Genomic DNA, 288,358 nt, shown 5'->3' on the forward strand with positions numbered 1-288,358 from the left:
GGACGAATAGGAAGCACGGTGTCGAGAGTGCAAGATGGTTCTCGCCCCTAGAGTAGGTAGAAGGGGAAGAAGCCCGTTGTAGTCTGTATGGCCGTATTGTATGGGCAAGTCACATAGGGGAGCACAAGGTCCCAGTCGTGGTCGGAGGAGACGTACATGGACAGAATGTCTCCAAGAGTTCAGTGAAAACGCTCAGTGAGGCCATTAGTGTGCGGTTGGTATGCAGTTGTTGTGTGGTGGGTAATACGGCACTGAGTGAGGAGCTTGGCGACATCAGATACGAAGACGCGTCCTTGGTCACTGAGGAGATCTCGAGGCGCTCCGTGGCGGAATATGAAGCGACGTCTCGTCATGTGGCGGTTTCAGCGTAGCGCGTGAGATGGTCGACTGCAACAATGACCCATCGATTCCCGGCGGCTGTGTAGGGCAAAGGTCTAACAGGTCAATGCCTACACGGTCAAATGGTTTCGCTGGGCAAGGAAGGGGCTGCAGCGGACCAAAAGAACTGGACGGCGGTGACTTGCGGCGTTGGCAGGTCTAACATGATCGGATGTACGTTCGCACAAATTTATACCTACAAAGCTGCCCGGTACGGCCCGCGTACCCGCGATGTTTGCGCCGATGCCGAGATGGAGCAATGCCGGGGACAGGACGGGAAGAAGCCCGCACACTCCACCAAATTGTAAATGGGTTTATTGGTGCTCAGGAGAGCTAAACACCGAGGAAGCAGTTAGAAAGCCAAGGGGGGATGCCGAGCAAGCTGAACCTCTTCTTCAGAAGCTCCTGCTGATGGTGGTAAACGAGGTGTGCCAGAAGCTTGGCAGTGATGATGATCCGAGATGGTGCATGGCAATGGCGTTGTTAGGGAATGCCCTGTAGTCTGCACCTGCACCTGCACTACAATATATTATACATATATATATTATATAATATATGTTATTATATATTATATATATATATATATATATATATATATATATATATATATATATATATATATATATATAACACAGAAATAAGGGTTGGCAACCCTTATTTCTGTGTTATTTTCAACGAGCCCCTCATTTCCTATTCTGATTCGCTATATATATATATATATATATATATATATATATATATATATATTAATATATATATATATATATATATATATATATATATATATATATATATATATATATATATATATATATATATACATTGTTTGAGATAGTACGTAATGGTGGTCACTACACCTTACCCTTCCGAGCACTTCTACATCCTTCAAGACGCCAGGGTTATCGAATGATATGAAGTGTATTTCATTTTTATGCTCCCCGTTCGGGCTCCTCCACGTCCACTTCCGGCTCTCCCGTTTGCAGAGGGTATTCATGATGTGTAGATTACTCCGTTCTGCGAATTGGACTAATTGGTCCCCCCTGTTATTTCTACAGCCCCGACCATAGTTCCCAACTGCCTTGTCTTCAGCCTGCTTCGTGCCTACTTAAGCATTGAATTGTCCCATAACTACAGTACACTGTGCTTTCACTTTAGCCATTGCCGATTACAAATCGTCATAGAAGCGTTCAACCAGCTGGTTGTCGTGACGGATGTAGGCGCGTTGCCGTGTAACACCTTGAATTCAATTGTAAGTATAATTACAACACCGGCTACGCTTTCGTGAACACTATATTATTCGTTTATGTTGCCAGCTGTGCTTTCATTACTGGAAATCCTAATCCCAGTGCTCTTCTTGCACTAGACCATGGTAACGTGTCAATTTTTAAGCACCGTAATGGCTTCACCTGTCCTCCTAAACTCGCTAAGCCCCATGACATCCCATTTAACGTACTCTAATTCCTCGAACAACACCTCCAGACTCGCCTCGCTGGATAAAGTTCTCGAGTTAAACGTTTCCAGGTTCAGATTTCAATGGCGGCCTGTCCGGCTCCAAGGATTCTTAGCACACCCTACTGAGTCACGGCCTAGACCGCCGCTGTGGTCAGTTGCTTCGCAGCCACTGGAGACTGAGGGCCGTGGGTTAATTCGCGTTTTAGATGCGACTGCATCTCATTCACTCGCCTTGTCCCTCCATATGGCGTTGTCCGCACCCCTCCCCCGACACTATAAAAAAAAATAATAGCGGCGCCCGGTTTCGATCCCAGGACCCTGTGAACGTGAGATACATGGTGCTCTTCCCACTGCTCCACAAAACCGAGAAAGAATCAAATGCTACGAACGCGCCTTACATCCTTGACTCATTCAAACTACGTCAAGAAGCTACTGATACAACGGATGATGGGGCAATGATTAACACTTGAAATAAAAGAAAAGAAGCTCCCACTTACAGCAACAATGATGGAGTAAAGGTCGTTGGACAGCGAAGCCCCAAGCATACCACTTAGAGAGATTGACCAAGATTGGCCAATAAAACATAATAATAATCATAAAATATAATAATCATACGCGTTCCCGACACGTTTCACGCGATTTCAGAATCAATCCAACGGAAACACCATGTTAACCCCACGATGCGTCGCATCTGCACAGGGTTCCCCTCGCGGGGAGGTGGGCGCAATTTTATTGGGAGGTTGTGGCCATTACTACACCAGAGGGGTCAATATGTGTTGATATATACGTCAACACAAATTTTTAAATTTTGGAAGAGGTAAGGTCCAGTCTCCTTGTGGAAACGCGAATTGTTGGCAGAAAACTCTATTTTTTTCAGTTTTTTCTTGCTTGCCCACCGTCTTGTAAGTTTTATTGCGCACACTCATTCTCTCTTTTTCTCTTTCTCTTTGTCTCTCTCTCTATTTAAATGTAAATAAACATCAAAAGCTCGCAAATTATCACCGCCAAAAACCGGTGGTCGCATATCTAAAGGCAAGAACAGCTCGCAAACACAACGCAAGAGTCGTTTCAACCACAGCTTGAAACCAAAAATGCGCCATGGAATCCGCGGAATCCAGTGTTGAGACAAAAAGCAATCACCTAGAGCGAAAGAGTCAAGAGAGAAAGCTCCGACGATTCCGTGTCAGCGGGGGCGTCGAATGAGGGTCAGGACAGTTTTTGTGGAGGCGGACACCCCGACGTTTGTTCACGCGAAAGTTCGTTCGCGTAACTAAATGAGTGCCGGAGGTGACTGACTCTCCAAACCAAACGACTCAGACCGCCGAACACATTCCCGAATGACACATGTCGAGAGCTGCAGACGAGAATGCGCGCTACCGCGAACTGGATCGGCTATACGATGCTTACTGCGTTTATTTGTTCTTCGCTCGGACAGACCTGTGTTGCAACCGTGCAGACGACAACCACGGATGTTCGCGTGTATCATGTATCCCGAACAAGTGTACAGCACGCTCGTAATGCTTCGTTTTGTTGCACAGGCGGGAATATTTGGACTTCGGCCGATTGCGCTTGTTCTAGGAATTCAGCTTCGCCGATCGCGAAACATGATCATAAGCTACTAACCGCGAATTCTCGTGGTTTCGCTTGGGGACCCGAAAAAACTGATGCCGACCTGGGAGTAAATGCGTAAAACACACACTGCTTGTTCTGCTGTTGCGCCGGTTGTTATAGGAAGGCAGGCATTTCTCGGCAAAAGAAAGCGCCCCAAAGCGTCAACACTCGAAATATTCCGGAGGTAAGCTTTTAGCTAGGGATTGGGAACAAATAGCGGCAGCGGATCTTCTTACTTCGGTGCAGATGCCGTCGAAAAGCGATATCAGTCTACGTATCCTATCACGTAACTGCCTCTCCTTTTTTTTTTCACGCCTCAAGCTTTTCCTTTTTTTCTTGCTAGTCTCATGAGGAAAAAATGGAAGTTAGTTGGAATAAATTCAATTTTCCCGCGTTGAAATGCCGGCATGCCATCTGTTAGCCTGCGCCTTTTAAAAGGAAGCTTTAGTGTCCTGATTGATGCCGTTGCACGCCACTATGGCCTGCAGGAAAGACAATTAGTGAAGATTATGATGCATGATGTGAGAGAAGTAAAAGAAAAAGAATGATTCTCGTGGTCGTAATCAAACCGGGGTGCCTCGTATTACGAAGCCGGCGTCTATCCGGTTGCTCCTTTTAGACTTTGTTTTCTTTATTGCAATATTTCAGTACAAAACAAGCACGGACAAACAAAACACTGCAACGATAAAACTGCTAGTCATCACCTTGCCAGTAGGAAAACGATTAAAGTTGTTTGAGGTTGGTCAGTGTTTCCATCACAGACAACCCACTCTGGAGGCTCAGGCTGAGCCCTCCACACTTCAGTAACAATACGCATTGAATCACCGAAATATTGTCTTGACCATTTAGCGTTAACGTCCCAAATGGCGTATGGCCACGCTGGATTTCCAAATTGCATGTATGGCCAGGACCATCACGAGGTCTGCTCCATTTAGACATGGTCGAAGCGAACACCTAGCATCAGGTAGTTGACAGGTACCGATTAGCGCCGTACACCCCAACCCCAGACGTTAGGCAGTGCACACTGGATAGTTGCTCTGGGTGGTTTAGAAAAGTGGGGCGTACCTCCAGATTACCACCAAAGAATCCACCACGACGAAGCAACCATCGTCGTCGTTAGACGGAGGGGTGCATGATTTTTCTCTGCCTTCTTTTTGTACTTCTTGGAACAGCAAAAGCAAGAAGGCTTTAGTGTTTGTTTTAACGCAGTGTGTAGAGAACTGCCCGATGGCGCAGGAGCCCAGCGCTGATTGATTGATTGATTGATTGATTGATTGATTGATTGATTGATTGATTGATTGATTGATTGATTGATTGATTGATTGATTGATTGATTGATTGATTATAGGGTTTAACGCGCCGACGCAATGCAGGCGATGAAGCGCGCCGTAGTGGAGGGCTTCGGGTTAATTTTGACCACCTGGGGATCTTTAACGCGCGCCGAAATCTCGTACACACGGGCGTTTTTACTTTTCGCCTGCACCAGAAAAGCGGCTGCCGCGGCCGAGAATCCAAGCCGCGACCTCGTGCTCACCAGCGCAACGCCTTAGCCACTGAGCCACCGCGGTGGCTAAAGGGCCCAGCGCTGCAGCCATTGCTAGGATGCCATCCGATGGCATTCGTATTACTATAAGGCTTGCCTAGCGCGGGGTGAAATGTAAAATGTTACGAAGCGCCTCATCGCTTGCGTTGCGTCGGCGCGTTAAAGCCTACAATCAACAGAAATGTAAAATATGTCAGTGAACGCACTGTCATTGTATGTAGGGTGTCATTTTAAGCTTTCAGTGCTGGTCCTACATGCCATCAAGACAAAAATGGCACAGTGATGTTGCTGCTACGTTGCAGTTCCATGGAAATGGGGTCAGAGGTTCGACTCCGGCGCTGTTTAATTTTTTTTTTTAGTTTGTATACCTATAAACGGGGGCGACCAAATAAATTCGTTCAGTGAAATTGTTTTACTTGTCCAGCGGGAAAGCCCGCGTTTTCTAATATCAATGTACCCTCCTTCACGGGAACTTCCACGCAATTCAGCGAATGTAAGTTGACCATGACTGTAGGTGGGCTTCATTACAACGTTAAACAGCGGAAGATCTTTCGACCTTGCTTTCCACTCAGGTGCACGTCAAATTGGCAAGCGGCACCAAATGCAAAAGCCGACGACGTTTTGCATTTGCTGCTTCAAGCTGAGCTCAATTCAAGCTGAGCTCGAAACCAGCTTTGACAGCAATAAAGACCCTCTGCGTGCTCCAGGGATGCATGCATTCCCATCCAAGTGGCCTGTTTTTACCTTCACGAGAAAGGGGCTGATAGAACACCTCACCGTGGGAGGTCAGCTGATCCACTGCGAAAGTTACCCCCAGTTCCCTGGTATAACCATTCACATATCGCTCACACGGGGTAGATATACTCACTGTTTTTTTAAGGAAAAGCTTTTCTAGTGGGAGTGAAGGTGTCCGGTAAAAAAAAACACGTTTCCGCATAGACAGGTTGGTTGGCCGAAGAGTTCTGATAAGATGTCTGGACATACGCCACATGCGTGAAACCAAGCTTCCATTATGTCCAAACGGTTAATTGAAAATCGTGAAAAAGTTGCCGTTATAGATAAGAAAACCCACGCGTGAATTATAAAGAAGGAGTACAATAGTATAGCTTTGTCTCATAAACCACGTATAGGCATACACATTTACATCGTTCGTAGATGCGTTTACTTAGATAGGTAGATGCGTAGATACGTAGATGCGTTCGTAGATGCGTAGATGAGTTCGTTCTTTTTTTTTTGGTGATTTGGGTCTTGAAGGATTGGCGATCGATCGGACGCACTTTATGAAAAGGTTGGATGGACTTTTAGCGAAGAATTTGACGCAGTTTTGACGCTGTTTTGATCTGAGAAAGCTTTCGCACCTATCTTCACTTGCTCTAGGAAGGAATGGTAATTTTTTTGTAAAACAGGGCATCACGTGTAGTTCACGTTATGTGCTACCTCGCAGGTACCCGCTGGGGTCGTTAACCTTATTCGATGCTTGGATTGCGTGGTGCACTTTTCCACCAGTTTGCAGCGTATTCAACCGTAGTTATTTACGGTTTCTCAAGTCCTCAGGAACAGCGGCTGAAAACACTGCAAGCGGTTGAAAGCACAACCGGTTGAAAGAAGCGGTGTCGTTGCCTCGGCGGGCCCCGGCTGGCTTCCGGAAATATAGTCCTTGCGGAAGCGAGGTAGCCACTAGTAAACTCCCCGAGAGTGCAGGAGGTGCGCCGCCCTTACCTGCGTCTGGCCACGCAGCATCAGTCGCACCACATGGTTTCAAGCCTTCAACAGCGCTCAGTATCTGTAAAGGAAAATTTGACATCCACCCCTGATAGCGCTCAGTATTAGAGGTTTATCAGACCATTTGTGTAAATATCGGGGCAAGGCCCGTGGTACATGCCGGGCGCACAACCCTGTATTGCCCCGTAGATTGTTTCTTTCATTGACATCTACGTCGAAGTTCCTGAGTCTCCTAAAAAAATATTTGTATCTAAACTGGCTGCAGTGGCGATAACACTTATATGCACAAGAATTATGAAAATTGTGCGCGTATTGTGGCGTAGCCGAGGACGACGCCGGCGTCCTTTAAGGAACAAACGCTTATTGGAGCTAACTTGTGCTCCGCAAAACTCAAAGAAAATGTCAGCGGCGTAGAAGCAGTCAACGAAGTGACGTGCGCAGGCTGGCATCGGCAAATCGAATCTCGTGATTTTTGCGTTGTGAGCATTTTTCTTCCGTCGACAACACTCGTGTAAGACCGATTACATTGGTGACCAAATAAGAAATTTTTTTCCAATGGAGACAGGGTGATAAACGTTTCCTATAAAAACAGATAGCCTGCGTGGCATGCAAAGAAAGAGGCCGAGAGAGAGAAAAAAATGTTTATTAGGAAAAAAAGGAGGTGTCGCGATTGTCCTAGTGGTGGTGCCCTCCTTCCAGGGCCCCAGACTCTTCTGCTCCTCTCCAGGCTCAAAAAAGTAAGTCCTACTTAAACCCAATGTCAAAGCTGGCCAGAGCTGCCTCCCATAGCGTGACCGTGTATGTGGTAGTGTTTCCTGAAGGCCAGATGATAGGGCAGGCCCATGCTGCATGAAATAAGTTGGGAGGAGTTCCGCATTTGTTGCATGCGTCTGTGTGTGTTTGAAAGAACATTTTGGATAGCCGGAATTTATTAGGGTAAGTGCTTGTCTGGATTTGCCTCAGCGTTTATGCTTCCACGCCAGAAAGGTTCTTGTCCGGGTTGGTGAAAAGGACTCGTTCACCTCTTTGGATGGTGAGGCATACGCCAAAGCCATTTGGGAGGGGCTGCAGAAGGCTAGGACTGTTAGCCGCGCGGTTTGTAAGGCCTCGCGCAGCATGGTCGGCCCTCTCGCTTCCCTCCAGCTCCAGAGACCGAAATGCGCTTCCGTTGTAACATATACAAATCAGCTGTTCGCGGGCAGACGCTGGCAACGAAACACAAGACAATGTATTATTCACTGCCATATATATATACTAAACCGTTGTCGACAGCATTTTCTCGACAGCGTTCACAACACCCACTATTTTCACTAATCGAGTGGTGGGAGTTCTCACCCCACACTATTGCTAAACTTTATGCTGGACACCTTTCGTGACATTTAGTGCCACCACTACGTTCCCCCAAAAATGGGCCATCTTTTGCGATTCAAAAGCGGCTGTTCAAGCTCTAAATCCAATTGGGGCTTACGCTCATGACAGTATTTCAGTCAGGCGCATCTGCTTACAACTGAAATTGGGAGCACTCAGGCAATAGTATATCACTGGATTCCCGGGTGCAATGAAAGACGTGGAAATTCGTGAACCTATCAATTTGTTGTTACAGCTAACTCAATCTAGGCATGCAGCATCTTTCCATTTACGCAAGGTGTTGCCAAGACTTATTCGAGACGACTTAAGACACACATTTTTCTGAAAACTCAGCTGACATATAAATGACCCCACGCCGGTGTACACGTTCCTTGTGTATCCTTCTATATACCATTTCGGTCGTTCGGCCGACACGTCAGTAGATCGGTTACTACATCTGCGCGGCTGCGCCAAAGAATTGGCTCGGCTTACTCAATTCGCTGATGGCGCCTGCTGCCCTTGTGGACATCAAACTGGACATGTGCGTTATGTACTACTTAAAATTTTCTTTTTGAAACCACGTGACATAGGATAAATGGCAAGCTTAACCTGTTACATAATGTTACATGGGCGAAGGCGTCCCAGTGCCGACCTCCGTCATGTCGTGGTAGCATGGTGAACGAGCGGCTTCCAGGGGCGTTGTTTCCGTTCCGAACGACGATGCAGAGCCAAGAGCAAAACATAACTGGTTTAATACATGGTTAGTAGATAACAGCGAAGATACAGGAAACACCACTTTGGCGTGCTTACAGCTCGAACGGACAGAGCAAGGTCCTCATTGGTATCTCATGACGCACTCTTGGCCGCTCGTGGAAAGCGCTTCTTTATAACCAGAAGTATCAACTATCAAAAAGCTTTCCTTGCATTGCTCAAGGCAATAAAACATACGAACATACAAGAACACCTTCCGCAGGCCCCGTGATAGAAACCGGCGCAAGCTGTGCCGGAGAAAGGGACGGAAAGGAGGAGTTCAACGCACACCATCGATTACAACACCCCCCACAGGACCCGTGATACGTTAGGCAGTTGAGTACCGGATTAAACCGGTTCTCGCAACCGTCGCGGTAGGGAATCATCGCCTAGAGGCTTGCCGTGCTAGACCAGTTGCGACGTGTTGAAACTTCTGGGATGAGCTGGCTTCACCGCCACACCCTTTGCGCTGAATGGCAACAATGGCTGTCCCCTAGCTTTTCTGAAAATATTTGGTTTGTGGGAGAATCCATGAACCAAAACAAAGCCTTCTCTAAAATGAGGGAGTTCGAGTTCTTAGCAGAAACATAGATCGGCGACATTTACTGCGTGCAGTAAGCACCCGCTATAACGAAATCCTGGGAACAAAAGGCTGGATTGTTACATGCGACACTTTATTAAAACGGGACTGTTGGTTTTTTACACACTGCAGTATGAACAATAAAACGGTGTAATCAAAGAGATACTTCTAATAAAGCGATTTCGCTACTAGTGTTTATTGCGCCTGATATCTATGTAAGTTTTTCTGAACGCGCCTGACACACACCAACGGTATACATTTCGCAGTATATAATGGGGGAATATAAGCTAACTATATCATGTCCATTTTGTATAGGTATCTTATAAATATATCCACGTTTACTTTACGATATTATCATGTTATAAGAAATTTTACTGTGTATTGTCGCAGTGTATTTATACATACTGTGTATTTTCGCAAACTGTGTAAATTATACTGTGTATTGTCGCATTTATGCTACGTGCGTTTTGTCACTTAATGTTCCGGTATTTGCTGTAGATTGCGGATGGTACACTGGGCGCACGCATGTTATTTCAGTGTTTGTTGTTTTTAAGGTTATTGTACCTAATGGTATCTACGCTCTCCTACGTTATCATATAATTACCCCAAAGTTTGTACTAGCCAGCTCCGTCTTTTGTTTGAGCTAACCCTTAAAATAAACCAATATTTCTAGCTATAGATATACTACTTAAGTTCGGAATCGATGTCGTAAAAAAAATATAACCTCTTAAAATAGGCGCCTACTATCCCTTCGAAGGCAGCAAACCGGTCCAAATGCTTTTCCTTGACGCCTACACTGAAACCACCACTCCCATGAAAATTCTCCCGACTACCAACAAGCATTGCCAACAAGGGCACCATATCTAAAGTCGCGCTGGAAATCATAAAGTGACTCCCTTTTGGGCGTCCGGTTGCCAAATTGTTTTCTCACAACAGCAAACTCTCCTACGCTTGAGCAAGCACACAAAAAGATACCTCTCTATAGCATCAGATAGGTTCCGTGAAAACCTTGGAGATTCAAATTGGACCTAGCACCGTATATTCAGTGCTCGTCGTGTGAAGTATACGATACGCAACGCCACAATACCAAGCGCTTGCTGCAAAGTAGACGGCCCTTTTGTTTTGTTTATTGTTTTCCTTTTTTTGCTGTGAAACGATGTCCAGCGCCCACGTTGTATTCCCGCCGGGCTACCGGACACGGTGGTGTATGTTCACGTCCCCTTATTGATTCTCCGGCCAGACACATACCCCGCGGGCAGTTAGTTAGGGGGCCTTACATTTCGCACCAATCCGTTCACTGTGGCTGTGTGTTTGCCGGCGTATTTTGCAGGCGTAGAACCACATGACACAACAGCAATACAACAAAAGTAATTATCAGCTACCGTGAATTTTGGTCTTCCCTAGGCCCCCTCCAAGCAACCGGTGATTTGTAATATTTCGATAGCCAGTATTGCAAACTTTATATATCTTATAGCCTTATGTGGCAAAATTAAACGTCGGCCCGTTTACGGCAGGGCAAAATTATGCACTTTGCGAATGACCGTCTGGGTTAATCCGCGCCGGACGATAAGTCATTTTTTTTACTTTCAAAATAACAAAAAATAACTGTAGTTGATTTATCTGTCATAGTAATCGCTAAAACATGAAAGTGAAATGTGCAGCGAAAACTGCAGCTGAGCTTGATTTGCGGGTCGGCGGCTGTCTTGTAGGCGTGCTTGGCGAGTGACGTCCTGCGGGCGGGTCGTGCCTGCATAGGTGAACTGGCGTCATTTCCGTGACGGATATGACGTCAGTGAAATATTTGCGTATCCGGGAATAAAACACTTTCGTGTTAAAATTGACTGAGAAATGCCAATTTACCACGGATGGTAAATTGGAAGTTCTAGTTTACTAAACTTCGCCATTCTGCGTAACTTCGATGTTTTTCCTCTAATAGACGTCCACAAGTTACCAAGGAGTTTTTAGTTGTAAAGAACGCAAGTGATTTATTATCACAAGACCATTTCTCGGAACCCTGTCGCACTGGGCTTCTAGTACTATTTCTATACTTTCACAAAGTCTGAAATGTTGCAAAATGTCAAGCTTTCAAGCCACGAGACATCCGCTACGGTGACGCCGCCAAATATGCCGCTAAACCAGCCTTTGCCATTACAACAGTACGCCACCGAGGTATTGAACTGACTTTTGCAACAGTAATTGACAATGGCTCCACAACTGCAGAAGGGTCCGCAATAGCTCTCGAAGCCACTACATCTCAAGACATTATCGCCATAGTCAGAAGTTCGCAAGCTGCCTGTCGCAATTACGCCGCCGGCCACATTACTGCTTGAGCCCTCCGCATCCTAGAGTCCATCCCTAGCCCCCGTTACCTCTACATTCTCTGGAACCCGGGACATGACTTTCTGGAGGGGAATCAGGCGGCTCATGCTGCCGCCCTCACGCATATCTACCGGGCGTTCCCCTCCATCACTCCAGCGTCACCGTCGGAAGCGTACCATCCTGTACCGCAAAAATTCAAAGATATCCTCGAACACTACCGCCTCGAACGCCGCATCTTACCCCCGCCCCACGACAAGTTGGGTAAGTAAGAAGCCACCACTTACCGTCGTTTTGAAACCAACACCTACCCGCACGGCACCCTTCTCCACGCCATCCATCCTAACTCCCTACTCCGCTACCTGCAAGTACTGTCACCAACCCTGCACACTCTACCACATGATTTGGGCGTGCTCCCACACACCATCCCTCACCCCTATTCCCTCCCCCAGCCATGAGCAGTGGGAAGGCATGCTAGCCAGCCTGGATCCCGGCGATAGGCTTCGGCTGGTTGAAAGGGCCCGCCTGGCAGGGGCCGCCCAGGGACTTCTGGACTGAGAATACCCCCCATTGCCACTACACCAGAACTAATATAGAAATAAAGTTTATTCTTCTTCCTTTCAAAGCCTAGACAGTGCGTTCCTGTTGTCCCTATAAACCGGCACTGAACGTTTCTCCGCGGGTGAGAAACTCCGTGGAAGGTTTCAGAGGGGTATTTTCTTAAACACAAGAAATACATCCCTTTAATTAGCGTACAACGGGCCTAGGAGCACCAGGGCAAGGGCTTATACACGCCGAGGGGCGTAATTACCGCGGGTTACGAAAGCCTGAAAGTGTCACAGCGGTGACAGGCGTTGTTTTGGAAAGAGAGGTCAACCCCCTTTTTGAATGTATTAGAGGTGCAGAAGTACACTACCCTTCGTGTTTCTTTAGTCGTAGCGGCTCTCTTAGATGTTGGCAAATGCCGTGCGCGCATCTACACTCGTCTCTTCAGAGCCAAACATTTTCAATTTGAGAGAGGTTTTCGTATGCCGTAATGAAGAACGTAAATGGTGCCAATATCGGGTAACCATATCGAGTTTGTAATCTTGCCTTCGTCAGCAGCCCATTCACTATAGAGCATCGCCTCAGGAGCGCCTGTCTCGTCTACTCTGTTTCATCGTCAGTGTTTTTTGTTGCGCTGCAAATCATGGAAATTGTCTCTATCACAGACAATCTTTCAACTTGATGTACCAATCTTCCAGGCGGTCATAAAAAACGCTCTAGCGTGTTATAGCAGAAGTTCAAAAAAAGTTTCACAAAATCCCCTAGGCATACTATATGAAAAGGCGCAAACGTTTATCAGGCCTAGGCTCTCCTACGAGTCTTCTGACGATGTCAAATGCAAGCCCACAACATCAACATCTGACTCACTGTGCCCAGCTACATGTTGCAGATTCACCATCCAGGCTACTTATGGCACGGCCTCCCAAGAAACCGAAGGTCAATCAAGACTGCGGGTGAGATATTCAAAGCACATGCTTTCCTTGGTGTTTTATTTTTTGTCATTTATGCACTATGGCACGTGATTGGCGGTTTATTGTCTACGTGTACACACTTGCCTTGAATCTGATTTATTAGGCAGCTTTAGCAGTCCGTGTGTTCCGTCGTGTACGTAGTTACCATGTTGACCGGGACCCTTCTGGGCACTCGTGCATTCGTCGCAGTAGGGGGATTAGTTCCGCGGGCCGGCCTTCGCCATGCCCGTGCATTCGCCACATTGGGGTGCGTCTCCTCGCCCTTCCGCAGCGCATGCGCAGTCAGGTCCCGGTAATCATGGTAACAACGTACACGACGGAACAGACGGACTGCTAAAACTCTCTATTATCAGGTTTCACGCGCCGACGCTACACAGGTGATGAGGCGCGCAGCAGTGGAGGGCTGCGGATCATGTTTGACAACTTGGCTATTTTTAACATGCGCCGAAACGTCGAACACGCGGGGGTTTTGGCTTTTCGCCTCCATTAGAAAATCGGCCGCCGTGGCCGGGAATCGAACCAGCTACCTTTGGGCTCAGCAGCACAACGCGGCCTTGAATCTGTTGGGCACGGCAATTCACCTGGCCTTTTCCAGGGAGGAGAGGACAGACATGCGATGTTGTAGTTTTGCAGGTTATTTGTTGCTACGGCGCGACTCAGGAGCCCCTCCCTGCATACGGGGGCTCTGAAAACTCAGACATGGACCGGGCAATCACGGTTTCGGACGTGCGCGCGCCGCATTAATCAAAATTCGCCCGGCTCGGCACCTGGGGAAGACGGCGTTACCAACAAGCTTCTTCGCAACCTGGATGATCAATTCATCGAGATCTTAAGGCGCTATTACAATCATTACTGCAAAGCCGGTACCACCCCCTCCTCCCACCCCCGAATGGAAGCACGCAAAGGTCTCGCTCCTTCCTAACCCCGGCAAGCCTCTCGACCTCGCGCATTTCCGGCCCATCTCCCTCACCTGTTGTGTAGGAAAGGTCCTTGAACAAGACATTCACGCACGCTTGGTACAGCATCTCACCCACACAGGACAATTCCCCCACACCATGTTCGGCTTTTGGGCCGGACTCTCCACTCAGGACGTTCACCTCCAAGTAAAGCACGACATTAAAACTCCCCAGTCTCGTGTAGACTCTGCAGCGATACTCGCCCTCGATTTGCGAAAGGCTTTCGACCAAGTCTCACACAAAGCCATTCTGCAAAACCTGACAGCCCTAGCCCCGGCGGCTCGTGCTTACAATTACATTCGCAATTTACTTACCGATCGCACTGCACTCCTTCAGATCAACGACCTACGCTCTGACATAATACACCTACCCTCAATAGGCACCCCTCAGGGCGCTGTCCTGTCACCGCTGTTATTCAATATAGCGATGATTAATCTCCCCCAGCAGTTGAATAACATACCATCCCTTCATCACAGTCTTTATGCCGACGACATCACCTTGTGGGCTACCGGGGGCAGTGATGGGCACATTGAGGACACCCTTCAACAGGGAGCAGATGTTGTCGCTGCCTACGCTCGTGGCATTAGACTTGAATGCTCAGCGGAAAAAACGAAACTATTAAGCCTTCCTGGTAAAAATACTAGCAGAGACACTTCTTCGAACATTACAATCCGAGTTCACGAACAACCCGTTCCCCAGGTGCAATGCCTGAAGATCTTAGGCCTATAAATACTGAGCAACCGTGCTAACACCACGTTCATAGCACGCCTCACTTCCCAGGTCAATCAAACCATCAATCTCATACGTCGTATAACTACCCGACATCAAGGGCTCAAAGAGGCAGAGCGGCTTCGGCTGATACAGGCTTTCATTATTAGTCGGATCTTTTACTCTCTTCCCTACTTGCTCCCTGCGCCCACGGAATTAGCTAAAATTAATTGTCTAATTAGGAAAATTTATAATACAGCGCTGTGGGTACCTCAGAGCACATCCATTGCCCGCCTTGAATCACTTGGGGTCTTTAACACCGCCGAAGAGTTGATTGAGGCGCATCTCTTGAGTCAGCTCACTCGTCTTACAGCCATGCTCTCAGGCAGAATGCTTCTCCGACGGCTGCGCCTTGATAGCCCATTCCTTATCGACGCGCCCATTCCCCTTACCAGCCACATTCATGAGCTACTAACGGTGAGACCCATACCGCGCAGTATGCACCCGACGTTTCATCGAGCGCGCACGGAGCACAGGACGAGGATGTTAACCAAGCGGTACCCAATCACCCCCTCCACTCTCGACGTTGAGGCTGCGAGATACAGGAGACGCGAAGCTTATGCGGTAGCGGTCATTAATAGCCCTGACGCCACTCCGCTTGCTTCACTTACTCTGCACACTCGCTCCCCGGCGACCGCGAAAGAGGTGGCAGTAGCCCTAGCCTTCACCCTCAGGCCGCCCCCTCCATCGTAGTCTCCGATTCCAAAACGGCCGTCCAAAACTTCGCCAAAGCAATGATCTCGCCTTTAGCCCTCAAAATCCTTCTTCAAACTTTTCCCATCACCCCAGTCGAGCTGGTATGGACTCCGGCCCATGCGGGTGTGGGGGAAAACGAGGCAGCACACACGGCTGCTCGAGAGCTCACCGTCCGAGCTGGTCCTTGCCTTGAGCCCTTCCACGGAGCCCTATCAGCCCGCGACAGACTTGTTACCTTTAACGACATAACCTCGCACTACCACCTCTCCCGCCGCCGAATACCCCCAGCCGCTCCGACCTTCTCCAATGAAGAGGAACGCCTATGGTGACTCACCCAGACTTACGCACTCCCCTGCCGATATCGACTTCACGTTATCTGCGCTTCCTGGTACCCCACCCCTTTGTGCCCCGACTGCGGGTCCCTCGATACCCAAGACCACTGCATCTGGCAGTGCCCCCCCCCCCCCACCCATTCTTCCCTTTCAGAGAAGGAGAGCACTGGGCGAAGGTGTTGTGCAGCTCGGACCGTGAGGTCCAGGCTAAGGTCATCCAGCGAGTTGCAATGGTCACCGGCCGGTTACCACCGCCAGTCACCCGCCACCCATACTAGCCCCATGGGGCTCAAATAAAGTATCTCTCTCTCTCTCTCTCTCTCTCTCTCTCGTTTTACTTTGATCGGTACACACAGTGTCTCCTTTTGTCCTTTTGCTTCTGCCGCTCCACCGCGCTCTTCGAAACCCATCGTTCGTCCTCTGGCCCTCGTTTCACTCGGAGCTTTGCGGCTTCAGACATACTCTCGCCGCTTTTCCAGACGGAGCACTCACATTTGCGCGTAAGAAATAAGAAATAAGATTTATATTGTACTCCCACTCGCGTGTCTGTGCAGTCGTAGCTTGAGCCCTAACTAGAAGTGACCACTCACTTATGGACCTCCCTTTTTACGCTCGATGCATGCAAGGCGGCGGCACGTGTTCGTCCTCAAGAATGAAAGTGTAAAAGTTTTGGTCTCTAGGTTCTTTGAGGACACCTAGACGAAAATAGGTCGCTCCATGTCTGCCTATTTGAACGGGGGCAGTGTGCACATAAAAAGAGACAACAAACACGCTTGCGATAAGAAAGGGAAACGAGAATGAAGAAAACGACCGCAGCCTGCTTGCGGTAGAGGCGATTGTGTCGAGATTCATGCTCACCGGAATTGTTTTTCTCGGGACTCTCATTCAGCCCGGAAGACATTCGCATATGTAAATATACGCAGAACTTGGGATTGCGGGTAGTGATTCGGGCTTCGTGAGAGATGATAAGTAACAGGACCCCTACTCAAACAATGCGGCGTGCCTCGAAAGATGTATTCCAAGATATTGGGCACGTCCGGCACGTGTAGCGCGTAGCAGGGGAGTTTGCAAACCGAATTTAGCCTCAAATCCAACGGACGGCCCGCTACGACCCGCCCACGTTGCTAAAAAAATCCGCGGCCACGAGAAAGTGTCACCTGGACTGAACCGATTTGCTGTTGGCCTTAACTAGAACCAAAGAAGCTCAATCATTCCTTAGCTAATAGATTTATTGCGAAGCAGCAAATGTCTGTATTGTATTCTAGACACCGAAAGGTATGAAAAATGGTAAGTACAAAAACTACTGGGTTCCGTAAGCCCCTGAATGATCGTTATTATCCTATATCTGTGACCCCCCTACCGCATTGTATAATTGCTCATGTGTTTACCGTATAGTGTTGTCTCTGTAGCTTCCCCAATAACGGAATTACTCTGTCAACATAAATGCTCTAATCCTGATTTATAGCTAAACCCACCACCCTCTTGCACCCCAAGCTAGAACTAATTCAATTGTGGTGGCTTCAGATTTCGAAAACCGGATGGATATATTCGGTAAAGGTATTTGTTTACTTATATTGCAACCTAAATGTAGCCCACAGGCTGAACACGGTTTCCGTTTAGCTTCAACTGGATTCGATTGACTTCATGAAGTCAACTCCTCGGCTTGAGCGACATTACTCGATATGTTTTGTGAGGACTCCTGAAGTCGGTAACATTCTTTGCGCAATCTTAATTCCCGGGTTAATGAAACTGGTGGGAACCATCGGTACCGCGATATTGACACTAAAGAAGAGAAACCTCAAATCGTTAAAGTAGGCTGCCTTTGCGGGTAGGAATGAAGTTCTTCAAAACAGAACCCAAGAAGCAGAAAAAATGAACGCCATCCCACCCTGTGAAAGAGGATGTCTAGAGCAGCTGCTATAAAACCACTACAGATGCAGATGGGAGAGCGTGTGAAATGTTCCTCGTTGTCTCGGCGGGACTGTCGCCTGCACTCGGTTTCTCTGGCGGCAAAGGCTTGGTCGTGACGCATGGTCTCGGCGTCTTGGGCGGGAAGTGCCGGATTATGCTTAGTCTGACGCATGCGGAAGCCCTCGAATGAAGTCAACCCCCTACCCTTTCCATGTGCAGCTTTCCCGCTCATGGCAGTCCTTTCAACAGTGATTACTCTGCAATTTTTTAGCGAAATGAAAAGTTCTTTTGCACAGCTAATATTTGGGGTGAATACTTGCTTTGTGCACAGTTTCAAGTCGCGCACATTGCGCGACTGGGTTCCTGAGCCATGGGAACTATCCCATAGAAATGCATGGGGAGTTAGATTTGACAGCGAATTACACAAACAAATAGTCAGAAACCTTAAACGTTCTTTTAGCGTTTTAATCTTCACGTTGGCTTCTAGCTTTATGCCAAATATCAGTTTCCTACAGTGGTTTTGCTAGGTTCCCAAGAGGTTGTAATTTTGAGCGAGTAAGCTGGGTATGCGAGATCAGCTGGAAACCTAATCTTTACGAGAACACATAAATGAGGGGGCTCCCAACTGTCACCGGCGCCTTATTCCCCATCGTGCGGTTTCTATGGTAGTTTTGTGGTTTTTCGTTACATGAATACTAAGCTCCATGCTATACGCCTGATAAGCCTGACGCATGCGCTCAGCGTCTTGGGCAAGAACTGCTGGGTCCTGCCTGAGTTTTTTGTTTACGACAGAAAATTTTTCAATTTTGCCGAAAATATTTTTCGGAATGCCCCCCTTCCCCCTCAATATTTAGCAAGAGCTCTGCAAGGAAAAAATTTGTAAGGCTGCAATACCACATTTTTTCGACCAGCGTCACACCTATACGCATGCACTCAATCAGCCTTCAATCTTACGCGTGTGCTACAAGGTTTCTGGCCTTCAGCGCACCATACCGTGGCCGCATGCAACATTTTCGCCTGCTTTTCCGTCCGTTACCGGGACCTTCTCCTGCCAATACGTCTACTACCAAACCGTCTGCTACCGCTAAACCTATTGTTCTGTCTGCTACAGTTTCTTCCGTTAAAGAGATTGTGTGCTATTTACTGTACCGCCTGCTACTGCTCCATCTAACGTTCCTGCGCCCTTCCTGTGTCTTCTTTTCCTTGTCCCTTCCGAATGCGCAGTTTTAAGTATGAACGTTCCGGCTGCTACCCCTCCGCCTAACGTTCCGCCCGCTACCTGGTCCGTCTGCGTCTGCTACCGATCCGCCTGCTACAGTTCCGTCTGATCCAACGTGGACACGCACGTCCCGCGACGGCGCGTACAAGAAGGCAGCCCAAAAGCAGTTCTGCGAAGGCGCGCACAGATAAGGTACACACTAGGTGTGACACCCCTACCAGCTTTATCCGTTGTAATTCTCTAATGTTGGCAACTCATAGCTATGAGATTTTTTTGCGCTGGGGTAGTCTCCAAAAAATTTTAAACGGGAAAAAATTATCCCAACAAAACAAAAATGCGCGCCAATCCACCGTGTGAAGGTGGTTGGAAAGCGAAGCTGTAAACGACACTCACAACGATAACCACTGCTACTTCCCATGAATTCAGATACGTGGCTATACAAAAAGTGAAACCATAAACAATGAAATACACTTAACAACACCCTTTGTTACTGCAAAGAGATATTCTTTGCTAGGATTAAATCGGCGCAAGATTTATGAACGGTAATTGGTTGAGTAGTATTGATGAAGCTAATGAATTGAAACTATTTTTTATATAATTAAAAGACACTCAAACACGGTGTTAGACGATCTCACTTTTGCTCCGTCTCTGCCGCCGCCGACGGAGGCGAGGAGATCGGCGACAGAAACGGTGGAGAGGTGAGATGCCACGCGTTGGTGTGAGCTTCCTTTAATTTTGACATACTCCTAGCGCTTGTGGAAGGCGCGAACACGGCCACTACACATGCCATGGGCGGGGTGCACAGCGGCGCGAGAGGTCGTGTGACGCTATCACGTGGCATCCATGGAGAACGCAGGGGGGAAACCCGCAGCTGTGCTCGGAGAGTGCCTCATCTGTCTTCCCCGTCTGCTCGTTGGCTCGTAACTCAAGCGATAGGACAACACGCTCTTGCTCCGTATCTCCATTCGTTCTTCGTTCGATTCCTGGTGGTACCAGTGACTTCTTTTCTTTGTCCGTTCGAGTTTTCCGTTGACACCAACGCTTGTGACAGAACCATTGGGGTGCGGAGGTAAAAAGATTCTCTTTAAAATAGCAAAAAAGAGAAAAGGATGGAAATTGCGAACCGGCCCACCGAATGCGGGAACACGCATGCTCCGAGCTGTTTACCAACCATACTCATTTATCTCACGACTGCATGAAACACCGGCACGTGTTTATTTTTAATCTTGTAGGCTATTGTTGAGCTTTTTGAGTTCATGAACACAGAAGTTTACGACTTCGAACGCGGAGATGAATGAATTTTGGTCTACGCCTCGCACGTTGAAATGCGCTCCCAAAGACGTCCTGCGCATTACAGTTGCCAAGTGCAAATTCCTGCCGTAAAAAAGACTTGGAAAGGACAATATAGATAATAATATGAATGGCGTCCAGTTATTACAGGGCAAAGGACGGTCTTTTCAGTCAGCATAATAAAGTCAAGCACAGCCATGCTTAGGAATTTATGCAGCGCTTACGCCACCCAGTAGTGCCGACGTGAGCGCGCAAAGTCGTCCTTCTCCTCTATGACCCAGGAGTGATAAGTTTCAAGCAGTTGCCTTTTGTTTAAAACGTCTCACTTCGAATCAGTTTTGTTCAGTCTTTGAGACGACATTTTGAAGGCAAAAAAGCGCCTTCAGTGAACGTACTTCGCGGATCCAGATTTATTCCGTTAACGACTTTGATAGCATGCTAAAAATGGCCGCAGTAGTAGCGTCTGAAATATTCTAGTTTCAAATGCGTTGGCATTCTTGCATGAGGTAAAGTGCCCACAAATGTAAATTTTCGGTTCAGACACATTTTTATTGGCTCGTGGAACAGCGCAGTATTAGGCCTGCATTTTTGACGCGTTCAAAACTATATTCGCATGTCTAATGAATCTGTTAATACAACAGTTTGGTGTCATCTCAATAAGGGGATCACTTGTTCTGTATTTTTGCATGTGTCATATCACTGAAGTCACAGAAAACTGAGAAACGGTATCAATCAATCAATCAATCAATCAATCAATCAATCAATCAATCAATCAATCAATCAATCAATCAATCAATCAATCAATCAATCAATCAATCAATCTGCGGAGACAACGACAGGGTGTCTACCCCTTAGAGTTGTCTCTGAGTTAGGCGTCTTCCCCAGTGAAGAAAGTGGAATCCGATTTATAAAAGGTGATTTCCTCTTTTCACTTTTCCCCCCGTGTCCCATATTATTGTTTTGTTTTCCTTGGGCCCCACATATTATTTCACCATACCCCTAGATGTGCACGTTTACTACTTTGTTGCTATTTTCCCAATCTACAGTTGAAATATTCGCGCGAAAAAATCATGATTTTGTCGCGTCTTGAGAACCATGGCCAATGCCCTAAGGGGCATGCCTAGCGAACTCTTGGTACCCACCAATTTTTTTTCCCTTTTGTGTAGATCTATTCAGTCCCGCTCGGAGAATGATAATAACGATGCTGAGTACAACGATTATGATTACAACTACGGTGAAAAGTTTACTGCTACTGCGGCTACTACCACGATTATTAGGACTTCTATTAAAGGCTTTATTTTAATTAGAGGGGATGGCAAATTTTACGCGCATAATATGGGAAGCTATATCGCCACAACACATCCTCTTTCGAACTGAAGCTGTCGATATCGATATATTTTAATATGCCACATGGTATTTGTGTATAGGCGTGAGGACCACACTAGTGTAAGCCCGCAGTGATTTCCACCGTCGAAACAAAAAGCGGTTATAAATAAGATCAATGTAAACGGCACAAATGTATTTATATTGGAACAATCAAAGCCAAGAGGGATAAACATTTGAACAAAACGAATACAGACGATAGCAAAATAAACACAAGACAACCTCAATTCCTTGAAAACTCAGGCTAAACCCGACACCGAAATACCTTGCTAAATCAGGCACAGTTAAATCAAGGAAAAAATTATTCTCACAGACTAACGCATACAGTGCATTAAATCTTTATTCCTCCTTTCTAACCTTGGTCAGCGCTGGGTCGTGGTCGCAGTACCAGGTTTAGTGCTGAGGGAGGGCAGAAACAGCGAGACCCGGAAAGGAGATGTGACTAAGGCGTCCCGTGGCAACGGAGATTCACAGACAACAAGCATGTTCCTGCTATGGCTGTTTGGACCTGCGCCCAGGCTCCTGTCCAAGCACCTTGGAAGGAAGCATGTAGCATATTTGCGGGAAAGTAATTGAAAAGCAAACCGTACTTGTCAGTACCTTATGCCTAATGTTAAATTCCAGCCATGGATATGATACAATGTGAAGCCGGAAGACAGGTATGCCTTAGAACCAGTGCTGTTAAACATCACGAAACGTCAAAATTTTGAAGGCTCACGAAGCTTTTTTTGTTGGCAGAAGCCCGTGACATTGTTGAGAGCCTTTCAGGAAATGCTTCCTTCCAAGATTTCGAAGTCAAGAAAAAGTGGCGTAGACGGGAATAGTGCTGCAGGTGTCCACTACAGGGCTTCATTCCGTACTGAGTATGCAATACGTTATGAGGATGATAATTATGTCGACGTAATTCTGGAGAGAAGTTAGGGTTTGTAGATTCTTTTTGTATTTGCGATAGAATGCCGTTGGCATAAAACATATTTACAGGTAGAGATGGGAACCCGTCTCTAGGAGGAAGGCAAGAAGGGAGCGGTGGTGGGGTCCCCAGAGCCACCGCTGGAGGTTGGGAGGCTTCCAGGATGGAGGCCTGTGCCTCTCAGGTGTCGCTTACTGGCTGAGTTTAGTGAAGGACACGCCCATATTAAGTGGTCAGCATCAGCTTGTGCGGCAGGAGCTGTGCAGAAGGGGCAGGTGTCATCGAACGGGGCATGGTAGCGTGGTGGCCACGCCTGGGTCACAGCAGGTGAAAGCGCCACTCCAACGAGAAGCCTGCGCACCAAAACCTCTTCCCAGCGAGCAAGTCTGATGATGATGTTGGCGTTTAATGGCGCAAGGCCAATGAGGGCAAAGAGCGCCAAAACAGTAGCGAGCAAGTCTACTGGGGAGATCCGTTCCACACGGTGGGATGAGGGCACGTGTGGCGCGACGCAATTCGTCCTTCCGTTGGAGAAAGTTTTGTATTGGACCGGTTGTTAACATTGGCAGCGGCCGAGGAATAGACTTACGGTGACAAGCCCTATTCGCTGCAATGTGACCGGGGAGCGTATTTCGTCGAACCCACAACAGCCGAAAAGGGCAGGGGTACGTGTCTAGTAGTGCGTGGATGTCCCTTAAAATAGTGCAATTGTTGGATACTCGGCATAAATCCCGTATCACCGCCGTGGAGTTCGTATAAAGATGCAGGATGGAACCCACTGGGGCGCGTTATAAGGCCGGCGTTAGTGCCTGGAGGCTATCCCAGAGGGCTGTGAGCTCTGCGAGTAGAGATTGCAGGGTGCGGACGGTTTGGTAGAAGCAAGTTTGGGAGGTGTCAGGGTAGACGGGACACTGCATCACCAACCTGGGCCCCAGCGTTCATGAAAGCCTCCACCGTCTCGTGCTGGGACTCAGCCGTCAGTAGTGATCCTCTCGCACATGCGTTTCCGGTAGATCGAGTGTGAAGTCGAGTCAGTGGTCGATTATCGGTAACCTAGTGATACAGCCATGGCGGCCTGGTTACAGCGCGATCTGGTAAATCAGGTAGGGAACAGCACATATATAATTAGCTAAGGCCGCTGCTTCCGCAACAAAAGTACGTTTGTGCATGCGGACTGACCGACGTTGTTCGACCAGTTCGTCAAGCGTGTTCAGCTGAGCCTCAGCTTGGAGGGATGGTACCGGGGTCATTTAAGGAGGCAGGTGATGGTGCGCATTGCGGCTCGTGTACTGAAATTGGGCCTGACAAACCAGTCGAGGCTGCAGTACTGATCTCACCAGAAGCCGAGCCATCTTGCAGCAGGAGCCACCAGACTTCTGCGAGATGCGTCGAATCAGGTGAAGCATCTGGCCGGCTTTTTGTCGGGCAGATCGAAGCGACATGGTAGCCAACGCAGACGCAGAAATTTCCAACCCTAGCACGCGAAGTGATATGGAAGTGCGTACGGGTTGCCCGGAAGGTTGGAGTGTGAGGGGAGACATCGCCAGTTTGCAGCGGCCCCAAGTAGTGGCCACAGGCATAGCGGCTGGTTTATCCGCTGAAAGTGTCAGTCCAGCGTATTGGCACCATGTCTGCGTGTCTGTCAGGGTTTAATGAAGGCACACGCTTTGGCGATGAAGGTCTGGGTGGACGGTCCATACCGTTATGTCGTCCGCGTAGACGAGGAAATGCAGATCCGGTATGGAGCCCAGACGACAGGCAAGCGGCAACATCAGATTGCATTTTTCATCTGTAGATTCCACTCGATAGCCTTTGAAGAAAACGATATTTACCTAGTTCAGTTAAAATTTCTCTTCCTTTACTGTCCAAATAACGCTGAGCTGCAAAAAAAATATCGGCAAGCTTTCTTCGCAATACTAAATATACCGGGTGTCCCACTGAAGAAACTCAAAAGATGCATTTAGTCACAGCAAAAATGAGAGCTTCAATCCGACTCTGTGGCGGGTACGCTATAGGAGCCGAATGTTCCTAATGCAAACGATACAGAGAGTCCTGCCCTGCGCCTGTCTGCTCAGGCGATAGAAATCTCCAACACGCACGTCATAAGGCATTCACATTGATCACTTACGCGCCAAAAGCAAAGAAAATTATTTGGACGTGGTAAATCGACCTTACTAAACAATCATCTCGCTTTACCACAATTAAACCAAGATAGACGTTTTCGATCAGTATCGGGGCTCATGTAGGCAACCAATGGGTCTAAACTTTCCAAGCAACCGCGCTTTGAAACGCCGTAAAAAGAAAACCGTACGCGCAAAAAACATTGTAGCATGCGCAAGGCACAAAAAAACAAGACAACAAACTGGAAAACTAGAAACAGTTGGGGTTCGATTGGGACATGGGGCAGATTAGACGGTTACTGTAGACTGGCTGCAACGCGGCTGGTTGCATACGAAACTCACAGAAACCTAGAAACCAAACCCTCCGCACAGCCAGCCGTTTGCAACTAGGCTAATGCAAAATGCGCGCCCCAGCGTCATTAGGCTCCGAGCGTCGCTTTCCGTTGCAGAAGCTTGCACATCGAAATTGAGCGAATGTACGCTAGTCGGCCGAGTCTAGTTGCGAAGCGCGTTAGCCGAAGCGCAATCGAATGGCTGATGACGCGGTGGCTTTAGTACGTACGGCCCGCCAATTTTCAAAATAGGAGCTTTTTCGCTGTCCCTGTATTGTATTTTCCTCTGCTGAGACATACTGCAGCTGTCATTAATAATTACAGCTTTGCGTGCTTGTAGCGAAGAAGCTAATTAGCCCGCCGATGGCAGGACGAATTTCTCTAATTCGCCCGTCTACTTGTTACTCGGCCGTCTGAGCTGACCTTGAGAGAGAAGTGCTGTCGAACCACAAAAAAGGGAATGAACATCTCTCCAACCGGAGGGATGTCACTTTGAAAATATTCGGTCCTATTTTTTTACTGCGCTATTGTGGTATTGTAACAAGACAAGACGAGTACCCCATGTGGGCCCAGGCTCCGATCCAGACAAAGATGTGTGTGGCAGGTAGCCGGGCTTGAGATCTCTCATGGCCAACATTGTGTGAATATGATCACTGAAACCGGATTTATGGTTTGTGTCATTCATCCGGTCGCCACACAACGGTATCGTTCATAACATTCTCATTTAAATAGCCATGAGCGTGCGTTCTTTTCTTGCGAACGGACGGAGTTCACCGGGTAAGGGTGATTTTAACCAGCTGAAAGCAATTGTTGTCCGCGGTCAAGTCAGTTTATGCTTTGTTTTTGTTGTTTTTAACGCCATTCACTTTTTCCTTCGTTCTGCTTTTATCTCCCTTCTCTCGGCACATTTTAACCGCGCCAAGCAGAGTGGGCTGCGAGATGGAGTCAGTATACTGCTCTCTGCGAACAAACTTGAAGAGCTGGATAAGCTAGGCTCAGAACCACCGGGTTTAGACCGTTACCATCTATTCAAAGAGCGGAAAACAGATGGCAGAACTCGGTGGCACACCAGTCGTAAGTTTTGTGCACCACCTCACCAAGGCGGTTCCAAGAAAACCGGTGGATACAGTGCCAAAAGGCGTGAGCGACGTCTGAAAATGGCTTCCCCACGCGTTGGCGAGTGACGGAGCAAGCGCCCGCTACCGGATGTTAGGCCTAACATTCCGCGCTATTTGCTTTTCGCATGTCGCATCCTGCTTTCACACGGGAACTACGAGAATTGTGAGTGAGTGGTGTGAGCAGAAACCCTTTAATGAGCTAATTTGGTAAATTTGCAGCGAGCTTTACTTGCTACTCCGGAGTATTGTGGTGCCTTTTCGCAGAGTTGTAGGAGAAAATTGGAGTGCAAAGGCTTAATATTTCACGCTCTTCTAGGCGCAGTAACTGCTCGAACCAAGTCTAGGTACCCAGCTGTTCACAAAATAAGATAGCTGAGCAAAATCATGGGGATAACTTCAGTGACACAACGTGTGCCTGCAGAGCAGCATCAGCTGAGTATACCGCGAGTGACCATTCGTTGAACAGGGTAGAAGGATTAGTCCTGATTCCAGAAAATTTAAAAAACACGACTGCTCTTTTCCACGTGCAACAGCGTGAGTAAGTGCTCCAAAATGTGGGAATGGTACGAAATCATCACCTCTCAGAATTAAGCCAAATGTTGAGAGCACGAAGCAAAAGGGAAAAAATTGCAGGGACTTCCAAGTTGCAATTATTGAAAAATGGCATAAATAACGCGGGTATTCGATCACTTTTCAGACTTGCCATGGTGGGTCAGTGGCTGAGGCGTTGTGCTGCTGAGTCCAAAGACTTGTGCTCGATCATGGCCACGGTGGCTGCTTTTTAGGTGGAGGCGAAGAGCGAAAACCCAGATGTCGATGTTTCGGCGCACACAAAAGATACCCAGGTGGTCAAAATTACACCAAAGCCCTCAAGTGCGGAGCAACTCATAGCCCAGATATAACTTTGGTGCGTTAAGCCCTATAATCAAATAAATTCAGTTTCAGTTGAATACATTCAACATTTAAATGATGTTTGGTGAATGCATTTCGGCTGTACTCCAAACATCGTTGAGATGTCAAACAAAGCCTATAAGGGCTTGACAAGGTCTTTTTCCCATAGCATGGAACACAGTGCGTACAAAAGAGCAATCTCAGGCGGCGCTGCAAGATCAGGGATGACAAGATGGTTCCTTTCAACGGTATATACAATACTAGTGCACATGTATACGATGCATATATACATGACCTGACCACCCTAAAGTCGGCTTCATTACTATACGCAAATGCATTGCTAGTAAGGCCATATTGAGGGGCAATAAAAGCAGCCTTATATTAAAATGTCAAGGCCTAGGGCCTATTAAAAAAAATCTCTAGATGACCCACCCATCCATAAGAAGCTTTTCGCACCCTGCCGCTTTAAGGTAAGCTTACCAGTCTTGCCCGATCTTATTGCTAAGAAGGTGTTTTTTTCGTGTGTAACATAAGCCGTCTGATATTAAAATATTAAGTCCCGAGGGCCTTTCACAGCATTTTCTTGTCGGGCGAAAAGGTAGCACATTAAGTGTTAAAGGCGGACAGACGGTTTTCGTCGTCGAGTCCACGTTGAAATGCTGAAGCATTCATGCAAGTGAACTTTATACTCGGCTGTGGAGCCGAGGGAATCAAGCGGTCTTTCACTGCGAAACCATACGCTAAGAAAAAAATCAACTAAAGAAACAAATTTATAAAATAAGCTAAAAAATTACTTTGCGGAGTAGATGTCCACAAAGCGTCTGCGCTTTATTTAGTGCAGACGTTTTTTGTGGGCATTTACTTTGTAACGTAATTTTTTTCATCCGTTGATTCGCTTGCAAAATTCTGCTTGGCTCATTTGTTTTTCCCTTTTTTGTTTTATGCTGGCTTTCCCCTGATCCATAACTCTCTCCTTTCCCCAACATCGCCAAAACGCGTCATCACAAAGATCGTTTTGTGCACCTGTTTCCTTTGTCAGGCAATGTATTCTCTCTCTACCTTATTATACGTACATCCCCCTTTTCTCCCCATTCAACCGCACTCCCGTTCCTTTCAAAACAGTCCCATTTTCATCCTGCCTTATTGCGGGAAACAACAAAGCCTTGGAGGAACCTAAATGTTAACCAAGACGTCGTGCTGCAAAAGGGCAAACACGAATCGGCATGCACCGTCCCTTGAGTATTTTTCCCGTTTAAAATAAGCATCCCCACAGTCACCGTGGAAGCGGGTCTTCCCGGATCGAAATAGCATCTCCGCAGCGCGGAAACTGGCACACTGCATAGCTGATACAAGTCGCAGAGACAAACGCAGGAAGATAAAGAGCTTGAAAGTACAAGTATCTAAAGAAGCGGGGAACAATACTGTCAACCTTTGGGTGCAAAAAAATCGAAAAAGGACGATGAGCTGGGCCCGAGCCCGAGTCCCGGGCCGAGCAGTCAGGACCCGGGGCGCTATTTTTAGAAACACTGTGCTGTGGCGGCAGCGGCACTAGCGGCTTTCGACAAAAGAGGGAGGAGGGTGGCGCTGAGAAAATGCCCCTACAGACACGAAGACCATGGACGGCGTCGACCTAGTATGACTGATAAATTGTTATTCGTTCCAGTTGATGCCTGAGATTGCAGAAGGCGCAGCTGACGTGGTACCTAGCTAGGGAAGAGATTTGGGGAGAATAAGGGGAGAGGGACTATCCGTCGGCATTTGGGGAGCGTGGGTGTTGTCGCATCCCTGTTCGGGAGCGTGTGACGGGGACTGGAGGGGTGGACACAGCTAAGCGAGAACACATCGATCCCGGTTTAGGAGAGAGGGAGCGGGCAAAGGGGGAGGGATGGAGGAAGGACAACCGCAGTCCACCAGGTCGCTGCTGTCAGCATCCCCGCGGCGCAGCCCGCTCGATCACTGCCACCGGCGACGACTGCAGCCGAGCGCGGAAGTAGGGGAACTCTGATTGCAGAACGGCCTCCCTCATTATGAATGTTTGAATAATCATCATGATTATCATCCGCTTCAGCACCGTCGTCGTTGTCCCCGACAACATTTTCCTGCGGAGTGCCACGCAGCGTCACTGCGTGTTTGCAAGCGCTATACCTAAGAGGAAGGAAGGACGGAAGGAAGGAAGGAAGGAAGTAGGGAAGCAAGGAAGGAAGAAATGAAGGAAGGAAGGAAGGAGAAGGAAAAAAATATAAAAAATGATTTTACTTTTATGAATGCCAACAAGGGTTCTTGTGCATTTGATGTTGAAAGATGAAGCCGCCGCCCAATAATAGCCGTCGCTTTTGATTAGCTTCATTACCATCGCACTTGCGGTTCTAATTTTGGTCACTCGTATTTCCTGAGGCCAGCACACACAAATGAAATGCCCTTTCATGATTCTACAGCGAGGTAAACATGCGCTGCGGAAAGGCTGCCTTGTAGAGTTCGTCCGCTTTTCCAAAGACCTATTTCTTGCAGTTTAGAGCAATGCATGGTTTGTACAAAATTGGTACATGGTTTGTACATGGTTTGTACATCAATTACTTATTACCTGTCCATTTGTTTCGCTAAAAATAGGCTCAGCAGGCAATGACATATATTGTGCAAGCAACCCTGCTTCTAGCCTAAAGCAGCTCTTACGTGATCCTGTGAAAATGTGGTCGATGCAAGCTTCTTCAGGCTAGTCTACCGATTTACATACGCTGGTTTTCCTTCGGGTGTTATTAGACAATTTTAGTTATATGGACGCAGATGTTGCCCGCACGTAGAACTTTCACGGGTCACCAGTGTGCACGCTCGATCAGAACGCAGATGGCCTACGTGAGCGTTACCGACGTACGTCAGATTGTAATTTTTATGTCGCGGTGTTCACGTTGCTTGCGTACGTATATAGAGTTGACCAATATGGCGTCGCCATGCCCTTCCTCTTCACAGCGAAACAGCTTGGTCACTAATTTCTCGGTGCGATATCGTGTTCCAAGCTGTTGATCACACGTTCAATTGGCCCATTCTTACCCTCACCTAAAGTTTAAATCGACAAACAGCTTTTGTTTCTCAGATAGAATAGCAATTTTTCAGCTGTTAAGCCTGACGATGTTGCGTTTGTCGCCGTCATAGCAACAGGCTAGTGAGATCGCGAGTGGCTACAGCAGTATGCCTGTTAGTAGGTGGCGCTAGGCTAGATGCGCGGCTGTGGGTGAAGAGCGCATGCATCCAAACGCTCTACGCCCCCGGAGTGAGTCGCGTACGTATAACTAGAAGGGTTTCAAACTACATGCGCGTGAGTGGGCTACGTATACTTTTTACGTTTTAGTACGTGAACTCTGTACGCACGTGAAACTAAAACTGTCTATCGATAGTGTTTAACAAAGTTTGGTCTCTGAACTAAAATAATGCCCGCCAATACACCCTGTAAAAGTGGTTGGGAAGCGAACCTATAAACGACACTTACAACGATTACGCATGCGACGTCACTTGAATTCACACACGTGGCTCTGAAACGATCGAAACCAGAGACAATTATAAGCACCTAATCACACCCTTTATTACATCAAGTAAATATTCTTGGCTAAGGTTAAAAAAATGAATGATTCATTCACAGCAATTGGTTGAGTTGTACTGGTGAAACACATGAGTGGACTCTCCTTTCCTTTTATAAAATTAAAGGAGGCTCATCTTATTTCTCATCCGTCTTTGCCGTTGCAGACGCAGGCGACGAGATCGGCGGGAGAGGCGGAGAAGTGAGATGCCTTGTGTTTGTTTGAACTTCCTATATTTTTATAACTCCTGGCGCATGCGCAAGGTGCGCACACGGCCGCTACACGTGCTGTGGGCGGAGCGCACAGCGGCGTGAGAGGTCACGTCGCGTTCAGCGAGAACGCCGGGGTTAAACACGCAGATCTGTTCGGTGAGTGCACCATCTGTCTCCCCCGTCTCAACGGGGGCTCGTAGCTCAATCAGTAAGACAACGGGCTCTCGCTCCGTTTCTCTAGTCCTTCCAGGTTCGATTACTGGACGTGCCCATAATTTCTTTTATTTGTCTTCGGGAGTTTTCTTATGACACCAACGGTCGCGACGGAACCCTTGGGTGGTATAGGTAAAAAGCTTCGCTTTAAAAGGCCTCAGGAACCAAGTGTCTTTACGACGTTTGAAGGGGAGAGTCTATGGTTATCAAAGACTTATTCACTGCTACATCGTGTTCTGTGGCTCTTTCTTCGCTTTCGTTTCTTCGTCTTTTGACGCAAATTATTTAGACATGCGGACTGAACACACTTCACGCGGCCGCTTGTCCAGAATCTGAGCTCTCCGTAGCTCGTGTGCCCCTGTTTTACTCACGTGCCTGCCACGCGGCACGCACCAGGCTAGTCTCGTTTCCCGTGCGCCCGGGTGCTAGGTTAGATCAGCGGTAATGCACCCGGCTCCTTCTCTGGAGGCACGGGTTCGAATCGCGCACGGAAGCAGGTGTGCTTTTATTAAAGCGAAGCTTTCCGCGTCTCTGTGATGGCGTCGTTCGTCGCGCAGAACTTCCCGCAGGAAAGCCAACTTTTTACAGCATAGGTTTCACAAAGCGATGGTGATGATAAGCGAAGGCACGTCAATCGCCTCAAGAAGAGATTGCTTCTCTTGGTCGGAATCGATTCTGGGTCCCTTGCTTTACGAATCCTACGTCTATCCCAATGCGCAATTCCGACATGGTAGAAGCAGTTTAGATTGTGGAGTTTGACTCAGGTTGCATGGGGGAAAGATTCTCGTTTTAATCATCTTTCTCGTAATAAAGTGGCTCTGATTTTTTATTCATGTTCTCTCTACTGCGGCAGCCATTTTGGTGCCGTTTGTGTTGGCGGCGGCGACACAATGACAGCCACTTTTCGTCTTTAATGGCACATATAAGGCTTTCACGATCATAGGGTGAAAGAAAAACGGAACGAGCCCACCGAAAAAACAACATTCGTTGTTACATGGTATATCATAGTTATATGTTATATGTTATATCGTTTTCATATCATATAATAAACTTTGATTTTATTTTATTTCCCTTGGTGCACCGCTCCACACAGAGCGTAAGAATGATGACTCAGAAAGACGGTGTGAAGGAGGTCTTTTGCAGAAACGAACAATATTTGTATTGGTTGTAAACGGGTAATGAAAAGTCTACAAAGGCTTCTTTTGCCCAGAAACGAGCTCGCAAATCTGTCGAAGGTTGCGTGGAACCTGTATATAAAATCGCTTTTTCGTGTAAGTGATGCTATATGGGTCAAGAAGGCAGGCAGGCACATTAATTATCGCCTGCGGAAACAAGCAAGGCCGCTTAAAGGGGCGCTAACACTCATATCGCTGCTCGTCGTAAAAGAAACCTGGGTGTGCAGGCTGCTTTGGGCAGTGCAAAACAATCAAGAAAAACGATTGAACTAACCATATTTGAGAAGGGTACAAAGTTCAAGGACACAATGGTACTTGCGTTAGCACTCCATCGTTGGTACTGGTTTAGAAAGAAAGTAGGCATCTGTCACATTTGATAGAACTGTTTCAGGGCGCAGTCCTTTGGCGCCACGTGGCGGCGGCGCGGGCACCGATACCCGCGTAAGCGTGTGAGCGAAGGCAGAAAGAAAACGTTGTGGAGCGTCTGGTGAAAGTGTGAGGGGGAGGGCGGCACGCGCGGTTTTGGCGTCATCTCTCTTACGGCCTACGCCTCACACTTTCGCTGTTCGTCGCCACCAAGGAGCCCGCTCCCCCTCATACTTTCGCCAGCGCCCCTGCTTTGTTTGCCGCTCATCCAAACCACGTGATGTTTGCGCGGAAGGTCCAAACACAATTTTCAACAACATTCTCGGCTACGGCGACGCCCTGTGCACAGTAGCAGGAACGGCAGAGTAGCGCTCACCCCGCCGTGCTTTCGCTAACCACACGATCATTTCCTGAGACGTACCAGGTATGCGCCGCGACCGAGAAGACTGCAGCTCGCGCTACCCAAAAATTTCGTATTAGGGAGTATAGTAATCTTCACAAATGTTTGCTTATGTGTTTATTTGCCTTAATCAGTCATTTATAAGCTTTTCACGGAAATAAAGAGTCTGGTTGTTAGTGCCTGGTCTTGTTGTTACCCCTTTGTGACGTCCGTACACTGCTTCCAGGAGATATGAAAATGCCGCCGATAAAGTAAAGTTTGATGCAGTACGTGGAACTGTGCTACTCATCCACCCTCTTTTTTAACGGAGGAGCTGTTGTATGTCGAGCCTGTTTGTCCGTCTGCTGTAGGTCGTGCGTCACGCAGGGGTAGAAGCAGATTCCCAGACCGACCGATAGATTGTGCAGTGTTCTTGCAGGCGGAAGGTTTCTCTTCCTTCCGCTAGGGGAGGAAGAGAGGAGAGAGCCTTCCGCAGCTGGCGCGTAGCGGTCGATTTCTTTGCATGAACCACGGAATTTTCACAATTAAGGCGCTGTCGTTCTTGTGCGAGCGCCCGTAGGCATTCGGACCGACAGAAGAGAACTACAGCTCACCGTGTCAGCCCATTTCATATAGGGTGGAGCTGGGTTTAACTTCTTTTTTCAAGACCTGAATGCCGAAATTTTCAAATATGAAAATGTTAAAATTAAAAAAAATTACAGCGGTTATCTAGTTAACCGGGAATATTTATGACAACTCAAATTTTGATTCACTGAACACCTAAGCAGACGTAACCGGTTGTTGGTTGTGATACTTTCCCACTGTATGTATAGGCAGAACGTACCTCAGCCCATAAATAGGCATACTACTAGTTCGTACTAGTTTTGTCTGATTCCCCTACATATTCATAATTACGCTGAGGCAGCTTGGAAGGCCACTTTGTGTTTCACATGTCACCGCGTGGCATGCATCTCCTAAAAGGTTTTTTTAGTTTTGTGGTTTCTTGCAATGGGTTTGACAAACCTGAGGTACTCACTGAAAAGAGCACGCCAAATATTTGTTAGATTTTTAGTTTCTCAAGACCCGGCCAACTTCATTCGAATTGACTCAGTGTTTCCTGCGTGCATCTGTCTTGTGATTACAACGGGATACCGATATCAGAGAGGAGGAATGCGGACCAACCCACAACCGAAAACGTCCCCTTAAGCGGCGAAAATTAAACTGAAAGTTTTGCGTAAACACATCGACGTAGCGAAAGCTCTTCAGCTCTGCAGGCAGGCACCTTAAGGAAATAAAAATACACTCCACCGGGAATTCATTTAAGCAGACAGTTATAGGCAGCAGTAAATAGCATTGAATGTAGCTCCTGATGAATGAAATATATTTGGTAGTCCGTTAACATTGTTTACAGCAAAGCTGTTAGCCTGTCGTTGGTCGGAAAATTTCGTGTAGCTAACAAAAACACAGACAGGATCCAGCAGTTCTCGTCCAAGATGCCGAGCGCATACGGCAGGCTAGGCAGGACCCAGAAGTTGCTGTCAGGAAGCCCACCGCAATCTTTTTTTGCAATCAGGCATACCGCGTAGAGTTCAGTATTCGTTAGAAAAATCACAAAACAGGCATCGAAACCGCACGATAGATGATAAAGCGTCTGTGAACAATTGGACCCCCTTGGTGTTTCTTCTAAAGACTGTGTTTCTCGCTGCTCGCGAAAAGGGGGCTTGACGTCATTCGAGGGCGAACGCATGCGTCCGGATCTGCCGCCAGAGAAGCCGAGCGCAAGTGACAAGCCCGCCGAGACGACGAGGAACATTTCATACGCCCCCCACATCAGTTTGAGAGCGGTTTACCAATGCTTCGCTGGAATCCACTTTCGCAGGACGAGATGCGAGTCATTTTTATTTGAAATCGATACGTTTGAATTGTGGCTATATGGGCGGAAGCTGCAGCTGGGCTATCAGCCACCATAAAGAAGAAGGGGAGGTTGGTGCTAGGGAATAGTCAGGCCATCTGCGCCTTACTAATTCCAGGGATTAGTATGGCCACGTGCGCCGAAATCACGACAAATGTGCAAAGGTTCTCCAGTAACCCTTGGCAAAACAGCTTTCTTAATAAAAACCGAAGGTGTATATTCGAAAGCTACCACCAAGTGTTTGCAATAAGAAGCATGTCCCGAGTTGATACGTAATCGAACCGAGCTGTGCACAACGTCACATATGTTACAGGGCAGTGGTTGGGTTTTCAGTGCCTCTAGAATTCGCCATGCCTTGCTCATGATCATCTATTTTTGCTCCCTAGACAAATTGTCCAACCCCATAAGAAGAAGCTCTCCCGATTTTCAATTCAGAAAGCCTCCGTTAAGTATTGGTCGGCATGTATTAACACCACTTAGTGACATCAACTGCGGTCACTTATGTACAAGGAAACGTGCGGTGCTGCGCGTGTGTCCGAATTCCAAATTATTAGGGCGCATGCTCCTCGAGACGTACTCCCATAGACGCAAGCAAAGTATAGAGGGAGTCCAAGTTTTCTCTCTGGCTCGGTGTGGGGTCAAGTTTTATTACACTTTCAATCGGGTGCATGTAGCACCTACTTTCGGGACTACAGAAAATACACTGGCTGGAATCAGCAGTATTTTCTTACCAAACCACCCGCGTTGGGAGGTAAAAAAAAAACGCGTTCGCTCGAGGAGAGCTTAAACTTTCCGAGCACGTCTTCGTGTTCATGTGAAGAATATATTACCGGCATTTTGCCAGCTCCCTAGCCGCTGTCAGTGAAATTGAGCTTCGCGATAGCAGTAGCTCGGCTACTTCAGACAACCCAAAGTAATTGGGTTTTCCTTCAAGCAAGTAATCCCCAATACGCTTCTTACAAACGGTCGACATGCGAACCATTCCCGAATTCTACAGTTCGAAAATAATAAATTTACTCAGCACGTACGCTAAGCCGGCGGAAGAAATTGGTTTCTCCGTGTACGTTGAATGAATCGTCTTCGGACGTCTAACCTAATAAGTAGCCAATACGTTTAGCCTCGAACACATGTTTAACACCACCAATTTCAGTAGAGCCATTTTTTCCTTCTGTTATGCATACGGTGGACGACTGGTAGAAGCTTTACGGTGCACAATGTCAGGAACAACTTAGTTTAACTAAACCAGTTTGGGTGTTTTTAAGCAAACGATTCGCATATATTTCAAGCGCAGAAGCCGCTAAATTGAGCCAGACTCATTAAGTAGCTGTGTGGGCGCTCCCAAAGCGCTCCCCAGAGTAACTGCCAATGCCACTAACAGGAGTTGCCCAACGCAGCGCGGCGCTGCATTTTCTACGAGTTCACCCACATTACAAAGTTTGGCCGACAAAGTTTCGTTCCGCGACTTGTTTGATAACTTTGTATGACCTACCTTAGATGTCGTTAGTCGAGTTCGGGGGCCGACGTTTCCTGCGACCATAGCTCATGTTCCGGAATGGACGACATGCGTGGGAGTAGTTTGATTGCTTTTGTGAATTTGCGTTTCGTGTCGCACGCATGAGACGCTCGCAACGTGCCGGAAGGCGAGGTGAAAGATTGGGATCGGAGGCAGCGGAGCGAAGGTAAAGGTGGCGTCCTCGACAGCGCAGCTTTGCCCAGGCTTTGCGTGGCCGAGAGGATTACTTACTCTCGGGAGTAGAGATTCAGAAGTTTCGCAGTAAGTAGGAGCTCTACTTGATACAGTCTACTGCGTTGGGAAATGGTGTGAGGGAGTGAACTGCGTAATAGAGCTGATATATGCTTTTTGAGTGCTTCGGGCTCCTATCTTGATCGTTCGTCCATCTTGATCGTTTCCTTGGAGGGTGTACCGATAATTCAAAGCGAAATCAACGAAAATAATTGATGCATTTGATATTATTCCCTCGTCGTAATAGTAGAGTAGAAGTAGAGATTGCTGGCGTTTAATTTGCACGAACTCAACCTAACCTAATGTAAAACTTTCTGTGATCCCTACACGAGGCGCAAGCACGGCAGTCTCCATGCAGTTGAATTCTGGCCGAACGGCGGAAGCGTTACATCAATAGGCATTGATTGTTGCCCCACGAATTGCATTTCCTGATGTACTGGCCACATTCCTACTTGAAGCTAAACAGTAACTTCGATAGGCCACATAATTTTTTTCTCAATTAGAAAGTCAGTGGGTCAGGCTTGACCAGGGGAAAGTTACCGTATCCCCTATTAGCACCGTGCGCAAGTTTCGCACTTAGAAATTTAAAAAGAAATGTACCCATCCACTCCACACAGATGGTTGACCAGTCAAGCTTTAACGTACTGCCGGTACTTACCCGTCTGTTACTTCGTATGGTTCATTAAATAGTACAGTTGAACCTCGTTATAACAAACACTGTTAAAGCAAATGATCGGCTATAGCGAACAAAATACGAACTTTGGATGGGTACGCTTCATTTCAGTGACATTTATTCTTTTCATACCGGAGCTGAAACCGCGAGATCCGTACTCCATATTGGCTGTAACGATAAAATTTGTGTTCGCGCTAGGCTCAAAACTCGAAATCTAGCACAGAAAGGCAAAGTAAGGAAGTTTAAAACAAAGCAGCCTTTTTCACATCACATTCTTGTTCAAATAAATAAGAACGCAAGTCTGTTTTGTCAAACAAACGTTCTTCTGCCATTACTTCGTGTCAAGATGTCCCGGTGCATTTAGATTAAAATTCCGAGAGGAGACAGCTGAGGTTTACCTTGTTAATAGTGGGTTGGACGCCCACAATAATCTGTTTTTATCTGGAATTTTTACGTGTGCCGATTTGTTAGAGCCGATTTATACCTCAACTGTTACACAAAATATCGGATATAACGGCCTGATTTACTGCAGCAATACCCCTTCGTTACTACAAGCTTCGATTGTAGTAGAATAAAGCCTGCTCTTGCGCCAGGGCTCCTGCAGCGGCAAGGTGCAGGCGAGCTTGTTCCCGTACGTCCCTACTCGTGGCTTGCCGATCGTAAGCTGCCTTGCTCCTTGGGAGTTGGCGCGGCGAGTGGCCTACCCGGTTCGAAATAGCGTACAGCCTCTGTTTGCCATAGTCATTTTGACGCTGCCCCACCGCACTCTCCTGCCCGTCATTGCCGTTTTAGCTGCGACTAACGCCGCAGCTCGGTATGCGGGCGCTCTGCCTCATTATGGACTCTTTTTAAAGCGAAGCTTCTAGCCTTTCATTCATGTTGTCTATAGTCCACCCCAACGCGAACTGCAGGAAAGCCAGTTTTCTCTGTCGATGATGGTGATCGTGGGAGAAGGGAAGAAAAAAACGTTTCTCTAGAACGGAATCGAGCCTGGGTTCCTATCGTTATGAAGCCGACGTCTACCGCCTGCACCATTCCGGCACAATCAAAGTAGTTCGGATTTAGAAGGAGTGCCTGGACGTTCAAAATAAGACAGCCATTGAATGCCAGTATCGGTATTGGCATAGCACTAGCGAGCACAATCGCACTGAAGTGCACCGTCCTGATAAGACATGGTGAAACTTGATTTTAAAAAGCCTCCCCGTTTCCCCGTCACTGTCGTTGCGACAGAGAGGTAGTTGATTTTTGCTCCCTACGATACGCCACTCTCCCTTACCAATGTATCTAGACAGAGTGTAGCTATATCATCAATAAACCAAGACTATCTCTCTTCCCATGCTTGTAACTTCCCTCCAACCTGTGTTTCTTTTCGCGCATGCGCATGCGTCTGCGTGGGAAGAGGTTTGTGAGTGCATGAAACCGCCACATTTCCTTTTCGGCTGGCCATTCGAACGTTCGCCTGAAAATTCACTACCACAGCCCGGGTCTGCTTAATAAAGCGGTGCTTTATCTGGTTCTCCTCCCGGCTTTTCCATGCGCTGCTGGGGGTGCTGCTTTTCCTGGCCGAATGCACCATTCGGTCCCCGGCGCCTACTTTTCATCACCGCGGAGGGGAGAGGAGGAGCATCCGGGCCCCCCACTGGGTTTCTTACAAAATTACGAGATGCCGCTCGTCCCCGCTGCTAGAAGCAAGTCGATAGAAATTTGTTTGGGGTAGAGCAAACAATTCGGGTAACACAGGCAAGTCAGCTGCGGACAATTTATGCTCCGATACAAAGGTAGAGCCTCTAACCATCGTTACTAAAATTCTAGTAACGTTGCTGCAAACCATCCCCACCACCGCCTCCTCCACCGACAAAGCAGCCATGTGCGTTGTTGTGCGCTTGTAGCTGGCGGCCGAAGAGAATTCTAGCCACATATTCAGGAGGATCACGTAAAGAGAGGCCAGCAAAATGGCTCCAAGCGTCCCTTCAGCGTCAGCAACCTCCAGGACCAAAAGAAGCGTCATGCAGAGCAGGAATGTCTTCGCTACTCACTAAACCTTTTACACCGTTTTTGGTCGAAACGGGCGTAAAAATGGTGTCCCATGGCGCACATCTTTAAAAGGTACTTTGGCTATAAAACCGTGTAAGGGGGGAAGAAATGTGTGCTTGGGAACACCCTAAAAAGGGTGTAAGGTTGCTTAATTAACACCCTAAAAAGTGCGTGGGCAGCGCAGCTACGCGTGACAATGTGGATCAGCTGAGCACGCTGCATGGCATACAGACACATTCAACACGCACAAGTCAAACTTGATACAAGAAAACCAACGCGATGCATGGGGAGAGCGAGCACATACCTACCTGGAAATACAACTGCTCTTCTTACATTTATAGTAAGCAGAGCAAAGCCCTCTGATAAAGTCGGTGGGCTTTTCGCAAAAATCAGATGTTGTAGCACTAATTTTGGAATTGTGCATTTTAATGTTAGCATATACGAGACAGCATGCGGATTTGCCAGAACATTTTAATCGTTAGGGCGTGATTATGCTCAATCAGGCATATAATTTTATTAAATACCAAACAAATATTGCACACCATTTCAACGTCCACCAAGAAGGGTTTTCCCTATCTCAACACCCCTTTTTCCCACTAGGGTGTAAAGTTACAAGTTAGGGTAGTGGAAACTAAGATAAATGGTGTTAAAGACCCCCAACTAAGAAAACGGTTATAAAAGACCTCTAACTTTGAGGTACATTTACTCCAAGTCGTAAAATAAGCTGAAAATTTCGAGGTAAGCAGAGTTTTGAGTCAAGCCAAATGTCAAAACTTTGCTGCCAGGTCACTGAAATATGAGCCAATGCTGGTAACAAAAGCTCCGCTGCACAGGTCCGCTTTCATAATAAAGGAAAAAAAAAAGCTCGCAGGAAAAACGAATCTTTATTATCGTGGAAGAAAGAAACGCGTGATTCTCGCCTGTTTCGGCGTTCACACCTGGTCCCAGAAAAGTGTTCTTGAGCTGCTTGGCGTTTTCGCATCAATTGTTGATCGCCACGGCTACATTATACCGTGTTGCGAAGAAGGCGTCACATCGTGGTTGTGTCAGTCGTTGTAGACACTTTATCTTTATCTGGAAATACTGCAGGCAGCATCGCTCCCCGACAGGATAGGGTTACTAAAGGTGATTATACAAAGCATGTTCAAAGGCACCAACTCTTGTATATACCATAATCGATACGGGCAAACAGTTCAAGTGTTCTATGGTGTTAGGAAAAAAAGACCCCTGAAATATTTTAGTGCGGGCGAAGTACGGTCTTATGGTATTGCTGTGATTGATTCTCGACGGGCTCGTCTTCGTCATCATGACCAGCTGCATCGTCCACAGCTCTCTTCAACGACGTAGGAGTCGGACAGAATTCCGGTAACGGGAACAGCGGCCTCGTACACCGTAGGGGGAGCTAAGCGTTGGAATGGAGACCTTGTCGCTGTCTGTAGCAAACTTGGCCTTGTGTCCCCTCTTTCAACATTTCGAAATATCCGCAGTCCCACGAAAAAACGTTTCGCGATAGGGGGGCAGGGGCACATACATGGCGCCTGTGGGAAATCAATGCCCGGCGAAAAAAACTTTTGACTTAATTACCGTAATTACCCGATTCTAACGCGCCCCCGATTCTAACGCGCACCCGATTTTCCTGGCAAAAAAAACGAAAAAACTTGCACTTCCGATTGTAACGCGCACGGAACTTTGTGAGCAAGAAAAACGAATGCGAAAGAAACGGGCGATTTATTTCTCGAAGCAATCTCACTCATCTCACTCCTCGTCGCTCTCCGCTGACCACATATAGTCCTTGGTGCCGTCAAGCGCATTCGCGATGCCACACTTCATAACGAACGTTCAACCATGATCGATGGGATCATGGCCCACGCCTCGCACGCCCATCCTGCGAACTTCTCCAGAGGCGCACGCTTCAGCAGACCACTCATTTTGAACGCGTGAGAGCCGCTGCTGCCATTTCTGTTATCAAAAGCGCAAGTGGAACGATTGGACGACTTGTGTGAACGCCTACAGAAAAGCCTGGGCGCCTAGGCTTCCTGCGTCCGAAAAATCGTTGCTGAAAGCTTTGGCGCCATCTTGAGATGGCGATGGCGATGGGCGGGACGAAATTTCTGTTGTTTCGGCAGTTCCGATCCGATTCTAACGCGCATGCGATTTTTCGACCTATTTTTCTGGAAAAAGGGTGCGCGTTAGAATCGGGTAATTACGGTAATATGTCGAGATATCTTAATTCGAGTTAATCAGGAATCACTGTATCTTATACGCGTTTACACGGGTGGAATGAACATTTTCTACAAGCGGGGAGGACGTCTTGTACATTACGATATTCCACAACATGAATTGGCATAATTTATTATGAGGAGCCGTTTAAGCTTGGGCTAGGTTCGGGGGCGCTAGCAAAAAAGATACCTAAAAAGAACTGTGCCGCCTGTAAAGGGTGCGCCACCACAGATAGCGTATTATAACAGTGAAGCCAACTTTTGAGCTTGATCGAGTGTGAGCACAAGGGCAGCATGCGTACGCACACGCCTTACGATCCCATTTAAATGGTACTAGTCTTTTTGGGACAATAAACAGGAACAAAATTTGCGCATAAGGGCTTGCGTTCGGGCTAGTTGGCATTCATCAACCTATATCTTAAGCACAGAAAAATACACGGACACAGAAGACAAGGACACGCGCTACTTCCAACTGAATTTTATTGAATCAGGGTGAAATATATAGCAGCTGAAATACAAGAGATACAGAAATGGTTACGATTGTACACAAATTAAAATAACAGAATCCCTTGCCACTGTCCCACACGTGTCAGTCATTACCACGACCAGTTCTTGTTTAAGAATCGTTGCTACTGAGCGTTTCACCAGTTTGGTGTGTGCAGAGCTAAATGGTAAGAGGGGCTTCTGGCTGCGGGGTGCGTAACCTCAGCAAACCTCGTTGTCCGAAAACATGAGGCTCATGTCCAAGAACTTCAGCGCATTACCTTCTGGTACTTCGTGAGTTATCTGAAGGGGTTTCAGGCAATCTTCGAACACTGACAATGTTGATCGCACATCATTGTCAAAGCTACACGCACCCTGACGAAGGACAACCAAAAAATCATCCACGAACCCGTACATTTTGACGACATTTGTTGACGCCTGCCCGTCCTGCGGACAGACCTCTACTCTAGCTCACATGCTCTAGGAGTGCGGGTCCGCTTACCCCAAGTTCAGCATGGAGGAGTGGACCTCTTTCTGCGTAGCCCCGCTCTAGACAGGAAAATACTGTCATTCCGGCGTGCCCGCTACCGGACCGGTGGGCTAGACCTCCCGGTCCCGACGTAGAACCTACCGGTGCGGTCGCGGGCACGCCGGACTGCCAGGATTTGCCTTTCTAGAGCGGGGCTACCCAGAAGAGACCCGCCAGCACCCGGTCGATCTGGCCCAGAAAAATATCGCTTAGCACTGGAGCAACACAAGACCCTATGAAGACCCTTTTCTTGTATGAAGGTTTTGCCGTTTCATGAAACATAGGTGGACTGCAGATACATCGACAACAGGTCGAGAAACCGTTGCATTGTTACTCCACTTTCATTTTCAAAGGCTATTACACCAAACTCAAAAATGCATTCTTCGACACACTCCAGGACTCGGTCATGTGGCAGGCAGTAATAAAGGTCTTTGATGTCTACAGAAAAACCATTAAATGTACAGTGGTGGTGCTGTGTCAAGAAGTCACACACCTCTTCAGAGATTCTGGTACGAAAGGGATCCCCAACGTCCACCAGCTGAAGGTGTTTCTGTAGAAACAGACCTACGCCTTTCTGCCATGTGTGCCGTTCTGACACTATCACTCGAAAAGGCATCTCCTGCTTACGTGTTTTCACTGCAAAAAAACTTGTCTAGCCCAGTTTGGTGCATTTTTCAATTTGATTGGACAACCCTGATCAGTTCATTTGTTCACATAGCTTGCGAGGCTTCGCCTTACAGCTTCTAGTGATACATCAGATCGCGTGAACATTACACCATCAATCGCTGTCATTGCCTTCTGAAAGACAGGAACGTCTGTACAGGGAGTGCCTCTACAACAATGTGCACCGCGAGCATGTTCCCACGTTTGTGAAAAAGAAACGGTGGCGTGACTATTGTGCACAGATCGACGGGACTGCGGAAAGCCTCAGGATGTCGTCTCTCGCCTTACTTCGCATGAATCACCCTCAGAAGAAGCAGGCCTCAAGCAGTGCCATCCACACTTCAGAGGACATTTCGCTACCTTACAATGTTCGACGCACGCTCAGCCTTGGACCAGAGTGTGTGGTGGAATCTGTGTTGTACGGACCTAAGCTGCTATGCCTAATGCGGAGAGTGACTAGTGCGGCATCAGAAAGTGAGAGGGACCAGTTTATCTCGGAAGGCGTCGACGTTCTGTTACATTGAGGACCTGTCCGTCATTGGTTACCTGTTAAAGGCGTCGTGTCATATCTGAAACACCACAACTTGTGCATCGTCCCGTCTGACAAAGAAGGTGGGTTTGGGGTTTTCTCGCATGGCTTGTTCTTTTAGAAGGCAATGACACCGATTGATGGTGTAATGTCCACGCGATCTGATGTATCGCTTGAAGCTGTAAAGGCGAAGCCTCGGAAGCTTTGTGAACAAATGAACTTATCAGGGTTGTCCAAACATATAGAAAAATGCACCAAACTGGGGCTAGACATGTTTTTTGCAGTGAAAACACATAAGGAAGGGATGCCTTCTCGAGTGATAGTGTCAGAACGGCACACATGGCAGAAAGCCGTAGGTCTGTTTCTACAGGAACACCTTCAGCTGCTGGACGTTTGATATCCCATTCGTACCTGAAACTCCGAAGTGGTGTGTGACTTCTTGACAAAGCACTCCCACTGTACATTGAAGGGTTTTTCTGTAGACATCAAAGACCTTGATTACTCCCTGCCACATGACCGAGCCCTGGAGTGTGTCGAAGAATGCATTTTTGAGTTTGGTGTAATAGCCTTTCAAAATAAAAGTGGAGTGACAATGCAAGGGTTTCTCGACCTGTTGTCGATGTATCTGCAGTCCACCTATGTTTCCTGGAACGGCAAAACCTTCATACAAAAAGGGTTTTTGTATAGGGTCTTGAATTGCTCCAGTGTTGAGCGATCTTTTTGTGGACCTGATCGAACTACAACGAGCGATCCAAGCTAGGAAGCACCGCTGCGGACAGCGCTAATCACTCTCCTACGCTCTTGCAGACGCACGGCCGCGGGAATCGTGGCCTCGGAAACGAAGGACGTCACCGAAATCGGACACGTGCCGACATCGAAAGGTGGACACCGGTCGGATCCTGCAAGTCGGCGTGGCTTCAACTGCCCACGTGTGAGGCATCTGCGGCTGCGCACAAGAGGACGAGCGGCGACAGGCGACTACAAAAGGGCATGCCGAACCGGGGAGCCGGCACTACAACGAGCGATCCAAGCTAGGAAGCACCGCGGCGGACAGCGCTAATCACTCTCCTACGCTCTTGCAGGTTTGTGAAGCACGATGTTTTTAAATTTATTTATTTAGACAAGCTTGGATCGCTCGTTGTTGTAATGGCGGAGAAGGCACCCTCGTCGATAAAAGAGCTGTTGAAATTTGTTATCGACGCAAATGCGGCTTTAAGAAAAGAAATGCAAGACGAGAACGCTTCCGTCAAAAAAGAACTTGATGACGTAGTGAGGGGTATGGACAACATGAACAAGACTTTTGAAGAACTGCGTAAAACGAAACAGGAGCTTGATTCACTGAAAAAAGAGCACGCCACACTCAAAATAGAAAAGGAAGAACTTGAGCGATACGTGAGCGACATGCAAACAGAAATGACGCAACTAAAGCAGTTCACTAGGAAGCAAAACATTGAAATAAAGGGCATCCCACAGGAACCTAAGGAATCGCTAGTAGAAATCATCCAGAGAATAGGAGACAAAGTGGAAGCGAAGCTGGAGCCGTCAGACATTGACGTAGTTCACCGCGTGCCCACGAAAGAGCCGACCAAGACTAACATAATTGTTAGGTTTGGGTCACGGTCAGCCAGAGATAAGCTACTGCAGGCCGCAAGGAAGAAAAGGCTAACGACTAGCGATATTGGTTTCGCCGAAACATGTCCAATATATGTGAACGAGCACCTGTGTCCCGAATACAAAGTTCTGCTCGGCATGGCCATCACCAAAAAGAAAGAAAAGAAATGGAAGTTCGTATGGGTGGCTGAATCTAAGATACTTACCAGGAAGACAGAAAACTCCAGTGTAGTTCACATTGCTACTCGGGCCGACTTAGCCAAAATAGTGTGAACACCCATTTAGCGTTAACGGCAAACCGACAACTACTATGGCGAACGTTAGCTGCAGCACTTTAAACCTTCTTCAATGCAATGTTAGAAGCCTTAACAAAAATTTTGATTATTTAGTAACCTTAGTGTCTCGGCTCACGTTTCCATGCAACATAATAGCCATAACGGAAACATGGTTGAAAGAAAAAGAATTTATCAACATGCCTAATTATAATTTCCTTTCACTACCTAGAACAGCCGATTCGAGAGGAGGTGGTGTTGCACTTTACTTGTCTAATGCAATAAAATTTAAGGAACTAAATGACATAACGGAAACAAAAAGTGAATACGAAATGATGTTTGTCGAGCTCGATGCAGAGATTACAATCGGTGTGATCTACAGGCCACCTGGCTCACGAATACAGGTTTTTCTAAAAAGGTTTGAAGAAATATTGCAACACTTTGCTACCATGAACACAAAGGTGATAATTTGGGGTGATTTCAACATTAACACAGCAGATAGTTCAAGTACTGATTATCAAAACTTGCTCTACTCATACGGCTTTAAAAACCACATAACACGCCCTACTAGAGTGACTGACGTCTCTTCCTCGATCATCGATCACATTCTGTCTAATTTTTGTCCGGACTCAACTGAAGCGGGCGTTATTGCGGAAAATGTCGCGGACCATTATCCTACCTACATCATTGCCCCAAACAGTCGAATTTCGAGAGTTAAATCTACAATACATAAATCACAACGATGGGACTATGTAAAAACAAGAACAATAATGCAACAAAGAAGTTTTAACGACGATATCGATACTGATATTAACTTATTGTATGAACGTTTTTCTAAAACATTACAACAAAGCTGCATCAAAACAGCGAACAGCTCGCGTAGAGCATTGCACTTCTCAACTCCCATTTGTCCCTGGATGACAACTGACTTACTTAAAGTGATTAAAAAGAGAGATCACTGGTTGAGTAAAATGAAACAACACAAAGATAATAATTATTATAAAGAACAATATAGAATTCTGCGTAACCTGTCTCTTTCACTGATACGCAAGCAGAAAAAAGATTATTATAGTAAATTAATACTAAAAAATAGTGGCAACTCAAAAGAAATCTGGCGCATCATAAACTCTGTTATAAAGCCTTCACACAAGCTTAGCACACTTCCTGATTTGAGCGTTTTAAACTGCGACCATGCTACCCTTGCTACGCAGTTCAATGATTTCTTTGTTAATATAAGCAACCAGATAACTAATACCTTCAGCGATAAACAAACCGCCATGCTACCTCCGCCGATTATTAACAGCTTCGCTTTCAGAGAGATAACCGCCTCAGAAATAATCGATGTGAGTAGAAATATGCAATCAAACAAGGCAGTGGGTCATGACGAAATATCGATTAACATATTAAAACAAAACATTGACATTTTGTGCTGCCCACTGGAAAAAATATTTAATAAATCTTTTTTTGACTGGAGAGTACCCCGAGCAGCTAAAAATTGGGAGAGTAGTGCCCCTATATAAAGGAGGCGATCCAAACTTAATTGAAAACTACCGTCCTATAACAATTTTATCGTGTATTAATATGTTGTTTGAGAAGCTAATAGCAAAGCGGGTAATGGAATTCATTGAAAAATACGATATCTTAACAACGAAACAACACGGCTTCCGAAAAAATTACTCATCCACAACGGCAGTTAGTGAAGTTACAGAAGTAATTAACCAAGCCCTAAATAATAATCGTGTTACAATAGGCATATTTCTTGATATTCGAAAGGCTTTTGATTCCGTTGACCACAACCTTCTTTTGCAAAAACTCGACCGTTATGGGTTTCGAGGGCCAGCATTAGACTTCTTTCGCAGCTACATGACGAACCGGAAACAGTTCGTGCAGATAGCTGACAGCAAATCTGACTTAAAAGCTGTCAAAGCTGGTGTACCCCAGGGGTCTGTACTCGGTCCCATATTATTTTCTCTATTTATCAATGACTTTCCAAATTCGCTAAGACACGCCGAAACCACTATCTACGCCGATGATACTGCTTTACTCATCTCTGATCGCAATTTAAAAGAAGCCGAAACTTTAGCCAACCTAGAATTACGTAATGTATTGAAGTGGTTTACCAGTAATAAGTTAGCTCTCAACATTACAAAAACAAATTTTATAGTCTTCTGCTCTAATCGAAAAAACGTAACAGTAGATTGCAAATTATTCTTGGGAAATACCGCACTTAGTAAGGTTGAGCAACATAAATATTTAGGAGTAATAATTGACAAGTCGCTAAACTGGGCACCCCATATAGAAGCACTTAGCAAAAAGTTGTCGTTTGGTTGCTACACATTAATTCAAGCACGGAAACACTTTGACAGTAAAACACTACGATTATTGTACCATAGTATTTTCCACTCTCACCTTACGTACTGTATAGAATCTTGGGGATTCACATATGCGTCATATAGTGACATTATTGCGAAACTCCAAAAGAGAGCGATTAGAATATTAACGTACGCCCCTACCACTGCACCATCATCCCCGATCTTTTCAAAACTTAAAATCATGCCATTTATTGTAGCAAGAGACTTCAAGACAACATTACTGGCCCAAAAAATGCTAAACACACCTAACCTGTCATTCAATTTCATACAACCCAAATTAGATACCAGACACGCCCACCAATGCAACTTAAATTTACCAAAAATACACAATGTATATGGTCGCCGTACCATTTCCTTCTTGGGAGCCAAACTATTAAATAATATACCAGTCGAATTAAAACGAAACAGACATAGTACTCATTCGTTAAAAAAATACTTCATGTCTGAGCTTTATGCTTCACCATGTTAAAGTTGCACAATATATTGCTGTCGTGCACATCGTATTTTATCTTTGTAATATTGTGTTGGATTGTGTTATTTGTGTATATTATGTTATGGATCCATTACTAGCCATGTCGGCTATGGATCCAGATGACTTCTCACCTATTTTTTGTATCTGATTTTCTTCATGAAATAAAGATTTTCTGATTTCTGATTCTGACCAGGTGCTGGTGGGTAGATTGATGTAAACAAATGTCGTCAAAGTGTACAGGTTCGTGGATGATTTTTTGGCTGTCCTTCGTAAGGGTGCGTCTAGCTTTGACAATGATGTGCGATCAACATTGTCAGTGTGCGAAGATTGCCTGAAACCACTTCAGATAACTCACGTGGTACCAGAAGGTAACGCGCTGAAGTTCTTGGACATAAGCCTCACGTTTTCGGACAACCACGTTTGCTGGAGTTACGCACCTCGTAGCCAGAAGCCCCTCTTTCCATTTAGCTCTGCACACACCAAACTGGTGAAACGTTTAGTAGCAACGATGTGCTTCAGCAATGCTCTAAAGAAATCCTGTGTCCATCACGTGCCGAGCGCTGTGGAGGCGCAGGTCTCTGGGCTGAGACGGTCAGGGTATCCTGAACACGTCATTGTGGCAGTCGTTGAGGCTGTCCGCAGCTGTGAGAAACAGGCAGTAAAAGCGGCCGAAACAACTGAGAATGACTGCAACGAGCGCCGTAAGACGGCGGTTATACCGTATTTGCACGGTATCGTAGATAGGCTAAAGGAAATAGGGCAGAGGGCTCGCGTTCGCATTGTAATATCCGCACTAATCAAGCTCGAAAGGCTCTGCAGAGATACATGTCCTGTACAAAAAGAACATACTGGTTGTAACATTGGACACCAAAAACAAGTACGTGAAATGCGATAGAGGGGTTGTGTGCCGTGTTCCGTTAGCCTGCGGAAGGGTATACGAAGGGCAGACCGCAGACGGCACGGTGCGTCAACTCCAGGTTACGTGAGCATCACAATAACGTACACAAAAGACAGGATGGGAACCTGTCGACTCACTGCGGCGAATGCCCCAAGTGTGAGCCATACCCTAAAAACTATGTGATATTGTTTCACGACTCTGATAAGCGCACGCGTGAGATAAAAGAGGCAGCTGAAATGCAAGTAGGCGATTTCGAGTGTGTCAGCACGACATCAGTAGCCTTGTCCGATAAGGAGGCAGCGTTCTTAAACAAGAACTGGTCGTGGTAATGACTGACACGTGTGGGACAGTGGCAAGGGATTCTGTTATTTTAATTTGTGTACAATCGTAACCATTTCTATATCTCTTGTATTTTAGCTGCTATATATTTCACCCTGATTCAATAAAATTCAGTTGCAAGTAGCGCGTGTCCTTGTCTTCTGTGTCCGTGTATTTTTCTGCGCTTAAGATGAAGGTTATAAAATTGCCGCAGCTTGCACTGGGGGTACAAGCCTGCAGACACAGCGGAACTAAGGGACAACCTAGCTTGTTTCCCCCTTGTATCTGCTGTGAGTGTGGGGAATACACTGGAAAAGCTTTGTAAAATCCAGTCCCACCCCTCTGCACTTAGCCTAGACTAGCAAGCAAGAACATCGCAAAAACTAACAAAACTCAGCAAGGCCTCGCAAAACCTAGCAAAACCTAGCAAGACCGGTATGGAGCTAGGTCGACCCCCATCTCCGCGGCTTTTTCCGCAACTGAACACCTATTTCACACCCCATCAACACCCCACAGAGAAAGAATGGTTGTTCCAGTCGGTCAACACCACTTTTGCCACACAAAAAGAGTGTAAAGCTTCAAGTTGGGGTGTTCGAACCTAAGACTTCTCAACACCCTTACTCCACTTATGCTACACCTTTTTAGGCAATAGGGGTGTACAAATGTTTAGTGTATGTCAATATTGTCTTTTTTTTTAATTTTAAAAGTTCAAATTAATGTTTCACGTGCCAAAGCTAAACTTGGGCCATGAGTAGCACCGCATATGGAAACGAGTGATCATATAATACGAACCATTCATTTTGTTTTTAAATACATCTTTTGAGATAGGGATCAGGGTATGAGGGGATGTCTCGTACTTCTCAGTGGAATTATGCATGCATGAATGGCCTTAATCATAATCAATCAACAGCTTAACACCTTTTCCACACCCTTTGAACACCCTACAAAAGACCAAGGGTGTTAAGGTTGGTCCACAGCCTTTTTGCCACAAAAAAAGAATGTATAAGCTTTGTTGAGCTTTCAGAAAAAGGGTGTAATGGCTTCCTAACACAATTTTTCCGCTTACACTGGACCTTGTATGGCCAAAAATGGTGTAAACAAGCGTAGTGTGTGCGCAGCGAAACGTGGTGCTAACCGCGAATGTATTCCACGTGTGCTGACTCACATTACACAACGATGAAATTTACAACGACGACGAACGACTGCAAGGGTTCCTAACAGAATCGCGCGCGCATTCTGGATACGTGACACAAGGCGTTAGGGAAACAACCAACTAGCAAAACCTACTACGGCTCAATATACATTCTTTAAGACGCGACTTTTTATTGTGCGACCTAACGGTATAGCTCTGACCCTTCTGTCTGTCTGTCTGTCTGTCTGTCTGTCTGTCTGTCTGTCTGTCTGTCTGTCTGTCTGTCTGTCTGTCTGTCTGTCTGTCTGTCTGTCTGTCTGTCTGTCTGTTCGTCTGTCCGTCTGTCTGTTCGTCTGTCCGTCTGTCCGTCTGTCCATTCAGCCATCCCGTGAAAAAACAGGTGAAAGAGTTTTTGAAAACGAAATACATATGGACAAGACTTCCAAATTACTAAAGCTGCTGGCGTGGCTCACACGTGTCAACATTGTTCAGCGCAAAGGGAAACTCAGGCTTACTTTAACAAAATGCAAATTCAGAACCGACCACACCTGCATTCTTTTAATTAGGAATACTAATTTGACTGGCTGTTGGGATAGGAAATGGTAACGCGTTATGGCGTGGAAGAAAGGCGACATAAAAGCAAACACTAAAACAAACACAAACAGCAACAAGAAGGTCGAGTAGATGCCGCATACCTAATGTAAACGGGGGAAAATTGTTTCATTAGGGAAACCTGTATCGCATTCAAGATGAGCGCGCGAGAGGGAACAGGAAAAGGGTGAAAAAGTGAGAGAGAAGGTGTCTCGAGAAAGAGGCGACAGAGGATTCTTCTTACCATGACTTTTACAGCGAAGTAAACAGGGATGCGTCCAATTTTTGTTCCTGTTGCCGGTTTTGTTTGGGATTACTTAAAACGCAATTTTTAACTGCATTCCATACCGCTTCCATCAGCGTATCGACAATCGACGCAAATTATGCATACATCGTTCATTTGTTGCGTGTCGTTATTTTTTTGTGAAGGACAAAATGTCAAGTAACAACGCAATAAGGCCAAAACAGGTAAACGTTGAAGTCGAAAGGCACGAAACAGTGCGGGTACCTCGGGTCTTGTTTTCTATAAAAGTAACAAGCGACAAATGTCAAGCTTACTTTTGTTGACGTTAAAAAGCAAAGATAACAGGGAGAAGGCCGCCATGGTTTGATCACAGTCTCGCAAAGCTTAAGCGATGCAACAACAGCCCCTCGACCTCTCGGCGCTTGAGCAGAGCGGGTTAATTACAATTTTCTCTGTGTCACCGAGCAGCGCCCAACGCTTCGTTGTAGGAAATCGATTGAGCACACGGCCGGGAGCCGACGGGAACGACGCACCGCAAAATAAACCCAACAAAAAAACAGGGAGTTGGAGTTCGGAGGATGCAACTCTAACGCTTTCAAGAATCACGCTAAGCGAGGAGGGGAGCGGGAGAGACGGAAATATAGAGGGCGAGGGGGACTTCCAGAAGGAGCGGAAGCTGCAGCGCTCCTGGGCCAAACGGCTTTGGTTAAATTGCAGGCAGTCTCAAAAGGGAGTCATCCCCTACGCTGGTTTGACTCCCCCGCTCGCGTGCAGCCGGTTAGATTTCGGCTCATCTGGCGACGAGGGGCTTTGTAGCAATAAACACCTGATTGGTTCGTGCGCGTTGCTGGGTGAGGCTGATTGTTACGAGGCGTGCAGTACGCCGGTTGTAAGCGAATCGTGAAGGAGCGCGCAGCAGTTCTTGACCACTCGGGAACGGCTTTGCAAACGAGTGTTTGATAGCGCGGAAGTTAGCGTTGGTGATGGCTGCAGTATTTAGAGGAAATGAAAATGAGGAAAGAAGTGCAGTTGCCACAAGTTTTTTAGATTGCCGGCGTGTGTTCTGCATAATTTACTGAAGGATGCAGAACTTCTCGAGGGCATCCAGTTCTTAGTGATTAAAATTCTACACTTGTTTTGTTCTGTATATGCTTCGTTTTTCACTACGCTGTTAAGTTTTGGCCGTTAAGATATTATTTTCTGTATGTTGACAGCGGGGGGTGGTTATGTGCGCTTTTATTGCCAAAATGTCCCCACAATGCAAACAGGAGCACAAGTTTCAGCTGCATCCATGTATGTATGTATGTATGTATGTATGTATGTATGTATGTATGTATGTATGTATGTATGTATGTATGTATGTATGTATGTATGTATGTATGTATGTATGTATGTATGTATGTATGTACCTTTTATGGCGCAAGTACAGATTCGCCAAGTAGCTGCAAGGTGGCCATCTGATATATTTAGGGTTTGCTGAAATATCTATTACATTAGTGCAGAATTCCAAAAATTTCCTAATATACGCGTTTAACCTGTAAAATGCGAAGATCATCCTGAATATAAAGGTGGCAATAGTAAATCAGTGAAATGCGTCTTGAACACCGAGGCATATGCGCCGAGATTGAGGACCTCTGCAGATCCTCTCAAGACGAATGGCTACTTACGCGGAAGCCACGCTGCCTGCAGAATAAATATGGCTTTGTGTCTTCTTAGGTGTGTTTTCTTAGGCGCGTGTTCTGGAAAGTGTCACCGGACTCTTAACCAATATGGTCGTTCAGACAGCCAGCTTCATGGTAGGCTTAACATGTTTCGGTATCCATTGTATAATTTCCGGTCAGCCAGCATACCGTATGGCCGATCATGTCATGTTGCTAGCGGGCAAATGAATCTTTCACGTACAACGATAATGGCGCAAGGTGGTCAGTCTTACACCTTCCCCACCGAAACTTTACCAAGTAGCTATCGAGAGTACCTTGGTATTGTATTGTAGTCGGCATATGAGCTTTGTATTGACCATTTTGTAGAACACCTTGCAGTGGCAGCTGGTGAGGGCAACGGAATCATTGCAGTGGAATCTTGTTGATACGATTATTGTATAATACGGTTTTTGGCTTAATACGCTTTTCTTTTTATTACTGGCCAAAGTCTCTCTGAAATAATACATCTTTGTTCGTGTAATACGATCATATTTTTGCCACAAATTGAATAATACGATCGCGAAGGTGGATCTTGACCGACTTATCTGGAGATCTTACGTTTACTCTTCGCTATACTAGCTCGAACCGCTATCCGAAAAGGCATGATCTGTATGTTGCAGAGCAGCTGAGCTGTGGAAATGCCGGTTTTGCGTCAAAAACATCGCTGCCAGGCCTCGCCGCTCCGTCCAATGGGGATGATACTTTAGGCAATACACTGGGCCATCTTGCGAAACGTATCATAATCGCACCGTAAGACGTCCTGCTTACATGCCTCAAGGAAGTTAGAGCGCCAGGAGACAACGCCGAAGGTTCAGTTTCACGCGAAAAAGTTGACATATCCGTGCTCTTTTTGCACACTGAAGACTTCCAAGCATCCGGCGGCTGGATTCACCGGTTTAAGTGCAACACACATTTTCGTACAAAACAGCGCCCAGGGAAGGGAATAACGCCGCTAGCTTCTTATTTACTCGGCAGAAGAATGCAGTCCTCGACGTTCAAATGAAGAAAGTGCAGCACAAATTGACCAGCAATTTCACGCCGCTCAGTAAACGGGACTTTCTGACGGAGTATGCATATTTTTCTCCTGTTTTTAACCTTTTTGGATAATACGATTTTCGCATAATACGTTTTATTTTTCGGTTCCCGTGAAAAACGTATCAACGAGATTGCACTGTACTTGGTTGGGAAACCATATTTTTCCTGTGTTAGTGTTGTCGCGACAATTGTCGCTTTTTATATCCGCCGATAGCGTCCAGCACAGCATATTTTAGTCAGTAAAATATTCGAGTATTCAGGATGTCGGCATCGCTGTTGAGTCATAGGGTATGTGTTTTGGCCAGCGCCTGGCCCTGATGTCCTGTATGTTCCCGAGCAGTGCTGGAGGAAAGACGACTAGTGGTAGCAGTCATGTGATCGCTTCTTGTGACACATAGACTTACCCTTGTAAGAGTTATTTATCGTCATCATTATCCTGGTTGTGCAACGCCGGACGAAGGCCGCTCCCAAAGAAAATTCGTATGGGCGGTTCTGATAACGGAGTCGGCATTTCTTGTCCCCAGTGGCGTGGTCCCTGCCGCAGAGTGCGCCCTTGGGCTTGCACGGGTGGTTCTCACCCGGTGTCTCTTCACTGCAGAGTTTGCATATGTTATTATCCAGGGCTGGGCAGACATCCACGCAGTGTCCTAGTAGGCCGCATCCGTCCCAGATTTCATGGCGCGCTCTGTGAAGGAAGCATGGGTACTCAGCACCGCGGTAGCAGATGTAATGTGGGACCGTTTTACCCTCGAAAACGATAAGGACAAAGTTGGTCGGCCCATGCGTATTGCATGAAGGATGGTGGGATTTTTCTTGTATACCATGCTGTTCGTGATGTTTGACATACTGTCGTAGTCTGGAATATTATGAATTACCCCCTTCTCGGCGTCTTCCGGTGGTGCCGCATACGCGGTACCTCGTACATCTTTCCTCCAATGTGGAGTGCCTTCATGTCGTTGTATGTTTTGGCAGGTTGCATGCTCTATCATCATCATCATCAGCGACTATAAATAAGCAATTATAAATTTCTCACGAGGACACATATAAAGGGAGGCCTCCGCAATCCTGAATTCTGGTCTTCACCTCGAAAACCGGACAGGCAAGGTCAACTTAATTTGAATCACCGCCAACTCCGACCTTGCTGGGAACGAGCCTGCGCACGAAGCCGCTCTAGGCTTTACCGACCGAGCGGACGGCACTGCCATTGCGGAACTCGTCCCCATAGGCTGTTGTCGTACAGAGACATCACCGGTCATTATCGTTTAGGCCGGGCCCGCGACCCACCCGCGCACCCATCCCTCACTGAGCGGCATTCGGTGGTCTGGCGAATCCTACAGACCCACTCGTATTCAAACCCACTTGTGTATAGCTATTGCTACCCAGGGCACTACTCCTCTGAGTGCCATAGATGTCAGGAACGAGCGGACCTGGCACAAATATTACGGCAGTGTCCGCAGGCGATCACAAATGGCCGCACAAGCCCTAACAATGGGCAGTGGGAGACCGTGCTGCTCAGCTCCAGCCCGGAAGATCAACTCTTGGCCGTCCAGCTGGCTGAGGACGCTGCCAGAGCCCAAGGGCTCACGGCCGACGACTACGGAACACAGCTGGCAAACTTAATAAAGTTCGCTCTCTCTCTCTTGGATGATTCTGTTTCAAATGTACTCAACCAGGATTAGTTAATCCTTCTTTGATGAGGAAATGCTTATTTGGGTCCCAGGGATCCTCACCTAGTACAGTTGCACCTCTCTAGAAGAACATCCCATGCATTCGGCGATGTTGTGACGTGTCCGAGTTATTATAGTGTATAAATATGTTTGCTTTAAACCTGGGTCAGTATTAAAATTTTTTTGCGAGTCTTTCATCCTCATCTGTTTATTGGTCCCGTTTAGTGCTGACTAGAGGAGAGTTCTTGTCGGTTCATTTTTTTCCTTATTCTATTTAAAACCTTGCGCGTGTGGGTACACGAAATAATTAGAGAACAGGAGAGGGGTAATGAGTATCGTTGAATGTGTTTTCTGATTTCTGTAGCCCTCTTGAAATCGATCAGGTTTTGCTTTGCTTGGTAGCTGCGGAAATCACCCCGTACCTCGCATGCATGTCGATACTTTTCACTCCGCCAAGTCCTTCCAAAGTTTCGAGGGCACTGGAGGTATGTGGAACCGAGTTTGGCCAGCATGCAGGATATGTAAATAACTCACAAGATTTACGACTATCTGTTTTATGAATGTCCATGAGAATAGCCATTCCTTGTTTCAATATTACCCGTTCCGAGGGAGTTTGTTTATATTTTAAAGCGAAGAGTTTTGCAGTTGGACGGGTGACGTCCTGTCACAAAAATAATGAATTTTCCCATAGGCAGGTTAGTCGACCGAAAAGCTCTGATAAGACCTCTGTAGCCACGGTGCGTGCGTAAAACCAGGCTTTCACAGTGTCAAACGGGTTACTTGAAAATCGCGAAAAAGGAGCAGTTCTTGATAAGACAGTACATGCACCTATCATGAAGAAGTACAGTGGTATACCTTTATCTCATAAACCACGTGTCGGCATTCGTTTACACCGTTCGTAGACGCATTTACTTAGTGCGTGCGGAAAATCGTCGTATGGGGTCGTTCTTCCTAGGGGATTAGGGCTTCCAAGGTTTGACACACTTTCAGCGAAGGTTGAACCCACTTTTAGCGAAGGTTGTGCCGCACTTCTGAGGCCGTTTTGATGTCAGAAAACTTCCGTGCTTCTCTAAACTTTCTTTAGCAAGGGATAGCAAATATTCTAGTAAACAGAGTTCTTAAGATTCTATTGAAGTACTTTTGCTGGCTGCCTAAATAAATAGTTAAGTTAAGCTACTAATTACTAGAAAAAATGATTCACAGCCACTAAACTACTAAAAAACTAGTTAAGCATACTAACTTAGTGCAGTTTGATTAATTACAAGTCTCTACCATGCACAGCTGCTCGGCTCTAAACATCGTATACTCGAGTTGTAAGCAGACAAACTGGTTTGCGTTCAATTGTTTATTTTTCTTTCTATGTCTAGCCTGCGCACCATTAGGATACCTACACTGTGTGACGATTTCAAGCTTGACAAACATTTCTGAACAAACACATCTAAAACACGGACATCTTAAAGGAGAGGTCAATCCTCAACCTCTTGCCTTACCGGACGCCCACGCACGCGGGGTACAATGGCAAACTTCCGAGTGCTCTTCTCAAAGGAAACGGTGTTTCGTGTTCCGTGCTGAAGGGTACTTACAACATATCCTGCTCTTTACTTGCCGTTTTCTTGGTGCTCTTCTTTCATAAAATCATTTCTATCTATTTATCGCCGTCTGAACAGTATCATTCAGGCCACTTCGTTCAGGGAACATGTTTTTTCTTTAATCAGGACCTTTCTCCCCTTGTTATTTTCTCCCGCGTGGCTGAGCTCATTGGTCCAGATGTTGTGTTGCTAAACTGACGGTATCAATCTTCCGTGCCTCGTAAACTTTTCGTTCGAAGCAGCATTCCGCTTCCCTGCTGGCGGCGACCAAGTGTCTAATGCCCGAGTAAAAAAAAATGTTCCATTCACAATGAAATCACAACAGCGTTTATTGGTGTCTTTTCTTGTACACACAGTGTTCGATTTCGTACTTTTTGTTAACTTTCACGTTGTTCGAAAGAGAGTGCAATCACAAAAGGACCGAAAAAGACCATGCCATGCTTCGCTACGTTCGTCTACTTCACCCAAGGCAGCGTCCAACCATGCTCAGTGCCTGGTTACGGGTGAGCAAGCCTACTAAAAAGCGACTCCTCGATGTCGCTGTTCATTTGTGCTTCGTTTTAGGAAGCCACTGTTACAGGTTTTACTAGCTGTTTGCTCCCCATTGGGTAGCAAAACCGAATGTTTCTTATACGCTTCCGGCGTTTTCATTCCCCCATTTAATTCGCGAAGGATACCAAGACCCGCAGATTCTTGTACTTAATGCCACCGAGGAGACCGTCCCGGTACTTCTCAGCATTTTTTCTACCTTGCAAAGTTTCCAAAACAGAATTAGCAAATGTAGGAGCAACTACACTAAAGTGCTTCTATTTCAAAAACCTGTTCTTGATTGTTTTTTTTTTTTCATTCCAAACAGTCAACCCGTCTGGTACAGTTCATCCGACCAACCAAAATGTTGTACGACATGGCCGAGCAGCAGTGAGCCACTCAATAATCCCCTTCCACATTGCTGCTGACCTATCAATTGCAAACTGTTCTCCTTACTTGCTCAGACACACGATTTTGCGTGAGTTGGCGCGTGAAGACTTCAGCCACCTTGAAAATTCCATGCTCCGCAAACCCGCCAACCGTGCTGTGTATTGCATTTTTACATTCGCCCCGCGTTTTCTACCGAGTTTTCTCGGCTCCTGCAACCCGAAAGTACTTCAATAGATAAAAATGAAACCCGTGCGCCATGTTGACCTTCCCAGGCCGGCCGCCAGCTTCGCCACCCCAGCCGCACCAAGGGACAGTTTGTTTTCTTGGCGTGCTCAGTTATTTTTTGATAGTTTTTAGAAAAGGATCGACTTCCTATATTGTCGCGTTTAAAATATTCACAGCTGCGGGACACAAACAAGCGTTTTGCGGCATTGGTCCACAGGTTCCTCACTGTTTCAACGCAGTTTATTCGATGGGTTCAATTCATGTCAGACGATGGGTAGAACAAACGTAACCATTTAAACATGAAATAATCATTCTGGACTTTTGTTAAATCGTTCGTGTTTCGCACTTAAGCACAGTGTACCCTTGTGTGCAGCATTTTACCGAAGTCCTCTAACCTAGGTCATGAATGTCAAGATCTCCGGTAGTCAAGGTAATATTTTGTATATTATGAGTACTCGGCTATGTGCGTTCTAGTTTGTTTGCAATGAGCAATCAGCAGTGTTTTCCCGGTACCGGCAGTTAGCCCCAGTTCTGTTTAAATTACGTACCTCTTCCTACAAAATATCAGGATTAGCACCCTAAAATTATGTTATGATAGTTCCCTTTACAAGGCAAATATTTTAAATATTTTATTTTTACCACGCATTTATATGCACGTAGCAGCTTCACAGCAACACTGCCTGCTAACCAATAAATACATCTTGAACCACAAAAATCAACATAACACGGGTAAGACCATAAAGTTCACTCAGCCAAACAAAAGCAAATGCAACAACACTGCACACATTGGCAGTAAACACTGGCAAGACAATGCAAATTGGTACGCACTCTCCAACATAGGCTTTAAGTGCATCAAGTACCATCCGCTCCGCTCGCGACGAGAACAATAAGCACTTTTAAGTCGTTCTTCTTTCATTCGAAGATTCAGAAGCAGTAGAATCCAAAAACTACAACACCCAGAAGCATGGCGTGGTCCGTTTCCCCGTAGATGTCACTGAGGCTACATCCTACAAAGAAGGAGTGGATTCAACGTCGCTGTATTCCACTCTGGCTGAAGCGGTGTTTTGGCGGACGGGCGACAAGAAGATAGACTGAGATGGATAGAAGGGAAAAAAAGAAGTAATAACTTCTGGGTAATGTCTCAGTTGCAATACGGGCTCATCCCTTCCCGTTCGCCGCTCATCATCGGTAAACCAGGATTCACACTTAGAGGCAGCCTGTTTACACACTTGGCTCGACGCGACAACAGCGGCCGCTCTGTTTTCTTGGCGATGAAACACGATATTGAAGTCAGGAACAAGTAAAGGAGAATCGATGGCGCAAGATCCATCCGACCGAAACCCAAGCAGAGCGCCTTAGGGGTAAGCATAACGCGTAAAAACTTGGGTTTCCCGCTATGTACACACATCGCTTTCTGTCACCGCACTCCTCAAAAGCTTGAAAAGGAGACACATTGCAGCAGTTTTATTTCTTCATCGATTCAGTGGCACTTTGAAGTGAGGAGCCACAGAGGCCATAAACATCTAACTACGGCAAGAAAAGTACAAGCATGAGATCGAAGATATTACTTCCGATTTGCAGTTTGTAGTTTTCACTACCTAGCATTGAAAGTAGCCTTTAAACACTAGACGCCGATGTAGGAGGGCTGTGGCCGGTAGAGTGGATGACTATTCTTTCGCACAGTATTAAAAAATGCTAAAGCTCGTTTGGCCTGTTACAATGCTTATGAAACTGAATCTTTTTATTCCTAGGATCTGCATTGTTTTGAACAGTGAGCGCTTGTTGTATTCTTCTGGTATTTCGGTGTGGTTGGGAGCATTCAAGTCCACTGTTAAATCGGACAGTTCGACACACACAAATAGACAAAACTTGTTCTCAGCAAAATGTTGTAAGCCGTTTTGGCTTGTCATAAGCAGTAAGCTTATACATGTACATTTTCTCTCATTATGCGCAATGGTAAACACTCATTAACTGATTGACTTGCAGAATAACTAGATCAGGCATCTGTACATCTACATGAAATAAATTCGATCGATTCTTCATTGTGGTGAACAGATAATCAGTTTCCACTTCGCAGATTAACTGGATCGAGCATCTACAATTCGCAATGGTGAAATTGTAAACAGCTTTATCATGGTATAATCAGGGACTTGGTTCTAGTCTTTCGCGCCTTATTTCTATGTTCCCCAAAAACAGAAACAGTCCATTTCCTTGTTTGGAAACACTGTACTCACTTAACATTTGACCTTTCCGCCCACGCGGCTATGTTTAGCTAATGCGACCTTCAATCCTACGTTGTCTGGAACTGTGTCGAATAAAGCCTGAGCAACTGACCCGACGCAATAAGGCGCACTGATTGAAACAACGCTAAGATGAATCCGCCCTCCGGCGTGGGGGTTCATTAGCTACTGTATCGCAGTGCTGATTGGCTCGTATTAATTAGTTTAATGGTGCTCCTGGCGGGAAATAATTTAATTGTTTAGAGTGGCGAAAACCAATCCCGTTCTCCATCCTAATTGGCTGCCGTCCTCGACATGCTTCCTGGGCTTGCTTGCATGCCATTTACATGCTATAGTTTATTTTTAACTTCCCGTGAGAGACATGTTGTAAATAAGGATAATTGAGCAATGTTCTCCCTTAAACGGCTTAGATTTGATATGCGGATGGTTCAGCAATAATTGTTTCTTGGGCAGTTCTTCGCGTAAACTGTAACACACATTCGTTTCGACTCAGATTATTAAACAGAACTCCCAATCCCAAGGCGAACTGGGGTCTGTAGGCCAAATTTATGTGTTTTGCAGAAATGTTTTTTCAACAAAGACAGACACCCAATATACCATTAAACAAGAGTGGCTTCGTAATACGAATATGGACACATTAAAACTCAATACACATCGGAATTCGTTATTTTACCTTCTAGAAATTATTTCCTTCCAGAGTACCACGGTACCGCTTTTACAAGAAGTTATGGAACGTCTTGATAGAACCCCATCTTCAAATAATTTTTGACAGATGAATCAATCAGAGGAGTGAAAAGTACAGCGAAAGTTACGTCTAATTTCAGTATGAGCGCATAAAGTGTGAAATATATTCAATTCTTGATGTTTGCACAGATACAAGTGGCGACATCCGGTGCCTCTACTGTCGCTTCTGCCTCAGAGCCACATGATGAGCCAATGATCTTCGTTTCGTCTCAGTAATATCATTACCCTGTCCGCTACTAATTACAAGCGATGCTTCAACCGTATATATCTCTACGTGTAAAGGCCTAACCATCTGGCCTCTTCGAATGAAGCCGCGTTGCAGCTTTTCTTTTACGTGTATTTTGTGAGGGAGTTTGAAGTAGCCAGCTTTGTTATTTTTTCTAAAATCACGACAGCATCAAACATTACTTACACTGCACTCAATTATTTAAAGTAAAACAACCTCATCGTCTCTTATGGGTGTAACGCCGGCGCACCAGACACTTTCTTTTAGGCAGTGAGCATAGTAGTCAGATATTGGCGGCCCAAGAAAAAAGCAGATTCTTCTTCGGAGAGCCTGGAAATCACTCAAACATTGAATTACTCTCATACGCCGTAATTAATTCAACCATCTGTATATTCAAATAAATGTTCCACCACTGTAAAAAGCGTCAGATAAATGCCTAGCGAAATGTACATTTCATCGATTTAAGAACAGCGGATCGATATTGCAAGTTTCTTTTTCTTTTGTCCTTCAACGCCCAACGAATTACCATGGCACCCTGGAAAATTCATCTGCAATACCCGTTATAGCTTGGTTTGTCCCTCATTACCAGTTCCCACACTAAGAAAGCAACAGAATACAATAATCTAAACAAATGAGCGTATTAGAATCCAAGGCGGTTTCACCAAACTTCTTGCCAGTAGTTTTGTCGCTACAACAAAACTAAAACTGTTATCCAGTACACGACTCATTGCATGCTTTACTTTCAGGTAAGCCATAAAGGAAAGCCCTCCCAGAATAACGGCGAGTTGAACACGCAAGATTGAGTCATATTACTATGATTTTCCCTCTGGGTAAACACTACTAATTTTGTGGCTCCCCTTAACAGTTGTTCTTTTTATGGCTTTATTGTTTTTCGTAAACACAAGCCGGACTAAAAGTGCATGTTACAAATTTTTTTTTGAGAATTCTCACTTCCATATAAGGCGACCGCAAGCTAAGTATTGCACAAAGACACCTTCAAGCAACAAGCAGCCCAAACGTTTTCAAAACGAGCAACAAAGTGAAATGTTGGCAAGAACGCTGTATTTTCTCTTAATCCTATTAATCATATTCGGCAGACGTTGAAAAGGAGCGCCAGATGGACATTTTGCTTTGGTACTTTTTTCACGTGTGTCTGAGGCCACGGATTTGCATGGGGCGTAGTCAAGTAGTGCCAGATATACTCATGTTATCGGAGCCTGCAGTTTGGACGATAAAATCAACTCTTCAAAACATATTCTTTTACAGAAGCCTTAACGAATCAATTTCTATTTTTCTAAGCATCTGTGCTCACCTGTCGTATTTTTGTCATGCAAACATGCCAAATGCTGTCCTTCAAGAAAACGCAATGTTCAACCTTGATTTGATTTCATTGACCTCGGTGCAATATGCGTACGCTGTTTTTGCTTTTTAACCACAAACGACAACCTGAATCGTACAAGTTATTATGTTGCACCAACCAGGCACCCCTTTGTTAACGCAAAAAGAAAAAACTGCTCCACAGGAATGGAAGTCTCACATAAGGTGATGGGCACAAAATCAACGACGATCATCCCGACTGCTGTGACGAATCCAGGCCAAGAGGCACAGGAAAATCAAATATCTGAATTCGATGCCCAGGTCAACGCAAGGACCTGCGAGAAAGACTTGGGACCATTCCAAAAGACGCCAGGATAAATCAAGCTCAAAGCAAGAGCCACGATAAAGCTGACCTCGGAAAACGTTTCCCCTGCTGCACCGACAGGACACTCATCGTGAAGTGAACTCCTTTCGGTTCCGGTGGACCCTCACTTGACATTACTTTTCCTTTCTCCTGTCAATGTTGGTTCTCTTGATGTGCTTTGTTTCTACTGTGTTCTGTGCTCTTGAAGCATGAGTGCTCTTTCTGTGCTTGACGGCTGAATCTGAAGGGCTCCCGCTGATTTGCATTGCGTCCAGCTGTGTCTTTCTTAAGTCTTACGTTTCTCCTGACTTTCAATCCTCCAAAGTTTCTTGTTTTTCTTCAGCGTTTCACATCGGTGGCAGAACATTGAGACCCTACTGCTCTCCTTTATTTTTGAGGGGATTTCTCTTTTCTTTTCACATGGCGTTCAGTACAATCGAGTGTTATATGTTACCGGAGAATAAGTGAGTGAAGGGTTTATCTGACGCTCGTCCCTTTCCTTCAAGAAAAAGGAAAATAAAAGCAGTGCCTATGAACTGTGCACTTTCGCCCTGCTTTTCGCGTGGCGGAGAAAAATATTTTAGCAACGATAAATCTCTGCTTGCGAAATACGTGCGCAACACCAGGGTGCGAAATCGACTGTGCGAAATTGACTGAAATCACTTTGCGACGACCGACTTATCATTCTTAATCGATATAGGCCAAAACCTAAGCTGCAGTGAGGGATGCTGGGTGAGCGTTTTGAATCGACATTCAATCAATATTTAAATCAATCTTCCTTGGTTTGTCATTCCTGAATTTATATTGAAATGCGATGGCTTTTTGTTGTCGTTGCCACTGCTGCTGCTGTTTGAACACCGGGCGTAGATTTAATTCATTAATCGGATTTACACTTTCGAAGCCAAAGCTTTCTTCGTATGTTAACAAATGACGTATCTTGTTGGTATGGAGCAATCAAACGCCTCAGCTGTGTACACATCAATCGGTTGGCGTACTAAGCAGTGCTTGTTAGTTAAATATCATTAAATGCTCGGCGTATGGTAGTTTTGAGAGCTCGTTTGAAAGCATGTGCTGTTCGTATCTGTGAAATGACCGACAACTTCAAGCACGTCAACGTTGTGAGTTTTCAAGCAACTTCTTAAACAATCATCACCCGTAACCTTTCTTCAACAGGCTTGTCCTAAACGTCTGCCCCAATGGAACTAAGCGTATGTATGCGATGTATTACTTTTCATCCCGGAAGTTTATTTCATACACCTGCACAAAAAATGTCCACAGCTGGAACGAATGCAATACAATGTTCACAGGCCGACAACCATTACTACAACGGGGTAAAATTGGTAAAACGCGAATGACAAAGGCCGCCAGTTTTACACTTCTTGCTAACAATTCTCTAGCTAGCAGTCCGTCCCATAAAACTTGCTGAAACACAATTCGGGAACCTGTTCAATCCCAGGAATATACCATAGCCTCCACTCCGCACAGCCCGCGAGAACAGCATGGTTAGGTAAAAAACACGCGCTGGTTAAACTGCTTGGGAGGGTAACTAAAGCCTGCAAAAACACACTGCAGTTCGCTCGCAAGCTTCGTAGTTCGTCTGGTGGACGCACTCCAGGTAATGACAAATTTAAGAGCCCATAAAACCATCGCTGCAAGTGCGCCCCAACATTCCAATTTACGACAAGAAATCGGATTCAGATGACACGTTTTATGTACTGCGTGCTGCACGTTCCCAGATTTACCGACATTCGACACCTTTATTTTCACGTAGGTGTATTTTGTTTTTGTAGTTGTGAAGAGATCTGCCAATGTTCTTGCTGGAGGTAATCGGATGTAAAACACTCACAGTCTGCTCTTTTTACAACTGTCTGCTGCAACACCCTGGTCCTGAATCTATTTCCGGACAAAAGCATAGAATTCTGGACTCTCTCTTCTCTCCCCAAAACAAAGTAACCATTCGTATCAAGCAGTCACGAGTAAATGCCTCAGCGGTAGACCGTAGGTGAGCGTGTGGGGCAGCCTGAAACAGCAGTCACCGACATAAACAATCACGCCCCGCACCCATATAAAACATCCTTAGTAAGGAAGCGTAAACAATAACTGACAATAACAGTAACAGGGGACTTTTTGACACCGAAAATGTCACCATCCGCTGAATACATGTGGCGAACGTAATCGTTACGAAGACGCATAGAAGGAAAGCGTGGCAATAAAAACCTTACCACGTCCCGCTTACGTCCGGCCTACGTCCCGCATATTTTCCGCATATACGAAGGAAAAACTTTTTGAAAGACCGTGCTTTCATAAGAGCAACAAATCGGCCTGCAAGAAAGAGGGGAACAGAAATCTGCTTGGGGACTTGTCTCGGGGTCAACACCGCTTATGTTACGCTCCTCTCCGCCTTGTGACATAAAATTTGAACATGTCCGGCGTACTTCACCCGTATTTCCCCGCATATTACCCGTCTTGATTTTGGCTCACTATATGGCGACAAGTGCACACATAGTTTCATAATTGCGCATGATCAGAGCCTTCTTCTGACACATCTGAATGTTCGCGACTAGAGTTGCCATTTATTCATGTGGGAGGTCATGTGACTGTGCCTTCAGTGCCTGCGACGTCACAAGCCCAGCGAAACTATTGGCTGGCTCACTCTGCAATGGCGAGCCGGTGTAGGCTTAAAAAGATAGGGGTGAGGTTGATGTTGATGCCGGCGGGTCTTTCTTCTCGTTTCAGCTTATGAGACTGCGCAGCTGGTCCTCTTGCGCGGGCCCTTGGCCCTAAAAACGGGGCTGAGCTGATCCCGACTGAAGCTGTTTACTGGGAGGGACATTCGCCGGTTCTGTGTCGCCTTGGCAACCTTGCTCTTGAAGTGGGCCTGGGCCAACAGTTCCTGCAGAGACGCGGGAAAGGCAGGAACAAAATACAGGTTAGTTGTTCCTAACTGACTTTTATTGATTGATTGATTGATTGATTGGTTGATTAATTGATTGATTGATTGATTGATTGATTGATTGATTGATTGATTGATTGATTGATTGATTGATTGATTGATTGATTGATTGATTGATTGATTGATTGACCGACGACCGACCGACCGACCGACCGACTGACCGATTATCGACCGGCCGACTGACCCACTTCCGGGAGGTGGTTTTATAGCTCCGTCAAACGCGCAATATTGGTACTACAGATCCAGTAAATATGTAAAATACAAATAAATCTTTGCTTATAAAAAATACGTATAACAGTAGATCCGGGTAGCTGGACTGATGGCACCACCCAGTGAGGCAGCACTTGTAACATCCAATATTCGCAACGTGCGCTTTCAAGACCTGTAGTTAGTATTGTGGTGATTTCCACAGTTGCTCCTTCTTGCTGAATTGAGACACTTCCCAATCATAATACAGCGAAGCAACGACTGGGGAGCACCGTATTTTCGAAGCTTTGCCGTCATAAGACCTAACCCAAAATTTCTTAGCAATCTCTTCGCCAGAGCATACCTGGAAGACCCTGGCGATGTTGTTGTTGTCTTTGGCCGAGCACTCGACCCATCCGTGCTCCCAGTCGATGCAGACCAGGGGCTCGACCACCTGCGCCTGCACCTGCCTCTGCTCTTCCAGGTCTGTCTTGTTCCCCACCACCACGATGGGCGGGGCCTTTCGGGCGGACAACACGTCGTCCCGGAGCTTGCGCACGAGCTCGAACGAGTCGCGGTCGTCCACAGCGTACACCAAGAGGAATGCATCGCCTGCAAAAGACAAGCCAGGAAGCCATTTATTTATTTATTTATTTATTTATTTATTTATTTATTTATTTATTTATTTATTTATTTATTTTAGTAGAAAACTACCAAAACTTTAGTACTACAACTCATGACGCTGACTTTCCGCGAGTGATCCAGGCGTGATGACACATAGAGAAACGGTTGCATTATAACAGATATGAGCTGCTAGAGGTGGGAACCATGACTGCACTGTATGGATGAGAAGTTCCTGTGGCAAGAAGATATGGCTTCCCTAACTCAGAAGGGCTTGGCTACTCGCAGATTCCTGGGAGTGAAAGTAACGACAGGTATACCTATTTTGACCCGCAGTTAAGGTACGAAATAACTTCAAAATACCAGCACATGTACTGGCGCATAAAATTGTACCATGTCCTTAAAAGAAATTTTAAAATTTCGTTGGTATATTTCATCATCATCATCATCACCACCATCATTTGATGTTCACTGCAGGATGAAGGTTTATCCTTATTGAGCGCCTACTGCTCCTACTGTTCCTATCCTATAGAAACTGCTCCTATAGGATAGGAGCAGTGCCTACTTCTCCGATCCCATCCTTTCCCACGAAAGTGTTTATTCGTTCTTTTGTAAAGTAATCAGTCTTCCCCTATTTATGGTCCTGTCTTAATGACATTTTGAAATTGTGAGATCGCGCCAAGCTTCGCCTGGGCTGTGAGATCGGAGGACTCCGATTTAATTTTGACCACCTGGTGATCTTTAACGCGGACCAATTTCTCCACACACGCACGGGTTTTCGTGCTTTTCGCCTCCATCACTAAAACGACCACAGCGGCTGGGATCAAGCACAACACCAAAGCAGCTTTGCCACCGTGGCGGGTAGTATGGTCTATTTATAATTTCTGTTTGTAAGTCTTTCATATTTGTCTTTGGCTACCTGCTAGCTGTCCATCTGGAAGACGTAACAAGTCCAAAAGCTCACCCGAGTCAATCGCCAGCCTCCGCATGGCGGGAAATTCGAAGCTTCCGCCGGTGTCCAGGATATCGAGGGCGACCGTGGCGCCCCCTCCGACGTCGTACTCTCCCCGGTGGAACTCCTCTACGGTGGCGCTGTAGTCGTGTAGGAAACGGTCGTGCAGGAAGCGGTGCACGATGGCCGACTTTCCCACACGCGGTCCTCCGAGGACCACGAGTCGGTACTTGTTGGTCGCCGAAGCGTCGGGGCTCACGCTGGCGCTGGCGCTGCTTCCGCTGTGGCCGTGGCCCCCGACTACGCTGAGGAAGGCACCACTTCCGGTTCCGGAGCCACGTCCGCGGAGCGAGCCGTGGGGGCCTATTCCTGAGAGTGGGCAAAACCGACAAACTCCAGTTCAACAAAAGTGCTATGATGACAGGAGGTCTCCACTATTTCTTATTTTAGAGTGCTCAAAACTACTCCCGAGGTGCTCCGTACTTTTTACAGCGCAGCTGTTCTTACTGGCCGCAAGTTCGGTGTTGCAGAAAACTACCTGAGAGGAACGCCGAGCGGTCGTGAGGGCGTGCTTCGCGGCGACCACCGAGCGTTCCCGGTACGTGCCATGCCTTTAGCAAAAAAAATCTGGCGAAAACTCTGAGGAGCCGAAAAAATGCCGAGTGCTCGTGAGCGCGTGCCTCGATGAGAATGACGATAACTACTACTAGCACAGTACAAAGCGACGACGAAACATGTAAATAAACAATTACAAACTTCTACAAATGCGTGGTGATGTGTCATGCACTGCTCAGTAGAACGAAATTCTACAGCTTCGCTTCGGTTCAAGCCATGCGCGCCTTAGTTCGAGCTTCCTCCGTTTTTTACCCACAGCACTTCTACCGCAAGAGCAGCACTTCCTTCTAGAGAACGATCGTCACCATGCCACCGTGTTTTTGTAGTTTACTTTAGAGGTTTTCGCAAAGGTGAAATAAGCGACGAATATTCGGTTATTCTAGCGATAGCTCAGAGTCTGAAGTATAACCGAAGTGTGGATCACGTGCTCACAGGACGATATCCACGAACCTCTTTAAGCGCAGAAGGTGGACCTGACAGGGAACGCGTAACACGATGTTTACCACGTGAACAGACCGGTAGCCCGCTTTAACGTGTAGCCTCGGCGAAAAGAATTCCTCAGGCACTTAAGCGTGGTTGCGTGGTTTGAAGGCGAAAGCTTAGTGATTATCAAACGCTTCTTTTCTACTACATCGTAATTGCGTTTCAACAGCATAGCTGTTCTAGGTCCAAGCTTTCATGGAACGAAATGTTGTAACGCGGTCGCATCGATTAGGATAGGGCATAACCTAAGGGGGACGAAAGCAAGCGCCAAGCACACATGCAAGAAGTTAAACGAATGCTTGAACAAAACGTTTATATAGGCAAAGATTTTCTAGACTGGTATGTCTTGTGGCTATGTTTGTTCATGTAAAAATTGTCGAGCAAGAAACAAAGGATTAACTATATTTGCATTGTTCCTTTAGTTATAAATACACGGCTACTTGATAGTAGAGAGAGAGAGAGAATAAATATTTTATTTGTCGAGCAGAGGCTGATGAATTGGCCTCGCCCCGTGAAAGGCATCCCTAGTCCGGGATGCCTTGACTTTGGCTGGCTGTCCTTGCTCGTGTCACCAGGCTGAGCTGGATATACGGGTCTGGGCTGGCCAGGGAAGCCCTCCACGGCTCGTAGGTGGGGTTGTGAATTGGGGGCAAGTCCGGAGTACGTTGGCACTCCCATAGTATATGGTAGATGGTGCCAGGCTGGGGACAGTGAGCACAGAGGGAAAGGTGTCGGGTGGGGAAGATGAGGTGTTGGTGGGTGGGATGTGGGTAGGTGTTCGTTTGGAGCCGTCGCCAAGTTGTTGCTTCCTCTCTGGAGAGGCGCCAGTGTGGCGGTGGGAGGCGGCGGCGAGTTTGTCAGTAATGAGGGAGAATCTCCGTGAAGCCACTCAGTGGGTGAGGTTGATCTTGAGGTGGTAAATATTGGCCACCGTCGGCAATGGCTCGGTGTATGAGATCGCGAGCCGCGGCGTGAGCCGCTTCATTGCCGGGGATGGCGGTGTGTCCACGAGCCCAGACGATGTGGATGTCAGGGGTCCTTGAGCAGTTTTTGAGGATGTGAAGGGCTGATGAAGAAATTCGGCCAATCTGGTAGTGGCGGCAGGCTGTCTGCGAATCGGTGAGGATGGTGACTGGGTCAGGGCAGGAAATGGCGGCCAGGGCAATGGCTATTTCTTCGGCGACATCGATTGAGCTTGTGGTAGTATTGGCGGCATTGACGCATTGGCCAGTATGAGTAACTACACAGGAACGTGGCCGGCGCACCCAGGGTAGAGGGTAGCATCTGTATATAGGGCGGTGGGGTGTTTCCCGTATCACGCCGTCAGGGTTCGAGCACGGGCAGCCCGGCGGCCAAGGTGGTAGTGGGCGTGCATATTGCATGGGATTGGGGCCACCCGGATGCCATCTCGCAAGGCTAGGGGAATGCGTTCTTTTTGTTCCCTCGGGGGTATCGGACGGAGTGCGATAGAAAAAAAAACTACGCCTTGAAAAAACAAAAAGCGCTTGGGGTGCCTCCTCATGGCAGTGTTCCGAGTTCAAAAGTAAAAAAAGGTTCCAGTACACGTCACGAGCAGTGGAACACAGCAAAAATGAACCAGCGCGAACGGGAATATATCTGCTTGGTTTGAGAAGTTCTATGCAGCTGAGCATTTCAATTAGGGAACGCCAAGCAGTTGCGCTGCTAACATCACTGTTCGCGACGTTAAGGGAAGCTGTGCTCATCTTTTCATCTTCTTTTGCGCACATTACTCTGGCAGGGAGACTGACCGCAGCCAGTCAGTAAGCTCTATTGATGCCGCACGTCACCCTGAAGCTTCCCTAGAGTCAGCACTCTCCTCCGCTTGCACCTCTTCAACTCATAAGCAGCCACGTGCCCTTGTCACGGCGCACGCATTAGTCCGATTCCTGTTTCATTCTGCCAGTGTGATGGGTAAGCACTGTGATAAGGGCACCCGACTGCTGCTTTGGCGACGCTTGATAAAGTCCCACACTCACCCGCTATATTTCCCTTCTGCTGCGGCAGCTATTTTGGTTGCATGCATGCTGACGACGACGACGACGGTGACTAGGACGCCAGTGACTTTTAGTATCTGATGAGACCCCTAAGGCATTCGCCTTAAAACAATCCCCACTAATCCTAGCAGCTCCAACCCCGGAACACAGTGGGAGAGCGTTCCCGTTTTTCTTTTCTCGTAAGGGTTCCTCCCGCAGTGGTGCCCGCTACCGCAGCAAAGGGTTATTAGTCACGGGGTACTTCTTATCGGTGACGCCACGTGCTCTCTCCCTTCTCCATCTCATGCTTCCCTCCAGAAATCACGTTTGTTGCAGCGGTAGTAAATGTTTGTCCAAGTAGCGCTTCCTATAAATTAGGACGACAAAAAATACCAGCAGCTTACTTATTATCCTAATCAAATCTGGCGACGAAAAGCACCGAAGTATTTGCGGTAGTGAAAAATGTGAAAGGAATCTGCTAGAACTAATTACCGGCGTGTTCAATAAAGAAATGTTCTCATGGTGCGGACACCACGGCGTGCGGTCGAGACACTGCTCTACCGCCAGAAATTCGCCGTGCACGTGCAACAAGCGGTGCAAAAAATGCATTTTCATTATGTTAACGGGTTTAATGGTGAGAAGCCGACAAAGTTAAACAGCGCCGTGACAATGATGCCTTGTGATGAGGTTTTGTAATAAAGCACCAGTGAAAACAATTACAAAGTTAGTTGGTGTGTAAGGCATAGTTAAAACATTATGAATATAGACACCTAAGGTGTAAAGTATCAGCTTCCACCCCTGTTTTTGCAACATGTCATGAACACAGGTGGGATTTTGCCGAGTACGTTATGTATAAAACAGTGAGCATCTGCAAGGTAACTAACAACTTTTTTGTGGGTTAACATGGTATGACATCATTCAAACAACAAAGCATGCAATGGAATGTTATAGGCGTAAACTACACTAAAATTACGGTTCCTTTCAATGTTGCACATCTCAGATACAATAAGCATATTAAGGACACATAGCTTCCTCCACATCGATGCAATGCGGCTTGTTTGTGTCAGTTAACAGGTATGATTGCGTGATGTGCGTATGGCCAATTATTAGCCTGCATAAGGCCACCCCTACGAATATGGCACGTTTCTCAGCAGGAGGCTTCACTTATATGGGTAAAAGGACGTGTAATCTATTATCTATTGCTCTATACCACTGTTGCTAGGGGTCTCACAGTGTCCTCCCCACATAAGGTTTCCAGACTTGGTATGAAACCAGCTTAATACCTAAGCTGTCACGAAGGGCAGTGGCTTCGCACTTTGGTTAGCTGCTTCAGTTCGAACCACTCCATAGTGGCCTGAAACCCAGCCCAATGACAGCAAGCTTGAGCCTATAAGCCGGGTAGAGAGCTCTTGAAACCGCAATAAATGTTGAGCTTCTACTAGCCGTCAGAGACGAAAGCTTTGAAACAACACTCAGAGGGTCTGTGTATATAACAGAGGGCTTAGTTTTGTTTTGAAGAATGTAGTTCAAAGCTAGCAGGACACCGTACACCTGTGCCGTAAATATACTAGTGTTCCTGCTCATTGTTTTGGACAAAGTGAATCGGGAGCCATTAGCAGCACAATATATGGTTGAAGAAGTATTCGGGGCAGTATAGAATTCAGCTACCTTGTATTTGTCCTTGAGGGACATAAAGTGCTGAGTAACAATAAAGTTCGGTACATATTTATTTCTATTTGTCTGAAGGACATATAACAGTGAATTGGGGAAATGTCCAACAAGGCAACCAACCTAGAAAACGAGGTACAGTAAACATCAGTAAGAGGAACGTGGAGGTCTTTTACGAAGCGTGACACTGCCAAAGGAAAGGGTTGTGTTATGGATGGTCGGTTTTTAAAGGGTTCATATTAGGGTTACTTTTCAAAACGGTGCCCAAATGCTGTTCCTTAATAGAAGTGACCTTCGCTGCATACATCACATCTGTGTAAGGGCGCTGGTACTGAAAGAGCCATCGATCAGATCTAACATGAAGGGATGGCATGGGGTTCGTTCGATATGCACCTCTGGCCAAGCAAAACCCCCCAGTTGTATACTGGGCCAAGCATTATCAGTTCTGATTTGGATGCAAACTTGTATAATATATATATATATATATATATATATATATATATATATATATATCTATATATATATATATATATATATATATATATATATATATATATATATCAGAATAGGAATCAGAATAGGAACTGAGGGGCTCGTTGAAATAAGACAGAAATAAGAATTAGCAGTCAAGAAAACCTCGGAAAGCAAAGGGGAGGATGTAGTTGGTCAAGATAAAGAATTTGGAAAATAAGAAAGTGGAGAAAAAACTGATTTTCCGAATTCTTTATCTGGACCAACTACATCCTCCCCCTTGCTTTCCGAGGTTTTCTTGACTGCCAATTCTTATTCCTATATATATATATATATATATTGGAGATGCCAAGGTAGCATAAGAGGGTTTCTCGCCAGTTAGCCGCTTATGACCGGCTGTAGACGTTCGCGTCACTCCCCGGGGATTGAAAAGAAGGTCCCCTTCTCCCCGTGTAGTCCGAGTGGCGCTGGCTACAACCCTCAATCATCAGATACAGTTGTAGTAAATATAAATACCCCAGAAAGTGAAGGAGCACACAGTCGCCCAGATAGCCGAATTGGTAAGGCATTCGAGATCTAATCGAAAGGCGTGGGTTCGGTCCCCACTCTGGGCGCGTGTTTTTCTTTCTTTCTTTCTCACGTGATAATAAAAAATAATGTAACGTCAATAACGGTAGAAAATAGTCTAACCATTCCCCTATGCCTTCTTTGGCGTTGTAGACTGCTGGCATTTCTTTCTGTATTTTCCTAACGAGCCCCTCATTTCTAAACATGTTTATCGTGCGAAAGCTTAGCGAGGGCCTCGGTTCTGGCAGCCTTGATGCCAAGGTAGCATAAGAGGGTTTCTCGCCAGTTAGCCGCTTATGACCGGCTGTAGACGTTCGCGTCACGCCCCGGGGATTGAAAAGAAGGTCCCCTTCTCCCCGTGTAGTCCGAGTGGCGCTGGCTACCACCCTCAATCATCAGATACAGTTGTAGTAAATATAAATACCCCAGAAAGTGAAGGAGCACACAGTCGCCCAGATAGCCGAATTGGTAAGGCATTCGAGATCTAATCGAAAGGCGTGGGTTCGGTCCCCACTCTGGGCGCGAGTTTTTCTTTCTTTCTTTCTCACGTAATAATAAAAAATAATGTAACGTCAATAACGGTAGAAAATAGTCTAACCATTCCCCTATGCCTTCTTTGGCGTTGTAGACTGCTGGCATTTCTTTCTGTATATATATATATATATATATATATAGTTCATCCTGGACTTTACAAGGCTATTTAGAAGAGCGACGAGACACTTTTTGTTCGACCAGCATCACTGATGGTATAGTACGTTTACCATGTTCATCGTCTTCAGGCTTTTCATTTTTAATTTTTCTTAATATGCGGCATGAATGTAAGTTCGCGGTCAAGTAAAATACATAGAAACTTATGCTAGTTTTCTACTGGTCACAATACAGGGAAAAGGATGGACGCCGCTTTGCCTGGAAAATGTCACGGGAGCACTTTACTCAGCGTCAAACGTAAACTCAATTTTCGTGGCCCATGTAACCAGTCTGCTGGCCCAATTGGATTTGGCGTTAACGTATAGATGACACGGATGAATTACAACCAACTTGAATGTCGGCAACGTAAGCTGAGCACGAGATAGTTCGGGGCAGAACATTTTTAGCGAACTCATTTTAACATGGCGAAGTACACAGCTAAGTACTCACCCCTGGGGTGAGTACTTAGTGGCGAGTGCTGTCTTGAACAATGTTTCTAGACAGCACTTAACGCACATGAACACAAAATGTGCAATCATATAAACACTCGTCAAGAACATTGACCATATTGCCAGAAAGGCCAAACGACTGCAAATCCAGCAATATACCGTATAGTCATGCTCTATTATAAGCTTTCACCGTGTCAAAGAATACAGGGAAGCAGTGTTCTTTATCATAAATGCGTCTTTCCAGTATGATTGAAAAGCACCCAGAGTATCTGCAGTTGATCTTTTAGACTTAAAGGCTGTTGGAGGTTGTCTAAAAGACTATGAAACTAGAGAAAGTAAAAGAGTCAGCTCTTTATCATTTTTTCAGGGACCCCACCCAAAAAACTAGCCAAGACAAAAGGCCTGTAACAAGTCGGGAGGCAGGATTCTTTTCCTCTTAGAAGTGACACAACGCTAGCCTTTTTACATATTATTGGAAAGTGACCTGTTTGCCGTATTTTGTTAACGTGACAAAGTATTGCATTGTCAGTGTGTATGTGTCGGATCATGCGATAGCTGATTGTGTCAGTTCCAGGGGCTGACTTACCAAATGTCGATTGTGCAGTCTTTAACTAATACCCCTGTCACACGGGCACTTTCAATCGCGGTTGAAATGAATCGCGATCGAGTTTTCGAGCGCGCTCGACGCACTGCCGCTGCTACACGGCCCGTTTCAATCGCGATCGAGACGTAGCACCGGTTGTACTCGTGTACACCAGATGGCGCTAACTATATTCTTGCGGTCGGCGTCTGGTAACTTCGCGCCGTCGTAGGTTTACGTAACTATGTAAATGTTACCGCACGCTCATTTGGGTGAAGTTAGTTGACACAATTTGTGGCATTAGTTGAAGTTGTCCCCTTCGGTGCCATTACTGAGCAGGGACGAGAGCATCGCCGCTTTCGTTCGATCACGCTTGGAAGCCTCGATCGCGATTGAGAAACCAGGATTGAGTTCGAGCGGGATGGAGCTCGACCAAGATTGAAACTGCCGTTTAGCAGCGCCCGATCCGGATTAAGCTCGATCCGGATCGACTCAATCGCGATTGAAAGTGCCCATGTGACAGGGGTATAAAGCATGTAAATGGGGCATTGTATATCCACTTAGAACGTTGCTTCACAAGAACGTGTAGACGCTCTGCTGTCTCCTTGTGCTGTAAAAATGTTTGTGTATACTGCGAAGAAGTGAATAGTACATGTTCAAAGTGTTTCCCAAGAGCATCTGCTTGATCTTTTACTTTGTTACCCACACTACTCACTAGGAGAATAGGATGGGTCTTGTAGCCTTTTAGTTTCTTTATTCTTGCTCAGACTTCCCTAGAATCTGTATAGGCGTTTATAGACGATATCAACCTTGTCCAACTTTTGTCTTTTGATATGAGCGGCGTATGCTTTCATTTGGCTTTTCCCGCTTTAAACTTGGGCAGGTTGTCACGCCTGGGATAGCGGCGGACGAGCGCCCACTCCTTTTAATGTTCACAACGTGCACGCCCGCAGTCCTCATTCTGCCATGATCGGGCTTTTGGCAAAGTTTTAGATGGGGTTTCTGGAATTTTACGCATGGTTTGTTGGAGAACTCTATTGTTTCTGCTTGTTCGTTTGGACTCTTTGGGATTTGAAAATCGTTCCGGTCAAAGCTGAGCTGCCACATCGCAGACAGCTGAATAATCTCCTTACAAGTACTTTAGCAATCACGCGTATGTGGCACGTTTACGCTATTTCACCACTCACTCGCTAACTCTGTTTTTTACTCAATTCCTGATTGACTCAGTAATCAAACCCACCACGCGCGCGTTTTATGCCCCATTGGGAGAGCATGTTCACGGCTTGATTATAATTTAACTTCGAGTTTCTCTTAAGGTCGCGTCGAGCGGAAGTTGCTTTTCCTGCTCCGTACTGCGTGGGACAACAGTACGACTCAGTATGCACCAATCTTTTCCGAGCTCATCGAAGAAAGAGCCTACGCGAGCCCCTTCATCTTCCCAATTCGGAGCAAAAAATGGTGGTAGGCGAAACCAACTTGTTTTGCTGTTCTTCCCGTATTGATGCAGGAAACCCCAAACATCAGCAACCTGCGACTTTACTTGCATAGAACTCAAATAATTAAACAACAGAAAACCGCCAAGCGTGGTGATAGTACTGAACAACACGAGGGAGACGAGGTTCATTTCAAATGCATACCGTCTAGTGCGGAAATGTAAAACTTCAAAGGAGACTGCCTTTCGTTGTCATCTCGCGTGTCTATTCGTGGAGTCCGTAGCCGTTACGGTTCGCGCCGAGAAAGGTCTGCTATAAATTAAGATTGCTGTAAGAACATGAGAAACCGGTCTCCCCGGCCACTCGAACGGCAGTTTCGCGACAAAATATACGGCGCCGAAGCCTTCATACTGAATTTTATATACTGTTGTGCTGTTTTCGCCTGCAGTCGCATGGCCGGGAGATCGACTTTTGATTGCAATCGATTGTCCCGAGCTTTTCCGGCACACCCGAAAACTCGAGCTTTTCTGAGTGTCTCCTCGGGTCTTGGTGGCGGTCGATTTTGGTGCGTTTTGGTCTTGGTCGATTGCCACGCTGCTTTGAGGCACGCGTAACTTACAGGACTGCCTACCACACCGAAACGAGGCACATTACTCGCGCAACCACAGGGTGTTGAAATGTAATCATGAACACTTCGGACACGTTTTCTTTTTGTCCTAGCCACTGATTCGTTTGGGCTCTAATTTTCTTGGGAGATTCACACTTCGAGACTGTTAAGCGTAAAAGGACCCTGCAACACTTCCGATAAACACTTTCACCCTTTTCTTTGCGTCTGGAAGCACTGCAAAGAAAACGAGGCACACTACTCGCGCAACCACAGGGTGTTGAAATGTAATCATGAACACTTTGGACACGTTTTCTTTTTGTCCTAGCCACTGATTCGTTTGGGCTCTAATTTTCTTGGGAGATTCACACTTCGAGACTGTTAAGCGTAAAAGGACCCTGCAACACTTCCGATAAACACTTTCACCCTTTTCTTTGCGTCTGGAAGCACTGCAAAGAAAACGAGGCACACTACTCGCGCAACCACAGGGTGTTGAAATGTAATCATGAACACTTTGGACACGTTTTCTTTTTGTCCTAGCCGCTGATTTGTTTGGGCTCTAATTTTCTTGGGATATTCACACTTCGAGACTGTTAAGCGTAAAAGGACCCTGCAACACTTCCGATAAACACTTTCACCCTTTTCTTTGCGTCTGGAAGCACTGCGAAAGCTATATTATCACTAGCACGGGGCGGCACTCCTTGAAATGTGTTGTGGGGCTAGTTGGTGCATTATGAGTTACAAAATTTGCGCTAACTGGACATACAGAAAAAGGAAGACAAACAATGCGATTTGCTCGTCGCGTGATTTGCTCGTCGCAGCAGATACACCTTCGATTTCTGATTTGCTTTTGTGGCTTTCTTCTTAAAGTGGCTATCGAATGCCTGTATTGCTTCAACTGAAGGAAAGTCGGCCAATAGCCGCTACGCTGCTTTAAATACGTAATCCCGGCGGTCGAAGAACGCCAAGTCCGGCAAAAGAGCAAAATCTTTTGAGATCGAAGTTTCTAAGTTATCTTATGGGCAGAGTGGCAATTTTTTTGAGGTACCTTACGACCCCCTAATCTAATTATTAGACTTGTCGATTTATTACGCGCTGCAAGCATGTCAGATTTCGAAAAATGTTGGAAAAACTGTTACAGGTTCCTTTAACATTGTAATCGGCGTGAACGTACATTTTACAGTCGGCTGCAGTTTATGATCGATCCCTCCGATAGCGGCTCAAAGAGGGGCGAAATGTAGATTCACTCCATTGCGCAAACACTCGCCAGGCGTTTGTCTTGTCTGTTAAAAATTTTCTCCTCGTAAGCAAAAAATATTGCTTTTTTGCACTCTGAACATATGTTAATGCAGCGAAGCTGTTTCCTGCAGCCTTTGTGTACACACGTGTTACTCCGTATGGTTCATTAAAGGGGACATGAAAACAAAATAACAGTTTGGTTTGTTAGAAAGACGGCTTTGTCCCGATCTGAATGATACCAACGTTATCGCAAACTTCTAACCACTCAAGGACATATTAAAGAAAACATGTCAAACAGAGGCGACTCTGAACACTTTATGGCAACATTTCTATGCCGTCACAGAATCTCTTTTGTGCGATTGACGGCCTCTGGCCTAGACCAACTCTAAGAAACACGACTGTACAATTGAAGTGGGGACAATTGAAGACAATTGGGACTGAGCAATTGAAGTTCAGTTTGATCGCATTCCTTGAATGCTTTCGTGCAGTTTCCACACTGGATTGTTTTTAGTGCTGGCCCATATGACGTCACTCCTTCCCGCACACGTCACTGTAGCGAGAAATTTAAACTTTTTTCAATACTTCTTGCGCTTTCTTTTGTTAAAAATACATTTTTCCAGGCTAGAACGCAGATCAGCGACGGTCAATAGCTTAGTACTTTCAAATGAAACAAAGTGGCATGTTCTATTTATAGTCCCTTTGAGGTCTTTTTATTGTTTTATGTTGCCTGGACGTGGCACATTCTTCCATTCCCATTACCGCTCATGGCGTCGCTAAGCGGAAGCCGCCTGCACCTGACGAGTACGTATGACGCCTGGCCTACGTAACGTGCGCCAGGTGTTTCCCATTGTCCAGTCGACGCTGCCCGCCCGCACCTTAAACCACCAATCTTAGATGTTGTCACTTGATTTGTGCCTCACGCAGTACCTCGCTGCGTGCGCGCTCTGCTACGGCAGAGATAATCCCAGCCAGTCTCTCTCTCCGTCCCTGTAACTCCCCTTCAGGGTGGGTTTTTCCTGCGCTCGCATTGGGTTGCGCCGGATGTGTTTTCTACTTACACGGGCACGCCGGGTTTTACTTTCGCCTAGCAATATAGAGCTTCGCTTTAAAAGCAACACCGTCGACCGGAATGAATGTTGGCATGAGTGTTCCTTCGCCCCAAACTACGGACGTCACGAATTGGGCAGCTGGCCGTCATCTCTGATAGCTGGTGTTGTCTGAGACGTGCACCAAGGTAATAATGCTGCCTCATTACTAACGGGAAACTTTTAATTCTCTGTGACGGCCTTCTCATCGATTTGGTGTTGCCAGAAGACGCGGGCGTTCATTTCGCGGAAAGCCATCGTTGAAGGTAAATTACCTGCTATTATCGGCTGTACCTGCACCCGGGCTCTCACGGTATTGACCGATTGCCGCTGAAGCTTTCCCAACACTCCGTGTAATTCGTGAAATAAAGCTTAGGACTACTGGATCGGATCTAAGTGGTTCTGTGTAGCACCCTCGCGGCCCCAGTACGGGCCAGTTCACCGGCGCACACACTTGCCCCCCTTTTAAAAACAGGGGGCAATTGGGTGCGTGGAAACGCCATGAGCCCTATTAAAAAAGCGGAAGCTTTTTTAATAGGGCTCATGGCGTTCTGTTACAGACCTAGTGCATTACCTGATCTATCGTTTCGTCAACAGAAAAGCTCAGATGAGACCTCTGCAAACGCGCCGGCTGCGCGAAGCCTGGCATCCATTGTGTCAAAACAGTTATTTGAAAATCGCGAAAAAGGACCGGTTATGGACAATGCAATGAAGAAAGAGTACAGTAGTATACATTTATCTTAGAAACCACGTATCGGTATGCATTTAGATCGCTCTTAGACGCGCTTACTTTGCACGCGAAAAATCGCCGCAGGGGTTCGTTTTTTGTTTGGGAAAATTTGGCGATCGATTTGTCGCACTTCCAGAGAAGGTTGGACGCACTTCGAAAGCAGTTTTCATGTCGAAAAGCCTTCGCGCTTCGCTCAACTTTCCTTGGGAAGGGACGGTAAAGTTTTCAAAGTGAAAGCATCGTGTGAGCCATTCAGCAAAAAGCAGGCGTCGGAGTCTGTATCGCAGGCTCCTCGATTCTCACTGCCTATGTGTTCCGCAGCGCGTCCTTCTAAAATAAAACAGAAAGAAGAGGAGTACGTGGGCGTGCCCAAAGCCACGTGAAGAAGCAGAGATGTCTCTGCAGTTAAATCAGCTTCATTCGAGGATGCAGCACGCCGACCTTGGCAATCGGCCCACCACGCTGCGCAGCTTAAAAAGCCTTGTGGTTAAACGCTGTTCTGTTAACCTCGGACTGAGTGAAATGTGGCCGGATGAGCAGGCGGCCGGTGACCCCAGATGAAGTGAGCTAAAGAAGAAACAGTACAATTCACGATTCCCGTCAACTCTACCATTGCTTCGCGTAATGAACGAGCAGCCTCGCAACGCGTAGGAGACAGATCAAACACATTAGAAAGGGCTCACACGCATCGCAGAGCAAAGCGCCTCAAGCGGCAAAATTACGAACCCTCCTGAACCCTCCTGAAGATTACGAAGCCCTTCGACAACGCAAGGTTTACGCAGAGCGTCTCGGGCGTATCGGCGAGACATTCGTGCTTTCGTCTTTTCAAAAACTATTTTTTCTTATAGCTGAACTCGGCTTAACCAGTGCCCCGCAAGAAAACAAGCTTGTCTTGACCAAGATACGCTTCGCGCGTAAAACCGTATTCATATACAACGGACAACTATGAATTGCACATCCGCTGTAAAGGCGACGGCCATGTTAGGAGAAATCGGGCCGAGAGACCGGCGTTTGTCGGAGCGCGTTCAATTCAATCAACTGTATAATCCCTAACAACTGGATAATCCCTTGTAGAGGTCATGACGAAATAAAAATTCAATTCATTAAGAACACGGCTTTGTGCCAGTAAATATCACACTAGTTTTACCGCGGGATCTTGAAAACTAAGCTAGGTATTAAAAAAATGCACTCGCGAATACTGTGGTCCCCAATGCGAACTTTGTCCGCAAAGCGTGTTCAGCGAAGGCCCGCCGGCGCATACTACTCAGCTATTATCCCGCCGCGCGTCGCTGCCGCCGGCAAGCGGGTTAATTGCAAATCGTGTTTGAACCCCCCGCGCAAATATCACATGGTTCGGATTAGCCACTCCCGTGGTAGCAGCGAGCGTGTCGTTGCAAATCGTGTTTGAACCACCCGCGCAAATGTCACGTGCATTTGAATAGCGTCGAATGGAGGAGTGGCTGGGGAAAGTTCAGGGGGAGGGCACTCCTTGGCGGAGACGAATGGAGAAAGTGTGAGGGAGTGGAAGTGAGAGATATGACGCCATTTCCGCGCCTGCCGCCCTCCTCCTCACACTTCGCAAGACGCTCGCCTCTGTTTTCTTTCTCCCTTCGCTGCTACGTTCGCTAAGTCGGTTAATTAAACGTACATAGACAGACGCCTGCACCGCGAATTCCAGGTACTGAATTCGCCAATGGGCTCCGCCCTACGGACTCAAAAGCCACTTTGTCGCTGTGTTTTATGGAGTAATACGATCTTGTTTGAGTTATTTGCGGCGGCGCGCCAACAAACCAACAAAACAACATGACTCCGTAGTTATAATCGGGCCCCTAGTTTAATTTAATCCCGTTAATTGAGTGGTAATGTGCTGTTAATCTACAAGTTATGCTTTTAGTTTCCCTCTATTGCGTCATTGATAACGTTGTGGAGCGCGAAATATAAATGTTTTGAAAAATTCGTTAGGGTTCCTTTTCGGTACAAAACATCTTTTCGTGACTGGGATGAAGTTGAGTGATTTATCAAAAGGCTGTACTTCTTTCAAATGAAAAGTTGTATTTTGTCTCGATGGCCCCATTAGGCCGTCTCACCGTGACATGTTGTCGTTACATAAACGGACGCTGCGGGGCCGCAGATTTAACCATTATCTGCTGCCGTACACCGCTGAGCATCCCGAAGGACTCAACCATAACTGCTTGTGCAATGAACACGCCAATATCTTACACGTTTCGATTGACCCTTCGCTCCCATCGACCTGCCGCTGCGCCGTGCAGGTGTTTCCGTTTCTCATTTCCCAGTGTGTTTGCGACGCTAGTTGTTCACGCACTCTCTACGAGGTCATCCATCGTGTTTATGCTGCAGGGTGCGCTAATGGTGTCGGCCAGGTTTCCGGCCTGAACGGAGTGTGGCCTACCGTGCACTTGCGCTCGCTAATCTCGGGGCTTTCCTCGTCCTAGGCCGGTTTGTTTGTGTTGGCGCTCAGTTGCGTGGGAGCTGTGCGATGATTGCGGGCTTGTGATTGCACTATATTTTCTCGTCCCTTGAGTCTTCCGATCGACCCATGCGGGATATGCTTTGGGGGAACAGGAGTAGGTGCGTTTAACCGTTAACGTGTGCATGTGGGCGTTGGCGTTACTGGGTGTATTATACGCGTGTACGTGCGGTAATATGCGGGCGCCCGTGTCCGCGATGTCTTATCGAATATAAGAGCATCTGTGGTGAAAGTATCTGCACACCCCCGGTAAATTTCACGGTTGGTCGTATTGGTCCGCCCTCACGAAAAAGAATTCTTATCTTCTGTTGTTTTTTGTACTTTTTTTGCCTGGTCTATCTCTCTTCTTTCGTGTCTTTCATTTTCTCTGACGAATAAAGCATGATACGACAAAGTTGGGCAGGGCTGTAGAGGCTCCCCCCGTGCCATATGCTGGCAGGCAGAACAAATAAGAGTGCGCTGCCTTACTGTATGGCATCCGTTCTTCATTTGCAATTTGGGTTTTAGAAGGTTTGACGATCTACTGAACGCACTTTCTGCGAAAGTTGGAGGCACATGTAGCGAAGGTTTTGGCGCACTTTTGATATAAAAAGCTTTCGCGCCTTCCCCAACTTTCTTACGGAAGGTATGGTAAATATTTTTCTACTCACCTGGCATGACGTCCCCACAGTCCACTGAGAAAGAGTGTCGGCTGGACCGGTTTGGCGTCGAGCTCCGGTTGGGTGAAAAACGAGGCCTCGACTTGGGGGAACTCCGGGCCTGCGCAGTCGCAAGGGAATGGGAAGAGCAAGATTAACGACTTGACGAGGAAGCAACCCAACAAACACCAAGATATAAACGACGACTGAAGCATTGTGGGCGCCCGAGGAAGCTTCCTGTTTCAGCAATGGTAAGTGTTGGGTACTTGGGGCAAAACATAGGTGAAAGAGAAACTCCGTTAACGCTATATTTCGACTCCCGGAGAAAGAACTCTGCCAAGTTTTTTTTTTACAATATGAGATCGGCAGCACACGAAGACGTATTCTCCATTCGGAAATCTTGTGTCCAAATCGTTTGCGCACCATGTAAACAAAAAAGTCGGTTTCTAATGTCAATAAACAAAAAAAAATTAACTGTTTTTCCATTCTGTGAAGAAGAACGACCGACTAATCTTGGTGCATTCCATGAAATGAACGAAGAAAAACACGTGCTATTTACGATTCAGGATACATCCTAGCTAATTCCATGAATTAAACTTGGAAGGAATACACTTTTACTGTAAGAGCACAAACGCCGCTGCCTCGTTTCCTCCCGCCCGCGTAGCCCTCTCCCGGTCTGCGTAGAACATTAATCCAAACCGATCGACCACGAAGGAGCGAAGCCAAGTCGCATCGGGGCATCAAACGTCCACGTTCAAACCGCCAGCCAGCCCAAGGGGCATGTCATCGGTGAGATCGGGAAGTATGGGAAGTATCGCTGCGTGTGCGACCTTCCCAGAGAAGGCCTAACCGGCAACCGGCGATGTGCGCGTGCGTAGACGTGAAAACTCCGCTCATACCGTCTCACCGAAAGTCATTCAAGCTAGACGGGAAAAAGCATTGCCAAAAACGTCACACAGGAGCCATCAAAGAAAAAAAATTGCGCTCCCCTCCATCTAACGAAGACGATGGATGATCTAGAAGCTTGCGTCTGAGTTTGCAACTTGACTCGTTAAGCTTTCACTTTAACTCACTCGCAATTTGGACATTTGGTCGCAGCGGCCTTTACTTCGACCCTTCGCCATTTGATTTCGCACGAAGAAAGCTTCGCGTTCAACCGTCATCGTCGTTTCACGGACGGGTGCATGATTGTTCGGTCTCGGCACGTAAATGCACTTATTACAAATGCAAGATGCCTCGACCGTGTCTGAATGGAGCAAAAATAAATTAAAAATGTGTCGGCATGGCGGAATCGGATACACGTGGGCATGGAGGAAAGAAAAGGTTAGGAGAGGCCGTGACGTCACATTTGTGAAGCCGAGTCCCGCCATGACTTGAGCCCACGGAGCCCAGCACTCTATCCCATCATCCTTTGCTGTCTCCGGTTTGATTTGACTAACATGGCGTCGCCCTGCCCTCCCGCTTCGAAGCGAAAACAGCTTCGTCGCTAATTCCTCGGTGCGATGAGATGTTCTAAGCTGTTGATTTCGCCTTCAATTTGCCCATTCTAACCCTCACCCAAAGTTTCAATCGAAAAACGGCCTTCGTTTTTGAGATAGAAGGACGATTTTTCAGCTCTTAAGCCTGGCAAAGTAGCGTTTGTCGTCGTCATAGCAACAGGCTCGCGGGATGGCGCAACGACGGCAGAGTTTTCAAACTGGCCTAATCTAAAAACGTTTGTCGTAGTGACTGCGCTGGTTTGCAAGCGTAGCCAGGCAGCGAAATGCCAAGCGCCTTAAAAATTTGTCCGTTCTATTTGCCCAAATTTGGCCGCCGCAGTTATAAACAAGTAAGCAACATTGTCCATGGGCTCAAGAAAAATGACGTAACTTCCTCCACACTTTTCGCAATGCATTGGGATGCCAGGGGCCTCTCCTGAGTATTCTTTCCTCCATGCACGTGGGTTTCATAGCGCGAAGACCTAGGTTTGATTCCGCCCACGGGAAGCCTTCTGTTCTTTAAATATACCCACGATTATCACCATTGTTAGGGAAAGTTGGGTTTCCGGCAGTGAGTTTTTTTTAGGAGATTACTTATTAATTGGCAACTTTTCAAAGATAAGAACCCCCCTTAAGCGTCAAGATTATCCGCATCATTCCTTGATAAAGTAGGTTAGTTATTATTAACACCTCTTGCAAGACTAAACATTACTTACAGTGAAATATTGTACACGCGAGCCCTTGCAAAGATATTTTGAGCAAATTAATTATTAGTTGGCACTATTTTCAAAATGGCCACACGACCTAAGACTCACATTCTGGGTTTCATCTATCCGATATTAATTTAAAACAAGTTATTTACTAATCGGCGCCATTTCCTAGATAAAAGATGTCCTAAACATCAAGCTTTTACATTTCGTAACTGTACAAGGGCGGGTTCGCTAATGATTGGCGCCATTTGCAAGATAAAAACATTACTTACACATACAGCTATCACGTCTTTTGAATTGTTTATGCATTTTGAAAGGGATTATTTATATTTGGAACCATCTACAAGATGGTTGCTAAGCCTACATTGATTTGATTGATTGTGGGGTTTAACGCGCCGACGCAACGCAGGCGATGAGGCGCGCCGTAGTGGAGGGCTCCGGATTAATTTTGACCACCTGGGGATCTTTATCGTGCGCCGAAATCTCGTACACACGGGCGTTTTTGCTTTTCGCCTCCATCAGAAAAGCGGCCGCCGCGGCCGGGAATCGAACCCGCGACCTCGTGCTCAGTAGGCTAAGCCTACATGTCTGATCACATAGAGTAGATTACTTGTCAACAGGCAGCGTTTTTAAGATGAGAGGAGTAAAAATAAAAGTGTGTGCCGGCATGCATGTGTGTTTCTTAGGCATGATATCTTCCAAACACTCAATTGAAATAAAATTTCCTCAAACCTTTCAGGAGCATTCTTTGTAACCTTAATGTAGGTCATGTGCTAAACCTTTCCTTGTCCTGCACATTGACAGAGTAAAATACCAAAATTTTTCGTCTTCCCCACGTGCGACTGAAGAATTCAATATTCTGTATTTTAACGCAAGACATAGAACCAGGGATAATTGATTTCGCGCTTCACCTTTTCTCTTTTTCTCGCTGCCGACCGCAAAGAATTCGAAACCTCATTAACGACCAAGGTAGTTTCTGTCTTCTTCAGAAAGGACCTGTTTTTGAGTTCATTTTAATTTCCTGGCTAATAAAATGCCTTCAAACCAAATTTGTCTATTTGGCTTCCATCACAATAATTGAATTCTACGCTCATACCTTGAACAATCTATTGCCAATACCGGGCTTTTTGGCAGGGCAGTTTCATCTCCCCTGCCAGCTGTAATTATTGGAATGGCTGATACCGCTGACCCACGTCTCATTTTCCCTGTCAAGATGAAATTATGGTGGTCGTGTTCTCTGGCAAGGAGTTTTTATCTGAGGTAATTACGTTATGTTACTTTACTGCGTCGATGCAGTCTGAAACCGGCCGCTGCAAAAGGAAATAGTGAAACCTCGATATATCGAACAGCGCGGTGCCCGCGAAATAGTTCGATATAACCAGAATTCGATATATAAAATCATCTAAAAAACGTGTCATAAAGTGGTACAAATCAATAAATGAACGAATTGTGCATTAAATACTCACTTGGTGCTTCAAAGTATTTATTCTTTTGGCTTAAAGTACTGCAGCAGGGTAGCCTGGCGTGTTATACACGACTTCCTCAACGTAGTACAAACGTTCCACAAGCGACAGGCCGGTGACTTCTATAGCGCTGCAGTAGCGGTGCGGTAGGGCCAAAACCACTGAAGCCTCGGTCGAAGTCGGAAGCGGGGCACTATCAGCGCTTGCGGGTACAACCTCGGCAGCGTCTTCGTTTGTGCGCTCAGTAGTAAGCTCCGCTCGGATCTCCAAATCCGTCAACTCCGCCGTCGTTCCGGTGCTGTCGTCACCGCCGACAAAGTCATCAATGCACATGCTTCGTGGCTCAGCACCAACAAAGCGCTCCAGCTGGCCCCGGGTTTCTTCAAGCTCGCATTCTTCTTTTGCACCGTCGAATTCTGCTTCGGTGCAACCGATGCACAGCAGTTGGGAACGCCCATCGCGCCACCGCTATCCTCGAGGGTACTGCGGGATAGCTCGCCGCCTGTCACAAGAGCGCGAGCGGTCTGGGCAGTCTGGGGTGGCGGAGTTCGATATACCCATTTCATGTCTGTCCCAGTTCGAATTAAAAAATTATGAATGCATGTGATTTTCCGCGTGATATAGAAAGTGTTCGATATAGGCAATAATTCGATATACCCGTGTTCGATTTATCGAGGTTTGACTGTAATAGTGAGCGGAGTAGACACAGAAAAACCGTAACGTTTTCATTGTCGCAGCGCACTCTGCAACTCGAAAGGCAATACAAAAAGGAGTACTTGAAGAAGCAAGAATCTGTACAGGTGTTTGTCCTGAAATTAAAAGCACCCAATGGTGACGCTGCTGACAATAGTTATGAGAATGATATGAAGGAGGACGTGTAGGAGTGAGATGTTAGTACTGACGACGAAGGTGGTGGGGCTGCGCTTATGATTACAGCGTTGTTGAAGACGTAGATGTCCCTGCGTACATTTCGTTGATGAGTGCAGGCTTACGACCTGAATCTTGCAAGGATTCGTAGTGTCGTCACTGTCATTCTTATTTTTTATCATAACTTCGACACTCATACGTATGCCAGTTCTGTTGTGGAATATAAGGTATGCTTGGATGGAAATAGAATGTTTTCCATAGACAGGCAGGTATGCCACGACGCATCACCCTCGTCACCATGGCAGCGGCTCACTTTATTAAGAAGAAAGCGGATAACAATCCCCATCCCACTGTCCAATAGAGGCTGTGGTCGGCAGTCCCGTAAAAACGGAGAGCAGGTGGCAGTGGGTAAGTAAATGTCATTAGAGTACAATGGCGAATCATTTTACCCCCCCCCCCAAGAAGTTCTTTCACTATCCCTCTCTCTCTACATGAGAGACCGCTGTCAGAGTACACTATTACACTGTAAACGCTTTCGATGTCTTTACCACTTTTTAAGAAAAGAATGAAGCCTAAAAAGTTGTTGGTGACGACGATTACAAATACAGTCGAGTCCATTTATAACGATACTGTTTATAACAATATATCGGATATAACGATAAACAGCTATGGCACCATACACTTTTGTACTCTTTCTATGGTAAAATAAACCGCTTATTACAATGCTCCAGTGCCACGATATCAGATATAACGATTGACTCCAGTTATATTGTGCACCAAAAGTGCAACAGTGATGACTCTAATGACGCGGTTGCGCAGCCTACTCAGGTAGTGTCTTCGGCCCAATGCGTGACACAGTCCCTCGGAGACTTTGTTTCCGCCAAGAAAATTTACCTCAGCTAGATGAAGCACCTATAGATGCTCTTGGAAAAGATTCGCGCTAACTTCACACGCGGCAAAGGTGACCGACTGTGGCTTCTTTTCCGCAAATCAGTAGTAGTACGACCTTGCTGGCATGCGAATAAATGTTTTGAGCTCTGTTCCATCTTTTTTATTTCGCAACCCTCTTATAACAGTTATCGGTTATAACGATGTGATTTTCTTGGCACTTGGATATTGTTATAAGTGGACTAGAATGTATTTTGTTTATTATATTGTTCGTGAGAAGAATGTCTAAGATAATTTTCATGACGGAAATGTCACCATTTACAACTTGCCTTCTTGATTTTAATGTGAGGGTAGTCCTCGCGCAAGCATTTGGCAAAGCGCGAACACCACCTAACAGCGTCACTGTCGCAAATCCTACTGCGTATTTACAGGTCGTGCTTGAGGTAGAAACAGAGCCCGAATGTTAATAACAAGGCGACACCCCTAGTTTGGTTAAACCAAGCGAGAACGGCATTGAAGCACAACTCGAGCGACAGTGAAAGTCACTCATTAACTCCAGCTCCCTTCCCGACTGTACGGGCTCTGCGGGGGAGTACACCAAAGTAAATACATGAAGCCTGCGAGATCAAGCCTTACGCATGCACGTTCAAATGCAGACTTCGACAGTTCCTACCCACTCCCCTCGACGCGCTTCCGGCTTTGAAATGTCAGACGCCTGCAGTAGACATCTGCGACACGAGCTGTTGCGCAACATTGTGGTCCGCAAAAACTCGGACGAGGACATTTCTGGTTCGAAGAACGGAGAGAATGACACGCTGATGCGGTGACATTCGCCGGGCATCGTTAAAGGGCGCGCGCTATGAGCGTCGGGCCTCGCGAACTGAGCATCGGCCGTCGTTTGTGAGCGGACACAAAAGCGCGCTCAGCCCATTATGCTGTCAGAGCCATCTAGCGGCCGCGCGCGGAAAGAAACGGCGCATGTGCGGTGACGCTTTCAGTGAGTGCATCTTCCATTTGTGCTGGTTCGTTTTCTATGCGTAGTGTGCATGTCGTCTGGCACGGAAGTGCATCGCGGAAAGGCCACAAGTCAGCCCACTGTCCAAAATATCAGCCGTTCAATTCTTCGCCGAGCCCCTTATCGGTGTGTGTAGCAGACTTTCCGGTAGCAGATACTTAATTACATGTTTACAGCTTATTTGGTTCTAGAAGTGTTAGAAGTGTTAGTTCTAGAAGAAGTGTTAACTTAGCTACTTACATCAGAGGAAATTGAGTTAGAAATTATGGAAGCGTAATCATTGAATGGATGATAATGCGAGGCCAATAACGCGGAACGCGCAATCTTCAAAAAATTTTTCTTGTGAACTAAGTCAAGCTATAACGGCAGTGCTTAGAAGCATGGCCGTTCAGTGCGAAGACAGTGTCGCGGAGAGCGGCGGAGAAAAGGAGCCACACAGCCGGTCCCCGATCCCCGGGGCTGAACCCGCGCAACTGTCACAAGTGCGAGGAGCGAGCTATCCACGTGCCCCCGGGCCACTTCATCATTATCATCAACACACTTCCCCAGCCACCAACATGCGAAGGCCCAGCAGGAGGAAGAAAAAACTAGGCGATAGACGACCACAGTAGATACCATTGCGTACTATAGACAAACGGGTGGTCGAGGGCAGCAGTACAACGTTCAGGGGTAGCACGGCGACAAAAATGCAGGAGCCGAAGGGAAGAAAAAGTAATAGTAGAGTTGATAGCGTAAACATCTTGCTTTGTACCCTCAGTTCACCGACGCTGTCCAGGATGTTCAAGTACACTAATGAGGACACAACCTTCACCAGAATGCAGGGCATCTCTAAAGACCGCACGTGCACGTCTTCTAAAATAATGGCATTCGTGCGCCCGACGGCGGCATGAGGTTGTAAATTTCCGTTCTTGAGCTCCAAATTGTGGAAGTCTGAAGCATCAGAAACATCAGGATCCCCACATCCCGAAGTAGTGCACAGTCCACTCGCTCATCAACACACACCGGTTTATCCCAGCCAGCCGCGGATGATATGCTGCTGCCCAGCCATTCAGAGCACCAGGCACCGCAGGAACAAGCCACTTGCCGTCATCTTGTTCAACTTGTGCGTCAATCTTTCTTCACGGCTGCGGCATCTTCTTCACCATCCTTATTGAAGCTGGTGGCGTGGGTGATGGCGTAGTTGCGCGGGTCAGTAGGCAGTGCATCCTGGTCGTGGCTGGCACGATGATCGCCACCCCGGTCGCCCGCTGGAGCTGCTGGTTCTGTTGGCGTCTGCGAGGACACCGCAAACATCTCTAGGCGGGCTGCTAGGTACACCAATTGTCCATCGAGAAAATCTGCCGCGGGCTTCGCTGCTTCTCCGTGCGATTGGAATGGCCGGCAGTTGTGAGGTCGTAGAGGCACGGCCAACACACAGCGTGTATGTTCGCCACCTTGTCGGCCTCCACCGTTATCTTGTTGTCACCGGGGAACGCAGCTACGCCCCTTGTGACGGCTTCTATCACATAGTCACGGCGGCAGCGGAACTCCTCTATGGCAGACGGTGGCGAAGACGGGCGTACGGATGACTCCGGCACGAACACAAGTGGCGAGCAGCGTCCGAGGACTCGCTTCCCGAATCAGCTGGATCCAAAGGAATCCCGAGCCTAGCGTACCGCGCCGTCTGCGGCGCTTCAACTCGAATCTGCTCGTGGCTTCGATCTCCCAGGTTTGACGGCACCAGAATGTCGCCAAAAGCGACGGAGAAAAGAAGCCACACAGCCGGTCGCCTAATCCCTGGGGCTGAACCCGAGCAACTGTCACGAGCTCGAGGAGCGAGCTATGCCCATGCATCTCGTTCAACAGATTGTCATCAACAAACAGTATAAAGTCACTAAAACTATCAAGTAACCGGACGATACAATTTCATTTCAAGAACATAGTAACCGAAATCAAATAAAGGCGCCATGATACACGACCCCTTTTTCTGGCCAGTTGTCTACTGCGCAGCGATTTATCAACCTTCTCGTTCCATCAAACGCTTCCATAAGTTTCCATTATGTGGATTTAGACTAAACTTGGCTGGGTATGCATAACCTTCATCAACCTACCAGTTGTCATTTCGCCCTGCTCGCGTGTTTTCGGAAGTTCTGTTTGTCTGTGTTCCGCATAGCGGGAGAAAACACAACGCTCGTGCTAGGGGATAGTCGTGATCAGTCACAAACAGCATCAACCGGGCTGTCAATGCAAGAACCTTCAGTCATTGCTGAATAAATGCAAGGCTAACCAACAAAGGACACGCTAAACGCCTTGGTTTTAGCGCCAAGATCGCAACGCCGCACCAACCGGTATTCTTTGTCTCGTTCATGGAGCGTACAAAACCCCACCGACCCATTTCAATCTCTTATCAGATACCCCGTCGGAAAGTGGCAAGCGGGTGGGCTAGATCGTGGAACCGCTAACAGTGCACTAAAATGACTGTCTATTACTGTCCCTTATAACCTGAAATATAAAACAAAAAAAGACACTTTTTAGCATGTTTCCTCGTTTATAACACCCTTGCACCCTTGCAAAAACACCAAATAACACCCTTACACCCTTGCAAGAACACCAAAAAACACCCGTTTAAAAGTGTTTTAGTGTTAATGGTACCCTTTTAGACGGTGTTTTTTTGTTTTTCGATAGGATGCAAGGGTGTAAGGGTGTTATAAATGAGTAAACATGCTAAAAAGTGTCTTCTTTTGTTTTATATCTCAGGTTGTAAGGGACAGTAATAGACAGTTATTTACACCCTTAAGGGTGCCAATCATTTTATAGTGTACTGTTAGCGGTTCCACGATCTAGCCGCCCCGCTTGCCACTTTCCGGTGGGGTATCTGATAAGAGGTATCTGCTCTACCTGTTTTAGTATTAATGGTACCCTTTAAGACGGTGTTTTTTTTTCGATAGGATACAAGGGTGTTAGTTATAGACAAAAAAGGGTGTAAATCATTTTAGAGTCTAGAAGGTCGTCTCGTCGCAGCTGCCAAATATAACAAAAGTAGAGCGCACGGCCTAGCGCGGTACGATAAAACGGTGGTTATTTAAATCACCTGCTTCGGCGCTTTTCAAATGCCTATGGGCAGGCCACCAACAGTGCGAATTCATTCGGAGCATGAGCGCGCGATTAACAGAGATGCAATAGAATAGCAAAGCGCAGAGGTGCCGTTGAGGTAATCGTAATAGTACCCTTTCCTGGCGCACGCTGAATTTCCTTTTTGATAACCCTATTTCGAAGAAGAGAGAGAGAGAGAGAGAGATGAAACTTCAAATCAAGCTTGGTCTCTCTCTCTCTCTCTCTCTCTCTCTCTCTCTCTCTCTCTCTGCTGTTTCCTTTTCCCAGCTCGCGCTCCTATTTTGAAGTGAAAGCTTTCTTGTGGGACCAACGGCGTCCTGCCAAAAAATTAACGCAATTCCCCGTATACCGTTTGGTCGACCGAAAAGCTGTGATAAGATCTCCGGACACACGGCGTCTGCGTGAGAACGGGGTTCCATTGTGCGAAAACTGTTACGTGAATATCGTGAAAAGGGGACGCTTCTAGGTAGGACACTGCACGCCTCGATCTTAAGCAAGGCATGGAATTATGTAGACCTTTATCTCATAAACCCCATAACGGCATACATTTCCACCGCTTGTAGATAGATGCGTTTACTTGGTGCGGGAAAAATTGTTGCGTGGGCTCGTTCTTGGTTTTCGAATGTGGTCTTTGTAGGCTTGACGATCGATTGCAGGAACTTTCAGCGAAAGTTGAACGCCCTTTTAGCGAAGGCTTTGGCACACTTTTGACGCAGTTTTGATATGAGAAAGCATTCGCGCCTCTCTTCAGCTTTCCTCAAGAAGGGATGTTATCCCGAAGGGGCCTGCGGCAACCGAACTGGAAATCTTCGCCCATCTGCTCCATTACCTGGAGACGACCGGCCTCACGCAGCAGCTCTAGCCCGGACTGCAGTGACTGACTATGTGCCCGGCCTGACAGCCCTATCTGTTATTCTTTATCCTATCTTTCTACCTTTCTCTATCTCTCTCTCTATATATATTTTATCCTTTCGCTCCCCCTCTACTTTCCTTCCCCCGAACTGGGTTGTATGCAGGTGAGCTCCCTGCAGAGCTCAAAAATATCCCCAGTGCACTTCCCACAAACCACAATAACAACAGGAAGGAATGGTAAAGTTTCTTGTACACCACAATTTTATGTGCTTCACAACGGCCATGCTCGAAACAGAAATGTAAAGCTGTCGCTTTAAAAGCGGATTTTAGCAGGCGCTACACAGGAAAAAAACTGACGCGAAACTAGGGGGAAAGCTTGACGGCACCCAACGAAACCTAATGTACAATACGCGTCGAACCAGCCAGGAGTCACAGCTTGACAGTTTTTCTGCAGGAAGGACCGCCCCATCAAACAATGGCAGCGCAAGCTGCACAATTTGTGGTCTTTCCGGTGGATTTACTTTAATTTATTGTCACGCTTCGAAGGACAAGCTGCACCCTCAATCTTTTTTTTCCATGCCTGTATTTTTGTTTTTTTTTGTAGGAGGCCTTCTGGCACACGCATCTGCAGAAAGTTGTGTTCTCGCTACAAATTGCCGTCGTCAGGGCACGCAGGGTTTTTCGCCCAAATTTGCCTCTCTCTCCCTCTTTTTCCTTTATCTACAACGCACCAGAATGGTTTCCTAAATTATTTTACATTTCGCCCGAATTCCACGGGCATTTTACGGCAAATAAGAGGGATGCAGGGATTCCTTTTTTTAAGGTTCTTAGCGTCAAAGGTCCCTTATTCTCCGTTTCGGTAACGACAGCTAAATTGCGGTGCAGTCACATTCAATGTCCGCCTGCCCATCAAACGTTTGGAAAGATCATCATTCGAACAGCGATCGTGAAATCATGAAGGCCCACCGCGCTGTGGAAGGCTTTCGCTTCTTCCGACAAGACATCGCCTCCCCGCAAAACTTCAACGTCGCAGTAAGAAGCCTCGAATAGAAACTCGCCTAGGGCCTTCCCACGGTACCCTTGTAATTTCCCGCTTCCCCAAGGCCCCTGAAAAATGCATGCCTCCTTCTTCGCAGACAGGCGATGAAAAATAAATACCAGAGCCACACTTTCCATAATATGGGATCTGTCCGTTTCCTCACAAGACATGGCTGGTCATTTAAACGTTTGTACCTTTGATTCAAGTTGAATTCTCTCTCACTCAGCCGCGTCCCCCCCCCCCCCTCTACACTTTGGAAAAAAAACGTGACACGATGGGAATGATTATCTGCGATGCGCACAAAAGAGGTGTGTAGCTAGATGGCTTTCCTGTTCTTGCTTTTTCTCCTCGGGCAATGACGTCCTAAATGAAATCTGCCCGTTCGATGTTGTCAGCAACCCATATTAGTTCCAAATGCGACAATTTTCGTAGGAACGCTACGGCCTTTCGGAAACTCTTACCAAAAGAAATGTATTGGGAATAGAGATTCCGACTGCTGGAGTACTGAAGGCCGGATTAGCTACATTCCTCCTTAAAGATACCCTGGAACACTTTATTCAACTTTTTTGAAATATTAAATGCTTGTAGAACGTAGTCCCCCCACGCACCAAGTACTTAGATTAGGGGGTCGCAAAGTGCCTCAGCCAAAAATTACTGCTCTATGCCCATCGGATAACTTAGAAACTCGCTCAAAAGATTTTTTTCCTCTTTCCCGATCTTGACGTTCTTCGACGGCTCGGAGTACGTCACTAAGACCGTGTAGCGGCAGTTTGGGGCTTTGCCTTCAGTTCAAGCAATTAACGCTTTTCGATAGCAACTTTAAGAAAAAGACACAAAAACAAAGAAGAAATAGAAGGCGGATATGGTGCGACGAGCAAATCACGCAGTACCGCTCCGTGCTGGCGATAACTATAGCTTTCGCGGTGGTTCTAGACGTGAAAAGACGAGTAAAAGCGTTTATCGAAAGCGTTCCAGGGTCTCTTCAGGCTTATCTGCACCGCTTCTAGAGCTACAAACGCTAGTACGAAACGAAGAGTCGACAGACGAAACAGCACGAATTTGTTAAAATTGTTACAAATTTTCTTTTTTCTTATTCATTGGCTCTGCATGAAACCAAGTACACTAGTCGTCCCCCATGACAGAGTACAAAAATCTGCTTACCAACTATACTTTTGCTGTGCCCCTTGTATGCTTAAGGCTTGCACTGTTCGTAGCCATGCTGACACGTTTGAGCTAGGCCATCGAAAATATAAACTTCGTGTTCATGCTGCTTCTTATTGCAGAAGTACGTTTGCAGGGGTGCGCTAAAAACTGTTTTGAAGGGAAGGGGTTGAGCCAAAAACAAGATGCAAACGAGTGACGCTGAAAACTCGACGGAAAGCAACCTACCGGGATTTTCTAAAGCTTGCTTAGAATATAAATAGTCGGCAAACAGTGTATTCGTTTTAGCAATACGGGTACGCATAGCATAAGCATAACCCTGGGGTTTAAAGCAAGTATCTGCTTTTATGCACAAGTAGACCCGTTCCTCAACGCCTGCTAGAAATAGCAATGAAAGGGAGATTTTAGATGCGACGCTGAGAGGAGCATCTCTTGTTGGCGGCCCTGTCCTTCCTGCGTCGTCGTTGTCCGCGTCCGCACAGCTGCCTCTCTCCTACGCTCACCCCTCCCCTCTCGCCGTGATAGCGCGCCCTCTCCCCCAACATCTGTGGCGCGCGCATTGCGGCGCGCTCTCTCACTCCGCCGGTGGGCGGCGCTGCACGCTGCGCAAGCGCGCTGTGCGCATGTGCAGCGCCCTCTCTCTCCGCAGTCTCATCTCCTTCGGACGCGCTGCGCATATAAGCGGAGTGCCGCGCTCCGGCCGGTCTCTCAGTCGACGGTCGTCCGCGCTACGTTTGCTCTCTCTCTCTCTCTCTCTCTCTCTCTCTCTCTCTCTCTCTCTCTCTCTCTCGCATTATCCGACGATTGCTCACGCAATTCGAGTAATCGACCCAACGGAAACGCACAATGGAACCCCCTTCAGCATCACATCACACCAGGGTTCCCGCGAGGGGAGGTGGGCGTAATTTTTGATCAAGAATGTTTTGTGATTACTTCTTTTCAACCATATCGCTGCTTACCGGAATGTGGCAGTCGTCCGGAGCGGCATTTTATCTGGAAACTTTTGTGATCACAGCCGCTTATTAGATGCGAAGTGTCTCATGCTCGGGGCTGTATCCCCCTATCCCTTGTCGTTGTTGCCCGCCGTCCGCAATCTATGCGCATGCGCGTCTCTTCAGCCCCGTCAGTGTTTGGGCTGACGTCAGCGCAGTCCACTATAAAAAGAAATAGTTAGGCAGCGCCCGGTTTCGATCCCACGACTCTCTGGCCGCAACGGGAGGTACGTGGCGCTCTTCCCACTGCGCTACAAACCAGAACGGGAGCATGTGCTACGAACGCGCCTTATGTCCTTCACTCATTCAAACTACGTCAAGAAGCTACTGATACAACGAAGGCACGCGAAGCTGAACGTCAACGGAAACGACGGACTGAAAACTACTGGGAACTTCAGTCGACCCCATGGCTGCTTCGCATACTACTCAGGGTTCCCGTACGGGAAGATGGTGTAGTTTTTTTGAGTCCCGACCTCTTCATCCGGAGCGCTCTCCTAGACACGTCGTTTGCTAGTCGTTGGTGCCGGTGAGAAGGTACCATCGTACTTCTGCATTTCAGGCTCGACAACCACGCAAAGGGACTAAACAAATGTCTATATACGCGCATTTCATAGTATTATTAAGCCAATTTCTGGTGGCAATAGAACTTCCTAGTTTAAAAGCTGCGATCAGATACTTCCGCGGCTAGCACTGCGCCTTAAGAAGATCACGGAGAAGAACGCGAGCGAACCTTAAAGTTCAGACGCACGCGCGTGTCGCCAGGTGGCCCCCGCCAATTCGGAATGCCAAATCAGATTCAGTGTCGAAGAGGAGGGACTGAATCTTCCCACTTGAGTAGAGTTTTAATAGCGGAGCTGTTGTTACATGGCGTAAGTTCGCCGTTGCACAAACAAATACCAAGAAAAGGCCGCACACTCATCAGCACGTGCCTCGTGGCGACCACCAAACGTCTACAGCACTCACACTGGTTTTAGAAAAAAAAAAGAACTGGCTGAAACTGCTAGGAGCAAGAAGATGGAGAGCGCTCGTTAGCGCGCCTCGTGGCAACCGGGGAGTCCCCGGCTGGCGCAGTTCCTTTAGGAAAGAATAATTCCAGCGCTAATACTAAAGATGAAAATACCCCCTGCATGTGAGAGGCCACCGCGGCCGCCACATTCTCCAGAAGACATCATGAATAACTGGAGAAGTGGCTAAGAGTGGCCCAATCCTTCCCGACACGACTTACAGATGCCGCCACCGCTGCCTCCAGTCGATGACGAAGTGCTGGTGGCACTCTACAATGCTGAGGATGACTCTGCATCCAGTAGTAGTCACGAAGTATACGCAGACTTCTTCGATTGATATAACGACGATTACTGGCACGACATTGTGAAAATAACCAATGATACTGAAACTTAACTGTGTGTCCGGAAATGCTCACTTACAACAGCTTCGCCATTTAAGTCTTGCGCGTGAATACAAGCTTCCATGAATTTTTTTTTTCGTGAGGAGAGAAGGAGGCACTGAGGCCTTATTCGTTTCAGGCATTGTTAAGTGAGAATGCGCCACTCAACTCTTTGGCAACCACTACAAAAATATCAGCCTCAAGGCACCGTTAAGAATGCAATCACAAAAAAATTGGCTGTCCATCCGCTCACTTAGCTGCAAATGCCGTCAAAAGACCAGTCTTCTGCGGTCCCTTCCACGAAAATTCCTCTCTTCTCTCTCTTTCCCCTCCTCTGAAACCTTTCCCCACCCGTCTCACTCTTCGCAAAATGAACTAGGTAGACGTTTTCCCCTGTTAATTCAATTTTCTCCCGATCCACTGCTCGCCTGCCATCTATTGAAAGCTTTCGTTACTGATGAACTTGAAATGAAGCCACGAAGTCGATGCTCCCGCTCGAGTTTGTGTACTTTTGTTGTAAATATTGTTTTCAATTCGTATTTTATATTTGCTATAGCCGATATCAAGTACACATCTACTTTTTAGGGGCGAAGCCTCTTAAGGTCTGCACCTGTTGCCGTCTGCTGCCGTCATCGTTGTAATCGTCGTCTCATGAAGTCACGGTACTAAACCACCGGGAAACTGGTTTATGACTCGCACTGGAGCGCTTTCTAATGCGTACAAAAAGAGCACCGGGACACTTATTTACGCTTCGCGCTAGAGAGCCTCGCGCTTTATAGACAAGGGACTTTTACAGCAAAGCTGTATACCTCCACCTCAAACAGTTTCAGCTCCGTTGGCAAAAACGCCAAGGCGCCAAGAGTATACTTGTACACTGCATGTTCGCCCCTCCCCAGTTTTCACGTTAATGGAGATAGCCCGGGATGTTTTAATAAAATAACACCGCGAATTCAAATTGTGCCTTGGCGTTTTGCTCAAGAATGTTTTACAAGTTTGCAGGATATTTCCAGATTTATTGGTTAGGAAAAGTTTGATCTGTATAAAGTTGTCGTTCAAAAAGTCTTTTTTCTTTTGGATGGGTGGCTCATCCCAAGTGCAGACAGAATGACAGATCGAACTTTCCGGGTTTAAGTAGCCCAAATAGGATAATTGTCTTTAAAAAAACACAATATCCAGCCGCTTGCAACCCGTCCAGGCTTTATGTGCATAGCACAAACATATCCATTCGGACTCCCAATAAAAGGAAAAAAAAAACCAGGTAAACACGCCGCTTCGTTGGGTTATAAGCTAATCCACAAACAACCCCCCACGATTCAAGGCGTACTTCCAGAACATTTGTTCACAAATGACCTGCTGTTCATGTAACTACATTTGCAACGACGAGTTTATATTTCAAGCAAGCCTCAGTGCATGCGCCACATTTTCCTCGCTCGAATGGCACCATTCAAGGCAGCCCGAACATAAAGTACTGCGCGAGAGCAGTGGTCTGTATACTGCACGTTTGTAAAGGGCGCAGTGCTTCAAAGTAGTCAGGGTATACAAAGCCCCCAAACGAACACTCGGCCTCTCAAGGAAGCGACTGCGTGGGGGTCGACAGCAAGCATGGACAGTATACGATTCCGCGAAAAGGAAGTGGGGGAAGAAACACAACACACGCCGGTTTTTTTTCTTTTTTTTTCTCGAAAGGTTGAAAGGAAAGAAGGGAACATAAAAGAACCCCGAGGAACCACCAACGCGTAATGGCATGCTCCCTAAACGACGACGTTCGAAGCGGGCGCAATGTAATACCCCTTCATATTTCATCGTGGGTAGCTATACACTTCCGGAAATAAACGCAGAATTGCGACAGACCCCGCGTCACTGAGCCGAGCGCCGGGGAGTTTTTGATACCTGCGGCGACGTACCGTTCCGCCGGCTGGATTCAGGGAGGGTAGGCTTCCCTAATGGATCACAATAATACTCCTCGACGCATGCACCGCATCGTTGAATGTGCGGAGAGCTTAGGCTAACGCGCACTGACACGCACACCGGCGCCCCTTGGGGCAGGCGCGTGACATTCATGGTGAATGTGAGATCTGCTTTATCTCTTTCAGGAAGCAGTGCGGGAAAAAAAGACAATAATGAAGCAAATAGCAGGGCAGTGCGGGGAAAAGGGAAATTGTGGCGAAATGACAGGGAAAGAGGATGCGGAATTATGAAGCAGACGATGGTTGATGAATTCAGGAAGGGGAATGAATGAGTAAATGTAGAAAACGGTAATGAAAGAGTAAAAAAATAATTTAGTGCAACTATGAGTTAGACAAGCTGATGCTATTTTTAATGAATAGATCAATAAATACAGGTAATCAATAAATGCACGAAGAGTAATAAATAATTGCCAAACGTATTTTTTTTACATTGGAATGGTGAACGGGTGATCAAGCTAACTTCAGTGAATGATTAGATGATTTGGTGCAAGCAAAGGAGTTTGTTAAATATTACTGAATGAACGAAAAAATAATGAATGAGAAACAAAGCAGGAATTGCTCTGTAATAAAATAGCAAAACCTTACTTTAAGGAAGACAAACATTTAAAATATAAAAAATACGAAATTTCACACCCTGGATTTGCATGTATGCTATAAGGGGCGCCAATTAGGCTCGAAATAATTTAGACCAGCTGAGATCTTAAACATGCGCCCAGATTTCTGCACACAAGTGTTCTCGTTTTTTTGCTTTTTCGCCATCATTAGAAAAACATCCACCGTGGCCCGGATCGAAACCGCGTCGACGCACTCAGCCGCTCGAGCTCGACTCCCTAGCACTTGATTCACCAGAACGGGTGGAAATGGCATTTAAGAAACCCAATTAAGGGTGGAGTGGTTAAACAAGGACGCCGGATGGTAAAAAAAACTTGAGCGGAAAAGAAATTCGTACTGCGCAGGCAATTAGCACTGAAAAATACCAGCGCACAGAAATGATGTCGATTTGTAACGAAGCGTGTTCACTATACCAGATAGTTCCAGCGCAGACTGTCAAAACCGGAAGGTAATGAAAAGAATACCGAATAAAACTATTTTTTGCGTAAAAAGTATAAGTCGGGTCGTTCAAAAAAAAAAAAATAACAAAGAGGATCTGAAGAAGTAAAAAAAAAAACAGCTTCTAGGTTTTTGGAGGAGCGCCTTTTTTGCACAATGCTTAGTCTTTTGTACTGTACTTTCTTTTTCAACCAGTGTTAAGACGCATATGGAAGAAGCAAAGCATTCACCAAAACTCTGTGAATACCAGAGCACGAAAAGTAGACTTGGCTTTGAACCCGGGGCGTAGAAATAAAGCAGAAAAACGGGAGTGGGTAGGACTCACCCCAATGCAGCTGATACGCGGTAGGCAGGAGTACGCCTACACGCTAGCTTTTTTTTCGCCATACATAGCGGTAACGGTAAAAAGGATTAGAAAAAAAAAAAACACGGCGTGAGAATCAAACTGCTGCGCTGGTAACTGAAAACGCACCGGCAGCACCGAACACGCACGGGAAAGCCGAATTGTAGGAAAATGTCAGCGCAGAGACACGCCGTCACTCGCTAGTACAAAAAAAAAAAAATCACAATACGAAACTGTGTCTGCGCTCTACTCTCTTATTCCGAGCGGAAAAACAGATAGGCTTAGAACGAGGGGGGGAATGAAAGGCGGAAAATACCGCATGAGCAAAAAAAAAAATATCAATGCAGTGGATACGACGTGATCCGCAGGAGAGACAGATTTCAACGAAAAAGAAGAGAATCACGCCAAAGTGGAAAGCAGCGTCAACCCTAATCCTTCTGCTTCCCCTGTCTTCTGTCACTCTCTAAAAGCGTTGCACTTCGGCTTATCTCTGGCGAGACGATGGCGGTGCGAAGCACAACGCCCTAGCACCGAAGGGAGTAGGCATTAGGCGCTTGTGCTCGCCAACTGCCATGCTGGTCAATGCCGAGAAGGTAAACAAACAAGCGAAAACGCGTCAAACGAGACCTAGCAAGGACTACTGGTGTTCCCACCGATTCGAACAAAGCAAACGTGTAGATGTACCGGTAATATTTTGTAGGTGAAATTAGTGAGGCCTTGCGAAATCAACACACCCACGAAGCTTGTGTGCCTGGTTTGCGTTCGCTTAGTGCGTTTCGACGTGTGCAACATGCTCAGTTATTATTGCGGAAGCATTATGTTCCCCCTGAGGCAACTAATCCGGTGTTTTAAGCAGTAGAACATATACCAGAAACCTTCACGTCATTATCTAACTGAAAAAAATTCGCCGCGTATCTGCTCCTTTCGCTGCAAATGTCATCACAAGACGATAGTCTTTGTAGACATTTGGCAAGGAAATGCGCCATTTGCTTTCCCGCTCACCTCTCATGCTGTTCCGGTTCCGTCGCGCTCATCCCAAGGTAAACACACTAAAGGATTGCTCAAGGCGATTTGAATTTACCGCTTTCCACTGCTACTGGCCGGGTTCCTCGATGCCAGCGCTACAGTACGGCGAAGACGCGCGTGAATCGAGGCGGCCGACTTCAAGGTTTATAGAACCGCGTTGCCGTGCTCCACGTGCGTTCCAAGCAGAACGTGGAGCCCATAGAGTTTCTTACAATATAACTAGAGGGGAAACTGGCGCTGCGATCGTACGCCTCAATGGGCGTGATGGGTAGTTGTGGATTCGGATTGGCGCTTGATGGCTCGTGGAACTTACTATGGGTTGCAGGCAGTTTTGTTTTCGTTTTGGATTTGCATGAACGCATTTGCCTAGGAGTGAGTGATCAAAAATACGTTTCTCCTTAAACTGCCTGCCTCGCGTGCACTGACGCCGCCCTGAGTGGAATGTTTTACAACCGGAGTTGCGAATTGGGTGGGTTATCATTGCATTGCCGCACAGCCAGCATGAAAACACAAATGACGGCGCTCTGTGCCGCGAAGTTGTCTGCTAATTAGGAGTTGCGGCGCTGCTCATTCGGCAGAGGAATGTATTGTCAAAGCTGACGACGGTTGCTAATCGCTTGGAACAGCGACACCTTTCGTGCGAACGCCGGCTCCTACGGCGTAGAACAGCAGCACCGGCGGCTGATATGAACGCAGCTTGATGGATGTCACTAATTCACGCAAGAATAACTTCTCCAAAGGTAATCGGGTTCTTTTTTCTTATGAGCAGAAAAATTCTCTTACTATTACAAACCACCAGCGCCGAAACTCTTACAAGTAGTTTTTTAAAGAAGTCCGCGTCCTGCTGTAGTTGGCGGCAAATGGCAAACCTGCTCCCCAAACCTCCTCGACTCCGCGTCTGCTTTTTATTTAACGCGGCGTTTTATTTCGTACAAAACTGGTTTTTCGTCACTAACTTTTTTGTTTGCCATGTAATTTGTAAACGGAGAACCGGACAATAAGAGTTTTTTTGTCAAAAAACACAATTTGCGCAGCCATAAGCCCGTTTTGATCCTACTCAATCCGGTTCCAAAACTACTCACCATTCCCATTGAAGCGTAAGCGCCGCTGCTATGTTCGCGTTGACACTAGCGCCAGTTTCCCCTCTAGTTATTTATATGAAACTCTATGGTGGAACCTAGCTAGTGGAATCTTTCGTTGCTGTTCCCGCGTGATTTTTCATAGCCGCCACGAGGTGACGCGGGCAACAGAACAGCAGGGGGCGGTTTTCTGCAGTAGATGTCGAATATCATTTCCTCTAAAAAAACACGCATCGATGAATTTTTTAATAAAGGAACACTGTAAATATCCCTTGTGTATTATTTTCGGTCTTATATTTGCGTAATGTCTTGTTTATGTTCAACAAAGTTGACCAGTAGGAACATATAAACCAGGCTTAGATGCTCACATTTGGCTGTGAGTATATAAGAATATTGCGCAGTGTTCATTTTACTTTGGCAGGGTGGCTGAATCGAGTCACAGACAGACAGACGGACAGACAGACCGACATACAGACAGACCAAAATTTCTGGGTTTAAGTAGCCCAAGAAAGACTATCGCCTTTAAAACTCATGGGCCATCTGCACTAACGTGAAACCTGGGGAGGGGCGAAGCATGCAGTGTATAAGTATATTCTATGAAACCGTCCGGGTGGTAGAGCTATACAGCTTTGCTTTAAAAGTCTCGTGTTTGCGAAGCACCAAACGTACTGGCGCGAGGCGTGAACGAGTGTTCCCGTGTTTTTTTTTAGTACGCGTTACGTTATAGCACGAGGCGTAGACGAGTGTCCCGGTGTTTTTTTAGTACGTGTTAGGTAGCGTTCCAGCGGGCGACCTAAACGAGTGTCCCGGTGTTGTTTTTTTTTTTGTACGCGTTACATTCTAGCGCGAGGGGTAAAGAAGTGTCCCGTTGTTTTAGTACCGTGACTACATGAGACGATGGTTACGACGACGACATGGGACGCCAGCAGCCCAAGGCCGTAAGGGGCTTCTCCCATAAAAACATGCAATTGAACACAGGCAAGTGAAATCTCCAACCCAACGCCACGCGGAGCATGGACTTCCAGGTGGTTTAAACATGGGCGAAAGGGTGCATCCGAGGGAGAAAAAAATTCATCCGGACACTTAAGTCTGCTTACACGATTTCAATGGGAAAGCATTTGATTTTCTCTTGCCAGTACATCAGCGCTGCAGCGCGTGGATGTCATGCTGGTTTCACGAAGTTACCATAACAAAGATTCAAGGCACCTCAGGGAAGGAAATTTCTAATGGTATCCGGTCTGGTAAGCACTGAAACAAAGAAAAGTGAAAGAAAGAACCCAAACACGATGTTACAGTAAGAAACTCTTCGATGAGTGTTTCCAGGGGAACTCATACCGATTCCCAGTCGGAAAAGACGACGAGAAAAATTTCTGTAGTTTGTCACATTTTCGCGTGTCGTACGGTCTTGTCGTATTCTTGTCGTCTCGTGATTCTGGTATTCTTACGTGTGTCGTATTCCTGTCCTGATGTTGATGTTCCGTCGTGCCGAATTCCTGTCTTGTCGTGATCTTGATGTTCCATCAGAATTTGTACATGCTTTGAATGTCATTGCCCAATGTCAAGATTAGCGTAAATGGAAGTTCTGTTGAGACTACAGGAATGTTTCTCGTTGAGAAAATTTACTTTGCTGTTACTACAGAAATGTGTGTCGTAACAACAGATGGCTTTGTCGTAACAACAGGACTTCTGTTGCCACAACTAAGTTTTTCGTCTTACGAAAGGAATTCTTGTTAGGTTTTTCGGTAGTCCTGTTGTGATTTTAGACAAGGAAGCAGGCTTAAGTTCCAAGAAAAATTTTTAATCTCCCTAAATTGAGCGTGTGAGCTTGAGGAACAATTGGGCGGGTTTTGCGAGTGTGGAATTCTCTGCGCACAGCGGTACAGCGAAAATATATCCAGTAAATGTTTTGATGCTCAAAGATAGTATTTTATCCGGTAAATGTTTCGATGCTCAAAGATAGTATTTTTGCAATATTTGTTTCGGGATATTTAAGTCGAATTTGTTTTTATTTTAACGCCCTGGGCTCAGTCCCGGGGCAAATATAGTGAACCAATATAGTGGTTGTAGTTTCGTATGGACACTTTTCATCTCCCAGCTCTTTTATTCATTTAAAGCGGATCTTTTTATTCTCGCTAGTGCCGTCCACAATTAGTCACGACGCACTGCAGGAAAGCCAACTTACACAGTGAATACCGCAATAAAGAAAACGCTTACCGTGGGTGAAAATAAACCCGTGTCCCTCGCATTATGAAACCGACGTCTATGCGATCGTGCCATCCCGAAATGGTCCATGCAGTTTGCATTTTGGACTTTCACTATGACTCCGGTTGCATGCGGGAGAGCTTCACGTTTTACAAATATTTCCCCTAAGAAAGACAATTTCGTCTTTTTATCGTAGTTACACGTTGATATTCGCCCCTTTCTTATCTGGCTTGGTTACTTTTCGTTAAAAGCACACATAACCCCTTTCGAAATTTCTTTTCACGTTTAATTTTCAGGCAATTTTGAGAAATGCAAAGGTGATCATGTTAGACTTGGGTTATTTCTCTAACTCCCCGACTGTTCACACTGCAACCAGCTTCAAAGCAGCGTCGAATACACGCTACAAACGAACCCCCCCCCCCCCCCTCTTATCCAAAAAGCGGAGGTGAAACGGGCTCCAATGATGCTGTGGCAACTTAGCCTTCGTAATGTTCGTGTTTTTGGGTTGTTGTACATTACATCGCGTCACGTTCCTCCTGAGCCGTACCAGGGGAAAAGACCAAATAAACGAGTCTGGTTGTTTTATTCCCCCAAGACTCGGTTCGACCTGACCTCCAAATCTCTCCGGCCCCACTAACCGTTTTCCCAGCTTACACCCAGGCTGCCGCCGCTGACTCGATCGTGGACAGAGTAAACTTACGCCGTAACACCGACTACTGACCTTCTCCGGAATGGCTTCTCTTCTCTTTCGATATGGTGGGGGCGAGCTTTTAAGATGGGTCTACGTCTCCTCCGGCAGAGGTTTCGCTCCAGATATTATTTCCCTATACGTTGTTTTGGTTTATTTTGCTTTACGTTGCCTTAAACGCACGCTTGCGAAAGCGACAATGTGCAAAAAGAGAAACAGCTCCTTGCCGAAGCAGGGCTTCGCCGCGGAGCTCTCCTGGCTCGCCGTGAAGCCCCACCAAACGTTCACTGCGGGAAAAAGGAAGGAGGAATGCTACAACGTGAGAGGGGAGGGGGAGAGGAAAGGTAAAGAGAGGAGACGCTAAGAAAAGGTAAAGAAAAAAAGGTAAAGAAAGGAGGAGAGGAGAGGAGAGGTGGAGGAGAGGAGGAGAGAGGAGAATGGGGAAATGTAGAGGAGAGGATGGAGATGGAGGGAGAGGGGATAGATAGAGGAGGGAAAAGAAGGGCGAAAGAGGACGTAGCGGACCTATAGTAGGTGGCCGCTGCCACCTTCGACCTTTTATAGCCTTGACTGCCGGTGGTACATCCCGCCTCTTCAGCTTTCTTAGCGTTGCTGTTCTCTATATTTTGATTTCGGTCTCCTACTCGTGTATATCACACCTCTCCCCTTGACTCTGCTCTCCATCCTCTTTTTTCCCATCCTTTTGTTCGCAGCCTCTTCCGTCCTCTTGCCTCCGGATTCCCCGTCTTCGATTGCCCAGGACGGTGAGCCGTGTTAGATTCGTTTGTTAGGCACTCCCTCCCCGACCACCTCCGCTGCGTTCCTTCGCTTTGTGTGTCGTCTGGCGCCTCAGGTTGTGGACACTGTTGCTTTCTGTTGCTATTCCCTTCGTGGTATTTCTTTTTTGCCTGTGTTAGGTATTGGACGTTCTGAGCTTCGTTTATTTTTGTGACATTCTCTATTGCTGTGACTGTCCTGTAATGTTGTACTATTTAATGTACTCTCTGAAAGTATGAAGTTGTTATAAAGCTTTATTATTAACATGTTCTTTAACTCACTGTATATGAATGTTTAATGATAGCCAGTGAATTTGGCGCCCCAGTATAAAACACGACCTGCTTATAACGTTTTATCGAAATTTTTTATTACGGTGAGTGTTTCGGATATTACACAATCTCAAATGCAGTGTCTTAAAGTGTAAAGTTGAGTCAACCCTTATGACATGTTTTATAACCCACTGTATGTAAAGCTTTCTTGATAAATGCAGCCCGTGAAACTCAGGACATTAAGTATTTAATGGTTGGAGAACTGCACCTAATATTTTACTAACCATTTTTTGTTATTGTGAGTGTATCGGATTTTGCACTCTAAAATGTAGGCTCTCAGAGCGTGACGTTGATGTCAACCTTTACTACATTTTTTTATATCTCATTGTATATGAAGCTTTCTTGATAACTGTAGCGCGTGAGATTCCGTGCCTTAAGCATTAAATGTGTACTGGCCTCTTTATAATGTTTTATTGACCCCGCCATCTCTAGCGTGACTGATCAAGACAGCTTTTAAATGTCCTCTCTTAAATGTCAGGGTTAAAATACGCTTTTTTAATATTTAATGGTGCACTGCGTCTGTCGTCAGCCTGATATTGAGCTAACTGGAAGCTTGGGCAAGATGGTAGAGCACAGTTTAAAGCTTAGAACAGCTTGCTTACAACTACCAAACGACATACATACATACATACATACATACATACATACATACATACATACATACATACATACATACATACATACGTACAGACAGACAGACAGAACGACCGAACGTCGTTTCTGTTCCCCTCGTTGTGCCGTTCCTCGGCGCTTGCGCCGCTTTAAGTGAGGATATTGAGAATTGGGAATGCCGTAGCTCAGTCTCGAGCTTTTGCTCGAGATCCCCCTAAAGCAAATGCCTTTGCAGTCGGATGATATATTGACGTTCGCAATTTCTTGTCCTAAACTACCGAGCATATCATAACCATGATCCGAAGTTTTATGGGCCAGATTTGTGTTGGAGTGCGCGAAGACAAAACTCGATTTCCTTGTTCTACTTCATTGCTGAAGTGTTCACTTTCATGGAGGGCACCTGGCATAACCTCGTTTCAGTTTGTTTATAGCGGTATAACATCCAAGTGTGACTGATTATTTGTTTGATGGTTCCTTGAGACCATTACGCGTCATTTGTTCTTTGACTAAACGCTATCCGAGATCTGTTGCCCGACTTCAAGCGGTAACTGAGAATGCACGTTTACGGATGTCCTCCCTCGCAGAATTGATTGCAGGTTCCGCTGGAGTAGCCGGCTCACATCAAGCCCACATTTAAGAGTTTTCTTTTCATCTAATAAATTACAGCCTCTCGGAAGAACGTCGTCTATTTTTTGCTTCGCAATGTTCGTCTGCTACTTCAATAGTACACCAACGATGAACTTGTTCTACGTGCTCTACGTGAACATGTTTTCTGACGAATTTAAGTGACCATAAACAAGCGTCATCGCTAAATCCACCCTTGAATAATCAGCAGTTTTCGCTGACCATCTACCCAGAGACGCGGTGTTTGCGACGCCGAGTAATTCAATGTAGCTTGGACTAAAACACGTAATAAACCTTGTTCTTAGACTGAGCTCCTCAAGTACATCAAAGTTAAGTGCATTTTACTGGAGCTACTTTCTTCCCTTACAGCGTAGTTGGCGCATGTATTATTCATCAGAATGATCCTCACAACTCAGACGCAAACGATCCCGACAGTGGGTGTGCGGCAAGGTCGGTTGCTATGTCCAACGCTGTTTATCCGGCGGGAATTTGTCTTGTTTCAGGGACCCCCGCTTTCACAGGAGTTCACGGGTTAGTTCAGGCAGTTCAGGATTGCCATCCAAGCTCCGCGACTTTATTCCCGGGAGAGCTAACGACTGCACTCTGAGGCGAATAGCAGTTAAACTTTTTCCCTCTTCAGATTCTTTATTTCACCCGAAAGAGGAAACAGACATAAAAATGGGCGATGTTGTGACTTTTAAAGAAGACGTGTTATTTTGAAACTTCTCTCTTTTCATATTTTTTTTGTACGCTGTTTCCTCCTCGTAGAAAAAAGATAAGCATAAGTGGAGTACGTCGGAAACTTCCTACCACCTCTTCAATGTTTTGTTTGCGTATACGTAAAATCATTTCTCTTTTGGAGACCTCTGACAGCAACCCTTCATTTCGTAATCCATCACTGCGGCCGCTTCTCGCACCCCCCGCCACCCAGAAGCACGAAGTGCATGAGTTTCACAACCAGCCTATACGACTTTTTTTTTTCTAGCTTCCATGTACTATTTCTTTCTTTTGTCAACGATTTTTTTCTATTCTCCGTATGCTTTTATGATAGCCGTTTTCTAATCAATCACACTGGCTTTCTCTCTCTTTTTCCCACTATCTTTGCAATCGATGCGCTACGCTTTATCTCGTGCTCGTTTCAAAAGAGAACTCCATGCGCGCCCAGTGAATGACGTAGAATCGCTGCCAGGCAATTTCGAAACCTTTCTCTTTTTCCGCTACCTACACCTTTTAAAACGCGAAATCTTGGCAGCACTTTACACTAGAGGCTCCCAAGAATCGCGCAGAGACTCAGTAATGGGATTTGCCCACGGGATGATACATGACGTCAAGATCTGAGTAACTTTGGATCTGATAACCCTGGAGTAAGTTCTGGCTGCTGGTAGAGTTCACAAGCTTTAGGCTCTGCACTTCCCATTCACCGTTCAAGGCCATCGAAACAGAAGTCAGGCTTTCTCTTCGAGCGTCATTTTGGTGAATTGTTTTGTTTTATAACAGTTCTAATATGTGTAGGCAGTATACCCACTGGATGGAATTGGGTGCAGTGCAGCCATCTCTTGAATGCCTCCTGATCCGTCTGGAGTACTGAGGAAGATATGATAACAGAGTGCGTTTGAAGCGACAAATGTAAGATTTAGTCATTGGAGTAAATGCTGTAAAGGTAGCATTTACCCTAATATTGACACCGAGGTTTATAAAAGGCCCCTTTCACACCGTGTTGTCGGAGCAGCACTGGCTAACATCCGCAAACGTAGAAAACAATTGCATGAACTTAAGAAAGTGGAGGGGAGCACGGCATCTCCGGTAGCCTAGTTGATATCGCATCTGACTTGTATTCCGAAGATGATGGGTACAGGTTCCGTCCGGGGAGCATGCCTTCCACTTTCTTTCATTAAAGGAAACGAATTCGCTTTAATACGAAAACTGGGGTAAGTTCTTCTACTTTCTCTTCCTCGGTGTTCTTGAAGGCTGGCCTTGCTTTCTCTCTCTGTGTGAACGTGAGCGTGTGCGTTCGTGAAGATGTTTATTGGCAGGGCACCTCAATGTTGACAGCGGAGCACGCCTGGTGGCCCCTGAGCCTAAATGAGGTCTCCAGTCCACTGGCGGGCATACAACCAATAGCCCCACTGTCGATGAGGCAGCTCTGCTTCTTCCTCTCAAGATCCGATACAAGCCCACTCGAAGAAGTCGTGTTTCTTTGTGAGCCTAGCGCCGTCGTCTTAGCACCAGTCTTGAGTGATTTGTTCTACTACGCACGGTCCCTGTGTTTATTACAGTATGATTGTATATATGCATGGATGTATCAATGTAGGTTTGCATTCATGCATGCAGGTATGTATGTATGTATGTATGTATGTATGTATGTATGTATGTATGTATGTATGTATGTATGTATGTATGTATGTATGTATGTATGCATGCATGTATGTATGCATGCATGTATGTATGTATGTATGTATGTATGTATGTATGTATGTATGTATGTATGTATGTATGTATGTATGTATGTATGTATGTATGTATGTATGTATGTATGTATGTATGTATGTATGTTTGTATGTATGCATGTATGTATAAATGTATGAATGCGTGCATGTGTGTATGTATGTACGTATGTGACTATGTTTGTATGTGTACCGCGTGTGTGTGCGTGTGAGAGGGAAAGCCAACCACTAAGAGCGCCAACGAAGGCGTAAAGGAATTGTTGGGTAGCTTTTACTACGTCTCGAAATTACTCTCAATATATGTTCATCAGCGAGTAAACCAAAAGAACACCAAGCCATTCGGGACTCCTTCTGCTCTCGTCCATCTTCTTTCTTTTGTAATGGATCGGAATTCGTATTTTCACACAACAGAGATGAGCTATTTCCCCTTTGCCTTCCTTGACATGTTCACCGCTAGCTTTTCTTATGTTTCATTCCATTTGATTACCTTACAGGTCCCCAAACGATGTTACCTAATGAGTGGGGTATAAAAAAAAGTCACGAGTCAGCTTGAAAGATGTCTTGTGGCGCTCTGCATAAACTTTGAAGGGAAAGTGATGGACAGGCTTTTGATGATGCTCTGCATAAAGTAATGGGCAGGTTTTTCTTTCCTTTCGACGTTCAGTCAGCAAGCGCCGCCTTTCCACCTTCATGCATACGTTCGCGCATGCATGAATCAAACAGCGGGGAAACCATTTTCCGACTTTTAGCAACGGGAAGGTATCATCTGTAATCTTCTACACGCCTCCATTCTGTGGCGTGTCCGCACGTATGTACAGCGTCAACGCAACGCTACGCTGCAGAGCAAGGCCACATTGCTTCTCCATTTCTTCTTCTTCTCCATTTCATTTCTTCTCCAGGCTTCTCCATTTCTTACTCCTCACACCCCGCCCACATAAAGTCGTGTGTTTACGTTAAGAATCTTCCAACCTCCCGTTCCTCACTACTACACGGCTCCCACTCTGATGTACACAATAAAGAATAAGCAGTATTCGGGCGGAGATTACACTCTGAAGCTTCCCGATAAGCTAAAAGCATGCTAACAGCGTCCCGATTACGCGCGTGCGCCACGTGGGTTTGTTTTACTGTTTTGACCGGACAAGGCATCCCTCACGTTTCGCGATGAACAAAGAACTTTGCTAAATGGATAGCCCAACCCTCCTTCGTATCCTAGTCGACGGCTTTACCCGTCTACCTGTGGTCTTTTCAGCGGAGCGCCCACTCAACTTACCTGAGCCAGCAAGCAGTGTGGCGCGGCCACCACCGCGGCGTGGGCCGCTGTGCCCAGGGCGCAGGCGCCGCCATCGACCACCTGTTCTCCGCACCTTGGTTCGCGCACCGTGCACGCCACGTCTCCCTCCTCCTCCTGATTTTCTTCCTCCTTCTTCCCCAATATCCGACGTCTCAGTTTTATCTCGCCTGTCGTTGCCTCACTATACCATGTGTATCGCCAACGATACCCAGTGATGAGAGTGAGAGGCTTGCCCACGGTCAGTGTTGAGGACAGGTTAGGGCGCCGTTATTATTATTCTCGAGTGGCTGCGCGATCCAAGAAAAGAACTAAGACAACGTCAAGGAGCTGAACACTTTCAGAGTTACAGCGCACTCGCTGGAGCGAAGTTACCGGGCACACTAATCGAGACGTCGTTGTTGTCTCCCACGCTGGAAGAACCGTGGTCGATACTCCCGTTCGCCCTCGAGTCTTCTTTTTATGGCTCTTGTTTCTTGCCCTTCGAATGGCGTTTAATTTTTATTTTTTGTGTTGTTTCAGCTCTCTTTCATTGTTTCTTCCATTCTTTTCTCATTTTATTATCTTCGATCCGTGCGTCGCACTGGGTGCTCGGCAAGGTGCCACACTGAATGTCCTTTCCTGGAAGGAGACGTGTCTTTATCGACGTGTGCGTTCGTGCCGCGTGTTGAAAAAATTCTTGTTTTCCGGTCTGCTGAATGTAATGGTAGCAGTCACGGAATATCAGGTGGCCGCAGTATTGTAGTTTCATATGTTACGACGGCGATCGAGAGAGCGGGATATTACGAATACTCATTGAGCCATCGGCTATGGCCACTGTCTCGTTTTTTTTCAGGTTAAACCGTATGACTGACTCCATCAAACTGAAGTTGCAGGGTTTGTTACTCCTTTCAAACGAATCGCCTTGCACGCATTGTACGACTGCAGTTGGCGAATGTATTCGGGCGCAGACAAAATCGTTCTAACCCTTGGCTCTCAATCTATTCCTTACCATGGCCAGTAGTAAAAAAGACGCCATGGTACCCCATGGGAAAACACATCAGGATTCCACGCCACATCCTGGTGAATGGCACACGACTGTGACACATTATTGTGAAGGTCATTGCGCTTGTGACAGGAAGGAACAACGTCGGCTGTACCAATTCCTATTCCCTGAGTTAGGGAAAATGGGGATGGAAGAGGGTATAAGGGAGGGGAAACACGAGGGAGAGAGGGGTGGATAATAAAGTCGTCAAGCAGAATGAGAAGGAAACGGGAATAAACGAGAGCAGGATGATGAAAAGAAGTAGTGTGGAAGGGCATGATGGGAAGGAAAGGTAGGGACGAGACAGGATCGGAGGAACGGTTGTCTAGCGGGAGGCAGGAAGTACCAGTGCGATAATGGGAGGGAAAAGTGTGGGCCAGAGAGGATGCGTGTTTGTGGAAGAGGAAGGAGAAGACTTCTGGGGTGGGATAGAAAGAGGTATAGGATAGAAAGGGGGAGGGGAAGAGCAGGAGAAGATGGATCGGAAGGCAACGAGAAAGAGAGGAAGGGGAAATTATAATTGGGACAGTGGTTGTAATGAGGGGCCGGGAGGGGGAAATAGCGGAAGTATAGAAGTAGAAGTAGGTAGAAGAGGAAAAGCTCAAGGGGCGAAAGGGGTATTGAGAAAGAAAGCTTTCACTCTGATGACGACTGTATTCGCCCCACTTGTCCCTTTTACCACACTCGGGACCTTATCTGTGCGGCCTCTAAGGCGGGGCATTATCAGCGTCTTCTCTCAACCTACTCATTGCGGTTTCGGGCCATCCGTTCCTATTGAAGATAGTTCCTTCCATCCTTATGTGTGAGGAGCGACAGAACCCCGTCGTCTTTTATCGTTATTTGCGTACGGTAGACGGGGGAGATATGCGGTCAATTGGCCTTCTTGCTCAGACTCAACCGCAATGAAAAGAGCTCCGGAGTTTTTCATTTCCGGGCCACGCTCAGGCAGTAACGTCTTCTTAGCAGCTGAGGCGGTAAGGCCTTTGCCTGCACGAACGTCACGCTATCTCCTACCCCAGCCTCATTCCACACATCGTACCACCCCTGGTGATGGCGCCCCGACTGGCGTGGCGGATCTGATTGCATGCGGCGGAGGGTGCTTTCTTCTCGTTAATCTCATTTACAGCTCATCTATTCCAGCCTCAGAGCGGTGCCTGTTGGAAGAGACTTGTCTTCGTCAGGCCGTGATGAAGAGAAGTCCCCTGGCGACTCGGAGCGCTGACATTATGCTGGGGCAGCCTCCTTGCCATTTTTGTTTCCTGTGTCGTTGCTTCATCAGGCACTACACACACACACACACACACACACACACACATATATATATATATATATATATATATATATATATATATATATATATATATATATACATAAATACACACACACACACACACACATATATATATATATATATATATATATATATATATATATATGTATATATATATATAATTTCCGACGACCAATAGGTGACAAAGCTATCACTGAGGAGCCAGCCTATGCCTCATTCCAATGTTTCGACATCTGACTCATGTGTGGGGGGATTTAGCGTGCGTGTGTGCGTGCGCGCGCGCACGCTCGCATGGAGACGATGACAGCTGTCATCACCACATGCACCGAGCATGTCGCCAGTGTAACACTTACTGGAATCAACACTACCCAAGCAGAAGAAGCAGCCATCGCTCTTGCCATTGCCAACACTCAGCCGATACAATCAGTACTGATTCTCAAGCAGCATGCCGATGCTACCTAGGCAGAAGAATATCAAGACCAGCTACAAGAATCATTTTCCAGGGACCCCCTCAACGCAAGATCCGTCTGGTTTCGGCACCTGCCCCCTCGTCCCTTCGCGGCAATGTCATGGCCCACATGACAGCCCGAGAATTAGCCTACCGGGCAACCAGGACACGACTGGCTTCAAGCGACTCATCCGCTAGTAACATACCAAGGCATCACACAGCACTACAAGCTGAGTGGGCAAGAGTATCCTTCTGCCCACCCGTCACTCACCAAGGAACAGGAGCATAAACTCATTCTTTTGCAGACAAACACGTTCCCACACCTATCTAAACTTCACGCCATCAACCCCACCTTCTACAGCGCCACCTGCTCACACTGCCGTGAGATCTGCACCCTCTACCAAATGGTCTGGGCCTCCATTAAAAACCTAAATGTTCCCCCAATTCCAAACCCTTCCCATGAGCAGTGGGAAAGAGAACTGGCCAGCTCCAGCAGCGAAACTAAGCTTCGGCTGGTGGAACGTACGGAGAAGGCAGCAAGCTCCAACGGGATCCTGAATTCGGGAATCCGACCTTGTGCTCCCCCTTTTTTTTCGAAAAATAAAGTTTACTCTCTCTTTCTCTCCCTCTCTATGACTTCGGATTCTCTGATCGCGGGATAGATCATTCCGTAATCTACGCTAGCTTCCCAATCTGGATTGATTGCCAGTGCAAGCAGGCATAAAAAACGAATTGGAAATGGACTACAACTGAAGGCATTTGGCGCCGAACTCACTCGTTTTGAATAGCCAAAGCGGCAAGAAGGTGCATAAAAACATCCCCTCGCTATCGTAGATCACAGCGCACCACCGACACCATCGATTAATAGGGATCACCTTAATGGAGCGCAGGTCGCAGCATTTTTCGCAGCGGGCTTCGCACACTTCCACCCACGTCTACCTCGCCAGCGCAGCCAGTGGCACGCCACGCATATTCTCCCGGGGCTTCACCCACTGCCGTTCTCTTTTATTTATTTCCATTCTGTTCAAACACGCGATCCTCTCTCCTTCTGAACAAGCGACGTGATCGCTATCGCGATAGTTTTACGGAGAAATATTACATAATAGGGCTACTTATCAAGGTTTCGTGACCCGTCACAGCGCCTCCTCTCTCCCTTATGGCAGCGATCCGGTGACTGACTCGTGCGTATTGCGCGTCAGCAAGTCAGGCAGCTTCGGTTACGCAGGTCTCCGCCATTTTTCGCTTAAGAATACAGTTGGGGAAGATTCACTCGTCCGGCATGCTCTTGGTCCACTGACAACCACTAGGTGTTTTAGCAAAGAAGTGGTAAGGGCACTGTTTACACTAGTTAATTTTTTGGTAATAAGTGTCTCGATTATTACCGTAGCGATGTTGTGAATATTGTGTGTGAGGCTTTGATGCACGCGTTCCTATTGCGGATCCAGAACTTGACTCTTCACCTAGCGGCAGTGGTATGGAATGCCAACTCTAACGCACCGGAAGGCGTCCTTCCGTCCTCGGCGAGCACGGATCCAATGTTCTCGGCATTTAATTTTTAATACTTTGTTTTTCGTTTGTATTGTATATTTATTGCGGTAACCTTACTTTGTTTGCATTTTTTAAGGGAGGGTTGGCCTGTGTAAACCTGAAAATGAAGCACTTCTTGTACTTCTTCTTCTTCTTCTTCTTCTTCTTCTTCTTCTTCTTCTTCTTCTTCTACATTTCACGCGGGAATGCGAAAGACTATGAACTTTTTTGTGTTAGAGGTGAGGTGCGCGGCACATTCAAATCCTCCGCGTTTACCCGCTATTGCTCACCCGTGTCCCCCCGCGTCCACCCGCATTCACCCGTTACCGTTAAGACGATATTGCCAAATCATGCGTTTTGTGACGTCTGCGATGATCATACAAGGACGTTCTGCAAGCGAACGTTAGTGCGCTGTTTCCTCTGCAGGACATCTGCGGAAAGGCCTTTTTCCTTTAGTCCTCCTAGGTGGCGTCACAATACTGCGCAGGGCCGCTGTCTGCGTTTGTTTTCTTGCTGTCCGTGTATACACCTGGCTTGTTTTCGTTAGGGTAGGTAGTAATCATTCCGTAAGACATGGGGTATGTTTGACAAACAGGGTCACGTAAGCCAATGGGTCTCTTCGATTTACAGTCTCGGACTCACCGCGGATAGACCGCGGGTAGTCCGAGGATTTCCCGAAGCCATTGGGATACATGGGAAAATCGAATGCTGGACTGCTTCGCGGGGAGTCCGCGGTGAGTCCGAGACTGTAAATCGAAGAGCCCCAATGTCGCTTCCACCAATCGGTCAGTGTTGTGTCAGACACCCACGAAGCGCCTGATTGCTGTGCAGCTAAACATAGTGCGCACACTACCAACAGCAGTAAGCACTGGTAGGTTTATCTTTACTTGTACTTTCGGAATTTCTTTTGTTTATCCCACCTTTCTCACTGCTATAAAATGAATGCGCATTACACTGAGGGGAAAATAGCTCTTTAAGTAAGCTTATAAGCCCAGCCTAATTTGCGTTTGCTTTGGCCTGCCTCAGGCAATCGCACAGCTGTGCATAATACGTGCTACGTGGTTCTAGTGCGGAAAATGAGCTAGCGAGTCCCATTGCCACTCCCTTTTTTTTCATAATTATACAGCTTTTTTGAGCGAAGTTTACTTTGAAAGAGCTGTCAGTATGATTCTAACAAGGTAATTTTTTGGATGAACAAAACTTGTATTTTTTCTGCACAACTCCTTTAAAACGCGATTCTGGAGTAACGTTTAGGTCGTTATCTTTACCGTCCAAACACGAGCAGCTTGAAGGACTTCCGGAACGAGGTTTGGCCGGTTTATTTCTCATGTAAACATGCACTTATCACTGGTCACCCCTAATAGCGTCCGTGAGTTGGGGAAGGGGGCGTGAGGGGTGGGGGTTGGGGGTATGCACGCGAAGCATGGCACCACCTACTGACAAACCAGACATGCGGATCTCAGACCGACGCATACCACCGATCGCAGCTGGTTTACGCGCTCCTTTTCTTCGTGGGTTTTTAAAGACGATAGTCTTTCTTGGGCTACTTAAGCCGGAATATTCTGTCTCTGTCTGTCATTCTGTCTGTCTGTCTGTCCGTCCGTCCCTCCATACCACCTTCTGGCCAAATGTTTAAATAATACTGGAAGAAGATCTCCTATAGTCAAAGCTCTTCCAAATCACGACATCTGGAAACACACTTTATACTTGTCGACATTGTCCAGGAAACAAATTTCCCCATCTTCCCGTAGGGGAACCCTGAGTAGTACGCGAAGCAGCCACGGGGTCGACTGAAGTTCCCATTAGTTTTCAGTTCGATCGCGGCGTTGCGGGAGGAGAATGAGGGGAGCGGAGCGCGCGAGCGCGTCTATTATACCGCGGAGCTACAGTGGCGCCCCCAGCGGAGTATGCAGCGGGTACCGTCGCGTCTCTAACCCTAAGCTGCTTCGCATTATTGCGGGCGGAGCCGCAGGTGTTGCCATTCGTTGCGAAATCCCGAAGAGGAGAGGAGCTTCGGAGAGGAGAGGAGGAATGCCTCGCATACTACTCAGGGTTTCCCTACGAGAATATGACGACGGTGGTTGAACGCGAAGCTATTTCGTGATGGATTCTTTGGTTGGCCAATCCCTGGGGGCATCCTGCCACAATCATCAGCAGCGGTGCCTGGCCAGGCATGCGCAGTGGGGGTGTGGTACTAAGGGTTCCCCTACGGGAAGATGACGACGGTGGTTGAACGCGAAGCTATCTCGTGATGTATTCTTTGGTTGGCCAATTCCTAGGGCCATCCTGCCACAATCGTCATCACCGGTGCCTGGCCAGGTACGCGCAGTGGGGGTGTGGACGCCGCACAACTGCGCCCACACAACGGCAGAGGAAACAGGCTCGACCATAAGCTGCTTCGCATCTAAAAACCGTTAGGGATATTTGAAGCCGAACCTTAATAAGTAAGTGGTATTGCAGTGTTCTGCTGATTAAATATACATGGCGGCTTGTTTCTTGCTTTAGGAAAAAAAATTATGCGTTAAAAAATGCTTTGGCCCACAAATGCAAGAAGCGCTCCCGCGCCTCGTCGCGGAATTTGAAGACGCATAAGAGTAACAAAACAATCCAAAAGACGGCGCGCGAGCAGTGGAACGCGGCAAAATTGAATTGACTGGAGCAAACCAACTCTATTTATAGTGGAAAGCGCGAGACGTGAAGGGAAAAGCACGTAAGGAGAGCAGGGGAGAGGAGAGACGCATTTATCGGGCCGCGGCTGCACAAGACTGGTGTTTCGATGAAATCTGCAGCAAAGTAAGCAGATACGCGGCTATTTTTTTCTTTTTAACACGGAAGTGTTTGATTCCCGGATATACCAAGATTTCCCCTACGTCATATCCGTCACGGAAATGACGTCAGTACAACGGAGCAAGCTGCCTGTAGAGGGTGCACACATGCATACAGTGTCTTCTTGCGGGGAAGCAACCTTTAGTACTAAGGATTACATTACACTTAAGGTTGTCGTTTTTCGGGTTTTATATTTTAACACGGAAGTGTTTTATGCCCGGATGCACAAAGATTTCACTGACGTCCTATAGGTCATGGAAATGACGCCAGTACACCTTTGCCGAAGTGACCCGCCAGAGGACGTGGCTCGCCAAGCCCACCCACCAGACAGCCGCCGACACGAAATCATGCTCAGCTGCAGATTTCGCTGCATATTTACCTTTCGTGTTTTACCTATTTTATCAACCACAACTGTTTTTATTAGTAACTCGCTCCAGGACGCGCCGCACTGAATGGCATTTGAGGAGCCGCTGCAGACGTCGGGCGTCGAACAAGGTCGATGTCGACTTTTCGCCTCATTGGCTATTGATAAATTTGGCTATAGATAATTTTATAATATACGACGACTATGAGTCTGGGGGATGGCTACACTTCAGTGCAAGGTTAATTAGAGGGAAGTTCTTTATGGTTCGTCCCCGGGGCTCGGCTGAGTGGCTGAGCCGACGGGCAACTTCTGCTCTCTTGCGGTCTAAAAATAGCTCAGTACGGCCTCGGCAGACTACTCTTTACCGCCCATGTTCAACAGCGTGCGCTCGCACCTACGCTATTCCGTCCGTGCGATACCACCAGAATTTGGGGTTTCCGCATGCGCTAAGAGACGCTGGGAACTCACCAGGGGAGTAGTCTTTTAGTCAAGGTCAGATGCAGTAGCTTATAGGTTCTCTCTTTTTTATTTCCAAGCGCATCATGCCCCGCATTAGGAAAAGTGTGCATTACCTGAAATATTATTTTACTTTCCGCAGCGATAGCAACTAGTTCAGTATCATTGCCTCCAAGCCATTTTCGCTAAGCCACAAGAAGTTTGCATCAAAGCGTTCATCCATATTTATACACTATTTTTATTCCTTGAACATCGTTGTAACGAGGTCACGTTGGGTTTCCTTCTACAGCGACTGCGGAGCAAATAGAAAGCAAAAAAATTATTGCGAATCTTTCTCCGACCACTACCTCGTTATGTATACGGACAATCATGAAATGCACAAGTTTTTTACGTGTCTTTTTTTATTTTTTGCAGTGTTTCTCCACCATCCCAGAAAATGTTGGGTCGAGTGGTCACGTCGCTGTTGCAGTGATTTGGTGGGCTACTGCGACTGCCTGAGGCATTTCTTTTTTCTTCTTTCACTGTCTCATCGCTGGCACGTTAAAAAAAACTCACACAACCGAGTCGAATCGAAATAGCCGGAGAAACGAAATGTAGGGGAGGTAAAAAAATTCGTTTCGCAACAAAATTTAGTCACCTTTATACGTGCCCGTAGACCCTTTTCTGCTTTTAGTTGCGTGTGTTTATCCGTTTTCCTTTTGGAAATTCCGAACGAATCCATATTTAGAAAGTATTTCTCGTTGTTTCTTTTTTCCTTAGTTTGAACGGAAATTTGTTTATGCCGTTCACGTTCGTCGAGGCAAGCGTAGCTTTTTTTCGTACCAGTCATTGTTGCAAGAACATAAAACGAAATATTTTGAATGTTAAGCCTCGTTTTCATGTCGTTTTGTTTCGTTTTGTTTCGTTTTCATTTGGGCTGTACGAGATTTGTCTCGGTTCCTTCTGCAGCTTTATCCTGTTCAGGGCAGAGCCTCCTACGGGACATTTCATTTTTCGCTTAGCACACCTCACTTGGTTTTTGTTTCGTTTTCAGTCTGCGGCACCCTCATGTTTTTTTTTTTCATACCTTGCGTCATTTTTGTTGTATTTGTTATAGTACTTTCGACATTTTGTTTTCTTTTGGAGTCCAAGCAGGCGACCTGCTCGGTCGACTGTGCCGGCTGTTGCGATGTAAACACACGTAGCACAAAAGTATACACGGCCCAGTAAGGAAAGGCCGCATATAAGCGGCACATTTCTTGTTCTGGAGCCACCGCTTCCTTCAAACATCCTTTCTTTTTTGGCCGCTACCCACAGCCTTTTCCGTGAAAGTGCGCTGGCGGAACAAGAAGGGCACCTTTTGTTTTAACTGAGCGTTGTTGGTCTCTAAAGACTGCCCATTTTATTGTGGAATAGGAAACAGGATTTCATCAGCAATGCATTTCCTGCGCTTGCGTTGACAGTACTGGTTGTCAAGCCAAAGTGCCTAAAAATACCGCGGAATTTGTTGTCTCCCACTGTTTCGAAAACTTCGGTCCGTCCGTGCGCAGAAACATTACGACATGTACACGTGATTGTCGTTGTTATGCCCCTCCGGTTAAACAGCTCAGTGTCCCAGTTGACCTCAGGGCCTGATGAAGAAATCATTCAAAACAATCGATGTATATCGCTTAGGGATGAAAGGGCATTACATAAGGTGGGATGCAATACAATAATCATAAAAAAGTATCTTTTTATAAAAAAAAAGAGGCTGGTATAACAAAAAATGCATCGGTAGTCACAAATAATTCACTGATATCAGGCAAAATTATGCAGGTACGTTAAGACCACTCCTTATCGATTACACAGGCTTGGAAGGAAACAAGCTTATCAAATGGGAAAGGCAGTTGCTATGTGTGCGTGTAAGGCTGTCGGCAGACTATCGACGCAAAAACCATGTCGTGATCTATGGACGTAAAAAACGGCGTGTCACCTAGTTCGGATTGCTGAGGCGGGAATTGGCGTCATTCTATGAAGTTCTTAGGACTGTTGCGGAAACAATCTGAACCAGGCCTAAGAATGCTAGCTAGTGAAGAATACCGCTCGGGGATAGAGGAGACAAAGGGCGAATACTGGTGTTTCGTTGTGCGAGCAAATACAAGTTATATCTTAGGCGCATTGTCGACGCGTGTGGAAATGTACGAATGTCTGATCTCTCGGTGGCTTGTTTCAGTCGACATTGGGGGCTGATCTGAGAGCGCCGCTCTTCCCTCCAACTCCCCGCTGTTCCTGTATCGTTGCTGTTCATCTCTCGTCATGCAGCAAAGCAGTTAAGTTTTACTCTAGGCTCTTAGTCGTCATTACCCAGGCAGCTCTTCTGCTAGCCGCTCGTCCACCACGCTACCCTAATTGACGCAGGCGACGGACCATGGTGCGGGAACACCTTCGCCAACAGGAAAGTACATTGAAGTTCGTAGGGGAATCAAACCTGGGTGTCCAGAGTATAACCCTATTGCGATATCCAGGCCGTTTCCAGGCGTGTAAGAAAAATAAGCCAAGTGATTCCGAAGCTCACATCATATTGCGTGACAGGTGAACGTGGCGGACCATGAGTGGAACAGATGTGCACCCCAGCCACGGATAAGTGAGATCGTGGTGAAGCTGCGGCGTGAAGTGTTGTCAGTCAGTCTGTTGAAGTGATTCGCGATAAAAGACGAAGAAAGGAAAGCGGTTGTAGCAGTGAAGAAATCTCCGCTAAGTATTGCCAGGACAAGGCATAATGGTTTCCCATTCAAAGCCCACAAGCAGACCTCTATCCCCCAGAAATTCCTTTCTGTCGATGAACGGTTTTAATTACTGCGTTATTTACAACGTATATATTAGATGACGGATCTGCAATGCGTGAGAAACGTAGGTGTTGGGTGTTTTGCTAGTTTAATTTCATTTCCCCTAAATGACACGTGTTCGTAAGTTTTATCAGTTCTTCCTGTAGGGTGTTTTGTTATTTTGTTCAGAAATGTACTTTTATATGACGCCATCATCCTCACAAGGGGTAGTGTACACGGAATGTTGGATTCCATGTAATATAGGTGCCCTGTGAACAATAATACACGAAGCACGGATACCTGAGAAAACCTAGACATAACATGGGTAATTTTGGCTTGACCAAATGAAACCTGTTTGAAAACTGTTAACGCACTTGGTTGTGCCAGACTCAAAGTAAAGACTGTGGATTTTAGGAACTAATTTGCAGTATCGCACTCTATTAAATGGCTTAAAAGGTGAATAAGATTTTATCTCTGTAGCGAGAGCTATTTCAAGAAATCATGAACGAAAAATACACAAATAAACAAGCGCGAAAACTAAACAAATCTGAAACAATGCCTTTTTTACCATCAAAAGGCTACTGCACAAAGTAGCCATGAAGTATTTGAAAGTATGAAGGCACATTCGGGATGTCCTCGGAACGCTTCGCAAGTTTAAGGATCAATCAGAACAAACACACCAGAGCACCTCGCACATAGACATTAGTGTTAAGAGGGCAAGCATACTGGCCACGAAACCGGCATATGGTAAGCTGTACATGTTAGGAATGGCGCATCACATAATTCGGTTGGCCGAGGTGTCACTTGACGTCCCTATTCTGAAATGTTCCAACTGTTGCGACACCAACCTGAACCTGACCTTAGAAATATATCCATAATGCGCGCTTCATACCTAGAGAGCAAATTGGCGCAAAATGTTCTCGAAAGTAGCACGCCATGAAACGTGTTTGACGGCATAGATTTGGTCTCATGAGACGTTAGAGCTGAGAACTTTCTTTCTACAATTGTTCTTCTGCAATTGTTCTAGCATTTTATTTCCATTTCTACAATTCTATTAATGGCTTTCAAGTAGTAGTTTTCACCTTCGCTCATGCCTCCCGATCCAAGACCCAGACTCTCACTTTCTCCGTCTATGGCGCCACCCTAAATATCCCCGACACTCATTCAGTTCCCAAGTTCAACGTACGCAACTTTCCTTTCGGGTTGAGGTGGTAAGTTGGCGGAGTTAGTTTACTGTTGGATAGCTCCTCCGCAAGCCGAGAGAGTTGCTCACTGCACCTCTAGCAAACATTCTCCATGGAGTGCTCTTTGCGACGGTCTCGACACTACATTGCACTTACCATATACATGGCCTCGCTGGAGCTCTCCTAGCAACAAAGTCCGCACTTGCTCCCACTCCAGCTAAAGCCCGTGCGCAGAACTCTTTGGCAAGCTAGCCTTAATCTCCCACCGTCTCTTACTAGAACCTTTCCTCACTATTGGGGTGAAACTCATTCCTGTCTGAACCACCCTTTCATTCTCTCGGAGCTCGAAGCAGCTCTGTTTGCAGATGCTACGCGTTCATCTCCTGGTAAAGACGCTGCCACACAAACAACACTTCGCCACCTTCCCGACCATGCTAAAGAATCCCTCCAGACTTTTAATCACGCCTGTGACGGCGATAGCCTACCTAGTTCCGGCACTTACTCTTTCGATACGGTGATTCCCAAGACGAGCAATCCTCATTCCTTCGGTAACACCAGCCTTATATCCTTGCCGTTGTACGTTCGTAAGACCCCTACGCAAACTGCATTCACTCACTTTTGTTAATTTTTTGAAAAAAGGGAGTTATTCTGCGGTTCTCTCTTCGGGTTCCGACGCCGTGTCTGTGCTCGCCAGGAAACGTTGCTACTTCTCCAGAACACCTTTCATCCACTCCAAACCAACTTCACACCCCTGTTAGTGTCGATGCCCGTACGACCTTTCACGGTGTGTGCCATGACAGCACCCTTTCCGAACTAACCTTTCGGGCCTGCGGCTCCCTTATCTCCTCTCCTTCCACTCTAACCGACTTGCTCATTTTCTGGTGGAGACCCGTCTGTCTGACTCCCACCACATCACCCAAGGCAGTCCTCTAGGTTGTGTTCTCTCTACCACCCTTTTTAATCTCGCTATGACCTCTTTCACGTTCCAAATAGTCCAAAATCGTGTTCTTCACATCTTTCACGCTGACGACATTCTCCCGCTCACGCGCAGGATACCCTGCAGCGAGGCCTAGAGCTTATCGATTCATTTCTTACTAGGCTCGGCTTCCTTCTTGGGTAGCGCCTCCAGAGCGCCTTCAAGTTCTTCACACGTTTCGCCCCCTATCTTCGGGTTAGGTGCGGAGAACTTTAGGATTCCCGCTTGTCGTCGTAGCCCGTCCGAGTTCATGGTACTAGCCACCACAGTAACGCTGAAAGCAGCATCATGCAACCAAATAGGGGCTATGGAAAGATCCCCGCTTCCCCTGGTCCGTATCGAGCGTAGGTCCCTCTCGTTACGAAGCCAATGTATATCCCTACGAGCCACTCACGCACACGTTCATCGTATGCACAGTATTGGGGAGGTCTCTACGCTGCACTAATCCCACGGGCGCTTCCGCTGCTGAGCCGCAAGTAAGTGCACACTAAAATAAAATAGAGAAAGATCATGAGTAACGCATTAATTTCTCCATATAAATGAAAACTCATTCCCGTGTATTTTAAGAGGCAGTATTAGTTTTATTATTATTATTATTATTAATATTGTACGGTATACTTTGTAATATACATTCTAAAAGTTATCTTTTTCTACTCTTTTATCTTATACGCTGTCAAAGTGTTCTTTCCTTTCCCTTTTTGTCTTCCTTTTTTTTCACCTGTATCCATCTGTGTACCAGCACCAAGGCCTCACGGCTGTTCCTGGGCACAATAAATATGCATGATTTATTGATTGATTGATTGATTGATTGATTGATTGATTGATTGATTGATTGATTGATTGATTAATATTATTATTAGAGTTCCTCCCTTTGTATCGGGACGTGGGAAGTCGCCAACCTACTTGTCTCTGTTATTCTACTTATTTATTTTACCCTTCACTAACCTGTTGGGTTTGCCCCTCTCCCCCCAGTTGTCAACTCCCATCGCTTCTCCCCTTCCTGCCCTTGCATGCCTGTTTACTTCTCCCTACTTCTGATGTAAATTAAAATACGGTATATCACTCTTCCTACGTCCCACTCTCTTCCCTACTTTTCTTCCACCACCACTCCGGCGGCCTCTTCGTCACTTCTATGGCCCTAAAGTTGAAGATCCCCCTCGCATCAAATCCCAAAACCTCCGCTAGCGTCATTTCCCCATCATCCCGCCGTGGTCGTATCTTTGTGCAGTGTATGACAATATGCTCTACGGTTTCCCTGTCCCAGCCGCGGCATACACACGTTTCGTCCCGTTGGCTGTAGTTAGCCGTGTATGCCCGTGTTCTCAGACACCCCGCCGGTGCTCCAAAAAGCAATGCATTGCCTCGCGTATGGCCATAGAAATATTCCTTCTCTATTTCTAGTTTCACGGTTCTATACGTCTTCAAAATGCTTTTCACTACCATTCTCGGTACCCAAGTCGTCGTCTCTGCTTCTTTTAGCTGCTTTTTACTGTTGTGTATACGCCATCTTCCCCTACCGAATTTCCCTACCGCTTGGTCGGCTGTCTGCTACTCCGTCTCCATCGCGTGTCCATGCTCCTCATATAGAGATACCTAACGACTCTCTTGCCCATTTTTCCTCCTCCATGTCGCGCTGTCTCTCCTAAAATTTTATCTTCCTCTGCGCCTCCCTGGCCTCATCCTCTGCGCCTCCCTGGCCTCATCCTCTGCGCCTCCCTGGCCTCAAACGACGACCAGCCCATATCCCCCCGTACCGCTGTCGTTTTGCTATGGGCCCCAACGGCCAGCCTGCCTACCGCCCTCTGATTTACCTCCAAGCCTGCTTGGGTCTCTGACATCATGCATACAGCCGAATTTCTGTATGTCAATCCTGGCACCATAACCCCCTTCCAGACTCCCCTTACAACCTCGTATTCGTTTTAACCCCACAGTGCTGTTTCACTATAGCTCCGTTCGTCTTCCTTTTTTTTAAGGGGGCCTTATGCGCATGTGTGTAATCTGCGTCGTCGTTAAGCCATACTCCTAAATATTTATGCTCCTTTACCCATGATAATTCTACTTGTTGAAGTGATACTGATTTGTGCTGCGTGTCATCGTTAAGAACCACGACGCCTCATTAGTCTGTGCTAAAGTATAGCCGAAGCGTTTTCGGGGGCTGCGGCGCCCTCTCTTGTGTACTTTAGTTACCAATGCCAGGTTGATACTGAAACTAGTCAAGAGAGGGCATCACAGCCTATTTGGCGAATACCTTCTCGGCATTGGTCAGTGTTCACGTTCACTGGAAGTTGTTAAATTTACTTTCTTAAACTATATCACCCAACTAGGCGGGGTTGGCGTTCAAGTCGACATTTTTGTTCGTGCGCCATCAACGTCCTCTGATTGAGGCCAAGCTATCTCTCGTCACCATGACCACTTTAATTCTGTTACCTTGCCGGACCGCCGTAAGGATTTTTAGTACCACAAGGCGTCCAGTCAACTCTAAACCCGCTTATCACTTATCAGCTTGGGTGAGAACGTCTTGCGTATGTCCTGAGAACGAAGGTGACGAAACGAAAGACCACCACAATTACTTTTCAACTTCCTCGATAGCACAAAATGAAATAACGATTCGGTTTTGTTTATGGGCCTGGAAAAGCACCATTTTTTTGCTGCTGCTGATGTTTTTGTTGTTGTTTTGTTGTTTTTGTGCTTATTGTTGTTGTTGTTGTTGATGCTGTTATTGGTGGTGGTGTTTTTGTTGTGGGTTTCTTTCCATTAAGGTCACATGCAGCCTGTGGGACTCAGCGATCGTCGTCGATAAACGTCACCCATGGACTTATCTGAAAATGCTCTTATGCTGTCAACAAGTCTTTTGAATTCCTCCTTCGTTTCCACGGATATGCGAGCTCCTCCTAACTCTCCGATACGGCACGCATAACGACTTTGCGTGCGTGCCTCGCCGCCGTAAACATAAGGTCTTGTCTCAAGGACAACGACACAAGGACACCGCCGGTCTTTGAAGTCGCAAAACAGTGGTCGTTACCTCTCCGAACCTATCCTATTCCAAGCAGAGCCCCCTCCTACCCCCCCCTACCCGTGGAACAGTCACGCACGCAAAACTCCTGCATTAGGGGCCGCGCAGTGCCCTATCGATACGAAACATACTCACGATACAATGTTACGTTCAAAGTTGCGGAACAAACTGCGTGACTGTGCAGCCATTATATACATATAGGTGAGAGCACACATGTACCGGTGCAGGGCTGACATCTCCCGCTCATTGGAATTTTTAACTCACAGATCTGACACCAGCATATTAGTGTAGCAGTAACTTGATTGATTGATTGATTGATTGATTGATTGATTGATTGATTGATTGATTGATTGATTGATTGATTGATTGATTGATTGATTGATTGATTGATTGATTGATTGAATTACGGATAAAAGCATTGATGGATGGATGGATGGATGGATGGATGGATGGATGGATGGATGGATGGATGGATGGATGGATGGATGGATGGATGGATGGATGGATGGACGGACGGACGGACGGACGGACGGATGGATGGATGGATGTATGGATGTGTATGCACCAGGGAGAACGATCTTGACTAAGATTGGAAATGTGAGTGCGGACTTGTGCACAAGTGTGTGTGTGTGTGTGTGTGTGTGTGTGTGTGTGTGTGTGTGTGTGTGTGTGTGTGTGTGTGTGTGCTTGTGTGTGTCTGTCTCTGTGTGTTTGTGTGGGGGAGCGTCTCGGTGCGTGTGTGCGTGCGTGCGTGCGTGCGGGCGTGTATGTTTGTGTGTGCGTGCTGGCGGGCGGGCGTTTGCCTATATACGTACTAGCGTACATGCACGTGCGTATTAGGACGGGCGCTTATGCCTGACATGCCCACATCATGACGTGCTGAGTTCTGGAAGCCTCCTTCAAATTTTTTTCCACACTCACTGCATATAACACTAACATCCATGCATCGAAAATGGCTCATTTTTTCCCTTTTGTAATGTCTGCTGACTTTTGCCAGTCATGCTCCCTGAATGCGCCTATTGAACAGACTGTACAAAATTTCGAAGAGGCGGTTGGTATTGCTATTTCTGACACCCATTTTTGTAGAAAATATTTGGCTGCTCTTTTTACCGAGGATCACCCTGCCTGAGCTTGCTTTTAATATGATTCCCAATAGCCATATGTAAGCATTCTGCATTCCCTGATCCTTCAACTTTCATTACTGCAACAGTGCCCCCTAAATCAAAGACTTTCTCGTAGTCTGTGAATATTATTATAATAAAATCTGCTGTTGGTATAGTTGGCGTGTTACGCTAACGGAAACAAGCTCTCAAAATAGTACACAAATGGGCCAAAGGACGATACAGGTGCGCCCCGTGGATTCTTCCTCAAATTCTTCCACGGATAATATTCCTCCATTACATAACAGATAACATCAATGTTATCCATCGTTGACTACTCTACGGTGCTGTTTTTTAGAAGCTTGGCCTGTAATTCTAAAGTTCTTTGATGTAACTCTTCCTGTAAATTAGAAATATGCTGGCTTTTTTGCTGACTAGTGAGGAGTTTAAAGTCCTAAGGTATTCGCAGAATAATTTCGCAAGCTTACGTAACACGTTGTCACCCCCTTACCGCTTCCACGCTTATTGCGTCGGTTCCGGCACCGTTCTTTTTCTTCATCCCTTTCTTCGTCTTCATCCCTTTCCACGCCATTTCCACGTCGTGTTTAGTTTCTGTTGGAACGTCGCACAAACTAAGTTAGCTGTTTTATCTCTCTGTAATCCCTTAAGCGTCTTTTCCCCGGGGCGTTTAGTCGTTGTTGAAAACTCCCGAACAGACGTTACTTGTTTCAGTATCGTTGAAAGGCCTAACATTGTCGTCGTACAGCTGAACATAGAAGATTTACGTGGCTCGCATCTTTTCACCCATGTTTTTTTTGTCACGTTATTAGTTTCTGTGTGTATGCATTTGATTTTCAAAAGCAAGCTTCTTCTTTTGTATCCTTAGACTTCCTTTTTTGGCAATTCTTCATGCTTAACCATCTTGTCGGTACGAATGTCTATAACCTTCATTCTGTAAGACTATATAGAGAACACCCTCTATTCGATCTGTTCATCCGTTCTTGACACTTTTTTATATTCCCGCATGTAGAAATGGGTTTGTTCATTTTCTGACCTATTTGACATCTTTGTTTTCTAACTCTTTTCCCCTTATAGGTATTGCTGTCTCTGTTTTATTGAAGTTAGGTTTCTATTTATTTGTCTGCGCTGTTTTATCTCCACCCTTGGGTAAGACTGTGACTTTTTGTGAAGTGTTTTCTCAAAACCCGTGTGCCTGGTCTCTGACCCATCACAAAATATTTTCCTTTTTTAAATATTTCTGATGTTTTTCTACCTTAAGTGTAACCTTACTCTGCTCGTCACTAAACTGCAGTACTTGTTGTTGACATTGCGGAGCACTTAACATTTGCCAAAATACCGGGATTTAGAATAAGAATGAAGTGGATTTTGGTTATAGATATACCACTGGTGATTTGCCTTCGCAGCTTTCTATTCTCTTGTTTGTTGAACAATTGTTTATCCTGTTTGTTTCCTCTATCCTCCTAGGATCAATCTCCGCAAATGCAACCAGTGTATCCTATCGCCTATTCCGACTGCCAATTATAAAGTTACCGTTAGCCACTGCTCATTGTTGTGTACGTTTTTTCTTACATATCACGCAAAAATTTTCCATCACTATTGGGGAATTAGCCTTCACCTTTTGTAATGATTGATTAATTAAGTACCTCCTTCTCGTGTCTAGACGTTAATGGATAGGCTAGTACAACCTTCCACTTGTAACCTCCTATTTCGCCTAATCACAGTGGCCCCTACCTGTTATTAGGGCTCTACAATTCCTCGGCATCCGCTGCTATCTCTTCCTTTATGAAGAATTAAACCTTAAGCGCCCTTTTCTCTCTTTGCTGTAGATAACGCGAAGTGTTCCCGCTACACAGCTCGTGAACCTGGTCGCGCGAATTTTTAAATCTGCTCTTCTTCCACCAATTCTTTAACGAGAAAAGATACAGAAGTTTCTGCCTCGGTGATCAGGCAGAACAGTTTAGAATAATCTATTCCATCTCAGACTTTCTCGACCTACTCTCCCCGACCGTACTCAACTTTTATGTACCCATTCTTTAAAAGCACATGCTTCATCGCTTCTTCCGCGTGAATCAAGTGCTGTTGTCTACGCCCACGTGAATTGCCTGCTATAAATTGCACGTGAATGCCTCTAGAATTAAATGGCATGAACGAGCGCGTCAAACCCGCCGCATCAATTGTATTACGCCCGTTCTGCGGACGCGTTGTTGTGTGGTACGCTAACTTCACAATCCCTGTTTTGCTGCCTTCCAAAACGAGCGACACTCCCATCTCCTGGTCTGAGTTACACAATTCGCTTCGCTGCAGCTATAGGAAGAAAGAAAATCAGGAGCGAATGACCTTACAAGGAAAGAACAAGAAATACAAAAACTACTCATTAATGTTTCCCTCTAATTACGTCATTAGGCTCGCGAAGTTTTGTCCTCCCTACAAGGCCCGAAGAAAAACAATTCCCCCCGGCCGACACGGTCCCGGTCGCCTGCTGTGGCGCAGTTTCCGCGTTTCTAACTGGCATTAAAGCCAGAAACAACGCCAGGTACCGCGGTGAAACAGCGCGAAAATAACTGAACAGACCCGCGCTAAGCCAATCCGCGACAAGCCAAGCCAGGCTGACCCCGTAACCTTTAGAGTGCGAGCAAAGCGTGGCTGGGATCGGTGAAGTTAATGTCGAGGGAGTGAAATCAACCCGAGTGGGTGCAGGGTGGAACAACATCGAGCTGACTAAACTCATCCATGCCTCGCCAATCCGCAACAAGCCAAGTCAAGCTGAGCCGTTAACCTTTTGAGCGTATGCAAAGCCTGGCTCGGAACCGTGAAGTTCCTGTGAAATCGACCCCAGCGGGTTGGGAGAAGGCCGTCGAGGACCCGTATAATGTTCCCTCGGTAAACTTTATTGCCCCAGCTTAAATGTGGCGGGTCGAGGGCATGCGTGTCGTTGTAATAGGACGGTACTTGTTCCTCCCTTCCCTTTCTGCTCTTGCCACGGTCACCGGAACAAGGGCTGCATGTTTGTTCCTCTTTGTAAGCTGGGACGCCGAGATTGCAGCTTCCTGAGGAGGACATGTTGTGATAGAATTACGCCATTTGCCGAATTAGTTTGTTTTCGGCTAGGTATGGCTTCAAATCTGCCTAGAAAACATTGGATCGCCCATTCCACTACTTTTTTTTTCCTTTACAGGGATTTTTCAACTCAATGCCCGGTAACACCAACGCGCTCCTTCTTTCCTCGTTAGCATTGTGGCACAATTTCTTGTCTCCCGATATTCTACTTTCGTATATTTTCTCGCGGACCCGTTCATTTTCTTCAATCTTCTATCCGTTCTTCTCATATTTTACCTGAATGTAAAGAAAGGCACGCCTGTGCTTAGAGATGTCGTTCAAACAAGACATGCTGGTGTAATATTATAATAAAGCGTTTCTGTCTAAACAAAAGTCTCTAGCTCCAATATATGTCTCCTTTTCATTAATCTCTTCTGTATGACACGAATACTCATTACCAGTTTCCGCCCTAGTTATTTTTCTGTAGGGGCATTCTTCGAATAATTTCTCCGAATAATGAGGAACAAAAGAGTAGCTTTCCCGCAAATGCTGGGCCCATCCTCTGGCAAGTGCTTTTGTGGTGTGCTACGGAGCCGGCTATAAGTGCTGTGGATTTCCGTGTTCCTTTGTTCCTGGTGATAACGAGATAGCAGAAATCCTACCGGCCCTGCGGTATACGGTGCGAGATGACTTCTTATGAACAAAAACGACGCTATATATACAAATATATATATATATATATATATACACGACTAGCACACCTTCGCGCTTTGTAATTGCATACCGAGCTGGAAGCATTGTTTGACAAAGCCTCTTATATAGCTCGTCACAGATCATAATTCCCTAATGCCTGGGGGATCTTTAAGTAACGACATTTGCTAGAACCTCGTTACTAAATCCCGACTGTATTTCTCACGGCGAAATAAGTCCTGATACTAAGCTCCTGTCAACTAACAGTTTTGGGATCTGTCGCACAGATCTCACTGTATAATTATAGCATTTATTTCTTTGCAACTCCGTGATTTTTTTGGAAGTGCCGTGTTTAGAATCAACTTCTTTCGAGTTCTCAACGAGCCCTCAACGAGCCGCCCAGAGTGAAAGAATTCGTGCTGCAACGATAACACAACTAATGTGATGTAAACGACACGCTGTGACGTCACACTGTCTCTGCGAACTGCAATGCGAAACAACTTGGAAACGGTAGCTTAATGAACAGGTGCCGTCAGAAGTAATTGGAGCACAGGAGCTGTGGCCGAACGGCATAGGAGCGCTGTGTAGGTGCAATGGCGACAAACAAAAGGACGAGACCCCGCATACCGCCTGCCGATGATAGCCCACCTATATATATCTTAAATCACTTCTTTAAAGCTGGCTTCCAGCTTTCCTCCCAGTATACTGGTCTCGGCGATGGCGCTGATAGCAGAGACACAACTGACAACGTTTTTGGCACATTTCCAGCGTCCGCGAGCTGCCGGAGAAGCGGCGTTTTACAGGGATCTGAGGTGACAGTTTTAGGGCGCAGCCCTCTGTCGCCCTTCTCTGTGCTGAGCCACGTCACCGTCGTCGTGACCGCGCGAACGATAGGAAGACCAACGAGTAAAAGAAAAAGCGAACGACAGGAAGACGGACAAGTGAAATAAAGCAAAGGAGGAGTGAGTAGCGAAATCGGGAGGGAGGGTGGGGGCGGTACTTGTGACTGCTCGAGCCAGCGCTTTCCAAAAGTGTGCGGTGCGTTAGGGGAGGTTCAGTAGGCCGTGCCCGCACGAAGCGCTCGACGGCGCGGCGCTTAGCGAAAACGTGAGCGGGGTGTGCGCGTGTCAATGATGTGCGTTCGCCTAAGACGCAGTTCGCGGTCCCTTCCTGAGACGCACTAAGTGCCGCCGACGCAGAAGGTCATCATCGCTGCCCTCGAGAGAACTCACGAGGGAATGCTGCCTCAGCGCACTGCTGCTGCGTCCAAATATCACATCAGGGAATATCGGAATCGCCGGCCAATTTTTTCTCCTTCAACTATTTTGAGGTCTGTGTTGTGGAATCGCCTTCGCCTAGGCCAGTATTCTGCAAAGAAGTTTCGAATACAGGTCAAAAGAAGTGCTTTGAAATGCAGAGGTGGGCTATCGCCGCCGCCAGGCGCGCATGCGTGTTCTCGTCCTTTCGTGTGCCGTCGGTCAAGATACAAAACACCCCTATGTGGTTCAGTCACAGTTCCCGCGCTCCAATTAGTGCTCACGGCACCTGCGCGTGTGCCGACACACTCCGAAAGTTGTCCGCAAATAACTCACGATTGAAGTTTTGCTTCACCGCTTACACATTTGTCTGAATGGGTTGTTGTTCCCTCAGGCACTGTGTGAAAACAAAACTTGTTCGCATTATTAAGCAAGGCGTTAGAAAGGTACTGATATTTCGTGTTCAGGCTGCCGGTTGCTTCAAATCGAAAGAACGCTTAAAGATGCTTCTGAAAGTCGTTTTCAAGCAATACTGGTACACTGTTCACCCTCTAAAGGGAGGAACGGGGTACAAGCAGTTACTTAGATCAGTTCTACGTTATGCGGTTCATATGTAGGACAAGTACGCGTTATTACCTTATTACCAATAATATACATTAACTCACACCTCACACTTGTACTGTGCTATCTTCTATATAAACTCCCATACATACACACACGTAAAATTCTACCATCCTATTATATAAACTGGCGCTATCTAATACATAAACTAACGACAGGCGGACACCTGCTGTGGCGCCCTCTTCTGTCCACCCATTTAATAATACAACCAAGGAAGTGAGAATGCCAATGAATGAAGTCGCCCAGATTGCCGAATTGGTAAGACATTCGAGATCTAATCCAAAGGCGTGGGTTCGGTCCCCACTCTGGATGCGTGTTTTTCTTTCTTTCTTTCTTCCGTATATTTAAAAATGTGAACTTCATTAACCGTAGTAAAAAAAGAGCCTAAACACACCCCTATGCCTCCTTTGGCGTTGTAGACTGCTGACCTATCTTTCTGTATTTCCTCAACGAGCCCCTCATTTCCTTGCTATATTATTCTACGAAAGCCTAGCGAGGGTCTAGGTTCTGGCAGCCTTGATGCCTAAGTAGCATAAGAGGGCTTCCCGCCAGTTACCCGCTCATGACAGGCTGTAGACGTTCGAGTCACGCCCCGGGGGTTGAAAAGAAGGTCCCCTTCTCCCCGTGTAGTCAGATTGGCGCTGGCTACCACCCTGAAGCGTCAGATACACTTCTAGTAAATATAAATAGCCCAGAAAGTGAAGGAGAACACAGTCGCCCATATTGCCAAATTGGTAAGGCATCCGAGATCTAATAGAAAGGCGTGGGTTCGGTCCCCACTCTTGGTGTGTGTTTTTCTTTTTTCTTTCTTCCGTATATTAAAAATGTTAACTTCATTAACTGTAGTAAAAAAAAGAGCCTAACCACACACCTATGCGTCATTTGGCGTTGTAGACTGTCGACCTATCTTTCTGTATTTCCTCAACGAGCCCCTCATTTCCTTACTATATTATTCTACGAAAGCCTAACGAGGGTCTAGGTTCTGGCAGCCTTGATGCCTAAGTAGCATAAGAGGGCTTCCCGCCAGTTACCCGCTCATGACAGACTGTAGACGTTCGAGTCACGCCCCGGAGGTTTAAAAGAAGGTCCCCTTCTCCCCGTGTAGTCAGATTGGCGCTGGCTACCACCCTCAAGCGTCAGATACACTTCTAGTAAATATAAATAGCCCAGAAAGTGAAGTAGAACACAGTCACCCAGATTGCTGAATTGGTAAGGCATCCGAGATCTAATAGAAAGGCGTGGGTTCGGTCCCCACTCTTGGTGTGTGTTTTTCTTTTTTCTTTCTTCCGTATATTTAAAAATGTTAACTTCATTAACTGTAGTAAAAAAAGAGCCTAACCACACCCCTATGCCTCATTTGGCGTTGTAGACTGCCGACGTATCTTTCTGTATTTCCTCAACGAGCCCCTCATTTCCTTACTATATTATTCTACGAAAGCCTAGCGAGGGTCTAGGTTCTGGCAGCCTTGATGCCTAAGTAGCATAAGAGGGCTTCCCGCTGGTTACCCGCTCATGACAGGCTGTAGACGTTCGAGTCACGCCCCGGGGGTTGAAAAGAAGGTCCCCTTCTCCCCGCGTCGTCAGAGTGGCGCTGGCTACCACCCTCAAGCGTCAGATACACTTCTAGTAAATATAAATAGCCCAGAAAGTGAAGTAGAACACAGTCACCCAGATTGCCGAATTGGTAAGGCATCCGAGATCTAATAGAAAGGCGTGGGTTCGGTCCCCACTCTTGGTGTGTGTTTTTCTTTTTTCTTTCTTCCGTATATTTAAAAATGTTAACTTCATTAACTGTAGTAAAAAAAAGAGCCTAACCACACCCCTATGCCTCATTTGGCGTTGTAAACTGCCGACGTATCTTTCTGTATTTCCTCAACGAGCCCCTCATTTCCTTACTATATTATTCTACGAAAGCCTAGCGAGGGTCTAGGTTCTGGCAGCCTTGATGCCTAAGTAGCATAAGAGGGCTTCCCGCTGGTTACCCGCTCATGACAGGCTGTAGACGTTCGAGTCACGCCCCGGGGGTTGAAAAGAAGGTCCCCTTCTCCCCGCGTCGTCAGAGTGGCGCTGGCTACCACCCTCAAGCGTCAGATACACTTCTAGTAAATATAAATAGCCCAGAAAGTGAAGGAGAACACAGTCGCCCAGATTGCCGAATTGGTAAGGCATCCGAGATCTAATAGAAAGGCGTGGGTTCGGTCCCCACTCTTGGTGCGTGTTTTTTTTTCTTTCTTCCGTATATTTAAAAATGTTAACTTCATTAACTGTAGTAAAAAAAAGAGCCTAACACACCCCTATGCCTCCTTTGGTGTTGTAGACTGCCGACCTATCTTTCTGTATTTCCTCAACGAGCCCCTCATTTCGTTACTATATTATACTACGAAAGCCTAGCGAGGGTCTTGGTTCTGGCAGCCTTGATGCCTAAGTAGCATAAGAGGGCTTCCCGCCAGTTACCCGCTCATGACAGGCTGTAGACGTTCGAGTCACGCCCCGGGGGTCGAAAAAAAGAAGGTCCCCTTCTCCCCGTGTAGTCAGAGTGGCACTGGCTACCACCCTCAAGCGTCAGATACACTTCTAGTAAATATAAATAGCCCAGAAAGTGAAGGAGAACACAGTCGCCCAGATTGCCGAATTGGTAAGGCATTCGGGATCTAATCGAAAGGCGTGGGGTCGGTCCCCTCTCTGGGTGCGTGTTTTTCTGTTTTTCTTTCTTCCTTATATTTAAAAATGTTAACTTCATGAACCGTAGTTTAAAAAAAGAGCCTAACCACACCCCTATGCCTCCTTTGGCGTTGTAGACTGCCGACCTATCTTTCTGTATTTCCTCAACGAGCCCCTCATTTCCTTACTATATTATTCTGCGAAACCCTACGAAGGTCTCGGTTCTGGCAGCCTTGATGCCTAGGTAGCATAACAGGTCTTACCGCCAGTTACCCGCTTATGACAGGATGTAGACGTTCGAGTCACGCCTCGGGGGTTTATAAAAAATTCACCCGCATTTCCCCGAAGGGGAGCATGGGGAAGTGCGAATGCACGGGTGATGCTATGAGGGGGAGTTATGTTGAACTGTGTTGGCATTCGCCCGTTAGTTGCATTTAACACCCCGCGTGATCAAGTGGGGATTCACACACCCCGTTAGTCCCTCTCTGGAAATCTTGGTGAATTAAAGTGTATGTTCGCGAGAGAATGAAATCACACACACACACACACACACACACACACACACACACACACACACACACACACACACACACACACACACACACACATACACACACACACACACACACAAACACGCAAGTAAAGTGCCACAGTATTTATTTACACATCAGCACCTGCCGGTGTTATCGATGTACTCGACCGCCACGATCAGCGCTTTCTGGTCGCTGAAATGAACCGTTAGAGGTTGTTCTATGAGGGCGCGTATCTGACAGTTCCTCGCAAAGGCCAGGTCGACGAATCCACCGTTGATGGTAGTGGGTGAGTCAAGAGGTACGCACACTACTCCTTTAAGCGGGTGCATTAGCCCTTCTCACACCCGATTCCTGGCCAATCCCCCACGTGGGTGTGTGCCATGTCAGCGGCCAGGCAGCGCGCGCCCATCTCCCCCCGTTGCCAAGGAAGACGAGGACATTCCTGGCCAATCTCCCACGTGGGTATGTGCCATCTCCCCCCGTTGCCAAGGAAGACGAGGAGCGCGCGCACCCGCAGCTGTTGCTATGTGGACGGACGGTGGTCAACCGAATTTAGGGTCGCTTATAAAGTGCATTCGCACTTAAAAGAAGGTCCCGTTCTCCCCGTGTAGTCTGAGTGGCGCTGGCTACCACCCTCAACCTCTTTGGGCCCGTGTTTTTCTTTCTTTCTTCTGCATACTTACAAAATTTTAACTTCGTTAACAGTACTAAAAAAAAGAGCCTAACAACACCCCTGTACCTCCTTTGGCGTTGTAGACTGCCGACCTATCTTTCTGTATTTCCTCATCGAGCCCCTCATTTCCTTACTATACATATATATATATATATATATATATATATATATATATATATATATATATACACATCTGCGCTGCTGCTTTTGCATCGGAAGTAGCGTGAGCCAGGTTCCCAAAACGACGCCTTAACAGGTGTGCAGCGAAGTGATTGGATAAAGAAACCCTCAAAGTATATCACTTGATGCTAAAAATTAACAATTTTAGTTCATCTATCGATGAATCAATCAATCAATCAGCCATTCATTAAAATCAGCTAAACCATGTGGAAACGGTGGGGGAACGCGAATCTTTCCAAAAGGAACTCCAATACAAAAGGAACCAACCCAGATGTTGGATCGTTCGGTGTCGTAAGAAATATACGTAAGGTATTTCTTATCGGGACGGTTTACTGCACTATGACTGGGCTTTCTAGCGCTTCACCGATGCGGGCATTCCATGGCTTTTCGTAGCTTTCAACCATCGTCATTGTCGTTCGATGGAGGGGTGCGTGTTCTGTCTAATTTTCGACATCCATGCACCCCTCTTCGAATGCTAACTTCTTCGACCGACTGCAATGGCGCCGTCGGATAGACGTCGGTTTCATAGCGCGAGGGACCCAAGTTCGAGTCCGTCCACGGGAAGCGTTTGAATTTTTATTCACTTCACCCACAATTATCATCATCGTCAAAGAAAGTTGGTTTTCCTCTAGTGCGTTGTAGATCGTCTACTGACGGCTTGTAGATCGTCTGTGGACGGCACCGGTGAGAGGCTGACAGCTTCTCGGACAAGTGGTATCACTAATAAATTCAGTTTACTTTTCAATTTGCTGCCCCTCGTATGGCTGCCTCTCCGATGTTTTAAATGTGTAAGCCTTTCTTTCTATGTGGAGTCAACGAAGAGGCTCCTTTGTCCGTCCGTAACGCTTGATGTATCGCGCTTTCGCCGCCACAGAAATGCAGTTAAATTGGGCGAGGGCCCTTATACTTTGATATCAGAGCTCCTCTAATGTCCCCTGAGAATGTCTTCCGACCAATGCATTTCTCTTTAGTAGTGAAGCCTACTTTACAGAAGTCCAGTGTATGGATCTATTTATGAATACCGCTATCATATTTTGAAAAAAAAAACTTCTCAGCAAAGCATTCGAGTACGGTAGCAATGTACAATGTACATACATTGCTACCTTACTCGATAACAATCAACAGGGTGATAAGAGACGATTGATTAATTCTGAAGTTTAACGCGCCGACGCTACACAGGTGATGACGCGTGCGTATATAGCGGGGGGGCTCCGGATTCATTTTGACCACCTGGGGATACTTAGCGTGCGCCAAAACCACGTACACATTGGCTACGTTTTCGCTTTTAGCCACCGCCAGAAAACCGACCGCCATGGCTGCGAATCGTACACGCGTCCCTGGGATCAGCAGCACAACGTCTTAGCCACTGAGCCACCGCAGCGAGCGTGATAAGCGAAGATACGCTTGAATGCCAAACTCCGAGTGTCAATTCGAAATCCTAAACATTGTGTTCTTTGGAATTGTGAGGTGTACCCAGCGTTGGGCACTGGACGTTTCGTTTCGCTGATTTCCACTAGCGTCTTTGGTAATCTCTTGTACAGGAAAAACGGCTCTTCACAGGCGGATCAAATGCCCTGTCGTGTGAGCGTGCGTGTGCGTGCGCGCTTTATGTGGTGGTTTTTTCTTTGTTAGTTGTTTTGTAATAGGGAGGCAGGCAGCATTAGCTCTTGGCTGTCGTGGTAGCAGGCCCGGTAACGAAGGGGCCGTCGCCCATGCTTGGCGGTATTTTCCTGCCTCGTCGTCTTCCACGCTTGACTAGGGACCCCGAATGGACCATGAGAACGAAGCCCTACCTTGCCTTATTTGAAAAAAACGGCCTTTCCGAACTCGTTAAGCCCTGTTATGACGTCATGGACGTTGTTTTTATAAGAAGTGGTGAGAAACGGCGAAAAACTCAAATTTTTTGCTACACACCATCAGCAGTCACGTAAAAAGGAAGTAATTTAAATATATGGGCAATGTCTTAGGTCATTGTTAGCGTCCAAGCGGTGGAAAAAAAAAAACGGAGCTAGGGGAATCAATAAATGCAATCATGTCTCTTAGCCCTGGCTTTATGTAGTCTCGAGGACGACAGTACACGGGGGTTGAAAAGGTGGCTGGTACGTTCGCTGTTACACGTGGCCAAAATTTTTAAAATTCGCATGAGTATTTCACCACGCTTATTTTAAAAAAAAGAACTAGTTCGAGTGAAGAAAAATACACTTGAGTTTTCTGGTGACTATAAAGTACACAAAACTGATTTTTTGCACTTCGCTATTTCAGCTCTGAACCGTTTTGCGAGCCAGTTTATGCTTCCGAACGCGTTCGGGAACAGGTTTGCCGCGTGATTTAGTCGAACCAGAACTCAACTGGAACGAAATGAATTTGCCCGAACACGAATCTTAACTGAACGAGTAGTTTTTCCGGTTCCATACACTGATACATATATATATATATATATATATATATATATATATAAATATATATATATATATATATATATATATATATATATATATATATATATATATATATATATATAAATGTATGTGATCGCCCTCCCGGTTCTTCTGTTACTTTATATTACGTGGGCATTCGCTCTTTTTGTTTTCGTACATCCCAACTCCGGTTCACCTGAAAAACAGGAAGCTATCACCACCTAGGAATACAACATATATGACGTTGTCAGTTGAGCCTTTCGAAATATGTAACGTGCATTTCGAAATTCTAGAGCGTTTCTAGCGTGAAAGTCACTAGTCAAAATGCGCTTGGGATAATTCCCCGTCTTAAAGGCGCCAAGTAGCTTAAAAAGTTGGGCCACTTAAAAGCGGCAAACGTAATCCCCCGTAGCGAAAGTCTGCGCTAATTCCTTATCGCTGAAGCGCATAGCACGTTATTTCCTCTAACGACAGTGACGTCAGCCGTCGTGTGACGTTACTCTCTAATGCCTATTCTAATACTCCATGGCTGTAGCACGCATTTATTTTCCTGCGTAATCCACTCGCCCATAGGTAGGAGTGTAAAATTAAATATGGAGGGCGCACTGCGTTCCCCTCGCTCTGCTTTATTATTTTTAGATGATGTTCATCCCTCGTTGTTGAAGTATCGCCGAGAAAAGAGCAGAAACATATTTTCATCTCGATTTTCAAATACTGAGTGAACGGTGAGTGAAAGTGCGCTCCAAGAAAGGTATTGCTAGCAGGCCCTTTAATCCCCTCCATCGCGGTTCATGCACGCCGCAGCGTTGTGGAGACGTTGCCTGCAGGAATATTTAATATTATTACTCTATGCAGATCCTTCGGTTTTGGTCGTTTTTCTCGGTTCAGCGTATTAAGAATTGCGTTTGAACCACGAACGGCTTCTTATGATAACCCAGTTAAACCCCTTCTGTCACATAATCCCGTAAAAGCTTTGCTGAGACAGGGTCTGAAAGAGGATTCAAAAAACGCTCTTCTTCCTCAGGGGTCATATGAAAGTCACAAAAGAAAGCCATTAGTCGGTTTTTCAGCCCCGTTTTGATGTCAGCTAGACCATGGCACGCCGGGGTTCTTTAACGTCCTCAAAAAACTTCGCGGAACCGTATCTTCGTCATCAGTGACCTATGGTAAAATGCGTAGTATCTTCTCTCTCGAACATTTTTCACCCTCTGGAACCATAAAAAGAATCTGTAATTTGTTTCCCCTAAATAATTGGTTAGAACTAAAATATGATGGTCCCTCTGGCATTTTACTACTCAAGAGACTATGTAGGGGTTTATCTATTTTTCTATTTATTTATTTACTTATTTGTTTGTTTGTTTTATTTCCTCAAGGGTCTCTAGACGGGACATTACATGAGGGGTGGGGATACAAATGTTTGAGTAGTACAAAGGGAGGCGTGTAAAAAACACTGACAACAGCAAACAAACGTCTGCGTAAACGAATAGACAGAAATGTATGAATACACTTTGAATGTTACGTTGACGGGGGTTACGGCGGCAACATGATGGAACAGCTTCCACCACAGCGATTACCATGATCGTGATGATCACGACGAGCACACGTCAAGAGTGCGTATTTGTACGCAGAATAATCTTTTACCCACCGCGGTGGCTCAGTAGCTAAGGCGTTGCGCTGCTGGGCACGAGGACGAGGGTTCGATTCCCGGCCACGGCCGCCGCATTTATGATGCAGGCGAAAGGCGAGAACGCCCGTGAGTACGAAATTTCGGCGCACGTTGAAGATTCCCAGGGGCTAGAAATTAATCCGGAGATCATCTTCACTACGGCGAGCCTCATCGCTTCCGTTGCGTCGGCGTGTTAAACCCTACAATCAATCAATCAATCAATCAATCAATCAATCAATCAATCAATCAATCAATCAATCAATCAATCAATCAATCAATCAATCAATCAATCAATCAATCAATCAATCAATCAATCGATCAATCGATCAATCAATCGATCAATCAATCAATCAATCAATCAATCAATCAATCAATCAATCAGGACATTATTTTATTTGTTGCGAGGCATTGCGACACGTTCAACAAATAACGAAAGGCAGCCTGTTCAAACTCGTGCCTTCAATTTCCCGGAGACCAAAGTGAGCTGGTATTTCGCAATCCGAGAACTTATCGAGCATTGTGTTTGCTTAAGCGAATCTAAGAGAATTCGTGCGACTATCTTCTCCGCACTTTTTCTTTTCAGTTTTTGCTGAAGAACCCTCGGTCAACAAAATGAATATACTCCCCCTTTCTCTTCACCTTCTTGACCTTCAATCTATTTTGCTTCGCCGCTTTCGAATTCATGAGATGCCCCCCTCTTCGTCACCCCTCTATTCTCTTCTCCGTCCGTAATCTAGACTCGCGAGTCGATGGCCCCCCTGCCTCTAGCGGTGTCGTTAACCTGCCGCCTCTGAGCATATAACTGGTAAACCCGTGACGAGATTTTCGTGGTGTGTGCTTGGCTGTGCGCAGCGTCAGCACTCTCTCTTCATTCCCACGTCACCAACCTTTCCTCGCACGCAGCAGCACCATCCCGTTGGTTGGAAGGCCACGTCAACGCTTCGCTGCAATCTGCCGCCTCAGTCGATATATTGAGCCGCTGCCCTTGGCGGCGACTCGTCGGGACCGTCTCAATGATCTCCCTGGAGGAAGGAGCGGGCTGGGCGGATTAGACAGAAGGTTGCGTTTGGCCTCTTCTTCCTCGGCTCTGTCTCTAGACTTGGCTTTGTCAGGAGGTTGCGGGCGTGTACCCGTTTCCCTAGATAGGTTGATTGCTGCGCTCGTCAGCGGGTTCGTGGTTTTGCAAGCGAGCCACGTGCTACCGAAAATTGAGGCGTTCGTCCGAGGTGCCCACCTGAGAGAAAGTTGGCTCAGTTCCTTAATTGTGTGGGGCGTCGATGTGTTTACATGAAAGGAGTTAGCTTTCATGGGGTACGCCCTTGTAATTTCAGCGTGATTGCCCGACATCTGTTTGGTGTTACAATGGCGGAGGAGGCGTCGAATGAGCATCGGTGGTTAGGATGGAAGAACAAGCGATGGAGCTGACAACAGTGACAGGATGTGAGCATCCCGGAGGGTGTAGTGATGAATACCATAGAGAGAAGGGGATGCTGGATTAATACAAATGAAACTAGTCCTGATGGGGCTGAAGGAAATGTGAACATAATCTAGGGCTTCTTCAGGGATTCCTCAGGGCAAGTGTTGGCTGTTGGTGACGTGCTCGAGAAACTGAGGTGATGCGTCCGCAGCGAATGTCTGCGAGGACAGAATTACGGGTACAGGGACAGGAAGAAGTTAGGGCCCGGAAAACTTTGTTCGATAATCTTTGACGGTGCAGCTTTCCGCAGAAGCGATGAACGCTAAACATTTGCCAGAAGGCTCTGGTTGGCAAGAAGGTAAACCGGGTTTTTTTGCTGAACCACAATAAAAATTAAATCGCATCAAACAGCTTGCAGGCGATTGTTCGTTAAAGGCTTTTCTACATATGTGGTGATTGTTCAGACATGTCGTCAGCCTTTCTGTTAGATTTTAAGTATTAACTACTCTACCGATATATATATTTTTCAAAAACCTTTGGCAATGTTAGAACTGCAGGCAATGAGAGAGTGTGAAAGAAATGACAAAAGAGGACTCTTTTTTTCCCTTCAGATAACGCCTTTTAACAAGTTGCACCTTACCTGCAGGCGAGTAGTTAGTTTAATGCAAGAGTATGCGCTGATTAAATTTCCGTATAGCTTTTGGTGTTGCGACAACATAACAGTTCTTTCCCGCCTGGTATTGAGGCGACAGGCTGAATTGACCCACCCTGCGACAAAGCGGCATTGTCGTCCGCTCCAGGCAATGGCCGTTGAGGTAAAAGAATACAACACGCCTTAAAAATATCGCATCGTGTGCCAAAGGTCGGATGAAGATCAATTTCGAGAAAGGAAATATGTAATTTTGAGAATAGTAGCGCTCATGGGAATTTGTATGGGGTTCGACCACGTAGATTTGACCCCGTACGTTCGACCATGAACCACGGCTTCGTCCACGTAGATTCTACCGCGTAGGTTCGACCACAAACTCCGGGTTCTACCAAGTAGGGGACGATTGTGTATTCTACCACACTACAAATGGATGTACACGATTTCTGTGTGTAACTAACACCCTTACACTGTATAAAAAAAGGAAGAAAAACGTTATTTGAAATGGCATAATTCACAATAAAACACCCTTTAAAAGGATGCATTCTTGTGTTTTCGCTAGAGTGTGAGGGTCTTATGAACGACTTCCTTTGTTTGTTTGTTTTTGGATGGGGTGTAAGGTTATGCATTCTTGTGTTTTTGCTACGTTGTGAGAGTCTTATAAACAACTTCTTTGTTTGTTTGTTTTTAATGGGGTGTAACGGTGCTAGTTATAGATAGTGATTTCAAACCTTAAGGGTGTAAATAATCTTACAGTGCAGGCTCTATCAGCACGTCTCCAGCGGCCGAAAGAGAGAGAGAGTTAGCCTTGCATTAGCGGCGCTGCAGTCAAATCGCGAGGAAGGTGACCATGACGGCACGTAAGTAGAGCATGTGCTCGCGAGCCACCGAAAACTACGGTTCTTGGAAAGCTGTGGCGTGGAGAATGTGCCGCGATCTGCCTGTAGGAGCAATCTGCGCCAGAAGGCGAAGGAAGGAAGATACCCAAACACGCCACCTGGCTCGTAAGCTGGTCCGAGGCTAGACAAGTGCACCGTGTGGAAAGAGCAGGGCGAGAAAAATGTGGGTACTGAAGTTGAGCCCGGCCGGGAAAGGAACAGTGTTCTAAGTTAGCGTATGGTTCGGGACAGTTGTGACATGCTCGGGAGTGTCAGCATTGGCGGTGACGATGGGAAGTGATTGCGGGTAGGCTGGGGATACATATTTGTACGTTTGTGTGAAATAAAATTAGTTGGAAGTTAGCGCTGTGTTGTGTGTTCTCTCTATGTCCTCGTCCTTTTTGCGCTATGAATTCATCAAGATCGCCACACCAACTTGCCCAAGAATCGGTACTCGGGAGTGTCGTCTATAGTACAGAAAGGAAATAGCCGGTGCAAGGAGCATATTTAAGGGTATTCGTTGAAGAATGCGTTGTTGCTTGGTGGACTTGGCTAGAGTGAGACCAGCTGACGAGCCAGTTGCCGTTGGTGAACCTCGCCTGGGACATTGTCCGCGCTGAATGTTGCATTTTATTAAAAGTATGTTCCTCCTCATTGTCCTCTACGTATCATCAAAAAGTCTTGAATAAGTATCCGCGTCTAAGTCATGATGTTTTACACCTTCAAATCTCGAAAGCTCAGTTAAGTGCTCCGGGTATTTTTCTTTTTATGAGCCTATTTTCGGGGAGTCTCTGAAAGCTCCTTTAATAAGGCCACATGAATGAACAAAAACATGTGTGGCTAACTTTAAAGTTTACTTTGTGCGATCCGAGTTTAACCCTTTTTTTATCTCGAGAGGATTCTTTGCAATCTATACGGCAAAAAATTTGAGCTACAAACATTCCTTTCCGAACACTGAGACGTCTTTCGCTACTGTTTTGGCAGATACGGCGAGCCGTGAACGAGCACTTTACCCGAAAGTATTACTTTAATGCCGTATCTGTTGACGATCCACATGATCAAGCAGTGGGAACTGAGTTTTACTGACTGCTTTGAAAGAAGCTCTCGATGCGCAACTCCCAAGTCACTGAATGTCGCAGACGTACTACCAGTACACGAAAAGACCTTTTAAATGAAGCTACAGAGCACTGTACGAAGCTCCACGACAACAAGCTTGTGTGTGGAGTGCCCCTCAAGCAACGTTCATTATGAAGTTACATGGTTAAACCATAATTCGAAGTTCTTGATTCAATAAGTGGAATCAACATCTAGTGTACACACGCTTTGTTTTGGGAGTCTTAGTTACACAGATGGTTTAAATTTGGTTGTTTCTGTCGTGCCTTTTTTCCCTTAAAGGTCGCAGGAATTCTTTGCCTGTTCATTTATGCCCAGTTTACTTTATGGTTTCGTTTATTTATAATGGGTTCTTATTGCAAAAGCTCCTTCACACCACTTACGCTACTCCGGAACGAATGTTAGTCTCTGCTCTTAGACACATCGCTGCTGAAGGGAGAAGGACATTTCCTGAAAGGTCACGGTGGGATCTACACTAAAGGGGCCAAAATGTCTTCCTTTCGAGACCTGAATCGCGAGCCTGTAGGCGGTGACTAATGTTCAGCAAGGGACCACTTCAGTGGCCCGAAAGAAAAAAAGACAAGGACAGCATATAGAGAGCCATAAAGTGAACAAGAAAAAAACCAAAGCTGAACAAGACGCTTTTGTTGCGAAGCACTTGTTGCAGAACAAAAAAATTCGTCGTCCTCTATTCTCCCGCACGTATTTCAATGCCGGGCCACAACAGCCCTCCCATTTTTCAACTTGCCCTTCTTTTTGCGATAGATGAACGAGCGTCCTCCTACAATGGCCGCCGGGTTTCTTCTGACCGCCTCGTTCGAATCCGTTAGATTACCGAAAATCTAATTCTTTCCTTTATTTCTTCGGATACACAGCCATCCCCGTTCATTCGACGTGGTACGTGCGATTGCGGTAGCGTTCATCCATCATTTGACACCTGCGCCCGGCAGTGTTAGCCTTTCCAAAGTGCTAGATTAACAAGACTGCTGAAAGGCGCTTTTCTTGTTGTTGTTGTTGTTGTTGTTGTTGTTGTTGAGGTAAAAGCGATAGTTCATCGTCGCTGTCGTGTTAGTGTTGCGATCATGCGATTGCCACGACGAAGGCGGACCATAGTCGGTGGAGCTTGGTTATAGTGTGGTAGATGGACATGGAGGGACAAACTATTGGTGTAAATGGTCCTAACCTTCGTTATAACAAAGTGCTTGATATGACAGAGTATACTTATTTCGTTATAATCGATACTTCGTTAAAAGCGAAGAGTAGCAGCTCTGAATGCGTTTTAGAGGGCTACTTGAAAGACTTCTAGAAGGCGATTTCGTTATAACAATGGTTCACTTACTTCTACGCGGTTTTAGGGTACAGGATCGATCTTTCAGTTAACCGATCCCGCGAGACAGTCAACTAGTTCGAGTTTTGTTCAATCGCGTTACCAATTAGTAAAATAATGTCACTGATAAAGAAAAATTATTCGTCTGCAAAGGGTTGGCTCTGAATGTACAATGAAATTTCAATCCACTCACATCTAATGGCTCGAGGTTGAATAAATGTTGAATCGCAAGAATAAAAGTCTGGAACAGGAGAAAGTCAGAAGTTTAGAAACCGCGAGAAAAATTAGCTGCGTATCTGCTCCTTTCGCTGCAAATGTCGTCAAAAGACGATAGTGTTTGTAGACATTTGCTAAGGAAATGCCCCCCTTTGCTTTGCCGCTCACCTCTCATGCTATTCCTGTACGGTCGCGCGCATTCCAAGGTAAACACACTAAAGGTTCGCGCAAGGCGATTTGATTTTACCGCGTTCCACTGCTACAGGCCGGGTTCCTCGATACCAGCACTGCGGTACGACGGAGACGCGCATGAATAAAGGCGGCCGACTAGAAGGCTTATAGAGCGGCGTGGCCGTGCTCCACGTGCGTTCCATGCAGAACATGGAACCTAGCTAGTGGAACCTTTCGTTGCTGTTGCCGCGTGATTTTTCATATGCCGCCAGGAGGCGACGGCTTTCTGCAGTAAATGTAAAATATCATTTGCTATCGAAAAACCAGTCATCCATAATTTTTTTTAATAAAGGAACACTGTAAATATCCCTTGTGTATTAATTTTCGGTCTTATATTTGCGTAATGTCTTGTTCATGTTCAACAAAGTTGACAAGTATGAACATATAAACCGGGCTTAGACGTTTACATGGGCTGTGAGTATATAAGACTATTGCGGAATATCAATTTTACTTTGGCCGGGTGGCTGAATCGAGTCACAGACAGACAGACAGACGGACAGACAGACACACAGACAGACCAAAATTTCTGGGTTTAAGTAGCCCAAGAAAGACTATCGTCTTTAAAAAATCGTGCAACGATCCAACTAATGAAAATGGTGTTTGAACGTGAAGCTTTCTCGTGAAGGATTCTTTCGTTAGACAATCCCACACTCCGAGTATGCGAGGCCTGCACCCCTTCTCTAGAATACCCACACCAACTCTCAGGTGTGTACTGCCTAGGCCTAGCGTTCGGGTTTGGGGTGTATGGCGCGAATTGGTACCTGTTGCTTGGAGTTCGCTTCGACAACGACGAAATGGAACAATCGTATTGACGCCGGCTTCTTAACGCGAGGGAACCAGGTTCGATTCCAGCCACTAGAAGCGTTTTTTTTTTCTTTTTCTTGCCACGATCATTCGTCTTCATCGTCAGAGAAAGTAGGCTTTCCTGCAGGGCGTATTGAAGTACAACGGCATCGGGGAGTACACTAAAGATTCTCTTTAAAACGTAGCAAGGTCACCAATCACAATGGGTACTTTCAAAGGCGCTGAGACACTAAGGAAGGCACGGACTGTTGTGGAATATATTAATTTAGAATACAATATAGCAGAATATAGTATATTGGATGTTTATTCGTCATGTAAATTACTGTTGTAGAAAGGGTAGCCGGGAATCGAAAACGTTGCAGCTCGAAATAGGAAAACATAAGTATGGTCTGTTTTTGTTTTGTTTTTTGGCCAGGTTAAGCCCTTACTAACTCACTTCAACTCATTTCTCTGAGTGCTGAAGTTATTGGTAACAAATGCTTACTTTTCAATCAACACTATCAACACATCATCTGCCTGACCCCGCTTTTTTTCACTCATTATATTTTAATTTCAGAACCTGCGCTGTGGGCAACCATACACTCTTGTTTAGGAAGGTCAAAGAAAAAGAAGCTATGAACTAGACCAGTAATCCCGGTACCGAATGCCGCAGCGCGTTCAAAAACCAAAAGTAAGACCCCCTAGATTGTAAAAATGTGACAGTTAAGAGGACGGGAAAATTTTTTTCTTGTTCGCTGCGAGGTTTAGCCGAGGTAAAAGGCTGCGCCTTGTCAACACCTGGGCGCTTACGAAGGTGGCAACAGGTTTTCCGCTCTGTATACAGGGAGAGTTTCTAGGTGCCTGGCTAGAAACGAAGTAATAATGGTTGAAGCTAAAGGAAAATAAAGGCAGAGCCTCTGCGATTATCGATTAACAAGAGGGAAACTTGCGCAACTGAAAGCAGCCCAGTGAAAAGGATACAGAGCTGGAGTGAGAGATAATCAGAAAGCGTCACTTAGGGATAAAGTGAAACCAATAATAGTAATCGATCATCAGCTCTGATGAAGGCGTGGAGTGCCTCTCGTTCACTACGTATTGGCTGAAACTGAGCACGGCAGGAACAGCACGGTATGAGGACGCCTGGAGGGATGTAATGGACTGCAGAAGCAGCCCAGTTTGTCAGATCTGTATGAGAATGCCGATCGTTTAAACGTTGATACTATATGGGCGTAACCTGGCCTACCTTGAACAGGCGCAGTGGAGTCGTCCTGTTGACTACGCTACTTATTCCGGCGCTTCGGATTTTTAAAGGTGAAAAAATTGCTCACATTGGGTATTCATTTTTCAGTTCATCACAGTTCGATTTTATCAATGCGTTGTTCTAGCGCACTAGGTTACTCAAGTTAACCGCGCATGAGCAAAATAGTGCAGGACATGCCTGGATAGTATCAAGGTTTTGAGAAATAAATGGTCTCTGCATTGTAGAATAACAATAGGAACTGGGACACCCGTTAATGAATATCACTCAGGACGGTGCCTTTCCTTAAAGACGTGAAAAAATTGCTAAAAACAAGCAGTTTTTTTTAAAGTGAGGGGCGTCGGCACGATTGCGTTCGCCTTGTTATAAGTAAACCCAGACATACCCGTAAAAGCAAAACATAAGACATATAGGCAGCACAGAGATTTGCTTCACGTTGCGATGAAGGCAGCTGAGGAATTAACGAACGATTAAATACTATTTTTCTTTGGCATATATAAGTCCAAGCAAATACGGCATAAAAGTTTGCAAAGGAAACAGCCAAGAAAGATCCCGGGCGGTTCCTCAGGCGTATAACAAGAGGGTGGCCATTCTTTCACATTATCGACAAGAACCTGAGCTTTCGACAAACAGAAGCCCAAGTGTTGAGAAGAAAGGTTGAAGCACTAAACATGGTAAGGTGGAGCGGCACTTGCAACCACCACAATACTGAAGGCAAAGCCTCAGAATATCGTTGCCACTGTAATCTCCTTCAATTATTAAGGCTTAACGACGTCGTGGCCTGCTGTTCTAGGCCAATTCTCTTGTTCATTCTTCAAGACTAACCAAACCCCAACTTCGGCTGAATGAAAACAGGGTCTTAGATTACCGCGCGAATTTTCGTATCAAATGTATCAAAGCATCAAAAGGTACTTTTTTCGTGGTCAACTGTTTTACGAATTTACTCTGCACCAGTTCGTTGACTGCAGAGCCATTCGGCTATATTAGATATCCGCACGAATGGTCGGGCAGTATTTCATTACGCAACGCCTGATTAACGAGTTAGAAGCGACAATATTCGGATCTATATTTTAAGGTACCGAGCTCGACCACGGTCTGCAGAATTCAAGAATATCCGCGGCCACCAGGGAGCGCGCATGAAAGCCATCTCGTTAAGAGGGCGAGCGAGCTCGAATTTGCCTTAGCGGATTAGAGAGCTCAATAAACCATCAAGCTTCACACAGGTTCTTTACGCGCAGTTTCCCACCAACGGCCCTAGATAAGCTCAATTCACGAGAAAATAATAAAAACTGTACAGGAGTTAGTTTCTTGCCTTGTTATCAGGTGGGCACATGAAACTCAAGGCATAGACAGGCATGACCCATGGTAGACAAAGGAAAAAAATGATTGGCGCGCCCTTTAAACGAGGATGTATACTCGTTCCTGTGTTTCAGGACAGGTGAAGTTTAAAGGGGCGACAAATTTTTTCAGTGTGCAATGAAGAAATTGGGAGGCAGGTTTAGGCTTAGTTAACGCATCCGAAGACCCTTATTTTGCAAGCACCCTTTTCAGCCCCCAGTACCCAACCGTCGTCTCCCTGGGGACGCCCTTGCTAATTTGATTTACGGGCTACTGTCTTCTTTGTTATTTCCCTCGTTCTTTTCCGTTCAGGATTCATTAACGCGAGAACCCGATAATGGCTCGTCTTATCTGACGACACCTTTAACGAGGTAACAGGGCATGTCACCTGCTCCCTCTCTTTTTTAAATCATCCTTGCATATTCTTAAGCCCGTCGAGTATCTTCTTTGTTAACTTCGATCTTTATGAAACACCCTTGCCCTTTTGTTCAAGACCACGCCCCACTTCCTGCATTTGTTTTTTACGTATCAGAGTTACCTAGATATGTTATTTTCATCTCATTTATAATTTTTGTTCTATTTGCGACATTTCAGTTATGTCTTTACTTGGGAGTCGACACATAATCGTTTTTAATTTAGTTTCACGAGAAAATTACGCAAAAAAGCGGCTTTTTGTTTTCTATTTTAGTAACGGGCTGTCTTTTATAACAGGTATTATCTTTTCTCCTTGAGAGTTTTATTGTGTGCGCCCTATTCCTCGGTTTCTGTGCTGCCTTTATTGCGCACTGTGTAAGCTCTAATCATGAATCCCTTTTCTAACGACTAACAAGCAATGATCGAACGACAAAGCAATAACCCTAATCTTTCCTTTTTCTGCATATCTATCCCTTGTAACGCGAAGACGAAGAGGTCAACGGAAGTGTGGACATCAAGAGAAAAAAGAGGATGAACAAAATGTTGAATAGGATAATCGGACAGTGTTTTGTACGCGTACTGCAAAGAAGAACGTCACATCTATCTATCTATCTATCTATCTATCTATCTATCTATCTATCTATCTATCTATCTATCTATCTATCTATCTATCTATCTATCTATCTATCTATCTATCTATCTATCTATCTATCTATCTATCTATCTATCTATCTATCTATCTATCTATCTATCTATCTATCTATCTATCTCTCTGTCTGTCTGTCTGTCTGTCTGTCTGTCTATCTATCTATCTCTCTGTCTGTCTGTCTGTCTGTCTATCTATCAATCTCTATCTATCTGTCTGTCTATCTCGGAAGTAACACCGAAAGTTGGGCGAGTTGGTAAATCATCTTGAAAGAAACACACACAGTGCGCAAAACAACAGAACGAAAGACGGAGGGATGTACAACACAAGCGCTTGTGTTGTACATCCCTCCGTCTTTCGTCCTATTGTTTTGCGCGCTGTGTGTGTTTCTTTCAAGATGTCTATCTCTATCTATCTATCTATCTGTCTGTCTGTCTGTCTGGCTGGCTGGCTGGCTGGCTGTCTGTCTGTGTGTCTGTCTGTCTATCTATCTATCTATCTATCTATCTATCTATCTATCTATCTATCTATCTATCTATCTATCTATCTATCTATCTATCTATCTATCTATCTATCTATCTATCTATCTATCTATCTATCTATCTATCTATCTCTCTCTCTCGCTCTATCTATCTATCTATCTATCTATCTATCTATCTATCTATCTATCTATCTATCTATCTATCTATCTATCTATAGGTCTATCTGTCTGTCTGTCTGTCTATCTGTATGTCTATCTATCTATCTATCTATCTATCTATCTATCTATCTATCTATCTATCTATCTATCTATCTATCTATCTATCTATCTATCTATCTATCTATCTATCTATCTATCTATCTGTCTGTCTGTCTCTCTATCTATCTATCTATCTATCTATCTATCTATCTATCTATCTATCTATCTATCTATCTATCTATCTATCTATCTATCTATCTATCTATCTATCTATCTATCTATCTATCTATCTATCTATCTATCTGTCTGTCTGTCTGTCTATCTATCTATCTATCTATCTATCTATCTATCTATCTATCTATCTATCTATCTATCTATCTATCTATCTATCTATCTATCTGTCTGTCTGTCTGTCTGTCTGTCTGTCTATCTATCTATCTATCTATCTATCTATCTATCTATTTATCTATCTATCTATCTATCTATCTATCTATCTATCTATCTATCTATCTATCTATCTATCTATCTATCTATCTATCTATCTATCTATCTATCTATCTATCATCATCATCATCATCATCAGCCTATCTACGCCCACTGCAGGGCAAAGTCCTCTCCCATTATTCTCCAATTACCTCGGTCCTGTGCCAACGGTGACCACTTTATCCCGCAAACTTCTTGATCTCATCTGCCCATCTAACTTTCTGCCGCCCCCTGCAACGCTTGCCTTTTCTAGGGATCCACTCTGTTACCCTTAATGACCAGCGGTTATCTTGCCTTCGCATTACATGCACTGCCCACGTCCATTTCTTTTTCTTAATTTCTACTAATATGTCCTTAACACGTGTTTGTTCCCTGACCCACTCTGCTCTCTTCTTGTCTCTTAATTGTACACCTATCATTTTCCGCTCCATTGCACGCTGAGTCGTTCTCAAATTAAGTTGAACCCTCTTAGTGAGCCTCCAGGTTTCTGCCCCGTAGGTGAGTACCGGTAAGATGCAGCTGTCATACACTTTCTTCTTCGGCGACAATGGTAGGCTGCTATTCATTATCTGAGAATGTCTTATGCACCCCACCCCATTATTATCCTTCTAATTATCTCTGCCTCATGGTTGGGATCTGGGGTCACAACTTGGCCTAAGTAGATATATTCCCTAACCACTTCAACTGCCTCGCCATCTATCTCAATCCGCTGTGCTGTCCCGAGGTTATTGATAATTACTTTAGTTTTCTGCATATTAATTTTCAAGCCCACGGTTCTACTCTGTTCGTCCAGTGCGGAAAGCATGCTTTGCAATTCGTCCCCCGAGTTACTTAGCAAGGCAACGTCATCAGTAAATCTGAGGTTACTGAGGTATTCTCCATTAACCCTTACTCCCACCTGTTCCCAATTCAACGTTCTGAATACTTCTTGTAAACATGCTGTGAATAACATTGGAGAGATTGTGCCTCCTTGCCTGACACCCTTCCTTACAGGTATTTTACTGCTCTCCTTATGGAGGATGATGGTAGCTGTAGACCCATTGTAGATATTCTCTAGTATTCTTACGTAATGCTCATCTGCCCCCTGTTTCCGTAATGCCTGAATGACTGCTGGGGTTTCGACCGAGTCAAATGCTTTCTCATAATCTATGAAGGCTATATATAGGGGTTCAGTATACCCAGCGCACTTCTCTATCACCTGATTGATCATGTGAATATGGTCCATTGTTGAATAACCTTTACGGAACCCTGCTTGTTTTTTAGGTTGACTGAAATCTAAGGTGCAGAAATTCTGTTAGCGATCTATCTATCTATCTATCAAAGGTTCGTTGCTTGCCTATTGTAAGTACGCGCCGTTAAACTAGCGCTACCAAGTACTCATTGCGTGACACCCCTAATCCTGCTCCTCCTTGACATGCCTGAGGGTGTCCAACCATTCATGGTGCTCCCTCCAAAGTAGGTCATCCGACCCCTAACAACTTCGCAGGAACCATACTGACCATGCTCTGCACGGGGAAGCAAAGTAACAAAAGCTCCCGTAATGATAATTTCTTCAGTGTTAATTAGGTTCCGTCCGTCCGTCCTTCCGTCCGTCCATTCGTCCGTACGTCCGTCCATCCGTCCATCAATCCATCCATCCATCCAACCGTCCGTCCATCCATATATTTACTTATCCATCCATCCATCCATCCATCCATCCATTCATCCATCCATCCATCCATGCATCCAACCACACATCCATCCATCCATCCATCCATCCATCCATCCATCCATCCATCCATCCATCCATCCATCCATCCATCCATCCATCTATCTATCTATCTATCTATCTATCTATCTATCTATCTATCTATCTATCTATCTATCTATCTATCTATCTATCTATCTATCTATCTATCTATCTATCTTTCTATCTATCTGTCTGTCTGTCTGTCTGTCTGTCTGTCTGTTTGTCTGTCTATCTATCTATCTATCTATCTATCTATCTATCTATCTATCTATCTATCTATCTATCTATCTATCTATCTATCTATCTATCTATCTATCTACCTATCTATCTATCTATCTATCTATCTATCTATCTGTCTGTCTGTCTGTCTGGTTGTCTTTTCTGACTCTCTATCTGTCGGTCTGTCCTTTGCTCAGTCGCGAGGTTATCCGGTTTTTATTCGAAAGCCTGAAGTTCGCCATTATGGAGTTTTTTTAAGTTTGTAGTTTATTTGTTTCTTTCTGAAGTGAAAGATCCAGCCGTCACAAAAGGGCATGACGCCTGGAAAGTTTTTGGCTCCTTTTACAGTTTAGAAGCAGTTTAGAAGCGAAAACACATCATTACGAAACAGCAAGCACATGTTTTATCCCAGTCACACGCGCACTTTCGATCGCAATTGAAGTCAATCGTTATCGAGTTTTTGAGCGCAGTCGACAGACTGCCGCTGCTACAAGGCACGTTTCAATCGCGATCGAGACGTTGCACCGGTAGCACTGGTATACGCCAGATGGCGCTGACAATGTACTTGAGGCAGGCGTCTGTCAACTTCGGGTGGTCGTAGGTATACGTAACTACGTGAATGTTACGGCACGTTTATTTGGGTCGAGTTATTTGACACAATTTCTAGCGTTAGTTGAAGTTGTCACCTTCTATGTCATTACTGAGCGAGGACGAGAGTATCGTCGCTTTCGTTCGATCGTGCTTGAAAGCCTCGATCACGCTTGAGAAACAAGGATTTAGTTCGAGCGGGATCGAGCTCGATCGCGATTGAAAGTGCCCGTGTGACAGGGATATTAAACGTCAATAAAGATGCGCAAAATCTTGTTTGCTGACGTTTTTCTGTGCAATAAATGGCCACTGCTATCAAGAGTACAATAACAAAAAATCTGCGTACTAATGATATTTGAACACGGGCCTACAGAGCAAGAGCGCAGTCGGTTACAAGTGCGTTATCTCTCCACCGTCTACGCACGTTTCCGGAGGGAAACGAAAAAGTGAACCAGTGCGAGCCGCGTCACAAGTGTAGTTGAGGGCACGTGAGTAGAACGTGTCCGTCCAGTGGGGCATATTTTGTGATTCTGGGGAAATTGTGTCGTATGTCACCAGTGTGCGTGTTGCAGTATCTCGCACCAAAAAACAAGGTAACCAAAGCGGCGAAATAGACGCTAATATGGTGCCGCAATAACGAATCATGTCGCTTTAATCTGCGCCAAGAGAAGCAGAAACGAATGCGGAGAAAATGACGCAGATGCCATATAACGCCAATAAGGTCGATGATAATTATCGCCAGGCTTTCGCGTTCAGGACAAGTGGGCAGGTTGAAGTTCCCTGAGGATTTCTTTCATCCGAAGATCTGCCTCTCACTCCATAGATAATTTATATGAAGTGGATGTACAGAAAGACACAGATATCTTCAGTAGAACACACTGTTGAGGAATTTTGGTGCATATATAGTAAAACTTAGAGCGCGATTAAACAAGGACGACGGAAAGATGACAAACACAAGCGTTTGTTTTTCGTCTTTCTGTCGTCCATGTTCAATCGCGCTCTAAGTTTTACCGGACACAGATATCGTCCATGCAGGTAGCTACTACAGGCTACTCGTCAATCGTGTGCGCTTGTGTTTGTCGTCTTTCTGTCGTCCTTGTTCAATTGAGCCTTAAGTTTTACAGGACACAGACATTGTCCACGCAGGCAGGTAGTACAGCCGACTTCGGCAAACGTGTACGCTGGAAGCACGTGTATTTTTCTCTTTTTATAACGTTGCCTGGTTATACTGCTTCTTCCTTCTGCCTTAGTCATATAAAAACAGGCCCTGTCCTGTTTTTATAAAGGGTCCTGTCCCCGAGCGAATTCCGCCTGTTTTCCCTACAACCGATTTTAAGGCGGTACCTTCAAATGACCCGTTAAGGGAAAAATCTCGCTATGGGGGTCCACAACAGAAAAACGGCGCCGTTTCGAAGCACCTACATTGGAGCAGTGGGAGCACAGGCTGACCAGCTTCCAGCTCGAGGATCAAGAGTACCTGATCTCCCGGGCGAGGGCTGCTGGGGGGCCTGAATGAGGTCTGGAGTGAGGTCACCACCCACTCTCCTTTCCCCTCCCCTTTTCCTTAGAAAAATAACTGTTATTCCTCCTCCCCCTTCTCCGAAGCGTTCATATCACTAGGCATATAGAGACAGGACGCCGGCTTTTTTGCTAAATAAACGATTTTATGCTTTTCTCTTACTAAATAACTAAAAGGACTACCATTGCTACATAGAGAAATGTGGAAACGCGCGAAAGCTAAAAGTGCGTCCAACTTTCGCCGAAAGTGCTTCCAATCAATCGTCAAACATTCAAAGACCCAAATCGCGAAATAATAATAGACCCTTGCGACCATTTTTTGCGCACCGAATAAGCGCATCTCCGAATCAGCCTAATATTTACCGATTCATGGTCTATGCGATAAAGGTGCCCTATTGTACTGCTCCTTCATGATCTATGCGTGTATTGTCTTATCTGGAACCACCGTTCCTCTTTGGGGACATTCAAGTTACCGTTTTGACACAATGGAATCCCTGTTTCACGCACGCCCTGTGTGTCCGGAGATGTACTACCAGAGCTTTTCGGTCGACCAACCGGTCTATGTGGAAAGACATTAGATTTTTGACACGATCCATCCCACTGAGAAAGCTTTGAGTTTAAAAACACATGATAGTTCTTGTGGGATCTCAAACTGGGTTACCAAGGCACAAGTTGCGTTACCATTGCTCTCTGCCCTCATGGTGCTGGAAGGAGAATAAGGAGTATCCTGGTGCGCGTCACGTGACGCGTGAACATGGTGGCACATGAGTAGAAAAGATTCTCGCAGAGTAGAGCTCTGAACTTACGGAAAATGTCGCTTGAATGGCTACCAGTCTGCCTGTAGAAATAAGGCAAGTCGAAAGACAACGAAACGAAAAAGAAGAAAGTGACGCAAAAACGATGTCGCAGTACACAAGTCTGTGATAACTGCCAGGATTTCGCCTTTAACGTACGTAAACACTCTTAAGTTCCCAAGGAATTTTTTAGGGCGGAGTAATTTAGGGTCCCTATTTTTCATCACAGTTCGTCCAGGGTCACGGCGTCACGCACCCAAAGCGAGGCTTCGAAAAAATTGGCCGCGTATCTGCTCCTTTTGTTGCAAATGTCATCAAAAGACGATAGTCTTTATCGGCTTTTGCGAAGTAAATGCCTCCATTCGGTTTCCCGCTCACCTCTCATGTTGTCCCTCTTGCGTCGCGCTCCTCCCAAGGTAAAGACGCCAAAGGTCTGCCTAAATCATTTTAAATTTCCCGCGTTCCACTGCTCCAAACCGGGTGTCTCGATGCGAACGCTGCTGTACGGCGAAGACGCGCGTTAATCGAGGCGCCCTACTTCAACGTTTATAGAACCGCGTTTCCCTACTCCACGTGCGTTGCAAGCAGAACGTGGAACCTATCTAGTGGAACCTTGCGTAACTGTTGCCGGTTTATTTCTTAAAATGGCGCCAGAAGCTATAGTGCCGCGGGCGACAGCAGGCGACTGCGGAGTGAATTCTTTTTCTGCAGTTGATGAAGTATTTAATTTAGCAAAAGTCAAGCATGTTTGATTTTTTTATAAGGAACACTGCATATATCCCTTCTGTATTGATTTGTTGTCTCATATTTGTGTAATGTCTTGTTCTTCTTCAACAATGTTGACAAGTATGAACATTACACCGGACATAGACGGGTAGATTTAGCTGTGACTATATAAGACTATTCCACAGGCATTGTTTTGCTTTGGCCGGGTGGCTGAATCGAGTCACAGACAGACAGACGGACAGACAGACAGACAGACAGACCAAAATTTCTGTGTTTAAGTAGCCCAAGAAAGACTATCGTCTTTAAAAAACCGCTTGCCCTGGTCGCGATCCCAACCGTAACGCGATCCCTCGCGTTACGAAGCCCTTGTCAATCCCATAGCGCTACACAGACGCGCGTTACTCATGTGCGAAGTCTTGGGGTTGATCTTTCCGCTGCGCCGTTGCCACGGACGCTGCGGTTGCTGGGCCGCATATAAGGGCACAATAATATTAAATTAGGAAAACATCGAGGATTGACGCCTTATTACCCCATATTATTTAAAACTCAATCCAGCAGACATTTACAGGAGATTCGGCGCCCTCACTTGGCTACTTTCGGTATCGGCAACAAGACAATATTGAAATTAGTCAAAAGAAGGCGCAACCGCCCATCTTTGCGGGAAAGTAGGAGAAACGCCGCCTGTATCAGGAAATGCTATACAGGCGGCGTTTGTAACTAAATGAACAAAAATTGCAAAAACCACACAAAATAGGGTATTGGCAAGAAACACACAAGGCGAACCCTGGTGAATGGCTGCTCCGAACTTCCGACTGCTTTCACGGTGAGTGGAACGGCTTTAATTTTTTTAGTGTACCGAACCTCTTCCCTTAGAACCCATTTTCGCAGCCCAGAGAGAGGGAAAGACGACACATGGGAGTCCGCTGTTCAACGTGTCCGCGCCGCTGTGACAATCATTGGTCACGTAAGCTCTCCATAGGAGTCTGTAATAAAATTTCAAACCTATTATATAGTGATAATTCGGATAATCGTTCCGGCCTCAGTGTTAGCAGCAGCAACGCCACCGGTGGAAAAGCTATACATAGCCACTTATAATCCCTATGATGATAATTTGTAACAACGACGTCACATCAGCGCTGAACACTCAGAGTGAGCTCATGTAATCATTCCGTAGTTTTATGTTGCTTGCGCATTAACGATTACGTCAACCATCATGTCTCTTCACACGCCCGCGGTTATTCAATTTCCGGATGGTATACCTGCTTTTTCGACCCACGTGAGACCCCTTGCATCCAACCGAGCGACAGCATTCAGGAGGCCTCGAGTTCTGGCGTTCGGAAAGATGTTGGCGAAATATCGCTCTGCTATTCTTAGCAAAGTGGGACTATGAAGACAAACGTTCATACGACGTTGTGTTGTCAGGAAGAAGGATTCCCAGATTGCAGGACATAGTCTGTAGAAGAGAGGTATTCCTGAGGTCCTACAAATGTGCATGTTACCCCCATTGTCTGTTTGTGTGTGTGTGTGTGTGCGTGCGTGTGTGTGTGGGTGTGTGTGGGTGTAGTTGTGTGTGTGTGTGTTATGTGTGTGAGAGAGAGAGTGTGCGTGTGTGTGGGAGTGTGTGTGTTTGTGTGTGCGTGTGTTTGTTTTTGTATGTGTGTGTGCGGGAGTGTGTGTGTGTGGTTGTGTGTGTGTAGTTGCGTGTGTGCGTGTGTGTGCATGTGTGTGAGAGAGAGAGTAAGTGTGCGTGTGTGTGGGAGTATGCGTGTGTTTGTGTGTGCGTGTGTTTATTTTTGTATGTGTGTGTGCGTGCGTGCGTGTGTGTGTGTGCGTGCGTGCGTGTGTTTACGTTTGGATGTGTTTGCGTGTGCGTGCAGGCTTGTGTACGTGTTTTTCCACCCCAACAACCCATCGAGCCATACACACCCTCGCACTCCCTTTGGCCCCAAGAGCCATCGTTGCCTGCGGGGCTATCTGTTCTGGCCAGAGACCTTTTCTTCCCCAGACCGGCGCATCAGGGTTCCCGCGTATTCTTCCCGTTTTTGTGCTCCGAATGACACTCGTCCGGCCTCCTTAACGCCGCCTGTTTATCCTTGTACCTCTAAGGGATGCCGTTCAACGCCCTCCATTGGGCTTCCTCGGGGCTAACGCGCGCAGTAATCAGCCAGAAAGCCTCGCTACCAGGCAAGCACTGATGACCTTTGGCGCGCACAATATCTACCGACATCACTCTCGCCGGTCTCCTGATAGCGGCCCGCCCAAACTGCCGCCGTTTCACTTCGTCCCTCTTCTCGCAGCATCCCGCAATCAGGCCGCTTTTCCGGCATCAGGTTTCCTATCTTCTCTTTTCGCTATCCGCGATAAGGTTCACACGAAGCCACCGTCATTTCCTTCTGGTACAAGCTGTCTTTCACGGGTCTTGGCTATCGCCTACCATTTTCATGAACGAGAAGCCGCTATGCCTTAAGACTACGTTGGCCTCCAAGCGGTGCCTTCTGAAGCACCTGCGCGTTTCCTTTTCTGCTTACAGCCGCTTTTGTATCTTTTTTTATCGTGAAAACCAGCCCACCCGGCTCATTCCCTAAAAGGGCTTGCTTACAACAGCGCCCAGAAGTCGACTTCTTGTATCGTTCACGTTTAAGGACTCAGATTTTTTTCCCCTTTATCCGCGCGTCAGGACTGCTTACTCCCAACGGATAAACATTACCTCGTAAGCATGCTCCTCGCTTTGTGAAACACTCGGTGTTTTGTTATGTGGGGCGGCAAACGGCCGCTCTAATGACACCGTGTGGAATGGAACTCGCTGACTCTTAGGTTGAAAGGTCGGGACACCAATTAATTGCAGTCACCGGATCGCCACTATTGCTTTGTAACTCTGTTTTAAATCATGCAGTCATTATTGCTTATCTTGCTCGCTGTCTTGCGTTCTTTTTACTTAATAATCGCGGAGGTGGTCAAGCTTTCTTCTATCCGGGCGGATCGTTAACAGGAAATTCCGTTGGCTTAGTGGATAGGAGTAAAACGCTAGGGCAAGAATGGTGAAGGACAGTGGCGAGGAGGCAAGGAGCCGAAGAGCAGGTGTGGGGAGTGCGGCCCTTAAGAATAAAACGTGGTTCCGGGAGTCCCGAGAACTGAGCCTGGGATCTTTACACCGTGAACCCGGCAACCTATCCACTGGGCCACCCTAAAAGCCCTAGGTGTACCGGGTTAGCTAATAAGTGAACCCAGTTGGAAAGAAAAAAACGCTTCCCGTAGTCGGAATGGATCGTGGGTTTGTCGCGTTATGAAACAGGAATATATCCTATTTAGCTATCCTAGCACTATCGTAGCACTGCAGTTCCTTTGGGTGCGTAGCACAGGCGTTGAGTTTGGGCGTTCGCTGAGCTGAAGTGGGCTTTGGCTTCGGACTTTCGCAGTTCGGATTTTGGGCTTTAGGAGGGGGGAATATAGACGTTGAGTCACAGTCTAGTTTTCATGGAGAAATCTTCTCGTTTTACCCATCTTTCGCTATACGCCTCGAGCTTCGCGATCGCTGCGCCGCCGGGCGCCGTTTCTCCGCGGCGCATACGGGAGTCGCGCTGCGTGGCTGATAGGGGTTCACGCAGTGTTTTGGTTCTCTTTCGCTTCTTGTTGCTTTTACGGGCCCGAAATAACTTGGTATGGTGATGTCTCTGAGAAAATAGTCCGTTTAGGGCACTTTAAAAAACAGCTTCGTACTGATAAAGTGCTCGAACGCCCACAAAAGCTATGCGGGGGACGCGGTTCTGCGCGCTTCTAGGCCGCTCTTACGGGCGTCGGTGATGGCACCAGCTTATAACCACTGTCACCTCCGAAAACTTCAGGAACAAGTTGATTCTATTGTAGCCTCGTTTGGCACAGTGAGAGGTTGGTTTCGTTTGGCAGCGCTGACAACGAATGCGGCTTCAGATCGAATATATACATCGTAGAAAAATATGTTTCGAGGATGTGATTACTGATGATGATTGTAGGGTTTAACTTGCCGACGCAACGCAGGCGATGAGGCGCGCCGTAGTGGAGGGCTCCGGTTTAATGTTGACCACCTGGGGATGTTTAACGTGCGCCGAAATCTCGTACACACGGACGATTTTTTGCTTTTCGCCTCCATAAGAAAATCGCCCGCCGAAGCCGGGAATCGAACCCGCTATCTCGTGCTCAGCAGCGCAACGCGGATGTGATTACCCATACCTGACAATAACGTGTACCTTTTATGGGAATAGCAGCCACGCGAAAATGTTACGTATATTCCAAGGCTGTGGTTCGTTAAATATGGGCCCATTCACGCCTTATAGCAACCACAAAGGAAAGTAAATGAAACCACGGAAAAATGAATGCTCTGCCAAGTCCGGAAGAAACGGAATAGCTCGTACGGGAGTGCAAAACCCAGGGAACCTTCGGAACTGCATATGACACGTGTTAAAATTTAAGCAAGGTAGGACTCAATGGACGAACTGGATGCGAAATGCACTGATATTTCGCAAGACATGGGGGGGGGGGGGTCGCTTACTGTCGTTGCGTACAAATGCGGAGCAAAATCAAAGAATGGACGTTTTAGTAGACACACACATATAAGCTTCGCGTTAACTTTGCTTTCGTTGTTGCTCTGCAACGAACAGCTGATCACTCCGCAGATGCACCTTTCGAGGTATACAGTAAATAAGTTCACAAACGATAAAAGGTGTCGTTGGAAGAGTGTGGTATCTGATAACGTCCTCTGATTTCAGTTTGTGCTAGATTCTTTCAGGCTCCCTGCGTAGTATTACGATGTTTCGAAGAAGCTTTTAGTCGCGGCAAAGCGTTTAGGCTTTGATCGCCGAAGATATATATTTAAGATGGTAGTATTTCTTGGGCTACTTAAACCCAGAAATTTTGGTCTGTCTTTATGTCTGTCTGTCTGTGACTCGATTCAGCCACCCGGCCAAAGTAAAATGTATACTGCGCAAGTCTTATATACTCACATCCCAATGTGAGCGTCTAAGCCCGGTTTCATGAGTTAGTACCAAAAATGAGCTATATCCTGCTGTTTTACGGATCAAAATTAGCCGAATCTATTGGATTGGCAGTTCAGACTGTTTCGTTGGTGTTTTCAGAAGTATCTTTTTTTTTTGCTTTTCAGAGCTGGCTTATTATATATAGAGACGGCAATTAGGAAATCAGCGAAGGATCTGTCCCTAGATGGCAACGGCGAAGTGAACGGAAGAAGTCAACCAAATGAAACTTAGCGATGTGAAACAATGATTTCATTTCCTCTCACCCTATACTACGAAATAATTCTGATTATATGTTTTTTACTCCCATGTATACCGTTGTAGTACTAAACTAAATAGCCGCCGCTAACGAGCGCTGGAAAATCTCCTGCCCCCCCCCCCCCCCCCCCCTGATCCAGTTGAACGAACCAGTTCATTAGGGTGAAGAAGATATCAGCAGCCTTCTTTTGAAGTGTTTTGGAAATTTATAACAAGACAATGAAGAGCTTGCTTACTCATTCAGTTTCTTTAAGGCGGGCCCAAGAAAATTATCCTAAGAAAGAATTCCAAAAAGAGCTTCCAATGGTGCCAAGAGGACTCACCTGCTTTCCATGTATAGTTCTACTGTTCTTGAAGCCCCCTGTTGCATATTTTGATGCATTATCCACCAAAAATAAATCGCACCATGCCTGGAAGTCCATTTAAATAAAGTTTTCATAAGAATGCGTCATCAACTTGATTGTTGTTTCAATTCAATACGAGCCAAATCCAAGCTTATCACCTCAATATTGCTCACATTCACGACAATGTTTAATTGCTTGTGGCCATAAACTTCCAATGGGTGACATGTGAGATAGATCATATGATAGCTTTGACCGCATTGTATTTAGGTTCGACAACAAACTTCATCTTGTTTCTCAAATTCGCGTAAGATAAATCTGGCTCATTTCGAAAAAAAACGCCTCACATGTTTAGAGGCAATTTGGATCGCCTGCAGAGTATTTCTTTTCTTTATTACGATGTTAAATGCCGAGCATTTCAGTAACTCACGATGTCACCCGCGTTGACGTCCGTAGTCCGCACCCTCCCTACTATATAAAAAAAAATACTATCCGGCGCCCGGTTTCGATCCCTTGACCCTGCGGGCGGAACGCAATGTACATGGTGCTCTACCCACCGCGCCACAAAGCCGACACAGAATGGGACGCTACGAACGCGCCTTATATCGTTGACTCATTCAACTTACTGCTGACGAGCGCTCTCTCGTCAGCAGTTGCCACAAGTGCAACAACATTAACGTAACGCAAACTACTTAACGTCGTGCGCCCCCGGAAATGCTCCGCATTTGATCGTGCCCCTCGCGAGGGGGATGTTTCACTGCGTCGTCTCTCGGTCGCGGGACCCGTGGCGCCATCTGGCGGAGGCGCGGCACAACTCGTAGCACTTTCAATTTACTCTTGCGGCGCATTTTTTTTTTTTTTCACACGCTGAAAGTTCTTGGTCTGCACCCAGTGTGCAAACGAAGGCGAATGGCTGGATTCTAGCCATAGAAAACTTCGCCGTTAGACAGCCGTAGACAGTTTCGCTGTATAAACATAACCGAAACCGTTTTGGACGAATAACATACGGTCTAAGTGGATTAGTGGGCTCTCTCCAAAAGTGCAGATTTCGCTGAAGACAAACAAGGCAAGCTAAACTTTCAGAATCCCCAACAAATGCAACTGCATATGTTAGCAAGACGAACTCGACGAGCGGGAATGCAACACACAGCGAAAAAGAGAGCAGTCCACTCTCCATACTTTCCGACGTCGAGGCGCATTTTGGAACGAACGCTGTGTTGCCCAGATATGTGCAAAGTAATAAAGAAAAAAAAGTCCGGTTATGTGCAAAAAAACTGATAAGAAATGGCTATTTGTTGACGCCCTACTCCTTTCAGTGAAGTCCTTGCTCATGGAAAGTTCTCAAATAAATAAAAAAATAAATAAATAAATAAATAAATAAATAAATAAATAAATAAATAAATAAATAAAAAGTGAGCCTCCATAAGGATATGGAACCGACGCATGCGGGCGGCATGCGTTTCAAAACAATTATCAGTGCATCTTTTCATTTGTTTACTGCTTTTTTTTTTGTTTTATTTACTGAACCGGTGTGTACGGATTGCTTTCCAGAAACAAATTTATGCGCATATCCAGGGAGCGCACGCCACGTCTGCATAAATTCCGCCAGTGCGCAGATAGATACCCTTTTGTGGCGGCGCAACGTGCGAGGGACGCGAAATTTCATATCGCTCTCACTTTTCTGCGGAGTTTCTGTTTGACGCTTGCTTACGAGAGGAATTTTAACGTGGGGAAGTGGCACCGGAATGACTTCGTTTTAAATGTTGATTTCCTTTTCATAGAAGAGAGAAGAAAGCAGCCCCCAAAATGACTGTCTAGAAAAAAAAAGACGCTCGCCGCGGCCGTATGTTGGTGTTGGCACCTGTCGTTTCCTCGGAATATTTCGAGACTCTTGAACAGATCCGCTAACGAACTCAAAGGGAAATTTTAATCGGGGTTTGCGCCGCGCTGTTGTCCATGCGTGGCATTAATAAGTAATCAGAATTTTGCTTGCGGGGTTTTCACAGATGCCCCCGGGTATTCGAAATCGCAACGCGCATTGGATGTACTATCGACCGGAGAAATAAAAATGGATGCAGTGCTACTAAACGTGAAAGTTGACAGAAGTGCGGAGCAGTGATTCGCCAGTGTTTCTATTGTGTTATTGTTTTGAGTACCTTGTGTTTATCGTCAGTTTATTTGTTTCTTCCTTTTGTTTTCCTGTAGTTTGCTTTCCTTCCTGTGTATGTTTTCTTTTTGTGTGTGTTGGTTTCTTTTTTCTGTTTTTTTTTTAATGCCGGGAACGCAGAGACGAATATTAGGTTGTGCCGCGCACCACAGCGGGGAGGATGGTGTACACATAAGGGCCTACCCCTACGGTACTTCAGCCCTGTGCGTTAATTGTGATAATCGGTAGTTTGAGAATAGGGGAAGCAGGTGTTGTGGGCCTCGAAGAAGTTAGGGGAGACAAAACGCAAGACCCCCGCGCGCGGCGAGTTCTAGAAGGGCGACGTTCCCAAGGGCCCGCAACCGGCTTGCGTTGCTCGGGTCAGCTCTGGTGATAGGAACTTTAGGCTTAGAATCGTGGCGGATGTTGGATCCCCGCTACCTGTGCAACTGCGAATGACAATCCCTAACACAACTTTTTACCACTCTACTATCCCATTTCTCGCACGCGAAACATTATTTTCGCTATAATTGCCATTAGAGCGATCGGTGACTAAGACATCGGCCGTAGCCTGTTTTGATTCTTCCGCGAAGGTGGCGCCATCCTTCGGCCGTTCGCCGTACCGCGCGCCGCGGTGGGCGGTCCGACCGTCGAATCCCCCGGCAGGTCAGCGCAGGCTTAGCATCGCGGCAGATATCTAATCCCCGCTCTTAAAATCAGCGCTGATAACTATCCCGAGCCCAATTTTTCACCTCAACAACATATAATTACTCACATATGAAACTTTTTTTGAGTGATCAGACTGATTTGGAGGGCTGGCGACAGGCTGTTGCTACCATGGTCTGCGCCCGTTCGAGCCGCTTCGTATGCCGGACGGGCAGGCTCGGCCAACGTGTGCGCGGACTGTTTCCAGGGGCAGGAAACGCTTAACTATTTCCTGCTTTATCGCGTACGACACGCATAATCTACGAGTTTAGCTCAGCGATCGTCGTAGTTGATCGGTGGATCGGGAAACAAGCCAGAGGTTTTGCTTCAGCTCTGCTCGCGCGCACTCTCGCCTGATACGAAGGCGGCGCAAGGAACGCAGGCTCCCCTTAGGGCCAGCTTTGGGGCGCCCGCTATTTCGGTAAAATAGCGTGCGCGCTATACGCAAACCCCAAACCCCTAGGACGGGTTAGGTTCGGCGCATGCGCAGTACAGTGCCCCAAGCCGCTTGGGGAACCCACAGCGTTGGTGCCCCCTATTTTAAAATACTCGAATTGACTGAAAATGCAGATCGTGCTACACCCCTCCGCCTTCTCCAACGCTGTCTTCCCTTTGGGCTGTTTCGACCGAAGTTGCTTTAGCTTTGTCGAGTGTGGTTGGGTGTGGCCTTCACGGAAGCCTACCCCTTCCTCATCGGGATGGCCAGCAGCGCCCAATGTGACGACGCCTGTGCGGCGGAAGACATAATGTAGCATGTGCTCGGACGCTGCCCGGAATACTCGTCGGAGAGAAGCGTGCTTGCCACCACGCTCAGCCAATTGGACAATCTCCCATTTACAGTAAAGTCTACCTTAGGTCATCGGTCTCCAGAATCGACTTCGCAGAAGACGATCAAAGCCTTTCTACGTCTCCTGAGCGAAAAGAACTTACACGAACTCAGTAGTGCTTAAAATTGGACGAGAGTGCACGCCTTGCCGCTTCTATACCCTCATCTTCTTCTGCCCTCTCTCCTATCCCCTAAGCCCCGCTCCCCCAGCGCAGGGTAGCAAACTGGGCTCTACACTTTACCTCCCCGCCTTTCCGTCGTAGTTTCTTCTCCTTGGTTAAGTGGTTGGCTGCGGGATAAAACAAGAAAGAAGTGGGTACCAACGCAACCTCTCAGCCCCCGCAGACAAACAGACGTTCACATATGCAGTGCTGCGCATCCTTGCTTGTTACTCTCGCCTCGCGCTCATATTATCGAACTCCCTTGCTAATCACTATCATGCATTCTCCAATTTCATTCGCGAGCGCTTTGTTTAAATCTTCCACGGTGCCCATTGATCGTTCTCTCGTTTGCGGCGACACTACCCATCACTGGAACGGGCGCTTAAGAGCTGGGACCTAAAAATGTTCCGCTATTCAGCCTTGCAAGAACCATAGGCGACCACTTACAAGCTATAATGTCAGTACAGACGTAGACGCAGGCCGACATTTTTAAAACGCCGGGAAAGGGCCCTGCTCGTACAGTCTATGGGCAGAGAAGCGGGCGGAACAGCCAGTGTGTGCCACTCTGGCGCGGTGGGTGCCAGTGACATCCAGAGATGGGATGCCCGGTCTTAGCTGCGGCAAGCGAAAACCAGATTTCTCTACCAACCATTAGTCAAACTAACAAATCCCCCCCACCCACCCCCAGGAAATAAATTCATGGTATCACCGCATTCCTCGATTCTTGTAAAACGGCGACTCCGTGAAACGGCGCTTCAAGGACCCGTATGTATATATTATGAGGGAAAATTCGCACCAGAATTACAAAATTATCGAAAAAGAATATTACTTTAGGGAAGAGTGTTACACTCTCTCCCTGACAAAGAATAATAGCCGCCACGTATTCACTAACATGACCGCTGTGCGCGGCTAGGCCGAGGCAAAAAGCATGAGCAAACCACTAAATGAGCGCGATTCGGGGCAATATACTCCATCTTCCTCTCCTGGCGCTAATGGAATCACATATTTAGCTTTACGCCACTTGGGTCCCAAGGCTCTCCAGCAGTTGCTGTCCCTCTACAACAAGTCCTGGCAGATCGGGCGTCTTGAGGCCTCCTGGAAGATTGCCCGGATCGTGGCGATTCTCAAACCAGGCAAACCGGCAACAGATATAGACTCTTATCGGCCAATTGCACTACTAAGTTGTATTGGCAAGGTAATGGAGAAGATGGTGCTGGAACGAATTGTTTGGGACCTGGAGAATCGAGACATTTATCCATTGCAAATGTCTGGGTTCAGGAGAGGACGTAGCAGCGTAGACAACATCCTCTCCTTGGTGTCAGATATTACCCGGCAGAAATCAGCCGGAAACATCACTATTACTGTCTTCTTTGACATCAAAGCGGCATTCGACAGCGTCGCGCACGAAGCCATCCGAAGAGAGATGGCATGCATAGGGCTTCGAGGACGCATGTTCCAGTGGCTATGTGACTACTTGCAAGACCGGTACGTCTACATGGCCACCAGTGATGGCGAAACGGCCAAACATCCCGTCACGCAAGGAGTTCCTCAAGGCGGCGTCTTGAGCCCGACGCTTTTTAGCATGTGTCTTATACGCCTCCCAACAGTCCTGCCCAAAGGTGTCCCACATGGCCACCAGTGATGGCGAAACGGCCAAACATCCCGTCACGCAAGGAGTTCCTCAAGGCGGCGTCTTGAGCCCGACGCTTTTTAGCATGTGTCTTATACGCCTCCCAACAGTCCTGCCCAAAGGTGTCAACATTTCACTTTACGCAGACGACATCTGTATCTGGGCTTCAGGCAGGAACCGTCGAAACATTCGCGCCACACTCCAGAAGGCAATTCTGAAGATGAGAAAATATCTCAGATGCTGCGGTCTCATATTTTCCCCGGAAAAGTGTGCTGCGATAGCATTCACGCGGCGCGATGTCTCACGTTATACGCTCACCGTAGAGGGCACTCCAATACCATATGTCAAGTCGTACAAGTTTCTCGGTGTCACGTTTGACCGCTCACTGTCATGGGCCCCACATATTCGGCGACTGAAGGAGCGGCTTCTGTGCTTTGTGCGCATTCTGCGTATGCTCGGTGGGAGTTCGTGGGGCTGCCCTGTATCCTCACTCTTTTGCCTATATAAAGCCCTTTTTGTCGGCCTCTTGCGTTACAGCCTGCCGGCCCTACATCAGCTATCGCCTACAAGCCTGAAGGTAATAGACTCAGTGCTGGCAAAAGCTATGCGCACCTGCCTGGGTCTACCTAAATGCACATCGACGGTTGGAACCCTTTGCGAAGCTCGGTGCTTTTCCGCCACAGTGCTACAACGCCAAGAGGTGCTTCGAACGTCTTTGCGCCATTTGACTCGGTGTCATACGCATCCTTTGGCAGACCTCTCCACACAGTATGCAAGACACTTGCTTCCGGCGAATTTTCAACAGCCTCAAAAGTCGATAGTAGCCCCGTGGGTACTGGCACCATGGAAAATTTGCACGACTATACCCGGAATTAGCAAAAAGTCTGCCATGCCTGCGGCCGCGCTCAAGTTCTTCACACTCGAGTATATTTCCAGCACTTACAAAGGCTACACACATGTTTATGCGGATGGCTCGGTTCGCCCGGGCTCATCCGCCATCGGCGTGTGGATCCCATCAGCCCGGTGCACTATCGAAAGAAAACTTAGCCATGAAACATCCTCGACTGCTACCGAGCTGGCAGCTGTGAGGGCTGCACTTCATTACATCAGCGGCCATCATGCCCAGCAATGGGTAATATTCCTCGACTCGCGCAGTGCCTTACAAGCGCTCCGAAAGCTTAACAACAACCGCAGTCAGCTTGTATGTGAAATTGCCGAAATTCACACAATGGCAGTGCGCGAAGGCCATGAAATCACTCTTCAGTGGGTACCTGGTCACTCGGACATACAAGGCAACATTAGATCCGACGCAGCCGCCAGCGCAGGCCACTTGCTGAGCAACACAACCCAGCTTCCTTTCTCCCGAGAGGACAGCAACGCCCTTATCCTCGCAAGTGGATGGGCTGCACAAAGGTCGGAGTGGCAGGACCCTCACCGCAGGTATCTGCCACTGCACGCTATTGACCCGCATTGTGACTTCCGATTTCCCCGCGGCCTCAACAAGCGGTGTGAAGGAGTTCTGCACCGACTGCGCCTGAATGTGGCGTTTACTCGGAGTTTTAAGTTTAAGATTGGTTGGGAAGATTCCCCCCTGTGCCGGACTTGCGGTGTGCGCGAGACTGTAAATCACTTGCTCTGCGTCTGCCCTCGATACGCTGCTGCGCGAAAAACTGCAGCGAGCTCCCTCTCTCGTGTACGTCATGGAGGCAGCCTCGAACTTTTTCATTTTCTTGGGCCTTGGGCCAATAGTGCTGACAGTACCTTAGGTACAAAAGTACTGCTCCAGTTCCTACGAGAGACTGAACTGGACAAATCTCTCTAGATCAGAGACAGAGCAAGTGTGTCACGATATCTTCTCTTTCGCACTGTGGCGTTCATCTATTTATTTTTCTTGGGTTGGTGTTGTTATTTTTTTTTCCCGTCGTTTACTTTTCATTTTGTTTGAGCGTTTCCATTAATGATTTTCTTTTCAATTGTATTTTTTTGTCCGGACTCTGTTAGCAGCAATCTCTTGTTTTTCTTGTCCTTTTTTTTCATTTTTTTTAACGCTTCATGTTTGTCTTCTTCCTACTGTAACCCTGATGTCTGATATGCACCACTCATCAACGTAGTCACCCCCCCATCTGGTGTAGCAAGCCTTGTCCCTAGCAGGGCTGACCTCACCAGTTCACATTAAAGAGCATTCTCTCTCTCTCTAATATACTCCATCTAGCCATCCATCTCTTTCTCAATCCTCTGTCCCTTTTTCTATTCATCTCTCTCTCTCTATCTCTCTTTTCAGCGAAATAGCTATCTTTATCCTACTCTACCGTTTAATGCGGAGCATTCTTTGTAATCCCATGTTTCGCTCCAACCTGCGAATATGTGTTGCCAAGACTATCTTTACATGTAGCAGTAAAAAATAACGTCCGTAAAAGCGTTCAACTGCGTCCTTTTCTACCTATTCATGGCGCCGGGGTCAAAGCCCATCTCCATGACGCCCTTCGCCGTCCCATTATCCGGTAAAAGACACCAATGAAGCGGAAACAAACTATAAACGTGTCCCACAATTGCCTTTGTCTGTTGTCATCCCAGCGGTGGCTAGCTTCTTTGTCTAGCAGAAGGAGAGGAGAAAATGGAGGTGGAATCCCGCTATCCGTACACCGCAATATAGATCTGTCTTTCATACAAAGGGCCGGGCAATAGCGAGGACAAAATAGAAGACCGAAATGGCGTCGCTACCCATGTCCAAACGAAAGGCCGGTCTTTGGCCGGGAAACCAAAGAAAATTGCGGGAAGCCACGCGAGTGGCCGAACGGCGTGCGACGTACGGGAATAAAGGTCGATGACTCGCGCCGTCCGTTGAAGCATTGACAAATTGCGCCTGGAGGGTCGGCTTCTCCAGCTTGCGCGCATTCGAGTCGGCCGGGCGACGGAGTGTGACGGCGCCCTGACGTGTGCCCCGCAGTGTGCGAGCCAATCAATATGCGACGAATGCGTGCCGCCTGACGACGATGCCGGGAAGCCGCTTGTCCATAGAGGTCCGGAAACGAGACCGGGCATCGTCCCTGATCGATGCTTGTGTTGCGGAGCTCATTGGATAGGAACGTACTGGCGAGAGAGCGGACAGAAGTCATCCGCGGTTTTGTTGTGGGCGTGGAAGGAGTTCGATGAAAACGTCCACCGCAGGCTAGTCAGTCCGGTTGTTGTCGGCCCCACGATGTGCGAGGGTGACAATGTCCACCTCATAGAATGTCGTTTCGACAAATTGATTATTACGAAGTATAAAGACATAGTTCATGGGGACAATTGGAACTACTTACATGTGTTACAAGGAGACATTTTATACGTTTATTGCGCCCTATATATACTAGGAAGAGTCGTATAGACGTGTTCGTATACGAGTACGTCTATATGAATGGACCGTGTGCTTTTGACGGCACCTGTCAACATGACTGGCCAATACCCTTCAGCGGGTACGTGAGAACTGTCGGTCGGTATATTGACGCCGTAGCCAGTCGGAATTCGGGTTCGCATAACCGATGGGGACGTCAGGCCGCCGCTTGTCCGCATTTGCACCAGCATGACGCGTCACACACAGGGGTCACGTCAAGCCAAAGCTTACGTGCGTTCGCACCCAATAGTATGACAATTGTGATTGGGTGTTTGGACGTATCAGCCAACGGTATTTTCCGTATCACTGTAGGCGTGCCCACGCTGCCGGCAACGCCGATACCGACGACTGATCTTAACTGAACGGGGCTGCAGGATGACTGTGGCTTGACTACTCCGCTTTCTGGCTTCCTCACGTACGACATTTGTTGAGGCATTTCTACAGTGTTCATTTGGCGTAATCCGTTGCCGAGATTCTGGGACACAGTGATTTCAATAACGATCTCCTCAATCCAACCTTGCGGCCAATTTTTCATCAGATAAACGGATTGACGCTGGTTGAATAAACTTTATTTTAATAGAGGGTGGAAACATTACTTCATCTATGGATTTTTACAGGGCTAGGGGTAGTAGTGTTGTTTATAAAGAACCTGGCGGCATTGCTTGACTGAAGCATCAGCGACGGTGGAAAGGAGGTATCGGAGGAGAAGGAGGTGAAGAAATTTCCGAAATTTCAGTTGGCAACACAACTATATAGTAACCGGAATCTTACAGCTTGTTCAGCTACCATCGTATCAACTAAAATAATCACCTGAGATCTTATTTGTAAAATCGTTTAGAGCAAAAGGCCTACTTTGCCTGTTGCGTGAAAACCCTGCCGCTGTCGGAAAGCAGGGGCAGAGAAACCACCCTCCGATTATCTATTGTTTGCGACGCCTTTCAAACACTTTGCGGACCAAATAGGCACTCAGAAAACGAATGCGCGCTGCCGGGCAATGAATGCGCATGTGCAGGGCCACTGGAAAAAGTGGAGAGGGCGGAGGCCGCAGCTACAGCTGTTCCGCTGCGCCAGATCCCTGCAGATTATGTACGAGACAATGGGAACCCAGCGAGGCATATGAAGCGAACTGCGGCAGCGATGCAACGTTCACCCAACCCGGCCCAACTGAACTCAGACACACGCACTCCTACTAGTAATGCTCTCTCGTTAAAATCGCTGAAGTAGTGCCATAGCTTATTTTTCCTCGTGTGTTGGCATTAAGTTAAAAATCTCTTGTGCGGAAGTTCTTATATTGTGAACATTTTTAATTGTCGATGAATTCATTCTTTTGGAGATATTAGGCTGAAGCAATTATTTTCCAATTATGGTAACAATTAGACGACGTGGGCATTCCTGAACATCAAAAAGCTCGTTCAGAGAAGTTCAATAAAGTCAAACGCATTTTCCGCGAATGTAGGTTTCCCCTTTCTGCTCTGGTCTTTGCGAAGCGTTAAAAAACGAAGGGTTGAAGACTGCGCACTCTCCAAGTCTTGATTGATTGATTGATTGATTGATTGATTGATTGATTGATTGATTGATTGATTGATTGATTGATTGATTGATTGATTATTTGATTGATTGATTGATTGATTGATTGATTTGGTGAGTGAGTGAGTGAGTGAGTGAGTGAGTGAGTGAGTGAGTGAGTGAGTGAGTGAGTGAGTGAGTGAGTGAGTGAGTGAGTGAGTTTTTAGAACGTAGACACTTCGGTATGCACAAAATACTTCCGGAGAAAAGCATTCTAACTGCGTAAGTTGTTGCACCTCGAAGCGTATGTGCACACCATCAAATTATCATAATCACCATCACCGCAATCATTTGTCCATCTCGTGTAGCAAGCCAGGTGTCTTAGCTCGACTGTCATCCACAGTTTCATGAATTATCGCTCCGCCTTTCCCTCTCTCAAAGAAGAAAAGTAAAGTATGACTGTCACACAAGACAAATGGTATGGTGCGCTAGTACGTCCTAGAGATAAAGAAAAACGTAGGGCCAACGGCCGGTCTCACTCTGACCAGAGGCGCTCGTTGCCACGCCTAAATGCTGTAGCGAAGTTATCAGATAACCCTAAAGGTAAAACTGTGTTTTTTGCTAAGACATATGGTGAAAAAACGTAGCAAGTCCGAGTATTCAGCTAATAAAGCCGGGTTACCATTTGCCACAGGCCGTCCCATAAAGATGGGGGTCGGGAGAGCGCTGCAAATCACCAGTCATCGCCATCCTTTCTGGAGAAAGAAACCCGATCCATAACGAAACAGTGATGACGCTAGAATGCGGCCAAAAGCCGAGAACATTAGGGGGAGCGGATTTGCGGGGGGGCGGGTGCAGCTTCCTAGACATCAAAGCAAAAAAAAAACGCATGAGGCGCCGACTGCAAAGAATGCTGGTGCGCCCGGGATAACGACCAGCGATTTGCTGCCTCCGCTCGTCGTCCCAAGCCGATTGTCAGTGGGGTTGCGTCATACCTCGCGGGACTCCACAAACCTCCCAGCTATGTTTTTCCCCTCTCTCCCTCCTTTCTGTCTCTCTATGTCTCTCTTTCTATCTCACTATATATATATATATATAGAAATAAGACAGAAATAAGTCTTATTTCTGGCTTATTTTCAACGAGCCCCTCATTTCCTATTCTGATTAGCTATATATATATATATATATATATATATATATATATTATAAGTAAAGAGTCGGATACACAGCAAGAACAATAACAAACAATGTTTACTTACGTAGCGGCAACGGGACTTGCCTTCATCAGAGTAAAGTTACATGATTTTCATGTAACTCATGAATCATGTAACTTTACTCTGATGAAGGCAAGTCCCGTTGCCGCTACGTCAGTAAACATTGTTTGTTATTGTTCTTGCTGTGTATCCGACTCTTTACTTATACTATTTCTGCGCGCTTTGTGAGTTTATCTTTCTCTAGATTTATACATATATATATATATATATATATATATATATATATATATATATATATATATATATATATATATATAAGAAAAGAAAAGAGCCTAACCACACCCCTATGCCTCCTTTGGCGTTGTAGACTGCTGCCCTATCTTTCTATATATATATATATATATATATATATATATATATATATATATATATATATATATATATATATATATATATATATATATATATATATATATATATATATATATAGAGAGAGAGAGAGAGAGAGAGAGAGAGAGAGAGAGAGATGGGAGCAAAATAGAGCATGATGAAGTAGTTGCCTCAGTCCGGTGATATACCCATAATCGTTGTCACACTTACATAAAGCAGGTTACGATTTGGAAGGTGGGAGTCGTAGAATGATTAGAGAAATAGAAGCACCTTTCATCCAATGAGAAATGTGGATAAAACGCGACGCTTTCTCTCGTGAAACCTGAGCCAAAGTCCAAAACGCCCAGCTGCATCTACACGTTGACTTCATAACGCCAGGGAATCATGTTTGATTCCGAACACGCCGAGCATTTTTTTAACAGCGAAGCTTTTTTTACAAATCGTAATTTTTCGTGCCCGCAGTTAAAAATACCAAGAAATTGCCGAGCGCACGCCCGTCAGTGCGGGCGACCAACCGGCACCTAAAAAAATTCACGAAAATACCGATAGCTCGTGTGTGCGTGGCTCGCTGCGACCGTGAAGCGTCTCCGGCGCACGTTTTTCAAAACAAGCATACCTACTTAGAAAGACTGGCCACTATTGACGGAGAAAGAAAAGCTCCAGCTTTCGCCGTAATCGTGGCACCACTTCCTCGGAACCAGAAAGACACGTCATAGCGTACGCCCCTAAAACTTGAGGTCCAATGATTATAACTTCGCCCTCAAAATGGAAGCTCACACTTATAACAACAATGATGGAGTAGAGGACATTGCGGCAGCGAGGAAGTAAATTGGCTGCCTTCGTAACCTTCATGATCTTCGGGATGATCGTGAAGGTTGCGTACTGCTTCGCTACCCTCAATTTTAAGGCGTTAGAGTGTGCTTCCTTCATTTTTCTCGAGCGCCTGACGTGTTTTGGCTTGTTGTCGTCATCGTTTTGTGGAACCCTTCGTATAAAGTTGGATGTTGTGTTGTGCGTTTTACTGGGACATCTACGCCACGAGTGAGACGTAGCAAGCTTCGTTTTAATAAAAAGAAAGCCAGCAGTCAAGAACGACAGGAATGGCGGGGAAGCGATTTACTATTTGTGTTTACCACAGAGCCCGCAGTGAACTCGCACGTTATCTTTTGGCACCAACCATTAGTATTTCCCTCTATCCTCGTCTATGCACCCGTCGCCTCAGAAAGAAAGAGCGTTTAGACGCTCTCACCCCGGACAAGCGTACGAGGCGCTGGCTTGACCTTGGCTTAACTTGGAGGTCACCAGGACGCTACGAGGTGTTTTCTGGGTTCGCGCTTGGAGCAATTCAGTTTTCACTATAATAAAGAAATAACAGACCCAGCCATTATTTGTGTTACGTGGCGGCAGGAAAAAAGCAGCAGGTACCATGACAGACAACGAGCGACGTGTTTACCTTCTTGGCAGTATCTATCCTGCCGGTGCCGGCAGAGTAATTTCCCGAAAATTCTACCGGGTGTTGCCGCCCATGGGTTGCTCGAAAATTGTGGTTTGTCTGTTTGTCGGTGTGACCCTCGGTTCAGCCACCCGGCCAATGTGAACAGACGATGCACAATGTGTTTATGTACCCACAGCTAAATCTAAAGTGCTAAGTTCGGTGGCAAGCTTCATGCTAGCTAACATTTTAGAGCCACAACAAAATATTACACTTATTTTGGGGATCACATAAATACATAAGTGATATCCCTTGTGTTTGCTTTATTAAAAATGCACGGATGGGTGATTTAATAAAAGATACGTCCAGGAAACCGCAGAAGTGGTCGCCCGCGGTTTCCCTAGTTCCATTTTAAAAATTAAAGGCAACAGTAACTAAAGGTTCCACTAGGTATTTTTTAGGTTCCGCTTGGAACAGTACGTGGGGTAAGTAGGGTGCCTACATTCACGCGCGTCTCCGGCGCACGGCAGCGCTGGCATCGAGGTATTCGCTGTTGAGCAGTGGAATGCGGTAAATTTAAATTGACTTGAGCAAATCGCTAGCGTATTCGTCTATGGAGAACCGAGGTAAGAGAACAACAGCAGGAGAGTTGAGCGGTAAAGATAAGGGATGCATTAAATTGACAGGGGCGCGTCAAACAACTATCGTCGTTCGTCGACATTTGCTACGAAAGGAGCAGATACGCGGCCAACGTTTAGGAAGGGGATGGCGTGGAAACCGGATAAGAAAATGTTTCGAAGTACTCACCAAAAAAATATGCATTGAATTTAAATTCACTAAATGGCAGACGAGACAAAAAACATGTCCCTGTTATATTGAAGCTATTAAGACCGCTTCCATCGTATTCGCGTCGCGCTTATTAACCGCGCCCCGTTTTCGCTTAGTACAAACTAGGCTCTCTATTTTTTGCCTAAAAATGACGTTCCTGTAATGCCTTCTTTTCTCTTTCTGTTCCACGAGCACGCGCACGCGACATTCCATCCAACCTATTCTCGTTAGCTCCGAACCACGCTTGATTATCATTAAACCGCTAACAAGTCCCCGTTCGACCCACGGGTCCGTTTTTTTATCAAGATTATTCACCGTTCGCAGGCGTCTGTGATTGAAATATATGCGTCGTGGGAAAATTATCCCCAGACACCGCTGACACGGCGGCGCGTACGAAGTTTCAACCGTGGGCGTGCCTTTTTAAAGGCCAGGCTTTAAACCGCGGATAGTGAGCGCTCAAGGAGACGCCACGATTCTCCTCGCTGCCACAAAATAGGTCGACGGGACGAGGTGGGTGCGCCGAAAAATTGAGGCGTCTTTAGCATCCATTATGCAGCTCGCGACACCGTGGCTGCGAGTGTGATTTTTGTCCGGGTGCTGAAGTCGGCGAGCGTGAGTTCGCTAATGCGTTTCCCACGATGCGGAACGTTTGGTATTTGACTAGGAGGAGCTGTGATTTCTGCGGCGACGGCTTTCGCGCACGGGTGACTTTCTTCAATGCCGCATTAGTGACGCTCACTGGGCGAGGAGAAAGCGCCCTCAGTGCGGACTAACCAACCGCAAGCGACTTTGGTGGTTTCGGGGTCCGAGTTTTTAAAAAGTTGCGGAGGAAGCTCGTTCTTGTGAGGTGAAAGCGAGAAAGTGTTTCTTTTCGATAGGTTACTCGTCGAGTCTTCTGCCGTGTTGCCGCTAGGTCTGCGATTTCGACATTGGACTTACTGCACCTGCCCATGCTGTTACGACACTCGTCCACAAAATCTAAAGGCAAACCGGGACAGCCCGCGGGATGCCTTTGTAGATGGTACGGTGGAGGCCACCGTTCGTATTTTAAAGCGACACTTTCTTAGTGGGGCCGATGTCGTGCTGTAAAAAGCTAATGCATTTTCGCGTAGACCAATTGGTCGACAGAAAAGTTTTGATAGGTTGTCTGGAAACATGGCGCATGCGTGAAGCCGGGCTTCCATTGCATCAAGAGGGTTACTTCAAAAAAGCGTAAAAGAAACGCGTATTTTATGTACGACAACACACGCATTGACTGTGAAAGGGGAGAGAGAGAGAGAGAACTCTTTAATGCGGCCTGGAGAGGTCAGCTCAGCTAGCGGCAGCGCATTCTACTCCAGGTGGGGATGATTACAATGGACCGAGGGGGATGTGAGAGATTTAGAAGTCAACAATTAGAGAGAAAACAAAACTTTAATAAAACGTGACACGCAGTGAAAAGCAAGAAACAAAACTCTAAATAAAGTTGAGTGAAAAGTTAAGCTAATGGTGCCGAGGAAGCACAGAACGCCGAACAACAAGACGGAGAAAAAACGTACATGACGACGCAAACGCGTATATATATATAGCCATGAGAACAATACAAGAATTACAAATTTTTCTCTAGTCCAGAATCCATCAAGAAATCAGGAAAATTTTTGTCCGTCTTGATGAGTCATTGTTTTTGGCCCAGGATCCAAGAAAGAGACAGATCTGAAACTTTGCTCCACGTCGTATACGAGACAGGCAGCCAGCTGCTGTGGCTCACGCGGCCGCAAATGGCGAGCATATACACAACAAAACTCTCGGTAGTCTCGCGCACAGCGCAAGTGCGGCACGGGGGTGAATCCTCCCCTCTGTTTTCAACTTGAAGCTTCGGTTGTATAAGTCACATTGAGACAGAGACAATTCCGCACAGTTTCAGACACGTCGGTAAGGTCGGGTGGACAGCGAAATTTACTGAGAGGGTCAATGCCACGCGAACGTGGATATCCGCTGCGAGGGTCCTCCATCCAGTTTGATAAATTAGGATGCAGCCATCCTCGCGAGAGAAACGAATGTTGCGCAGAGAGTGGCCAGTGGTGGCGGGGGCATCAGATGTAGTATTTCCTTCTATTCCCGAATGACCAGGCAGCCATTGAAGCCCGGTGTGGTGTCCCGCACGCAGTACCGTAGTGTAGATTTCGCTTATTTCGCATACAAGCTGAATCCGGTGTTTTGATAGCCTTCTTGGAGCTTGCAAAGCACCACGGGAATCTGAGAACATCCCCCATCGCAGCAAATGGTTAACGATAATGAAATGAAAGGCAACCCTTACAGCCGCCACATCGGTATCGGTGAAGGATGTTTTGCGGCTCAGTTTGTGCTTGGTTGTGTACTGGACACACGGAATCCAGAAGCCAATGGCGGATGATTCTGCGGTCACTGAGCCGTCCGCATAAACGCGTGTGTGGTCTGCGTATGCAATAAATACATATTCGAAAGTGAAAAACTTCAGTGCAGGTGGGCGCATGGACGACTTCTTGCTTATTCCGGGAATTTTCGTTATTATTTTCCCTGCTGCGAGTATCCACGGTTGCAATGCTGGTTTGACGGGTGGTTGAAAATTTCCCTGAAACAAGTCTCTTACATGCGATGCGCTGATGGCTGCCAGATGATGCGCATGGCACCTAGTGACATGGCGTAGGGACGTTCGAAGGCACTATTGATGTTGAATCACTCAGGCAGATAGGCACCGAGCTTCCCGCAAAGTTCCAGTTGTCGATGTGAATTTGGGTAGACTCAGGCACATGTGCAGAGGTCTCGCCAGCACTAAATATATGACCTTCAAATTAGTAGGAGACGGTTGATGTAGTCCAGGCAAGCTCTAGCGTAGAAGGCCGAGAAAGAGTGCTTGGTAGAGTCTCAGGAAAGACACGGACCATCCCCAAGACTGTCCAAGAATGCGCACGAAAGACGAAAGCCCCTCTTTCAACTGCCCAATACGGGGTATCCAAGACACCGAGCGGTCAAAATGACACCAAGAAATTTGTGTTGCTTGACCGTCTACACGAGCATATCGTGAGAGTTCACGCGTGAACGCAATCGCTTCACACTTCTGGGCGCAGAACATGAACCCCCCGCTTTTGATGTACTTGCGCATCGAAAGTGACAGAGAACCAGTCTTCATCGGAGTTCTCCGATGAAGGCTGGCCCTCCAGTCGAAACGTCAGTAAACCGCAGTTTTTGTTTTTAATCCTGAGTCAGCCATTTTATCAAATAATTCTTCTGGCTCCTCGGGAAGTTTCTTCTACAGCTTATATATATATATATATATATATATATATATAGGGAGTAGTAGAACTTTGAAGATGGTAGAGAACACAAGAGAAGAAACACTTCGAACAAGGTAAAAGCACGAGTGTGGCCTACGTTTCAGCAAAGAGAACTTTCTTCTCTTATATATATATATATATATATATATATATATATATATATATATATATATATATACCTTGTGAATCTTGTTCACCCAAGGCGTACCCATTGTTTCTGCCATTGGCACTGTTGCCGAAACCTCTCGCGCTATGTGGAAAATCTCATTTGCGACATTCCGCCCAGATTTCCCTCCTTCAATAAAGATACCAATAATTTTCTCTCAGACATCTCCGAAATTTAAATTCCTGATAACTGCCTCTTAGTCACCCTTGATGTTGCGTCACTGTACACTAACATCCCCCATGAAGTTGGCATCACCGCTGTATAGCTTGCGTATGAGCGGTCATCCTGCGACAAACCTATCGGCTCCCCTACTCTCCAAACTTTCCTTAGGCCTATTCTTGAACTTAGCTATTTTGAGTTTAACGGGGTTCATTAAAACCAAGTCAGCGGAACGTCAGTGGGAACTCAAATCGGACCCAACTACACCAATATCTTTATGGCTCACCTCGAATCAAACTTTCTTGACGCTCAAAACTTAAAGCCACTGTACTATAAAAGGTATATTGACGACATATTCATGATCTGGCAGCGCGGTGACGTGGAGCTCCTCACCTTCATTGAGGCATTTAACCTAGCCCATCCTACTATTTCCCTTGCTCATTCCTATTCCGAACACAGTGTAAACTTTCTAGACGTTACCGTTACTACCTCCCAAGGTCGGCTTCAAACTTAAATGTATAGAAAACCGACAGACACGCGGCAGTATTTGCACTTTCAAATTAGCCATGTCAGACACTGCAAGACAGCAATACCTTACAGCCAAGTCTACCATGTTAGGAGAATTTGCACAAACCAAGCCGACTTTGACTCAAACTGTCGAGAACTTAAGATCGCCCTCGTGAATAAAAAATACCCCGAAAAGTTATCGACGGCGCTATTGTGCGAGCCAACCAATTAGAACGTAACGAAATCTTTAAGAAAAAAGCCCTGAACGTTAACCCGCAAACAAACTCAGTTTTGACCCATTCAGCCTCCGCTCCAAGAGTGTCAACGGTACTAAGAAAACATCACAATATCCTAATTCCTAGTGAACGCTTAAAAAGCATATTCCCGAGCCACCACACGTTGTCTACCGGCATAATTAGAATTTAGGCGACTTTCCTAATAACTCTCGTATCAACCGACCGGAATCTACTGGTCGCATGCCCTGTAATAAACGTCGATGTGAAGTATGCCCACCCATGACCACTACACAGCGGGCCACCAGCACGGCTTCAGCCTTCTACGTAAATATAAAAGGTACCGTATTTACCCGATTCTAATGCGCCCCCTATTCCAACGCGCACCCGATTTTCCTGGCGAAAAAACCGAAAAAACTTGCACGTCCGATTGTAACGCGCACAGGACTTTGTGACCCAGACAAGCGAATGCGAGAGAAACGGGCGATTTATTTCCCGAAGTAATCTCACTCATCTCACTCCTCATCGCTCTCCGCTGACCACAAAATCTCAGCCTCCGTGCCTTCAAGCGCGTTCACGATGCCACACTTCAGAACGAACGTTCAACCATGTTCTATGGGATCGTGGCCCACGCCTTGCACGCCCATCCCGAGAGCTTCTCCAGAGGTGCTCGCTTCAGCCGAACGCTGGTTTTAAACGCGTGGGAGCCGCTGCTGCCAATGCTGTTATCAAGCGCGCAAGTGAAACGATTTGACGATTTGTGTGAACTCCGATAGAAAAGCCTAGCGCCTCGGCTTGCTGCGTCCGAAAAATCGTTGTTAAAAGCTTTGGCGCCATCTTGAGATGGCGATGGCAATGGGTTGTACGAAATTTCCGCTGTTTCGGCAGTTTCGGTTTTGTATCCGATTCTAACGCGCATGCAATTTTTCGGCGTATCTTTTCGGGAAGAAAGTGCGCGTTAGAATCGGGTAAATACGGCAAATTTAACTGTGACTCCGCTTATGTCGTATAGCTTCTAGAGAATACTGTTTGTAGACAACAATATGTCGGTCAACCTGAAACGCACTTCCACATACCGTTCAATAATCACCGCTCTCATGCAAAACGTTGTCCTTATTTGCCCCTGTCAAGACATGTGAACGTTCCCGGTCATTTATTTGAACATCTTAAAGCAACAACTTAAGAAATCGCTTTCAAAACCCACCACCACCGCGAGGTTCGGAAATCGTATCTCATTTATAAGTTTGGGCCAGTGACGCTTGGTATTAATGAAAGTTACGGAAAACTAACGTGCTTATCCCTCGATTAAAATTGGCGACCTCATAATTTTTATCACATTGTTCATTAGCCCTACACTTGAGGTTCCCACCATAATTCGCAGAAACTCTCCAAATACACCAGCTTTATTAGCCTGATGCGGCTTAAGAATCCGATTTGTCCTTGGGAAGGAGGCCGCGTTCCCCGCACTACTTAGAAACGTTTAACCCATTGTGATCTATGGGCCCTAACTAGTTCCTGTTCGGTGGCTAGCTCACTGTACAATGCTCTTTTGTGCTCTGTATCTATTCTTTCTTTCCGCGGCGGGCTCAACCAAAATACAATTTTAATTAATCCCTGTATGGATCCGTCCGAACCAGTCTCCCCAGCCACTGGGTACTTTATTGTATACTTTTCCCTTCTTTTTGAAACCGCGGTAGTCCGGCCTTCCGCACTGTCTGAACTTGCAGCCCACGCCACGTACGTTGCCCCGTCGTGGTGCAATCTTGAGAGCTGCCTTGTTAACACGATCCTCTTCTCTCTCTCTGTCTCTCTCTCTCTCTCTCTCTCTCTGTCTCTCTCTCTCTCTCTCTCTCTCTCTCTCTCTATATATATATATATATATATATATATATATATATATATATATATATATATATATATATATATATCGATATCTTGCAGAAGTTTATGAAGAGCAGTGGACTACGTCATCATCTTGATTGTTTTGTTCGTCACGGGAGATTGGATGATGTGGCGAGATTTTGTACGATAACTGCAGAGTAGAATGTCCGAAAACAAGCTACCTTTTTTTCCTTTCTGTCTCGCTTTTTTCTATTTTCAGCCAGTGCTTGGCAGTGCTGTATTATTGGTAGGGCGTCCCTAAGAAGGCTAAATTGTTGAGTAATATTTGGGGCCCGTGAAAATGTTGCGGAATGGTATTCTCTTCACCGTTTTTTAAGTAACGCGCGTGGGTGCTTCGAGAATTTTCAATTTAAGTGTCAGCCCGAGACAAAGTGTTTCCAAACTTTCACCCTTGGAACCCGTAAGACAGCTTCAAGAACATCGATACATCGATTTTTCTTACCCTTCTTCACGCAACGCCGAATGTCCGAAAAAAAAAACGTGCCCAAGATCGAGAAAGTTCCACTGGTATTCTTGTCAAACAAAAACGAACCAATTTGTTCGAAAAATTATGTGATCTGTAAATATTATAAAACGTCCAACCCAACCAAATTTATTTCGAAGAGGAGTAAGAAGTAATATTAAGAAGATATTCGCAGTTTTACTGAGATTCTCACACACGTACGTTCAATTCAGAGTTGAAAGAATTGGCGCACCTTGCAGAGTGCTGCAAGGCTGAAGAAACAGCGGAGCTAGGGATCGACCTAGCTTCTTTGGGTTTTACTAAGCTTTGCTAAAGTTTTTTAAGGATTTGCTAAGCTTTGTTATGTTTTGCGATGTTCTTGCTGCGCTAGGCTTACAAGGCCGTTCCGGTCGGTCCGTCCCTCTGACAGCGGATCGCCGGGGGACAAGAAGCTAGGTCAACCCCCGAGCTCCGCTCCGAGCACCACTCGGGCGATGTGCACCATTTTTTTTGTGTGTGGTTTTCTAGCCCAAAAAAGAGCATCACCTTTAAAATGGTATAGAAAGGGGTGCGCATACGGATATGAACCTTGGGCTCACACTCGAGCAGTGTAAAAGCCAGCGTCATTGTTGTAACACCTACCTGCTTTAAGGCACCCTTTAAAAGCGGTGCAGTTTTTAAAGCCAAGCTTGAGTGCCCTCACTGATTCGAGTGTAAGCCAATACGCCATGCAGAAAAGCCAGCTTTCTCTGACGCTGATGATGAAAGATCAAGGGCGAAGTGACCGAAAAAAACGCTTCCCGTGGTGAGAATCGAACCTGTGTCCCTCGCTTTATGAAGCCGGCAGCTTTGACATGTTCAAAGCGAACGCAAAGCCACAGGTACCGATTCGCACCGTACACCCCAAACCCAAACGTTAGGCCTACGGAGCGCTCACCCGAGAGTTGCTTTGGGTATTACAGAAAAGTGGTGCAGGCCTCCAGAATAGCACATACTCGCCGTATGGGACTGGCCAACCAAAGAATCCATCAGGAGAAAGCTTCACGTTTGAACAGTGTAGTCATTAGACGGAAGGTTGTATGATTGTTTTCTTGGTCTTTTTTTGTCAACGCCACCGGACCAAGGCGAATTAAACTGCTAGGCTGGTAAAAATGATGTCGTCACTAGCGGAAAATGCATGAAAGTTAGCAGGCACATTTAAGAGCTAGCGGGGGGAGCAAATCGCCCGCAGACGAAACGGTAACGAACACAACCCTCGAACGTGAACCGTTAGTTAATAACACAACAGTACAAACTGCAGATGTCCATAAAGAGGGGAGGACGCTTGGACAGGTGCAGACTTACAACTAAATTTTCTTTCCCAAAAGCTCACATATAAGTATAGGCCGAAGCAACGCTGCTTTCCGCGCACGATAAAAAAAAGACAACCTAACATATATCTTCAATACATTTCAACGCGCTGTTGTGGCAACAAACTGACGTTTCGCTTACATAGTCATGTCCCATCTTTCTGATATAGCATGACTGGCAGATATCGCTCTTGCTTGGCTATCATGGTACTACCGACACCAAATCTTGACTTGCTTCTGAACTAGGCTGCATTAGGAAAACATGCTTTCCCGAAGAGCTTGCTGTAGAGTGAAGTCATATTTACCTCCATTCTTGCGTTGCGTGTATAAAACCAAAATATTCCTATGTAAGTCCTCCTAGTCAGCAGTTTGCAGAAGGTTTGAGGGAGATAGGCACTACATGCACGTGTGTGGCTCATTCAGCAAGCTGTTATACCTCAAACGCTAACTTGGTGAGATAACGTTCTTATTTTTTTCTCTTTCTCCTCTTGTGTCCATACATCCCTGGAAGTGAATGAGGAGGCTCATGCTGAAGCCCGAGCTGACACACACCGGCCGCCTCCTTCTTGGATATCAGCCCAACACGAGCCCAACATCCGTAAGACCAACACGAGAAATTAGCACCAAAAGGTACGCTGACATCCAGGCAGGTTACCGCTTGAGAACAACCTTTCCGACTACACATACCAACATGTCTCGCGAAGACATGGTCATCTACCAACGGCGTCACAAAAACGCATCTCCACATGGTGCATTACTACACTCCATACATCCGACATTTCACACATACAAGTGTCAATTCTGCATAGGGCCATGCGCTCTCTACCATATGGTGTGAGAGTGCCGCCGCACACCATCCCTTGCCCCACACCCGTACCCCTCATTTAAGCAGTGGGAGTGTCGGTTGACCAGCTCCAACCCGGGTCACCAACAACATCTCGTAGACCGGGCGAGACAGGCCGCCAAGACCCAGGGCTTGCTGGACTAGGTAGGTTCTCTACCTGACGGTCAACCAAACAGCTTTAAATGTTCTAACTTTCATACCTCTTTCACCTATTCCCGCCCCGTTTTGGTTTCGTTTGAAGCCCAGATTTAGTTTTCTCTCGCTTCTAGTTGAGGTTTTGCTTTGCATGCGCTTTCCTCCTTGCTATTAGAGATGTACTGCAATAAGCGTTTCGTATCATGTGTGTCTAAGGGGGGTCACTGTTATAATTGCAGCCAGCCGCTGCTCCCGCTTGCGTTGTACACCGGGCCCGTCAACCCCGTCAAGCCCATTTGGTGGCATTTTTATGACAGTCCCCAAGACCGATTTTGTTGGGATAAATTGATTGATTGATTGATTGATTGATTGATTGATTGATTGATTGATTGATTGATTGATTGATTGATTGATTGATTGATTGATTGAAATATTAACTTGCCCTTCTGTGAATATCTATGGTAGGTTCCCGCCCTTAGAGCTACACTGGGCGGTGTTCATATATTTGTCGGGTAGCGGGATCACTTCTCAAAGGTTAGAGGAGGATAAATTTTTATTTTTGGCATAATTTCAATGAACTTTTCAGGACGGGGGGGGGGGGCGGGGTCCTCTATCCCAGACCCCATATGCTTTGACAGACGCTACAGCTCGCTCCACCAGAAGGTTGGTCTACCATAACGGCAACGCATACTTTGTTTTTTGTTTTTTTTTAGCGAAGCTTCTATTGGCTGACTTGCGCCGTTTGAGGGGCGTATGGCTTAACGACGTGCGGTAGAACCGACTCTATTCACGTGCTCTGATGATGATGATGATGATAACGGCCATAAAGTGTTTGGCATGTACCCACGCAGGCGATTAAGCCTGGGACAAAGTAATAAGAGTGTCAAGTTTACCCAAGATCTCTTCGGGTGCAGCTCTCGCTCGCCGTTCGCACCTAGCGCGGGAGGCCGTGCGCGCTCGAGTGTCGCTCTATATCTAGTGATTTTAGGGAATAAGTGTGCTGCGATAGCCTTCACAAAGCGTGACCTTACGCGCTACGGCCTCACTGTTGGAGGGACCGCAATTCCTTACGTCCCGACCTACAAGTTCTTGGGAGTGACATTTGATAGTAATCTCACCTGCTCCCCACATGTTCGCCACCTCAAGGACAAGATTACTTCGTTCGCCTGCATATTCCGCATGCTCTCCACCAACACTGGCGGTTGTTCAGTCAATTCTCTTCTACGGGTATACAAAGCGCTTTGCGTTGGCCTGATGAGTTACAGCATCCCTGCTTTGGTCCCTCTATCAAAAGGAACTGTCAAAGTGCTAGAGAGCATGCAAGCACAAGTCCTGCGGGTCTGCATTGGCGTTCCAAAGACAACCTCTACCATCGGAACGCTGACAGAATGCAGGCAGCTCTCACCACTCGCTCTAAGCACGCAGGAGTTGCTTCCTGCGCGTCTGCGGATTGTGGCAAGACAGCAGGGCTATCCTCTAGCGACAAGCTGGGCTAAATAAGTGCGGGAATTTCTGCCGAAGGTGTATCAAGAGCCTTCTCCTCCTGAGTACCCGCCCTGGATGTTCCTGCCCATACCAATCACGACTACTGTGCCCGGTATCGCGAGGAAGGAGTATATTCCGGCTCCCGCACTAAAGTTCCTCGCCCTGGACTACATGTCGTGGATATACAGAGACCACACTCATGTGTACACTGATGGGTCGGTGTCATCAACATCATCCACTATCAGGGTGTGGATACCGTCATCTCGTACTACCATCAGTGTCGTGCTCAGTCACAGAACGTCAACTACGGCTACCGACCTTGCAGCTCTGAGGGTGGCTTTCGCTCATATCGTCAAGCAATCGGCTCGAGAGTGGGCCATCTTCACAGACTCAAGGGCTGCCCTTCAATGTCTAGCATCTTTTCCAAAAGACCAGCTTGTGTCTGACATACACGCTTTACATCTCCAAGCAATACAATCGCACCATCACATTGCAGTTCAGTGGATTCCCGCCCATTGTGGGATAACTGGCAATGTGAAGGCGGGCATTGCTGCATCCGTTGCGCATAATCATCGTGCATCGGCAATAAGTATACCATTCTTCAGGAAAGATGCATCTATACTTGCATCCAGCGTGGAATGGAACATGCAGCGTGCAGCCTGGGATGACGTATCACGTCATTACGCGCCGTTATCTTTCATCGATCCCAAGTGCAAATTTAAAATGCCACCAGGACTCTCCAAGCGGGTAGAAGCAATTCTACATCGCATGCGATTGAATGTCGCATACACGCGCAACTTCCTCTTCAAGATAAAACATGCTACGTCGCCACTCTGCCCACACTGTGATGTGCGAGAAACCCTGCACCACCTGCTCTGTGAATGTGCTCGATTCAGTGCTCAAAGAGTATCCCTCGCAGTGACTTTGGGACTGCCGCTTTCCGTGGACATGCAGCTAAAGGACGTTTTAGGACCATGGGCTTGTTCCAAACGTGCTTTACGGGCTACCAAAGCTCTGATAGAGTACCTGCAACACACAGGTCTAAACCAGTCGCTGTGAATAACTCGCCGTATATGTACGCATCAACTTCGTGAACATCATCGCCATCATCTTCATCGCGTCATCAACAGGCGTAGCAAGTTAGGCATTTTAGCCCAGCTAACATCGAAGACTTCATTAAAGATCGCTCTCTCTCTCCTATCTGCGTCGTCGCTCGCGTCACGACAAATCGCAGGTGTGCAGTCGCTAGCTCTCTTCGCACAGTTCACCTTCCTTTGACCAAAATAGTGGTCCCAAAGCAAAGCTTGTTAGCAAAGCTTGGTATTTCTCGCCTCACAATTCGCAAGCTTTGGTGTCATTGGTTAAGAACTAACAAACACGAAATAAGTGCTTTAATTCCACACTATACTAAAAGGACACGTGACATAACAACAAGGCGTCAAAACATCCCAGTACCAAAAGGGCAGGCTTTTACGGAACGCCTTATCAGCAATTACTGAGGTTTTATACAGGGTGCTTCCCAGCCCAGCGACGCGGGTTGGACTCCTGGCCACGGCAGCCGCTTTTCTAATCGAGGCGAGAAGCGAAAACGCCCGTGTGACCGACATTTCGGCGAACGTTAAAGATCCCCATGTGGTCAAAATTATTCTTGAGCCCTAACCCTCATAAAAATTGTTACCAACATTGAATTCAATGTTTGTTGACAAAAGTCGACAAAAGCTTCCAACATTGAGTAGACTGTCTATATACCTCCTAGCAACAGCCTACCAACTTTTTGTCAACCATTGGCCACCGTGTTTGAACTGAAAAGTTTCTGTAAACTTTCTACTGAAAGATTTTTGTAGACTTTGTACTCAATCGCTGCTGCTAACCGAAGCGTTTTTGACAGGATATTGAAAATGTGATGCAGTGGGAAAAGCCGACCATTCGTAGCCCGTGCTGTCAATTCAGTTTTATTGAACGTCGTCATTATTCCTCTCTAAAAGATCGTGTAGTGGCAGCAAAAATGAAAAAAATTGCCCCCACCTCCCCGAAGGGAATCGTGAGGAAGTCCGAATGCATTTCTTGCGCCGAGAGTACACGGCGTAGTAATTCTGACATCGCCTTGAGAGGCGCCCAGCCAGCGAACGGTCTAAACTGGAGCAGAGCGAGCAGGAGACTGTAGCGAGAGAGTGCGCGCGAGCCGACCCACGGAGGTCTGCCGGTTTATCGCTGCATATAAAGGGGGGTACGCCGCGCTGAGCGCGCCGAGCCAGGTGGCTGAGAGAGAAGGCGGGCGCGCGAGAGAGAGGGGTGCGCGCGCAGCTGCAGCCAGCGAGGAGAGAGGAGGAGCGAGCGAAGGGGGAGGGGGACGCGCGCAGTGGCGCACGGCAGCTGCCGGGAGAGGAGGTGGTGCGTGACGTTACGGCGCGGGTGAGGAGAGGGATGCACGCGGCGCACACCGCCGCGCCGCGAGGGAGCGGTGAGAGCGTGGCGTCACGTGGTGAGTGACGTCACTGCGCCGTTGCTACCGACGCTCCTCTCCGCTCTGCGCCGTTGCTAGGGAGAGCAGGGCTGCGGACGCCGCCGCCGCCGGCGGTGGATGGTTTGGGGTCGCTTATAAAGTGCATCGCACTTAAAAAACGAAACAGCAACTGGTTATGTTGTTAATCGGGTTCGTAAGGGATAAGCGTTAACATTTTTCGGAGGCATACATTGACATGCTCACTTTCTGAAATGTAACATAAGAACACAACCCCAGATCAGAAACGTGCTACAGCCTAAAATCCACAAACGCGAACAAGCACGACATCGTCACCGCACATGCGCTAGCAGAGCACTTCATGTATATATAGCCGCCATTCGCGGGAAGCCGATGCCGCGGTGAGGCGTGCCTCTCATTTCATGCTTACAAAACTTCGCGTTATTATTTTCAAAATACAATATCGTGAAACACTGGGACGTAAAAGACTGCACATATCTTCTTGTTTACTTTATAGTTGCAAGCTGTAACAAACAAAGCGGAAAACTGGAATGGGTTGCATGAAAGCGCGGTGCCGGCACGTGCACCGCGTTTGCCTCGGGTGATTGACGCGTTTCTCCCGGAGATACGCAAAGAGGGAGGGGCGCCGGTGGCGGTAGGTCGACAGCGGCCAAAGCATCTGCGCCGGCCGGATTAGGTTAGCATAGCGGGCGATTTTCGATTATCGCCGTTGTTAGAGACGCGTCCAGCAATCTGTCGCGAAATATTTACGCACATAATTCGTTCCTTTCAACCATGTAGCACTTAGCTTGCGTAAATCGAAATACAGTGACGAGCAGTTGCGAGTGGTTGATGCCGCTGGCTGGCGCTTGTTCGGAACCGCTGATTAGGCATGTTTATCACCGTGCAGAGCGAATGCGAGCGGGTCGTGAAGGACCAACCCGTGCGGCTGAGCGACGAACTGGTTGTTCCGAGGCAGAAACTGCGCGGCTCGACGTACGAACAGTGAAAGTTGCTGATTCAAAACCTGATTCAAACAAGTAACGTAATTTGGCTAAAGTCAAGTAAATAGTTTGTCCCCAAATACTGTGAACCCGTCCGGGTATTTAGAAAAAAAAATCAATACGAATTAATTCAAATCGGACTCCAGGACGAAGGAATCAGATGTTTGCGTTGAATTCAACTTGCGACAAAGCGTCTCAAAAGACCTTCAGTGGTCATCCTACAGAAGCTCGTCAACAGACAAATTTCAACATAAATTAGGGAGACTTTCTATATACAGCCGTCAACAGACAAATGTCAACGTAAATTAAGTAGACTTTCTATATACAACAGTCAATAGACGAGTGTCAACATACATTCAACAGACTTTTTACAGACAACTGTCAATAGAATGTAAGATTATGTAGGGTAGCAATAAAGTTAGTAGGATGTCAACAGAACGTCTACAGAATGTAAAGACGCGTTTTTGCAAGGGACAGTACAGCGAGCCTCATCGCCTCTGTACCATCGGTGCATTAAGCCACACAACCAATGAATCAATTAGATTTTAAACCACGCAAGGCAAGGAAGCGCTTACAGCACTGCACTCGTGGGGAAGAATTCGTTTAAATTATCCGCCAAATATGGTATATACCCGATGCACGCTACACAACGCGGCGCACACTGAAATTCTTATAAATTTTCATGCGTTTCCAGAACTCGCAAGTTACCGTGTAGCATTTCTTGGACACTGGAACGTATTCCCTACCAGACGTTGAGAAATTGGGGTTAGCCAGCAGTTTATATAAAAATAAAACTCAGTAATTTACTGCGAACGTTACAAGTCCGCCCTTAAGTAGGAAATAAAAAAAGGTAAAAGAAAGGAAGGAAAGTTAACCATGCTATAGCCTATAGTTTGATATAAGACACGTGGGAGAGCTGGGAAATGAAAAAAAAAAAACTGTGGTTGATTTCTCTGTCATAGCAATCGGTAAAACACGAAGGTGCAATGTGTAGCGAAATCTGCAGCTGAGCGTGATCTCCGGGTCCTCGGCTGTGTTGTGGGTGTGGTTGGCGAGCGGCAACCTGCTGTCAAGTCACTTCTGCAAGGGTGCACTGGCATCATTTCCGTGACGGATATGACGTCAGTGATATCTTGGGGTATTCCGGCATAAAACTCTTTCGCGTGAAAATATAAAACCCGAAAACAGACAACCCTAAGTATAACGTACTCTTTTGTACAAAAGGTTGCTTAACCGTAAGAAGACGCTGTATTGCAGAGGTGCATCCTTTACAGGCCGCTTGCTCCGTTGTACTGGCGTCATTTCCGTGACGGATATGACGTCAGTGAAATCTTTATAATAATTAAAATAGTTTCGTGCTAAAAAAACAGAGAAAGAAAGTAAAAGACTCGGCGTTGGAGTTCAATGAGTGTCCCTAGAGTCTATACGTCGGAAGAAGCTAGGGGGAAAAGAGAGGTGTGGAGAAAAAGACGTCGCTTTGGAGCCACGCATCCCAATAAGTAGACACATTACCGTTTCTTTGTTTTATCTCAGAGTCACTTTACCGTACGGACCTTCAAATAAAAAAGCCCCGATGTTGCGCTTGAACCATCCTTAGTGACGTAGCAGGTCTGCGTTAACGTTAACAATGCATGAGCTGTACTTTATCGCTTGCGTTACTCCGTATAACGAAGAAAAAAGAGTGCAGCATAGCATAATTGTTTTACGTGCTGCGAATAACTCTCGACATCCTTGAGGCAAGTACGGTTAAAAAACCAGAAAAAGAGCTTTCGTCGCAATCACCCCAAAGTTGGACGGCTAAGCTCCTGAAAGATTCAGTTAAATTGCTTGCTCAGTTGGTTCTCACGGGGCAATGGAACCTCAGGAAAAGCCAACCAAGGAAGCGAAAACCAAAAACTAAATGAAACAGCTACCTCCGCTTCATCGCAGAATCGTCTTATCCGAATGACCTACGGAGACGCGCATTTCCCCGAACGAACAGCCCCTAACTCACCAAGGCAGATAATCTTTGTGCTTTTTTAAATGCTAACACTAATAAAAAAACCCCAGACGCCCTTCGCCAACGTGTTGACAGCCTGACCAAAGCGAAAGCCTATTTTCGGGAAGACTGGCAGGCACACCTCCCGCATCCTTTTCTCATACAGAATCACGTTTCGTAACGCTTCAGAGTGGCCAACAATCCGTCCACACCGTCGGGCATTTTTCTAGGCTTCCTCCAAGTTTCCTCGCTGCAGTGATGTAATTCGATACTCGCGAAAGAAAACCGTTCCGCATAGATATCGCTTCGGTAGTTTTGCCACGCCTTGCGAAGCTTTCTCTTTTCAGCATGTGGCGTTCTTTGTTTCAAAAGCGCCGAAATTGGCGTGGCTTGGGCCGCCTCCACGCATAAATGCGCATTCTGGGATCGGAAAACAAAAAGGGGGCCGCGGCTTTGAGCTCCTAATTCTGTTTATTTGTTCAAAAATGCCGCACTCTCGTCACCGTTGCGCCGTGCCCAACTAACAAGCGTCGAAAACGCTTTTCGCACGAGATTACCTTTTGAAATAGGCCGCAATATTTCGCAGTTGTCCTGCTAAGCGAGAAATCGGTTTAGTACAGGCGCATTTTATTGCCACGGGAAATATACGAAGGCCTTCTGTCATGTTGCTACTGTTATTGTGAAATAGCGGCGTGGCTGAATTTGGACGGGTTGAATGTATTTGACTCTAGTTTATGGTTCAGGCAGCTTTGTAATTCCTAAACGCTTGCATAACCTGATTCGTGTTATTACGTGGAGGCTCCCTCAGCTAGCGTCACCTTGGTTTTAGGCATCTGTGTTGATTTGATTTTCTCTAAATATGTTTTTTTAGGGGGGGGCGGAGGGGTCTCCAGTGCGAATAAACGACAGATTCGCGTCACGAAAACATCCGCACTTATGAACTTTTAAAATATAAATTGGACTCATCCTAACATGCAAAGAGTGGCGAATTTGGAATCTGAAGGGGCTGTGAAACTACACATACGTTTTAACCGAAGTCAAAAGCCTGAAATATGCTCATTCCGTGCGGTGTTCTATTTATTACGAATCTTGTGCCTTGAGAAGACGCTCAGCTTAAATGATTTTCCATTCAGCGAGAGTCGTGTACCTTGAAAATATGCACAGATTTGCCTTGAACTGTCTTCTTTGACATTATTAATTCATTCATTCATTCAACCAAGTCATCTGTACAGGAATAATATTCTAGTCAATGTAAGTACGCAGTGCTTTGCTTTTATATTTCCTTTGGTTTATAGCGCACTTAGGGTTGTTTACCTTGAGGAGATGCTCAGTAATAATTCCCCGAACAATTCATCTGGTTAACTATTATTGAGGCGGTAACCTAACAATTATCAGACCTTTTACAACATATGTTTGACTCCATCTTCACGTTGGTTTCTTCGTCTCATGACGCAAATTGCTCTCACGAGCATACTGGCCGCTTTTCACGCGGCAGCAATTAACATTAGAGTCACAGCTCTCTTTCGGCGTGCAACAGTTCTACTCACGTTACACCACGTTCACCTCTCCCGCGCCATGAATGCTGACAGTGGTTTCCCTCGCCGTTGGCCAAGTGAGGCAGAATATAGTTTTTTAACAGCGAAGCTGTTTAGCAAAGCGTAATTTTTAGTGTCCGCAGTTAAAAATACCAAAAAATTGCCGAGCGCGCTCAAGTTAACGCGGGCCTCGCTGCGACCGCCGGGCCGTTAACAAAGCCAAAAAATGCCTAGTGCTCCTGTGTCCGCACCTCCCGACGACCGCCCACCGTCCACTGCGGACCAGCTCCTGCTTGTGACCAGGGCTACGGCAGCCTGCACAGCACATGGGCTCCTGGACTGAGTAACCACTCTCGCATTATTGCGTAATAAAGTTGCCTCCCTCTCTACACTGCGCACGTTTGTCGAGCCAAGCATACTCACTTAAGGAGGTTGGCTAAGATTTCGGTGACCTACCGGAAGTTATAAAAAAACCAAGGACATTCCGCGAGCTTGTCTGTACGTGACTCCCGGCGACTGCCAAGCGTACTCCGCGCACGTTTATCAAGTCAAACATACTCACCTAGGGAGATTGGCCAACATCGGCCAAAAAATTTCAGCGTTTGCCGTAATCCTGGAACAGTTGCTTGGAACGAGAAGCACTCCAGCGTTAGCCGTAACAATGGCAACATTTGCTCGTAACGAAAAGGGCACGTCATTGCGTACGCCCCTCTAAGGTGATTTCCAAAGATTATTATCTTCAAAAGATGACGACGGTGGTTGAACGCGAAGATATTTCGTGAGGGATTCTTTGGTTAACCAATCCCTAGGGAATGGGAGGCTTAGCGCAGAAAAGACGAGGACGGTGGCAAACGTGACAGTCGTCTTTTTGTGCTAAGCCTCCCATTCAGTATGTACCAACTAGCCACACAGCACGTTCTGTTACAATCCCTAGAGGCATCGTGCCACAATCATCATCAGCGGTGCCTGACCAGGCATGCGCAGTGGGGGTGTGGTACTCAGGGTTCCCCTACGGTAAGATGACGACGGTGGTTGAACGCGAAGCTATCTCCTGATGGATTGCTTAGTTGGCCAATCCCTAGGGGCATCCTGCCAGAATCTTCATCAGCGGTGCCTGGCCAGGCATGTGCAGTGGGGGTGTGGTACTCAGGGTTCCTCTACTAGAACATGACGACGGTGGTTGAACGCTAAGCTATCTCGTGATGGATTCTTTGGTTGGCAATCCCTAGGGGCGTCCTGCCACAATCATAATCAGCGGTGCCTGGCCGGGCTTGCGCAGTGAGGGTGTGGACGCCGCACAACGGGGCGGAGGGCACAGGCTCGACCATAAGTTGATTCGCATCTAATAACTCTGAAAGAAGCTCACACTTATTACAACAACAAAAAAGTAAAGGTCGTTTCAGAAGCGAAGAAGTAAAGTGGCTGCAATCTCAGACGTAAACCTTCGCGATGGTCGGGAAGGTTGCTTACAGCTTCGTTACCTTAAAGTCTAACGCATTAGTGTGAGCTTCCTTCATTTTTTCTCTCTCTCTCTTTCTTCATTCCGGCGGCGTGTCGGGTTAGCGGAGCGGTAAAGCAACTTGCTCCTGCTGTGGTTACCTGGTTTCCAATCCCACACGAACCTGAATGCGTTGTTAATTATTAATTTTCTCGTTACAGTGGCAACACTTTTGGTACAATTCGTGCTTATGGCCACGAATACGACGACGGCGTTCACCTTTCATGTTTGATGAGACATCTAAGGCTTTCCCCTTCGCAAGTTTAGAAGAGACGCTTTAATTAAGCTCACTTTTATTTACTCAGGGGTTCATTACTGAGTGTCGGTGAAAGTCAACAACTCCGTAGTTTCTGTTTCCTTAACCAGTCAACCCGCTATCACAATTTGAACGAGACAACACTTGCATTCCTTTGCAATCATCTCTCTCAAACAAATCTGTTTACACTGTGAGCTGTCCCCACAAGGTTTTCAAATTTCGGCGGTTTCCGCGCTCCAGTCGTGCCTTGAACGACGCGTGAACGACATGCGCTAAATTCAAATCTGTGCATGACTTTGCGGTTTCAGGGACGACATTGAGTACCGGAAGCTGAGGAAACATGGTGACGTCATCGTAGTTCTCCATTCACGGCGCGCTCAAGGGAAGTCTGGGTTTCGAAGCCGATGTCTTACCGATCATGCCACGACGGCAGTATGCAAAAGAAGGTGGTATCACGTATGATAGGCGGCGTCGCAACGATTCCTCCCGCACTTGCTGCGATGGCTTCTCAAGAAAAGATGCTTACGACGCCCGAAGCAGAGAAGAGTTGCGACAGCGGAAGTGTGCTCGCGATCGACAGCGTCAGCACAAGCATCTAGGCAACAGACTGAAGAGGCTTCGCCACTTGGAGACGACTTCGTTATCGCTGGCGTCATCCCGCTGGCGGGAGAATCAGGTGATCGGTAAATTGCAATATTGGTGTGATGTGCCTTTGTTGTTGTGTTTTGTATATTTCATAGCCTCGATGCTTAGTGAATACGAAGTGAGTTCGAACTGCATCCATTAGGCTAGTTGGACCTCTATTTTATGAACCCCCATTTTAGAAATTTCCGGGGTAATTGAACAATGTCGAATTCCCTTATTTGGGCATAGCCCTAATAGGTTCTGTATTCTACGAAGTTTTCGATTTAACAAAAACAATTTCAGGTCAAAGAACCGGATGGGTAATAAAGCGGAACATTGGTTTATAGGTGCTGTTGAGCCTTAGTTTTACGAACCGCCGATATTACAAATTTCCCGAATTAACGAGCAATTTCCAATTCCCCAAGCAGCTGCACATATGCTTCGATGTGTTCGCTACTTTTTAAAGTTCTCGATCTAACGAAATAAGTTCGCGGGTAAAGGAGTCGGATGGCTGATACAACGCAATGTCTGTTTACGTGGGCAGTTATTGAAACCTAGATTTTACGAAAACTCGATTTTTTAATTCTCCCGAATTGGCGAGCAGCTTTAGATTCCAACTCAGATGTGCATAAGCTGAATGCTTTCTCTACTTTACAATGTTCTCGAATTAACAAAATAATTTTCCCGTCCCCCTAGATTCGAGAAATTGACGTTCAACAGTAATAATTTCCACAATTATTCCACTCCCGCTGAACTCCGTGTCACATTTTTATTGCGTTTGGCAATTAAATTTCCGGTGATTTAAATTGGAGCAGGTCATTTATTCTATCCATTACGGGGTTTCTTCGGTTAAATCTTCCGCTTTAAGCTACCGCAGGCCATTTAGATGGACCCTGCAACACTTTTTTTCAACATTTTTCGAAATCCTAGATGCTTGTAGAAGGTAACAAACCAACACATCCAGTGCTTAGATTAGGAGGTCGCAAAATACCTCACACAAAATAACAGCTGTATGCCCATGAGATATCTTGGAAACTGGCTTTAAAGATTTTCGTTTTCCCGGTCTCGGCGTTCTTCGAGCGCTGGAATTACCTCATTACACCACTGTACCGGCTATTGGCCGGTTTTCCTTCAGTTGCAGTAATGAACGCATTCGATAGCCACTTTAAAAAGAAAGCCACAAAAGCGAAGCAGAAACGGAAAGCGTATCTCCTTCGACGAGTCAATCACACAGTGCCGCTCCGTGATGGCATTAACTATAGCTTTCGCACTGCTTCGAGGCGCGAAAGAAAGAGCGGAAGTGTAATGGGAAGTGCTGCAGAGTCCTTTTAATTGGTCTATCACGCCATTCGTTGTTCAAACCCTGCGCTTTTGTGGCCGTAAGTCATTTCCTATTTCTACTATCGGAAAACCAACTCTCTGCGCTTCTACGGAAGTGGGACTCTCGGCGCCCGTTCTCTGAGGAGACAATCGTTGGCCACTGGCCTTCTCCGTCATCTACCGACAAGGCGACGAAATCGCTCCTCTGTTTTCTAAGAACGACCAAAGTCCACAAAAGATTGTAGCGCAGAACACTACCCTCTATGAACTCACTGAACGTGTTTGTCTATATAGTGTCCTGCCGCTGGGCACACCTATATACGCTATGTCTGTCCCTTTCCCCTTCTTTTTCTGTTTTCCTCTTTTTCCTCATTGTTCCCCTTTCCGCCGTGCAGGATAGCAGACTAGGCCGTAGCCTGGTTGACATTCCTGCCTTTCCTTTACCTTTTCTTTCCATACAAATGTTTTCTCTCAAAGGGGACGCATTTTGGCAAAGTTGATTTCGATGACCAAGCGGGTCGCACTAGTTGGGGCGAAAAACAAAATGCCCTGCATTCCATAATACCCATCTCTTTCAAAAATTAAATGCGTTGGACGATCTTAAAAGTAACAACAAAGTCAATTCCAATACTTGAGTGTTTTCGCCTCAAAACGACTGAACTTACGCACTCTCTTCTTACGGCCATTTATAATAACATTATCGTACTGCCTTTTCTGGGCTGTAAAGGGCTCATTGATCGCACTCTTGAGTTTTTTGTCACGCCTAATTTTACGCCCCGCTTACTGAAGTCGGTCGCCAAAGTTACATTTATCGTACGTTTCAGAATGCGCAATCGCGGAGTCTTTATTTCTTTTTTTTTTTTATTTCATGGTGCCCTGAAACATTTTTTTTTCTTTCGCTCCATAGGGAGTGAGATAGCCGAATTTTCCGTTTTAGAGGGCGTTGGGTTGTGTAACTATTGCTACCCGGAAGCCCATCTGTCGTCGTCAGTTTGATCAATCAACCGTTTGAAGTTCGTTTCTCTTTTCCTGAATTATTTATCGTCGTCAGGATAGGTTGCGCTATGGAGCGAAATTTACCTAGTTCAGAGAGAGAGAGAGAGAAGATAGAAACTATTTTGGAGCTTCCGTCCGAAGGGCTGCTTGGTTTCTCCATGAGGCTAAAGAGACTAAACTAGTTCCGGTGTGCTTCGGATATGAGTTCGTAATGTGGTCTAATGAAGCTCTTTAAGCTCATTTCGAAAACCAGGTGTGAACCCCGACAGCTTTTTTTTGCGTATCTATAAATATATATACGGTACAAAAAAATTACTTTTTTCTTCCTTCTTCCCCCAACTTCGGCGTCGTTTTGTTTTTACCTACCCATTCTCCTGTGTGAAATGTTTTCATAGTTTTATTGTTTTTACGTTTTTATATTGCAGTTTCATGAATTGGAAGCATTAGCCGGTGTTGTCTCTGCATTCATTTCTCTTTACACCGACACACCGAATTCTGTGGAAAGCGTGACTCTCCAATGCGACCGGTCATAAAATGGTAGCCGGTCACTAGGTAAGTTAGGGTTAAGGGATGCGTTCTCCAAAAGGATTTCGATTACACTGAGCAGTGAATGAAGTGTTCGGCATAACCGATAGTACCGATGAGCAGGGCCCGACTTGCGTAATATTCAGCTGGCATAGTCATTGGCCCATCCCCCTGACTGGACATTGAGTGGAGCGATGCAACGGCGAATTTCTTTCAGTGGTCCATTAAAGGGTCTTTGAAGAGAAAATACAACTTTGTTTAACTTTAAAGAGGTATACTTCAGTACCTCACTCAGCTCCATCCCGGTCACGAAAGACGTTTTGTAACCCATAAAAACGCAAGAAATACTCCAGAACTTTCAAATTTTGCGCCACAGTGACGTGTTATCGGCGCGAGTGACGTCATATGGGCCAGCACTAAAATCATAATTTTCAGTGGGTTAGGTGCACGTTATCATTCAAGTGATTCGATCAAACGGAACTAGCGGCGCCACTACAATCGTCCAGTCATGTGTCCTGGTGATTGATTAGTTCGGCCTCCGTCAATCGCCCAAACAAGATTCTGTGACGTCATAGAAAAGTTGCCGGAAACTGGCTAGCGAGTTGCCACAGCTCCAAGCGTTTTCTTTAATATCTCCGTTATTTTTTTAAAGTTTGCGATGAAATAGGTACCATTTTTATCAGAACAAAGCAGCCTTTCTAATGAACCAAACTTGTATTTTGTCTTCATGGCTCCTTTAACAACTTCTGCCCTTTTAAAAGGGAGCAGTTATCGCCATTGAAGTGAATCCCCGTGAACGGATATGTGTGCGGCCTGAGGATGTAGTATTAATTTGAAAGCGTCAGGTAACTACGTTAGTAGAACGTCCGCCAGCGGTGGGACGCAAAATATGGCCGCCGGATGGTACACAAAGTGGGCAACAGACGGTACACAAAAGATGGCCCACTGCTATGGGGCTCGGTTTCGCCTACCTCATCAAGGGCTGCTGCAGCAACGTTTTGGCCGGTGTCTTTCCCGTCCAGGCAAACGGACGTCACCGGCGGTCGCCCCTTTGCGCATGCACGTGAAGCAGAGGGGGTGGGAGCTGCTCCCGACACCATGCTTTGCGAGCTTAGCGATATTCAAGGGCTGTGCATGGCTGCCGGATAAAGCGCACTGTGTGTGGCCTACCGCTAGGTGCAGCATCACACCAGCGCGCTAACTACACAATAGGCATTCGTCCAGTAAAATTGTGTGTTTATCCTAATGTTCTCTTCGCTTGCCGATGCGAATGCGGGTGCGCGCCGTGTCACAGTAACCGAAAGAAGACACAAAATGTAAAGGGTAAAAGATTATGATAATAATAAGAGAACATGTGCGCGTTAGTGCTTCTAATTAGCTGTAAATGCCCCATTAGTGACTGTGGGACTGCCTGAAACCGGTCGAAACAAGAAACTGGCTGCCTGAAACTGGACCAGAATACAACTCTGGACTAGACCAAATCAGATGAAAGAGATTTGGCGTAGTCTGTGCTGCGCAGAAGGTACATTTAGGCACAAAAGTGGTATTGCTCGTCTATTCAAAAATTGTGTCCGGCTTGCCGGCCACGTTTGCATACACCTCGTTAGAAAAATAAATTAGGGTTATAAAAGGTGGCTTCGTATTCAACACAGATTATTCACCCGCCGCGGTGGCTCAGCGGCTAAGGCGTTGTGCTGCTCAGCACGAGGTCGCGGGTTCGATTCCCGGCCGCAGCGGCCTCTTTTCTGATGGAGCCGAAAAGCAAGAACACCCGTGTGTATGAAATGTCGGCGCACGTTAAAGATCCCCAGGTGGTCAAAATTAATCCGGAGCCCTCCACTACGGCGCGCCTCATCGCCTGCGTTGCGTAGGCGCGTTAAACCCTACAATCAATCGATAGTACAGTTTGTTTCATATATGCAAATATTCCTGCAGTTAGGCCTATGACCTCCTGAACGTGTTTTCGGCCTGTGTTTCTCCTTTATTTCAGCATTTAGTTTATCCGATGTATGCCGAACTAGCCCAACTTATAAAAACACAATGTAACCGCAGGGACAGAAAGCAAATTTACAACAATTCACCGAACGCTCCAGCAGGCGCGGCGTATAAATATTTGCCGTAAGATGTCAAAGAAAAGTACTTTGGAAGGTCTTTTATCCTGAGAACGAAATCTTGCTCAACCTCAGATACAAAATTTCGGGTCTGTAATTCCCTATATAATAGAAATCTTGATCTATAATTGAGAGCTGTTAAAGAGAACGAAGGGGGACACATATCGCGTGGAAAGAAACAATCGAGAAAGTTCGCGAGAAATAAAAATGTCATACGTCAAGGAATGAATAACAGAGGCGCTAGTAGAGCCCCCCAAGGAATACCACATACCACAGAACAAAACATCTGTTAACGCTAATACCCTAGGAGAAAAGGAGCGACAGGCGTGAGAAGACTATACGTGGGCTGACTTGGCGGCTTCAAAAAGCTGCCTTGCTTCGCCCTGAGCGCTAGCACATATTCAATGTGTGAATAAACGACCGAGTACCGAGAATATTTGACAATACGAAATGAATTCCCGCTGATGGCGAAGTTATCTAATATTAGCCCCGAGAACGACGAACAGTGAAAAGGAATCAACGAGAAACAAATCTCCGGTACACGTCGTTCTAATTATGATAACTTACTGCCTGATTCAGTTTCCACTTCCTGGTTTGTTTCTGCCTGTCTTGTCTGTGTGAATCTATTTCCAGAATGCATTCGTCGTTATGCAGCTTGTTGCTTTTCTCTGCGGTCCTCTTGCTCCGTTTTATTCGTCACACATGTCGGCCAAGGAAGAAACGAGCGGAAAATCTTGACGGCCCACGGACAGCGAGTCTTCGCTACAAATGCTATGAATCAATATCCATAAACTAATTAGTCCCCTGATGGCCCCCATGTTGTTTTTTTCTTCGCGATGGTCACAACGAACGCAATCATTTGCCTGAATAATTAGCGTGCTTATTATTTTTCGATGACCCGGTAATGTAAGCAGCTCCCATGCGGAAAGGTATTGAAAATTAATAACTAACGTCCGAGGGAATGCCGTGTGCGACAACGCGTAAGGGCTCGGAAGAATAATGAAACGCGTTTGGTGGAAACAAACAGTACAACCAACCTCGTTATAACAAAGTAACCGCGACAGACCAGCTGATTTCGTTAAAAGAGAGATTTCGTAAAAGAGTTTGGGTCTCCTGCACAACACGCAATGTGGTCGGGGCAACGAAAAGCATTAAAATAAGCGCGAAGTATCAACATTTTTAGATGCGACTGTATCTCATTCACTCGCCTTGTCCCTCCATACGGCGTTGTCGTTGTCCGTCCACACCCCTCCCCCATTCTCCTCGTCGCGCGAGCTGCGCTCTCCACCGCTCACCCCCTCTCCTCTCCAATAGCGAACACTCTCTCACGAGGGGCATTGGATTGGATTTGATTGGCTTGGCTTGGCTTGGCTTGGATTGGATTGGATTTAGATTGGGTTGGAATGGATTTGGATTGGATTGGTTTAAAGTGAATTGTGTTGGATTGTGTTGCGTCGTAGCCGCGGAACATTGCGTCATAGCCGCTGCAGGGAGTTTACGGCATGTTTCACGCGATGGGAGAATCAACCTAACGGAAACAACAATGGAACCCCCTATGCGTCACATCTACACAGGGGTTCCCGCGAGGGGAGGTGGGAGTAATTTTTTTATTTAATACATCTTTTAACAAAAATGCGAACGTCTGGCTAGGTGGTACTGCATGACTGACGAGAAAAGCGCGAGAAATTATACGAAGGACGAAGGGAGACAACCGAGACAAGCGCTACTTCCAACTGACATTTATTCTTAAAAAAGGCCATATTTTCATTTTATTTATATACCTTAACAGCCTCGAGGGCATTACATAAGGAGGGTTTCATACAGTAATCAATGACATCAGCACTTTTTTAACAAGAAAAGAAGAAGACAAGAAAACATGCGCAGGTTACACAGTCGGTCAACCAACATAAGGAAGAAAGAACACAGCATGGTTTTCACAATTGAGCACATTGAAAAAGCTGCACATCCATTTATATAGCAGCAAAAAAAAGTGGCAATGGGTAAGACTTTCTATCACATTCAAGGAACGCAAATAATGCAGACGAGAAAGACGATGGCTGTGTATGTATATACACATGTGTATACGTATATGCTGTGTACGTTTTGTTTATATATATATATATATATATATATATATATATATATATATATATATATATATATATATATATATATATATATATATATATATATATATATATATATATATATATATATATATATATATATATATATATATATATATATATATATATATATATATATACGCTAAACCTGCGTACATCAGCATGGGCTGCATCAGTGACCTAGAGCTGCGATCACACGAGAAATACTTCTATGCGCTGTATAGCGTAATTTTGTGCTGATGTGTGCAAGTTTGGGGTCTTTATATGGGCGTTCTTAAGAAAAATGTCATCTGGAAGTGGCGCTTGTCTCTGTTGTCTCCCGTCGTCCCCGTGTATTTTTTGCGCTCCGCTCGTCAGTCACTCTTTTAACGAACGTGTTTGTGTGTTCCGAACGCTTTGCTATAGCGACGTTTTATTACATTTTTGGTATATGGAGGATTTTCTTTGCAGGATTCACATACTGGATTATTGAGATTCGCAATAGTCGCTGTACAGTCTCAGCTAACTAATGAGTTCTCTGGATAAAGAATGATCAGACTCTATTAAATCAAGTCAGACGGGCTGAAACGAAAGACGGTGGGGTATTTCTGGCGCGCAACAAAAGCGCTCAACCAGTCGGTTCTTCAAAGGTTCGTCGCTTGCTTATTGTAAGTACGCGCCGTTAAACTAGCGCTACCAAGTACTAATTGCATCACACCCCTCCTTCTACTCCTCCTTTACATGCTTGAGGGTGTCCAATCATTCATGGTGCTCCCTCCAAGGTAGGTCATCCGACCCCCAACAACTTCGCAGAAACCAAACTGACCATGCTCCACACGGGGAAGCGAAGTAACAAAACCTCCCGTTAATGATACTAATCTCTTCAGTGTTAATTAGTTTTCCTTCCGTCCGTCCTTCCATCCATCCGTCCATCCATCCATCCATCCATCCATCCATCCATCCATCCATCCATCCATCCATCCATCCATCCATCCATCCATCCATCCATCTATCTATCTATCTATCTATCTATCTATCTATCTATCTATCTATCTATCTATCTATCTATCTATCTATCTATCTATCTATCTATCTATCTATCTATCCATCCATCCATCCATCCATCCATCCATCCATCCATCCATCCATCCATCCATCCATCCATCCATCCATCTATCTATCTATCTATCTATCTATCTATCTATCTATCTATCTATCTATCTATATATCTATCTGTCTATCTATCTATCTATCTATCTATCTATCTATCTATCTATCTATCTATCTATCTATCTATCTATCTATCTATCTATCTATCTATCTATCTATCTATCTATCTATCTATCTATCCATCCATCCATCCATCCATCCATCCATCCATCCATCCATCCATCCATCCATCCATCCATCCATCTATCTATCTATCTATCTATCTATCTATCTATCTATCTATCTATCTATCTATCTATCTATCTATCTATCTATCTATCTATCTATCTATCTATCTGTCTGTCTGTCTGTCTATCTATCTATCTATCTATCTATCTATCTATCTATCTATCTATCTATCTATCTATCTATCTATCTATCTATCTATCTATCTATCTATCTGTCTGTCTGTCTGTCTGTCTGTCTGTCTGTCTGTCCCTCCCTCCCTCCCTTCCTCCCTCCCTTTTGCTCTCTCTCTCTCTACGACAGCTAGAAGCAATTGGTTCTGACCGCAAGCGAGAATTCTCGGAAGCCGACTATATGTAAATTTCAAATGAGTACGCATGTGCAAACTACTCGAACGTCTGTAACTCCACGAACCAAAAAATTAATGTTCTACAAAATTGAGATACCTTACGTACATCAAGCTAAAATTTAAGCGCCAAAATCTACAAGCAAACTACATCCGAAGGGCTCGGGATGTAGTCTTTCATTACTTTTTTTTGGCGATAGGCTCCACCAGAATATCACACCTTGAACTTATCCTTCTCACGTTCTTTAGGTGGGTGATTCCTGCCCTAGGGGAAGTCAACGCCTTGAAAAACATACTTCACGGTCCGCGATTAAGCCCCCAACACTGGTACTTCATCTCCACCTAATGCGTCTCTTTTAACAGGCAGCACTTACGACGCTACTGGAACTTCTTTTCCCTGCAACTCCTCTCAACGGGCGATTTCTAACCACAGAGTAAACATTTACCCTCGGTCAGTCTGCTTAGTTGACGACTAACTACATTTTTTTTGGTTTACTGCAATTGGAAAACCTGGTTTGATGGGTTTCTGAAGCAAAGACACGAAGAAATAGGTTTCTCAAACAGGAAATAGCCTTATAGGGAACGAAGAACTCGCCCCTCACAGACTGGACATCTCTTTCTTCCTGGAAAGCAATACTTGACGAAGTCGTTCTTCCGACGCCACGAACGGGGGACAAAGTTTATGTCCGCTTACGCCTGACACACGTGGTTAGGCCTCTTGGGTTTCATTATTTCGAGTGCGTACACGAGCCCGCGCCTCCAAGAAGGGATATCCGGTGTCGAAGAACTTGGGAGACTTCGGTAACCCGACTACTCCACGTCGCCAACGCGCAGCTTCGATGGTGAGAGCTTTGCGGGGTGTGCGTTTTCAGTGTTACTTTCCCAACATATCCGCTGCGGCCTGAGAATTCTCCTTGGTGAGGCAAAACAGAACTTGAGACGTTAGTAGACACTAATGACTTAGAATGAAGATAAAGTGGAGAAAAAAAGTGGCTGATATCGCGTTCATCCTCTCTTGAGCTGCCCGGTGGTTGATGATGACACGGGGTGTGATTGTGACCTGCGTTTCCTATGTCGCGTCTCGAGTTGTACTCTTATTATGCATACTTTTTTCCTGTTTTTCTTCTTTCCGACGAGACTGATGAGCCCTTGCAAGGCTAAGCGAGCTGCTTTCGTGGGACACGGACCATTACCCCCGTTGTGCAAACAGTAAACAGTCCTATCTTTTCGCGTGTGACGTATCTTCTCCCCACCAAAGAACAAAAAGGTGGCGAATCTATACCACAAACCCGGAAACGCACAATATGGACCGTGGACTTTGTGCAACTTGGGGAGAGAGAGAGTGAGAGCGATATTTAATGAGTGTGGCGATGCCAGCCTAGTTAAGACGCCTTGCTTGCTACACTAGATGAATGTGGTGGGGATGATAACAAAAATTTGATGAATTTAGCTTTGTTGATGCGCATAGATACGTTCAGTTGCTAATAGTGTCTGGTCATGGCATTGTTACGGAGCAATAATTGGCCCGAGTTTGTGCTGCGTACGTTTTAAAACGTCCAGATTCCAGAGTCCGTGCTCTTCTTCAGACATTGCCTATATTTGCAAAATAATATTGCTCAGGTCTATAGGATTCGGTTTCTACGAACAGTATGAGAAATTTCGCTCTGAAGCAGCTGTGTAAAGAAAATTCCAAAACACTGGTGTCATTTTCAGGAGTTATTGAGACATTGCGAAGACTCCTAATAGTAAAAACATCTCCTCATCGAAGGCTGCGAGAGCGAGTATATCATCTGTTGTTTAGGAGACTTGCGATTGTAAAAAAATAAATTAATTTGCTTCCATTTGAAGTGACTACTTTAGGGAGACTTGATAATAGAAATCAATTTCGCGCAGTTTCGTCGCTCTGTTCACTTCACGCTGTACACTTAAGCGATGCAATATTTTCAGAAGCTTAGGCAGGCGTATGCAAAAATAACGACTAACTTTTCTCGCTCTCTAAAATGTAAACAACAATAATAATGAGAAATACCTTGTTACCCCAAATCAGGAGGAAACTTAGCCGTTTAGGGTGAAGCGCTCAAGTCTAAGCTTCTCCGAAATGTAAATTGAATGTGCTAACGCACCGGCGGAAAAGAGGTGCTTTACACTACGCTTTTTAAGCTATCCTTAAACGGCTAGAGTTCCGTGCATGTTTTATTAGATTTTGATTTGATTTGATTTATTGTTGCGCGAAAAAACAACAAACACGTCCGCGCAAAGGCGTCCGTTCCCCAACACAAACACGTCCGTTCCCCAAATGATTTAGAGCTCTACCTTATACGTCGCATCGCTTGAATGTACGTTTTAACTAAATTGGTTCATAATAGTCAATGTTTTCAAGGTCGAAACGTGACTTCATCCTGAAGCTTGTTCGTTTCACTGGGAAGTGCATTTTAAGTAGATTAGTCGTACGTAAGCGCGATTGTCATTGTCAGTGGAATCAAAATAAAAGTGTATGCTTGTACGTATGTGTCTTTCTTAGGAATGACCACAGTCAGCGCTCAAGTGTCATACCTTTCACCTAAAGTCTGTGTTACCTACATGTCGTGTGCTTAAGTTTCGCTGGTCACCTAGCGTCACAGATTCTAGATGCCTCATGAGCTTTTTCGAGACGCAAGACCTCTTTCCCCAGATTACCGATGGTACTGATAAAGTGCAGCTCTGTTGGGAAAAGAGAAACGCTCTAATCGACTTTGCAAGCAGTACTATTTCAGAACCTTAAATCAGCAATTGCTTTTCCGCGGATATTCATACATTGCAATTGGAAATTCGGTGAACACAGTTCACTGGTGAAGGTCGAAAACTGTGGCAACAACGGCTGCTTTAACCAATGAATCCCGCAATCTAGTTCATATTTAAACTCCGAATGCACCTCTTTCACAACCTTATTGTAAAATGCGGGATGTGTTTCCCGACGTTCTTTTTGATATTTTCAGTTCCCTGTACTTTACCTGTATTTATCAGCGGACAGAGGGAGCAACCGAGGGAGCAGAGCAACCCCGCCGCGGCTTTACAAAAAAAAATAACGGAAGCTCATACTAACTCGTAAGACATAAAGTAGCGAAGCTATGCGCAACCTTCACGACCATTACGAAAGTTTAACTCTATGATCGCAGCGGATTTGCTTCCTTTTCGCTGCCGCAACGGCCTTTACTCCATTCTTGTGGCTATGACTGTAAGTGTCAGCTTACATTTCTTGAAAGTGATAATCATTGACCATCACCTTCGAGGGGGCGTACGCGATGACGTGTCTTTCTCTTTCCGAGCAAGTGTTGCCTTGATTACGGCGATCGCCGGAGTCTTTCTTGTTCTGAACAAGTGTTTCCACAACTGCGTGCAACACGGGAGTTCTTTTATTTGGCCAATCTTGGCCAATATCCCTACGTCGGCATGCGTGGCTTCACAAACATGCACCGGGGACACTGAGCAGTCGCCGCGAGGCACGCACACATGAGCACTCGGCATTTTCATTGCCTTTTTAACTGCCGGGCGGTTGCCGGCCGGAATGTTGGCAAATCTCCCTTACTGGATATGCTTGGCTTGACAAACATGCACAGGAGACGCTCCGCCATCGTCGCGACGCGCGCTCACAAGAGCGCCCAGGCATTTTCCTGGTTTCGTTAACTGCCGCGCGGTCGCCGCAAGGCCCGCGCTCAGGTGCGCAAGCTCGACACTTTCTTCGTATTTTTAACTGCGGACACGAAAAATAACGATTTGCTAAACAACTTCACTGTTAAAAAGTCAAAGCGTCTTTCTTTCATCCATGCAGCCTGAGTCAAATTCCAAAATTTCTACTGCTTCGCCCATGCCGGAATGGCGAACTCGGACAGACGTCTGCTTCGTAACGTGAGAGACCAAGGTTCGTTTCCGACCACGAGCAGCGTTATCTTTATGAGGCGCTTGATGTGCCTTCGCTTATGATCATCATTGTTTTGTGAAACCTGCTGTCTAAAGTTGGCTTTCTTGCAGTGCGCGTTGGTGATGGTACGGTGGCCATCAATGGGGCATAGAAAGCTTCGCTTTAAAATTTCCCAGAAAGTCGCTCACACCGGAAAGCTGTTTCTGCCGCATACAGAGTGTTGCTAAGGAAATGCACCCTTTGCAGGCTGAATGAATTCTTTCCGCATAGTTCTCCGTTTCCTCCGTGGGCAACACAGAGGCTGAAGCGAAGAGAATAAACACAACACCGCTGAAGTGTCGGCCTGACAACAAGAAAACAGCAAGAAACAAACCAGCCCAGAAATATGTGAACGCGACGCGATCACTAACGTTACGCTTCCCATCGGTTCACCGGGAGAGGACCAAGTCAACATCTGAAAAACGAAATCTTCACAGGCCGCGCCTAGAACACGTGCACAGCCAGCTACCGATTACGTGAACACACGTCTTCAGGTCACTGGCAAGGGTAGGCAGCCTATTGTGAGGACTCCCCAGGATCACCGTGCTTACGACTGAAGTTTCAAACAACAGCCCCGGCAGTGGAATCGGCGGCGTCGTGCGTTAAATACTAACAAGATTAGCGCCATAAGAAGCAAGCATGGGCTGCTGATAAAGCCTTTCTCTTTATAGAGGCGTAGTTTAAGCAACGCGCAACGCTAAGCCGGTATGCGACAAAGATCCAAAAGTTTAATGGAGCCAATGAAAAGTTTAGCGTCAATTTCTGAAGAATTAATCAATTAATTGGGACAGGCACGCGGTGTGCGATTGTTTTTGGTATATGAGTGATGTGTCCGATTTCGCGATTTTGAAACGACACGCAAAAAATTAAGGCTGTGATGAGAGCGCTGCAGGACGCATTTCCAGACGACGATGGGTGAAACTGTCGACTGTGTAGTGCATACACAATTTGTTTTTGGTAGTAAGGTCCAATTTCTTTCCAAGACATTTCTTTCCAAGTGCCATTTGAACCAGACAGGCCGGCTCACCTGCTGATACGCAATGCCGTCGAAAAGCGACTAGTCCCGTTGGGCGTTCCGTTAAGCAACATTCACCGTCACGCACACGGCACTGGACATTTTGGAATAAGCCGGAAAATCATTAACGTGCCCGTAAATATCCTCATCGCAGTGCAGACGTTCACCGCAGGTTCATTCTGTTCAAATGGAGTAGAACTCTTCTAATGTGCACTACTTTGTGTCCGTTGATTTCACCGTCTGCGTCGTTTGGCACTTCCAACAGCTTTGCTGGCCATCCACTTGTGTAGTTCGAGATGGCTGCTCCCTTTTCTAGCATCTATTTTTTCAAGCCCATTTGATATCGCGGGGTCTATACCCTGAGCGAAAACCCATCTGGCACAGCACTGGGCATTAAAACAAAGTGTATACAGGCAACCCAGCTCCCAACTGTTCTCACAGGTGTATGTCAACATTACTCCTACACGTCAGCATTTATTACACGAACCGATTGTTGCGCACATTTGAGTCAGGACGCAAGTACGTTACACTTGCAAGTACATCCACCTTCACAAAGTGGAATGGCTCCGCAGAGTAGGGAATCGCTAACACAGCAAGGACAAACGAGTAGACACACACAAGGCGATTGTGTGCGCCTTAGCGCCTTGTGTGTTTCTACTATCTCATCCTTGTTGTGTAGCGCTTCCATTCTTTGCCGTGTCCTACCAACAGGCCCAAACCAGCACCCTTGTGAAATTTCAAAAAAAGTTTTTTTCAGACGGTGTCGCATTGATTTCTTCTATTTACCCCATGGGAACAAAGCCGGGTTTTCTGACTTTTCAGGCATCGAATGTCTTCGCAAAAGGTGTAATAATGTTCATGGTCACTCTCCCTTCGTGTTGTCGTGTCCGTCAATTGCATAAGCATAACGGTGGGCACCCAAACTACCATTTCTGTGAGGCCGAAGTGCACGCAAGAGTGTTAACCAAGTGTTAAAAAACAATTACCACTATTGTGTGGACGAACAAAGTGAGCGAACCAAGAGCCATCTTGCCACAACGTGAACAAGCACATGCCACAACGAGTAAGCCGTACACGCCACAAACGCCGATCCGCTCCGATTCGAACGAACTGCTATCCTTAAAAACAGCAGCCGCCAATTTAATCATTCTGCAATGATGTGCGTAGCCCGCATCTGGGCCCGGCAGGGAGCGTGTGGATGACGGGAGTCACGTTTCCATTCGACACATTTGTGTTGTTTTTTCACGTTAACCCAGTATATTTTTGCATGCTTTTTTTCCGTAATAATTATTGCCCCCCTCCCCTTTTTTTGTTTTCTAAGGACGCCGGTCAACGAAAATACTTTAATAACAAAATGTTGCTGTTCTGACCGTTCGCGTGTTAGAAGCGATAAATGTCAGGCAGCCAAACATCAGCTCGCGGCATTTAGACACACGTACAGGCGACTCTGGTGAACGAATGTAACAGCCAGGAAAACACGGAAAACAGCCACTTACCGTTTCCCCTTTCTCGTTCTGCACAGGCTGGACCGGAGACGCGATTAGGCTGAGAGCAGCTGTTGCCGCCGACGCAGCGGCATGGCTCCCGCTCCTACTCGGGGACATCCACGGCGACGTCTTGTTCTCTGGAGAGCCGGAACCGGAACCGGTATTTGCCGAAACGTTGTCGCTTCCTTTGCCCGAAGCTGTGGTCGAGGATCTGCTGGTGCTGTTACTGTTGCTGGGCTGCAGGTGGAGACGCCAGCTTGGAGTCTTGGTGGGAGAACCATCGCCCCACGCGTGAGCCTCCTTTTTGCTGCGAGTAAGGCTAGCACGTCTACTGTCGTGGAAGAGGACCCCGGACGCCCTGACCTCAGGGATGACGTCGCCTCCTCCGGACAGAGTCGCCGCTGCCGGCGAATGCTCACCGGGCTTAGAGGTGAGAGATGCGACGCAGCTGCGTCGTCTAGAGTGAAGATCGGCCGATGCCATGTCTCTGTCTCTTTCGTGCGCACACGAGACTTCAAGCCTGGTTGGTAAGCCGCAATGAAGAAAAGTCTCCAGGACTTTATTTTTTCCTGTAGAACCCTGCAATGAAGCCTTTATCGGAGGATGCTGAGAAGGCCCCCCAGAAGTAAAAACGGGTAGTCTTTTAGTCTAGGTCTGGTAGTCTGGTATCCGAAGTATACTTGGGTTCATAAGATACGGCAATACCCAGGTTTTCTACGCTTATTGGCGGCGTTTCTTGCACCGTAGTACTTCCGAAAACGTGCCGTCCGTGTTGAAAACCAAGTTTGCGCTTCGGTGAAACTGTATAACAATATCACCGTAACCAAATTCGGATCTGGTGTTTAAGGTGATGTTACGCTGGTGCCAATAGGGCGATTACTTTGCTTCAAGCCTCCGTGTCTAGACAGATTTACCACACCCTTTCAAGCAAAGTTTATGCAGTATAAAGAGTTAGCATAGCTTGCTGGCAATATTTTTCAAGTACTACTTGAAGTGGACATTAGCTTGATTATGTTCGTACAAACACCAAAACGTTGCATCAAATAACATTTTTGCAGGCTTTGCACTGCCTGCTGTTAGTTCACCTTCTCTGATAGAAGGAACTTTCCAAAAATTAGGGAAACGAGGATACTGGGAGAATTAAAACAGCTGTTTGAGAGAATCGCGCTTTTGTCCTCCTTTGCGGTCACGGCACATCGTTGCCCGAAGTACCACTGTCTGGCTCGATGGTCGCGCCTATTTGCCTAAACAGCTATATTGCGCTAAAGCAACCCCCAAGACAGCGCAGGCCAACCTGGCTTCAATCACACGTTGTCCCGACACAAATTACTGGACATAAACGAGCTATCCGCCCCGCTACATTCTTGCGACAACGAAGCACCGTGTTTGTCAACTGCACTGGTAGATTGCTTGTCCGAGTCGTCACTTGCGTCAGTGCACTTCACACAATTCCCTCGGGCAGGCCGTCCCCTGTCGACTTGTTGCACAGTCGGCTCTTCGGGGAATAACAGAGCAGCGGCCGTCGAACGAACGGTGATTGGGTCACAATCGCGATGCCTGTGTCTCTTCAAGTGGTCTGTCGTCTGCTTCGGGAAAACAAGAATTATGCACAGCTTCTAATTGATCGTCAGTACTTTGTAGGTCAGTCCACCTCTGAAGTTTAGCACTATTAGCAGCCTGGATGTACGCTTTCGGTGCAACGAAGTCCCGTTGCAAGAGTCCCGTAGTATCGAATGCACCGTGCGTTGAAGCTGCGGAGCAGACGATTTCTCTTTTTTTGTTAGTGCAGACGGCACGGAGAAGTCGCTTGCAGACGACACAATTCAGGTGCAGTTGCAACGCGAGCACAATAAAAGCGCGGGGTGTTCTGAAAAAAAAAAAAGGGACACGGGGTCAGTGAAGTCCGATCGACGCAACACGTCCTCCTTTTCACACGGCGAAAGAAGCGCTGCTCTCAAAAGGGGCCGCTCGTTGGCGACTGAGTCTTCGATCTGTTCGCGGGCCAGAGTTACCGTCGCAGGCTGCTTCGCGCTTCGGGGCGCCGCCGCTATGCGTCGCTTCCGAGCTGATTTCGCGGCGGCGGAGATCTTTCTTTATCCCGGCTTTTTCTCGCTAGCCCCTGAGATAAGCAGTTCTCGAGAGGTTTCGAAAAGACAGGAAATATGGAGAACACGGACATGGGAACGAATGAGTAAAAATCTTTGCTTTGGGAGCTGTGCGACGTCTTTTTGTTTTTAGCTTGAAGGAAAAGTTCAAGAGGAGAAAAAAAAACACTAACGGAGACGACAATTTTCGTCGTACTCGGAAATCGTTGCTCTAAGCGACAACGAATTGCTTTTGTAGTTAGTTCACTTTCTTTTGTTGTAGCCCGGGGGTAGATGTGAATTGCCTTGTCGACCGGCGAGGAGGAGGTCGTTTGCTTCATTATCCCCAGTTTTACGGCTTTCCATTTTGTATTTTACTTTTTCAAGGAATGCGAAAAATTTCTTTCCCCATGCAAGTCTCAAGTGTGTCCATCTCACGGAACGGTGACTTGATGGGTTAACAGATGAACTCGAACAAGGCTTATTACCCCGCCTTGTTACATTTTTTTTTTACATTTAAAGGATCAGTACAGCTGTCCTCGTACTTTGAAATGTCGCATCAAGTGTTGCCAAGAAAAAACCGAAGATGTGCGGCTGGGAATCCAAGACAAACATGCTGTCGAGAGCGAAGCGCACTTGCGCAAGCTCGCAGCGCGCTTCAAATTCTTTGCAAGCGGAGCTTTTTTACTTTTTTATTCGCAGGCGTGGTGTTCGGAGTTTCTTTTGATTTCACGATTATAAAAAAATCGAATCTTCGTTTAAATAACGCTCGACAGCTACTTGCACCATACTTTTTTAGAACGTGTCATTTTTCCGCAAGGCGTTGATGAGGGAGTAACATTAGATGATGATGAGGACGAGGAACGTTGATTAGATCAATATTAAAAGGTTGGCTACTATATATATATATATATATATATATATATATATATATATATATATATATATATATATATATATATATATATATATATATATATATATATATATATATATATATATATATATATATATATATAGATTGCGAGAAGGGCTGTCTTTGGTTGCCGTAGCAAATAGTAAAAAATGGGTATAGCTTCTAACAAAACTGTTTATTGGTCGACGTTTCGATCGGATGCCGACCTTTCTCAAGACCTGAGTTTTGAGAAAGATCGGCATCCGATCGAAACGTCGACCAATAAACAGTTTTGTTAGAAGCTATACCCATTTTTTACTATATATATATATATATATATATATATATATATATATATATATATATATATATAATACTTCTCTGTAATGTGCTCCATCATCCCGCTTAGGCGCTGTCAAGCCAATTTGACTCTCGTCGTGTTACCACCAATAGCGTCAGGTCTCTATGTTTCATGAGAAAGCGTCAGGCAATACTCCATTCCAGGCGTAAGTACACGCCAGATGCTTCCGGTGCGATGCAGAACGTTATTTAAACGTGTTGATATTGCACGCCCCGCACCTGCACTGATTTAAACGAAACCAAATTACCCTTATTTACGAAACTAATCCCCAGGATTGCGCAACAAAAGAATTCAAAACGGAGGAATCGAAGTCAACTTGCACAACGGTGGCAGCCCGATGTTACAGCATTGCTGTGTTTGTCTCACTCAGCTAAACTCGACTTGCGCCATACAAGTCACTCAGCCTTTTACCCTGTGCATATACACGGCGCTCCACAGCAGAAGACCACATCAAACGCAGTGTAAAGTATATAAGTGCTTTCTTTGGACAGTGCCCGACTTCATTCTTCTTATACTTAATCGCCGGCTTTCGCAAAGTCTTCGTCGAGTATTTCCTCGCCGTTGAAGACCTGTACTACTTTTTGTTCTCCTAGGCGATTGCATTCTCGCCTGGCAGCGCGGCGCGCTTCCTGACAAGCTGCCTCTCCTTGCGGGTGCAGATCTGCTTTGGTCACTCCATCCCCCCGGTTCTCGGCACAGAGTCGTAGAGAGTTCTGTCACCACCACCACGGCGTCTCCGAATTTTTATGATCGCAGTTGTTTGCCATCATCAATGCGGAGCGAGTGACGTCAGGAACAGACGACAGACGTTTTTTCGGCGATGCTGTTCGCTGAATCGCTCGGGATTATGTGCTCTTTCTTCATTGAAATACTTAACGTTCTCATTTACAGTTCAGTGTAGTGGTCGCATTAGCCCTCCTTAGCCCGACTCCTGGCCGATCTCCGACTGGGTACGCGCCGCCGGGCGCCCTCAAGAGACGCACAACACATTCTTTTCTTTCAACCTCTACTTCCGAATTTTTCTCCAATTCTTGCTTGTGGTTATAGGCCCTTTCTTCATTAAACTGCTCAAGTTTCTAATTTACAGTTTGGTGTAGCGGGCACATTAGCCCTCCTTACGCTCAATTCGTGGCCAGTCCCCCACGTGTGTACGTACCCCCTGGCACTCGGCGTTTTCTTGGTATTCTTCCTGTTCGTTGGCGCGCCACCAAGAGAGAGAGAGAGAGAGAGAGATAAAACTTTATTCTGCAGCTCAAGTCCGAGCCGCGGAGGTATCAATCCTCGGAAGAAGGGGGTGTCCCACGGTTCTCCGGCGGTGGCGGGCTTGGCGGAGGTGCACAAAGAGTTTCAATGTGGGCAGCCAAGGGGGACCTCAGGGCTGCCCGTAGGTTTGCCAGGCGAGCGGCTTAGCTAGACCACGAGTGGGGAATATCAGGGGGGAAGGAGTTGGTCGAAAGAAGTGTAGAAGACGAGGTCGCCCGTACATAACGCCAATATGCATGTTCATTGTCCGGATAGCCACCGCATACCTGACAGTGCGGACAGCCTGGTGACTTCTTCATGTAGTGGAGGAACAGATCACAGGGGAGGGACAATGTCTGCGCCTGTCTAATATATGTAGCGTGTGTTCGTGACATGAATTTATACGAGGGGGGAAGTACAATTCTAGGTGTGCGGAGGTTGCCGAGATGTTTGCGGCGCCTTCTGTGATGCATTGCTCTAATCCTCTTTTGGATTGTATTCCTCAGGCCATGGCTGAGGGCTGCCCGGGAAATGAGCGCCGTTGGCCAAAGCGTGAGCTCGTTCATTACCCCGTATGCCTTGGTGGCCAGGGATCCATTCGAGGAAAACGTGTAGGTGGGGATGAGCATGCATGTATGTTGTCAGGCTAGCGTGGACATGGGATGGAAAGTAATTCGAGGCGAAGCTTCGCAGTGATTCCTGACGGTCCGTGCGGACTGTAATGTTGGCGGTCTGATGCTGGTGAAGTATAATAGCTTCTGCGATGGCTTGAGCCTCTGCAGGTGTAGGCGAGGGGACATTGACGTGATGCCGTCCGTGAGCTGTCAGGGGCAACCGATGCCGTAGTCGTTGTATGGTCCACAAAACGGCCGTCCGTGTAGTAGGTGTCATGCATTGGTTCGGGCAGGTGTTGAGCGTGAGATGCTCTACGTTCTTGATCTGTGGCTCGACTCATGCGTTTTGGTATGGGTAGCACAGTTATTCTTGGTATGCTCTACCAGGGCGGCAGCGGGGAGGGATGGGTGGAAGGTGGTCGGTGGTCGGACCCGAGGTGGTCGGACCCGAGGGCGCGGAGAATTTCCCGCCCTTGCATTGAAGTTGTTAGTCGTTGGTGCTGGGCTTCATTTCCTTTAAGAGCGTTGTGGAGGGCGGCGTAATTAATTAATGCCGTGGGGGCGTAGAGAGGCACTCCCATTTCTATGCGGATGCATTTCCTGATGGCTGTTTCTATTTTGGTGGCTTGTGTCTTGGTAAGGCGCTGAAAAGGGTATGCATGCATAACGCGTGAGAACACGAGGGCTTCGACTAGTTTGCGTAATTCGTGTTGTTGGAGACCTTGATGGTGTCGCGTCACGCGGCGGAGCATTTGGATATTTTAGGTAATTTGAGCAATGGTGAAATTGACCCATTCTGTACTTTTAGCGTCTTGTTGGAGGATGAAGCCCAGGACCTTCATGTGGCTATGGCGAGGGATGGGTAAGTTGTTTACTGTCCGGATGATTAGGTTGCAACATTGGTTATTTTTCTTTGTTCGGTTGTCCAATACAACTACATATTCTGACTTCTCCAACCAAAAGGTTGAACAGCGCTGCTGTTAAAAATTGTGGACCACCGAAAAAAGAAAAGAGCTTTGCGGGGGTTCGAACCCAGGCCGCTCGCTTCGAAGCCAAAGATTCCATTCCTATATTGTTTCCTTCAGGTCGCACAAAACTCGCCTTAAAGGCTTCAAACCCTCGCCCTACCTACAATCACATGATGGTGAATGACACATATTTTAAAAGTCATGCCGATACACGCACACCTCAGGAGGACGCAAGAAATCCAGCGTCTGCAACTGTGACGCATAAACAGTATACACAAGCGCATAGTGTTCGTGAAAAAGTGACTTTCTTAATCAAGGTTCCTCCGCATTGCTGTCCATCATGAGACACTTCCCCAGGCTGAACAATGCGATGAGCCCAAATAGGCTGAACGGCACCTAACAGGTTTTCATCAGTGGCAAGAATCAAATACTAAGGGGGTGACGTCTACATGCTTTTTAAGAGTCTGCTGCAGAACATCCCAGAAGAACACAGCATCCCAACTCAAACAAAGAGGACATCAATTTTTTCGGGTTGATTCCACAAGTAACAGTTCCGAGACCAAGGCACATATGCACCTCTACTATATATTGAGCGATGTTTTAACAGGCAATGTAGACGTGTGCCACTTAGAAAGAAAGTTTTTGCAGCAGCCTGTATACACATTCTCTTGAGTAGCTACAACACTATCGTGTAAAAAACCTTTGAATTGGTTCGGGTACATCGGAAATGGAATTAAACTTCCAATTAAAACATTCATAAGCTCCTTCCTGGAGAGACCGTACAGGTACTGAAGAAAAACGCACAGTAGGAAAGATCGGCATTTGGGCTAGTTGGTATTGGTTGAACATCTTCGAACAACAGCGCAAAAACACAGACACTAGGGGAAGAAAATGACAGGACGACGCTGTACTCGCCACTAATGTTATCGAAACCGCATCACCACAGAAGTACTACAACCTAACCCCACGTGCCCACACATCATGACGCACAGCAGCTTATACATATCTCGAATTTACCGATCCAAAAACAGAAATTATTTCTCATGCAGTGCCATCAATGGTTCGCTAAAACATAAATCACCTATTTTTCTAATCTGGAATGCCTCTATTATTTCCCTAGTTAGCAGACTTCTATGAACCGAAAAGATGGTGGCATCTTGAAACAGCGGAACGCGTCCGTGTTAAGAACAAGGCCTAGTGATGTGTGAATAAGTCTGATGTTTTATTGAGTTTTTGTGTTCTAATAATCGAATATCAATGCAGCGACCGGTCTCACCGATATAAACGTGACCACAGTCAACAGAATTTGATAGGTAACACCCAACACTCGACTAACGGGGACCTTTTCTTTTCTTTTCTTTTCTTTGCTTTTCTTTTCTTTTTTAGCTCCTGGATGAAGTTGCGCCACTCTTCTTTCTACGTGACCACAAATTTTTCTTATCTTATTGGGGGTTGAAAAAACAACATTTACTCCCAAACGACTAGCTACATTCCTGAGGCTATGTGACAATTTCTGCTTATGCGAACTACGGCAACCTTCTTCTTTTCGCGAGGCTACCGTCCCTCGGTTGCTCGGAGGCGAATTCTTCTATCCGACTAACAAGCTTCTGCGCTGTCGCACAAAGAACATTGGCTCCGAGGGACCGAGGGACGGTGAGACTTGCGAAAAGAAAAAGGTTGCCGTAATTCGCATAAGCACAAATGGTCGTATAGCCTCAGGAATGTAGCTAGCCGTTTTGGAGTAAATGTTGTTTTTTCAGCCCCCAATAAGATTGGAAAAATTTGTAGTGACGTAGAAAGAAGAGTGGCGCAACCTCATCTAAGAGCTAAAAAAGAAAAAGCTGTACTGTTAAACCCAGGTTTCCCTTCGTCGAGTGTTGGGTGTTATCTATCAAATTCTGTTGACTGTGGTCCATTTATATCGCTGAGGCCGATCGCTGTATTAATATTAGATTATTAGAACACAAAAACTCATTAAAACATCAGACTTATTCACACATCACTAGGCCTTGCTCTTAACACGGACGCGTTGGCTGTTTCAAGATGCCACCATCCTTTCGGTTCATAGTAGTCTAATAACTAGGGAAATAATAGAGACATTCCACATTAGAAAAAGAGGTGATTTGTGCATTAGTGAACCGTTGATACAAAAGAAAGAATTTCTGTTTTTGGATTGGTCAGTTTGAGATATGTGTAATCTGTTGTGAGTCATGGTGTGTGGGCACATGGGTTCAGGTTGTAGTACTTCTGTGCTGATGAGGTTTCAATAAAATTAGTGGTGAGTACAGCGTCTTCCTGTCATTTTATTTCCCTAGTGTCTGTGCTTTCATGCTATTGTTTGAAGATGTTCAGCACAGCAGGAAACTTGAAAGTATCAGGAACCTCTTTAAGAAAGCCCCAAAGTGGCTCAGGCTTGTTGGGATGAGTTGGGACAAAAAAAAAGAAAATGAGCAATTAATTTATGGTGAATAGAAATCCTTAAGAACCGATGATAAGCCATCTTAAAAGGGATAACCACGAGGTAAGCTGATGTATGAACAAATGCACCAATCCAACAGCACCATACATTAACAGGAGGCAAAGGTTACCGCTGCGTGTGGGCTCCCATTTGGACCACCATACGGACGTAGCCAACCTTTAATGAAATGCTCTAACTTTATTTCTAGCAGAGCTAAGGAATTGCTTAACATAAACAAGTTTGGATAAGAGCAATACATTGCATAGTTCTGCCCGCGCAAGTATAAAACTCCCGCCCCAACCTTGCCCGAGTTTTACGCTGCACAATGGTAAGCGAGGAAGACCAATGAGGTCCGCTCTTTCGTACCTGATGTAGAGGAACCCCATGGCACTGTATTGTTTCAGAATTCCATGGTTTATCTCCAAATTGACGTGGTTTCGTATGACACCAGTCCTTCCAAATCTCCTTCATTTTTCACGGCTCAACTGAACTCCACTTACGTCGTAGACACACTGTGTCAGCGTAATGACCTCCGAAACACTTTTTTGGTCCATACAAAAAAGCGATGTCTTCTGCTTAGGCTAAAGCTTTGACTTCATAATTTCATTGCTTTGGGGGTACTAATGCACTGGAGCTTACGGTGTAAACCGAATAAAAGTGGTGATAATGAGCAACCTGACCGTACGGATGATCTAATAGGAATAGTTCAAGATAGTTCGCGGTTTATAATGATTGTTGATATACCGCTTTTACACAATAGAGATATGCCTTTATACAAAGCTTCCCCAAGCGCAGCGGACTCCGGGGCAGCAAAAAGGAAAGGATGTCTAACGCTGTCCAGAGCTTTAGCAATGTCAATTTGAAGCAGCTTAACCTGCCCAGCACCATAGGATGCGCACTGTAGTACTGTGCAAGCTAGAGCACTGCATGGGCCTGATTTTGGGGCCCGAGCCCGGCCCGGGCCCGCTTTGTGAAGCCCGAGCCAAACCCGGGCCCGTGACACCAAGCCCGGGCCCGGCCCGGACCCGGGCATTCATAAGTGAACCTAGCCCGGACCCGGCCCGGGCCCGCCGTCTCAAGCCCAGGCCCGGCCCGGGCCCGGTCGTCATTTATTTTTGAGCCTAGGGAGGGCCCGCGTGTGTGTGACCAGGCCCGGTCTTAGACGCTGAAAAAATTTGTTTATTATATTTGGACCAGTGTTTTCGTAGTGGGAAATCAGACGGATCATCTAGTCTCTACAAGCACATCCTGAAATGAAACGCAAAAAATAAGGGTTTAAAAGTGCATGTAGTTTAGCTTACACCATCTGCAGTTCACGCCACATCGGCGTAATAATAGCTCGTATTCTTAAACGAGAGGCACCATCACCTCTGATGACCAGACTCTTGGCAATTTCACGTGGTTGTCTCGGTCACAAGTTGGTATTGCTGAGATTTCTTGCTCCCCATTTGAATCCACGAGTACGTGCGTGCGTTGAAATATTTTCCCTGCAGTGGTTGTTAAGCGGTGGCGCTTCTCTGGCACGCGAGTTTGATTTCCATCCATGGCAGCTGCAGTTAGATTGGTTCGACATCGTAAAACACACGTACAAAAACATAGGTGTACAGCTCCAGCGTGTCTCTAAGGGGCCCTAAACAGGGTTCCAAAGGTTGAGATTTTACGTGCGCAATCATTGGAGTACTATCCAAAGAACATCCTGTCGCAGAAATGATTTAAAAGCGTCCAGTATTAGCCGAACTATCGTTCATTAAAAAGGCCCCGCAACAAGGCCTGGCGCATTCCCTCTTTAACCGCTCCTCCAAAGCACTGTGGAAGCAGAGACGCCACCGACCAGGCGCAAGACCTGATCGGTGACACCTAGAGAAACAGGCTTGCGTCGAGAAGCGCGCAGCCATTGGCTCCGCTCGGCGGTACATCACTCTTGTAGCAGACGATGGCCAAGCTCCGCCTACTACCGCTCAGCGGGGTCGGTCGGTGGCCGGCCCGCATCGAACGACTCCTCGCGCCGGCCGTGCTCGCGTCGGCGGAAACGAGCGCAAACGAGTGTTTGAAGGCAAGATAGGGGGCTTCCTAACTCAACATGATCGCTAACGACAATAATTGAAGATTGCCACCGACGACTATAGCGGCTCGCTAGCGGCTCGCTAGCGTTAGCGTTTCGCGGTGAACTCGTCCCACCTAGGTCGGTGAAAAGGCTTAGCATCGCCGCAGTTATCCAGACAGTGGTTTGCGAGGCCGCGACGACGACGACCCCCCGCGCAATCTTCCACTCCACTATCACCCCCTTTCGCGTATTTGCAAACTGATTTTCAGTAATAGTCCCGCACTGGCGGGCGGTGACACGTTTTAGCTGCTGCGGTGTATGCGTTATCGTGCGTACACCGCACAGTGGGCTGCTTGCCGATCGAGCAGGCAGATGCTTGCCGCGGTCGCGCGTGTAGCGGCCGTTTATGCCTGCAGATAATTTCCGTGTTTTTCAGCGTTAATAATACCTTGTAAACGACTACAAACTCGGCTACGCTCGTGCAACGGATTGCGACGATAAACATTCGTCCGTGCCACCCGTGCAGGACGAATACGCCATGCCGCTGGTGCAGGAGCGCTGCGCGCAACCGCGTTTCTCCCAGAGCCGGGAACGCTGACTGGCTACAGCACTTAACGGGGTCCACCAATAGCGCAGACGTACTGTTGAGAGCTTCGTACGTCACACGGGTGCGTCACAACCGCTCTGTCGCACGTCACAGCGCGCAAGTGTGGCGGCAAGGAAGCGGTAGGTGAGCAAGGAAGAAAGAAAGCATCTTTGTTGCGTGTTTGTGCGGCCCCTGCTTTACGAAGAGGTGTTGTATTTGGTATACATTGTCGTGAAGGGGTACTCTAGCGATTGCGCGATTGAAATGGCGACCTTCAGAAACCTATTTAGGGCCCCTTCAATTCCTTCCCCGCTAGGGCATTCCTTGCAACCGCATCTTTGATACGTTGTACACCCAAATATAAAACGTGTATGCAGTTCATGAAATGTGTATAAAATTACAGTATAGTGACTATCAGACCTACAAAACATGTTTTTAAACTATGTGTACAACAAACATCAAGAAGTGCTTAAAAGTAAACTCAGAATGTTCAATTTTATGCACTTTTCTACACTTCACGTCGGAACTATTAATGACTGGGGCTATGAATTCAAGCCCGAGCCCGGCCAGGGCCCAGGGCGTCGAGCCCGAGCCCGGCCCGGGCCCGTGGCACTGAGCCCGGGCCCGGCCCGGGCCCACCAATAATTGACTTCGGATGGCCCGGCCCGGCCCGCGGGCCGGGTCGGGTCCGGGCTTTCGGGCCGGCCCGGGCCCGTGCAGTGCTCTAGTGCAAGCAATATGGATGTTCGTCTGAATGCTCTGTCACTGAATCCCGCAAGACGGGTGCGAACAAATCCCACTTGTTATGACCATTTGTAGTCGGCTTGCCAGCAGCTTCGCAAATATCTTGTGATCCACGTTGCACAGAGATATCTTCCTGTGGCCATCCACGCTCTTCAACTTGTCTAGACTATTCAGGCCGAATAGAGGGATCATTTTAGCAGTTCTTCAAAAAATAGAATGTATTCCAAGCGAACCGGTAAGGTAGCACTGGGTGCGCAAAGGAAGTCCCTCGTTTGTATCCAAAGGGACAAGAAATATTGCGCGTGTCAGATACAAAAAATCGTTGTGAGGCACACCATAGAGTTTTATACTAATATACACTAGAGGGAGATCTGGCGCCACTGTCTACAGGAGCCGCGCTTCGGCGACTGTTCCTTCATGTACCGGGCAGGCACGTTCCCCTTGTCCTTGGCATGGCTCATGAACAGGCTGAAAAGTTGGCTCTGGCTGCAAAAAGCAACAATATTCCTGTAGAAGGTTAATCAAATTTGTTTAGTCATTATAAAATTGAACCTACAGAAAGATAAATTTGGCAGTGATTGTGTAGAAGCTTCATGCACAATGAACATGAAAAAAAGTTTACCCTTTTTTTGTTGATTTTGGCTTCGAGACAAAAAAGAAGCCATATGGCTAGCTAAGCCAAGTAGGTGAGGAAAGTCGCTAGCGTCAATGGCGCCGCCCACGGCGGCCCGCGACTGCAGCGACAGATTTCCCTCTAGTTACATTAGTATGACACCTTATGAGGTACACAGAACCGCCGACGAAAAAGTCGAAGTGGCGCGATCCCGGGGGCAGGAGCTTGCGAACGCGCCGGGAAAGGGAAACAGCAGTGCGGGAGGAGGGTCGTGGGAAGTCTCTGACGAAAGGTGACGCAGCGCGTGCCGGGAAAGGGAAGCAACTGCGTCAAAGGAGGGTAGGACGGTGCCGGGCGTGCAACAGGAAAGAGAGAGAAAACGAGAGAGAGGGAATCGAATAGAGAGGGAGGGAGAACTCTATTTCAAAATTCCGGTTCGCTAGATCCCTTGCTAGGTGAACGGAACGAACTTTGGGGCTTAGAGGCTGGCCAAGTGGTGACCCGTGCTGCCGCACTGTTCAACAGCAAGTTCAAAAAGTCCAACTATAGGATTTCGCCTCCCGTTCTCATAAAATTCTAGCCGTCCCCGTATTTTTTCGAACTACATACATATGATGAACATCGTGTGCAGTTTACGATTCTCGCACTTTGACCCTTGATAATATTATTGCGAGCACAGGTATTTTTCTTTTAAATCTCATTGTACGTTCGTCTTGTGCACCATCAAATGCGACATTCTGTTGTAAACTTTTCGTCACCAGTTCTACCTGATTCGAGTGCATATTCAACGGTTGAAACTGTGTCTTACGAATTCAAATTATTTCAGCATGACCTATTCCTCAATAATAGAATTCTATGGAGACCCTTTAAATTGGTGGACTTTCGACAAACCCAAGTTCGAGCTTGATTCCGTTTGCAGATCATCAACTACTTCAATTTAATTGCGTTTTACATGTCCCCCAAATTCGAAGTGCCTCCTGATCTGTTGGAAATAATAGGGCTCTTTAGCATAGGTGGTAACGTGCTCTATGATAGAGGCAGCTGCTAGCCGGACTGGACTGCGCATGCACGCGCTTGGAGGACGACGCGAACCACCGTAACCGGAATGAATGCGCGGTCATGGTGAGGAGGGTCGTCCGTCAATGGAACAAATACGCGCATGCCCAGTCCAGTACCGGTACCCACAGCCACTAACATAGCGTGGGTTAGACGATGTGCTAAAATTCTAATGCTGGGTGCCCGCAAGGCAAAACTAGATAGGTGCAACCATGCTACAAGCGCTCTCCTAGACAAAAATGGTACATCTTCAAAACAAGTTACGGCCCCACCGGTGTAGTATCGGGCCCCGTAGCCACCCATATCAGAAGAGGCCTTCGTGATCATAAAACGGCGAATAAACAAAGTATCAAAATAATTAATATTTTTATCAATAAATATTTCACTAGTATTTCATGCTTTCTTACTTGGTGCTATCAGATTGTTCTTAACTGGTATTTCCCATGCCCGTTTTTTGTGCGGCGTGGACTACACCAGGAAAAAAACAGCAGAAAAGACACTTTTGTACAAAGTTTACTTTACCCATTCTATTGATTGATTGATTGATTGATTGATTGATTGATTGATTGATTGATTGATTGATTGATTGATTGATTGATTGATTGATTGATTGATTGATTGATTGATTGATTGATTGATTGATTGATTGATTGATTCATTCATTCATTCATTCATTCATTCATTCATCCATTCATTTATTCATTGGTCTAAATACATAATCATTAAGGAATTATAGATCAAAGCAGCAAAGGAGTCTCCGCTAACGATCTCAAACATCCCCAGTGATTCGGGCATACTTCCAACGAGACGCCGCACGTTCTCTGGGCAGCCAAACCAAAAGACAACGATGCGCACGATATCCAGATAAGAGCGAGAAAAAAAAAACATAAAGCACGGTCACCGTTTGACAACACGCCCACCATCCTTTTAAGCCCCGCACTTTCCCGTACTCTTCGTCTCTCGCTCTCGACCCGTTCTGTGCGACTTCGTGCAGAGCTATAGCGCACAGACACCATTTCTGGGCGCCCACTTTGAAGTTGTATTGGCTGCCTTAATTACATTCCCGCATAATTTCTTTCTCGAGCGAACGACCCTATACGCTCCCGGCAATAGGCGGTTCTATTTTGGGGCTTCGGCAGGGAATCACTCACCCAGAAGTGCCGCCGTTTTGTGTTCCGAGCTGTACGAACAGGCAACGTGAATGGATCTTCACAAGAAAAACGCGATAGTCGAGTGCTTCAGAGTGGGTGGGCGTAGCGGCGTACGAGGCGGTTACGAGTTAGACAGCCCTTCGTTTAATGAGCAGTGCAGGCTGAAGGACGTTCCACGACAAAGCTAGTCCCTTATTTAATCGAAAAGGCTGTTTAACACAAAACAGAAAAGAAGTGCAAAGGATAGCAAGGTCAATCTCTCTTACGCAGATGTCGGCTATTATTGTTAAAAATGGGAACACAGGTATGCAACGTCGACATTTTTTTTTTCACGTGCGGGTATGTACAGCCTTTGTCAAAATTTTCTAGGCCATGCAAAAAAAGAATTGGCGACAAAAAGTGAAAAGTACAAGCTCTCCTCTGGAGCGAAAATAAAACGTTTTATGAGCGAAAACTGGAGAAATCGCCTTTCTTTTTTACTGTCACAAAATAACTTTGCTACCGTTAAACGTTATCTTTTCCTTTGAATTCTCTGTGACTAAGAAACAGTCCGCCTGACCTAGTATATTTTTGTAAAGACCGTACGTGCACGCTGTACATGCGGATATGCATGAATGTGCGTATGTATATGTGTGGGTAATGGGAAGGTTGAAGGTTGAAGGTGGAAGCTTATTGGGAAAATGGGAGTTTATGATTAAAATTACGAGATTTTAACGCTCTGAAGCCACACCTGAGCCATGAAGCGTGCTGCAGTGGGAAGGGGGGGGGGGGTGGCTCTGGATTAATTTTGACCACCTGCGCCGAAATCTCGACACAAAGGCGCTTTCGATTTTCGTCTCCAACTAAAAGGCAGCCACCGCGGCCGGAATCAAACCCGAGTACTTGAGCTCAGCAGCGGAACGCCTTATCCACGGAGCCACCGCGGCGGGAATTAGAAGAGCGTAAATTTCTCTATAAAGAAGTACGCTAGACAAGGGACCACCACCTCACTGTAACTATTTGCAGCGGCCCTAGAGTGACAATTTGGAAAGCTTGATTGGCTGAAGTCGGGGATGCGAGTACACGGAGAATACTTGAGCCACTTAAGATTCGCAGATTATGTCGTCTTGGCCAGTGATACGGGGAAAGAGCTGTAACTGATTTTTCAAGAACTGTATTCAGAAAACCTTGCTGTAGGATTAAAGATAAACATGATTAGCATGAAAGTAACGCGAGGCACGCATAAAGCAAACTTTTAATCTAGGCGATAAAACTAGGACAGGCGCACTGATATACGCTAATGATGCAAAAGAGCTACCAAAATGAAGACTTCGGCAATAGCACCATAGCACAGTAGAAAGCGGAACAGACAAATAAAATATTTATTCAGGGAAGCACACTTATATACCGGGTGTTCCAAATTTCGCTTTATGGTTTTTGTAAAATTCGGCACTTGGGGGGTGCGGAAATACCACATCTACAAATAAGTAATGTGGCCAGGAGGACGCAAAGTGGGATGATAATTAACGATATCAGCTGCCCATTTAACTAAAATTGAAAAACTAACTTTTTGTTGACTGCAGTACGTGGTTATGCTTGTATTGAAAAGTTACAGCCAGTCGGTGGCTCTACACAGTATTAGTTGGAAGAATTCTCCTAGCGTGTCTGTTCTCCGAGACATCCGACTCCAAATATTAATTGTTATTCGCATGATTACTCATGAAGAGAGTTGATCGGCGCAAGCTCCTCCCTGTTGTGACGTGACTGTTGCGGCAGTTGCGCTGTGCTATTTGATTTCGTCAGCCAAGAGGGGAATCGTAACAGTTATAATCTTTGCCAATTCCTCCGCTCTCTTGTCGGAGTAAGCGCCGCACGCAACAGCCGCGTCACATCAGGGAGGAGCCACTCCTTTAAACGTATGGTCCACCTGTTCTCCCGCATACGCATGACGTTACCCGCCCAGGCCCATTTTCTTCGCATAATTAGAGCTGGAATGTCTTCCACAAGAGTCTGTTCCCTAATCCACGCAGCTGTTTTTTTTTATCCCTAAGCGTGACCCTAACCATTCTTTTTTCGATTGCCCGTTGGGCCGATCTAAGTTTCCTTTCAAGTTGCCTAGTGAGACCCCAAGTTCTTGCACATTACGTTATTTCTGGAAGAACGCATTGTATATATACCACCACTATGCACGTATCCCAATATAAGACTTAATTTCCGCTGGCTTAAGCCAACCGCAAGCCCTCCAGGGTTAACCAACAGATCTCCACTGCTGCATACCCCTGGAAGTATGCAGTTGATTCAACCACTGGACTTGTGGCGGTTGCGGAGTATCTGACTAAGAGGAAGGGGAAAGCGCCTCTGAAAAAATAACAGGGATAAAATTGGGAGGCAAAGAGCGGATTCGGAAGTGTGTTTGGAAGTTGATGGGAGAGGCCTTCTTCCTGCAGTGCTCGTAAACATTATGCTGATGACGAGACGCTTGGCTGTTCCCGCTCGTGAATTCCTCTTCGAACTCGCATTTTTTTCCTTTCCCCAGGCGTAAGCGCTTTTAATCCAACCCGGCGTTAACCTGTACGTAAATTACCCCAAATTTAAAAAGGCTCGTTTGGACGGGACATGCATGAATTAGCTCGAAGAAATCCCATTTCCAACTTCCGCTTCGGTTTCCAGCGCCGTTTTGGAGCAGGATCTTGGACATAGAGAAGATTATTCTCGCATTTCTTCGCCTTTCACGCGACCCTGAGTAATGCCACGGGCCGATCCCAAACCTGCGGGTGGATCGAAGACGCGGGCGTACATTATGTATCGCATATTTCGATGCGGGCGTGAAGAAGCAAACAAGGGTGAAATTTCCCAATTAATTTTTCAGCGCTCCAACGAGACGGCGACTGAGACAATACCTGGGCAAGTGGGCGGCCGTGTTAGAGCGCGTGATTCGCGTATTAGCGAAGAAAAGCGCTCCGTGGTGTCCTGGAGCGGCCGCCAGGCTTTATTCACCACGACGTTTTATTCTGGTCACCGAAATGACACGCGAAGTTCAAATCTCAAATTGGGGTTGGTGCTTTTAAAGACGATGGTCTTTATACGGCCAACCACGTAAACGCGAACATTTCGTTCTGTCTGTCTGTCTGTCTGTCTGTCCGCCCATCCGTCCGTCCATCCGTCCGTCCGTCCGTCCGTCCGTCTGTCTGTCTGTCTGTCTGTCTGTCGGTCCGTCCATCCGTCTGTCTGTCTGTAGGTCTGTCTGTCTGTCTGTATACTCAACCACCCGACCAAGAACCAGTTGCAAAAAATTTTAAACGCGACGTATATTTAGGCTAGTCGGTTCAAACCTACTAAAACCGCTTCCATAGCTCATCCAGATTATCCAGCGCAAAATAAACCTGGACCTCGATTAAGGAAAATTTTATGTGCCTAACCAACATTACCGACGTTCTTTTAATTTAGAATTCACAATAAGTTGGTTTTTACAGTAGCAAAGGAATACTACGCGTTCGAAAACTGTGGCGAAGACATGGGAGTTAAATGCAAACACTGAAACGAAAGGTAGCTGCTCGAGTTCCTCCAAGCACAGCAGAAACGAAAGGTCCGAAAAGTTGGCACGTCATAAGGCCAAACGCAGTAAAATTAACTTGCAGTGAACAAACCTCTATTACATTCATCATGAGAAGAGTAAGAAGAAAGGGGCAGAGAGTAAGGGAGTTATGCCCAAGGGGCGCATAGTGCTATCGCCTTGCAGCGGCATTTGCAATAAAACAAGCAAAAAGACTTCCAATTTTTTCGCGTGCGAGGGGCGCTTCGAATTTCCGCGCGACCCCAAGAAGAACTGCGCTTTGGTCTGAACCAGGGTCGGCAACCTTTTGAAATGGAGGGCCGAGTTGCACGATCCCGACATGGTGAAGGGCCAGACGGAAAATAGGGTGGAGTACGGAGCTTTGCTGGAAAGAGAAAAACTCACCGAATTGACAATAATATTTGATAATAATTGGAAATATTCTAGCTAAGTCTGATAATGGGGGACAATTTCAACTGGAAGCGATCAAATCTTTGTTCTTTTTTTCCGGTTAAGACCATTTCAGGTCATAACTCGCAGAAGGGAAGAGAGAGAGAGGGAGGGGTGAAGGTTTCACGGCATGCTGGGGGCCACATAATACTACATCATCGTCATCATCATCATCATCACCACCACCATTACCAGCCTATCTACGCCCACTGCAGGGCAAAGGCCTCTCCCATTAATCTCAAATTACCCCGGTCCTGTGCTAACTGCGACCAATTTATTCCCGCAAACTTCTCGATCTCATCTGCCCATCTAACGTTCTGCCGCCCCTTGCAACGCTTGCCTTCTCTAGGGATCCACTCTGTTACCGTTAACGACCAACCGTTATCTTGTCTTCTCATTACATGCCCTGCCCACGTCGCTTTCTTCTTAGTTTCTACTACTATCTCCTTAATACGTGTTTGTTCCCTAAACCACACCGCTCTATTCTTGTCCCTTAATGTTACACCTACCACCTTCCGTTACATTCCTCGCTGAGTCGTCCTCAATTTAAGTTGAACCATCTTAGTGAGCCTCCAAGTTTTTGCTCCGTAGGTGGGTACCGGTAAGATGCAGCTGTCATAGACATTCTTCTTCATGGGACAATGGTAGGCTGCCATTCATTATCTGAGAATGTCTGCGGTATGCACAGCACCCGATTCTTATCCTTCTAATTATCTCTGCATCATGGTTGGGGTCCGGGGTCACAACTTGGCCCCGGATCCGAATACTGCATAGCGGGTCCCAATTTTGCCGACCCGTGCTCTAGACCACTTGAAGACGTCTTCCAAAGACGTGGAAACCTAGTTCGAACGGGCGTAATTGCTTGTCACCATTCATGATAAATTCACACGCGCGACCTCATTTTGGGTATGTAGCGCAACGCGCTGGTCAGTAAGTCCCCCAGGCTCGTCTGGCGGTGCCTTCTAACCTAGGAAGTTGGGTATAATGTCGCATACACCTCGTCGTCTTCTCACCTCCTTCGTCAGGGGCCATGTTTGCGCTGCATCCCGTTTTACGAACAGAGCATTTCATGCATGCAAAGAGAAGGTTCGCTGACGATATGATAGAGTTAACCGCTAGCTATGACAACATATGAAAAGAAACGGCGCCCAACGGCGTTTTAAAACCTATAATGCCTTGAGGGCAGGGGAAAATATCAGGAAACCCGGTGCAACTACTGATTATGGGGAAAATGTTGCCCCCCTTTTTCTTCTGTACGAAAGCCTTAAGTGTGTCATTCTGCAAAAAGACGTCTTTTTTGCAGTCCAGTACAAAAAATTGTTTCCAGACAATTTAATTCCAGTGGGAATTGAAGCCAGGTCTTCAGCGTTGGATCTCAATGCATTACCATTGCGCTAACTCGGCACTATTTTTTTTACTGCATGGAAAACGGGCTATTATTACACAATACAAAATTCACCAGTCATCCAAGACGAAGCCAATCCCTGAAGCTAAAATTAGGCGTCAATCAAAACTCCGGCAAGCGGACACACGCGTTCGCCAGATACTGCAACTCTGGGGGGTGACTGCGCAGCATAAATGCTCCGTACGAACACAGCCTGCACCCGAAAAAGTGACTTCAATGGGTGAGGAGATTCCGCATGACGGTCAGTCATGCGGCACTTCCACAAGCTGTACAATACCATGAAAACAAATATATCCTAGGGCACTTTATTGGTATCGCGAAAAGGCGAGAACCGAATCGTATAACGGGCAATAATGTCCAGGCTTCTTTGAACAGCTCGTGGCACAATATCCCAGAAAAACACCGCATCCAGCACAAGGCAACGCACTTATCAACGGTTTCCGGATTATTACATAAGCAGCAATTGTCGGACTAAGTATAGACACTCCTTTTTTGCCCAACCATGTTTTCACGAAGAGTGTTTATGTGCGTAGCTTAATTAAACAAAAGCATTTTTGCATTTGGCGGAAGACACATGCGCCTGACACGCTTTAGAACACTGATCTTACGTAGGGATGGCGATAAACCAGCACTGGGAACAGACTTTCTAAAAATGTGTTCATCACAGCCTTCCTTGATAGAGAAAGCAAATAGATATTGCCGGTTAGTAGCAGTGGAACAACCGTTAGCCTAGTTCGTGCCGCGGGAGAGGTGTACGTGACGGCACATGAGTACAACAGGTGCACCCGAGCTGCGAGAAACTCTGCAGTCGAAATTATTCGCGCCAACAGAAGAAACGGAAGCGAAGAAGGAGATTCGAATACAATCTAGCAGTAAAGGAGGAGAAGGAATAAATTTTATTTATGCGAGCCTTAGTTGCTGCTTTCTGGGTACCCGCCTGGTGGGGGGTTTCCTCTAGTCCGGGATACCCTGGCCTGCGCTGGCCACCCGGGCCCTCTCTACCAGGCTACGCTGGGAGGAGAGGTCTCAGCTGGTCAGCTTTGCCATCCACTGCTCGTAAGTAGGTCGGGGATTAGGAGTAAGGGACGGAGTTTGTTGACACCCTCATACCAGATGGTATAGGGTGCCAGGATGGGGGCAGTATTTGCAAGATGCGGGGTAGAGGGTAGGGTACATTGCATGGAGTAGGGTATTGTGGGGGTAAGAGTTTGTTTGTAGTCGCCGGAGTATTGTACCGAAGCTTTTGAAAAGCATCGCCTGGCTTTTACCTTCGAAGCGCGTTAACAGAGCTAAGTGCGCCGAGAAGGTTTTTGTATGGAGCACTTTAGCGACCCAACTTGCCAGCGTGGTTCGCATGGGGTTCCGGCATCCAACCACCGTTGTAATGGGACGTCACGCCCTCCAATTGGCACTTGGAAAAGGCCGTTATCTCCCCTGGTAGGGATCGAACTTGGGTCCCTCGGGTCACGAAGCCGATGTCAATCACGTTGCGCCACACAAGTACACATTACTGATATGCAACGTGTTTGGGTGATCTTAGCGCTGTGCCGATGCAACAGACACTGCCGTTGCTGGGCCACAAATAAGTACACAATATTATAATATACGAAAAGCATCTCGAATTCACGCATTAATTACCCCAAAATATTGAAAACGCACTCGGGTGTCTCTTTATATGCATTTTCAGTGGTTGCGGTGACCCCTCTTGACGACTTTCAGTATGAACACCAGGGCTAGTACTGAAACTAGTCAAGAGAGGGTGCCACAGCCCCTTCGGCGAATGTCAAGTAGGGTTTAGCCTAACCCATATGGTGCAAGGCGAAGTGGTACAACAGCATATTCCGGGAATGTTATACGCAGACGACATTGTTCTTTTAGCTGATAACCAAACCGATATGCAGCGGCTAATAAATATTAGCGGCCAGGAAGCCACCGACCTCGGGTTCGATTTCAGTGCAGAAAAATCAGGAATAATGGTTTCCAATGACGCTACCACTGATGTAGTGTCTATCCAGCAAGGCGAATTACCTAGAGTGAAGGAATATAAATATTTGGAAGTGTGGATAAACGAAGGGGATAACTACTTAAGAACTCACGAGGAGCAACTTAAGGTTAAGGGAAAGCGAAACGCAGCTATAATGAAGCATAGAGCTCTGTGGGGGTATAAAAACTATGAAGTAGTAAGAGGAATGTGGAAAGGAGTAATGGTTCCGGGTCTCACGTTTGCGAATGCTGTACTCTGCTTAAAATCAGACGTTCTATCAGGCCTTGAAGTAAACCAGAGAATGGTAGGACGTTTGGCCTTAGGCGCCCGTGGAAAAACAACTAACGAAGCAGTTCAGGGAGATTTGGGCTGGGCGTCGTTTGAAGTTAGAGAAGCTGAGAGTAAAATATGCTTTGAGATGAGGTTGAGGGCAATGGATCAACGAAGGTGGGCAGCTAAGGTTTTTAGGTACCTATACTTGAAAAGCGTGGACACGCAGTGGTTAAGAAAGACTAGAAGGCTAACGATGAAATACGGAAAAAACGGTGGAGAATCCAAAACAGCCAAGGTAACCAAAAAAGAGGCAAGGCAGATTGAAACGAATAAATGGAGGGAAAAAATGGAAGCTAAAACGTCGTTAGAGATGTACAGGGGTGAGAAATTGAACATCAGAAAGGAAAATTTCTACGATAATTCCCAGGGCAGTGCTTTGCTTTTTGAGGCCAGAGCAGGTTGCCTGCGAACTAAGAGTTTTGTGGGGAAGTATTCACTAAATGATGGGGTATGCGTGGTCTGCGGAAAAGAAACAGAAACTATGCGGCACATAGTGTTAGAATGTGAGGGTATCCATCCAAATCTACGTGAAGGGAATATTGGGCTTCCAGAAGCCCTAGGATTTAGGGGATCACAGAGGAAGTTAACTTCGAGGCTGTCAAGGGGACGAAAAGAAGATTAGAATGCTAGTGGACGAAAAGCAAAGAGGGGAATATTGCCTAAGACAGTTACCACCTGTAACAGGGAAAAAGAGTATTTCGGGTGTAATAAGCTTAAGTGCCTGCCCTAAGCAGCGCTAGTAATAAACCAAGAGTGTAAAACATGATTATATTAGTCCTTTTTGGTAAGATGACATGTCATCACCCCGCTTCAAAGGGGAGACCAAAAGCAATCATCATCATCATCGTCATCATTGAATCACTGCTCAGCACTTGACAGTCTACTCGCGGAGTGGAACTGCTTTATGTTTTTTATGTTGTTCTCTGTTGTTCTCGCTCTTATAATAGGCTCACTAATCAGCTTTCGTTTTAAACAGCCCTTGACGCATTGTCTCTCATGCCAGGCTAAATCACGCCAGTCGTAAAAGCAGCTAAAAATCCCAGCCCTGTCCACTGCGCTTCAGCTGTTCGATTACCATGCACAACCAAAATTAAGGAACTTTGCCATGTCAAGCCAACGAACCCAACCGTACAAGCTCTAGGAAGTGAGAGTTAATTATACAGGTATTACGCAGTACTCCCTCGCCTATTTCTCAGAATTCTCGCTTCGTTCAAATTTTTTCAGGTGTATCTATTGTATGCTTTATCACCAATTTTTTCGCACTCAATCGCGGAGTACAGTGTGGCTAATATTTTCAAAGCTGCAAATCCCCGTAATTTATTTTACCCCAATAGCAGCGGCATCAAAGCTAATAGCTCGAAGGGGGAAAAAAGGGACAAGACACTGGACAGCCGCCAGGAACTTGTCACTCGTTGGGCATGTTTCTAAAACTTTAAAAGCGCAGCTGTTATAGCTTTGTACTGCCCGTGCATATCGTTAACAAGAACTTCCGCTCGGCGATGTGGCGAAGGGAAACATGGTAGGTCAAGAAATGTGCGGGAACGTGGCGAGGAGGCAAAGAACCCACGAGCAGGTGTTGCAACTGCTCGCCTCAAGAAAAAAAAAACGCCTCCCGTGGTCGGAATCGAAGCTGAGCTCCTCGCTTTATGAAACCGGGGTCTATCCTAATGCGCTATGACGGCATTGGGGGTGCACAACATTTCCTTTGGGTTCGTAGCGCGGGCGTTTGCTTTAAACTTTTGCTCAGTTGAAGTAGGATTTGGCGTGGGAATTAGGCAGTTGGAATTTAATACTTCAGGAGGGTGGATTAGGGACGTTGATTTAACTCAGTTTTCGTGGAGGAAGCTTCGTTTCTTAACCATCCTTCTCCTATAAAAGTGGCAAACCTCAGAAAAGCCAAGTTAGAGCTATTGAAAACCACTAGCTCAGCTCTTTCCTCAGTCTTCGCATCTCATTTGTAAAGGTGGCCGAATTTTTTTTATAGCATCCTTGCACGCCACAGCAGCCATGCTTTGATGCGCCAAAGTGTCACGTTTAAAAACCTTACAACAATTTCAAGTCTCTTCCAAAAATTCACACTACGATTTTTACATCTGAATGGCAACTTCCGTGGCTTCTCAGCGTCATACTTGTGACCGGAATATGTCACTCCGAGAAATAACTTCTCGCGCGGCGACAAGATTCGTATACGAGACCAGTTTTGAGGCTGTTAGGAGACGTGCCCGGGATATAAATTCGTCTTGTTCTTAACACGCGCTAAAAGCCAGGCCCTTGGAGAAAAGCCACTTCCGTCGATCATTCAAAATACCCCTACGCAAGGAAAAGCATTTTCCGCGGGGAAGTCCAGCAGTGTAGGATAAGGCGCCACCAACCTCTTCATGACAGCGGCTATTCCAGCAGCAAGAGAACGCACTTTGCCCCTCGTCAGCTGTCAGTCAGTGCGGCCCTCCCGCCCGGTTGAGGATGGATTGCGGCACACTTGCTGGCCGACATGCGAATGCAGACGGCTAAAAAGTTTGCGGCAACTTCCTCGAAACCGCTCTCAGAGACTGAAAAGTTTCTTCCGAGTTTTCCGTGGGCGGGTGGCAGGGGAGGTGTGTTGCGTAGCCGATGCCGTCTGTGACGTTGATGGCTCAGGTTGGGCTCTTCGGCTTGCAAGGTGCTCAATCGCGTCACGCCTAACTAACCTGGCTTGGAGTAAGGTTCTCGCTGAAATGACGAGCTCTAGGCAGCACCGTATATTGCGGCGCCTGATACACAAATATGTGGTAAAATGTTTATAAATGAAAACTAGAAAATACATCTGCCTTAAGGAGACTTGCTGCGAGGGATCATCGGCGTCGTTCTTATAATGTAATATGAATGATATATTTTAAAATATAAAACGAGAATATATAATATAAGTTTATTTTTAGAAGCTTCAACTGTGGTTGAGGCATTATTATCCTTAGCAACTAAGGAATCAAGCTATCTAAACCGGTCATGAAGGCATAATAAAATATTGTACATTTTAAAAGAGGTAGCCGTTATTAACTCAGTCAGCTCCATTTTAGCACCGAAAGACAGTTTTAAACAAAGAAATTGCGGGAAACAATGGCAAAGTTTCAGATTACGCGGTGCATGACGGAAGCAGTGGCGCAATAGGGGGAAAAGTGAAAACATAGTCTTTGGTGTGTTAACTTCCCATTACCATTCAAGTAATACCGATTAAACGAAGCCAGAGGCCACACTACAATCGTACAGTCATGATTCTTGGAGATGGCTTTGGTTGACGGCCGCCAATCACACGAACAGCTTTCTGGGAAATAATAGCTACCTCATAGGCATTCGGCAAATAAATTTTTCTACGTCTTGATTTTGTACCAAATCGGAACAAAATTACATTGCAAGTGAGTTGTTACCTCTTGTTTGCGCATGTTTGAGTTTACTCTTTTCCGCCTTATTTTACCCTGTCCCGTATTGCATCAGTTTGCAAGTGTCTTACTGCCTTTTTTGTGTTAGAAGAGATTTATTTATGTAAACCGTCTTTTATGTAGGGTCACTTAGTACTGTCTGTCCAACTAAAAACACTGCGGAGAGCGTTCTTGAGTTTTCTTTTCTTTTTATGTGCTTTGGCAAAGGCGTGGGTGATTGTTGTGTTCTCTTTATCGTCCAGAGTTTGATTTTTGTACCTACGTGTGTAATGTGCATTATGTGCCCACTTCCTATATGAGCCTGACCAAGGCTTATAGTATTGATAACTAAATAAATGAACAAATAGATAAACCTCGCCAGAGCGCGACTGGTGAGCGGCCATTGCTTCATATCTTCATCATTTGTTTGAAGCTTGAGATAAAAAAATTGTGCATTTAGCACTAGTGGTGCAAGACTGAAGAAATAGCAGAGCTGACGACCACTCTCCCTCCATCGGAGACCCGGCTGTCGCACCTCACATGAATTTCCAAACTTGTCGCTGAAAATTCTCCATGACTGGCACGTCCGGGTTGTTTTGTCCGCAGATCTTCACATCTCCACCAAAGTGGACAGCGTTAGCATGCGCTAGAACCAGAGAATGACGGGCTTTATAGATAGCGACCTGCTCACCGCAGACGGCGATAATCAGGGCCAGCGTGCTAAATATTTCCCGTACAGTGCCGTCGCGCTTCGTTACGTGTGGCTAAGTTTTCTCACCAAACTCGCGAGGTTCACTTCGCTCGCAGTACGGCTAGAGACTGTCGTATAAAAAACAGCGGTCATAGCAATCATTCCCGATTGTACCGAACACTACCTATATACCGTCCAGCAATGAGATTTCCCGGTTAAGTCTAGACCGTTCTTTAGTTATGCATACGCCGACCTACAAAAGTAAACCGTACTACTACCATATCTGCCCGCTCGACTAGTATTCTGTATTTTAAATCATTTTTGTTAACTTAAACATGCGGAATCTTTGTTGACTTTTGCTTGACGACAAGGAGCCTTCTTTTGACGTGAAGCTTGTCTATGCACATGCGAAAATTCCCGGACGAGGCTCGAATTTGTGTAAAGTATCTCCAAGGCCACTCTGTGCATGGAATTGCCGTTATTCTTGCGCGAAAACAGAATGTTTCTCCAGGGTACGGGAGCACTAATCGACGGCATCCTTTTCAGCGGTTGCAGCAATTTCACCGTAACTGAAGCCATGCTTGTAGGAACTTCCTCGGGGTGGCTTGCAAGCCCAAGAAATGGCAAAGTTGGGTATGACAGCAATTTTCGATAAAAGCCTGTGGTGAGAACCGAAGCTATCTTCGGGATATAACTTTTGAGCCACTGCTCCTTCCCGAAGCAATTCGGAACCTGGGGAAAACTAATTGACTCTACCGTGTGGCTGCCGGTCTTGTTCAGCTGCTCGCAACTAATACCGTCGTTTAGCGTATGCTCACTGAAAGTACGATGCAAGGCCCATCTTGAGCACTCTGATGGGTCAGATACGTGAACCACAAGAAAAATTCGCCATACGCATTCGTCCGGTCCTTTCTTTCCGGCATGATAAACAAGAATCAGTAATAGTTGCAGTATGCCCTGTGAGTTAGCAATAGGTCCCCCAAGTAAATAAAAAAAACATTCGAAGTTATAGCCATCGGACATGCCATTGTGTTTAGGGTCATGTACAGATACATCTGCGTGTTTCCCAATGATTGCGATGTTTTGATGTTGTGGTTCGAAGCGCGGTTAAATGAGCAAATCTCTGTGTTTACTGGGCACTAACTCTACCTGGAAGCGTACGTGGAGGCCTGCACGGTCGCTTCATGTCGCTTCAGACAGGGCGTGGATATGGTGCTCAAACGTCAGTCTTCCAGTTGCCAAAGGGCTTATAAGTTGCCTGTATAAAAAATATATTTCAGCTACTGCTGTATGGCCGTGCGTAATTCCTGTAAAAATCGTAATTCTTAATCTAAACAGTGTATTCAACCGCAATTGTTCCCGCATCGTCATCATTCTGTTTCTGCCTGCTGCGGGAAGAAGCCCTAACCCGCACACTCCCAATTTCTTTTATTCCGCGCTGCAACAATCCATTACTTCCCCATAAAAATGCCTATCTAACATCTAATCTGAACAACCTTCGGAAAAAATCTACGTTAAAAAACAAATAAATGGTGTTTGCGTTTTAGATTGCACTGTCCGTTCCTATGCAGGACCGCGGAACTGCACTCACAACAGCATAATTTTTGCAATAATGGGAAAAAATATTTCGTGAATGCATTGAGCTTCCAAAAAATTTTTCTACTGTTTTTGTGAAGCGCTGGGAATTTCATCAATGAACGATCCTGATGCATATTTGCACAGTCTCTGTTTGCACGATCACATGAAAGATTGTCTTCCTATATATTGTGCTCTTATTTCATGGATCCCCTAGACGAGAGTTTCAAGTACTTTTTCTTGTATTTGTAGTTCGTTGCACCAGTGTACGAAGGTTTGTTAATTCCAGCCGGGATAAACGAAATCCACCAAGATGCTGAAAATTCTCCAAAAGAACATTACATCTCTGTTTTGCGTGCACTTTTTCTTTCTTCGCGGCCCCTTTAAAGCAGCCATGAGGACCAAAACAACTTTATTTCTTTAAAAAGGCTCTTTTGTCTTAATAACTATGACACTAATTTAATCACAACCTTCATAAAAGGATCTTCATTATCGGGAAAACAGACGAAGCAGTGGCGGCTCCCAAGCAACATTTTCGTTGGGCTTTCAAGACGTCACAGAACCTTCTTCGTTCAGCTGGCAGCCGCCAACCTAAGTCACCGCTAAGAAACATGACTGGGAGATTGTTGTGACGCCCTTCCCTAGTTCCCTTTGATTGTAACACTTGAATGCCGACGTGCAGTCAACTTACTGGTTTCTAATTAGCCGCATCTCTCAACCCGCACTGTACATTCTTCGTCAACTAAAAGGAATACCAGGACCTAATATCGTTTAGTCACCCGGCAAGCAGACATTCGAAGAAGAGGAGACGGCACACGCCGCTGCCCCTCCTTATGCACACACCGGGCCGTTACTTCAGAAGGAGACAACAACGACCGAACTGCCTCAAAGCCAGCACCACTCCACACATAGAGATTCACACATACACATACACATACACATACACATACACATACACATACACATACACATACACATACACATACACATACACATACACATACACATATACACATACATTCACACATACACATACACTCCACACATACACCGAAGTCTTAGCCCACTACAAAACGACCGCCGTCGCTTTCCACCACCTCATGAACAACTAACAGGCGACGAAGAAGCCATTTTCGGACGCCGACAAACCAGTTCGTATCCCCATAAAACCATACTAAACGCTTTGTACCCCACCCTGCGACCTGTTACCTCGGCCCAGTTGCTGGCACCCTATACCAAGTGGTAAGGGAGTGCCAACAGACCCTTGCTCTAACCCCAAATCCCAACCCTACCAATGAGCTGTAGGTGGAGCAGCTGGCCGGCTCCGAGCTTTCGGACCAGTGGTGACTGGTGGAACGGGCCCAGACGGCCAACCAGCACCAGGACATCTTGGAATAAGGATGCCTCTCACTGGGTAGAGGCCCTGAGAACATCCTCCTGCTCACCAGTACAAAAAATGTTTGCCTCTGTCTCTAAGTGTTTTTCTAATAAGTACTGCATACTTTCGTTTAAACCAACTCCTCACATGGTTGGAATGAAGCATAATGGGTTACCAAAGGTTATGTGTTTAAAACTAGGCGAGGTTGTATTTCGTCTCCATCGCCACTTTAAAAGCAGAGCTGCTGCTGTACATCTAAACAAATACCTAGCCGATGCCAGTCACGCATTTGGAACCATACGCAATTGATGCAACGAGGCGATTTTGTGAAGAGTGAAGATCGGTATCAACTATTCAACTGGCCCGTAATGGATTGTTTAAAAGCGGCGAAAAAAATTCCGTGCAGAACAAGTGCAAACAGGGTGTTCGATTGCACAGACGATAAATAAAAACGCTGCCGAAACAGAAGCAAAAACAATCGGGGGCATCTGAGACCTCTTCCATGATGCGAAAATGCGTGAACATCCTTTTTCGATGCGTTCACTGCAACACCTCACTGTGGGAAAGCCAGCCTTACAAAAATGACGGTTTGTACGCAGAGTAATTCATTGTCGGATACACTACTTCAGACAGATGCGTTGCTGAGAAGAGATTTTTTTAGAAGCAGCATAATCGGTCAAGTTAGAATAAGAAATCTCTGGGACTTTTTTATTGTTATTTGAAAGACATTATTTTTGGCAACAGCTACCGGCCCCGCTTTGTGGTTACAGAGTTCCGGGGAAGGCGCATTTTATGCCAACTGAGCAGAAAACTTCTGCGACATTTCAGCCTCCTTACGTGATCCAATGGCGAGAGCCAGCGATTATCACAGACGCCTCCCCTGATGCACCGTGCTTGCATCTCTTTCTTCGGTCTCGTTACGTCGTTTTTTGACGCGAATTACTCCGACAGGTAGCTCCCCTCCCCGTGCACCTGTCCTACGTACATGGCGTCGCGCGCACCTGTCGCGGGGCTCGCATCATGCTAGTTCTTGTTCCCTTCTGGCACAATGCCCGGTTAGTGCATTGGTTAGCACCAGGGCTGCCAGGTTCTCATTGGGAAATGTCGCCGGAAATTAACCGAAAGTGGTCAAAAATTCACCACCCCATAGAGAAGGTTTGAAATGGAGCCAGAAAAGTCGCCATTTTCAGCAAGGCGTTGCTAATAAGTACTTTTTGTCTGCCTTCGCGAAAAAAAATGCAGAAATTCTGAGAAGTCGAAACACGTATCACAAATTTTATTCGCTTGCTGCCATACCGGAAAGGGACAGCGGTTGACTATGGTGTTCACACAAAGAACTGACGTCATCCCGCCCTGCCAAAGGGGAGCACAGCTGTTGTATACCACTACACATGCTGATAGGGAAAGGTACGAAGTGTTCCTGGTTTTCTCTGTGGGTTTCTCATTTCCACTCGGCTTCTCTGGCGGCCAACGTTAAGTCGTGCCGCATGCGCTCGGCGTCTTGGGCGATAACTGCTGGGTTGCCTAGCCTGACGCATGCGCTAGCCCTCAAATGACGAAAAACCGCTCCCTTTTCGAGGGCAGTTGCAAACCTAATCTTTACGACAACACACGGGCTGGGGGTTGCCATTGCTCAACGGCGCCTTATCATACATCACGTGGTTTCCCATACTCGTTTTGTAGTTTTTTCTTTACAGCAATACTGAGCTCTATGCTGCACGCCTGATTAGCCTGACACATGCGCTCGGTTTCTTGGGCTAGAACTGCTGAGCCCTGCCTGGGTTTTTTATTTAGGATATAAATTTACCCACCAACGAGAGAATAGCAGTTTATCTAAAGCTAAAATATGCAGGCTTAGGTAAATAATTCAATGAATATGAATGACTTTTTTGAGTTACGGATTCGTTGTGACGTATTCAAACTTTGCCAGATCTCCTTAATCTGCTTAAAAGTTTGTTTCGTTCTGTTTGTTTACTTGTATCGATGGCTGAAGTGCGCTGACAGGTGGTGTAAGGCAATTAATGTGGGAAGTCGGGCGTCGGAAGGGCCCAGAAATATATAAAATAACCAATGCTGAAAGGAGCGATGGATATTGTGAAGCAAAGTAAGAAGAACATAAAATAATAAATGCGTCAGCCTGTGCCACTAGGTATAACAGGCTTAACCCAATAATAATATAAACGAATTGGGCGAGGGGCCAAAGACAGAAAGTAGCCAAGTAGCCACACTGAAATTTCCGTCGCCACGAGTCTCGAAAAGTCACAGTTTGGCGATAAATCGCCAGACCTGGCCACTCTGCTTAGCACACTTGACGATCCGGGTTGAAATCCTATCTGAACCCAAATGTATTTTATTTGTTATCCTGCTGCAGCGGAGGCTATTCCGGCTCCATTCGTGTTGACGGCGACAACAACCACGGTCACTTTTCTCGTTTGGTGAGAATAGCATCACTAGAAAAGGTTACAGAATATCGGCTGTCTTCTCTCCCATTGTTCCTGGCCGACGCCGTGATCATTGGTCAGATCGCATCACGTGACATTTGTTTACATTGCAACGGTTCATGGGCGCGGCCTTTTTGTTGTTTATGCGTTTTCGGTCGGTGAACTGTGGTAGTATAAGCCATCGCCTCCTGTATTTTTTACAGGAGGCGATGTATAAGCTTACCCTCCCTGCTCTGCGGCTGCGAGCGGCTTACGTCGTTCCGAACTCGAATCAAGGATAACGCGATTCGCAGCATTTAGCAGCACGAGTGTGTCTGAACATGCCTTGTTATTACGTTTTTGGCAGCGTTGTTTACAAATTACCTCGTCAACGTCAGCGGTGAGGCCGCCGAAGCGGCAGTCTGGCAACGCTGATAAACCCCAAAATGGCCACCGTTGCTCACTTCCGTGAACCAGTGACGGTACTCTATATCTGATCTAGTGACAGTAGGTGAGACATCTAAGGCCTCTGCCTTAGTAACACGTGACACCTACGCATTAACAGTTCATTTTAAGCAGGACAAGAACATAATGGCTGTTTCGTTGTAGCAGGCTGGGTGTTAATACGAACTTTGACTCTTCCGAAAACCCTGGAACTTAGATTTTAACCTTTTCACAATTAGTTACGTTACGGGCAAAGCAGTGAGTGTGTGCACGACGGGAAAATCTGCCTTTTCAGTCGACTCAAGTTACCTAATCGGAGTGCACTTTTTTTCGCTACTTCACCGAACACTTATGCCATCCACGCAGACGATTCAGAGCCGGGTAAAGTTTAATATAAAAACTTTGCCATCCCTTCCTAAGCAAAGTTGAAAGAAGCGCGAAAATTTTATCACATCAAAACTGAGTCAAAAGTGCGTTAAAATCGTTGATTTGATTGATTGATTGTGGGGTTTAACGCGCCGACGCAACGCAGGCGATGAGGCGCGCCGTAGTGGAGGGCTCCGGATTAATTTTGACCACCTGGGGATCTTTATCGTGCGCCGAAATCTCGTACACACGGGCGTTTTTGCTTTTCGCCTCTATCAGAAAAGCGGCCGCCGTGGCCGGGAATCGAACCCACGACCTTGTGCTCAGCAGCGCAACGCCTTAGCCACTGAGCCACCGCGGCGGGTGCGTTAAAATCGTCGCTAAAAGTGCGCATTACCTTCTCTGAAGGTGCATCCAATCAATCGTCAAACTTTCAACGTTGGACCCAAATCGCGAACGAAGAACAAACAGATGCGGCGATTTTTCTCGCACCAAGTGAACTAATCTATGGTCGATATAAATGTATAGCGATGCGTGGTTTACCAGATAAATGTATATCATTGTACTCGTTCTTCGTGATCGGTGAGTGTATTCTTATCTTCAACGATTCCTTTTTCGCGATTTTCAAGCAACCATTTTGACAGAGTGTAAGCCTGGTTTCGCGCATGCGCAGTGTGTACAGAGATGTGTACAGAGCCCTTCGGTCGACCAACCAATCTACGGGGAAATGCGTTAGTTTTTTTCACAGTACGCCATCGGCCCCACTATAAACGTCTTCGTTTTAAATAAAAACGGAACACGAAAACGTGTGCTTGAACTGTGAGGAAAACAGCAGTCGCACCTTTTCGTACCCATGGGAACGCTAATTGTTCTCGAGGGCACTTCCGAAAACTGCTAATGACCCTAATAAAAAAAAGACGCAACTTTCGGGTAAGCGCATTCATTGTACCCTCAGAAATAAAACGCTGAATCTGTGGTGATCAGTGGAAGGTTCTTTGTTTACGCCGCCATGACCTGGTCGAAGGTGGTCAGGAAATGGTTTCGCAGAACCAATTATTCCTCAAAGCTTGCATGATCAAGCGCAATTGCATCGCCTGTGAAAACGTCGCCAGGTGCAACATAGCCATAACAGCCATGAGCCAGACCAAGCCAAGCCCGAAGCCAGTCCAAATCTTTAATTTTCCCGCCATTCCTGAGCTCACTGACAGTACTTGATTATGCATACAACTAGTACGTCTTTTGTTGTTGTTGTTGTTTAAGCGAAAGTCTTGAATGCCTCGTAAGACGAGAAGCCGGCACTGTCTTTGTCCGGTACGTAAAATGGCCGGCGCTGCAAAGAGTAAAAACATGTTTTAGTAGAAACATATTTTATGAGTGAAAACATTTTAAAGAGTAAATACATTATGCCGGTTCCCACAATAAAATCCAAATGCGTTATCATTACGGAACACAGCGCGTTTCAGGATGCGGAACGAGAGGTTAGCCTCGAGCGTCCGCCTCTGGCGTCGTATCACGTAAGAGGTGAAGGTGACGGCACGTGAGTAGAACATGTGCCCTCCAGCCATGGGGTCCTCAGAAGAGTTGAAACCTGCATGTTTGGCGCAAACTTTAAAAGAAAAAGACAGCGCGTCAGACGGGACGAGAAGCGTTAGTGTCTGCCTACTCCTATCGTACGTTCTTACGCGGTGTGGCTTTATTTCAAAACCACCGTAACTCTGCATCCAGGGACCCTGTGGCGTGGAGTTGTGCCAGACTGCTTGTCGAAGTAGTTTGCGCCAAAAGACGAACCAAACGAAAGCGAATAAAGAGACGCGAACACTATGCAGCAGTACAGAAGTTTTAAAGCGACAGCTTTCTTTTTGAAAGCGATGGCGTCGTGTTAAACAAAATAACGCACTTCCCCATAGACCGGTTGGTCGACCGAAAAGCTCTTATAAGATATCTGGACACATGGCGCGTGAGTGACACCGGTCTTCCGTAATGTCAAAACGGCTGCTTGAAAACAGTGATATAGGAACGTTGTAGATAAGATCATTATTATACGGGAAATTTATAGTTGGGCTAGTTGGTGTTGAAACATCGTTAAGTAGCGTTTGAGGCAGGACGTAAGATGGAGAGACGCGCACGTAGCGCCATCGTGTGTGCCTCCTTATCTTACATCCTCTCCCTAGCGATACTTACAATGCATTATTACGCGCATCAGTCATGAAGACGGAGTACCTAGTGTACTTTTATGCGATAAACCACGTATCGGTATACATTTAGATTGCTCGTAGATGCGTTTACATCCCATCGAACCCATCCGGCACGAGACATTGCCGGATGGGTTCGTTCATCGTTTAGGATTTGGGTTTTGAAGGTTTGACGATAAAGACGACGCAAGTTTAACGAAAGTTTTCATGTGAGAAAGCTTTTTCGCTTCTTTTAGTTTTCTCTAAAAAAGTTATGGTAAAGTTTTCTGATAAAGTATCGCCAGTATTACGCCTTCGAAGCACACAAGCACATAAATTTCCCGAGGAGTTTTATTTCTAAGAAGCTCCGTGGCCTGAAACAGAAGGCGTCCGAAAAGGGCTCCTCCGGTTCTGCATGCGCGCTGTTCTGCGAAGTCGTTATCGTTCGTCCTCGCCACTTGGAGCACCACGGCCGGGCCGCCCACTTACGCTCAAAACGCTTCCGCGCTCGTACCAATGGTTCGCAGGAACGTAAGCATGCACGACCTATTTTCTTCTCTCCACAGCGTTTCTAGTCGCATGCAAATGTTCTGCATTATATCCCTTCTTGAGGCTTAATGAGGACTTCCATAAACATTTCGTTACGACATACTCTCGAGAAAAGATGGCGGTAAGTTCTGGTTAGCGGAAGTATTTATTCTCTGCTTGCGTACACATCTCTGCGAGGTGGTGCAAGTAAGATGGTTCTATGGTGAAAGTTTCGTTGGGCTGCACTCATTTCAGAAAGAGAGAGAAAGAAAGACCTTTATCGGAGGCAAGGCGGGCTCTAGGCTTGTTTGGGGAAGTGGTTTAAAATATGTGGTAAAATGAAGAGGTGTCTAGAATACGGAGGGTCTTGGTCTTGTCGTGAGTCTTCTTGGAGGCGGGGGAGTCTCGGATAAGCCAAACAAGCCGGAAATTTGACTGCACCCATTGACTTCAATCAAGAGAACTCGCTTAAAACGAACCACAGGGTTAGGGTAACCACTCCGGTTAGCTGAGGCATTTCGTCCCGACCAGTTCACAACCAAGTTGGAGAGTATGTAGCAGATAGGCAGTGCAAGGAGTACCGGCTGCAGGCTTCACAGCCGTAGCCTAATGAATGGGCTATACGTAACGTCGCCTGTTTCCATGTCATTGTTGTTGTTTTATTACAAGAATTTTAAAGGCACATCTGCGGGCAGCACAGCTGCTCGAAGATATGCCGCTCACAAAAGAGACGGTAAATTCCACCAGTACAAATGCAGGGTACTATCGGTCTCTGTATAAGTTAAAATGCTAATTACATTCAAGACGGAGGCTCTCTAACACCATTGCTCGAACCTTAAAATAATGATGGTTATGCTTCATGTGTTAGAGGCTTATCCACCTGCGTAAACACGTGTAATCACCGGGACTCTTATAAATCTTTAGATGCTTCTGAGCATGGAAAGGCACACTGAGCTCAGAGGATAAGTGTTATCATATGAGACAGTTTACAACGCGGCGGCGTGGGTGCGGCCATGTTGCATGACTCGCCGTAATTCACCGTGGCGGGCCTTCTATACTCGGTGACAACTTTAGAACGGCACCGGAAGTTGCCGCTGTGCCTTATCACCGAAGCCGTATGTTTCTCCGCGCGGCGCAAGTAGGGCGTTACTGGGAATATTTTGAACATGGCATGAGCCGTTCCAGTGATTTTTTGGACTTTATATGCCTATAAACGACTCCAGTGACCTCAAACAAACTGCGTGAGACAAGGCAGATGATGTCACGCATTCATAGCAAACCCCTTTCAAAACGCGCGCGCACTGACGCCACGGGTGCGGCGCTTTGGCGGAGTGATACACTACATGAGGTGGTGCAGTTCTTGTGTTGTAACCGAGTATAGGATGAGTTTCTCGCTGTGGCCTTCGCTCGTACCCGAGTACATCGACGAGTTCCGACTTGGCGGGATGGACGAGTGTTACCATATTTTGTGTTGCTATGAATAAGGACTTGGCGACAAACTAGGTACGGCGTTCCAACGTTCAGAGATTAATTAATCACGAGAAATCCCACATAAACGGTGGCACGAAACGACATAAGCTTTTGTTGTTTTAGGTACGTGCACCCCTCATAGTTTATTTATCTACACTCAGAATTTGGACCGAGGCATATATACGCGTTATCGATGCCTACCGACCCCAACCTTTAGACATTAGTTCCGAACTTTCCCATCACCTTCACTGTAGGCTGTACATCAGCGGGGTTTATTTGATCTCGGCGCTGCATGTTCCCAATTCCTGCCACGAAGGCTTAGAGTTGTTTCAGCTAAGGCACAGGGTTATGTAGAGAAGGCTAGAAGATTTTTGATTTCTGTTGAGGAGAAGCCACCAACCCCGCCCCCCCCCCCTCCCCCGCCTTCATCTCCCCATTCCTCCGCCCTGCGTTAGTGCGGGCAACAATAACAGAGCAACTCCGTGTTGTGCAACCCCCCTCAACTTCCTTATTTTTTTTTGTCCACCGCTGGCTGAGGTTTATTCTCAAGGTCTTAACGCATGCACTGGCCGCTACCTCCCTTTGATTACGCCAAACCCATCAACGTAACCCGGGGCACAGCTTGCCGCCGGACCAAATTAAAATGCAATAACAAAACGCCGGCACTGGCAGTCCTCGACGGCGTTCGGCTCGAGGGCGAGTTCCTAGAGAAAGTTTAATTTCCCAACAGTTCATGTCCCGGTTTTATTAGGGCAGGGGATGACGGGAGCTAATGGCGTTACGCAAGGGCGACTAAGTAATAAGGAATGTCTAGACTGTTTGCTATCGGGCGTTAATAGGGGCGACGACGGTGTTTGGCCGAACTTGACGGATTCATCCGGCGTGAGGCAGCCAATACAATCAGTTCGCTTGGCGATGACAGACAAACCGATGTGGCAAGCGATTGACCTCCCTACTGTTGCGCGACAGTTTGTAACGATTTCTTCTCCCGCTAGCCTAAGCCTTGGTTCAAGTCACACCAAACTTGGTGGTTGTGTGTTCCATCAAGATTCTATATTTTACGCGATTTCTTCACTTGGTAAGACTTTACAGGTGTCAAAGATGACTTCATCAGTGCACTCTGATCTCTGTTCACATTTGGTAATGCTGCAATTCAAATAAAGTAGCGAATAAATGAGGTGATATACTGACCGAACTAAATATTTTAAGACGATGGTATGTCTTGTGCTACTTAAACGCAAAACTTTTGGTCCGTCTGTATGTCAAAAGAGAATTTATTAAATCTAGTAGCAGCTAGGGCTCTCTGTAGTTAGATACTGCATGGCTCAACAGGACGCACGATATATACAGCGTGCTACTGAAGAAAGAAAGTGAACAGTACACACGTTCACGAAAACATGCTCCACCATCCCAAGGACACTTAACACTAATGTCCATGAAACAAGGTTCAGTGATCGTAGCTCCCGCTAGGAAATCAACATAAAAGTCAGAACACTTTCCACACACCGGTTTACCTTCGTCTGTGCTTCGATTTATCGGCCTTGCCTAAAGATAGAACTGCAATTCGAAACAATCAGTACAAAACATCTGAATCTGTATTCATATTCTATACTTTTCGGCACTATTCAGCAAAAAGAAAACATTAAAAATACCTCATGGAACCGCATATACATAGCCTGTACAGGCTACGTTCTCTCGCTTAAAAATACGTGGGTGCAAGTTCGTGAAAACAACAAAAAGAACGCACTGAAAACTATATTCAAGTCACAAAATACAAAGACAAAATTAGGGCAGCTTGAACCAGTGGTGCAAGGCTAGAGAAGCAGCGCTGCTGGGTCTACCTATGTTTTCACGGTTTTGCTAAGTTTTGCTAGGTTTTGCTATGCTTTGCTAAGATTTGTTAGGACTGGCGATGTCGTTGCTTCGCTGGGTCAAGTGCTGAGGGGTGAGGCCAAGTTTAGCCGGATTTTACGAGGCAGTTCCGGTCGGTTCCTCACACTGAGAGCGGGACCCAAGGGGGGGGGGAGGGGGGGAAGGGGGTGGAAGAAGTTAGGTCCATCCCCAGCTCCGCTGTTTCTCCGGCCTTGCAGCACTAGTACAGGCTATAAGGGCTACTTTTGAAATAGTATAAGGGGTGCGCATACGCATATGTCTCTTGTGCTCACACTCGAGCAGGCGCGAAAGCCCGCTTTACTGTTAAAGCTCACTATATGCGGTGGCGCAACCCTTTGCAGGTGGCGCAGTTTTTTTTTCTTTTTGCTAGCCACACCTTAGGCGCCGACAAGTGGGGATCGAGGGGCTGAGCCCGTTCCGAGATTTCCCAAGGAGGGTGCACCGGCCTCTCCGGCGGTGCTGACAACTCCCCCCCCCCCCCCCCCCCCCCCACCCACTACTTCCCGAAGTTCCATTGTCGGTATCATTACCAGTTGAGGTTTCTTTTGAGTTACCTCTACCTGTTCACTTGAAATTTCATTGTAGGAAAAAAGGTTACCGCATCATTCTTGGCATCATTAAGCATCAATAAGCATCATACCAGCATCATACTTTCCTATTTATTCCTACACATTCTTAGCATAGGATCACAAGCGCCCTAGAAACACCAGCGGTGGTTGCGCCATCTGTATTTTTATTTATTTATTCATTTTTTTACTTTTGGCTGTGAATACCCTACACGCGCAAAATACTTTAAATATACGCTCAAGAAGGAATTATACATATTCGAAGAGAACGACGGATCCTACTAGCCATCATTGTCTACTTTTAGGGATAGCCAATGCTCAGGAATGAATATGTTGCGGTATGTTCACCTACATTCTTATTGCTTTGCGTGTTTTTTTCTTTTTGAGCACGAAAAAAGGCTTCAGTCGTCAGTGACGCCTTCGGCAAAATTGTTTACCAGCGCCTTCTCAAATGCGCATCAGTGTTCTGTGTCTCAATGTTGTTCCTCTTTCCAGTAGGCAGTCCTGAAGAGTCATCGAAAAAGAAGGTCTTCTAATGATTTTAGGGGCGAAGCTCCTAAAGCCATGGGTCTGTCCATCCCTTGTGTCTCGTGGTACGTGACCGCCGCATGCTTTCGGAGATGTCGCAAAGTGGGCCGCGTTGCACGCGCAAGAACCGGCTGCAACCGGCAGCGCAAACTCGGCACCGGGAGCGCGAGCTTGTCTGTGTTCGCCAACGGAGGCGCGAGCGCACGTGCACTGCGAGGGGGAGATCACGCAAGAAATCACACCACGAACGCAGGCCGTCGTTCTCGGAGATCGAACGAGACGCAAGGACCTTTGCTCGTTTCCTCTCGTCTTGTTCGGGCACAAGTTCGCCCTAAACAAAAGTTCTTTCTTTACCGTTGTGTCCCATCCTACGTGACAAATTGTGGTGGAGGTGCGGGGTAGTCCTCGATGGCGCGGGGTCTTTCACCAGGTCTGGGCCTGGGAGCTTTGACTCCGAAAATAAAAGTTGATTTGTACAATGTATGCACACAGTCTTACGTGTTTCTTAATGATGTAATGGGCGAACTTTCACGGGAGAGTTACGGTTACCGATGGTCTCCCCCTCTCGAGCTTCGCCCCACTTATCATCATTCATTCCATGGATATGGCGTGATTTTTTTATTTATTAAGGATGCAGGCGTCGCCACTTGCTCGAAAAGGACAACTACCATAGTATATATATATATATATATATATATATATATATATATATATATATATATATATATATATATATATATATATATATATATATATATATATATATATAAATCTAGAGAAAGATAAACTCACAAAGCGCGCAGAAATAGTATAAGTAAAGAGTCGGATACACAGCCAGAACAATAACAAACAATGTTTACTTACGTAGCGGCAACGGGACTTGCCTTCATCAGAGTAAGGTTACATGATTTTGTGTCGCAAACATTTTGAACACATTTCTTATATAGGTTTGCATAAAGCTGTGAGAAAGAGCGGAAAATGTTTCGGAAATGGGGAGTGTGCATACAGTCAGGCTACGCCTATGTTACAACATCAACAAACAAACAAGAAAAAAAAAATAATAAATAAAAAGGGGGGGGGGCAGCGAGAGAGAGAAAAAGGGGTCGTGTTAACAATGCAGCGTTCAAGGTTGCACCATGACGGGTCAACGTATGCCGCGCGGGCTGCAAGTTCAGACAATGGGGGAAACTGGAAAAACCGCGGTTTGAAAAGAAAGGGAAGAGTATACACTGAGGTATTCAGTGACTGCTGAGACTGGTTCGGGGGGAAGCGAAGATGGGTGTGCCCCCCGCGGGTCAAGAGAATAGATAGGGGGCACAAAAGAGCATTTCACAGAAGCTAGCAAATGAACAGGAAATAGGTAGGGTCACAAAAGGTTAAACATGAATAGATCCCAAAGAGATCACAAACATGAATAGATCACAAACATTTTGAACACATTTCTTATATAGGTTTTGCATAAAACTGTGAGAAATAGCGGAAAATGTTTCGGAAATGGGGAGTGTGCATACAGTCAGGCTATGCCTATGTTACAACATCAACAAACAAACAAGAAAAATAAAAAGGGGGGGGGGGAGCGAGAGAGAGAAAAAGGGGTCGTGTTAACAATGCAGCGTTCAAGGTTGCACCATGACGGGTCAACGTATACCGCGCGGGCTGCTAGTTCAGACAATGGGGGAAACTGTACAACCGCGGTTTGAGAAGAAAGGGAAGAGTATACACTGAGGTATTCAGTGACTGCTGAGACTGGTTCGGGGGGAAGCGAAGATGGGTGTGCCCCCCCGCGGGTCAAGAGAATAGATAGGGGGCACAAAAGAGCATTTCACAGAAGCTAGCAAATGAACAGGAAATAGGTAGGGTCACAAAAGGTTAAACATGAATAGATCCCAAAGAGTTAAACATTCTTAAGTGATGGTGGGAACGAGGCCTCCCTCCCCAGGACAAATGGCATTGTTGAGCCGCATTAGGCTAATAAAGCTGCTGTATTAGGAGAGTTTCTGCGAATTCTGATGGCAAACTCGAGGGTAGGAATAATGAACATAGTTATAAAAATTATGAAGCCGCTAATTTTAATCGAGGGATAAGCAGGTTAGTTTTCCGTAACTTTCATTAATTCCTAGCGTGGCTGACCCAAACTTATAAATGAGATAAGATTCCCGAACCTCGCGGTCGTGGTGCGTTTTGAAGGCGGATTCTAAAATCGTTGCTCTAAGATGTTCAAATGCATGCCCGGGACTGTTCACATGTCTTGACAGGGGCAAATAAGGGCAGCTTTTTGCATGAGAGCGGTGATTATTGAAACGTATTCGGAAGGGCGTTTCAGTTTGGCCGATATATTGTTGCTTACAAACAGTGCACTCTAGAAGATATACGACATTAGCGGAGTCACAGTTAAAGTTACCTTTTATATTTACGTAGTAGTCTGAAGCCGTGCTGGTGGCGCGCTGTGTAGTGGTCATGTGTGGGCATACTTTACATCGGGGCTTATTGCAGGGCATGCAGCCAGTAGTTGCCGGTCGGTTGATACGAGAGTTAGTAAGAAAGTCACCTAAATTCTTATTACGCCGGTAGACAACGCGTGGTGGTTCGGGGAATATATATATATATATATATATATATATATATATATATATATATATATACGCGTGCACGCACGCACAGGCACAGAGGCGCACTCCTACATTTCAATCGCTGGCACTTCAAATTTCTCGCTAAGTCCCTGGATATCAGCGTGCTCCCATGCTGGTTATAGCCAGCCACGCAAGTTCTAATTAAACAAATGCTGTCTTAGCCACATAAAGAACCTTTCTTGGCTTATACACCGGGTGCAACGGATGAAGGGACAACTTTTTTATTTCCCTAAATGGTTGCGTTGTTGACAGCACGCTATATTCGGCCTACTGTACCACATTTACTTTTATGCAAGATTTAACGATGCCACAGTTGCTCAAGTTCCAACTACCTTTAAGAAACGAAGTTATCCTGTGAACGTGCGGCCTCTGCTCATGCCCTCTGAAACTTTTCGTAAAGTTCAAGGAGCCCATTAGATGGCGAAGGTAGTCGTTAAGGAGTACACGTACCACGAAGACATCCCGTGCCCAGACCACTGCCGGCTTTATAGATAACGACCTGGTCATGCTCGGCTATCCCTGAGCGCGAGATTTATTTTTGTTTGTGTAGCTTTTTTAGTTCTCTTCGACGTCGTTGCACCGGCTTGCGCTGCATTCGGTCCTCACTTATGAGGTTGATCGTTTTTTTTTCGTCTTTTATCGTGAACGAGGAACGCTTGATCGGTCTGCTGTTTTTTTTTTTCCTTTTTTTCGTGGGTCAATGTTCCTAGTCTACCCACCAAGCCTCGACTGCGTGTTTAAAAATTGTTTTCACCGTACATTTCAGTGAGCGCAGAATCTTACAGGATGGTTTATTGTTGCGACTCGCTGCCCCAAACCACGAGTCGCCCACCGAAGTGAATTTCTTTTCAAGAGTTCCCCGTCACTTGTGTACGTACGCAGTGGATGAAAGAGATATTTCGAATATAGATATGGTTCTCATCGTTGGCGCTTAGACAGGTTAGCTGTCATTCCCGACATTGCCATTAGCTGGAGTTTCTCGTCTTTGCAGCATTCTTAACGAACACAAAATTGAACAAAGACGCCTGTTTTTCTGTAAAAATGATGGGGCTGGCGAACATAACATCCTTTTTGAGCTGCTTGTACACAAATTCCCAAGGCCCTTCTTAAGAGCGAACTTCTGCACCGTGGACTGACGGAGCTTCACTCACAAGAAAAGCTCCTGAAAGTTAAGCCAAGGTCGAGAAGAGTTCTGAAAGGGGTAATGAACGGAAATGTCCAAAAATGTTGCAGCGTAGAAATGGCGTGTCGTACTAAAGTGGTTAATGTGTGCGCCTTGATGTTTCTATACCTGTGGGGACGATCTGGACTGACGGGTGCGCTTCATGTAGCGATCGGTAAGATGGGTGTTTTGTGGCCTTATCCACCCAAGTGGGACATTTCTCTCCCCTGCGAAAAAGAAATATATCTTCGCTATGAGAACATCACAGAAACTATCCCTACACTCTTTGTTGAAGACAAATATTTAACCACCACACAACTGCGAATTCTTCGACGCATACACTTAAACACCCTCCTTACAGCTGCCCGTTTCTTTCGTTACCATATCCGACAGTCCCGAGCACGCCGAAATCTCCTAAACCATACGCTATAGTTTAGAACACATTATTTCTCCTGCCCTGTTGCAATTCAGTCCTTATATTTTCCACACCCTCCTGCTTCAAGATGGCGGAATTGGCTATCCTCGGACCAGCTCACGGACCCGATGGCGTCGGTAAACCTGGCCTGGCACACTCTCGACGCTTAACGTTGCATTTGAATAGTTGTTTTCCTCCTCCTGTATGCCAGCAGTCACTTGTAGAGCAGCGTTTGAAGCGAAGTTTGCAAAGGTTGATTGATTGATTGATTGATTGATTGATTGATTGATTGATTGATTGATTGATTGATTGATTGATTGATTGATTGATTGATTGATTGATTGATTGATTGATTGATTGATTGATAACCTTTGTATCAGGTAGACAACGCAACATCTCACCAAGGAAGCTAATGCATCTGTGTAATACTATTTGCGCAATTTTAGCGCTGCTATAAGCAGGAACTTCAAATCCTACGTATTGATTTTTCTGAGGGTTACAGGTGTCTATGTCGACATACAGAAAAGCAATACAGTTTAAACTTACATGAAGTTTAATACCGTCGGTCAGAATCACTCTGGACTTGATGGCATGCGATAACTTCGGCAGGCGTCGTGTAAAACTATCTCTGGTTTCTTTTCTTTTTCAGCTAGGCACTCACATACGACAAGAAAACGCCCGAAGCACGCGCTAATGCATTCGTGCACGTGATGTATCTTACTTTCCGTTGCATAAATATTTCTACGGTTTGTTTTTTAACTCAAGGCTCGGACTGATCCTCTCCGCTGTTGCAGGCGAAAAACGCGCCTCGGACGGCCACCTCTCGTCAGTGGTAATTATCAGATTTAATGGTTCGTTACCTGCGCGTGCAATTTTAACGGTGCTATAATCTCGTCAACGGAGATCAGCAGAGTTAACGGTCTGTTTTATTTTAAAAAACGCAGACGAGACGTCAACAGGGCAAGGCGATGCTCCTTGTCCTGCGTGTCTTCTCTGAGTCTTTTTTTTTTCGCTGTCCAAGGAATGATTTATCATCCCACCGAAGGTTATGCACAGGGCTATTTTCTAGGCGGGCTCCCCGTAAATGGTGACATACTCTCGTCACTGGATATTGGCAGAGTTAACCATTCGTTTTAACCGTGGACATATCTTACCCGTAACGGAAGGATTCTTGGGCATTAATTCCGGGGACAGTGCGTTGAAGTTCCAGTTTAAAAAAAAAGGTTAAACTCAACAGCGTTTGTTTTATTGCTGCATGTCTGAATTATCTTAGCGTGTTTGTTACGTATACATGATAAAATGTGAGAATCGATTTCGGAGAGATCGTTAACGATGTTAAACACATGTTAACTGATGAAGCTTCTGAGATGTCTCTACCGAGGGAAGTGCTGGTCGGTTGAAAAGTTCCGTAATTGAAACATGCCTGCTGTCCGCGTGATAAATGAATCCGATAAACTTGAGTTAACCTTATTTATAACGCAGTTTTCGGGGCAGGAAACTGTCTTCGTTATAAGCGATACTACGCTAAATGAGAGGATGATTTGTCACTCAATACGCTGCAATGGAAACCATGGACACTTCGAACAAATAGTTTTCGTTATGACGAGGGATTCGTTCATTTTGAATTCCTTCAACGCAGTTTATGTCTGATTTTGTATAAGGGTTCAAATTACATTGGTGATTTTAGTTTTACGCGTAATCAATTTTCAAAACGAATGTATGTTTCGTAGAGCCTAAATATATGTCATTTTATGCAGCCGCAATCTTCACATCAATTTCCAGGCGGCAATAGCCTTGGCGCTCACGCTGCCTAACGTGACCAAAATAATCACGGACTCGCAGAAAGCGTATCGTAGCTATAGAAAAAGGCAGGTGTCTCTGACGGCACTCAGAATACTAGAGGCAGGAATACGCCGAATACCCGAGCAGGAAGTCGAACTGATATGGACACCGGCTCACTCAGGGCTGGAGGGCAACGAACTCCCACACCAGCTCGTCCGATAACTTGAACACGGGGCAGACGAGCACGAGCCGCAGGCCATAACGACTTACAAGGACATCACGAGCCACTACAGGGAAGGCAGACGGCGGTACCCTGAACCGCACAAAACGCTCAGCAGAGCGCAGCAAACAATCTTTAGGCAAATACAAGCAGGATCCTTCCCGCACCCCTATCTCCAAAACAGAATGTACCCTGAGAGATACGAGAAAGAGTGTAGCTTCTGTGGGCAATCCGGCATGCTCCGGCACGTCATCGGCGAGTGCAATTTCACCAAGACCATTCCCCCACCCCTTACCCAACCCTCCACCACAATTTCAACACTAGAGAACTGCACGGGTCTGAATTTAAGGCCCCAGCCCGGCCCGAGCCCGCTTTGTGAAGCCGGAGCCCGACCCGGGCCCGTAACACCGAGCCCGGGCCCGGCCCAGGCCCGGGTGTTCATAAGTAAGCCTAGCCCGGGCCTGTGCCGTTCTCGTCGTCTCAAGCCCAGGCCAGGCCCGGGCCCGGTCATTTATTCTTGAGCCTAGAGAGGGCCCACGTGTGTGTGACCATGCATGCCCGGTCTTAGACGCTGAAGAAAATTTGTTTATTATATTTGGTCCAGTGTCTTAGTAGACGGAGCATCTAGTCTGGACAAGCGCGTCATGAATTGAAACGCAAAAAATAAGGGTTTAAAAGTGAACGTAGTTTAGCTGACACCGTCTGCAGTTCACACCACATCGGCGTAATAATAGCTCGTATTCTTAGACGAGAGACACCATCACCTTTGATGACGAGACTCTTGGCAACTTCACGTGGTTGTCTCGGTCACAAGTTGGTATTGCTGAAATTTCTTGCTCCCCATCTGAATCCACGAGTATGTGCGTCCGTTGAAATATTCTCCCTGCAGTGGTTGTTAAGCGGTGGCGCTTCTCTAGCACGTGAGTTTGATTTCCAGCCACGGCAGCATCATTTAAATTGGTTCGAAATCTAAGACCCACGTACATAGACATAGATGCACAGCTCCAGTGTGTAATAATTAATCCCCCCCCCGCTAGGGCATTCCTTGTAACCGTATCTTTGATATGTTATACACTAAAATATAAAAACTTGATGCAGTACATGAAATGCCATTAAAATTAACGTATAGCGACTATCAGGCCTAGCATAACACGTTTTTATAACAATGTGTACAACTAACATCAAGAAGCGCGTAAAAGTAAACTCAGAATATTCATTTTTATGCTCTTTTCTACACTTCACGTCGGAACTATTAACGGCCGGGCCTATGAATTCAAGTCCGAGCTCGGCCCTCCGATAATCGATTTCGGGCGGCTCGGCCCGGCCAGCGGGCTGGGTCGGGCCCGGGCCATCGGGCCGGCCAGGGCCCATGCAGTGTTCTATCCCACAACCCTTAAAGAGCGATGGGAGACCTTGCTAATCAGCCCCTCCTTCAAAGACCAGCTCGTCCTGATCTCCAGGGGCCAGGCAGCCGAGGAAGCATATGAGTTCCGTGAAGAGGGAACCACCCCATCCCGCATGTAGTCGCCGCAATTTTGTGTGGCTCAATAAAGTTGTTCTCTCTCTCTCTCTCTCCAATAATGACCGCACTACGTACGTGTATGCTCATTGTTTTGTTCTAATAGTGGAGACAGTAAAGCACCGCAGCCGTCCTTTTCATGGATGAAAATGCCGTTTTAACGGCCCAGCTGTTTAACCTTCAGCTGTATCAGAGTCGTCCCTCAATGCTTTTCTGTTAACGAAACTCCGCCGTAACGTTATGGGAGCAGGCTACTATGTGGCCCCAGCCGCCGCGCGGTGGGCGCTGGGAGCACGGAGGGGGCAGACGAGACCTCCGAGCTGCGTCGACTAAGCTATGCTCCCACGGAATCTGGTGGCATCGGCAGGCTGTTTTTGCAGTTTCAAAGAATTAGTGGGCCGCAACTTTTAGATAACCGACTTATAGCAACTATGAGCGCTGGTCATTGACCCTCGGGCGCCCTTTCCGAAGTATTGTTCCTACGACGCGCGCCGGAATTACGCTCAGCGGCGACAAAATTACCGCCTTTATCAACACGGCGTGTGCATTACCAGAGTCCCACAAAAGCATTGAGGGGTTCTGGCATCACAAAAAGAGCTGTCAGTCCCTCTCACATGTATTCGCCGTCGTGGTGACACTGTGAACCCGTATCGAATTTGAACCGCACTGCGTACCTTGTACGGTACAACTTCTCTGGCGGCCGCGGCGCGCCTGTACCTACTCATTTCAGGCCCCACGATGATGCCGCATCGAGCGTAAGCCCACCGACCATGACACACCCACGCTTTGCACGCTCTAATGCGGCAATTACCCTCATAAGGTACCCTCGGCACCTCTTTAACCAATGATTGCAAAGGTGTGGCTCGCCGCAAAAGGACCTTGACAACCATTAAAAAGACCTGGCTGGGATAATTTTTCTAGGCTATGTGCTCATTAGTGCACAATTCTTCAAAACGTGCCGCTCGTGCAACGAAAGCCTCATTGGCGTACCTCAAAGACACAAGTCTTGATCAGGCTTTGTAATTAGTTAAAATCATATGTACTCCTCTTCATCATTATAATCATCATCGTCATCGCATTCATCTGGCGTAGCAAGCCAGGCATCTTAGCTCGGCTGACATCGCCAGTTTTCATTAAAGATCGTTCTCTCTCTCTCTCTCTCTCTCTACACACCAACGCTGAGATCTTGTTCAGAAAATCTTTTGCCTTCCTTGACCACTCTCCTCTTTTGTATATATCTTCACATTTATTTTTGCCCATTTTTATTTATTTCCCTTCCTTGTGTTGTCTTTTCGTATGCCTTATATTCACGTACCCACTGCATCACCCGAGAAGGCCCAATCCTGCTGGTGAGCACCTCAAATGAGTTGACAAAAACATAACAAAACTATATTGCAGAAGGTGGACACGTCGGTCGGCATGGGGAATAAAGGAAAGTGGGGAAGGGGGGGGGGGTAGTTTAAAGGTTACATTCGGCGGTCGACGCCTGAGGAGCGCGCGAACTCCCACAGAGAGAGGTGCGTCTGCCGCATTGATAAATAAATAAATAAATAAATAAATAAATAAATAAATAAATAAATAAATAAATAAATAAATAAATAAATAAATAAATAAATAAATAAATAAATAAATAAATGGCGTGATCGGTCCGCCGATGACGTACACAATGGCTGTGGAGGCCCTGAGGTTCTTTTAACCTACGGAAGACGACATTTGGTTACAACAAAAAACTTACCAAGTGACGAACATCCATAATTTGTAAAAAAACAGAAGCACTTAATACACTTAGCTGAACATATTTAACTCACAAGGGTCTCTCGGTATTTGCCCTCTTTCGATCAACCCCCAAAACACCAAACACTTTAGTTGTATTACACAAACACCAGGCCTCCAAAGGCATGTCCCAACACAAAGTGAGGAGGGCCTATAACCCACTGTAAGTCTCTGATTGACCACAACAGCATTCACCGAATATTTTTGCACAAATGATCACGTGATCCACACTCGCATTCATAAACATCAAGGAACAAGTTCAGCCAGAATAAAACGGGCCAACTTAAAGTAACTCTGATCGCTGGACATCGGCCCTCGGCGGTGCCCCTAAAGTATCGTTCACACGACGCGCGCAGAAATTTTGCCAAACGCCGAAGAAATTGTCGCATTTGTCAACACGGCGCGCGCGTAACAAAACAAGCTGTCAGACCCTCGTCACCTACCTCTGCCGTCGTGGAGACAAACGAATCGGAAACTCAGTGCCTACCTTGGAGATTACACCTCTTGCGCCGCGGCGTGATTTTCTCTGGCCCCAGGATTTACCTTGCACCGAGCGTAACCCCTCCGACCAGGACGCACCCGTGCCTCGCAAGCACAAATGCGGTAATTGCCTTCTACACTACAAAAACAAACTTAATTTCAGTAACAGCACACTACTTTCTGCACTGTTAACAACTGCCTTGAAAGGGTAGCAGCTTCAGTGGTGCGCCTTGTGCTCGGGTGGCGCGGGCCTTCGGCGACCTTCGCAGCAGCTTTTGTCCTTGTATCAAACTGCGACCGGAGTTTCGTGACCAGAAGAGCTTTGAGAAACTCTGGCTGTGTATAATCCGTGCCTGGCGTAGCTCAGGTCCCGCCGGAGCAAAGTGGAGAGGAGGAAAATGCTAGGCCAATAAGTGTGAGGGGAAGTGGCGAGGAAGCAAGGAACCGACGAGCAGGCGTGGGGAGTGCGCGTGGCAGCGCAGATGTTCGGGTGGGGAAGCGCGCGTCGGGGATTGGCTGAGCCTAGCGATGACGTAAGCTCTCACGTGCAGGTATTCTCCTGATTGAGAGAGACGGCGTGCGCTTGGCGGTGTCAGTGTCAGATCTACCGATAAGATGGGCCGACCGAAGAAAAGCCAAGTTAAAGTTAGGGCACACCACCAGCTCCTCTGTTTCCTCGTCTTCACATCCAATTTGCGAAGGTGGCCGAATTTTTTAGGGGTCTAGTCACTCTGACAGCCTTCTGTATCCCTCAACTCTAAGGGCACGACGAAAGAAATGACAAGCTCCCCAAAAACGCTGGAAGCTATGATACGTCGAAATGTCCTTTTCGGCGGAAGAGTCAGGACTTTTATTAAAGGGGCCCTGAAAGGAGTTTTGAGCACACTAAATGAACTAGCGCAATCGTTAGATTGGGTCGTCAACGTCATCTGTGCCAAGTATTACCGTAAAAACCCGCGTATAATACGAGGTGTAATTCGGGGACATCAAAATCAGAAAAAAAAATTCATCCGCATATAATGCGAGGTAAAGAGCACAGAAAACATTTATTTGCACTGAAGTTACCTTTAACTCATTGTCACTTTTCGCTGGCACTGTCTCCCGACGTCTGTTCAGTCATCGTCAGGTTCGCTGCCGCTGTCTCCTGAAGTCGCCTATTCGGAAATATTTTCCCACAGAAAGTGGTCCTCAGTGCCATGTAGGGCGTTCGGGATGCCGCATTTCTTAAAAGAGTGACTGACGAGCTCCTCTGGGATGCTGGCCCACGCATCCGCGATCCAGCCACAAAGCACCGCTGGAGAAGCCCGCGTCAGCCATCCGGTAGCTGTCACTTACGGGTCTCCTGACCTCATCCACTGTTGGTAGCAGGACCTGATGCAGTCTTTGAAAGGCTTGTTGATATGCAAACGTCTAGCGGTTGCAGCTGGGATGTCATTCCTCCTGGAATGACAATGAGTTCGGTGCGGCGTTCACGCAACAACTTCTTCACGGAATCGGCCAGGTGGCAGCGAAAGGCGTCCAACACGAGCACTGACGGGAACCCCCAACAGTGCTCCAGGACACCGACACCATACAGATTTTATCCCGTCAAGCACCAGTTGCTTTCTCCACCCGCGAATGCTGCCTTCGGTGACGCCGAACTGCGGTCCTGCGGCGCAATTCCTGATGGTCTCGGCACATGAAATAACTTTTCTGTTAATTGCAGCCGAATACTGCCTTCGTGCACCCGACATCGTGATAGACTTGCGGGCTGAGCACGAGGTCGCGGGTTCGATTCCCGGCCGCGGCGGCCGCTTTTCTGATGGAGGCGAAAAGCAAAAACGCCCGTGCGTACGAGATTTCGGCGCACGTTAAAGATCCCCAGGTGGTCAAAATTAATCCGGAGCCCTCCACTACGGTGCGCCTCATCGCCTGCGTTGCATCGGCGCGTTAAACCCTACAATCAATCAATCGATAGACTTGCGGTGAGCGTGCCGATCCTTCGCGTGGTCAAAACAATCAAAATGGCGCCGGCTGATAGAAGCAGCAGCCAGCTAACTCCACCGCAAGATGGCGCACCCTCCGCTGAAACCGAAAGTGCAAAATTTCGGCTGAAAACTTTGAGATCCACATATAATAAGAGGCACAAATTTTACATAGTAAAATTTGGAAAAAAATCTCGTATTATACGCGGGTTTTTACGGTACTCTTTTACGCCCAGCGGATAGCTCACACTTTTGTTGCAAAATTGTCACTTTTTTCTCACCCTTCCCTTCGTGTTTTTGGACGCCGCCATCTTCACATGTCTACGTCATCGATTCCCAGATGTTCGTCGTGAAATAGACATCCTGCTATTTCCACGCACTTCCGGCAAAGAGATGAGTCGTCTGTTCAGCGTCGGCTCGCCGGCTGATCTGCCAGCGGAGTGCTGTAGTGGTTGGACATTTTACAACAAACTAAACAAGTGTAAACAAACGCTTAACCGTTTGTATTTAAGGCAACACGGCCATAACACGACATGGATATTCTCTTACCTGAGTACGTTCCACAAAGAAAGCGTTGAAGCCCCGTGGCACTTCTTTCGTGCAACCGCAGAGAACGCCCTTAGCCGGATGTCCGGGTTTGACGCATACATTTTATTCAATCTCAAACAATGCAGCGATGCGTTTCGAACGAACACAACGTCACAACATGCGTTGCAAGTCTGAACCGCGATTGACAGACGATGGGTTGCCTCCTCCTGCCCGTCGTAAATTCGGCACTCACCTCGCGCGCGGTACGGCGACGAACAGCACGTCACTGAACTCTGGCGCACAAGCCGAGATGGATTTTAGCCACGCACACTGCACATACCACATGCGAGGTTGAGTCGTGCGTCGCTCGAGAAAGATAATCCAGACCATGGGAAGCACTATCCACCCGCAGAAGCACAACGTCGCATTGCATCGCGAAACAAAGGCATCCACAACACACACACCATCGCCTCCTGTAATGTGAAAAGCATCTCGCACTTCCCAATGGGAGTGAGTGGTACGCCTGCAGTGCCCACATGTCACGAGGTGGGGCCCCGAGCTTAACCGGGATCTCGCAACCGTAGCTGACTTCTAGAGCGGTTTGTACCTTGTTGCCAAGGCAACCGATGTTTGAGATTGTTAAAGAAATAGCGCTCGCTCCAGCGCTAGAAAGCTCCGACCCGCGGCGGAGCATGTTTTGCCAACGTTGCCGCTCTCCGCCACGCGTCGCCCCAAACTGAACTGGTCACATGATTGAAGCGTTTTGCGCACGGGTTGTGTATCGGTTTAAAATGTCTTTTTCACATGTCGACGGCAGGAATTACCACCGCCGCAAAATAACACCTGGCACCAGCGGGGCCACATCTGATACGGCGATTTTTGGATAAACCGTGTCGGTGCATCAGTGGGAACGAGCGCACGATCCTCCCCGTGCAACTGCGAGTTCGCCGCCGATAAAAAGTCACGTGCCGCCGATAGCAACTGCATCTACGTACACCGCGAAAGGGCAAGGCCAGGCCGCCGCACACATGCGGCCAGATTTTTCGTTCGCTTTTCCAGCCTTGAGCGGAGTGCGGGATTGATGGTGTCAACAAAGCTTGCCTGTAGCAGACGGCAGTCAGAGGAGCGTAATAGCGGAAGTACGTCACCGCTGACGAGCGCAGCATCATGGCAGGGAGTGCTGGCGCGCCGTCAACAGCGAATAATAAATTGAAAGGAGTACGAAACGCGGCGGGACGATAATGCGCAGTTTTCGATTTACGATTTCTGAGCTAATACTCATCGCTTTAACAAAATTCTTGCGGGAGGAGTTTGCTAATACATTACTTTATTTCGTTACAAGTACATCCATGCATCGGCGGAAGGTATTTCAGGACCCCTTTAAGGTGGCTCATGAAGACTCAGGGCCCATAAAACGTGAAGTGGGAACGTCGTCGCCGGCGTAAACACGAGTGGTGCCAAAACGGCATATGCTGCAAAGAGAAAATAAATAAAATGTAAACAAATAAAAGTGAATGATCAGAACCCAGGCCTGCACAGCAGTCGCCAAGCGCGTTACCGCTGCGCTGACTCGGTATGCTGCCATGGAGGTAACAAGAAATAGCCTGCTGCGCGTGTCGTGACAGGTGAACTTGACGGCATGGAAGTAAAACAGGTAGATGCGGAAGAGAGCTCAGAGTGTTTGGACGCTTCCGCGTGAATTGCGGCCAGGCTGCCTATAAGAAAAGCGAACATGCCCCTGTGTTCGAAATTTCGGCGCCCTTTAAAGACCCCAGGTGGTCAGAATTAATCCGGAGCCCTCCACTACGGAGCGCCTCATCGCCTGCGTTGCAGCGGCGGTTTAAACATTATAGTAAAAAGTCAGTTTCCCTGTAGTAGTATTTCGCGTCAAAAAGACGAGGAAATAAGAGTGAAGAAAGAGACGCAAGCACAATGTAGCGGACAAGGCTTTTATAATGGCCGACTTTTGCCTTGAAAGCCTGTCAGCACACCTAAATTCCCGGCAATTTTTTTTTGAAGATGATAGTCTTACTTGCGCTGCCTGAACGCGGAAATTTTGGTCTGCCTGAGGCTCTATCTCTCGAGTCAGCCCTCCGGCTAAAAGTTAATCACATACTTGAACGAGAGGTTTATATAGGCAAAGCTTTTTCAAACCCCGAAATCAAGAAACACACTTCCTAATTGTCAACATTGTTTGGAAAAAATAAAAAAATATATTAGGCATTTTTGATAGAAACCGAAATAGATGAGGGGTATGGCGATGTTCTTTCAATTAAATATACACGACTGCTTAATTTTTGCGAACGCAAATAAAAAAATACACCTTGAAAAAACAGTTTTGACCTCAAGATACCAAAATCGCTTGCTGCATTCCTTCGCGGCAGTGTTGCCTGTTCAAAAGTAACAAAATATCTAAGAAGATGGCGCGAGAATTCGAACAGGGGAAAATTGAATTGAGTTGAGCAAACTACCCCTGTGTTTTTTGCGTTAGGGGCGAGACGGCAGGATAAGAACGTGCGAGGTTAGCGGGAGAGAGAAGAGAGACATGTACGTGGCAGGCCCGGCGGAAGACCGTCGTGTTTGTCTATCTGTCTTTCATAAGGGTGACCGCCGGTAACGCTCAAGGGAAATAAAATTTTCTCATACCTTTCACCTCAATTCTGTTGCACATTTTCGTCGTGGGCTAAAAAGATACGCCCGTCATCCGCCTTCGCAAAGGGGAATGGCTCAGGATTTTTCAATAATTCCGGCATTTTTTTTTTGGTTAAAAAAGCAGCATTTCTTGCCTGGAACTGAGCTGAATGAGTTACCAAATGCTAGTGCCCTTACAATTTAAATGAAGTTGCATTATCTCTTAATGGACAAAAACCACGCGTAGCCTTGTCTTCGTTCCCCAGCAGCCAGGCGTATACGTATTGCGAAATAAAGTGCCGGCCCAGCATTCCCACCTTCCGGCGTGCTGAGAAGGCATTATGTGCGCGTATATTTTCTTGCGCAACGACGGACCGGTGTTTGTACGCGGCATTCATAAATCCCGCGACGCTCGCCAAAGCACTTGCACTGTTTGTGCGGGGCAGCGTGTCGTACTCGCTGCATTTCCGCTGTCCGCGGACTGGAGAACGAAGGGAGAGGGAGGCAGAGAGCGACAAAAACAAAAGGGGGAAATGGACGGGATCAAAATCGATACTGAAAGTCTCGCCCGGGCAGCACCGGCTCTCACGAAGCAACAGGTACGAAAACAATCAGCCGGGGAAACGGCGATGGACTGGAAAGGGCCGACGCTGTGCTGCCCGAGTCGATACGCTGGCCTGCGCAACGCACTACGTGCCCGGCTCCTTCTTCCGTTCCTCCGCGACGAACCCCACCCAGAGAGGGAGAAGGCCTAAGTGCATTCTCCTTTTAAATAGCACGCGTAGCGTTATGTTGGGCAGCCTCTGAGATTCCAATTTGTTGCTGTCTCTTATAGTTGCTACATCGACCAATCAAAACGCATAATCCGACTACTGCCGTGGCGTTTATCGAAGGCCTTTGTTGTCAAGTTGGTGTTTCGTGGATCCAGGTAACACTACTCAGGTAAGGAGGCCTCATAAAAGGCCGTTCACCACCTAAACTTGGCCGTGCAATCGGCTAGACACGCTCTATATCGGCATTCGCATAAACACGTCTTCTTGCGCTGTTGTTTTTGTCTTGTCCACTCCCAGAAGCATAACGACTTCCCAATTAGGGCAATGCAAGCTCAGACTTTTATTATTCTTACCTAGAAGGTTTTCGGCCCTGTTCTTGGAAGGACCCGTGCTGCCATCTAGGGGCTATACAAGGAACTTTGTCTGGGGGATTCCGCTGTGCTGGAATACTTCCTGGAATGTTGCGATGATATATTCTGGCCACGTTAGCGATGATTGTTATGACTATAAAAGTGATGTGGAAGATCATCACTACCATCATCATCATCATCATAATCACCAGCCTATCTACGTCCACTGCAGGGCAAAGGCCTCTCCCATTAATCTCCAATTACCCCGGTGCTATGCTAACTGCGACGAATTTATCTCCGCAAACTTCTTGATCTCATCTGCCCATCTAACATTCTGTCGCCCTCTGACCGCTTGCCTTCTCTAGATCTACTCGGTTACCCTTAATGACCAACGGTTATCTTGCTTTCGCATTACATGCCCTGCCCACGCCCATTTATTCTTCTTAATTTCTACTAATATGTCCATAACACGCGTTTGTTCTGTGATCCAGTGCGCTCTCTTCTTGACCCTTAATGTTACACTTATCATCTTCCGTTCCATTGCTCGCTGAGTCGTCCTCAATTTAAGTTGAACCCTCTTAGTGAGCCTCCAAGTTTCTGCTCAGTAGGTGAGTACCGGTAAGATACAGCTGTCATACACTTTCTTCTTCTGGGACAATGGTAGGCTGCCATTCATTATCTGAGAATGCCTGCCGAATGCACTCCACCCCATTCTTATCATTCTAATTATCTCTGCCTCATGGTTGGGATCCGGGGTCATAACTTGGCCTAAGTAGATTTATTCCCTTACCAGTTCTACTGCCTCGCCACCTGTCTCAAATCGCTGTGCTGTCCCGATGTTATTGATCATAACTTTAGTTTTCTGTATATTAACTTTCAGGCCCACGGTTCTCTCTGTTCATCCAATGCGGTAAGCATGCTTTACAATTCGTCCACCAAGTTACTTGGCAAGTCAACGTCATCAGCAAATCTGAGGTTACTGAGGTATTCTACATTATCCCTTACTCCCACCTGTTCCAAATTCAATGTTCTGAATACTTCTTGTAAACATGCTGTGAATAACATTGCAGAAATTGTGTCTCCTTGTCTGACGCCCTTCCTTATAGGTATTTACTGCTGTCCTTATGGAGGATGATGGTAGCTGTGGACCCATTGTAAATATCCTCTAGTATTTTTTACATAATGCTCGTTTATACCCTGGTTCCGTAATGCCTGAATGACCGCTGAGGTTTCGACTGAGTCAAATGCTGTCAAAAAGATGTGGAAGATACCGGAAGGTAAATGCTTCCCCTTTTGTTCAGTTTGCTAGAAAGTATCACCGCGCCTGCGTAAGTGTTTTATACCTGTTGGTGTTTATCTTTTTATCCTTCCAAGGAAGATGGTCTTTCTCGGGCTAATTAAAGACGAAGATTTTGGTCTATCTGTCTGTCTGCCACATGTATGTATGTACGTCTGTCCATAGATTTAGTGATTGGGCGAAAAAATTAACGAACTCTGAAAAGAAAAGTTTCTACACAGTAAAACCTTGTGATAACAAAGTTAAAGACGGGTCGTAATTACTTGTAACCATTAGTTTGTTATAGCAAATGTCCATTTCTACCGACAATCTACATGCAAGAGAAGATGAACGCAACACTGAAACTCACAGCAGCCCGCGAAAACAAGAAAAAGTAGAGAAAAATTCAAAAAATATTCGTTACTTCATTCGCGCCAACGTGGCTCATCTATGATGATTCCACAGCAGAGGTGCTGGCGGCTCACTTCGCAAAGAAAAAGTCCTTGACAGATTTCCGCCACATCTTCTTCAGGCGAATGATGGCATTTTCCGCTGCAGCCGCTATTTCTAGTCCGTCCTCGCCGTCATCGTGAGGGCCAAGAAGCGGCCCTGCAGGTCTGCCGCATCCCGGTAGAGTGCCCCAAGGAATAGATAAGCACCGAGCCCGTGAGACACGTACCCTCGTGCGTGTTGCCAAGCGCTTGCAGCCATTTTAGCGCGCTGGAGTTGGCGCCCCCTAGCTAGCCCGAGTTGAAGGCCATGTCACGGCGGTCGTCACGTCGGCTGTTGGCGGCCAGGAGGAGCAGGTGGCGTCATGATGATGCCGATTGCGAAAGGGTATTCTCTATGAGCTTTCTCGGGCGCGCATAAATTAAAACGGATTTAAAATGTATTTTACTGAACGGTTGCTGTTCAAACTTGCTGGGACATATGTCCATATAAAAAGGAAGCCTTTTAAATAGTTATCTCATCTTCGAACTTTCGTATCAGTTATCTTTGAGTGGACCCTCTCTTTACGAATATGCAAACACGCACCCATGTCCACTCAATCTTGATTCAGATAGATGTTGCCAAGCGCCTGCAGTCATTTTAGCGCGCTGAAGTTGGCGCCCCCTAGCTAGCCCGAGTTGAAGGCCACGTCACGGCGGTCGTCACGTCGGCTGTTGGCGGCCAGGAGGAGCAGGTGGCGTCATGATGATGCCGATTGCGAAAGGGTATTCTCTATGAGCTTTCTCGGGCGCGCATAAATTAAAACGGATTTAAAATGCATTTTACTGAACGGTTGCTGTTCAAACTTGCTGGGACATATGTCCATATAAAAAGGAAGCCTTTTAAATAGTTATCTCATCTTCGAACTTTCGTATCAGTTATCTTTGAGTGGACCCTCTCTTTACGAATATGCAAACACGCACCCATGTCCACTCAATCTTGATTCAGATAGATGTTACCAAGCGCTTGCAGCCATTTTAGCGCGCTGGAGTTGGCGCCCCTTAGCTAGCCCGAGTTGAAGGCCACGTCACGGCGGTCGTCACGTCGGCTGTTGGCGGCCAGGAGGAGCAGGTGGCGTCATGATGATGCCGACTGCGAAAGGGTATTCTCTATGGGCTTTCTCGGGCGCGCAAAAATTAAAACGGATTTAAAATGCATTGTACTGAACTGTTGCTGTTCAAGCTTGCCTTGACATAGGTCCATATCAAAAGAAAGCCTTTTACATAGTTATCTCAGCTTCGAACTTTCGTATCAGTTCTCCTTTGAGTGGACCCTCTCTTTACGAATACGCAAACACGCATCCATGTCCACTCAATTTTGATTCAGATGGATGATTTAAAGGCGACAGCCTCAGGTCTCTGTTTTATGGAATGCGTTGTTAGGTACAGAATATCAGCGGCTCAAAAAATAGGACCATGAGCCGGGGAGCGCATGCCGGGAAAGGGGAACAGCAGCGCCAAAGCAGGGTATGCTGCTGCCACACACGCAATACGAGCCGATTTGAGAGGTGATGGCACCGGCGCCGGCGAACAGGGGGCTCCTGGCGATGGCGAGACAGCGGACCGAGCTTCGGAGGGCGCTGTCCAGGCTGCTGGCCAGGCAAATGGTGAACAGCGTAAAACTAGGGAACAGGAAGCAATTTTTTGCGCTGGGTGACGAAGCACTGCGGTCAGCAGCACGACCACACATTCCGTCTAAGAAATGCAATTGCTTTTTCGGAAATTTGGGGCAAATTTATGGAAATTTGGGGGACGCTTACTGCTCGAGCGTTATACAACAAATAGTCGCCTAAGCTGCTTAAAATGGCACAACTAAATAAAAGTTCGAACTGATTACACATTATATACCTTATATTTTCAAAGCCGACAGCGCTAGCCCATTATGAAAATCTCTTTAATGGCAACACGGGTAGCTGCAGTACGCCTCATTTCAATCTATTCCTCCAGCCTTTTCCTAAGCTCACTGACGATGAGCGGCCTCTTGTAGAAGGACCAATTACGCTTGAAGAAGTGAAAATTGCCATTTCAAACCTGCGATTTCATAAGTCACCTGGAGCTGGTGGCCGCACTTCGGAGTTCTACCAAAAATTCTGGAGTGCTCTGGCACCTGCCCTACATGAAGTATTTACAAAGGTATATGAACTTGATGTTCTGCCTCCTACATTTTACCAAGGTTATACCGTACTAATCCTGAAAAGTGACAATGTAGAAAAGTTGAAAAACGTGGATGGCTACAGGTCGATATCTCTGTATAACGTGGATTACAATGTATTCGCGAAGGTGCTCGCACGCAGGCTACAGATTGTAATCACAAGTATGGTAGGTTCGCACCAGACTTGCGGGATTCAGGGCCGGATCATTCAGACGAAAATCCATATTGCTCGGTCAGTACTAGAGTGTGTATCCGATGGAGCTGTGCAGGTTGCGCTCCTTCAAATTGATCATGCTAAAGCATTAACAGGGTTAGCCATCCTTTCCTTTTTGCTGTTCTGGAGCCAGAGGGGCTTGTGGAAGCCTTGTATAAAGGCATATCTTTGTGCTACAAGAGCTGCACGACCCGGTTGATTATAAACTCCGAACTCTAGACCTGTTGAAGCAGTGTCATTCGTGGTTTCTCACTGGCAAACTATGAAGTAAAAAATTTAGCCTATGCAGATGACCTCACCTTTTTTTTACGGACAAGAAAAGTGTTTTGGAGGCAATGACGCTGACAGCGGTTTAGCGATCTAAGTGGAGCTAAGGTGAACCTTGAAAAATCAAGAGGTTTTTGGAAGGGTTGGTGGGGTACGTAGCCGCGTCAATATGGAGGCATAACATGGGACTCTGAAGCACTGCAGTACCTTGGGGTTCCTCGACATCAGATTCGAAACAGTGGACCTCATTCGCCTTCTGCGCTTAATGTAGTGAAGCGTCAAACGCAGGCATGGATAGGGCGGGAGCTGTCTATATTTGCGCGTGCAGAACTGTGCAATGTATTTCTCGTTTCCAAACTTGTTTATGTTCTCCAGGTCTTTAGCTGTGCGCGAAATAATGTTCAAGCATTTCATAGAGTGTTGGCTACCTTCGTATAGCGGTCCAAGGGGGAGCCCATGCGGCGCAATATCATCTTCCTCCCGTTAAGGTATGGTGGTGTTAGATTGGTGCATTTGTTCGTACATCAACTCGTTGCGCGGTTCTTCTTTTTCAAAACAGCTGATCATCCGTTTTTAAAGGTTTTTATTCAGCATAAATTGACTGCTCATTTGCCTTTTTTATTTACTCCAACCCACCCCGCGGATCCTAAGCCGATTAGGGGCTTTCTGAAAGAGGTTGCTGACACTTTCAACTTTCTTATCGTGCGTTTTCCTCTCGAGTATTTGTAGAATCTCTCAAGGAAGGAATTGACGGGCGTTTTAATTGAAAGTTTATTTCATGCGCCCATTTACCGCCAACCATATCTGACGATTTTGGATAACAGTGTGTTGAAGTGCGTCAAGAAAATGTGCATCCAGGCGGCTGCAAAAACTTTCTTTTTAAGTTGCACACATCCACGTTGCCTGTTAAAACATGGCTGAATAGTAAAAGTGTTTATGTGTCTTGGTCTGTTAACTGGCGCTTGTGTAACCAGCCTGAGTCAATTGATCACTGCTTCGATTTATATCGGGATGCTGTGTTTGTTTTGTCAAAAAGGACATAGACATCATTCCCTACAGTATACGATTCCTGCCAGTGATGAAGAACTGTTCCGTGCCATATGACCTTTTCGTGCCAAATGACCTTTTCGGATTGTTTAGCCTATGGAAGTGTCGCATGACTGACCGCAATGCGTAGGAACCTCGCGGAACTAAGTCAATTTTTAAGTGCAAATGCACTTCTTAAGCGAGCCTGAATCGTCCGCCGCCGTCGTCCGCATAGCAACAGCTGCGGGTGCGCGCGCTCCTTGTCTTCCCTAGCAAAGGGGGAGATGGGCGCGCGCTACTCTCCTCCTCCTCTCTCCGCTCAGTGACTGCGGGTGTTGGGCGCCTCCTCTCCCCTTCGGGCGGGAGAGCTCTCGCTCGCGTAGCGGGCGCTCCGCATTCCGACGCGTGAGGGCGCTGGTGTAGCCCTCGCCGTAACGGCGGGCGCTACTCTCCTCCTCCTCTCTCCGCTCAGTGACTGCCAGAGCCTTCTATACTACTAATATAGAAGGCTCTGAGTGACTGCGGGTGTTGGGCGCCTCCTCTCCACTTCGGGCGGGAGAGCGGGAGGGCATTCGCACTTACACACTCTCCCCCTCAGGGAAGTGCGAGGGAATTTTTTTCGCGATCAATGTGCGCTGGTGTACAGTGTCTATGCGGCGCAATCGCAGCCGCCGGATTGGTTGCATCTTCTTGAGGCGTGTGTGTGCCTGCCGGACTTTTAAAACATGTGTCAGTGAACGTACCGTTATTGTAGTTAGTGTGTGACTCCAAAGCTCTTCGGGCTACCTTCCATGCGATGAAGAAAAAAAAAACCCTCGCCGAGTGGTCTGGTATACGTTATTTTGAAAGTCGCAAGTTCGAATCCCCGAAGGTACATTCTTTTTTTTTGTAAGTTGATTTTTTTCGTTTTCGGTGGATGTTTCTTATACTGAGTTCACATTCTTGAACCGTAACGCTCACTGCTCCACGAGCGAGTTCGCAGAACGCGCGCAGATTGAAACTGACGCGCTAGCGAGTTCTCGTTTGCGTGTGGTTGCCATAAGCAGCGAATGCTTGCGGGCAGTGGGCACAGGCCAGAATAAGAAGACCCTTGGCCGGGTGCGAACACGCTTTTTACGATACAGGCATGAGTGAGGCAAGCTCCGAATATGCGGGAAAAGCGCATGGCATTTGAGCGTCTGCGGTGACGCGGAGGGCGTTCATCCACTGCGTAGGCTTCGGCTAGTGATTTCTACGATTCCAAGCCGTCCTGGGAGGCTTACCTAGACATTTTACAGCAGACAACATGTTAGAAGCGTGTTAGGGCAATTATTGAGATATCGAGAATGCCCATTGAACGATAACGTCGGATGTCAAGTATGTTGTTTTAAAAACCGAAACCGAAACTTGTTTGAATGTTAATCTTTGACGTCGTCCAACCACGGTGCACTCCTCCCGACGTCACAGCCATTACTCGGTGCGGCCGCCTTAGACCGCGATGGGTAGTTTTTCTTGTTTCGGGCTTTTAAAAATAATTACCGACTTATCAAGCGGATAAACGATGAAAACTGTGTTAATTTGAGCCAGTCTACGTAACGCGAGCTTGCGAAATTCACTTCAGTGTCCCTTTAAGGGCAAGATAGTTAAACCGCGAAGCTTTGTCCCATGCAACCATCAATTGCACTGTCGCTGAACAGCTATTGCGCATGAAAACCCCACAACAAAATTACTGAGGTATACAAAAATCAAATCCCCTTCCCTAAGAGAAGGATAGTTGAAACGCGAAACTTTCTCTTACGTGGCCTGAGTCAAAGTCGAAGTAAAAAATCCCAACTGCTTCAATCATGTCGGAATGGCACAATTTGATAGACGTCGGCTCTATAAGGCGAAGGACCCAGGTTTGATAGTGACCACAGGAAGCGTTTTTTTCTTGATGCGCTTCGTGCGTCCTTGTGGAAACCCATTGCGCAAGTTGGCTTTCGTTCAGTGCGTTTCGGGAGTAACAATTCCGATTTTGGACTTTGAGTTTGCCCATTGAATACATTGGCTTCCGACAAAAGTAGGCCTTGCACTTCAACCATCTTTCCCTTCGCCCACGATTATCATCATCGTTAGATAAATCTGGCGTTCTGTCAGTGCGTTTTGGAGCAAGGCCGCAATTAGTGAGGTAATAGAAGCTTCATATTTTAAAAATGTCACCTCTGAAGCGCTCCTCCCCCCCTTATTCCAAATAACTACCCCTCGTCCTGTTCTTTTTAAGGCGGGCTCTCGAAGCCGAAATTTTTGTTGGCAGGCGTGCACATTTCTTGAGCACGACTGGCAGCGGCAAAAACGGACAGTAGCCATGCAATTGGCATATAAGTTCATGGTTAAGGCACAGCAGAACGGCGTTTTTAATCAAGACTACGAGCGATCGCTCGGATTTCTTTCGCAAATGGACAAGAATAGGAGGTTCACTACATATTATATCGGCTCGTCGGTAATAGCCAACAGGCCACCCGCTCACCGAGGCTGATGTTCAGATTCAGCGTTTCACTGCGCCGTTCAGCAGTGTGTTCAAATGCATCATATAAAGCTTCATTCGTGCGATGAAAGGTGCTCATCTCCCTAATGAAACGTTTGAACTCCTTCAAGAAAACGTAAGTCATGACTTCAAATCAACCTGCGAAAAAAGAAGCAATGAGACCACTTCGAGAAATGAACCAAGCCATGAACAGCATGGCGTTGGAACGTAATAAATCACGGCGACGCTGAAGCTTCTCGTTTTTTATTGTACCGTAATAAATGATCTCCTGGTTCTGTAGCCGAAACTAATATCCTATGACGAAGCGCCTTATGCTTTATTTCCTGTTGGGCATGTGGGAACGGACGGTCTCGCTCAACACAGAAGGTTTGTTGGAAAGTGAATGAACTGGGATATTTTACAGTAATGCGGTTGTTTTGGAGACAGATAGTAATAGTTCAACGAGCAGGAAAGGGTAGTTGACAAACCTGGCCGCCAATGCGCGCCACAAATTCGCCCCTTCCTCGCGTCTTACTAGAACAATCGAACAACGCTATAATAAACGTGTTGGCTGGCTAAAACGACCCAAAGGATATTTTCGACAGTAACGCGGGGAAACGAGATAAGAGAAAATGGTACACAAAAAAGAACTTGTTGGGTCTTGCGAAAAAACAAAACATACACAGCCGCTGGAGCTCGAACCCAGGCTGCTGGCGTAACTTCCCAAAATTGTTCCCAAGGCCGCTAAAGCCGGGTAGGTTTGCTTTTCATGGAATTCAAACTCTTTCTAAAAACGTATCTTCGCAGTGAAAGATAAATTACTACTTAAGTAAGCTCACACCAACACGTAAGACTTGAATGTAGCGAAGCTGTGCGCAACCTTCACGACCCTCACAACGGTTTAGGTCCAAGATTGCACCGATTTGCTTTTTCTTCGCTGCCCCAACGACCTTACTCCATCATTGTTGCTATAAGTGCGATAATCATTGGACATCTTTGGGGGGGCGTTCGCTATGACGTGTCTTTCTCGTTCCGAGCAAGTGTTGCGACGATTATGGTGAACGCTGGACGTTTGTTTGCTTTGTTTTTTTTGTCGTTTGCCAATCTTGGTCAGTATATCTAAATAAATATGCTTGGCTTGAAAAATGTGAACCAGGCACGCTGGACGGTCGCCTCCAGGCAGGAACACAGGAGCGCTGGGCATTTTCTTCGTTGATTTAACTCCGGAGAGAGAGAGAGAGAGAGAGAGAGAGAGAGAGAGAGAGAGAGAGAGAGAGAGAGAGAGAGAGAGAGAGAGAGAGAGAGAGAGATATACTTTATTGAGCCAAGCTCTGTTACGGGAACAGGGTATTCGCTGGCTTTAGCCTGGCGCCGACAATGGCAGCCCTATTCGTCAGGAACCCGCCGCGGTGGCTCAGTGGCTAAGGCGTTGTGCTGCTGAGCACAAGGTCGCGGGTTCGATTCCTGGCCGCGGCGGCCGCTTTTCTGATGGAGGCGAAAAGCAAAAACGCCCGTGTGTACGAGATTTCGGCGCACGATAAAGATCCCCAGGTGGTCAGAATTAATCCGGAGCCCTCCACTACGGCGCGCCTCATCGCCTGAGTTGCGTCGGCGCGTTAAACCCTACAATCAACAATCAACAACCTATTCGTCAGAGAGTCTTATACCTCCGGATCGGAACTACCCAGTTCTTGTTGCAGGTTATAGAGGTAAAGAAGGTTACGTGGTGTGGGATAAGGTGGCGGGAATGCCGTATGATGGGCAGTTCGGGGAGGCGAATAAAGAGGGTGAATGCGACGGAACAGCGCGCGACAGCGGAGGCTACCTATCTGCAGAAGGCGCCGCGTGCGTTTTTGCACGTTGTCGAAGCTGACCTGAGCAGGGGGATCTACGCGGCGGGCGAGGCAGAAGTGTGTCGCTATTTCGTGATAGCTGTAGCAGCCCCGAATGTCGGCTGCTGAAGGAGGCGAGAAAGCAGACGTGGAGCTGGGTTGCAGTTTCAAGACAAGGCTGTTTATTTTCAAAAGATGCGTACGCTGAGAGCGTCCCCCAACGAAGGAAAGAAGGGGAACCCCCGCGTCCTTCAAAAGAGAGAGGAAAAAGGCGCCCCAAGCGAGCAGACGGCAACGGCGCCAGGACTAATGCCAGGAGTCGGCCGGACAACAAGTTATGCCTCCCCCGACGGCAACTGTTGAAGAGAGCGGGGGAATGACCCCAGTAGTAAGCCATCGGCGACGTCGCCAATACGCGTCTTCCACAAAGGCGCACGGTCGTCAAGCCGGCGGCAGACCGGAGAGAAAGTAAAAGCCCCGTCTCGCGGAAGCCGCTTGTGCTGGGGTGCCGAGCGGCTTCCTCTACAACTGAGTAGGCTATCTCTAGCTGATCTGACATCGTGCGAGGGGACGAGGCTGGGGCCGGCTCGGAAAGTGAACTCTCGAGCAGCAGAATGGGCCGCCTCACTACCCCCCATCCTGGCGTGAGCAGGGGTCCAGATCAGTTCTACTAAGGTGGAGGGGGTATATTGAGAGAGAATTTTGAGTGCCTGTGGGGATAGGAGACCCCTGGGGAAATTTTGAATGGCTGTTTTCGAATCGGAGGTCCGTATTGGGGGAGACGTCCGGTACGCTAAGGCAAGCGCTATTGCCGCATCCTCCGCCGTTGCAGGACTGATAGTTTTGACAGAAATGGAGTCAACTGGCTGGGAATTATGGCGGTCAATGATTGCTACCACATATGCATCATGGTGGCCGTAGTCGGCCTCGTTCACGTAAAGCATGCCCGCTCTGATGCGGAGTCGCTTAGTAAGCGCGCGTATCCTTTGCTCCCGCCACCCCCTGTGGTACATTGTGTGCATATTGGGCGGAAGTGGCAAAACCAGGATATTCGTAACGATATTTAAGGGGGGGGGGGGCGTGAAAGCATGCGCTCTTTGATAAGCGGGGCTGGTAAGCCGAGTCTGCACAGAATGTTCCGTCCAGTAGAGGTGCCCGATAACCCTTGCAGCTGGCCTATGCGATCGGCCTCCACTAGCTCCTCCGTCAGGTAGTGAATCCTTAAGCTCTCAAGTCGAGCAGTGAAAGTGCACAACGAGGCGTGCAATGCGGCCTTGTATGCTTACTAATAAGACAATCGCTTTATCCCATCCCATCGTTCCTCTAATGTGTGTCCTGCCACCACGTAACATTTGGTGGAGAGTGCGGGTCGTCATCCCCGTCCTGGGCCCTGCTTCGCTCCTCATCGGCATCACTGGAATCATCGAGGGTGCGTGAACCACCTCGGGCAGCCCCAGCCCCACCGCTACAAGAACTCGACGACGTCCCCCCGCCCCGTGTCCCCAGCCCGTGACGAGCCGATCCGACGACGACGTTTGACCTGACGACGACGACGACGTGTCCCCAGCTCTGTGGTCCGACGTTGTAGCAAGCCCTCACCGGTTCGTGATTCCTTTGTGGGCGTCGCGGCTGTGGGCCGGAGCTCACTGAAACCATCCCTTACATCCGTGGTGGCAAGAGCTTCACTGTATATTCTCATCACATCGTTCACCTTCACTGAGCTCATCATGCTACTGCGACCTCGACCGGGACGGTCACCTTCGAGGAAACGGGCAGGTTACGCCATCAAAGACGATGAAGACAGCAGCCGCATGTGGCGTCACGAACAAGCATCTGCGACGACGACGAAGCTGCGTGCGGCCTGCTGCCTGGCATGCGTGTTCCCACATTGCTCATGCGTCACCATCGTCAACGCGCTGCAGCTTCGACCGGGACGGTCGCCCTCGACCGGGGGGGTAATGTCACGGGACACCTAGGCGGCCAATACCCCATACTGCCATGGCTCATCAAAGAAGACGACGAGGATGATGAAGACGTAGCTGGGTCGCAGCGCGCGCTGTCATGGCCGCTATGTACATTATGTAAATAGATCGCTTTATCCCATCCCATCGTTCCTCTCATGTGTGTCCTGCCACCACGTAACAATATTTTCTAAAGTTCAGTGGGAGTGACCTCAAGGGAAGGGAGTGAGTATGTAAGGTGACTTATCACAAAAGCTTGCGCAATTCCCACCGTGGCCCCCTTCTTAAGCCTTCTGTTTAGGGCGGTTAGGCGCCTAATGAGCCAAGTGTTAATCCCGTGCGTAGAGTGGGGCGAGATTTACGAAGGGGGGGGGGGTGTAAATCATCCCAGTTCGTTATCTGGGTATGTCTGGGTGGCGTTTTGATGGAATGGAATGTCTGTCTAAATAATGAAGTCATCTCTACGCAGGGATGAGTAAGCAAAGCTCCAGCGGACGTTTGCATTCTTTTGGTGAGGGTGAGATCCAGTGTTGAGTCTCTTTGGACGCTGTTGCATTTCTCGTCGCAATTAATGGGTCTGACTCGACTTTGAGTCGTTCTTAGCGCCTTAATATTGGCCTGTAAAGTTGACAAGTTGGCTAGAAGAGTGTGATGTACGCTAGAGTACTCGGCTTTCTGCTCCGAAAGCTCTAGTCAGCATGAGTTTGCAATGGATGGTAGCTGCCTCTGCTTCGGTTCCTCCCAGTCAGAGGGCTCGGGTGGAGAGGCAGGAAGGGGGGGGGGGGGGGCGGGGCTCGTTCAACAGTGCCTTCCGCTTGGGCGGAGCGGCGTTAGGGGAAGACGGATCTCGTGCGCGAAGGATAATTCTCTGTGCTAGTGATTGATTTGCTTCCCGTAGGGGAGCATTTTCCTGACGGAGAAGGGTGATTTCGGCCCGGATGATGTTTAGGTCGTGTATTGAATGATTTGTGTAATTCTATGTGTATAGTGTACATTCTATGTGTATAATGTTTGTGTATAATGTGTATAGTGTATATATATTATAGAGTAATGTGAATCTGTATGCATGTATTATGAAGGTAATCTATATGTATTGAGTTATTTAGTACATCCGTCGGTGTACATTTTCTTTTGTATATGGTTTGCACGCGAGGCATGAATATTTATATTGGGCTCACATTTCCCTTCGGGTTCTGTATTGAGAGATTTATCTGTTCAGTACACATTTTTTTTCTTTCTTTTTTTTCCTTCTCTTGTTGTTGATATCTGTTTTTTTTTACATTCTTTCAATGGCAGAAGGGATGCCATATTTCTACGCGGCTTATTATTTTTTTATGTACTGTAGAACACTGTTGTACGCTGGTGCCAAAACGGGGGCCCGCAGCTTCGTCAAGCTGTTCTTGAGATGGATTTTTCTGCCGGCCTCTGGCATTGTGTACTATGTACATGATGTCAATAAAGTACATTGTTATTTAAGAATGTCAGGAGAAACGAAAAGGGGGAGGGTGCGACGAGCTGCTGGTAGGAGTGCTCGGGCAGCTTACCTCATGTCCCCGTAAATACTTTTGATGGTACTGGTCGCCCTGGCGGTGCTGTAGAGGTGTCTTCGTGGCAGTTTTCATCCTGGCGCCTGCACCGCGAGCTAGGCGGGCGGGTGGCCGAAGCCCCCTCTGAACACCCTCTGAGAGGGTTTGTCACGCTGGGTAAGGGATGAGTTCTTGGCTGATTGTTCGGCAGACACAACCTGTGCGTAGGTGGGCATCTTAAGGCGGTGCTGGTAACGTCTGGGGCAGTCCACCCACCTTGTGAGATGCGGGCCTTCGCATACAATGCATCTGGGGGAACACTTGTGATGCTCGGTAGCGTCCACGGTCTTGTTCTTTCGGACAGACCTCTTGCCGGGGGCCCTGTTGCCAGCACATCGCGCATGCCTCCGTCTTCCTCCGGAAGGGTTTGCAGCGGCAAGTTGTGGCTCGGTACCTTGTCCAGTAAGAAACATTTGTGCTTCAAATATGATTTGAGCCATGTTAGACGGGTTGAGCCGTTTGACGTCCAGGGTTCTCATGTCTGGGTTGTAGTCGCAGATGCTGTCTCATATCTGCTCCAGAGTGTCATCTTTGGCAATATTGAAGATCATGCACTGCCACTATGGTATTCACCGGCGCCGAGACATGCGCAGCGATCTCGCCCTGGTGCCAGCATAGCGTGAGAAAGGTGAAGTTGGCGTACCTTAATTGTTGGGCGATCTTCTAGTGGGGTGCTGAATATGATGTAATTGCAGGCGTATTGCTCTAGGATTTCTTCCTTTCGATTCGGGGCCAGGGAAGCTTGAGCTTGGACAGCGTCCACCAGAGTGGCCTAGCTGATCTCCGCAAGAGCAAGTCCTCCACATGGGCGAAGGATGATTTTGGTGTCGGAGTCCGGAAGTGAGGATAAGGTAGTTGGTGCTTCACGGAGCGTCGATGTCCGCGTTGCGGTGTGTTCCTGGTCCCAGGCCTAACAATGGCCTGTGCAGGGATCTGCCTCGCAGCTTGCAACAGACAAAACCGAGAATTCCGCCCAGATCTGGCGTGCGCCTGCCGGAGCTCCGCTGGTGTGTTTGTGTCGAAACAGTTGAACAGCTTTATTAGAACGTGCTGCATACATGGCACCGAGATCACATTGTCTTGAAACATCGAACACCTGGAATAGGGATCAAAGACTAAGTATATTTTGGACCATGGCCTCCACCCTCGAAGCAGCGCCAACCTCTAAAGACTTTCTTTACTTATTTGAAAGATATTGACCTAAGTTCGTAATTGTAAATTATGCGCCAAGCTCAGAACAAAAAAATAAAAAGCAAACAAACGCCCACAAATCGTCATCGAGCCATATCCACGAGTTTCTTTTTCTTTCCTGGCCGGCGCTTTCTTAGGACTTTTCTTGCTTCCTCCCGAATCCACAACATAGAAACATGTACGCGATTTGTGAACACCGGTCAACCTCTTTGCTTCTTCAATAAAGAGCCTTCTATCTCTCTCTTTCGTCTATCTGTCTGTCTCCGTCCCTGCAAGGATGTTACTGGGGGCCTTCTCACTGGCTAGTGTTACTCCCTAGTAGTTATGGGTAACTAATTGATTGGAGAGGGAGGGCTGGAGAATGGTAGAAGGGACGTAATGGGAGTGAGATGTAGACAGTGCGAACAGAGGAATCAGAGAGGGAGAAGAAGATGCGAAAAAAGTGCAATGGTAAAGAGGCTGTCTGGACTCAGAAGAAAATAGAGGAAGGGGGTAGGAGTGCGCCTGGAGAAGGGGAGGAAGAGGAAAATGGGTGGAGAGGCCATGAGAATTGTTAATTAGGTTATAGAACGGCGATTCGAGGCGGTTGGACCGGGGAAAAGAAGGGGAGAAAACAGGAGCTTGTGAGGATTCAAAGACCGTAGCAGCATAATTAGTAGGGTCATCAGAACGTGGAAGATTTGTAGGACGGCAGTGTAATGGAGAAGGGTCCAGGATCCTGGAAAGTGTCGGTATAGGGAATTAAGTGGACGGGGAAGAGTGTTATCGGAATAAGCAATATGAAGCGGGTAAGGAAAGAAATATTGGCGATTGGGATTGAATTAGAGGTTGGAAAAGGGGAGATGGGGGAGTGATGAGGGGAGGATATAATGACAAATTGGAAGGGTTAATAAAGGAAGAGCTGGGAAGGACATTAGGAGAAGGCTATGCGGAGGAGATAGACGATGGGAGGGCAGGGAGAAGCGCAACGATGATGGGGGTAGGATTAGAAGAGTAGAGTGTGAGGGAGAGGGATATTGCGGAGGAGTAGGCAGACAGAAGGGGGATAGCAAGAGGGGAAGGATCGAAGGAGGTATGAAGGTGGAAATGGTAAGGTCACCTAGTCTACGGGCATTAAAGACCGACGAGGGAGACAAAGAGGCGGGGAATTTCTCAGTCGGTATATTGACCCTGTGTCATTCGACATTATACTGCTTCAAGGGGTATGAAAGGCGACATACAAATTCATTTTTTAAAGCTAACATTTCTACGCCTCACTGATGACGTCGATGTCCGAACAAAACGCACAGTACGAAATCAAACTTTACACAATGGGTTTCACAATACAATGATAATTATAAGTGAAGGCACTTCAAGTGTCTCAAGAAAAAAGTCGCTTACAGTGGTCGGAATCGAACCTGGGTCCCTCGCGTAGCGAAGCTAACGTGTACCCCATTCCGCCATTCTAAGA

At 46.6% G+C, this 288,358-nt stretch overlaps 1 protein-coding gene across 1 annotated transcript; it reads right to left on the minus strand.

Moving 5' to 3' along the window:
- Positions 1 to 58,073: 58,073 nt before the first annotated feature.
- On the minus strand, positions 58,074 to 218,226 carry LOC144138350 (uncharacterized). The gene is made up of 5 exons (XM_077670588.1): positions 216,274 to 218,226; positions 84,233 to 84,341; positions 68,502 to 68,858; positions 67,281 to 67,528; positions 58,074 to 66,670 (listed from the first exon to the last, which is right to left on the minus strand). The coding sequence occupies exons 1-5, from the start codon at positions 216,745 to 216,747 to the stop codon at positions 66,515 to 66,517; spliced, it is 1,344 nt and encodes a 447-aa protein (XP_077526714.1). The 5' UTR covers positions 216,748 to 218,226; the 3' UTR covers positions 58,074 to 66,514.
- Positions 218,227 to 288,358: the final 70,132 nt, after the last annotated feature.

Source organism: Haemaphysalis longicornis, unplaced genomic scaffold (assembly GCF_048455015.1).
Source record: "Haemaphysalis longicornis isolate Haplotype H1 unplaced genomic scaffold, Haemaphysalis longicornis Haplotype H1 scaffold_5, whole genome shotgun sequence".
NCBI classification, from domain to species: Eukaryota; Metazoa; Arthropoda; class Arachnida; order Ixodida; family Ixodidae; genus Haemaphysalis; species Haemaphysalis longicornis.

Coding starts and splice junctions, on each gene's coding strand:
- LOC144138350 (XM_077670588.1), bottom strand. CDS start 216,747: ATGGCATCGGCCGATCTTCACTCTAGACGACGCAGCTGCGTCGCATCT. Junction 68,859..84,232: donor CTGTGGGGACGTCATGCCAG/GTGAGTAGAAAA, acceptor GCCCACTCTCAG/GAATAGGCCCCCACGGCTCG. Junction 67,529..68,501: donor GAGGCTGGCGATTGACTCGG/GTGAGCTTTTGG, acceptor TGTCTTTTGCAG/GCGATGCATTCCTCTTGGTG.